We start from the raw sequence: 218,152 nt of genomic DNA on the forward strand, positions 1-218,152 counted from the left end.
CGAATCCGCGGATGTGAACTTCTATTACCATAAAACCAGCTCTTAGTTATAAGATGTGATGTAGGTATGGCACTGTTTCGAAAATAAACGTCTTTTATTACTTTTTTTTCTTTTTTTTATATGATCCGCATCCGCATACGTGGATGTCATAATATTGGCACCCGCAACAATCCTGGTAGGTATTTACCTACCTAAGTATTTAGCTCAATCTTTTGTTTGTTAAGTACCTACCTAGTGAATATTTAATAGCTTCTCTCGCGGGTGAATCAAAATACTTAATGGAAAATTATGTCTTTATTTTTTAAATTTGATTCCGGTACAAGTTAGTCCTGGATTACAATCTGTGGTGTAGATTCTACATTACGAAAAAACAATACCTACTGCAGACATACAAAAATATATCCAAAATGGACCTGACTGGGAATTAATCTGGCTTTATAAACGACTTTAGCGATGCGAAATAGCCTCAATGTAATCAAGATAAAGCGACAGTAATAACGTACAACGGAATAAACGAAAGAAAATCCCATCCGTAAAAGTGGATGAGACCCGCGGATATCGCTCGAAACATAAAGCCGTCACGGGAAATCCGTCATTAGGACATAAAGGCAAAACGATCCGTTGTTACGATCTTTAGGTACATGTCACTTTATGAGAAATCCTACAGTTTTTACCGCAGATCCAAGGCTCTCTTTCGAGAGGAAAATGCAATCCTTTGTAACATTTAAAAGCTTTTGTACATAGGTACTTACCTACCTACCTATTTACCTATAATCGCCTACAAGGACTGGATTTTTGTTGTAATGTAGGTAACAGCGTAAATTACTAAAAATATTACTATATTATAATTAATATAGTTTTAAGCAAGCGACAAAAAAGGCAAAGTAGACAAAATAATATATTATACATTATAATCGTATCACTAAGACATCGATGATTCTAGACCAAAAGGTATTAGCGCCATCTGTGTATTGCGTTACATACTATTAATTAAATTGTAGCAGCGTCATCTGTTACAATTTTCTCGAACTACAAAGAAAAACTTCATAACTATAGGTTCGAACCTTAACTGGGTTCGTCATTAAGTCTACGTAGTTCTATGCTTCTTTAATAGACAGCGCTTAAATAAAAATGAAAATGAACGCCGACTACTGGGTAAAAAACAGCTATCGTTTGTTGTTTTCCACAATATATTAGTGTGAAGCGCGTTCATATTAGATGTACTATAATAATTGTGATGTGGCTATTAGGTATAATATTTTGTTTGTTTCAGTCTTGCACCTACCTACCTACTTTTTACCTACAACTTTGTTTGCATTATTAATATTATTACCAATCTACTGTTTATTACAAACTGCAAGTTACATGTTGATCGATTACCATAATATTTTACGCTCCGTCTGTACCCGTAGTACAAGGTTTTACGTCTCACCAAACGAAACCAAATTCGAGAGTCGAAATACTTCCGCGTTACAGTAAAATGGACCTAAACAGCCTTGAATTGAAGTCAAATATTCAATGCCACTGATTTTGATTTCGCAATGTTTCCGCTTGGAGCGCTGGCTGTAGAAGTGTAGACAAACTTGAGCTTTAAAACAAGGTGTTTAAGATCCAGTTTACTGTAACGCGGAAGTATTTCGACTCTCGAATTTGGTTTGGTTTGGTGAGACGTAAAATCTTGTACTACGGGTACTGCTCTCTTTTTTTAGGTGATCTCCCTGGCGTAATGGTGAGCGCTGTGGTCTTATAGTGGGAGGTCCCGGGTTCAATTGCCGGCAGAGGAAATTTGGAATTTTATAATTTCTAAATTTACTCTGGCCCTGGTCTGGTCATTCTGGTGGTAGGATGGCTATTTACCACCCTACCGGCAATGCCGTGCCGCCAAGCAATTTAGCGTTCCAGTACGTAGCCGTGTAGAATGCAAAGGGGTATGGGTTTTGTATAAAAAACTACCATACGACTCCCAGGTTAGTCCGCTTCCATCTTAGACTGCATCATCACTTACCAACAGGCGAGATTGCAGCCAACGGCTAACTTGTATCTAAATAAAAACAAAATGTAATAAAACCCTTGGTGAAAAATTCTTTAAAAGAAAAGCCCATCTAGAGAGCAAAATTAAACTGATTAAAAAAAAGGTAAAAGTAACAACCTACCTAAGTACCTACTTACTAATTTTAATAAAAAATAAATCAAATTTATTTTCATTCTACGTATTCGCTAACCAGTTCATTTTGCTGAGATTTCTTCGCACGAAAACACTTATATATTTCAACCAAGCTCTTCCCCTTAGTTTCAGGGATCACGATTACGACGTAGATCGCCATGAAAATGCATACGATTCCGAAGAAGTAAAACGCTACATGAATCCCAATAGAGTTGGCCAACGGTTTGAAGAATAGTAGCTGGAGGAAATCGAAAAATGACGCTACCGACATTGTAATTGCCATGACGGTTCCTCGATACTGAAACAAAAAAAAAAACTTATTTTCATTTCATGTTTTTTGTACATGATATACCACCTACTATTCTTAGTACTAACTTTTGTCTTGATGGTTCGTACCTACCAGCTCAGTAATTTTTTGATTTTAGTTTTACAAAAAAACCCATTTGCTGAATATCAAATTAAAAATTAATTGTTTAGCAATACTTTATGGAAATAGCACAAAACGTGAGCTGCAAAGTCGGGCTGTTTTTTCTATTTACATAAGTGGTAGTGGTAGGTATGCCAGAAATCAATTTCAGTACTTTTAAATCAAGGCCTTATCATTGTATCTCTATCTACATAGTTAAGGCACGCAAGCATCGTCACCTGATTCTTCATTGTTATCTTATCTAAGCTTTTTTTACACGACGTCACCTACCACGCAGGCAGGTGTCATGTTATTGCGCATTATAGATTTTCACATAAAAAACCGGCCAAGTGCGTGGCGGGCCACGCGCAGTAAAGGGTTCCGTAGTCACAATTAACCTCGAAAAACAGATATAACTCCTTAACAAGTGAACCCTACTTAGCCATGATAGTTTTCCTTTAAAATTGATTATATATACTACTACTGTGAATTTGTTCACGTTCCTATATATCTACTACCATTTGGCTGATAAGGGGGGGGGGGGGACACGACGACGACACTTGACTTAAAAATAGCACTTTAAAACATCATATTTCACAAACGGATCTAGAAATCGAAAAATGATGTTCCCACACTCACAGTATTTTTAAAAGACTAAAAAAAAATCATCCCCACTTTACATGTAGGGGAGCTACCCTAAACAAAAATATTTATGAAAATTTTATTTCACCACTTTGTCCCTAAAAACTTACCTTATAAGAAAATATCTCTCCAGCGATAACAATAGAGATGGGCTGCAAGCCGCACGCGTCGCAGAATATGCACACACATAATGTCACAATGGGTATCCAGTTGGGAGTCACTGCACCGTACCCCTTCGCGACGAACCAGGATGCCAGAGCGCACATGCTCAGCCCTGATATCAATGATGTTATTGATAGTATGGGCTGAAATAATCAGAACCTATTTAAGTACTTACATATCTCAATCCTGGTACCTACTGATGTACTTAACTATCCCTGTACGATAAAAAGTTGGGACACAAGGTCTCGTAAGTCCCGCAAATTGCTATTGCGCTGGAAGTATGTTTCATTAATATTTTAACGTCAGCCAAAATAAAAATATACCATCAACTCGAAACTTTAGTCTAGTGCTGACGTCACTAAAATGGCGGTCACGCGCCTTAGGGACTTATACAGCCTACAGATATAGGATCATGGGTAAAAATGTTTGGACGGCTGGCGCAATCCCCCAGCAGTGTTAAAACCTTAACGCGGCGGCATATTTTATTTCATTCATTTTCTAAACTGAGAAAGCATTAGGTAATTCATAGAACGAATCATGAAATCCTGTATCTACAATATCAATTTACAATCGTTTGACATTGCAATATACGTAAAATCAACAGATAATAATTCATATTATTTAGCATCTGTAGGTAAATACAATAATTAATTAAGTATGTTAACCTATCTAAACAGTCTAACCAATAATAATAATAATATGATATAGTTATAACATATCGCTGAACTGTTATAGCTGAGATAGCTTGCATCCTGGAAACGAACATAGGATATTTTTAACCCGGAAAATAAATTAAAGAGTTTCTAAGAAATTTTTAAGAACCAAAATCTGACTTGGGGGATATCCCGACCAAAAGAAACCATGCGGATGATGGCATGTGCATCAGTTAGTAAGCATATTCATGTACCTTTCTTCCAGCCTTTTCTACAATACTAGATGCCAGCATGGACCCAGCAACTTGAACAACTCCAAGCAATATCGCTTGCTGGTTAGGACTCAAGACGAGACTACTGTCAGTAGACGCAATAGCAAAAATTTCTCCAGCGAAGTTTAGAACTGGTACTGCACCGCATACTTCTCGAGCCAGTGTTACTATCAAAGCTATGTAGAACGCTTTTGATAGTATATTATCCTTTACTGAAAAGAAATAAGTAAATTGAGTAGTGTACAAGCAGTCAATTAAACCTTCTAACAATACTAGTAGTAGTAGTAGACTGCATCATCAACTACAATCAGACGTAATAAATAATAATATTATAGTCTAAACACTATTGCAAAAATTGTATTAAAAATACTTTGTAATTCTGAATTTTGGTTAGAGCTATAATACTTTCAAGAGTTAAAATATATTATGCTAGTGCTTTTAAATTCATCGTTAGTATAATTTCTTACTAATTGTTCGAAGCAAAAAACGATTGCTTTCCTTATCATTAATTTGTTCCTTCTTGATAACTTCTAGTTCATTTTTAACCAATTGATCATCTTCACTTTTGCAACGAAGCCAAGCCATAACTCTCACAGCTTCCTGAAAGACAAAAATGTTTAAATATGCCTACATTTTATATTAAAATGTGTATATTAAGTTAGTGTTTACAGTTAAATGTAATTCAACAAAATTAAAAAGAAAACAATTAATTTTTATATTTATTTAATAATTGAAATTAAAAAGATGTAAATTGAAATAATATAGCAACAGATGTTTGTTATTAAAGTTAATATTAGATATTTACCTCAACATTACATCTTTTCATCAAAAAAGAAGGCGAATCTGGCATCATCATGAAAAGAATCAGATGAAATGTTGGTAACGATAAACAGATCCAAAGAACTGTTCGATAACTCAACAGATCCCCAATAACGTAGAGAAATAAGTTGCCAGATGTATGAAACAGAATAACCTGTAACGTAATTTGAAGTAGTGGTAATTACTCAAACTGAGAATAGTAATTTATGCTCGTATTTCACAATAGTTATGACGAAAAACAAGTATCTACTCATTACTGGTAATTCTTAAGCTTTTAAATTAATAAGAATGAAACTAGCGCGAAATAATTCAAAAGAAAAGTGAAGACAAAAAGGCTTCATAGGTACAAGTGCTACTATAGGTACTGTATAGATAATAGTCTCTAGGCAAAACGCTTTACTCACTGAAACTTACCAAGCAACCAAGAGCTCCACGAATGCCATCATCACTGATCTCCTTAGTGTAAATTGGGCATGTTACATAGCACCCTGACATGGTGATACCAACTAAAGCCCGAGCTAGAATGAGAGCCCAAACTTCGAACGATGATAACATAAGAATCCAACTGGCCTTAAAATAGGGAATTTGCAAACGAGTTATAAGAGAAAACACTATTAGCTATGGTAAATATTGTGGTTAATATTACATACAGCTCCAGTAGAAGAGATGAAAATTAAAGTTATTTTTCTTCCAAACGTATCTCCCAAAAATGCCATCAAAAAATTGCCCGGTATGCACGTCAAATATGCGACTGCTGCCATCCATGATACCTACAAAGAATTTAAATATAACTAATATTATAAGGAATTTCGTACAAGTATACAAATAGCTGTACGTACGTACAACATAATATTATGAAAAATTTAAGTTGGAAGCACCGTATAAATATTTCATGGTTGACTGACTAATAATGACTTTAGATATTTTAATTTGTAGTTTAGAGAATTTACCTCAATATCTGTTAACGGTTCTCCTCTTGGAGAATCTTTTGACTGTAATAACAAAGTCATAGGCGACATCCATCCTATACTAGCTCCATATGCGAATACAGGTAAGTTGACTGAAATTCATAATAGAATGAGAAATTAACATGAAAAACTGTATACCTACCTACTAATAACACTTTGATAGCTAGAACTTACTTGAGAGTTCATCCGAAACTTTCATCCGTAGCTTTTTTTTAAACAGAAAAATTCAAACTCTCGTTAGTTTTTATAATGCTGTTGTAACAAAATACATATTTTTTTACTTACTCAGCACCGCACATATTATCTGATTGACCTTGGTTCCTTCCTTAAAAAATCCATAGTACTTCTTCATTTGTCACAAATGATAAACTACCTACTACTCTTGATGAACATGAATACACTTGGTTTGCAGAGTTAACAAAGTAAACGTATGCACTCAGTTAATTAATTCTTTGATTTATGGTCCTTTTGTATTTTGTTAAATAATTTGTTTGTTATGCATTATTCTGTTTACTGACTTCAATTTATCTATTGATAATACACATCTGTATGAAACTGAGGTTTTGACGCTTTTTATTGAGAGTGCCTCTGAGATGCTCTGTTTCTTTTTCTAAGGCTGCCTATAAACGTCCGTCCATATTAAAGAGATTCATACAATTTTAGCTCTATTAAAATAATGATTTACTGTGAGACTTTTGTAAATGAAACGAACATACCTACTTCTAATATTGTATCTAGGTATCATTATTTTATCCAGCTAAAGATGATTACTTTACTTGCTAGGTATCAAGGCCACGTCCGCCTTTCAAAATATTTCAGTAGCTGTAGTTCTTTTTTACAAAAATCAGTAAAGATACATACTTGCTAGAATAGCCAGTTCTTGATCTTGTAACATTGTTAATATTGTATATGCTTATTCCAACAAGCACACAAATTGTTCAAGATCAAATCCATGTATTTGTGTAACTAGATGATTGAAAAATAAACGTTTTATTTATTTATTCATATACTTAAAGAAATTTATCTTTTTTACAAAAATAAATAAAGCTACTTAAAGAAAATAATATACAATTCTTTCAACAAAATTAAAAATATATAAAACTAAAATCTAGCCTGGTAATAAAGAATTAGGGACAACTTAACGATAATAATATTTTTTACCTAAATTGTTTCAAATATCATGGATGGAATAATGTATGGAATTCCTAAGTAATGCGTTGACGATCAATTGATATTAATTGATGTCGTCATAACGACGTCTCTGTAGTTGTTAGCAATTTGTTTTATGTAGTTTAAAAAAATTGACACGAATTGAAACGATGATATTTAATATGACTTTGTTAACAAAATTTATATACAAATGAAAAATACATAATATCTGATGAATTCACATGAAATAGCGATCGCAATAGCCCAGATCTATTTAAGTTAGTAGTGTAAATGATGACCTATATGGTAAACAATAATTTATAATAATACTTTGATATAAGATACACATCGGAAACATAGTCACATATTCGTGACTATGTTTCCGTTTTGGAAAGGAATTTGCACGTTTCCGTTTTGTTTGGTTTTTTCAATTGTTGTCCTCTTATTTGAATTTGGTTTCTTTGAAACTGTAACAAAAAAATAATTGACGTAAATTTAAGTTAAAATATTATGTTGATTCCGAAAAGAGAAATAAGAATTTTGAACAAATTAATTATCTTTGCCTTAACTGTGATGTTATTTTAAAAATATAATTGCTTACCATATTCAAATAGCTTTTTGAAAAGAATAGCGAATGGAGCATCTATGAGTGCCGTTAAGAAAAAAGACACGAACATTGTTAGCCACAGGAAACCGAAAACGTCAAACATCTAAAAGAATAAAAAAATAGGATAAAATTGAAAGAAAAAATGAGTCTATTTCTAATAGCTATAAAATCAATAAATATTATAAAACAAAGTGTACAGTGTGCGTGCCGCTAAAACTCAGAAATGAGTCCCAGTACGATTAAGGTAGTTATACATATAGTTGTGATAGCTCTCTATCTCCCGTCCATGAAGACGGTTCTCGTTTTAACCTGAACGGTGTGCTTTTGAAATATACACGGGTTGGAATTTTTGCCCTAAGGAAGTTTCTAGAAAAGTCAAGAACATTCGAAAGTATTCGAGAGAATTCCACCGAATATCCCAGTATATCCCAGTATAATATTATGTCGTGGGTTCTAGAACATTCTGGAATGTTTTGGAGTGTTCGGGAATAGTCTGGAGGGTTGAAAATATCCCAGATCATTGTAGAACATTCCAGAACATTCCATAACATAATACGATATTTTGTAAAAACAAATAACATTTAAGATTTTGACGAAGGGTAAGTAAGTATACATCCTACTCTACGAGTAGTAGTAAGCCGACGTAACAATTCAACAATTATTGCAAAAACCACACTTACTACGTGGGTGAAGCCGCGGGGCAAAAGCTAGTAAACTTATAAAGTCGACGTAATTAATTTAGATTCATATTATACATAAGCATATGTCATTTGAACAACTAATCAACAAGATGAACTAAAAAGAAGAAATTTTGTTTCAAATATTTAAAACAATAAAAACAGGCATAAAGCAAGAGCAACAAATAAGCAAAGGCAGTCTTATTACTAGAAGCAATGTGTAAGAGATTGCTTCAAGGGATAAGACTGCTTCTGCAATCTTTATGAAATATAATAATGACGGAGGTTGAACAGCAATTTGTGTGTGGGGAACTGTGCAAAATAAATTAAATTCAAATTGAAAGTAAATTAAAAATATTTTAAAATCATACTCACGGCAGATCCAAGAGTGAAGTACACTGGTTGTAAAGTTGTAGAATATACAGCAAACATTATAGACATATGTGTTAAGTACATCGCATAGGAAATGCGAGCGGGAATTTTCCAAATATTTAGAGAAAGAAACCAGTTTATAGGACCTGTAAAAAATATTTTAATTTGAGAAATAGTATTTTTATCCCCTTCAATCATAATCTAACTAAGAGGATTACGATGAGATATATTATTGGTGAATTTAAATTTAGCATAAATTTAATAAATTTATATATTTTAATAACCATTTACCTCCATATCCATTTACACAAGCAAATATAATCCATCCAAGACAAAGCGCCCACAGAGGACGCAAAAAGGAGTCAAACAATCTCTTTATTAATCTATTGTCAAAATCATTTCGACCACCTATGAACTGGCAGTATATAATAAGAAGCAGAAGTAAAATAAAAAATGTTGTGATGAAACTATGAAAGACCTGAAAAAAAGGCAGTGGTTAGAATAAGAGATAAATAAAGATTTAAAAGTTGATATAATGTAATATTGAATAATCAATAATGTTTAAACTTACAAGATGCATTTTCGGCTTCCTATTTCGCCACACGTGAAGCAAATATCCATAAACTAATCCAACGAAAAAGGTTGGAGCGCGTGTCAAGATGTTAACATAGTAGTAAACGTAATGGTTATCTTCTAATGCTTCCTTTGTAAATATATATATTGTTGAAGCTGCTAGAGATGCAACTACAGCAGTTGTAACAGCTGTCCACGCTGTAGCTCTAGATCTTCCAAGAACCCAAAATAATACTATTGGTGACAATATGTGAAGTTGTACGTCAATAGCCAGGTACCATGTTACGCCCAGGCACTGAAAATCATAATATTTAATTTAATTTATAGTTCAGTTTTGTAGTAAAATATAAATGTAATGTGATGACCTCACGTAGTACAAAATATAGACGAAATGCTTACTGCTTCTCGTGGGTTGATAAAATTTTGCAAGTGCAGCAAAGTGGTCCACCAAAAGTTACGGCATTTGTGCACATTATTAAACATAAACGCAGGCCATAATGGACCATCTGCTATACGATTAGAGAATGATGCTTCATAAAGCACGACAGCTGCCAATACAGGAAACATACGTAAAAGCCGATTCAAATAAAAAAATGGCAGATTTCTTATCAATTGTCCTGGAATTGAAACGATGAATATTAATACTGATATAAAATATAAAGTTAATATTTATTTATTTGAATATAGTACATACATACTTCCCGTAAGCTTTTTCGCTGATATAAAAACGAGAAGTAAACCACTCAGTAAGAAAAAAGTATCGACTGTTAGAGTAGCTGTCATTACCCAAATTGATTCATATTGTTGAGACCACTAAAACAAATTATTAATGTAAAATATAATAAAATAAAGCAATATAGGGAGCTTTTTCCAGCAATTTTATTTGTGCAGAGAGAGGTTTTTAAACATCTATATGAACCCTTTATTTTCCCAAGATAAAAGTATACATTTCTATTTTAAGGATGCAAGCTATTTCTTAGCATTGACTTATATTACTTCGAATGGACAGGGCCATTGAACAAATAAAATGGCACCGACTCATTGGTGCTTTAGCACCAATGCAACCTCAGTGATGTCTGGATTTCAAACGGGTCGTTCATTAGTATCTAAGAGGTGGCGCTGATTTATTTGGTTCCAAAACCGTAAAAAATTTTGTTCGCTTGGGCATATCTTGTCCTTTATATCGATGTTTCTGTGTCAAATTTTGGCTAAAAAGCGCGACTCAGAAGTTTATCCATAAAAAAAGTTACCAGAGAAACACTCTTTCACTTTATTACACTAAAGTATGAATTTAGTTGGTAAATAAAACTCTGAAAATGAAGAAAACTTACCTCAACAGAGTAAATCACATTGGCAGGGATAAAGCTAATGATAAAGAAGACATGACCAACAATCACCCAGAAAATGGCCAAAGAACGGATGCCGTCCAAACATTGTATGTTATTAGGATCCGTTTTTATAGCTAAAAGGCGACGACAGTTTGTCAAAGCGGAAAAGGAAATGAAGATTTCATTTGTTTTTTTTGGATCTGTAGAGACAAATAAATTATTCTTTATTTTCTGACTTTGAGCTTAATACTAACGAAAACTTAAACATTAGGTACCTACTTAATTTTACTAATTTAATATTTAATTAGAAACGACTGTTATAGAAATTGTACCCACCTTTTTTACAAATAATGTTATAATAAACATCATAAGAAGTACTTAAGACTGTCAAAATTCCAAGAATCGAAAATATTATCCTGAAAAAGTTAAATTTATTAGATTGTCAATAAAAAACAATATGGCAATCAGCACAAAAATGAAATATTATAGGCTTAGTAAAAGACAATAAACCTCAGAAGCTGGTCTATCAAAAACCCTATCAAGGATTACGATAAGAGAAATCAAAAGAATCTATGTAACAACAAATACGTCGTTTGTATTTCTAGATGAACAATGATAAATTAAGTTCAAAGTACATTTTGTTATTTTAATTGATGGCAAATTAGCTTTTGCCTGCGATCTCACCCGGTGATAAGTGATGATGCAGTTTGAGATGGAAGTGGGCTAACCTAGAAGGGGAATAGCAGTTATATTACACCCATATCGGACTGAAAGTAAATAGATTCTCGTATTGACTTGAGTGTCTTAAAAACTCTTGCATTTCGAATTAAGTGATCCTAGTCGAAATGCAGTTAGTTCTTTCTATGTTCATTTCTTCCAAATTATAATATGACGCCTTTACTTATCAAATATTATTATAAATTGCATTAGGTTACTTTTTGTCACACGCAACAAAAAAGACCAGTTTCTCTGTAATCAATTCTTCAATACTGATATTATAAAATTAAAAGTGTGTCTGTCTGTCTGCTAGCCGTTCACAGCCCATCCGTTCTACCGATTAAGACGAAATTTGGTACAGAGATAACTTGCATCCCCGGGAAGGACAAAGGCTTTTATCCCGGAAAAACAAAGAGTTCCCACGGGATTTTTGAAAACCTAAATCCACGCGGACGAAGTTGGCATCTTCTAGTTGTCTATACAAATCAATATGCCAATCAGCACAAAAATGAAATATTATAGGCTTAATAACAAACAATAAATCTCAGAAGCTGGTTTAACAAAAACCTTATCAAGGATTACGATAAGAGAAATCAAAAGAATCTATGTAACAACAAATTACGTCGTTAATAATATAATATTTCTGGATGAATAATAATAAATTAATTTAAGTCCAAAGTACATTTTGTGATTTTAATCGATAGCAAGTTAGCCCTTAACCGCGATTTCATATAATGTACCTATATTGTTAAAAATATCTGAAGATCTCTGTGTAGCTACTCATATTTAAATTAATCATGGATGCAAAATTATATCACGAAGAAAAGAAAATGTGACTAAAACTTTTTTGGGTAGGTGAATTTACTGAACTTACACTGCTATGTAATCAACTGGTGCCCATGGTTTGTCATTTGGTAGTCGACAATAACTATCTTCATATTCAAAGCCTACGGCTGTTAGATTAAATAAAAGTCCAGTTATAGCTTCTTCTGTCGTACAAACTTTAGGTACACATAGTGCCAAATTAAACTGGAGTCCGGACAAAGGACTTTCTTGATCTCTTCTGTAACGTAAATGTAAATCAAAAATAAACCTAACTAATATTCTCAATATAATATATTTATGGTAATATTGATACTAAGAAATCAATTAATAGAGATAATAATATATTATTTATTTAAGTCTGGTTACCTTAGATAAATATTAAAGTAGGCCAATGTTCTTATTACAATAATTAATCTTACCGAAAATCTGCAAATTCACCACCGAATGTGGATCTTAATTTTTTGATATTACTGTTGTATTCCACAAGTTTTTTAATTGTTCTGCTGTCTAAACGTAATTCTCCTGGATCAAAATTAGACTTTTTTACAGATGAAGTTTCTAGTTGTACATTTTGATTCATTGGAACCCTAATCATGCAAAACTTTCCTTCTATTGACATATCGTTCACATTTTCATGTATACCAAGACATTGTAGATAATTTCCTAAGTCTACTAAGTTTCCTTGTAAAATTCCTCTTGGTACTCTCATTCCAGCATCAAGGACTGTAAAAACATAGCAGAAGCTTAGTTTTATATTCTTGTTACATTAAAAAAAAATTTAAATGTATGTTAATATAACAAGAAGTTATTAATTTTATTTATTAGTATTAATATTAATTAACAAAAGATTAGTTTTTGTAAAAGTTAAGTAGTAATTACTACTAAGTTGATTGCGGGCAATTTTATTTATTGAAATATTTTTGATAACTTAATTACATGTATTTTTTTTTGAATCTGCTTGGTTATTAATTTTTGATATAACTTACATTCAGCCCTTAGTATGGTATTATTTTGCCGAATATATTCCAGTTGCCTCTGACATTCTTGCGAATCTAATACTCTTTCAAATAAATCTGTATCTAACGGAAACTTAATATTGCCATCTAAATATAACTTCGCACATGTTTTTGAACAAATTATAGTTAACACCAACAATAATATGTTTTTCATTTTAAGAACTACTAAAACGCGTTCGTTATTGAACTGTCAATAGTTAATTGATCTTTTTATTTCTATGATACCTAATCTGATAAGAAAAAGGGAACAATCCGTTTAGACTATCTAATATCCTACGTTATTAATTTGTAGGCCTTTGATTTAAAATTTGACTACTAGTGATTACGGCCGATTGCTGTAGCTTATATAATTCCTGTTTTACTTAACTTATGTCTGATAGTCTCTTATCAATTTAATTATTCTTCACGCTAACTCTAATAGAGAAGGAGCCAGCGCATCCTTCGTTATTTTATAAAAGTTAAATGTTTCTCTGCGTATTTTCCCCAACACTGGGAGGAACGTTAGTTTGAATGTTTGTTTGGATCATGCTGGTTGTCAAAGATTACAGGTAATAAAGCTGTAAAAACTAAAAATCTTACGTCAAAGTATAAAGTCAATTTTTCTTATATTTTTTTCAGAATAATCTTAGAAATCACGCCATTCATTACCAGACAGTATCTTGGTAACCCCCTGCCAGACACCATTAAACTTTTAAACTTTAAAAGTTTAAACTTTAAGGGTGTCTGGGAGGTGGTTGCTATGGTACTTAGAGTCTGGCAATGCATGACGTGATTTCTAATAGGTACCTACTATTCCGAAGAAAAAAATTTACTTTATACTTTGACGTAGAATTTTTACACCTTTATTAAGTACCTGTATTCTCCCAAAGCCACCATGATCCAAACAAACGTTCGGGAGGAAGGAGTATTGGGGGCATGGACAATATGCAGAGAAACTTTCAGCTTATAACAAAGGTCTGGCACGCACTGGCTCTTAGTCCATATCCATAAGAAGCTAAAATTTTTTTTGCGAATCGATTACTATCTGACCTAGTACCAGTTATTGTTATACAGGATGCCATTTTGATAGTAGTTAGTGATACGAGTAAGTTAAACTTTTTAAGATAGAAGAAATTGATCTATGGAAACTAAGAATCAACCTTAATGAAAGTAAAAACTACAATTAAAAATTTACATAAAAAACCCTTTGATGTTATTCGGCAAATTTAAAAAAAATGTCTATCAATTACCACAATAATATTAGGAACTTTTTGGAAAAGTGCGGAATCGATTTCTAATCTAAAAACGTTAGAATGTAGTTTATGACATGCTTATTATTTATTTTAAAGGTCCATAGGATTACCATTTTTTTTTTTTTTTTTTAAGTTTATTAATAGTTTATTTGTTTCCATCTTCAAGTAATTATTAAATAATAAAAGTAAAAAAAAAAAAAAAAAAAGAATGTAGTTTATTGTTTCCTATACTATAATCGACACCATGGTTCCTTTTGGGTTCCTTATACCAAATTCGTCTATCTCTAGTTAACTTATTCCCACAACTTCGTTCACGTGAATTTACGATTCTAAAGATCCTGTCCTTGCTGTCGAAGTGGCAATAGGCAGGGCACATAGTTCGTACAACCGCTAGACGTTGGGGTCCCAAGGTGCTGGAATGGCAACCTCGCACCGGAAGACGCAGCGTTGGAAGACCCCCCACTAGGTGGACGGACGACATCAGACGAGTCGCAGGGAGCCGCTGGATCCAGGCGGCGCAAGACCGTGGCGTGTGGAAGTCCCTACAAGAGACCTATGTCCAGCAGTGGACGTCTATTGGTTGATGATGATGATGAAAGATCCTGTTGGAATTTCTCAAAATCCTTCCTCAGTAGTGTAGTGAGGTGCACTCACTACACTACTCAAGGAATAATAATTATTGGTCTAAGATTCCGCTATAGAACGACCTTCACCGAACTGGTTAATGGATGAAACGTATTTTATATTCAATTTAATATGTCAACAAATGTATTGCATATGGGTTGCCTAAAAAATTTCAGTCCAGTAATTATGATTAATTAATAATTTAAACATTTTTTTTTTTTAAATCATTTCACCGGTTCGTTTAACTGACAAATTCCATACCAATCGAAAGTATGAAGCCCATAGAATATGCAAACATTTTATTTATTTTTTCCCCGGGTAGGCAAGTACAAACAGGTAAATGTATACTAGGTAGTAACTTGCACCACGGTTAAGTGAAAATAAACAGTATTTCATCAACCTAACGTTTGCATATTCTTTGGGCTTCATACTTTCGATTGGTATGGAATTCGTGAAATGATTAAAAAAAATATTTTTTTTTATTATTAATGAATCATCCTGGACTTAAATTTTTTAGGCAACCCATATGCAATATATTTATTGACATATTAAATTGAATATAAAATACGTTTCATCCATTAACCAGCTCGGTGAAGGTCGTTCTATAGCGGGATCCTATACTATATGTATGTCATCCAAATTTCAAATCTTTCACAGATTTAGGCTATATAATAAATGAAATATAATCTAATAGTTAAAATTTTGCTTCACTGACCCGTCTCAAAAGAACAGCCTGTATAATAACAAGTATATGATAAAAATATGTCTGTTGCTAGATAATAATTCCATGCAGATAATGCATCCAATTCTTTGTCCAAAGCTAGCAACTATTATATCAAGTATCAACCAGACCATCTGTCTGTCTATCTGTTCACTTGTCACAATAAAACTGCTAAAGGAATTTGAATGCAACTTAGCGTACTTATACCTGTTAATACTTTGGATTTACATTTTAATGTATTATATTATCCCGAAAAAAATAATGTGATTTTCAGAAAATCATTTATTGGATCTCTCTGACTGACATTACATTATTGTATGTTAATTATGAAGGTAGATTCGAAAAAAATATTAGTCAAAATCATGCATGTAGATTGTGTAGGTAGACGATTTGTGACTACGATAATATTATGTTATCACTGTAATAATAGCAGTAATATGCCAGGTGTTGATTAAAAAAAATTGGTCACTTAATATAAGAGAATTGACTGTATGGAGGTGGTAATGTTCCACAAAAAAGCCTTAACCTAACTCATTAAAAGGATAATATTATTATTATCATTATTTTATTCGTGTTTTTCATCATTCATTTCATCATTTTTTTATAATATTCCTTGAAGTACGAGGATGGTTCTTACGGAGAAAAATAAAATAAAAATAAAGAATCGACTGTTAGGCGGTACGAAGTTCGCCGGGGCTGCGGGTAGTATTATAAAATAATGTTAAGTTTACTTGAAAATATTTAATAAATAGTAAAGTATCTTGCTGGTGAGAGCGCTTTTTTGACACCTGATAGATATATTATGAACTCTGCATCTCTATGGTCAGTATACACAGTAGCAATTATCTAATGTAATTGTGTATAGTAAGTGATTAGATTTTTTTATCAAAACGTTTCATATTTTTGTCACACATTTAAAAAGTCTATAAAAAGTACTTATTATATCAAAAAAATAATTATTGTTCTATTGGAGATTACGGAAATGTTAAAACAGCGTAGATTTGAGTCAGTGGGCTGAAATTATGAGCATGGCAATATTTCAAATTAAATTTTCAAAAAGGAAACTGCCGAATTTTTTCCTGTTTTTTTTGGTAAAAGGGCATACTGAACCAGTGCACACTGGTAGATTCATTAGACGATTCGTTAGCACTTGTGAAGTTCGTTTCAATAAAAATAAATAAATTAGCTGTCCACTTTTACCCTGTTTTTATCTTTATTGTAAATGTTTTTGGGTACAAATCAAATTAAATTAAATTAAAATAAAATCATGTTACAGTACCCGGCAGGAAATATTGTACATCGACCTTTAGAAAGAGATAGCGGTTTCGTAGTGTTGTTTCTGTCGTTGAAATCGACAAAACATTACATAGACCGTATCAGAGACAGAGAACGCTCTATGAAGCCGAAATCTCTTTCTAAAGGTTGACAATATTTCCTGCCGGATACTGTATATTATTTTTGGTTCAATGCCACGCTGGCTAGTTTAGATAGTCAGCGCACCGAAATATCCATAATGACTATATCCGTAGTCCAAGAGCCAAAGTTGCTGCAGTGGCAGTGGGCAGGCCATGTCTGTTATACTGTTGTCTGTAATGGACGCTGGAGTACACGTATTCTAGAATAGAGAGCACGTGCCGGTAAGTAGAGTGATAATCTCCAACCCCAAAGACCTTAAGAATAGAAGATAGAAGAAGGAGTAAGTATACCCATCCACCAGCAATGGCCTCACGCCGGCTGATGGTGATGATAGGTAGGTAGTTCTTATACTTACCTACAATAATTATTATTAATCTTATCAAAGGACAATATTGAACGTTTGCTTTGTTATATTAATAAACTACAGTTGAAATCAAACCAAACAAATAGGATTGGATTTTAAGTGGAAGATTCCTAAACAAGTTAAATTACATGAAATGTAGGCTGAATGTAAGAGAGTATATTATATTATACCTAAGTATTAAACAAAAAATGAAAAAAAAAATGGTCTGAAGTCAAATAAATATATCAAATTGCAACAAAATTAATCTAAAGCATGGTAATCCTAATCCTAATCCTAATAATATTATAAATATGAAAGTGTGAGTTCCCGCGCGATTTTGAAAAATGCAATCATCTAGTTTTCACATAATTTATTGCAATCCATACTCCATACTTTAATATTATAAATGCGAAAGTGTGTCTGTCTGTCTGTCTGCTAGCTTTTCACGGCTCAACCGTTCAACCGATTTTAACGAAATTTGGTACAGAGATAGCTTGCATCCCGCGGAAAGACATAGGCTACTTTTTATCCCGGAAAATTAAAGAGTTCCCTCGGAATTTTCAAAAACCTAGTCGCGGGCATCATCTAGTTTGTAATAATTGCGACAGGATTTTTCTTCGACACTAATTTAGCGTCCAGTTATAAAATAAGCAGCTGCTATACTTAAGTATTTTGTGGTTGAGTCATAAAAAGAATTCATTTCTTTCCCTTCCGGAGTATTTTGTATATTTATCACTCCTTCACCTAAACATTTGCAACTTGAACAAATGTTTTGCTGCTAAAATATTATAAGGCGTGACGCCAACCATGCAGCTATGAATCAGCATAGCTTGCAAGCCAAGTCACTATCATCATCACGATCAACCCATCACCGGCTCACTACTGAGAACGGGGCTCATCTCATTTTAACTCTGTCTTAAGTCTAAGCTAAATCAGATTCACCCTTAGACTGCATCATCTGAATCCGCTTCCCAAACCGGTGATAAAGTATTGACATGCTATCATAGTAAGTGGCATCCAACAATAAATAAATGAATCCAATTCTATTATACCTATTCAAAATAATATAAAAGGACAGGGTGACTGACTGATTGACTGATCTATCAACGCACAGCTCAAACTACTGGACGGATCGGGCTGAAATTTGGCATTTAGATAGCTATAATATTCAACCCCTAAGGGGGGGAAATAGGAGTTTGAAATTTGTGTAGTCCACGCAGATGAAGTCGCGAGCATAAGCTAGTATTCAATATACCTACTTACTCATAACTGTTTGATATGGCCTAAGATCCGTAATCTAAATATCTACCCTCATCTGTTATTTTAATCGTGATAGAGAATATCATGGTAGATTTATTGATACATCGCGGATAGGTTGCCTAGCGAAATCATATTTAAAAAAATAATATTTTCGATCAACTTCCCTAATTTATGAAATTCGAGAATCAGCTAAGATATCTCTCACCTGATTTCATCAGAAAAACAAAAACAGAAAAATGTATATCTTAAATCTAGGCAACCATGGATTTAAAAACTTTTTGATTAGGCAACCTAAAACGGTTGGATTGGGCATAAAATTATCTTTAATTTGATAGAAATTCGATTTAAAACAGATGACTTAGCTGTTTGTACCTGGCGACCCCAGTTGCGCAGAGGGGAAAGTAGGCAACCTTTAATTTTCAACTCCTTAGGGTATATTCTCTCAGCTGATTCTTGACTTTCATACATAATTAAACTGGGAAGTTGATCGAAAACTGTTTTTAATTTATTGTTTAACATCATCCGCACGTGATTTATTTAGCTAGGCAACCTATTCGCGTTGTATCAATCTATTTTTTTTAAATACAAATAGCGAGCAATAATGCAGACTAGCAGCTCGATTGCGGCAGAATGACAGCTACAATGTCACGATAGCAATCATCCCTGATGCTCGGTCACTATTGGCAAACAATATATTGTTGCAACAAGAATACCAAAAATTCAGCCAATCACAACGTTTGTGATTGTAATAATGATTGATGCAGTTTTCTCGCAATCGAGCAGCTGATGTTAAGTGATTACCAGCGCCCATTGAACATTTGCAGCACCAGAGGAACAGCCGATGTCCTAGTAAGGCGATTTGTCTTGTATGAGTATTCGTATATATGTAATTCGGCATGAACTAGGATTTAAGGCATGAATTAAAACTCTATGATATTTTAACCATAGAAATAGGAAGTACTAGTACGTATACCTACGAAGTCGGTACTTAAGTACCTACTAATAATTCCATGTAAGTAATTACCGGGCTCCTAAGATACTGGATCTCCTAGTTTAGGAGCCTGGACTCCATTTAAGTCAAATGTACAAAATTTAGTAATAAATAAATATTCATTAATTCAAATATTCATTCAACCTATCTTTTGGACGACTTGATCATAAAGAATTTACAAAAAAATTATACAAATAAAAAATCAACGCTTATGAATTCATTTAATAAATAGCAATCACATAGTCCAACAAATCTTAGTAAATAAATGATACGTTTATCGTAAACAATAATTATAATCTGCTGACCATGTCACATCAGTCAAAAAAGCTGTGATAGCCTACTGGTTAGGACATCCGCCTTTTAATCGAAGGTCGGGGGTTCGATCCCGACCTCTAAGTTTTCGGAGTTATGTGCGTTTTAAGTAATTAAATATCACTTGTTTTAACGGTGAAGGAAAACATCGTGAGGAAACCTGCATGCCTGAGAGTTCTGTGTAATGTTCTCAAAGGTGTGTGAAATCTACCAATCCTTACATGCCCAGCGTGGTAGACTATGTCCAAAACCCTTCTCACTCTGAGAGGAGATCTGTGCTCTAGTGAGCCGGCGCGGCGATGGATTGATCATGATGATGATGATGACCTTGTCACATGTTTGCCATATTTGTGACTGTGTTTCCATTTTGGACAGGATTTTGCACGTTTTCGTTTGGATTACTTTGTTCAATAGTTGTCTTCTTCTTTAAATCTGGTTTCTTCGAAACTATAACAGAAAATTCATCAACGTTATTTTATGATAAATATAGATATTAATTTAGAAAAGATATACAAGAGTTTTGAACAAACAAATCATCTATTTATGGACTCGAGTGTGATGTTATTTAAAAAAAATCAAATGCTTACCATATTCAAATAACTTTTTGAAAAGAATAGCGAATGGAGCGTCTATGAGCGCCGTTAAGAAAAAAGACACGAATATTGTTAGCCACAGGAAACCGAAAGCGTCAGACATCTAAAACAATGAAAAAATAGAATAAAATAGTTGAAAAAAACTGTAAGTCTCTTAAAAAAACCTTATAAAATTGATGTAATCTAAATAATATTATATAAAAGCAAAATACCACTCACTCACTCACTGGCTGACTGACTAATCACGAAATCTCATGAACTATAAAGCCTACAAACTTGAAATTTGGAAGGTAGGTTCTTTCTAGGACGTAGGTGTCAGCTAAGAAACGGTTTTGAAAAATTCCCCCCCTAAGGGAGCAAAATGGGGGGAAGTTAGAGACGTGAAAATCGACATTTAGGTTATTAACTTTAAATAATAAAAATCCGTATTAGTCAATTTGGGAAATTGCCCCCTTAGGAGTGGTAAAATAGGGGGGAAATGTTTTTATAGAAAAGTTTTAACTATTGTTATTTTTACTTGAAATTTGAAACGTAGGTTCTTTCTAGGAGGTAGGTATCAGAGAAAGTAGATATATATTTTAAAAAATCATACTTACAGCAGATCCAACTGTGAAGTACACTGGTTGTAATGTTGTCGAATATACAGCAAACATTATGGACATATGTCGACACCTCCCACGTAAGTTGTTGTATCCCCAAAACCGCAACTTTTCAGTAGAGCGTTTTAAAGATACAAATTGAAATTAAAGCTTCATTTTTCAATATTTTTTTGTGAAATTCGGTATATGGTTATAATTTACAGTACTTTTAACTATTCTGAAAAATATTTAATAAAAATACTTCAAATTTCTGAGATTTTGTTCATACAACATTTTACGTGGTGGTTTATCTTTGGAAAATGTTGTATGTGATACTTACAACAACTTACAGGGGAAAACAAGGACTGTGTGTCATTGTATGTGTTAATTACAACGGTGTACGTTGCTTAAATTATAAAAATAGTATTGTATGTGTGATACTATTCATCATTTTCAACAAATAGAAGTCTTCTGCTGGACATAGGTCTCTTGTAGGGACTTTCAGTCACCACGCTCTTGCGTCTCCTGAATCCAGCGGCTCCCTGAGACTCATTCGATGTCATTTGTATACATAGTGTGGGTCTGCCAACGCTGCGCTTTCTGGTGTGAGGTTCAAGTACTTTAGGACCCCAACGTCTAATGAGTCCTTTGAATTATGTGCCCCGGCCATTGCCACTTCAGCTTCCCAAACCGTTCATGTCAGGTACTCTGGCTTTTGGACAAACATCCTCATTGCAGATTTGATCACGTAGAGAAACTTCAAGTATAGCTGTCTCCATCACCCACTTAGTGACTCTGAACTTTCTTATGTGTCACATCTCAAATCCATAATATTATGTCATCACTGGCAACATGCGCTGTTCGAAGACTTTAGTTTCCGTACGCTGCCTAGCTGAATCGGACTCGGTGGCTGATCTGTTTCTCGAAATTGGACTTACCTAACTTGGTTGTGTGTCCCAGTTTTACACACTCTTCCATAATTTTGAGCAAAGAGCTCTCAAAGACTACTGGGTGGGCCGAAACATAGGTATTAGACATGCTTTTCGTCTTAGTCATGTTCATTTTCAGGCCCACCTGTTATGAAACTTTAATAAGGTCACTGTGCAGTACATCCGGTTTCCCAGTCTCTGCGATAACAACTATGTCATCGAAAAATCGAAGGTGAGTAGCTATTGATGTTAATGTCAAGTTCATTCCAATCCAGAAGCTTAAAGACGTGTTCTAAAGTAGCAGTAAAGAGCTTCGGAGAGTTGCGTCTCCCGTTAAGTGTTACTCTCTGTCACTGCAATTGGATTGGTCTCCTCGACTGGCCCTGTATGTGGACTGACATGGTGGTGTTTTCGTACAGGTACCTACTTCAGCATTTGTATGTACCGGTAGTCAATCCGGAATCTCAATAGCGACCTTAATACAGCCCAAATTTCCACTGAATCGAAAGCTTTCTCAAAGTTCACAAACGCTTAGCAAAGTGGCCGATTATAGTCTTCAGTTATATGTATGTATAAAATGTTGCAGCTTCTGAATGTGATCTATGGTGCTTAAGCTATTTGAGAATCAAGCTTGTTCAGGATGCTGAAAGTCGTCGAACCTATAAGACTGACTTACGATAACAACAGCTTGTAGACATGTCTCTAAAGCGAAATGAGTCTATGTTTCTTCTTGAGTAATGTTTAACTTTGTAATTACAGTATGCAATAAACCAAATTAACTTGAATATAAGATTCACTATTAATTTGCACACCAGAAGGTACCTAGTAGAATGTGTAAGGTGACTCAATTAATACAAAAACTGCTTCTGTATGCAAATTCCAGTGAATAAACTATTATTTATTAAGGTGTTATCGCCTTTTTTGAAGAACAGGACCGTTACACTACAAACAAATCATCTTTTAAAAATTTGAAAATAAAATAATAAGAACCACTACGCTCCTGTGCCATGCTCTTATATTTTGCCAATATTTTTAAGCTCCTGCTCCACTCTATGATATCTTTCTTCTTCTGAGTCGTTCACTCTTGACAGAGTGTGCGTGGCTATGAATTTTTCACTGATGCTCGTGCGATCTCCCTCCAGCGACTTCTGTTGGTGGCATTATGTGCACACGTGGAGACAGGCGTGTTGGTTGCGGAGTGGATTAAGTCTGTCCACCTAGTTGGGGAACGCCCACGTGGCCGTGTACCCTCCACCTGACCTTATACCACGAGGTGTTCGATGGTACCACTCTTCCTCGTAATGTGCCCAAAGAACTTGGTATGGTATCTTTAATCCGGCGTTAAAGTTCCGAAGTTGCGTGTTTGTGTATCAGAGATCTACCGGTAGGCAAATGCATCTGCTCTAGATTGTAGTCACATTTGTTGTCTTTTTCCATGAGCTTGAGAGTATGGTCATAGAAATTATTTATTATTTTCGGACGATAGGTCGTAAAGAAAGTCTCAACCACCTGGACAGTCCCTACCAACCTATTATTGGTAAGGTAGGCTCTGAAATAATACAATATTGTGTTGATTTTTGGTTACTTACATGATATCCTAGTGGTATTATAAGCGAGTACTTATTTCACTATCTATCATAGGTTTACATCGTCATCAATCGAAACTTTAGCTTTGTTTTATTGGCGTACAATGTTGTATGTAAGAAAAAAAAATGTCATAGCAACGTAAAATATAGCATGTGATCATACAATAAAATTTTGAGTAACAAATGCCGATGTAAAATGTTGTATGTATTACTTAACACAAAAATCAATATGATTCTGCAACGTAAACGGTTGTATGTCATTATACAACACAGTTTTTTGTATCCTCAACGACGTAAATTGTTGTAAGTAATCTATACAATAGTTTAGCTTGGCATCACTATTAACTTAGTAAAATATGATAATAGAATAAAAAAATGCGTAGACAACCGAGATATATCGGAGACTTGACTCACAAACCTGGTGTTTGAAGTCCGGCGTGATCTGTTGTATGTGTTACATACAAGGCGCAAATGCGTGACTTCGTCCTACGTAAAACGTTGTAAAGGTCGATGTGATGTTTTACGTCGTCATCGTTTGTAAAATACAACATTATACGTCTCATAAGTACCTTAAAAAATAGCATTTTTAGCATTTTTTAAATTTGAATGTGTAAAATAGATAAAAATAGGCATTGTTATCTAAAAAACGCAAAATGCCAATTTTGTGGCTTACAACAACTTACGTGGGAGGTGTCGATGTATTAAATACATCGCATAGGAAATGCAAGCGGGAATTCTCCAAATATTTAAAGAAAGAAACCAGTTTATAGGACCTGTAAAAATATATTTTAATTTTAGTAATAATAATAATATAATCATAAAGTTTTTTATTAAAGGCAAAGAACCCAGTATACATATTATTCATAAAATAAAATATACCATTATATAAATTAAAATAAAATAAAGTAAAATGAACTACATGTACATACAAACTTATAAACTAACTGTGAATGTTAAAAAACTCTTCACAGGCGTCCTTGTCAACAAATCTATTTCTATTTCTTATTACTATTACGATGCACAGATAGCCAATATGTAAAAATATTGCTAGGCATTCCGTCACAAACCATCTGTAGAATACTGTAATAGTATTTTTATCCACTTTTATCATTAATTGCATAAATCATAACCTAACTAAGAGGATTAGGATGAGACATAATAATATTGGTAAATATAAATATAGCATAGATGTTTTTATAACCATTTACCTCCGTATCCATTTACACAAGCAAATATAATCCATCCAAGACATAGCGCCCACAGAGGACGCAAAAAGGAGTCAAATAATTTCTTTATTGTTCTATTATCAAAATCATATCGATCACCTATGAATTGGCAGTATATAATTAGAAGCAGAAGGAAAATAAAAAATGCTGTGACAAAACTGTGTAAGACCTGAAAATAAGGCAGTGGTTAGACTAAAAGATAAATAAAGATTTAAAAATAAATGTAATGTAATATTGGAATCAGTAAATTTCCAACTTACAAAATGCATTTTCGGCTTCCTATTTCGCCACACGTGAAGTAAATATCCATAAACCAATCCAACCAAAAAGGGTGGAGCGCGTGTCAAGATGTTAACATAGTAGTAAACAAACTGGTCATCCTCTAATGCTTTACTTGTAAATATAAATATTGTTGAAGCTGCTAGAGATCCTACTGCAGCAGTTGTCACAGCTGTCCACGCTGAAGCCTTAGATCTTCCAAGAACCCAAAATAATACTATTGGTGACAATATGTGAAGTTGTACGTCAATAGCCAGGTACCATGATATGCCCAGGCACTGAAAATCATAATATTTTATTTAATTTACAGTTCAGTTTTGTAGTAAAATATAAATATAATGTGATGTGACTTCACGTGGTGTAAAATATAGACGACTATATTATATTATATTAAAATGCTTACTGCTTCTAGTGGGTTGATAAAATTTTGCAAGTGCAGCAAAGTAGTCCACCAAAAGTTACGGCATTTGTGCACATTAATACTCATAAACACAGGCCATAATGGACCATCTGCTACACGATTTGAGAATGATGCTTCATAAAGCACTATAGCTGCCAATACAGGAAACATACGTAAAAGGCGATTCAGATAAAAAAATGGCAGATTTCTTATCAATTGTCCTGGAATCGAAACGATGAACATTAATACTGATATAAAAATATGTAAAGTTACGTTTATTTATTTGAATATAAAACATACATACCTCCCGTAAGCTTTTTCGCTGATATAAAAACGAGAAGTAAACCACTCAGTAAGAAAAAAGTATCGACTGACAAAGGAGCTGTCGTCACCCAAATTGATTTATACTGTTGAGACCACTAAAACAAATTATCTATGTAAAATATAATCTATATATATAAAAGGAGAAGGTGACTGACTGACTGACTGACTGACTGACTGACTGACTGACTGACTGACTGACTGACTGACTGACTGACTGATCTATCAACGCACAGCTCAAACTACTGGACGGATCGGGCTGAAATTTGGCATGCAGATAGCTATTATGACGTAGGTATCCGCTAAGAAAGGATTTTTGAAAATTCAAGTCCTAAGGGGGTTAAATAGGGGTTTGAAATTTTGTAGTCCACGCGGACGAAGTCGCGAGCATAAGCTAGTTTATTCATAATCAGTAATCACTACTTTTCACTACTTCTATTATAAATGCGAAAGTGTTTGTTTGTTGGATTGTCCTTCAATCACGTTGCAACGGTGCAACGGATTGACGTTGAATTTTTGTATGGGTATAGTTAACGACCTGATTAGAGTGGCAGCTACGCTTTTTATCCCGGAAAATCAAAGAGTTCCCACGGGATTTTTATAAACCAAATTCCACGCAGACAAAGTCGCGGGCATCAGCTAGTTTATTTATAATAAATTTCCACAAAAACAAAAGATTACAATGTTGATTTTTTCGTTTTCGTAAACACTTGGCGGCTTGTCTGAGCACTGCACATTCCTCTATCGTTAGCTTTACAAAGTATGCGGTTTGTTGAAGTATACACGGTGAAATTTTAGTGGTGGTCTTCCCGCGGCAGAACGATTTGCCCTCCGTAGTAATATCGAAATTTTGAGTTTAACTTAAAAAATAAAAATGTTTTTTGTTTTGAAATAATTAAAAAAAAATTGACAACTCGAAAGTGTCAGAAACAATAGTAACGCCCTAGAAGTAACGTGAATAGCAGGTAGGTACATCCACTCGAACCGCGCTGCCAATAAAGTGAAAAGGTTTAGAGCAAAATAAGCTCTCGTGCGTAGTGATACGACATAAACTAGCCTGCACGCACGCGGTATCACTATTGCATGAACACATTATTTTCCCAGGATAAAATTAAGTATTCATTTCTATTTCCAGGATGTAAGCTATTTTTGCGTCAAATTTTGGTCAAAAAGCTCGACTCAGAAGTTTATCCATGAAAAAGTTAATAGAGAAACACAATTTAACTTTATTACACTAAAGTGTCTCTCTCTCTCCGGTCGTTCCTTCATTGCTGAAGACCGTGGTCCTGGCAAACTTCCCTCGAATGGATTATCTGTTTCCACCGGCTTCTGTTAGTGGCCATTTTCACTATGTAATAAAATCCACACCTGCTGTACACTAAAGTGTACCTACTTAGTTGGCAAATAAAAGTTTAAAAATGAAGTAAACTTACCTCAATAGAATAAATTACATTGGAAGGGAGATAGCTAATGATGAGGAAGACATGAGCAACAATCACCCAGAAAATGGCCAAACAACGGATACCGTCCAAACATTGTATGGTATTAGGATCTGTTTTTATAACTAAAAGGCGACGACAATTTGTGAAAGCGGAAAAGGAAATGAAGATTTCATTTGCTTCTTTTGGATCTGTAGAGACAAATAAATTATTCTTTATTTTCTGACATTGAGCTTAATACTAACGAAAATTTAAACTTAGTTAATTTTACTAATTTTAATATAATCAAAAATGAATATTACAGAAATCGTACCCACCTTTTTTACAAATAATGTTATGATAAACATCATAATAAGTACTTGCGATTGTCAAAATTCCAAGAATTGAAAATATTACCCTGAAAAAGTTAAATTTATTAGATTGTTAATAAAAATCAATATGACAATCAGCACAAAATGAAATATTATAGGCTTAGTGAAAAATAATAATTATATGTCTCTGAAACTGGTCTATCAAAGCTAGCTTTTAATATGTACAGTCAGCGGCAGGGCTAGATTTGCACACGCCATCAGCACAATTGCGACTATGGACGGATGCGGGACTGGCTTTGTTGCTGACCTACCTATTTGTGATTATGTGTCGACGAACGATCGTGTGTATGACGAAGTCGCGAGCATAAGCTAGTTTATGATAATATCATCAAATATATTTTAAGATTTGTAGCTACTCGTATTTTTATAATTAATCATGAATGCAAATTTTTATCAGGAAGAAAAGAAAATGTGAATTAAGGGGTTTTTTTTTTTGGGTAGGTGAATTTATTGAACTTACACTGCTATGTAATCAACTGGTGCCCATGGTTTGTCGTTCGGTAGTCGACAATAACTATCTTCATATTCAAAGCCTACGGCTGTCAGATTAAATAAAAGTCCAGTTATAGCTTCTTCTGTAGTACAAACTTTAGGAACACATAGTGCCAAATGAAATAGAAGTCCTGGTAAAGGACTTTCTTGACCTCCTCTATAACGTAAATATAAATCAAAAATAAACCTAATTAATATTCTCAATATAATATATTTTATGGTAATATTTATTCTAAAAAATCAATTATTAGAGAATTATGTTAATTTATGTTATTACTCGTCTACCATCGATAAATATTAAAGTAAGTGATTGTTCTACATTACATTACTTAATTTTCTTACCGAAAATTTGCTAATTCACCACCTAATGTGGATCTTAATTTTTTGATATTACTGTTGTATTCCACAAGTTTTTCAATCGTTTTGCTATTCAAACGTAATGCTCGTGGATCGAAATTAGACTGAAATTTTTCATATGAAGATTCTGATTGTAGATTTTGATTAATCGGAACCCTAATTAAGCAAAATTTTCCTTCTATTGACATATCGTCCACATTTTCATGTATACCAAGACATTGTGGATAATTTCCTAGATCTACCAAGTTTCCTAAAAAAATTCCTCTTGGTATTCTTATTCCAGCATCGAGGACTGTAAAAACGTAACACAAGTTTAGCTTAATATTTTTCATTTTCTATAACTGTATATTATTTTAAATTTTTGATATATTTTTGATACCAAAAAAGCATAATATCATAATGGAGCCAATTCTCTTGTATACCATCTCAAACCTAAAATAATTATAAATTATTCAATTTAGGCAATTATGAGCAATCCTTGAAGGATTTCTGTCAGATTAGGCACAATTTCGATTCTGCATAGTGAGTAAAATTGTAATATATTATATATAACTTACATTCAGCCATTAGAAGAGTACTATTGTGCCGGATATATTGCAGTTGCCTCTGACATTCTTGCGAATCTAATACTCTTTTATATAAATCTGAATCCAACGGAAACCTATAAGTGTAATCTAAATACATCTTCGCACATGTTTTTGAACAAATTAAAGTTAACACCAACAGAATATTCTTCATTTTAAGAACTAATAAAACGCGTTCGTTCAACTGTCAATGATGAAACTAGTGATGACGGCCAATTGCTTTGGATTATATGTATACTTAATTCCTTGTTCGACTTGGCCTGATAGTCACTTATCGATCTACTTATCAATTATTTTGACGCTAATTTTAAAGAAACATAAATTTTTTTGCGAATCCATTACCATCTTATCTTACCCAGAACCACCCAAATATTGCACAGGTGCTACATATTTTGATAGTAGTCAGTGATAAGTTAAACTTTCAAAACTATAGACGAATTTAATCTAGAGAAACTAAGAAAACGAAAGTAAAAACTGCAATTAAAAATTTACATAAAAGTAATATGTATACCTACCCACATAAAATTTAGGTTTTCACTAACGACGAACAAAGCAGCGCCTAACTGATAATGCCTAAATTTAGCAGGTAGATCACATAAGCACACATAGGGTGAAAAATCCCAAAATCGCAAATTTGTAATTACATCCCGAAAAAAAATTTAAATAATTAGTATTTTCAACTTTCATAAGTACTACCAAGTGGGGTATTACATGAAAGGGCTTTAGCTGTGCATTCTAAAACAGATTTTTATTTATGCTAAATAGTTATATGCTAAATAATTTTTGATTTATTGTATAAAATGTGGAAAATATATGACCGTAGTGCGCGAGTCTGATCCGCACTTGGCCGGTTTTTAATAATTATGTAATGTGTTAGATAATGATGGAAGTATATTCGAAAAATAATATTAGTTACAAACATGCCTGTTATAGGCAGATGATTCATTGTGAATAATAATATGTTATCACTGTATTATCACATCGTAATGTGATAATAATATGCCTAATACCAGGTGGTGATTAGAAAAATTTGATCATTTTATATATATATTTTATATAAGAGTATTGGCTTTAAAGAGGTGGTAATGTTTCACAGAAAAGCCTAAGTCTATAACTGAGTAAAAAGATAATATTATTTTTTACGTACTTTTCATCATTCCGTGATCTAATGGCTCTATATTATTGCATTCAGTTCCCATGAATTACGATGAATGTGTGGTAGAACTTTGGTATTGTAATAAAAGTAAAAAAGAAATATTATGTACCTATGTTATGTTTACTCAAAAATATTTAATAACTAGCTGATGCCCGCCACTTAGTTCACGTAGATTTAGGTTGTTAAAAATCCCGTGGGCACTCTTTGATTTTCCGGAATAAAATTAGCTTATCTCACTCCCCAGGTCTTTAACTACATAATATGTATATCCATGCAATAATCATGTCAGGCAGTTGCACCCCTCGAACCTCTCTACCCGCCTTCTCCACTCCTGTCCCGCTGGCAAGTTATGTATATACCGATCTCAAATCCCAATGCAAATAAAACATACGAATTTCAGCAGTATTTGAAAGCAACCGGCCGGCCTCGCGTCAGTTTAGTCGTTCCTTTTTCTAACCGACTAAGTAGGCCAGTTTCTATTAGGAATGCAATTCCTCACAGCATCAGGGACCAGGGTTGAGGAGTTGGGTCCTCGAGTTTAACGATAAAATGTTTACTTGGCCTCCAATATTAATTTATAATCGAGTTTCTAAATCCCATCAGTATTGGTGGTCAGGTTCCCTGCAGCATCAGGGTTGATGAGTTGGAATCCAAATTTTTTATGGAACAATGTCGCAAAGTTCCCCTATCGATTAAAAAACGCAAATCGGTTCAGAAATCTCGGAGCTTTTATGTGTTCAGAGGTAGAAAAATACAACTCCTCCTTTTTTGAAAGTCGGTTAAAGAAGTACTATTTGTTACTCCTTGGTTAATCCTCTACTTATCTGTGATAGTCCCGTCGAAATAGGTTCAGCCGTTTAGAAGATTAGCCCGTTCAAACAGTTAAAACTTCAATTTTATTTATTCGTATAGATAGTATAGATAAAGTACATTTTACCGAAACCCGAAGGTCGATTTCGTAAAACCTGCATCAATCACTATTACAATAGCAATTGTTGTGATTGGCTGAATTTATGGTATTCTTGTCGCAACAATGATTTGTAGCCAATAGTGAGCGAGCGTCAACCAATCAGAGTGCGATCGTGACATTTTAGCTGTCATTCTACCGCAATCACGCAGCTGATAGATAGATACTTATATGATGAACTTTGCATCTCTATGGTCTGTAAACTCAGTGGTATTATACAATTTTGATTACCAATAGAATGTAATAGTACATTACAGTCAGGCCTGAAATAAAGCGATTAATGGCCGAGTAATATTGGAAGGCCGAGGCGAAGCCGAGGACTTCTAAAGTGTTCTTCCAATTGCGAGGAAACAATAAAAAATTAATAGAAGAAACAAAGTTTTAATTCATAATATCAAAATGTGTATTGTATATTATATTATGTACCTACCAGTAAAAAAATAAGAGTTAGAAAAATCATTAAAAAAATTAATAGGAATTCAAAAAAATAAAAATAAAATATTAGAAAAATTTAATATAGATTGAAAAAATAGTAAGAGTACAAATATCATTAAAAAAGATACAAAAAATTAATAAAAAAACATTAAAAAAATGATAAAATATATTGAAAAAGAAACAATGATAAAAAAAGATGTAATACCTAACTAAATATTAAATAATTAAATAAATAAAAACTTCAAAAAGAGTAAAAATGTTATATACAATATGTACAATTTTATTAATATACTGTGCGACAAGGCTCATTTGGCGCGTGGTGAAAATCGGAACTAACGTTGTCGTCAAGTGTCCCCTTTGTTATTTGAATAGTCTAAGCCTTTGTTCTCCAACAGCGCCCCCCTCAATGTCAATATCACTCAAGTGCCAAGAGAGCCTTGTCTCAGTGTCACAAGTCAGAATATTAATGAAATAGTGTACCTAAAAAACTCAATTTGTTTTAGTCTACACCATAAAGAACCTCGTCATCAGTATGAAACTGTCCATCAATTTCCATTACAGTCTTTTTGGAAATTGTTGGCGTGCGGCTAGTACCAAGACCCGATAGCAGTCCTCTGTAGTGAAATCCTTTCTTCAGTAAAGTAGCTAATTCCGAGCAAGTGGAAGAAAATAGTTTTTTGGTACAAAAAGTAAACAAAAAAATAAATTACTTATGGCCGGTTTCTGATGTACTTTTATCGACAGTTTATCTGTTCAATAGCGCTTTTGGCCCGATAACTCGAGACAGTGCGTTTCTGAACAACGCAATGCAAGATAAACTCCGCTTAAACTTAACTGGCCAATGTGCGCCGTTTATCGATTCCATAAAGTTATTTGACATTTCATCTGTCAGTAAGCAGTTCATAGTTTGCGTATTTGCGTAGATTAAAAAGTATTTTAATAGTAAGTTATTCGTTACTTTGCAAAAACAGTTTTTAGCCACTTATTTAGCATTGAAAAAATATTATTAATAATAAAACTAATGTTGTCGTCGAGATAAAAATAATATATGCATTTCAAACTCGTTTCCTGTAACAGACCCATGTAGTGACAGAATAATGAACTGGTTATCGGTTTCATAGTTTTGTTGTATTCAGATACGTTTATCTTATACATAACTTTATTGAATTAACAGCTAATGAGAACATAACTGACGAGTTCAGAAACCGGGCATACGTTATTAACATTTTGTGGTCGAGTCAAAAAATATTTCATTTCTTTCTTCTTCCGAGGTATTGTTATACTTACTTGTTGTTCACTTAAACAACTAAACATATTTTGCAACTTGAACAAAATATGTTTTGCTGCTAAAATATAATTAGGCGTTATGCCAGCCATGGAATGGAACTATGAATCAGCTTAGATTGCCAAGTCACCATCATCATCATTATCAACCTATCACTGGCTCACTACTGAAAACAGGTCTCCTCTCCGAATGAGCAGGACTTATCCATAGCGCACCACGCTGGCCAAGTTTAGCGGATTGTTAGACTTTACACACCTTTGATAATATTATGGAGAACTAATATAGAGAAAAAAACAGTACTAGCCTAGTGCACCTCCTATTCGGGAGATCGGGGGTTCGGTTCGATCCTGGGCACGCATCTCTAACTATTCGGAGCTATGTGCCCTTTAAGCATTAATTAATTAATGTCACTTGATTTTACGGTAAAGTAAACCACCGTGAGGAAACCGGCATGCCTGTTGAGAATTGTACCTAGGATCTATCCAATAGCAATAATACTTGCAGAGGTCAATATATGCACTTTCCAATTCAAGCGAGTGTTCAGGTACGTAGTGCTAGTGATTTGCCAGAGTTGAGCTCTGCAAGTTTTCTCCAAGGCAAGGCATCACCAAGTTCTGCACCTGTACGTAGTCAAAATTCCATAGATACGTACGAAGCCATTTGACTCCTCATGTTTAATTCGAACCTCTATTTATGGAACACATCAGTTTTCCCCTCTAATTTTAAGTATGAACCTTCAAGACAATAGTGAATAGGCATTTTCTGGGCAAGCGCGCTCCATCTTGACTTGGACTTGACTTGACGTGGTTGACTGCATCAACTGAATTTGCTTTCCGAGCCGATGATATAGTGTTGAAAATTGACATACTTCACTTTAGTGGCATCCAACTCTAAATAAATTAATTCAATTCTATTATGTTCAATATACTTACTCAAAACTGTTAGATATAACCTACGATACGATCCGTTATTAGAAATATCTACCCTCATCCTGTAATGATGATGACCTAGTAAGGCGATTTGTCTTGTGTAAGTAGTTTAAAAACTCGGCATGAACCATACTCGGATTTAACCATAGAAATAGGAAGTAGGTACTAGTAGGTACGTATATTTCCTTCCTAATAATTCCATGCAAGTATATCTGTCTATCTATTGGACGATTTTGTCATAAAGAATTAACAAATAAATTATACAAATAAAAAATCAACTGCTAATGAATTCATTTCATAAAATATAGCAATCGCAGAGTCCATCAAATATTAGTAAATAAATGATACTTCTATCGTAAACAATTATAATAATCTGCTGACCGTGTCACATCAGTCAAATAAGCTGTGATAGATGTGTGTGTGTGTTAGGACGTCCGCCTTTTAATCGAAGGTCGGGGGTTCCATCCCAGGCACGCACCTCTAACTTTTCGGAGTTATGTGCGTTTTAAGTAATTAAGTATCACGGTGAAGGAAAACATCGTGAGGAAACCTGCATGCCTGAGAGTTCTCCATAATGTTCTCAAAGGTGTGTGAAGTCTACCAATCCGCACATGGCCAGTGTGGTAGACTATGGCCAAAACCCCAAAACCCTTCTCACTCTGAGAGAAGATCTGTGCTCTAGTGAGCTGGCGATGGATTGATCATGATGATGACCTTGTCACATGTTTGCCATATTAGTGACTGTGTTTCAATTTTGGACAGGAGTTTGCACGTTTTCGTTATGATTACTTTGTTCAATAGTTGTCTTCTTCTTTGAATCTGGTTTCTTCGAAACTATAACAGAAGAAAATTAAACAAAAACCAACTTCCAAAACCACTACAAAGTAAAAAATTACTTTGTTTCTACACGTGTATGTATGTTAAAGTCGGGCGAGCTTCACGCTTTGATTTCTTTTCTAGGTTCTTTCATTATGTTCGCCCGACTTGTAAAATTGTAACTTGTAAAAATCAGTGTACGTAGGTACATTAAAAAAAACGGGCCAAATTAAGAACCACCTTATTGAAAGTCGGCTAAAAATTTATCGTTATATTAATTTAGAAAAGATTATCAAGAGTTTTGAACAAACAAGTTATCTATCATACATATCATACATATGGACTAGAGCGTGATGTAATTTAAAAAAAATGCTTACCATATTCAAATAACTTTTTGAAAAGAATAGCGAATGGAGCATCTATGAGCGCCGTTAAGAAAAAAGACACGAACATTGTTAACCACAGGAAACCGAAAGCGTCAAACATCTAAAAGAATGAAAAAATAGGATAAAATAGTTGAAAAAAAAAACTGTCTCTTAAAAAAACTTATAAAATTGACGTAATTTTAAATCCATACTATCCATACTAATATTGTAAATGTAATGTAACGAAAGTATGTCTGTCTGTATGTCTGTCTGTCGCTAGCTTTTCACGGCCCAACAGTTTAACCGATTTTGATGAAATTTGGTACAGAGTTAGCTTACAACCCGGGGAAGGACATAGGCTTTTTATCCCGAAAAATTAAAGAGCTCCCACGGGATTTTTAAAAACCTCAATCCACGCGGACGAAGCCGCGGGCATCATCTAGATTCTAGTTTTTAATAATATATGGCTAAAAGCCATTTGAACAACCAACGGCGGCTGAACTAGATGAATCAAAAAGAAGAAAAAATTCATTTCACATAAAAAGAAAATAAAAACCAGGCATTAAGCTAAAGAAGCAAAAATGAAAAGACAGTCTTAGAAAGCAATTTGTAATAGATTCTAGAGATAAAACCGCTTCTGCAATCTTTGTGAAAGAATTAATGACTAAGGTTGAAAAGGGATTGTGTGTAGGAACTGTGCAAACAGAATAAAATATTAAATACAAATTGACAGTATAATTCGTGACAGGTCGAGATGGCAATTTTCAAGTGAGATGATATCACAATGACATACCAGGTAATCGATATCGATAATTTTTTTGGTACGCAACAATAAAACGCAAGAGTAAAGCAATTATTACCACCTTTTTAGGGTTCCGCCCCTCAAAAGGAAAGAGGAACCCTTTTAGGATCACTGCGTTATCTGTCTGTCCGTCTATCGTGTCTGTCAAGAAAACCTATAGCCTATATAGCCCCTACCCTACCCTTTTGTTGACCTAGAATCATGAAATTTAGCTGGTGCGTAGGTCTTATAGCACCAGTAAAGCAATAAATCCGAAAACCATGAATTTGTGGTTAGATATATCATAAAAAAATAGTATGTTTTCATGAATAAATAATTAGTATTTTCAATTTTCAAAGTAAGATAACTATACCAAGTGGGGTATAATATAAAAGGGCTTTACATGTATACTCTACAACAGATTTTTTTAAATAATAGTTTTAATTTATCGTACATAATGTCGAAAATATACGACTGTAATACGGAAACCTCAGTGCGCGATTATTTTTTTAAAGTAATATTTTATTCATCACAAACAAATGAACTTACCTATACTAAAATTGCTACCAAATTTGATTTGAATTGTTTAAAGTGATTTTAATTGTTCATGTGGCCCTACTAATTTTGAATTGAATTCTGAATCCTGAACTCTGAATTTAGAATTCTGGACGTGATTTTTTTTCGATATGCCAGAGTAAAACAGCCCTATCCAGTGTAGGTATTTCTAACAATTATTTTTCCATTCGATGTCAGAATATTCTAATACTTTTCAGGCTAGTTCACGTGTTTGAGAATGGATTATTAATTAACTATTAGGTAGTTATTTTATTTTTACACAATATGAAGAACGGGAAACTGAAGTCATATTTTTCGTTTCACAAAACTAGAAGAAACGACGAAATCGATAAACGCCGACCGCGTACGGACTCGTGTAACACAAAAACTACAGAGCGGGTGTGCAGGGCGTGTCGTCATCCATAGATATATTTTTATACGTAAGACGTAGCTTTGAATGAGTCCTGCCGTCTAATAACAGGTTGTCTGAAGCCAACACCTACCGAAAAACTATACCAGCTGGCAGGAATAGCCCCCCCGCCCCCCCTGAGGTACGTCGAGCGGTCTCTAGCTCGGTAGAAAGAACAAAGCAGACACAGGATAGACTTCACCGATTCAGTCATAAACCGGCCCGTCCTAGGTTACGCACCAGGAATAGCTTCTTACACTCAGTGCAGCCTCTCAACCAGTCCGCTGAAACTACGCGTCTTGCTATGTGGAGGTCACGGCTAGGTATCCCGAACCCGAACACCAGCGTGAAGGAGAGAGTAGCCGAAGGATACAACCTCAGCTAGCCTATCTGGAAGTCACTCAACCGCCTCAGAGCAGGGGTGGTGAAGTCTAGGGTTAACTTAGCAAGGTGGGGCTTCATCTCTGGACACGATACGGAGTGCATCTGCGGTCATTCGAGACAGACCATTGCGCACATAACTGGGTGCCCTGCGTGCCCGACAACCTGCACGAACGAGGAGCTACACGACGCTACCGACCGAGCTATCGCGGTTGAGGCTTTTTGGGCTGCCCATATTTGAGGTGACCGTCGACTCGAAAAGAAGAAGAAGATATTTTTATAAATGATACTTACAGCAGACCCAACAGTGAAGTACACTGGTTGTAATGTTGTCGCATGTACAGAAACCATCATGGACATATGTATTAAATACATCGCATAGGAAATACGAGCGGGAATTTTCCAAATATTTAGAGAAAGGAACCAGTTTATAGGACCTGTAAAATAATGTTTTAATTTTAGTAGTTATACTTTTATCCATTTCTATTATTAATTGCATTAATAGGAAAGGGGAAAATGGAATATTGAAACCATGACATGACTTAGCGAATTAGGATGAGACATATTTATTGGCGAATATAATTAATTAGGCAATATATTATTTTAATAAACATTTACCTCCGTATCCATTAACACAAGCAAATATTATCCATCCAATGCATAGCGCCCAGAGAGGACGCAAAATGGAGGCCAATAATAACCTCATTGTTCTATTGGTAAAATCGTGTCGACCAATTATGAACTGGCAGTATAAAGTTAAAAGCAAAAGGAAAATAAAAAATGCTGTGATTAAACTATGCAACACCTGAAAATAAGGCAATATTTAAATAAAGATTGTACAATGTAAGTACAGGGTGAATGTCGGAACAAATGTGAAAATAAAAACTGAGCATATTATGTATTTCTTTGTCAATTTTTGTTCAATAGCATCACATAAGTTTGACACATTGACCAAACATAATTGTTACTTTCTAGTAGTTCCACGTTCTTAACGTGTTACTAGGACTAGGTCCGAATTATCTAAATGGCAAATGGTCACCAACCGCTCACCGTTTCTATCGTATATTACTCTGTCAATTTCAAAAGCATTTGTTGCTGGTGAAACGATAATACATCGTTCCGTATACTTAACTTTGCCTTATTACTTTGTTGTCGCAAAGGGAAAGTTGCTGAAATGTTATGTAACATAAAGCGATACTGTGTAAAGAAGTGTAAAATGTTCCAGAAAGTATCCAGATATAATATTTTGTGCAGTTGAGGGCTGTAAATCCCCACTACTTTTTATTCCTGAAAAACCAAAAAGTTCTGACGGGATTTTTAAAAACTTAAATTCGCGCGTATGAAGTCGCGGGCATTAGCTAGTTGTTTTATATGGAAGAGCAAAATTTTGTTACTTTTTGGGTCGATTTGTGAAGTAAATTCTTCAAACATTTTTAATGTTATTTACTGTGTTAATTGACAAATTTAATCGATTCCCGCTTATCACTATCAGAATCTTAACTAGTGACAACAGACAACACCCTATCTTCCTTCCGTATCTCTTATTATTCCATGGGGTGAATGTAAAATTGGATAATTTAATCAGTAAAGTTTGTAGTTACAATATGCATTTTCGGCTTCCTATTTCGCCACACGTGAAGTAAATATCCATAAACTAATCCAACCAAAAAGGGTGGAGCGCGTGTCAAGATGTTAACATAGTAGTAAATGTGATAGTTCTCCACTATTCCTTCTTTTGTAAATATATATATTGTTGAAGCTGCTAGAGATGCAACTGCAGCAGTTGTAACAGCTGTCCACGCTGTAGCTTTAGATCTTCCAAGAACCCAAAATAATACTATTGGTGACAATATGTGAAGTTGTACGTCAATGGCCAGGTACCATGTTACGCTCAGGCACTGAAAATCATAATATTTTTATTAATTTACAATTCAGTTTTGGAGTTAATTAATAACCTCACGTAATGCAAATTATAGACGACAATTAATTATTAAAATGCTTACAGCTTCTAGTGGGTTGATAAAATTTTGCAAGTGCAGCAAAGTAGTCCACCAATAGTTACGGCAATTGTACACATTATTAACCACGTGTGTAGACCATAATGGACCATCTGCTACACGATTTGAGAATGATGCTTCATAAAGCACTACAGCTGCTAATACAGGAAACATACGTAAAAGCCGATTCAAATAAAAAAATGGCAGATTTCTTATCAATTCTCCTGGAATTGAAACGATGAACATTAATACCGACGCAAAATATAAAATCAATATTTGTTCACTTGGATAGAATGCATACATACTTCCCGTAAGCTTTTTCGCTGTTATGAAAACGAGAAGTAAACCACTCAGTAAGAAAAAAGTATCGACTGATATATTAGCTGTTACTATCCAGATTGATTCATATCGTTGAGACCACTAAAAATACTATTATTGTAAAATAATTATAATATTATGATAAAGTTAAGCAAAATAATGAGTCTTTGCCAGCAATTTTATGTGAGCGGAGTGAGGTTTTTAAACATTTGTATGAACTCTTTATTTTGCCGGAATAAAAAGTAAATGGGTATTCATTTCCATTTTTTAAATAAAGAAATCGTTATTTTTCAATAACTTTTAAACATGAATGCGGCCCCTCCGATTGTGTAAGAAAAACGTATTCATCCCTATCGTAATCAACATCATATTTTGTACTTTGTTTGGTTGATTCGCTGATTACTTACATGTTTGCACAGCCAACCAAGGGGCAGAATTTGCTACCTACCAATTACGATAACGATGAATACGTTTTTCTTACATAATTTGGGGGCTGATCTCAAATATATTTCATTATAAAATCAATTACTGCTAAAATTATAAACATGTACTACTCATGCGCAATAAGTTGAGACCTGGGAGGCGGTGACGCCACAGACGCGTGGTTGTACTGTAGACAAAAATCGGAGCGCGTCGTCGTTGCGTGACATAAGCAAGTACCAGACTAAGATGTTAAAAAAATGGCGTTGTCTACAGTACAACACGGGAGCTTGAGAGTACAGGGTAAGCGGGCGGAGGGTTGCATTCCAGGCGAGTCTCAACTTATCGCGCACGGGTAGTAGCAAGATCAAGAACTGGCTATCCTAGCTAGATTTTAGTCTGTTTTACGGATAACAAGCCCTCTCCCTCGGTTAGCTATTTCCAGGATGCAAGCTATTTCTGTTGGAAAATTTTGGTCAAAAAGCTTGACTCCATCTTGACTCAGAAAATAGTAAACAGACACATATAAAAGTTAGCAGACTTACGCTATATTACAATAAAATATTGAATTGTACCAGGTAAATAAAGCTCTAAAAATGAATAAACTCACCTCAATAGAGTAAATTGGATTGGCAAGAGTAAGGCCAATGATTTGGAAGACATGACCAACAATTACCCAGAAAATGGCCAAAGAACGGATTCCATCCACACATTGTAAATTATTAGGATCTTTTTTTATAACTAAGAGACGACGACAGTTTGTCAAAGCGGAAAAGGAAATGAAGATTTCATTTGCTTCTTTTGGATCTGTAGAAAAAATAATCTTTATATTTCTGATGTTGAGATTAATACAACTTAAAGCTAGCCTTATCTAATTACTATATAAATCATGACCGCGTGGAATGGTGCCAAGAATACTGGCTGCATTTCCGCGCTGGACAGCCAGGCTGATCCGTTGCGCAAAAAATGAGCCAGCCCTTCTGTCACCAGATGAGGCTATTAACCGCGGTGAAATGTCTCGTAAAATTTTTTTAGCACTAAGACTCCATGGCCCCAGGGTCTCCAAGGCAAACGGCACAAAAATGTAACTCTCTATGAGAGAGGCATACTTGCGCCAATACTAACGTTTATACAAAAATTAATTATTTTTACTACTTAATTTTAATATAACCAAACATTGATATTATAGAAACCGTAATCACCTTTTTTACAAATAACGTTATGACGAACATCATAATAAGTACTTAAGATTATCAAAACTCCAAGAATAGAAAATATTATCCTGAAAAGTTAAATTTATTAGATTTTTGATAAAAATTGATATGACATAGAGAACAAATACTATAGGCATAGTAATAAAACAATAAATCTCAGAAACTGGTAAATCGAAAATCCTATTAAAGATTACTATTAGTGAAATCAAATGAATCTGTGTGACAACAAATATGTCGTTTGTATTTCGTGACGAATTTGAAGTTCGTCACATACATTTTTTAAATTTTAATCGATGGCACATTAACCCTTGGCTACGATCTCACCTTGTGTTAAGTGATGAATGATGATGCAGTTTGATATGGAATTGGGCTAACCTAGAAGGGCACTTATTTTAAACCCATACCTACCTCTAAGTATCGGGCTGAAAGCAATTGCATAGATTCTTGTATTAACTTGCAGTGTCTTAAAAATTTAAATTGTCTGAATTTCTAATTTAGTAGTCGTAGTCGAAATGTAGATAATTAGTTGTCCTAAGTTGATTTCTTCAAAAGCATGTTATAACTCCTCTACAGAAAATAATAAAAGAAAAAAAAAAAAAGAAAATGTGATTGTAAATTTTTGGGTAGGTGAATTTACTGAACTTACACTGCTATGTAATCGACTGGTGCCCATGGTTTGTCATTTGGTAGTCGACAAAAAAGATCTTCATATTTAAAGCCTACGGCTGTCAGATTAAATAAAAGTCCAGTTATAGCTTCTTCTGTAGTACAAACTTTAGGAACACATAGTGCCAAATTGAACTGGAGTCCTGATAAAGGACTCTCTTGATCTTTTCTGTAACGTAATTATATAAATCAAAAATAAACTAAGTAATATTCTCAATATAGTAATATATTTTATGTAAATATTGATACTAAGAAATCAATTATTAGAGTTAGTAATATTTTGTTTATTTATGTAACAACTGACCTATCTTAGATAAATATTAAAGTTGATTATTGTTCATTACTTCTTACCGAAAATCTGCTAATTCACTACCGAATGTGAATTTTAATTTCTTGATGTTACTGTTGTATTCCACAAGTTTCTCAATGGTTTTGCTATGCAAATGTAATGCTCGTGGATCGAAATTAGACTGAAATTTTTCAAATGAAGGTTCTAGTTGTACATTTTGATTCATCGGAACCCTAATCATGCAAAATTTTCCTTCTATTGACATATCGTCCACATTTCCATGTATACCAAGACATTGTGGATAATTTCCTAGGTCTACTAAGTTTCCTAAAAACATTCCTCTTGGTACTCTCATTCCAGCATCGAAGACTGTAAAAACAAAAGTTTAGCTTATTATTTTTCGTTTTCAACTGTTTATTATTTTAATTTCTTGATTCCAGTAAAGTATAATATCATAACGGTGCCAATTCTCTTCTCTTTTCTGAAAATTATTCAATTTTAGCAATCCTTCAAAATGCTGTCAGATTCGACACAAATACATCAATAAATTAATCCTACGTATTTTTTTCGATTCTGCATAGTTATTAAAATTAAAATTAATGTAAGTTAAAATTGTAATTTAACTTACATTGAGCCATCAGTAGAGTACTATTTTGCCGAATATATTGCAGTTGCCTCTGACATTCTTGCGAATCTAATACTCTTTCATATAAATCTGTATCCAACGGAAACCTAATATTGTCATCTAAATACAATTTCGCACATGTTTTTGAAAAAATTATAGTTAACACCCACAGAATATTTTTCATTTTAAGAACTACTACAACGCGTACGTTATGGAACGGAATGGTTAACTGATCTTTTTAATTCATTGATACTTAATCGGATGAGAAAAGGGGAACAATCCGTTGAAACTATCTATTATCCTAAGTTTGTAATTTATGATTTAAAATTTGACTAGGTACTAGTGATGACGGCCGATTGCTTTAGTTTATATCCATAATTCATTGTTTGACTTAATTTATGCCTGATAGTCACTTATCGATCTATTTAATTATTATTTTGACGCTAATTATAAAGAGCTATCAATTTTTTGCGAATCGATTATCATCTTACACAGAACCACCCAGATAATGTACCTACAGGATGCTATTTTGATATTAGTCAGTGATATGTTAAACTATTAAAGCTATAGAAGAATTTACTCAAGGGAAACTAAGAATCAACTTTAATAAAAGTAAAAACAATAAAAAATTCACATAAAAAATGTATTACCCACGTGTAGTAAGTAATTTTTTTTAAAACGCCTATCGATCACCACTATAATATCCATTATAAATACTATCTGTCCCGGCTTACTCACGTGTGTAGTCGACGTTAGCCCGACTAGTTTCGAACCCATCCGGGGTCCTTTTTCAAGGGAGTCCGTCCGCGCACGCGCCGCGGTTTTGAGTAAGCCGGGACAGATAGTATTTATAATGGAAATCACTCACGGTAGTTTAAACTATAATATCCCTTACAACTTTTTGGAAAAGTGCGCGGGTTCGATTCCTAACGTAAAAAAAATATTAGTGGAATGTAGTTTTATTTTCTATATTATAATCGACACCATGGTTTCTTATATTAAATTCGTCTATTTCTAGTTAGCTTATTCCCACAACTTCGTTCACGTGGATTTGCGAGTGAGTGCACCTCAAGAAATAATAATTAAGTATGTCCTCCACAAATTTTTCACAGATTTAGGGGTGTTGTCTGTCATACCGTCGTTTAAATTTTGCCTCACTGACTACTTTCAAAATAACAGCCTGTATAAAAAATAAATGATTATATATGTCTGTCTATCTGTGCTCTTATCACAATGAAACTGCTGAACGAATTTGAATGCAACTTAGCATTACTTTGGATTTATATTTAGGATACATTATTCCGAACCATAATTGGATTTTTTGGGATAGGGAATCAAAATTTTTGTCGATGTTACTCCATGGTTCCGTGAAAATAATGAACTGATTTTATAACAATTATTTTTTGTTTACGAAGTTTGTATTGTCAGTAGCTACTTACAAGTGAAAATGTGATAAACAGTTATGGATTTGGAGAATGTAACTCTTTAACGGGCAACAGCAAATCAATTATTACGATAAGTGTAATAGTATATTATAAATAGTAAGTAAATAAATAATCTTTATTTGCAAAAAATATTTGTCACAAAAAATTTTTTTGACCACTGGCTCCCAAAGAAGTAAAAACTGTCATGGGAGCCAGTGCCCTTCCTGTTACATTAAATTTGTTCTACTTTGAAAACACTAAGTAATTTATTATCTAATTAACTTAACTTAATCCATAGGAGTACAAGGATAAAAAAAGATTGAATAAAGAGTAGATGAAAAATAAAGATAAATCAATTTTCTTGTGTTGTGTGCGTGTGATTTTTTAAAGTTTTTTAATTAATTATGGAAGTAAATTCGAAAAAATTATTAGTTAAAAGCAAACATGTAGGTAGATGATTTGTTGATAAGATAATAATATGTTATCACTGTATTATCTATAACATTATGCCAGGAGACGATTTGAAAAATTTGATCATTTAATTTATTAGGATTGACTTTAAGGAGGTGGTAAAGTTCCACAAGAAGCCTAAAACTAACCTCATGAATTACGATGAATATGTGGTAGAACTTTGGTATTGTAATAAAAGTAAAACAGAAATATTATGTATGTTATGTTTACTTGAAAATATTTAATAATAAAGTCCCATAATGTATTTTGCAGATACACCTGATACTTATGTTATGAACTCTTCATCTCTATGGTCTGTAAACTCAGTGGTATTATCTAATTTAATTACGAATAGAATGTAACTAGACACAGCCCTCGCGCTAACCCGGTATGGGATAGCGCGGGTTACGGGCGGGTATGCGGGGCGTAACAGGTAACCTACCGAGGGGAAGAGCAGTATTCGGGCCGGTGCACCCCGGTAACATGGCTAATAATCTCTCTTCGGGGATATTGTTAGCCATGGCTAATGACCTGGCAGGGGGGAGGTTTCTCCGCGTTTCCCTCTGACTAGCATCACTATAAAAAAATGTTTTCGATCAACTTCCCTAATTAGTTATTTATAAAAGTCGAGAATCAGCTGAGATATCTATCAGCTGAATCTATCAGAAAAACAAAAACAGAAAAATTTATATCTTAAATCTAGGCACCCATGGATTAAAAAAACTTTTTGATAATATGGCAATCTAATACGGTTGGATTCGGCATAAAACAATCTTTAATTTGATATAAAATTCGATAAAAAACAGACGAGGGTATATTAATAACCTTTTAATAACGCTTACTTAGCTGTTTATACCTGGCAACCCCAGTTGCGCAGAGGGGAAAGTAGGCAACCTTTATTTTTCAACTCCTTTGGGGTATATTCTCGCATCTGATTATCGACTTTTATAAATAACTAATCAAGGAAGTTGATTGAAAACTTTTTATTTATTTATTGTTTAGCATCATCCGCACGTTATTTAACTAGGCAACCTATTCGCGATGTATCAATCTATTTTTTTTAAAGACAAATAGCTGTCTGATGTGATTACTAGCGCCCATGAACATTTGCAGCACCACCAACAACTGCAGTTGCGTTGCTGGCCTTTCAGGAATTTGTTTGTCCACCCCTTGAATAACGCCATGTTGTATACATTATCTACCATACCTATATTCTCTATCACGATAATAACAGATGAGGGTAGAAAGTATCTTCTACCAATACTTTCAAAATTGTATGGAGTTTACAAATTGAATTCATTGATGCCGTCACAATGACCTAGTAAGTAGTAAGGCGGTTTGTCTTGTATAAATAGTTTAAAAAATTTGGCATAAACTAGAATTTAAGGCATGACTTTAAACTATGATATTTAACCATAGAAATAGGAAGTACAATTACATAAACTGTTGTACATTACTTGTACCTATGCCTACGAAGTACCTAGGTACTTCCTAATAATTCCATGTAAGTATTTACCTATCTTTTGGACGACTTTGTCATAAAGAATTAACAAAAAAATATACAAATAATAAATCAACAGCAGAATTCATTTAATAAATAGCAATCGCATAGTCCATCAAATCTTAGTAAATAAATGATAAACATTAACAATTATTGATATCGTAAACAATTATTTTAATCTGCTGACCTTGTCACATATTTTCATCGATATAAATGACAAGATTTGCCCGAACAAACAAATAAATCAGCGCCACCTCTTAGATACTAATAAACGACCCGTTTGAAATCCAGACGTCACTGAGGTTGCATTGGTGCTAAATAAACATTTTAGTACCAATGAATCGGTGCCATTTTGCTTGTTCAATGGCCATGTCCTTACGAAGTAATATATAAGTCAATGCATATTTGCCATATTATTTGTGACCGTCTTTCGATTTTGGACATGAGTTTTGTTCAATAGTCGTCTTCTTTTTTGAATCTGGTTTCTTCGAAACTGTAACAGAAAATTCATCAACGTTATTTTATGATAAATATAGATATTAATTTAGAAAAGATAAACAAGAGTTCTGAACAAAAAAAACATCTATTTATGGACTTAAGTGAGTGTGATTTTATTTTAAAAAAAATTAAATGCTTACCATATTCAAATAACTTTTTGAAAAGAATAGCGAATGGAGCGTCTATGAATGCCGTTAAGAAAAAAGACACGAACATTGTTAACCACAGGAAACCAAAAGCATCAAACATCTAAAAGAATAAAAAAAAGGATAAATTAGTTGAAAGAAACTAGGAGTCTCTTATAAAAACTTATAAAATTGATGAAATTTTAAATATAATAATGTGGATACAGGCTATTTAAACAACCCATGGTGGCTCAACTAGATGAATCAAAAAGAAGAAAGGAGGATGGCGAGAATGCATGTATTTTGGGACCCATTGTAAGCGTTCATCATGGAAACTTATTAATAATTTTAGAACGTAGCAAAACGAAGAATAAAGCAAATATTTAAGTCTAAAAAAGTGGGAGAAAAATGTATACCCAAAAGTAAAATATAACCTAAAATTATTAATCACTAAATATTGTTCAATCAATTTGTGTTCTAATGACCTACTAATAAAATAAAAAACTATATAAAATAATGTTCTAAAAGATACTGATAAATTCATTAACATAAAAAATTAAAATGTCTCGATATGAGTAGGTATCGATACTTTTAAAGAAGGTACCTACTCGTATTAGTATAAAAAGACGATAATAATTTTATTTTGATTAATCATTTGAAATGGTATCGATGTGGTATCGATAATTCGACGGTGTCGACATCCATAACAATAATAGACAAGGACTGTCATGTCAAAAAAATGTGACTCCCATATCTTAGAGCTTCAATAATTTTTATATAAACATTGTATAAACATATGGTTATTATTAATATAAACTAAATTATTAGTTTATGACCACAATTTAATTTTTTTTGTGTGATGTAACCACAAATTCACGGTTTTCAGATTTTTCCCCGAATGCCAGCTATAAGACCTACCTACCTGCCAAATTTCATGATTCTAGGTAAACGGGATGTACCCTGTAGGTTTCTTGACAGACCGACAGACAGACAGACAACCAAGTGATCCTATAAGGGTTCCGTTTTTCCTTTTGAGGTACGGAACCCTAAAAACAGGCATTGTTTAATGCCTGTTTTTAGGGTTCCCCTAAAAACACCAAAAAGACCCTAGGGAACCCTAAAACAGGCATTGTTTAATGCCTGTTTTTAGGGTTCCGTACGTTCCGTAGAAGCAAAAATGCAAAGACAAGTCTTATTACTAGAACCAATCTGTAAGAGATTTCTTCTGGTGATAAAGTTGATCATTGACTTGTGCACTCATCCGTGTTCAGTTCGTATTCGTATTCGGAAGCAAATACGAATGAGTGCACAAACGCCCTAAGGTTGAAGAGGGATTGGATGGAAACTGTGCAAAGAGAATAAATTAAATTAAATTTGAGAGTAGATAGGTACATATTTTTAAAAATCATACTTACAGCAGATCCAACACTGAAGTACACCGGTTGTAATGTTGTCGAATAAACAGCAAACATTATGGACATATGTGTTAAGTACATCGCATAGGAAATGCGAGCGGGAATTTTCCAAATGTTTAGAGAAAGGAACCAGTTTATAGGACCTGTAAAATAATATTTTTTAAATAAATAAATAAAAATATTTATTATTCAATTAAACTTTTACAACTACTTTTGAATCTATATAACTACAGGGTTACAGGAAAATAGGACACGATCCCGTTAAGTGGTTATAGTACAGGACATTAGGGCTCGTTTGATAGCTAATGTCTTATGTCCTGTACTATAACCCCTTAACGGGATCGTGTCCTCTTTTCCTCTAACCCTGCATATAAAAGGAGAAGGTGACTGACTGACTGACTGACTGATCTATCAACGCACAGCTCAAACTACTGGACGGATCGGGCTGAAATTTGGCATGCAGATAGCTATTATGACGTAGGCATCCGCTAAGAAAGGATTTTTGAAAATTCAACTCCTAAGGGGGTTAAATAGAGGTTTGAAATTTTGTAGTCCACGCGGACGAAGTCGCGAGCATAAGCTAGTCGTCAAATACAATGAGAATACCGAGAAGAACAAGCAAGAAACTCGGCGGTTGCTCTTTTCAAAGATTTGATATACAATATTATGCCATAAAAGTAATTTCAATCCCACGCATTGCTGGAACGAGCTGCAGATCAAATCCACACTCTTTTCTCATTTACATAATCTTCGATTGTGTAATAATATGCTTTCTACAGGAGCAAACTTTTAACCGATTTTTTAAACTTGTATAAAGTCAATTCCAAAATAGATGGCGTAATTTTGTTATAAAAGGTTATACACATTGCCATAAATTACTTTTGGACTTTAATGAGGCGGAGCGTACGAGGCGCAAGCATATTACGGATTCTAGTTAGCCTATTATGTAGCTCATCAATTTTTTTTAGATTAAAAATAATATTTTGTCTAACAAAAATAATGTTGTTGTAAATATATTGAGAGGTTATATTTTAATAAAAATAGTATATATAACTATATTATCTCTATATTACAAAAATGAATCACTAAATGTGTAGCTCATCGCAAATCTCGAGAACAGCTGAACCGATTTCGCTAATTCTTTTTTTTATAATATTCCTTGAAGTACGAGGATGGCTCGTACGGAGAAGTTTGCCAGGGCAGCTAGTATTTTAATAACTAGGTATAGTAGTAAGCAGTATTTTTATCCACTTTAATCGATAATTGCCTAAATGAGAACCATGACATTGGTGAAAACAAATAAAGCTATATATGTAGATACATATTTTCATAACCATTTACCTCCGTATCCATTTACACAAGCAAATATAATCCATCCAAGACATAGCGCCCACAGAGGACGCAAAAAGGAGAAAAATAATTTCTTTATTGTTCTATTATCAAAATCACGGCGACCACCTATGAACTGGCAGTATATAATTAGAAGCAGAAGGAAAATAATAAATGCTGTGATGAAACAATGTAACACCTGAAAATGAGGCACTTGGTAAGAATAACATATAAATAAGGATTTTAAGGAGTGAATGAGGCCGATTCTCTTGTACACAATCTCTAAACTAAACTAAATTAACAGGTATAAATCTAGTGCCATCCTTTTCCGCAAGCAGCATTATGAAAGGGATAGCAATAGATTTAGATGTGCCAGTTTAGTTTAGAGATTGTGTACAAAAGAATTAGCCACATTGGCCCGATTCTCTAGTCTCTCTCTAAACTAAATTTAGAGTATCTGCATCCTTTTCTTTTTACTAATACTAAAAAAGGAACGGAACATGACTTTCACATTTAAAGATTCTAAATTTTAGTGCACAATACAAATTTAAACAGTAGGTTCGCGAGTGCGTGCTAAAATCACGAGTTTTACCATCTAAAAATTAAATTTAGAAATGTCAAACTGCTTCTGTCCTTTTCATATTACAATAGTAAGAAGAGAGTGTGAATACTCTAAAATTAGGTTGTGCTTAGAATCGGTGCCAATTGTTATATTAAATAATCAGTAAATTGTGTACTAACAAAATGCATTTTTGGCTTCCTATTTTGCCACACGTGAAGCAAATATCCATAAACTAATCCAACAAAAAAGGTTGGAGCGCGTGTCAAGATGTTAACATAGTAGTAAGTGAAATTATTATCCTCTAATCCTTCCTTTGTAAATATATATATTGTTGAAGCTGCTAGAGATGCAACTACAGCAGTTGTAACAGCTGTCCACGCTGTAGCTCTAGATCTTGCAAGAACCCAAAACAATACTATTGGTGACAATATGTGAAGTTGTACGTCAATAGCCAGGTACCATGATACGTTCAGGCACTGTAAATCATAATATTTTTGTTAATTTACTAGGTATTAATTAACCTCACGATGAATATTAACTATTAAAGTACTTACGGCATCTCGTGGGTTGATAAAATTTTGCAAGTGCAGCAAAGTGGTCCACCAAAATGTACGGCATTTGTGCACATTATACACCATAAACGAAGTCCATAATGGACCATCTGCTATACGATATGAGAAAGATGCGTCATAAAGCACTACAGCTGCCAATACAGGAAACATACGTAAAAGCCGATTCAGATAAAAAAACGGTAGATTTCTTATCAATTCTCCTGTAATTGAAACAATTGACATTAATACCGATATAAGTACAAAGTCAAAATTTAGTAATTTGAATAGAGTGATACATACTTCCCGTAAGCTTTTTCGCTGATATGAAAACGAGAAGTAAACCACTCAGTAAGAAAAAAGTATCGACTGTTAGAGTAGCTGTCGTCACCCAGATTGATTTATATTGTTGAGACCACTAAAAAAACGATTAAAAAATAATAAAATTAATAATAATAAAATTAAGCTAAAAAAATAAATGTTGCCAGCATTTTAATTTGTGTGGAGTGGGGTTTTTCTGTATGAACCTTTTGGACTAAGAGTCAGTGCGTGCGAGACATTCGTTATTTTATAAAGCTGAAAGTTTATCTGCGTATTGTACCCAACACAGGGAGAAACGATCAGCGACTGTGAAGTTTGAATCATGGTGGCTATGGGAGATGTTAAAAATCATACGTATGGATGTAGACAACAGACCTTGCCGATGCCTTGCAATACGACACTAGAAGGTGAAAGAGGTACCAGTACCCGTAGTACAAGATTTTACGTCTCACCAAACGAAACCAAATTCGAGAGTCGAAACATTTCCGCGTTACAGTAAAATGGACCTAAACAGCCTTGAATTGAAGTCAAATATTCAATGCCACTGATTTTAATTTCGCAATGTTTCCGCTTGGAGCGCTGGCTGTAGAAGTGTAGACAAACTTGAGCTTTAAAACAAGGCATTTAAGATCCAGTTTACTGTAACGCGGAAGTATTTCGACTCTCGAATTTGGTTTGGTGAGACGTAAAATCTTGTACTACGGGTACAGGTCAAAAAGTTCTTGGGCATACCTACTCACCGAAATACATATAATTATAATCTGTAGAATATAGATAGACAGGCAACTGTGCGCCGATGTTCTGACCAACGCTTCGTCACCAATGAGCCTTCTAGCGCGACTGTACACCGAATCCAATGCTTGATGCATTGGTACTTAGCAGCGCCATCCCATAAATGTTTATAGTAATTACCTACTTCATCCACGATCGAACTTGAGCTTGGTACATTGTAAGAAGGTATTTCGGCGTCAAATCCTGTTTGATTTTGTTGAAGATGTTCTCAACAAAATTACTAACAACAGTAACAAGTAGGTAAGTAAGAAGAAGAAGTTTATATTAAAGTATGGATAATATACATAATATACTGGTAAATAGACTCTAGAGCGCTAAATGAAATGAACTTACCTCAAGAGAATCAATTGGATTGGCAATCATAAAGCTAATGATAAGGAAGACATGACCAACTATCACCCAGAAAATGGCCAAAGAACGGATACCGTCCAAACATTCTATATTATTAGGATCTGTTTTTATATCTAAAAGGCGACGACAGTTTGTCAAAGCGGAAAAAGAAATGAAAATTTCATTTGCTTCTTTTGGATCTGTAAAGACAAATAAATTATTCTTCTGATGTTGAGCTTAATATTAATCACATTATCTTAAACAATATTTTTATTGTTAATTTAACTAATTTTAATATACTTAATCAAAAAATAATATTATAGAAACCGTAATCACCTTTTTTACAAATAATGTTATGATGAACATCATAATAAGTACTTAAGATTATCAAAATTCCAATAATCGAAAATATTATCCTGAAAAAGTTAATGAATTAGATTGTTAATTAAAAAATCAGGCTTAGTAAAAAAGCGGCTACGTGCAATTCAGGCTCGCGCACCGAGGGTTCCGTACTACAGAAGAAATAATTCGGTAAGAATTACTTTTGTTGTATAACTATGGTGCAGATGGGTCGATTTCATATTAAAATTCAATAACTTTTAAACTACTATATTGAAGTGAAAATTGTAATAATACTGTGTAGATGAATCAGTTTCATATTTTGCAAAGATTTTATTTACTGCCCACTGCGGCGAAGCCCAAAGGATGGAAAGGAGGGGAATAATAAAATATATTTATCAGAAAGAAAAGGAAATGAATTATAAATTTTTGGGTACGTAGATGAATTTATTGAACTTACAGTGCTATGTAATCAACTGGTGCCCATGGTTTGTCATTTAGTAGTCGGCAATAAACATCTTCATATTTGAAGCCTACGGCTGTCAGATTAAATAAAAGTCCAGTTATAGCTTCTTCTGTCGTACAAACTTTAGGAACACATAGTGCCAAATTAAACTGAAGTCCTGATAAAGGACTCTCTTGATCAACTCTGTAATGTAAATGGAAATTAAAAATTAAACTGAACTAATATTCTCAATCTAAATGTATAAAAGGGAAAGGTGACTGACTGACTGACTGACTGATCTATCAACGTACATCTCAAACTACTAGACGCTAGACTACTTGGCATGCAGATAGCTATTATGACGTAGGCATCCGCTAAGAAAGGATTTATGAAAATTCAACCCCTAAGGGGGTGAAATAGGGGTTTAAAATTTGTGTAGCCCACGCGGACGAAGTCGCGAGCATAAGCTAGTTTAATATAATGTTTTTATGGTAATATTGATAATAAGAAATCAATTGTTAGAAATAATAATATATTTATTTAATTAGCCTATCTTCGCTAAATATTAATAGTAAAGTTCTAAGTAGTTATTATAACAAATGATCTTACCGAAAATCTGCAATTTCACCGCCGATAGTAACTCTAAATTTTTTGATGTTACTGTTGTATTCCATAAGTTTTTCAATTGTTTTGCTTTCCAAACTTAACACTCCTGGATCGAAATTAAACTTGAATTTTTCAAATGAACGTTCTAGTGTTAAGTTTTGATTAACCGGAACCCTTATCTTGCAAAACTTTCCTTCTATTGACATATCGTCCACATTTTCGTGTATACCAAGACATTGTGGATAATTTCCTAGGTCTACTAAGTTTCCCAATAAAATTCCTCTTGGTACTCTCATTCCAGCATCAAGAACTGTAAAAACAACAAACCTTAGCTTATTACCAGACTGGAGCGAAGCCAAAAGGAGGAGTTTATGTTTATGTGTATTTGACCTGTATGTATGTCCATTCCTATGTCGGCTTGTTACTACTGAATAGCTCAACCGATTTTGTTAATGATACGTCATTAGAATTGTCTTGATAACGCAAGTGTCAGTACGAAGCTAATAATCAAAATGGCGGATTTTATGCGCTTTAATGTGCGGGCTGAAAAATATTTTTTTCAGGACCCTCGAGTGGGGTATAAAAAGAAAAGGCTTTAAAAGGAGAGTACGAAAAATATTGGTACCCTTATTATAAATGCGAAAGTGTGTTTGTTTGTTAGTTTGTTGGTTTGTCCTTCAATCACGTCGCAACGGTGCAACGGATTGACGTGATTTTTTGCACGGGTATAGATAAAGACCTGGAGAGTGACATATTTTTATAGTCACTCTCCAGAGTTCCTACGGGATTTTTCAAAACCTAAATCCACGCGGACGAAGTCGCGGGCATCATCTAATTTTCTAATATTTATGTTTATGACCTTATCATTTTCTATTTTATAGAATGCAAAACTTGCTTCTAACCTACTTCCAAAGGAGGTGGTCGTTTTTTTTTTTGCTTTTCGGTTACCAGATACTATTAAAAGCAAAAGTCAGAAAAGCAGGTTAAATTTAACTAATTTTATAAGTTATTAAAATGTTCCCTCATGTAAAGCTTGCACGTGGATATAGATCACAACGCGTAGAGGCTAATCGAGAGATTTGATCTTTATTATAACCTTACTGCAATATTAACTTGATTAGGGCACAATTGCTATTGTAACCGCTTAATCAAAATATCGACCTAAACACAAAAGTATTTTATAGTCGTTGAGTCTCGAGTCGGAACAAGACTGCCTTAAAAACCTTCAAACACCGGTATTTATACAAATCGATTCAAGATGGCTCCCCCGCCACAGATCGCGTGACATCGGATGAGACAAATATTGTCTAATTCATTAAACTAACTTCAATAAGCTAACACTATGTATTAGCACTCGGGTAATTAGGTATTTTTTTTGTTTGCTAAAAACGATATTTATTTATTAATTTTTGGAACCGGAAAAGAATGTTAATAAAACCTATTACTACTACTACCTCTATCAATAACTTAATTACATCTATTTTATTTTTAATCTGCTTGTTTAATAAATTGTAATAATATATTTACATTGAGCCATTAGTATGGTATTATTTCGCCGAATATATTCCAGTTGCCTCTGACATTCTTGCGAATCTAATACTCTTTCAAATAAATCTGTATCCAACGGAAACTTAATATTGTCATCTAAATATAACTTCGCACATGTTTCTGAACAAATTATAGTTAACATCCACAGAATATTTTTCATTTTAAGAACTACTGAAACGCGTACGTTATTGGACTGTCAATGGTTAATTGATCTTTTTAATTCTATGATACCTAATCAGATGAGAAAAGGGGGACAATCCGTTGAAACTATCTATTATCCTAAGTTATTAATTCATGATTTAAAATTTGACTAGGTACTAGTGATGACGGCCGATCGCTTTAGTTTATATACCGAATTCCTTGTTTGACTTAATTTATGCCTGATAGCTTCACTTATCAATCTAATTAATTGTTTTGACACAAATTCTAAAGAGCTATCAATTTTTTTGCGAATCGATTACCATCTTACCCAGGATCACACAGATATTGTACAAGATACTATTTTGATATTAGTCAGTGATATTCTAAACAATTAAAGCTATAGAAGTTTTTCCTATTTAGTCTAGGGAAACTAAGAATCAACTTTAATGAAATTATATTAAAAATTAACATAAAAAAAAATATTACCCACATTTAGGTTAGTACTAAAGCATTTTTTTTTTAAATGTCTGTCGATTACCACAATAACTACCACACTAACAAGCAACTTTTTAGAAAAGTGCGGAAGTGGTTCCTTATATCAAATTCGTCTATCTCTAGTTAGCTTATTCCCACAACTTTGTTCACGTGGATTTACGATTCCCAAATTATGTCCTCCGAATTTCAAATATTTCACAGATTTAGGCTAGGTTTTGTGTGTCATTCAGTCAAACACACTGTTATGTTTTTATACAATATAATTATCTCTAATAAGTAGTTTAAATATTTCCTCACTGATCGCTTTCAAAATAACAGCCTGTATAAAAAATAACAGTCTGTATAAAAAATAAATGATAATACCTACACAGAAATCTATCTGTCGGTCTATCTGTGCACTTATCACAATGAAATTGCTCAACGAATTTGAATGCAACTTAGCATACTTAAGCTGTTAATACTTTGGATTTATATTAAGGATACTTTATTCCGAAACATAATTGGGTTTCTTTGGGATAGGGAATAAAAACTTTTGTCGATGTTACTCCATGGTTCCGTGAAAATCATGAACTGGATTTTAACAATTATTTTTTGTTTACGAAGTTTGTATTGTGAGGTAGGTCTCATGTATCTACAAGTGAAAATGTGCAAAATTACACAACATTTTATAAAATCACGGACCTTCCTTATCATTATCATCATCTCCGCCACCGCTCCAAATTTTTCGTAAGTCCGTTTAATCGCACGTTAGCGCGCTCCAGATCACCCATACCGCGCGCTTTGGCTGCGCTCAACGCACTGCTGAAGGAGTCCCCTCGCTGTGACATATTTGCTGACAAATGGGCTGACCTCATGGGTCAGATCTTGCACTTTTGTGAAAATTTATAATTTTGCTTTTAAAAATTTATAATTTTAACAATTTTTGTAAGTATGTTTATGTTAGTTTGTACTCGTAGTTTAATTAGTGTAATTGGCTTTATGGCCGTTCTAATTAAATAATAAATAAATAATAATAATAATAATAATCATTTCAGCTAGCATATTTTCATTGCTGAACTGAACATGTTCATTCGGAAAGCTTATATCTTTCTCAATGAGTTTCACATCATCCGGTCCTTAGTCTTCTTCATTCTCTCGTTTGCTAACATTTTCGCCAGTCCATCTTTTTTCCCTGACTGCTGCGAAGCTCAAAGGAGGGTTATAACTTATGACACGGTTGACCCGTATGTATGTATGTCCGCCCCTTGTCCGCTCGTAATTGCTCAACGGTTCAACTAATTTTTATAAAATATGTTAGCGTGAGAATCACTTGCTCAATTCTTAAAAAATCAAAATGGCGGGTTGAAAAAGATGCATGCAGTGCAAACCACAGTTGAAGTTTCCTAATTAATTAATTATGTGTTAGTTATGGAAGTAAATTCGAAAAAAATATTAGGTAAAAGCAAACATGTAGGTAGATGATTTGTTGATAAGATAATAATATGTTATCACTGTATTTATTATCTATAATATTATGCCAGGCCGTGGTGATTAGAAAAAATTGATCATTTAATTTATTAGAATAGACTTTAAAGAGGTTAGGTAATGTTTCACAAAAAAGTCTAAGCCTTACTGAGTAAAAGGATAATAATTAATAATATTTTTATCCTTATAATGGTATTCATTCCTCATGATAACGATTAATGTGAGGCAGAACTTTCGTATTGAGATAAAAGTAAAACAGAAATATTATGTATGTTATGTTATGTTTACTTGAAAATATTTAATAATTAAGTCCCATAATAATGTATTTTGCTGATACACATGATACTTATGTTATGAACTCTGCATCTCTATGGTCTGTGAACTCAGTGGTATTATCTTAATAATTACGAATAGAATGTACCTACTTAGATTTTTGAACAAACCATTTTAAATTTTTGTTACAAATTTTAAAAGTATTGTCACAAAAAATTCAAAAAAGTAAGTAAGAGTCAAAAAATATATTTCATTTCATTCCCCTCCCGGGGTATTGTTTTACTCATTCACTTGAACAACTAAACACATATATTATATTGCAACTTCAACAAAATATGTTTTGCTGCTAAAATATAATCAGGCGTTATGCCAACTATGAATCAGCGTGCTTGCCAAGTCCCCATCATCATCATCATGAGCACATCACCGGCTCACTACTCAGAATGAGGAGGGCTTATCTATATGCACCACGCTGGCCAAGTGCAAATTAGTAGACTTTACACACCTTTGAGAATATCACGGAGACAGGAGAACTAATATTATGGAGAAATGTTCTTCGAACAAATTATAGTGCGCCTCTTAATCGCTCCAGGATTCGCAGGGCCGGCTTTCAGCATATTCGGCACCAGGGTGCGAAAGTTAGTCTAGGCCCCGCCCCCTATCCATTAAAAGTAGATATCTATAATATAATCACCAGCACAAATACAGTACGCGACAGGTCGAGATGGCAATGGGGGTGGGGACGGCCCGCAAACCCGCACAGCCACCGCGCTAACCCGGTGTGGGATAGCGCGGGTTACGTGTGGATATGCGGGGCGTTCCCACCCCGATTGCAATTCGACCTGTCGCGTACCTACCTACTATAACTATAAGCGCTAGCGAAGCGAGTGCAAAATTATTTATTATTTAAACAGAAAAAAATCTCGGAAAATAAGTAAAATCTAGGTATTTAAAACTTAGAAAGCGCGAGCGAAGCGAGTGGGAAATTTCTTCAAAATATCGCTCAAGGGTGTTGTATTATTTTATTGTCTCCTTTTCGGCACCCCCCAAAATTAAATCTAGGCACTCAGAAGCGCGAATGAAGCAAGCGCGAAGTTTTTCACAATATTGCCCATGGGAGATGCCTACCTTGGGCAATATTGTGAAATTATTTCCTTTTCGGCACCGCCCGAAATCAAATCTAGGTACGTATTCGCAATTCGATCTAACGAGCCCAAATTTTTCTTGTAGCCCTCGGCACTGTGCCCTCCTTGGGCCGTGGCATTTTGCCCGGCTTGCCACCCTATTGCTACTTGACTGGCCGTGCCCGCGGCTCCAGTAGTGTCACGTGTGGTGTCAGTGTAGTAGGTACCTATCGAAATTTATGGGCGGTTGGCTTGCGCTCAGCCTGGCTCTGCACCCGCACCCCTTGAAACCCCGGGTAAAGACGGCCCTGGGGGTTCGACCCCGGGCACGCATTTCTAACTGTTCGGAGTTATGTGCGCTTTAAGCATTTATTAAATGTCACTTGATTAAACGGTAAAGTAAAACATTGTGAGGAATGCCTGTTGAACTTTGATTCTATAGTATCTATCCAAGAGAAATAATACTTGACGAAGTCAAATCGCGGAAATCAATATGTTCTTTCCATTTCAAACTTGCAGAAAGTGACTTGCTGCGAGTGTTTACATAGTGCAAGCGACTTGCCGAGTTTTGCAAGTTTTTGCCAAGGCAAGGCATCACTAAGTTTTGCACCCGTTCGTAGTCGAAATTCCATGGATACGTACGAAGCGATTTGACTCCTCATGTTTAATTCGAACCTCTAATTATCGATGTTTATGCCCTGCCCATTGCCACTTTAGCTTCGCCACTCGTTTCGCTATGTCAGTTGGTCTGGCTACCCTACGGACACTACGAATCTCATCATTTCTGATTTGATCACGTAGAGAAACCAAGTATCCAATGGCAAAAATACTTTCCAATCGAAAAACTTGCACACATGCTGCGAGAGTTTACATAATAATATTATCATAGTGCAAATTAGACTGACTTTTAATTTTGTAAGGGAAAACCATGGAAAAACTTAGAATTTAAGTTGTCAAGTATGAAAATATTTTAGCTTAGGCAAGTTTTTATCTTGTCATTGAATCCCGACTAATATTATAAAGGCGAAAGTTTGTATGTGTGTGTGTGTGTATGTTTGTTACTCCTTCACGCAAAAACTACTGGACGGATTTGGCTGAAATTTGAAATGGAGATACATTATACCCTGGATTAAGACAAAGGCTACTTTTTATCCCCGAAAATCAAAGAGTTCCCGCGGGAATTTGAAAAACGTAAATCCAAATATCATTCCATTCCAAATTTCAGCCAAATCCGTCTAGTAGTTTTTGCGCGAAGGAGTAACAAACATACACACACACACACACACACACACACACACACACACACACACACTCATACATACAAACTTTCGCCTTTATAATATTAGTCGGGATCTAAATTTGATCTTTAATTGTGTCAAAATATGAAAGACAAAACTAATTTGTATGTAATAAAAATATAATTATTTACACTGTAAGTTAACTTAGTACTAAAACATTACTCGTATTAAGTTATTGAGATTACATTTAAAAAAATTGTGGACTTAAAATTATACCTATTCAGTTTCATTCAAATTATTAACTTTTACGCTGTTTTATACAGAATTAATAATTATAACATACTTACCTACTACTGTGTACAATTTCGTTTAATAATAATAATTTAAAATTAATATACAATATACATGGAGACTGCATTATTTATATCAGGACTTACCTACATATTTCTACAAATACATAACGTTCCTTTTAACGAACGAAAACTACAACAATTTGCAGCTCTTGAATTTGTCATGATTCCTAATAGAATCACTAAAATTAAGCTTTTGCAAATGTAAAAACTATTTCACTTCTAAATTATATTAGTTTTATCTTTTTATTAAAGTGCTCAAAGGATATTCTTTATTTTGAGTTTAATTTGTAAATATTTATATCACGTCTCCTTACGTTGACTAACAGATCAAGTAAAAACTACGAATCCAAATTTTAATATATTCCAGGACTTTAAAACTTGGAAACTTCCTTCGTCACTAACTCGCCACCTCTTTCTAACTCGTCCAAAACTTTATTTTTATCTAAATTCTCACTTTCTTCTTCTATCGACCATTTTTTGTCCAAACCTGTGTCCATATTATCTAAAACAAGACTATTTTTATCATGAACATGACCATTTTTCTCTACACCTAAGTCCTTGTTCTCTAAAATTATTCCATTCTTTTGCAACATGAGATCATTTTTCTCTAAAACTGGTCCATTTCTCTGCAGTGTGGGATCGTTCTTTTCCAATATATGATCATCTTTTTGGAGAGTAGTAATAGTTATGTTATTTTCTAGTAACGATCTGTCTTTATCGGGCAACGGTCCTGGTTTTGATGAATCAGCAACTTTTTCGCCTGGTGGTCTGCGTTTTCTTTGACCTAGTAATAAAAAGTTTTCTATAGAGCTTTTGGTCACGTTTCAGCAAATTTTTATTCAATCTCATTATTATAATTTATGCATAGATATAGAATAACTTATAAGCATTTTCAAGGCATTAAACTTTATAAATGGTAAGTATCTATAATTTGAATATTGTCGACAAATACATAGATTACGTCTTTCTACTCTCAAATAACAAATTACCTCCTTCAAGAGCCATTTTGATCATAGTAGAGAACGGTGCATCAATCACAACAGTGACTATGTATGAAACCCATAAAGCGATCACTAAAAACGCCATGAAGTCGAATATCTGTAAGGAAATTAAATATTTTTATCAATTTATCATGGATATACAATAATAAATAACCTCACTAAAATTTACAATAATAAAGGTAAATAATTTGTGGGTAAAATCATAAAAAAATATCTCTTACCCCTGCACCTTGGCTAAAATATTGGGGCATCAGCTGCATACCCGCAACCACAAACATAATTGGGTAATGGTACAAGTACATTGCATAAGAGATGCGAGCAGGGATCTTCCAGATTGAAAGTGTAAGCAGCCAATTTATGGGACCTGAAAATTATCATCGCGAAGATTTAAGTGAGATATACCGGTCTATTTACAATTTATATTTTTTACTAAAGGTAATCCTCTAAAGTTAAATTCTTACCTCCATATCCTTTAGCACAGGCAAAGATAATCCAACCCAATCCCACAGCCCAGAGAGCGCGCATAAAGGAATTGAATAGATTGTCTCCAACCTGGTTATTCCAGTCAAGCTGCATGACTAGGAAGGATGTATAAAAGGCGGATGCAATCAGGGTAAGGGCTATTATCCAAGAGATGAGCATAAAACTCTGGAAATAAAAATTTACATCATAAAATCAAAAATTGAAGATAGAGGTTGTGCAAAGAATTATAAATTATTTGGTCATAAAGCCTTTTTGTATGGATGAGAAAAAGAGAGAAAACAAGAAACCAAGAAAATATTATGGTTTTACCATACTAATCTATATTGCTAATTTAAATCAAAAGTGTGTCTGTCTATCAGACCTTTTCACAGCCTATCCGATTTTAATGCAATTTGGGACAAACTTAATATGCCAGGAACGGACGGATAGCTACGTTTTATCCTGGAAAATCAAAGTTATCACCATCTCACGGGACTTTTAAAATACCTAAATCCACTGGGATGAAGACGTGGACATCATTTAGTAGGAAATCAACAATAATAATACGTTTATGATAAAATCCATTCGATAGCAGATGCAGACGTAACCAATAAATCACAGACTAATATTAAAAATTAACAGATAGATGCGTATAATGAGCTTTATTGAGCTAGCAATTGAAAGTATTAGAATTATTACTTTTTGAAAAATAAAAAATAACACGTAAATTTAGTAATTAATTACTTATGAAACCCGATGGTCTACTGTGATACGTTAAAATGAAGAATAGAAACCTTATACAATTATTAATAATTTTAATCAATATTTGTGTTTAGTACAGAGCCTAGATGACTCTTTATGATTTGAACGATCATATTATAAGGACAACGTATTTAACACTGTACAATTCTTCCCTTATGATAATTTACTATTACTAAACAATGATACAGTAAATCAATTATTGTCACAATCATTGTAATATAAGCACTACTTTTAGTTGTTTACTAAATTTATTGTACTAGAAACTAAGTAGGAACGAACCTTGTGTTCAAGTAAATTATTATTGATTGCAATTTGAATAAATCAAGAATCGCAATGATGAATGTTTGGGTTTGTTATTGTGATAAACAAGAATGTTATCTTTTAAGACCTTTCTTAATATCTTTTATTAATATTCCATTTCTTATTTGTAAGATAATCTTGGATTATATCCTCATTAAATAATTATTTCTGATAAATCATCACGTGAAATATAAAATTTGTTCCTAAATCTCCTTGGTACAGTTAGATTTTTGTACGTTCAACACTTGGACCTAAAAATACTCCGTTCAATATTGAATTATTATCAGACAAACTCACTGTATTGAGCCTAATCTCTCGTCCTTTGTAGATATTTAGGATGTAACCAAAAATCATGCCTACGAAGAATGGTGAACCTCGTGTCAAAGTATTCATGTAGTAATTGTTCATATAAAACGTCTGTTCATCTAAGCGTCTGAAAAAGATAACAAAATAAGAAAATAAGAAAAAAAACTAAAATTGCAATAATATGACAGCAGTTTCAAAAAATAGAGAAAACGCATTAGGTTGTATTGTGATCCCACATTGTGGCAAATATAATAATTAAATTTGCAAGAATATATCAGTATATACAAGATAATATACTTAGCATTCGTATGCATATTCATAAATTATAATACACTTACGGAACTGTCATATTTGTGGAAGGCATGTCCTTCATAAAGTTCCATATTGTAGCTGCAACAAGAATTGCTAACAATCCAAAGACTAGAGCAGACCATGCAGCCTTCTTATTTTTTCCAAGGACCCAATATAAGACTAATGGCGATACAATGTGGAGTTGAATGTCAATGGCGATATACCAAGAATGTTGAATGCACTGAAAGAAATAATAGTAAGTACATAATTTATCAGACTGGTGACTCCACTGTTTTAAAATGAAACTGACATGGGAAAAAATGACTCACAATATCTTCGGGGTTCACATAATTCTGGACATGCAGTAACGTTGTCCACCAAAAAGTCCGACATCTTTCAGCGTTACGGGCAACGTTTACCCAATATGGGCCATCTGCCATTCGGTGGAATACAGAAGCCTCAAAAAGAACTAACGCCGCTAACAGTGGGAACATACGAAGAAGTCGATTCAAGTAGAATACATGCAAGCGTTTCAGGAAAGTGGCTGAAAATTAAGGATACTATTAATAAAAACAAGAAAAATGACAAAGTAGTATAATAAGTTCAAGTAAACTTATGTGGCTTATTCGGTTCACTAAAGGATAAAAAACAATACGACACCATTATAATTTTATTGATGGCAATAATTTTAGACTTCAAATTGCAAGAAATGTATGAAATGGTAATATGTATTTCGATTGATACTAGATAAGAGTATGATAGAAAATTAAGTTAAGATTTAGCTTGATCTATCAAACAATATTATTTATTCAGAACACTTACTTCCAGACATTTTTCCTACAGAAGTGTAGACAAGCAAAAGTCCTGCCATTAGAAAGAACGAATCGACGGAGAAGAGGCCCGTTGATATCCATACTGCATCTCCAGAAGTTACCCACTGTAAAAATTAAAAATAAACAGATTATTATTGTTACAAATAACAAAATTGAGAATTAATTAACTGGTAATTTACATACAATTAATATTTTATCGATATGAAATCATAAATATTGTATTATTATCGCTAACACCAATATAATAGAAGCTAATATTGTCATTAATATTTCGTGATTATCATTTTAACCGCCATGTTCAACCGCATTCAAATCAGCGCAAACGGAGGGAAAAAGTACTGTGGTAGTTCTGATGGATAGTTAAATATCAACCATGTTTGCCCAAAGGTTAATGTGTACTTCTGGGGGAGTAAAAAAGTCTCAGAGCATATTGCTCCTCCTGTCATACATGCAGTACGTGGAGTCATCTTACGTAAAAAGCACAGCCTTCGCGTTCAATATTATTATATAAACTTATAGGGCTTTTATGGGACTACTTTGTTTACGTGGCATATCAGGCATGTTTGCTAATGCCAGAATCGATTGTTTCTTTGCAGTCATGTGCAAAAGATACGCATGCGTAATACGCCAGTTGCGTGCTGACGCGAACAGACTCTTGAGTGTGATAGCCAGAAGGCTCGACAGTCGACTACTGTTAAATGAACCGCTGCTGCAAAGTATAACTACTTACCCTCTAACAATTAAACCTGGAATAGCGGTGGAATAGTAATTATACTCGGTTTTGTCTTTTTCCTTCAAATGTCAAATTACTGATGACAGAGAAAGACAAAACAGAGTATAACTATTCCACCGCTATTCCAGGTTTATTTGTTAGAGGGTTAGTGTAAAAACCATGCAGTAGTAATTCACATAAGTTTATCTCATTTTATTTGACATATAAAAGTTCTCCCTATATAACTCTTTGTCGCTTGAAATAAATAAACTTTAAATTATGTATTTATCTAGTTCGAGCAGAATAACATGTATGCAAGTATGAGTATGCAAGGTACTCGTACAATTTACTAAAGTGGACAGTGGCGTAGGTTAAAATGGTGGTGTAGGTGGCAATAGAAAATATCTAGATAAAAATTATCATTATCTGTTAAATTGGTCTTAGTTCACACGAATAAAATAAATGATCAAACGAACTTCCAAGTGAAGTTCGATCATTATTATATGAGTTGCTTCATTAGAATATATGATTTTATACACTGTAGTTTCCCTATTTACTTGGTAACCTCGCACAATTTTAAAGATTTATTTTAAAACAATTCAAAACGTATTTCCGGCGTACTCGCCCCCACTACGACGCCTCGGCTTTAGCTCATTATTTTAGAGTATGTAGTGTAACTTGTACAAAACTTTCTATTATTTGGGATAAGCCATGCATCGGGGAGGGAGGGAGATCATATATTCTAATGAAGCAACTCATATAATAATGATCGAACTTCACTTGGAAGTTCGTTTGATCATTTATTATACATTCGTTGCTTCATTATTCATATATGATTTTATACACTGTAGATGTTAAGAGAAGAAAGTTTTGGAATTAAAAGCATAATTTGTTATTATTATGATTTTAGATTTTATGATTAATACACAAATCGGCTTATGTATTTTAATAATTATATGTACCTAGTTCTTATTAATCTAAGTAACTAGTTCACTGTCCTAATCAATGATATTGATCAAGTCTTATCTTAATTTATTGATACTTGATTACTGATCGGGTGAATTCCCCTTAGTCCAGGATAATTTTGTTGTAGAATTGGGCAAAAGAGTCAGAGGAGCTAGTCCAGCCTGTGGTCTTGCGAATAGTTCTGATAATGACGTCAGCAGAGCTCGCGGCCGAATACCTACGGCGATGTGTACACCGCTCTCTGACCGGACTTGTTTCATCCATCTACCGATGGACTGCGTTATCGCAGCTTTATATTATGATCGCTTCTGTGTTAACAGGAGCGTATTTGTTCTCTCAGGTCTTATATTTCTAGTTATAGAAATGTAATCTGAACTTATCACTAATAAATTTTTTAGTGATAAGTTTTTCTGTGGTATGTATATACTATATATAGTTCTTTTTTTTTTTTTGTTGTATTGACCTGTAAATTTAAATACTAAAAAATCTGAAAGGACACTAGCTGGGCAAATACTTATTTTGTCTAAAGTATGGCAGGCACAAAACTGGTCGATCTCTACCAGGTGCAGACGTTTCTATGATGTCTGTTATCATTATTTTGGCACCGGTCTCGGAAAACTTGATATTGTCGAGCTTGATAAGAGGCAGGTACCGAGTGCTAAGGAGACTACAAGTTAATTCGTGGCCTTTTCGAGGATAAGCTCGGTATTAGGGAACCATGTTGAAATAAAGTTTAAAACTACTTGTGGATCCCAAGTGCTCGAGTAATTGGATTTTATAGGCCTCGATTTGTATGCACCTTTAAGAGGGCGCTTCACACACTCGTCTCAGCCGATGTTATAAATATAAATGCTGACAAAGCAGAACGGTGAGGATTTAGACTGCCATACGCACAACTACTATTAGGAATGTAAGTATGATTTTTTCGAGGGCTCGAATACGTCAATGTTGTTCTCGATGCAATATTGCCACCACAGCTTAAGCGACTTCACAGTACTGTCAGAGAGCGAAGCTATCATTAGCGTAGATGATGCTGGACAAACGCCTTTTCGGATAAAGGTTGCCGCAGAGCCTCGCGACAGCCCGGGTAAGACGCTTGTACAAGGGATGATGATCTCTGAAACGAGATTGCAAGAGGTGTTTTTGGGATTTAGATAATACACATCTGAAACTATTAAGTTTTGCAGTAGCTATAACCACGGCTGCGAAGGCCAGTGGGGATATACCAGTATACTGCTTTATACTCCCTTGCTTTATCATCAATGATTTTTCTAAGGCATTTAAGTATTAGCGAAAAGTTAGTCAGGATTTGTTTTTCATGGAATACCTCTGGAACACTTCGCATCGTCAGGTGATGCGAATAAGTCTATCTCTGGTTGGCCAAAATATTGTTGATATCATGGAAAATCTATCATGGATAATCTGGATTGATTACTCTGGAAGCGGCGTCGTCGTCGCGGTTTTCTTTGATGTTCACATATTTACGATGCGAATATCCAAAGTCCGCATTGTTCACCCCATTTTCAAAGTAAGTACTCTAGCTAAATCGTGTAGGTGGGGATATTGTATGCCCCCCCATACGGTTCATATAGTTATCTATGCGTAGTAATAATGCACAGTCGGTTACATTGCTAGCAAACGACCTCAAGCCTAGAAGAGCGGCCATTAGATCCAAATAATTAATATGGTTCGCTGTTTCTGTGGCTTCCCATCTGCCACTAACTTGGTTCTTTTCACATACAGCCCCTAGCCTATTCTAGACGCGTCGGAATAGGTCTCGAGTTTGAAGTTAGGTTGTCATATAAAGTTGGATGTAGTATCAATATTTAAAATCTACCAATTTAGATCATCTAATATAACGTTCGACAGGTTGATTTTTGCCTCGTAAATACCATATTTAAGCAGGGCTAGGTATTTTTGCCGCTCTAAGATCTTAGTATACATCCATGTATACTTAGCTACTGGACAAGCTGCAACTAAAACTCGATAAGACGGGTAAATTCACGAATAGAACTCTTGGCTGTCAGTTTAGTAAACTTGTGACCAACTTGGCAATTTTACAACGCTTATCGGCGGAAAGATACATGCTTATAAGACATTTAGTGTCCTATACGAATCCTAGGAACTTGAAGGATTGTCGCGGAGTTCAATAATTACAGACAATGCAATATCTTTAACGTTTCGTTAACATTATCTAAGCACTGCTTACATGTTTCGCTGATACACAGAATGTCATCTAAGTAACATACCGACTGAAAGCCCGGATTTCTTAGATATGCCAACATTTCCCTCATGATCTTAGTAAACCTACGTGGGGCCACTGATAAGCCAAACGGAAGGCCATTAAAGCCGTGCGTAAATATTTTGGATGAATAATATGAGGCTGAAAACAAAATCTTAAGTAAGTACTTGCGGTCAGAAGGCCGGACAGGTAGGTACGAAGAAAGAATATGCATCTTTAAGATAGATGGTAGCTAGGTACCCATCACGTGAAATTAATTTACATGCAGTTCGGTAATCCTCCATTTTGAAATGCTCGTTACTAAACGTTTGTTACCGTTAGGTTTTGGAGTAAGAAATAGGTAGGTACCTATCTTGGATATGAATTGATCTTTTGTCCTTTTGCACTCCGATATAGCTCCTAGTGCAATTAATTTATTAATTGTTTCAAGCATTTTGTAAGTTTTCCGAATGTGAAGAACTATTTTGAGGTAGGTACCTATTATAGACTGGTTTTCTACAGTTCTAAATGGTATAGTATAGCCATGTTTAACCCAATCTAGTACAACACTATTATTAGTTATTTTTAACCAACAATCATAAAAATGGGTAAGACGACCTGTATGTACATGTGCTAGTGATGATTCTGCGTTGGGGCAGGGGGCTTCCACTGAGTCGCAGCTCGCTGCGGCTGCTGCGCTGACGCTGTGTAAGGGCGGCGAACACCTAAGGTCGTTGGCCTCCTGCGGTGGTCTCCGCGCCCCTCCCCCCCCTGCTCGCCGGGTACTGAGGCGGCGCATAGTTTCCCCGGTAGGAAGTTGCTCGAGAGCTGGACGGCTGTGTTTTTTTTTTTTTTTTTTGGTTTAGCAGGTCTTTTGATGAAAAGACCCTGCTTCTCGATAGCTTTTGCAGCCCTTATCTTCTCAGATAAAGTTGAGCCAAAAGTTAATCATCTCGCTTGGATTCGCTTATTATATTGTATAAAAACGATTTATCTAAACTGGAACTTATCAGTCTTATTCTACTTTGAGTTGCTAAATGATGTGAATCAATTAGCAACCTGCATCTGCTGAGATGTTTTGTTGTCGCTCTTTAAGAGCAAATCAATACCCCTGTTGAAGGCAGTGATTCCTGCACTCAGCTGTTGCTGCGTTCCGGACCATGTCCAGTAACGCGGCTCTGCGTTTAGTTTAGGCGCCTGCAGGAGCCTATAGTTGTCTGGGATTAGGCATACCTTTCCGTAGTAAAGGAAGCCACAATTTTGATAAATTATCGTGAATTTTTCTCTGTAGTCTGGTGAGTCGGACTTAGACTCCCCGAGGGCTTCCAGTATTTCTGGGCCCAAATTTGGCAAATCACTAGTGAAGGTCAGGCCCAGCCACGCCCTCATTTTAGTCGGCGCTATCGTTAGATACCGGCCCCGCCTCTAGTGTGATTTCTGGAGCAGCTACTGCTGACTCGGGATCGTGTCACAGTTGTGTCCATGATCTCTGTTATCTAAGATTACAATTTTGTAATTTTATTTATGAAAATAAAAACTTGAGGGTAGATCGAAAAACGGAAAATACTTTGAAAAAGACTTTTCCTGATCGCAGAGGAACGTTACATCTATTTTAGATTGTACGTATGTTCTGCTTAGGTCATCGTTGGAGACTCGCAGTCAACCCCGATGTCTTACCCGTTTTATAATAAGTGGGTATCTTGTTTTGGGATATGTCAAAGTTATTGACTCGCAGTCAATCCCAGTGCATTCCAAAACTTATGTCTGCTTAGGTCATCGTTGGAGACTCGCAGTCAACCCCGATGCCTCATTGGTCGTACTCGTTTTATAATAAGTGGGTATCTTGTTTTGGGATATGTCAAAGTTATTGACTCGCAGTCAATCCCAGTGCATTCCAAAACTTATGTTCACTTTCACTTCACTAAAAGGCACTTTAAAGAAACACTTTACTAACCTTATTCGTTTCTTCTTATTTTTCTTGCGTATTTCTCAATTTGAGACTGCGCACTTCTTTTCGGCATGGTGCTCGGAAGGCGCGTGCGATAGTTACCGCGCACAAAAAAGGAATGTGCTAAAGCCGAGGCGTCGTAGTGGGGGCGAGTACGCCGGAAATACGTTTTGAATTGTTTTAAAATAAATCTTTAAAATTGTGCGAGGTTACCAAGTAAATAGGGAAACTACAGTGTATAAAATCATATATGAATAATGAAGCAACGAATGTATAATGATAAATATTTAAGTATTTGGAAACAGCATAAAGGTAATCTTTGTTGCAAAAGATAAACAATATGGATAACTCACATAGATTCCATCTAAGAGATTATAATTGAAGTTGTGCATGGAGAATGCATGGCCAATGATGACCCACATCATAGAGATAGATCTGATGCCGTCCAAACATTCGAGCGCGTTCTTGTTTGGAACAAAAGTAACAAGACGTCGAGTATTTGTGTATATGGAGAACATGCGGATGTAGATGATGGCACTCTTTGGATCTGTAATAAGACAATTCAATACAGAAGTTATGACTATAAATATGAAGATGTGGATACTGTTGTAAGCCCGGAATAAAATTACAGCGTTTTGAAATCATGAAAATTTCTTATTAAAACGAATTCTATAGATACAACTTGATCTTTTAAGAATAATAGAGAACAGATTTTGGTAAATTTCTGTTTTGTTTATGATTTCAGAAGGAAACTAATAAAGTAATCAAAAGTCAAATGATTTATTCAAAATAGGTAATAAATTACTCTTATTGATAGTCTGGTATGGTGTTAGATTTGTAAGATATAGTGGTGATAATTATTACGCAAACTTAAAACTAAAGCTACGAGGGTTCCAAACGCGCCCAGGTCTGAGAAGAGCCCACAACAAACTCAGCCGGGTATTCTTTTTATTATCACCACTTTACAAAATTATTGAAACTTATTAGAACTATCACAAAGCCGTTAAGCAACTCATTCCCAAGCTTGCTTATCATTTAAATAATTCTTTACATTGTAATAGGATTTTTCAATTAGTTTACGTTTTATGAAAACTTTGAACTTGTTGAGAGACATCTCCAATATGTCTTCAGTATGTTTTTAATATAGTAATAATTTTACTATATTAAAAACCAATTAATAATTCATAAGCTGTAAATCCTGTAGATAATCATTTTAATATAATGCTTTTAATACAACGTCTGCTCAGACCAATCAATCATGGGCGTTTGTGATAGAAATTGTTTTTACTTAATTTCAGGGGATTTTAGATAGCGGTTAATTTTATATATAAAATCCGTATTTCTTTATTCATTTCTACTTTCTCATACAACCTACTCTGTATGAAAATAGATTTTTTTTACTTATTAGCCACGTATTTATTATTTACAAAATTTCTCTGAGTTAATATTTGATTAGTTAATATTCAAATGAAAACAAAACTGTGTTTGTATGAAACTTCAGCTGATATATTTCTAAAAAGTTAGACGTACTAACCTCTTTTTAGGACAAATAGGTGAGTGACGTCGTAAAGCGTACCCACTACTGTTAAAAGAGCAATACAAGAGAAGATCGCACTGAAACAAAACAAAATAGAAACATTAGTGTCTGAAGTTCAATGCGAAGATAAAGTATGTAATGGATATATTATTAATCGAACATTCTATGGACAGATAGCATTTATATTATTATATTAGGAGTATAAATACTATTTGAAATCGATAAATAATTTAATTAAAAAGATATCCGGGGAGAGATGTACATGACTGAAGAAAAATTGTGAAAAAGAACTATGTAAAAGCATTTAAAAATTAAAACCATTAGAAGAATTATGACGGATACCAACAATACTATTATCTCTCAATCAATCAAATACCTAGTTGTTTGACAAAGTTAAGTGTACGGAAGCTTGGGATGTTGTTTCGAAAGGGCATTATTGCTCGGGAATCGCTGGTCCAATCGTAGCTTGGCGCTTCGCTATCGAGATTCAGGCACTTTAGTGAGTGATTGAAGATACATGTGGCTCCATCTAGTAACACCGTTGTAAATTTTTTTTTTACAGGTTGGAAACGCATGATTGCTGTGTGATCGGGTATCAGTCAGTACATTATGTACAAAGAAATGTTGGAAATTTAGAAACTTGGTTTAAACCTGAGCTTGCTGCTGATTAATAGGCAAGACTATAAAGTTATAAATTAGAATCTAATCGCTGACGTATAGGCTTATGATTAATTTTTTATAACCCACTTAACATCTAATGACGACAATTTGATAAGTCTATTACCGAATTTATATTGAAAGTCAAATTATCAGGTCGAAATGCATCGAAATTATTACACAATAAATTTTATAATATGTTCAACGTTAAATTTATCCATAAAATGAATTTTTTAATGACTTATCTATATTATCACTTTTAAATTAACAAATTATAGGTAGGTACAGAAAGAAATAAGGGAAAAAAGACGTTTATTCACGAAACTGTGCCACACATCACGTCATCTTAAAACTATAAGAGCTGGTTATACAGCAGTGATTACCAAGAATTTACGCACAATACATAGATACTATATTAAAAGAGACAGTAGAGAGAAAAATTACTTACATAGCTACATAATCGACAGGTACCCAGGGTTTGTCTTCAGGCAGTCGACAGAACTGTTCTTCAAACTGAAATCCAACGGAACTCCAATTGAACAGACCCCTTTGTGTAAACTGATGAGAAGTGCAAACTTTGGGTATACAAATAGCGACATTCGCAGCAGCCCTTGCTGCGAGCTCTTGAGGATCGATTCGGTTTCTGTAAATAGTAAAGTAGGTACCACTTAGTATTTAAAATTGGTTTCATGTTTTTTAGAGGCCCTAGTGTACCTTTTCGAGAAGTGCATTGCAAGAAATCTGCAGTTTAGTATATGGAGATGGAAAAACGTCGTAGATAATTTGACAATACCAGAGATCAGATAAATCATAAAACGTAAACTTAATGAAAAATCCATTGACTTATATGTATATTACTTCGTATGGACAGGGTTATTGAACAATCAAAATGGCACCGGCTCATTGGTGCTTAAGCACCAATGCAACTTCAGTGACGTCTGGATTTCAAACGGGTCATTCATTAGTATCTAAGAGGTGACGCTGATTTATTTGAATTCTAAACCGTGAAAAATTTTGTTCGCCTGACCATATTTTGTCATTTATATCGATGAAAAAATCCTATTAAGTACAATACAAAGGATTATTTGAATGATAAGAAAGCTTGGGAATGAATGAATGCCTTAACGGCGTTGAGTATTCTAATGTCTCTTAAACTCAGCCTTATGTTCTTTGATATACTTATTATTGTAATATTAGTATACACATACTAAGAACAAAACACGGAGGATAAAATAAGGAGTAGAGTGAATTATCAACACACTGTATTTATAGAAATAATAAAATCTTACAAATTATCTCTTTTTGCAACTGCAAAGCTTTGTGCTTCAGCTATAATCCCGTTATCGAAGTGAACGATTTTCATGTTACTAAAGTCACGTGGTGGTATAAGAACTTCGTCAAATGGTAACTCGAAGGTTTGATTCAAGGGTATCCGAAGAAAGCAGTATTTTCCTTCGATATTCATATTTTCTATCGTTTCTGCTATTCCTAGACATTGGTGGTAGTTTCCTAGATCAGTGTCACCTAACGTGAACAGTCCTCTGGGTATTCTCATTCCTGAATCCAAGACTGCAACAAGAAAATAAAATAATCATAATTATTTTATCTAGCCGATGGTTACAATTTTGAGTGGGCATTTTCATAATATCTATCAGATACTAAATTTATTTTCATATAAACTTTTTTCATATTGTATCCCATCCTATTATGGAGCCAATCCGCTTCCTTAATTTAAATGCGCCTTTCTTTGAATTTTTGTATTCTTATAAAACACCTACCTACTATTGTTTATAATAATATAAACTTCTATCATTTGACTTTTTTTTAATTCATGTAGCTTTATTTATTTTATTTATTTCATGTAGAACAGTTTTTGCCACTAATGATTATTATGTCAAGACTTAGACAACCAGTTCGGAAAGCAGCTTCTATTGAGAAAAGCCGGCAAGAAACAATCAATCAAGCAATTCTGTAATATATACACAATTTCGAAACTAAAATGAAAGGTCTACCCATGTGTATTTCTAACTTCACTTTTGTAATACTTAGGTAGGTGTGAAAAAGGATAGCACTAGATTTAAAACTCGTCAATTTAGTTTATTTTATTGATTATGTACCTACAACAGAATTAGAAAGATTGCTTAGATTAAACTATCATGAGTGATGATTTAATAGAAATGCGAGATAAGATCCTTTCAATAGATTCGTTTGTATACATTAAGTATTTTATTTGCTATACAAAAAATAATATTTAACATGTTATTAAAAATATGATTCCTCGAGAATGAATTCCACTGCTAGAAACGTAGACCCATTTTTTTTTTTTTTTAAAGAATATTAGACATATTAAATGACTAATATTCCCCTTTCCTCTCCAATAAAGCGTCAGGCTTGTGCTAGGAGTAGGTACGAAAATAGTGCAACGGGCGGGATTTGAACCGTCGACCTTTCGGTTTTCAGTCCACTCCTATACCGGTTGAGCTATTGAGGCTCTAAAATAATAACAATTTATTCAATATAATGAAATGAAATATGATTAAATATTTTTTGGAAATTATTATAAAATTATACCTAACGATAAAATAATATTTTTGTCTGGTTGGCTATCAAAAGACGAAAAGTGATTTTGAAATATAAAATTTGGATTCAAATTTTTAAAGAAAATTGCATATTATTGTTGCTCTATCAGAGCTATGCTCGAAATTTCTCTACGTATACAAATGAGATCACATAACGAAATTCACAGAAGATATTTGAATTTAGAGAAATTTAAATCAGAAATGACGAGATCCGTAGGAGAACTAGAGGAACTGACATAGTTGAAGTGGCAAGGGGCGGAACACAGTTCGAGAAACTATTAGAAATCGAGGTCCGAACTTCGAAGTCCGAAGGTGCTAGAATAACGGCACCGGAAAGCGCAGTTTTCTTACAAAGTTTCATTAGGTGGCCAGACGACATCAAGCGAGCCGCAGGGAGTCGATGGATTAAGGTGGCGTGGCGCAAGACCGTGATGTGTGGATGTCCCTACTAGAGACCTATGTCCAGCTGTGGACATCTATCGGTTGACGATGATGGGTGATGAGGATTTAAACTGTCGTAAGGGATATTCATCCTCAACCTCACCCCTCTCGCAGCACGCCCTGCGTGTTGCCATCCGGCTCCGCTCTGTACGCAGTTTGCTTTGCGCCACGTCGCGTCGTCGCATATATAGACTCACTAGAGGATGCCCGCGACTTCGTCCGCATGGATTCAGAATTTTAAAATTCCCGTGGGAACTCTTTGATTTTCCGGGATGAAAAGCAGTCTATGTCCTTCCCCAGGATTCAGGCCATCACTGTACCAAATTTCGTCAAAATAGGTTGAACGGATGGTCCGTGAAAGGCTAGCAGACAGACAGACAGATATACTTTCTCATTTATAATATTAGTATGGATGAGTATCGACCCAGAATGGTTTCCAAACTAATGGGACATAGTCCGACAAAGATTCACGTGAGTTTAGCCATTTATGTTTATTTACAATAAGTAGTTGATGGTTGAGACCACGTACTAAACTTAGCGTGAGGCGCTCTCGACTATGGACTGACAAGGTAAAGAGGCTGGCAAGAAGCGGCTGGGTGAGGAAGGCTGAGGGCAGGGTGTGATGGTGCTAACTAGGGAAGATTCAACAGAGGAAGTCTGCAGGCAGGTAATGATAATAGTTATAATAAATAAAGATCCATTACAAATAATGCAATGTAAAATTCTTAAAGTATACGTTATCACTAACTAAATGGCTTAAGATGAATAGAAAAGAGATTAAAGAAACACTGAATGGTATATATTATAAGAAATATAGACTTACATCGTCCATACAGACTTGTGTCGTTTCTCCTGATAAATTCCAGCTGTTTCACACATTCTTCAGAATCTAATACTCTCTTATAAAGATCTTCATCAAAAACACGACTATTCTCTAAATCTATAACTAAATGACTATTTGCAAGAACTAAAACACTAATCAAAACCAAAAGTGTAATATTTAACTCCATAATTATCACTGCACAATTTTTTTTGTTCAAAATTATTTCATATTCTGTTGTTTCTTCATTCGCGATGTTTAGCGTAATGAAATTAATTTTTTGGCACTTGGATGCCTTTATTAATTTATTGTTGTAATTAGCAAATATATCTTATCTAAAAAGTTATCGGATAGAGGTAAATTTATTACTCATGTAAATTCTGAATTGCGATTTTGCCACCGATAGTAATAAAATTCCTCCGAAATGTATTTTCCGGGTTTACATCAAAACTTAGATAGCGCAACTTTTTATATGATTCGGTATACTTAAATATTTAACAATAGAAGAAAATTACAAATTATTAAGACAAGCAAAATATCACTACTAAGGAAAGTAGGATAAATAAATATTTAGGAATAAAACTATAAAAGTTGTACTTTGCGGAATACGTTATCGAATATTTTTACGTCATTATTTTTTCTGCAAAGAAACATAATATGATGTAGAATAAGGAGGAACATGCTTGTCAAGAAGATGCCTATTCATCAAGATTTGAAGGTTAGGATATTAAACGTGGAGGGTAAAATGGAAACCGAAAGGGCAATTCATATCGTAGCAGTTCGAATTAAAAAAGAGGAAGCAAATCGCTTCTTAATTGTCAGTGAAATGTCGACTACGTACGGATGCAGACTTTGATGATCCTTTGCGATAAAAGCAATATGAGGGAGTAACCAGATCAAAAAGATCTAGGGAACACTCTCCGAAAGTATAAATAGAATCATTGACGTTGGAAGACCACTGACACTGGAATAGAAAAAATAAATATGGATAGCGCCATACAAGCAACTTGGCGCGCATTCCCACACTTTGAAGTTTAGAAAAGTTGACCAGCGCTTAGTCACAAATGATCCACTGAATCTAAGCATCAAGCTGGTTCTTGGTAGATATAAGGTAAAGGTGAAGCTGTTTCGGCGTGAACTGCCGCTTGACCTTGAGGATGTCAAGTTTCTTTAGAACATGAACAAAAGAGTAAACAAAACAAAGCATTTGCGCATTACATTTCTGCTATCGCAAATGTCTACATAATCTAAGCCTATAGGTTTGGTATGTATTATAATACAATAACTAAAGTTCCATTAATCAATCATGTTCTAGAATGTAAAGAGAAACGTATATTTTGTATAAATATCGAAGATAAGACCTAGATGTCTGGAAACTTTACAAAGTAATTTAATTAGAATGACTTAATCTAATCTAGACTGGGCTGTTCCACAATTTAGCCTACCTAAATATTCGTCTAATATCCTTGCAAGTCATGCTTATCGTGCCTTTTTGAAATCTTGTACTTAATTATTATAATCAACACCTTATCTTAAAATTTTATCTTAAATCTTAAAATAAAAGGGTTATTCTAAAATCCTTTTCATCTTGATTGTAATTTGCCGGAACCACTCCTTAATATCATCGAGTCACTTCCTTCTCTGTCATTTATCACTTTTTGGTTAAAGTTAGGTATTTTTAGTGCTTCGGCATTTAGAGAAATGATTCCACGGTTACTTCCACAGATAATTGAACATTCTGGATAGACATAACTTTCTACCTATTACGGTTCACGACATACAACCCGCTGACAGACATACGGACGGATGGATGGGCAGCGAAGTCTTAGTAATAGGGCCCCGTTGGTACCCTTCGGATACGGAACCCTAAAAAATAAGGTGGCATACTTTACTAGATGTCACGTAGGCAGGTAATTCGTTTGCAATTTATATGTGCAAGTTTTCCGAAAAAAAGATAAAGAGTGAAATGATTGAAAATATGAGTCAATATTTTCGATTATCTTTAAAATAAGGTAATCAGTTATTAAAAGAATTATTGATTACTTGCTAGTAAAAGAAATGAAAGAAGTGTAGGTATGCGTATTTAGCTTGATTAGTATCTTAGAACCAATAATAATAAAATTAGTCATAGGTAGCTATCGATAATTAATAATTTTACTCAAAATTAAGATAATTTAAATGCAAGACTGATTATTATCACAGCGTAAGGATATTATGATATTAGCAGTGGCGTGCAGGCCATAGAGGCATAAATGCACTGCTTACCCCAGTTGCAATAGCTCAATGCATGTTTTTCATTATGACCTGCCATTAAACAGGCTCCTACCTAACTAATGCCTTCAAACCCTGTGCACGCCACTGGATATTAGGTACATACAGGATGTGACCAGAACGCTAGTAAAAACGAAGACAGGTGATACTACTGATGATTACTGATATTATAATACCGAAAAACCGGCTAAGTGCGAGTCAGGCTCGCGCAATGGGGGTTCCGTACTACAGTCGTATTTTTTCGACATTTTGCACGATAATTCAAAAACTATGATGCATAAAAATAAATAAAAACCCGTTTTAGAATGTACAGGTGAAGACCTTTCATATGATACCCCACTTGATATAGTCACTCACTTCGAAAGTTGAAAATACTAATTATTAGTTCATGACCACAATTTAATTTGTGTGATCTAACCCTAAATTCACGGTTTTCAGATCTTTCCCCAAAAGTCAGCTATAAGATCTACCTACCTGCCAAATTTCATGATTCTAGGTCAACGGGAAATACCCTGTAGGTTTCTTGACAGACAGACAGACAGACAACAAAGTGATCCTATAAGGGTTCCGTTTTTCCTTTTGAGGTACGGAACCCTAAAAAACGCGAAAAAATGTTATACAAAACCTACATTTTGTAAAAGTTCACGATATATTGCAAATGAAACACCTGACTGAGGGTAGAGGTCAACGAACGTTGCTTAAGTAGGCCAATCGGAGTCAATGTAATGTCGTAAGCGGGACGTTGACCCGAGTATTGCACGCTATACATTGCGGGGTTGAAAAACACTAATTCACTAAAACTACGAGGGTTGGGTAGGTATGCGCAAAAATTACAGTAAAGTCTCTCTAGCTAAAGTGATCAATTAATACGTCCATAACTCTAGCGAAGGCAGCAAATCGGTAGGTCGTGGTAATTACCGGTAAGTATAATGTCTCATTGTTAATTGTTAGGGCATATCTCGGGCGGATCTCTTTGGGACTGTCCGCCTTATCTGCGTAAGAGGCTGTGGACTCCGGGCGATATAAGGGGCTGCTATTCATTGTCTTTCTTATAAGACACCGTTTAAGTTTGCTAGTTCCATACGCTTATAGGTAGTCATCAGTCATCACTACCCCTATTATAAATGCGAAAGTGGGTTTGTTTGTTTATTTGTTTGTTTGTTGGTTTGTCCTTCAATCCCGTCGCAACGGAGTGACGTGATTCTTTGCATGGGTATAGTTTAAGACACGGCTTCGCGTGGATTTAGATTTTTAAAAATCCCGAGGGAACTCTTCGATTTTCTGGGATAAAAAGTAGGCCATGTCCTTCCCCGGGATGCAAGCTATCTATATGTACCAAATTTTGCTAAAATCGGTTGAATGAATGAGCCATGAAAAGCCAGCAGACAGACAGACAGACACACTTTCGCATTTATAATATTAGTATGGATGGATTAAGTGTGGATTTTCAATTGAATTAACCTAGCAGTGCATTTCTGGTTTTGTTACCTTTTATTTTTTAGGAATTGGTAGTTTCTACATTCTATGACATTTCTTAATTAAAATCAGTACCTACCCATATTATAAATGCGAAAGTGTGTTTGTTTGTTGGTTTGTCCTTCAATCACGTCGCAACGGTGCAACGGATTGACGTGATTTTATGCATGAGCATAGATAAACACCTGGAGAGTGACATAGGCTACTTTTTATCCCGGAAAATCAAAGAGTTCCCACGGGATTTTTAAAAACCTAATTCTACGCGGACGAAGTCGCGGGCATCAGCTAGTTTATTATAAAATATGCTTAAAAGGAACCATAGTTATTAGTAAATAGTAAGTATCTAATCACTGGGTTTTACACACTCTAATCCGGAGGGATCATATTATTACCTTAGATATCAGTTCCGATTTGGTACCTAACCTACAGACAGTGGCAATGAACGCCTAGGAATTATAATAATTTTGATGTAAGCTTTGTGTTGTACGATAATTTAATTCTGTTTATTAATCTTTGGCCTTGTAAATTGGGCAACAATACTTATAGTGCATTGACCATTTTTAACTAATTTCATACAGGTACGGAGAAGCTAAAGTCAATATTGTACCTTTCACACCATATTTCTATGAAATCTGAACCAATTTTGGTATGGGTGGCTACTATCTGGCTGGTCTATTTTTTTTTGCAACAATGCTAGAATTAGTTTAGTACAGAGAAGAAACAGCAAGAAACTCGGCGGTTGGTCTTTTTAAAACTTAGGTAGTAGGTATATGTTAATATGTACCTACCTACTTACATTTTAGTCCCACGATTGCAGCTGAAGCGAATCAAAGCCACGCTCTTTTATCATTACAGGATCTTCGTTTGCACTATACCTACCTATACTAGCTTATGCTCGCGTCCGAGTGGACTACACAAATTTCAAACCCCTATATTATCCCCTCAAGGGTTGAATTTTCAAATTTTTTTTCTTAGCGGATGCCTACGTCCTAGTAGCTATCTATATGCCAAATTTCAGCCCGATCCGTCTAGTAGTTTGTGAGCTGTGCGTTGATAGATCAGTCAGATTATTATAAGTATGTTTTTTATGAGCATAGGTTAGGTTAGGTTATAAATAAACAAATCATTAATTCATTTATTCATTCATACTTTAAAACTTTTCCTATCTTTGCACTGTACCTACAGCTGTTAGATAAAACACTGGGGAGGTAGCTCTATCGGTATAATATCACAAAATTTATCCAAATTTTGTTACGTGGGATATAAAAGTTATATAAAGCAATAAGCGATAAAACGATCGTGTAATTTATGGGCCGCCTTATCACTTTAGTTGCTTGCAATTAGCACTCGATAATGTTTGTAAGGAAATTTTCTGTACATTCGCTATTATAAAATGTATTGAGATAATGGGTAGAATGCTAACATTATTGTCAAAGACATTTTAAATATTGTAATGGTGATTATTGAAATGTAGAAACTGAACGTGAGCGTGACTAAATGAATATTTAGGTAGGTACAGCGTAGAATTCGGTATACACTTTTTTATCTTTATTAATTAATTAGCGACCCGCCCCGGCTTTGCACGGGTAGCTAATTACAATTTTTATAGGGATCTCTAATTTAAAAAATATATAAGTAGCCTATGGATTGTTAAATGACGGACTTTCATCCCTTATTTAAATCTAAATATTATATAAAAGGAAAAGGTGACTGACTGACTGACTGATCTATCAACGCACAGCTCAAACTACTGGATGGATATGACGTAGGCATTCGCTAAGAAAGGTTTTTTGAAAATTCAACCTATAAGGGGGTTAAATAGGGGTTGGAAATTTATCTAGTCCACGCGGACGAAGTCGCGAACATAAACTAGCTTTATATAAGCTGAAAGTTTCTCTGCGTATTGTCTTCATCATCACAAACTTTCATCCCTTATTAATTAATTTTGTTGAAATTAGAATACATTACGATACAGCCCACAAGCCATTAACAAAATATTTCAACTCTTTTCCACACTTCTTGTTTTAGAATTATAATTTTTTCAAAATATCGTATATAAGTATCTGTACCTAATTAGTGATGATTCGTCTTCACAAACATTCGCTCTGTATCAATTCAGCCATAATAATAAGTTACCTACTTATCAAATCCCAAAACGATTATTCTAACTACCAGTTTCCCCCAGTTTCGAGTATCAATTTGTAGCATATTCAAAACGAACGTTTAACTTTTATTCCTAATATGTTTCCATTTCTAATTCCGAATTCCATTCCCAACAGTAGTCATCATTGTTTCGCAAAACGTAGGTTGCCATTTTGTTTCCGTAGGCTATTTTTAAATTGGCTTAACCCACGCCAAAACGATTTTAGACACACGATATTATGCAGATCTGTTATGTTTAGATTTTAGAATCATTTTGAACTAAGTATAAAAGTTATTTCTCACCCACAACTTGGAACGTATCAAGCAGTTAAAGTAGATTGTTCGACGCCTCATTTTATAAAAAAATAATTAAATATCCCAATTGCTTATGGAGTGCATATTTTTACAGTAGGTAAGTGGTACAAATTAATAGTGCCATAGCTGATTATTTCATTGTCTCTGTTACTTGGTTCCTTCGAATTTACAGGCGTATTTTTTTAGGAGATCATTTTCGCGATCAGCTGTTTGCAGGGTTGTTACATTGGAGTTTTAAGCTATTCTTTAAGTCCTCAATCTCCTCCCTGCCTATCACTACGAGGCTCATGATTTTTAGGGTTCCGTACTTCAAAAGGAAAAACGGAACCCTTATAGGATCACTTTGTTGTCTGTCTGTCTGTCAAGAAACCTACAGGGTACTTCCCGTTGACCTATAATCATGAAATTTGGCAGAAAGGTAGGTTTTATAGCTGACATGAGGGAAAAATCTGCGAACCGTGAGTTTGTGGTTACATCACAAGAAAAAAATTAAAATGTTTTCAGGAACAAATATTGCTATTTTCAACTTTTGAGAAATAAACGATTTATTTATTTATTATTATTAACTTTCAAAGTAAGATTACTATACCAAGTGGGGTATCATAATATGAAAGGGCTTTACTTGTACATTCTAAAACAGATTTTTATTTATTTTTAGGCATAATAGTTTTTGATTTATCGTGCAAAATGTCGATAAAATAAGATTGTATTACGGAACCCTCAGTGCGCGAGTCTGACTCGCACTTGACCGGTTTTTTGGTGAGTCATCTACGCATCGGTCCTAGCCTTGTCTTGCCGGGATGTAACAGACTGTATAGTTAGGTATTTCATATCTACCTAACTATTAGTGGGTACGTAAAAGTTTTTATCTCTATATTCGAGTTTTAATATGATAGTTCTAACAGCTATAATGACAAGTTTTAATTTATATTTTAACCGTCTTTAGTACACTAGCTCTAACAAAAACCAGTAGGTAATTTTATTATTTCTGCATTCTACAGTTCAAAAGGATTAACAAATCATTTTATCTAATACCAGATGATTGATAAGGTTACATAATAATACCTAATAAGTATGTAATTTTGTATTATGTAAGTATTATGATTATGAATACTTGCTTTGCGCCTTGTAAAATTTAGGTGCAATTTCAATTTCCGACAAAATATTTAAAACCTATCATATTCTGAAGTTCTACTTTATTCATATTGTCCACGGCTCTCCATTCTATTCCTTAGACTTACGCTATACTTTAAGTAATTTTATGTAGAAAAGTCTCAGATTAGTCCTGTTAGAGGGAAATGGCTGGGGAAGTAAAAGTTTTAAGTTTTACTGTAAACGTTTCAACGTTTAAAGTTTAACTGAAACTTTTGGTTGCAAAATAAAATTGCAAGAGAATTGTAGGTGCAGTTCAAAAAACTAGACGTAAAAGTTAAAACCCGTCTCATCAGTTTTGTTTTACCGCACCTAAAATTGTTGTTATTATGTACCTACCTAGTATAGGATCATTATTGGGGCAAAGCAACAGTATAACAGGGATAGCAATAGGTTTAGACGTGTCATTTTAGTTTAGTTTAGAGAGTGTACCTACAAGAAATTCGGCCCCAATGGTACCGATTCTGAGCACAACCTAATTTTAGAGTATTCGCACCTTCTTCTTACTAATGTAATATGAAAAGGACAGACGCAGTTTGACAGTTTTAACTTTAATTTCTAGATGGTAAAACCCAACCCGTGATTTTAGCGCACAGTCGAGAGTACCTATACTGTTTAAATTTGTAGCGTACACTAAAATTTAGAGTCTTTAAATGTAAACTTCATGTTCTGTCCCTTTTTAGCATTGTTTTAGCATTGTCTTTATTTCGTAAAAGTCTAGTCACAGTTTTTGTACACGAGAGCTCTCCATAATGTTCTCAAAAGTGTATGAAGACTGACTATCTGCACTTGGTAAGTATTCTGAGAGGAGACTCGTGCTCAGCAACGTGCCAGCAGTGGGTTAATCATGATGAAGCAGGTAGAGTAAGTACCTTGGAGTGAAACTCTTTTTTAGGGTTCCGTACCTCAAAAGGAAAAACGGAACCCTTACGGGTCCGTCTGTCTGTCGGTCTGTCAAGAAACCTACAGGGTACTTCCCGTTGACCTAGCATCATGAAAATTGACAGGTAGGTAGGTCTTATAGCTGAGATTCGGGGGAAAATCTGAAAAAAATTAAATTGTGGTCATGAACAATTAGGTATAGCTATTTTCAACTTTCAAAGTAAGATTACTATAGGTACCAAGTGGGGTATCATAATATGAAGTATCATATTATCATAACTTGTACATTCTAAAACAGATTTTTATTTATTTTTACGCATACCTAATAGTTTTTGATTTATCGTGCAAAATGTCGAAAAAATACGACTGTACTACGGAACCCTCGGTGCGCCAGCCTGACTCGCACTTGGCCGGTTTTCTTTTTATTCAGATACAAGTTAGCTCTTGACTGCCATATCACCTAGTGGTAAGTGATGATGCAGTCCAAGATGAAAGCGCGCTAATCTGTAAGGGATATGACAATTTTTATTAAGCCCACACCGCTTTGGTTTCTACACGGCATCGTACCGGAACGCTAAATCGCTTGACGGCACGGCGTAGCCGGTAGGGTGGTTAATGTTTCATGCAAGATCCCTACTTCTTGATTAATTTGTAAGGTAGCACCTGCTACTGTTCAGTAGTACCTAACGTGCAATCGAAAGAGATAATTTCAAAGACTTTTTTATTCGTTATCATTATAAGAAGACGTGGCGTGTAGGAATGCACCCGTGTCGCCCGGGGGCCGGAAGACGACCGAATTAAATGGGAGCCCAGTGCACGCGAAACGACCGTAATCACAGGAGCTGATGCTGGGTAGATACCTGTACTGATTGTTTATATTGACGTGTGGAGAATACGCCTCTAGAGTTCAGGCTCCCATAGAATAAATTGCTAAGAGAAATGCCGGATCACATGGCTATAGTCCGCGCGCGACAGGTCGACAATCGGGGAGAGAACGCCTCGCACTCCCGCACAGCCCCCCGTGCTTACCCTGTGCTGGCGAGCGCGGGTGACATGCCCCGACTGCCATCTCGACCTGTCGCGTACCTAATACAAATTCAATATAATTAATAGTCTCGATAGCTCAACGGTTATAGGAGCGGACTGAAAACCGAAAGGTCGCCGGTTAAAATCCCACCCGTTACACTATTGTCGTACCTACTCCTAGCACAAACTTTACGCTTAATTATTGGAGGGGAAAGGGGAATATTAGCAATTTGGCTAATATTCTTTTTTTTTTAAACTACCTATCAAAATCTGTAAAGGTCCGTACTATCTCGCACTATTAGTGCATGCTGGCTACTACTTATTACTTGAGCTTCTACTTACTCTAGCAGCCTTTGAGGTGACTGAAAGACTGATTTATCAACGCATAGCTGTACTTAACAACTCGGGATGAAATTCGGCATGCAGACTATTATGACGTATGTAAGGTGCCCACGAAGGAAAAATAATTCGATGACGATTTCACAAGTTTATTTGTCGATTTTCATTGCAGAACTACCTGCCTATTAGGCCACACGGCTTTTTATATCGTTTATCATGAATGAACTCAGATATTAATCGAAATGACGTGAAGTTACCTTCGTTCATTCCTTAAGATTCGTTTTCAAAGTATCTTAATTAAAGTCATTATTATGTTAACAAACAAATATATTATGTAATACTACTTTGATAAATAATTTTAGTAATTTTAGTAAGTTACTTTAAATAGATATGCAATTTAGGGATGTGTATTGTCAACAACATTTGATTGAATGAATCACATAAGGTTTAGGTTGCAATATTCTTCATTCAATCAAATGTTTCCTTCATATTATATTTAATGCGTTCTATTAATTATGGCCATAGTATTTAACTCATTACAAATCTTAATATTTATAACATGATTTCTAACACGTAAAACATACGCCAAGAAAGGAATTTTGAAAATTCAACCCCTATAAAGGGGTTTGTGGGTACGTAGTACACACGGATGAAGTGGTGGCCATATACGCTAATAGGTATTATAATAAATAGATTGCCAGTAGAGGATGACCAATTTTGATGATCAAGCATTTTTTAAATGTTTAGGTACTTATTAGGGTTCCGTACGTCAAAAGGAAAAACGGAACCCTATAGGATCACTTTGTTGTCTGTCTGTCTGTCTGTCGGTCTGTCAAGAAACCTACAGGGTACTTCCCGTTGACCTAGAATCATGAAATTTGGCAGGTAGGTAGATCTTATAGCTGAAATTCGAGGGAAAATCTGTGAATTTGTGGTTACGTCACACAAAAAAAATTAAATTGTGGTCATGAACTAATGATTAGTATTTTCAATTTTCTAGTTAAGATAACTATATCAAGTGGGATATCATATGAAAGGTCTTCACTTGTGCATTCTAAAACAGATTTTTTATTTATTTTTATGTATCATAGTTTTGGAGATTATCCTGCAAAATGTCGAAAAAATACGACTGTAGTACGGAACCCTCATTGCGCCTGACTCGCACTTGGCCGGTTTTTTATATCAGAAATTCCAACATTGTAACGATGTTAGATACCTAATATTAACATTTAGCCAATCTATTGGAATTGTTGGCGATAATATGATTATTGTGATGTCACATTAATTTTAATCCATACGCATCTATCATCTATCATTATCTATATTCATAGCTTATAATATTTACTCATAATAATATAAGGTCGGCATCCTATTTTCTTTTTGGACTAAGCTATGAAATTAACCTTTTTTTTAATGGGTACAGACTACAGAGGGCGGGTGATTGTGGGTACCTGGCTGGTAGGTACCCTAATAATTAACGAATTAGGGTACCTACCAGCCAGGTTACCTCCCCGTGTGCCTGAGTGTTGCGAGTCCCTTTTGGATACGTCCAGGAGGACAAGCAGCGCTTGGGCCGGTGTACCCCAGCAACATGGTTAACAATTTCTCTTCATAGGATGTTGTTAGCAATGGCTAGTAATTGACCTGGCAGGAAGGAGGTGTTCGTCCGCGCGTCCCTCTGAGCTCGAGCAGAGGGCGCAGTAGACCCGCGTCCATGGGGAAGCATGCCGGAGACAGTGAGGATGGGAAACGTGAAAACGGAATCGCTTTTCCCGCAAGCTCTGCTCTCTAAGAGGACCTGTGGATGATGGACACGGGGTGGTCCGCTGTCATATTACAAACCAATGCTAGTCAAGCACGAAACAAGTAGTCTAGTCTGAAGTTGATATTTATGGCAATTTGCGCAAGCCATAAGACCCAACATAGACAAACGGCAAACTAACAAACTACTCCGCCTGGACAGAGGTAAACTTAGGAAGGTGGTGGGACTCATAACAGGGCATAGCCCACTAAACAAACACCTTTTCGTTATAGGTGTCACCGACAGTCCTTTGTGCAGGGCTTGCATGAGGTCAACGAAACACCGACGCACGTGGTCCTAGAGTGCACGGGGCGTAGCAGAACAACGCGAACGTCATTTGGGTTCCCCGACCTCATTCCATGAAGCCCTCGCAACCTGGGCGGTCTACTCGGCTTCTGGAGTGAGCTTGGATGGCTGGAGTGAAGACTTCAGCGGGGAGGGGGCAATGCACGCACAAACAGACGGAAACGTTTAAGTGCGGAAAACCGGCCCAGAGCGAAGAAGAAGAAGAAGAACCATAGACCAAGGAAGAGAACATAATCCATACTTCCATACTGATAATATAAATGCGAAAGTGTGTCGTGTCCTGTCTGTCTGTCTATCTGTCTGCTAGCCTTTCACGGGTCATCCGTTCAACCGATTGTGACGAAATTTGGTACAGCGACAGCTTACATCCCGGGGAAGGACATAGGCTACCTTTTTATCCCGGAAAATCAAAGAGTTCCCACGGGATTTTTAAAAGCTCAAATCCACGTGTACGAAGTCGCGGGCATCATCTAGTAAATAATAATAATACCTACCTACAGGCTACATAATTAACTATGCGCACCTTCTCAAAGTAACAACCGATACGGTATAATGAAACGATACGTAGGTACTTACTTTTATAGTGTACTAGCTGATGCCCGCGAATTCGTTCGTGTGGATATAGTTTTTAAAAATCCCGTAGGAACTCTTTGATTTTCCGGGAAAAAAATAGTCTATGTCACTCTCCAGTACCCGTAGTATAAGATTTTGAGTCTCACCAAACCAAACCAAATTCGAGAGTCGAAATACTTCCGCGTTACAGTAAACTGGATCTTAAATGCCTTGTTTTAAAGCTCAAGTTGTCTACACTTCTACAGCCAGCGCTCCAAGCGGAAACATTGCGAAATTAAAATCAGTGGCATTGAATATTTGACTTCAATTCAAGGCTCTTTAGGTCCATTTTACTTTGATGTTATTGTGTTTCGACTCTCGAATCTAGCAACGTTTGGTGAGACGTAAAATCTTATACTACGGGTACTGATCTAAAACTACTACCTACTAACTAAAAACCATGTAAAAAATGACGCCGATCGGTTGCTACCGTTGCGGCGTGTTTGAAGGATAAACCAACAAACCAGCAAAGTAGGTTATACCCTTGTTATACCCTGGTTATACCATACCTACCTAAGTAGTTTAAAAAACAACTCGAAAATTCCACGTGGATAAGAATCGGACATGAAATTTTTATTTGGTAAAAGTAGATTCTTGTGTCATTGATAAGTTCATAACTAATCGGTAAACTAGTTGTTAACTTATTATTATTAAAATCCTATGATAACTAATTCAGAAAGTCATTAGGTAGATTGATTAGGTATAAAATACAGGGTGTAAAGGCTAGCAAAAACTTAACGCTATTTTAATAGGTACCTACTACCTTATTACAATCTAATACCAATAACCAATTGCCTTATACTTGTAGCTTATGATTTAGTATTTTTCAAACCCGCAATGTATAGCTTACAAACTCGGGTTAATGCCCCACCTACGACGCGGCATTGACCACACAGCATTTGTTTACGCATCGTTCGTTGGCCTCTAGCGTCAGTCAGATGTTTTATTTGCAATACATTGCGAACTTTAAAAAAAAAGTTTTATTTATTTAACTAGTTTATTTATAGTAAGTAGGTGTCTTATTAGTAATAATCAGTACCTGTCATTGTTTTGCTAGCGGTCTAATTATTACACCCTGTACCTATGTATAAAATTTAATCTTATCCATGTATTAAGTGGCTAATATCTACCTCTTCTATAAATATTTACTATCACGTCGACATCCTGTTCTTTTAAAACTATGTAGGTACTGTCGATCATTTTAGGGTTCCGTACCTCAAAAGGAAAAACGGAACGCTTATAGGATCACTTTGTTGTCTGTCTGTCTGTCTGTCTGTCAAGAAACTTACAGGGTACTTCCCGTTGACCTAGAATCATGAAATATTGGCAGGTAGTACCTAGCTATTATAGCTGGGGAAAAATCTGAAAACCGTGAATTTAGGGTTAGATCACACACAAAAAATTAAATTGTGGTCATGAACTAATGATTAGTATTTTCAACTTTCGAATTGAGTGACTATATCAAGTGTGTATCATATGAAAGGTCTTCACTGTAGTTTCTAAACAGATTTTATTTATTTTTATGCATGCATAGTTTTTGAATTATCGTGCAAAATGTCGAAAAAATACGACTGTAGTACGGAACCCTCATTGCGCGAGCCTGACTCACACTTGGCCGGTTTTTTTTATAGGAAAATCTTAAGAGACAGCGCTCTCTACTATTGAAAAAAGCATTCGTTTCAGGTATCTACTTGATACCCGACGCCAGAGAAGAGTCGGTATAGTAGGTAGTCATCATCATCATCAACCAATGGACGTCCACTGCTGGACATAGGTCTCTAGTAGGGGCTTCCACACGCCACGGTCTTGCGCCGCCTGAATCCAGCGGCTCCCTGCGACTCGACTGATAAACTAATAGGTAGTAGGTACCTATACCTAGGTAGCGATTCCCTTAGTGTAGCGGCAGCCTTGCAAAGATTTGCATTTCACGGCAGCACAGACTATTGGACGTGTTAAGGAGTCAGAACCGCAGCTAACGAGCGAAACCCGTCACACTAATAAATACTGATGTCAATTTCATCAGGACAGGTATCTACTGATACTACCATCTGGTACGTAGTATCACAAAGGTGTTCAAGTGTTTGTTCGTTACACGTCTACTAAATACTTTATTTCTTACTGATTCTCTCTGTGATGAAAGTAATATCAGAATAAACTGTGGACGTAATGTCGTGATCATATTCTGTTAGTCATTCGAAGTCAAAACATCGAATATCATATCCGAGGATGTAGAGAATATGTAGTCTTGCCTTACAATAAGTAAAGTAGTTGGCATCAGATATCTTTGACTATAAAAATGAATCGCTGAATGTGTTGCTGATCGCAAATCTCGAGAACAGCTGAACCGATTTCGCCAATTCTTTTTTCATAATATTTCTTGAAGGACGAGGATGGTTCTTACGAAGAGATTTTTTTTAAAAAAATCCTGAAAAAGAATCGACAGTTAAGTAGGCGGTAGGTACGACGTTAGCCGGGGCAGCTAGTTTTAGATAAAATATATACCCATCCGATGATATTTTGTCCTAGGTAGGTGCCTAAAAATGAGGATTAGGTAGGAATACTTACCTCATTGAAAAAAAATAGATAAGATTTTATTATTTTGACTTGAGTGATTAATATTTATTTTAATCCTTTAAATTCAGCAACTTTATTAACGATAAGATTTTATTGATTATATCCTGTTCAAAGATCGATTCGTTTGATCAAAATTGATCCTCCTTTCATGATCACATCATTGCTTTTAATACTCGCTCAACGAGGGTTCCGTACCTACAACGAGGGGGGACATTTGCACGATAAATCAAAAACTATAAGGTATGCATGTAAATAAATAAAAATCTGTTTTAGAATTAACAGGTACTTAAAGCCCTTAGGTACACGTGATACCCCACTTGGTAGGTAGATAACTTTGGAAATTAAAAATACCTACCTACTAATTAGATATTTGTTCATGAACACATTTAATTTTTTTTGTGATGTGACCACAAATTCACAGTTTTGTAGAGAGAGGCCTCTTTTATAATGTGGGTAGGTAGCACAGAGTATTCTCTGTCCTACCTACTAAAGATGGGCGTTATTGGCTATTTATGGCAACGGTTAATCAACAGTTATTTAGTTTCAATACCGATATTGATAACCATTGCCGAATATCGGTATCAGAGTTGTGTTTCAACTAATTTAATATGCGCAACGCACAGCGGTTTCCGTAGTAGTAACTAAGCTAACTGCCGTATCAATACCGTCAGTATAGCTAGCGCGCGCATATTCATTAAAATAAAACCAATTTTACTTTCATGAATATCGTGAAGTAATCACAACTTTAAGTTCATAGCAGCAAAGTTTAATTTGATCATTGACATAGGTCAAACTATAGTGAACGCCTGCACGAATAGTTTGCCACAGTCCAGTTAACCAAAAACATTTCACGAAGATTGATAAACCAAAGAGGACCTTATCTCTATTACTCTAAGGCTAACTGTATTAAGATTGATAGACCAGATTGTAATGGACAAGTACTTGTACAGTTAAGCTTTAGCGTAATAGAGATAAGGTCGGCTTTGGTTTACCAAGTTCTTAGTTACTAAGCCGGTAGTCAATAACCGCTCCTTCTCAGCTTTCAGTGAAAGAAAGAAAGAGAAGGCATAATTATTGCGTTTCTAGTTACCAAAAAAACCAAACAATGCATTATCAGTTGCCAGTTGGCAGTGTTGCGTTGTCAGGTGGTTCGTCATAGATGATAGCTAATAACCGTTGTTAGCTACGACAATAACGCTACGGTACGCTATAGGCACGGCAGCGGTTTTCAGTTAAGTTAAGCTATAGCGGACACATGTCTACTACCTACCCACTACTACACTACCTAAGTATACCTAGCCGAGGAATAGAGCAGGAGTTTTAGAAATTCTCAGGGGAGTGAATCATGCAAGTAGGTACCTACTAGGTATTTCCTATATGATTCTGAACTATTTCTACCTAACTGAAGGTTAATTACTTTACATGGGGCATCTGTAGCATTATATCTTGTAGAAATATACGCAAACAAAACTAATAAAACAGATGTTTGATAATCCAGTAAACGATAAGATTATGGACACGTCTTTTAGCTCAACTTTTTAGATAAAACCCATCGATATAAATGACAAGATATGCCCAAGTGAACAAAATTTTTCACGGTTTTGGAACCAAATAAATCAGCGCCACCTCTTAGATACTACGTACCTAATGAACGACCCATTTGAAATCCAGACCTCACTGAGGTTGCATTGAGGGTGCTAAATGAACATTTTAGGACCAATGAGTCGGTGCCATTTTGCTTGTTCAATGGCCCTGTCCTTACGAAGTAATATACCTAATATAAGTCTATGATAATACCTAAGTAGATATATTCGTGGCCAAATGTACCCGTCACAGGATAAAATCCGATTAAGCTGCTTAACGTCCATCCTATGTAGGATCATTACAATACTGGAAACTAATACCAGATGATGTCACTTATGAATATCTCACTCGGAAATGTTTGTTTATTTGATCGTGTTCTAAAGGCTGGTAAGTAACAGATTAGAGAACATGATGTACGTACATAAAAACATAAATAAATTAAAAAAAAAAAAGTGACTGTCATAATAGAAATACTAGAAATAAAAATAAACTTGTAATGCCCGCCTCTAGGCTCAGTAAAGTTAGCAATTCATATGCTCGTAATTCCATGCGTTTCTATAATAAGCTTCCAGAAGACATATTGGAGATGTCTCTCAACAAGTTCAAAGTTTTCATAAAACGTAAACTAATTGAAAAATCCTATTAAGTACAATGTAAAGAATTATTTAAATGATAAGCAAGCTTGGGAATGAGTTGCTTAACGACTTTGTGATAGTTCTAATAAGTTTCAATAATTTTGTAAAGTGGTGATAGTAAAAAGAATACTCGGCTGAGTTTGTTGTGGGCTCTTCTCAGACCTGGGCGCGTTTGGAACTCTCGTAGCTTTAGTTTTAAGTTTGCGTAATAATTATCACCACTAAGTATATCTTACAAATGTAACACCATACCAGACTATCAATACGAGTAATTTATTACCTATTTGGAATAAATCATTTGACTTTGACTTTGACTTTGATGTTAAGGCTTAGAGGATAATTAATAAATTGAGGATGGATCTATGAGTATTGATTTATGTCTATTGCAATTGTTAACAAGATTCTCGGTAGGAACGGCATTCCGAACCAGTGGTAAATTAAAACTACCTGACTATTCATAAGTACTTGTAAAAAGTTTACATGAATAAAAAAACATTCTATTCTATTCTATTCTATTACAGAGAGTAAAATACAGGATACCTGCAGTTAAAAAATAACAAAGGGCTTTTATTTCTCTGTAAAACATTTATCATAATTACTAATTTCTATTTATAGCAATCAGATTAAGTATTTAAGTACCTACTTACTACATCCTTGTATTCAGACTTGTGTCTGATTAAATTATGAAAATTGATAAAAAATAAAAATGCAATTATCTTTAATGAGTCATTAGTGCGTAGGGTAGGTACCTACCTTTAAGGGAAATAAGGGAAATCAGGGCAAAAGAATTCACTGGACTTTACAAACCTGTTTTTGGCAAGGATTGAGTGACGGCGGACTACTTGCAACTGCACATAAAGTCCTTTTCATGAAAGAAGTCCCCCAGACGCAGCGCTGTAGGTAATCGCGTGACATACTTAATGGCATTGTAAACAATCTTTAAAATGCACTAAGCTAGTTAAAAACTCACAAAAATCTACCAAAACTAAGTAACGAACTTAATAACATCGACGAACGACAACATGGCCGACAATCACCGCCAACATAGTCCGCCGATATCATAGTTCCAAAAATCACCGCGGGACTTCTTTCATGAAAAGGACTTTACCTAATATCATTGATTGAATTGGGTAAGTAACGTTGACTGAGGTTGACAGGTAGGTAGGTAGCTGAATGGGTGACTCACTTTGACGGTCTCACAATGGCGTTACCGTTCCCTCCGTGTCTCGTATAGCGCGTTTTACCGTTGGTCCCGATTATTACTTTTCTACCAATCCTGTAGGTATAATACGTGTATAAGAGCCCTGGCTAGTGCAGCTCTGATCCATAGATGGAAGCAGGACTTAGAGACGCCTGCCGCCGGTACCTGGTCGGTTGAAGCGATCCGGCCATACCTTGAGCGATGGCTTAAAAGGCAACATGGAGTGCTGACGTACCGGCTGGTGCAGGTGCTTACGGGGCATGGCTGTTTTGGTAAGTACCTGCATCAGATTGCGAGACGGGAGGAGACGCCGGCCTGCCACGAGTGTGGTGCACCAGAAGATACGGCATATCACACTTTGGTAGAGTGTGCGGCATGGGGACCTCAGCGGCACATCCTGTTGTCGACCCTCAGAGGAAGTCTCTCACTTTCAAATGCAATAGACGAGATGATCAGTAGTGAGACCAGCTGGGGCGTAATGGCCTCCTTCTGTGAAACTGTCATATCACTGAAGGAGGCCGCGGAGCGGGAACGAGAGCTGGACGCCGACGCCCACCCGCTCCGCAGAAGAAGACAGGGGAGGAGAAGGAGACAGTATGCTCACCTTCTCCTGCCCTAGGCATTGGGAGTAAACTTGTGCCGGCCCAACGCCAGGACGTCTCAGTCGCATCCGATATCCGGGATCCTGAGACGTCTTATACTTGACGCGGACGGCACCGCTGGGTTTTTAGTGGGTATGCTGATGGCGGTTAAAAAAAACCGCGAGTGAGTCCCACATACCCGCCCTTGCGCGGCATGCCTAATAGCATTTTTACCAGCGGAAAAAAAAAAAAAAAAAAAGGTATAATACGTGTAATTCTGATGAGGGAACTGTGACTTGTGAGCCCACCGCATTATTACCCCAAAAAAAACTCCTGCCACTCTGTGATCAATAGAAAAGAGTCAGAACCCTCATCAGGGGAAGGACCTACAATGCAGAGAGAAAACTGAGCAATAGGTAGATAGGTACCTATGTGCTGCAAATGTTCATAGGCGGCGGTAGGTAATCACTTAACATTAGGTGACCCGCCTGCTCGTTTGCTCGCTATTTGTATTTTTAAAAAACGTAAATTAACTATGGCTAAGTAGGTTATTACTCGGCTTAGCACCGATCCCTAGGTTCGCTTTCTTGTTTCAAAAGGCTTCATTGTTTCCTTTGTGGGTTGTACCTAAGTACTTAGGTATTCTTATCTAAGTAGGTAAGTACGTATCTATTGAATTGATAAAACATTAAGTAGGTACCATTAGGTACTTAGGTATGTTAATGATTTTTAACAAAAACGCCAAAACTTAATTAAAAATGTCTAGTTCTAAAAATGATAGTTATCCCACAATCACAAAGTACCTGCTTGTAGATAGCCTTATCTGTTGATAAAATCGATTTTTTTATCATTTCTTTGATATCTATGATTAGATGACTATGCAATTAGTGCGATAGATTTTTTATTCAGATACCTACCTAGATTACAAGTAGGTAAGCCCTTAACTGCAATCCTTGTGGTAAGAGATGATGCAGTCTAAGACGGAAGCAGGATAACTTCGAAGGGGTAAGTAAGTACCTACCTAAGTATGGCAGTTTTTATTAAACCCATAGGTAGATTCCTACCTACCCCTTTCTATACGGCATCGTACCTACCGGAAACGCTAAATCGCTTGGTGGCACGGCTTTGCCGGTAGGGTGGTAACTAGCCACGGCCGAAGCCTCCCACCAGACTAAACCAGAGAAAATTTAGAAATTATAAAAGTCCAAATTGCCCCTTCCGGGAATCAAAGCCAAAACCTCCCACTAAGAACTTTACGACTTCGTCCGCGTGGACTAGGATAAAGTACGGATACTTAGATACCACAGTGGGATAAGTAGGTAGATGCCACACTTTCAAAACCTAACTTCCCAAAATCGCAACAATTAATAGTTTAAGTATAAATAATTAGATAAGTAGCTTAGGCACAGTGGCGTGCAGGTCATAGAGGCATAAATGCACTGCTTACCCCAGTTAAAATAGCTTAATGCATATTTTCAACAAGTTCAAAGTTTTCATAAAACGTAAACTACCTAATTGAAAAATCGTATTACAATGTAAAGGATTATTTAAATGATAGGTAAGCAAGCTTGGGAATGAGTTGCTTAACGACTTTGTGATAGTTCTAATAAGTTTCAATAATTTTGTAAAGTGGTGATGATAAAAAGAATACCCGGCTGAGTTTGTTGTGGGCTCTTCTCAGACCTGGGCGCGTTTGGAACCCTCGTAGCTTTAGTTTTAAGTTTGCGTATTAATTATCACCACTATATCTTACAAATGTAACACCATACCAGACCATCAATACGAGTAATTTATTAAGTACCTATTTTGAATCAATCATTTGACTTTGACTTTGACTTTTCCATTATGACCTGCAGTGAACAGGCTCCTACTTAACTAGTGCCTACCCTGGCTTCAAACCCTGTGCACGCCACTTAGGCACCACACACTTCAGTCCCCGCAGGTCGTCTTGCAGAACAGATGCGTTTGACTTCCACGTGTGATCTTCCATTTTTGATTTTCCATCTTGCATTTATTTATCAAAACTGGTAAAAAATATAGGTATTTTCGTCACTAGGTAGGTAATTGTAGGTGAGTATATGCACGCTATCGTTCCCACCACTACCGAATGATTGCCCAGCGTGAGACGGGGGATTTTTTTGCTACAAAAGAGGCAATGTCGCGCTATTATTTCAAATAATCGAAAAATACTTAACAAGTGACCGCTTTGCCTGCTGTGTCCACTTTGGGCACACCTCCCTACCTAGGTACAAACATTTCACGCCGTAATAAGTAAGTATCTACCTAAGTACCTCGTTTGTTCAAAAAGTTTCGGTCGTAAAGTACCTAAACATTAACCTGTAATTCGATAAGATAAACTTTTACATACTTAGGTAGGTACATGTGCTTTCGAATAACAGGAGGTAGGTAAGTACCTACCTACAGTTGAAGGAATTTAAATTCAAGATCAATTTCAATAGGAATTTGCCGGAAAAACTACCAGGCGAACTGAAACATTTTTTTTTTTTTTTTAAATTATTATTCCCTAATATTCCCCTTTCCCCTCCAACTAAGCGTAAAGCTTGTGCTAGGAGTAGGTACGACAATAGTGCAACGGGTGGGATTCGAACCGGCCACCTTTCGGTTTTCAGTCCGCTCCTTTAACCGTTGAGCTATCGAGGCTCTAAAACATTAATAAGTAGATACACATTTCACGCCGTATTACCTCGTTTGTTCAAAAAGTTTCGGCCGTAAAGTCAACAATAAGGTGTAATTCGACCAATCGTATCGGAAACGCACGGTAAGGCACGCGCGGGGCGGGCGGCGCGAGCGGAGCCACGCCTGCGCCACGCCCCTTAAGCTCCGGCCACGTGATTTATGGTAAGATTTTTTTAAACAATACATAATAATATAAATCTGTCCGTGGTACTTTCTTTCTTGTCGTGAGAGGAATGCAGCGATGCCATCTTTTCTCAACGGTTTGTGTTGTGAGCGTTTGGTGCTCCACTTTGCTCATCTGGTTGATCAGAGTGGATTTTTTTAATTCTCATAAGTTAGATAGGTAGATACAACACCCTTGACTGCGATCTCACCTGATGGTAAGTGATGATGAAGTTTGATTGAAGCGGGATAACTTGAAAGGGTTAAGGGAAGGTTGCGATCATTGGACCAGCACTTTCATTGGACCACCACATTTTAAAAACTGAGCACACCAGAGTACATTGCTTACGTGCCGAGGCATTGTCATGTAGCCCCCCAGCACCACACTGGAACCTCAGTTGCACTCAGCAATGAGTAATTAGGTACCTACGCGCAAGTGTGTTTTCGATCCCCGGGATGTAAAAATTACGTCACCTAAGTACTGAAAACTGTTGTACCTATTCCGTTCAACTGAGTGAAATAAATTAAAATATTAGAATGTCTATTCTTGAATAGGTAATTAAAATACCTATTGGACTAATATTGTTCCATTTTTTATAACATTTTTTTGTATTAAGTTGTTAGTTGCCTTGAATAGACCGTTATTTGTTTCCATCTTTGGACCGGTCCAATCATGGCAACCTTTAAAGAAAGTTTTCATTTATTCTTTGTTGTTTCAGTTAGTTGTGACTGAGAGCTTAATCATGAACTCTGTAGTTGGTAGGTAGGTACTTTTAATATGAATTCACAATAAATAGTTTGTGCAACCCCACGATGTAGGAGTAAAGTATCTTTTGCAATATCAGGTTTGAGGATTTGATAATTTGAGTTTATAATGAAGGGATTTACTACAACAATTCACCTCTTACAGTTCATGAATTCCCACGGCTTACGAGTGCAATAACCCTTGCTAAATCAGGAATGAGGAGTTGGAACCAAAAAAAATTATGAGGCGGTTATACAGGAATTAGGTGGTTCCTCTGGTAATGCAAATGTTTATGGGCGGCGGTAATCACTTAACATCAGGTGACCTGCCTGCACGTTTGCTTATTAAAAAACAAAGTTGTATGTTGCAGCTTCTAATTCCTAAACTACTAAGTTACTTAGGTATATATTACTAACTGATGCCCGCGATTTCATTCGCGTGGAATTAGGTTTTTTAAAAATCCCGTGGAAACTCTTTGATTTTCTGCGATAAAAAGTACTTAGTCTATGTCACTCTCCAGGTCTTTATCTATACCCTTGCAAAAAATCAGGTCAATCCATTGCACCGTTGCGACGTGATTGAAAGACAAAACAACAAACTAACAAACAAACACACTTTCGCATGTTTAATACTGGTAATAACTAGTTTATCATGGGTCGCCTCGACACTAGTCAAATTTGTCGAAGTCCATTGATGGCAACCTAAAGGTCCAATCTAGGCGACCATGGTCCAAAGAAGGTAACGTTAAGGAAGGTTAAAGAAACAGTTTTATTGATAAGTAAGTAGGTACCTATATCTCGAAAAACTGTGATTTGGTTTGTTATTCGATACGTTTGTGAATGATAAACTTTATTTGAAGTAGGGTAACATATGAACTGGTTTTATTTTATCTCTCAAAGTTAGGTAAATTTAATTTTAAGGCGTAAAGTTGAGTAGTCCTATCATAGCAAACTTCCCCAAGTAGTTACTTAATTATTTTTATTTGTAACTAGCTGATCCCCGCGGCTTCGCCCGCGTAGATTTAGGTTTTTAAAGATCCCGTATAGCCTATGTCACTCAGGAATAATGTAGCTTTCTACTGGTGAAAGAATTTTTAAAATCGGTTCAGTAGTTCTAAAGATTACCCCCTACAAACAAACTTAACGACATTACCTCTTTATATAATAAAACAAACAAAGTTTTCCTCTTTATAATATTAGTGTAGACAACGGGCCGTGCAGCAGAAATCGTAATATTTTAATTTCGCCATAACTTCAAAACCAAACGTCCAATTTTAATCATTCAAAGACCAAATATTATCTCCATAAACTGTTCTTAGTGATGAAATCATTTATTTTGATAAGGATTAATAGCATGAGTAAAATAAACGCGTTTAAATGTAGTCCAAAAAAAATTCAAGATTTTTAAATAAAAAAATGGTTGCTGTGCCTCACTCGACATAGATGGGTATAGTGTGTCGCGGACTTTTTTGTAGATATTTATAAGATCTACAATTAATTAGAACATTTTATGGTTCTATCTTTTATAGTTAAGGCAGCGTACGCAAAATAAGTAACTTTTCTGGTTGATTTTTTACACCTTGTGTCCGAAAAAACCCAAATATCTTACGGAACCCTATTTTTTTCCAAAATAAAATATAGCCTATGTTACTCGTGGATAATGTAGCTTTCGAATGGTGAAAGAATTTTTAAAATCGGTCCAGTAGTTTTTGAGCCTATTCAGTACAAACAAACAAACAAACAAACAAACAAACAAACAAAGTTTTCCTCTTTATAATATTAGTGTAGATAATTACCTACTTAGGTACCTAAGCTTTAAACATTTAACCAGAATATAAACAATATTCTACAGAGATCTCAAAGAAGCATGTTGGACCGTCTCAACCAGGGTGACTCAGTGTGATGGCTAGTTATACCTGCCTAGTAAGACTGCGGGAAAGATGCCCAGTTCAACCCATCACCCGGCTCACTACTGAGTACGGGTCTCCTCTCATAATGAAAAGGGTTTAGGCTGTCCATCAGGCTGGCCAAGTCCGGTTTGGTTGAGAACATTATGATGAGCTCTGAGGCATGTAGGTTCCCTCATGATGAAGCAAGTGATATTAATACTTACTAGGTAGGTATACTATACTATACTAAGTAGGTATACTTAGGCACAGGTCCAAAAAATTACGACAGCCTGGGATCGAACCCTGAACTCCTCGAATAGAAGGCCACTTGGCAATTACCTGCAACACTTTAGCTACCGCTTACCAGCCTAGGTATTTTTTTATCTAACTAAAAAATCTGCCAATACCTACTTACCTACCCATTTAATGAAAATTCATAACTAGGTAGGTAGGTATTAGGTTTTAGATTTTATTAGGAATTAGAAATTATTAAACATTTAGGTACCTAGGTACTTACTTACCTAAATTATTATAGTACTCACCAGTCACCACTTAGCCTAATAGAGAGAGAGCCAGCGTGTGCTAGACCTTCGTTATTTTATAAAAGCTGAAAGTTTCTCTGCGTATTGTCCCCAACACAGGGAGGAACGATCAGCGACTAAGAAGTTTGGATCATGGTGGCTTTGGGAGATCAAAAATATTACGCCAAAGTAGGTACTAAAAAGTCTAATTTTTTAATGATTTCTTCTGAATAGTAAGGTAGGTCTATCTATTACTTACAATTAATTCTTTAAATCTTTATTTGGTTTACCAACAGCTTAATCATTTAGGTACAAAAACAATTTTTCACGTCATGCATTCCTAGACACTTAGGTTGAGCTCTACAGAGCTCACTTTGACTTTGCTCAAACAACATTGAGTTAAAACGAGACCAATTTATGTGAGAGATATAGATTAGGTATACCTAGGTAGGTAAGTACTTACATCTGTCTCGTTTTAACTCTGTCTTAAGTACCTATAAGCAAAGTCAGAGTGCGCTTTAAGATCTCATCCCTTAGTGTCATGGCAACCAGTGGCGTGCAATTCATAGAGGCATAAAAGTACCTACTGCTTACCCTAATTGAAATGACCAGTGCTCATTTTTCTTTATGACCTGCCATTCAGCAGGTCTCTATAAGGTGTATCTAAGGCCTATCTTACTAATGCTTAGCCTGGCTTCAAACTCTGTGCACGCCACTGATGGCAACCCCCCACCAGACGCCCTTAAACTTTAAGGGTGTCTGGCAGGGGGTTGCTTGCGTAGTCGCTGATAGTTCCTACCTATGTTGGGGACAATAGGTAGGTACGCAGAGAAAATTTCAGCTTTTATAAAATATCGAAGGTATGGCACGCGCTGGCTCTTAGTCCATAATAAGATAGTAAGTAATCTAATATTAATCCTCACTCTATTATAATGGGTCGAACACAACAGTTAATACACAATCTCTAATCAAACAGCTATTATTTTGAGGCTTGAGCCCATATTCTATACAATTTATTGGTACTTACTTGAAAATAGACTACACTCTATATTCTTGCCTACTTACTTTCTTAGTTGCTAAATTGGAATTTTAATAAGGTTAGGTGCTAAATCATTAACTGCTACCGCTATACTGCTATGGAACTCTCTCCCCTTGGATATTAAGCAGTCTCAATCACTATCAATTTTTAAAACAAAATTAAAGCTATTTTATTTATCCTCCATTTAATGTGTTTATTTATTTATTTTTACTTTTTATTCCACTTATCTGTCGTCTATTCCTCTCTTATTTACTGTTGTATTTTTATTTATATATATAGATATACGTATATTATGTCTATTTACTTTATATAATTAGTACACCCCTTCCGCTTTCTTTAATTTTTATAATATCCTCTACCCTAAGGTTGCCTGGAAGAGATCGCTATTTTAGCGATAAGGCCGCCTGTACATGCTATCTTTGCCATATGTCTATTATTTTTGTTTTGGTGTACAATAAAGCATATTTTACTTTTACGTTACTTTTACGTCTCACTGGGAGTTTTATTTGCGGATGATTGGAAGTCACTGGCTAATCTTGCATCATTTAGGTACTAACGGCCGAAAGAAATAAAAACTATATAGTACATACCTATCTGTAATCTGCCGATAAGTTACCTAATAGCAGCATTGAATGCATATTTAGTCAAAAAGTCACCAGATGAGGCTATTAGGTAGGTTACTAATCGCGGTTTAATGTCTCGTAAAAAAATTTAGCACTAAGATTCCATTGGCCCCAGGGTCTCCACGGCAAACGGAACAAAAATGTACTACTCGATAAGAGATTACTTGCGCCGCTTGCCGTTTTCAGCCATTTCTGTTCCTCCCTCCCCCTCTTTGATGCTCCCGTTCTTGATTCTGTTAATATTATGTTCAATTATTTTTGGTGCAAACTCACGATAAGCTGTTGTCATAAAATAAAACAACTAAACTGGTATCTACCTAGGTAATATTGGGCCAGGCCAGGCCAATAAGTCGCAAAACAAACGCCAGGTGAGACCGCGCCCTTAGTTTAATGAACTCTGTACCAGCTGCTCGATTGCGGTAGAATGACAGCTACAATGTCACGATCGCAAGCACCTCTGATTGGTTGACGCTCGCTCACCATTGGCTACAATGCACTGTTGCAACAAGAATCAAAAGATTCAGCGAATCAGAACAATTGAGATTGTAATAGGTAATCATTGATGCAGGTTTTACGAAATCGACCTAAAGAGAGACCTACCTGTAGGTACAGCTAGCACTACTTTGATCACTAGGTAGAAGATAAGCCTTTTTGACATGAAATGTTTAGGTGTAAGTACCTTAAATTGCTAATGCGCGTGGCCGCCATTTTGGTGACGTTAGCACTAGACTGAAGTTTCGAGCTGATGGTAGGTATATTTTTATTTCGGCGGACGTCAAAATGGCGTCATTTTGATGTTAATGAGACATGGTTCTAGCGCAATAGCAATTTGCGGGACTTTTAAGTACTTAGGTAGGAAACGTAGGACTGACTGACTGATCTATCAACGCACAGCTCAAGCTACTGGATGGATCAGGCTGAAAGGCATGCAGAATCAGATAGCTATTATGACGTAGGTATACTTTACATCCGCTAAGAAAGGATTGAAGAAAGAAATAGGGTTTTGGTAGTCCACGCGGACGAAGTTGCGGGCATAAGCTAAATATTATTAGACTAGCTGATGCCCGCGATTTCGTACGCGTGAATTTAGGTTTTTTGAAATCCCGTAGGAACTCTTTAAATTTCCGGGATAAAAAGTAGCCTATGTCCAAATTTCATCAAAATCGGTTGAATGGTTGGGCCGTGAAAAACTAGCAGATAGACAGACAGACCAGCAGACAGACACGTACTTTCGCATTTATAATACTTATTAGTATGGATAAGCTACGTTATCACACCAACAGTTATTTAATCCACATGTAATTGTAATTAAAAACTAATTTCATAAGGAAATGTGCATTAAAATTAAAATCAATATTATAATCGATGTCCTGCATCAACTTGGTCTTTACATTTGACGTCCAAACCAACCAATGGAGAATAAACCTTATTCCTCTAGTAGTAAAGTTTATTTTCCATTGACATGATTAGATTATAAGTGCTACAGAAAATGTCGATGACCCACACACACCTGGCGTTAACCGCAATCCCACAAGTTCTATATTAATGTTCGTATATGTCCCTATAATGTGTATTAAGTACGTAACATGTATTAATATGTTATGGCCTAGTGGTTAGTTAGGATGAATCTCTACCAGAAGTCCCGAGTGCAAAGGACAATGACAGAATTTCTATAGAACCGTGACCCATTTTATTATATAGTTTACACGTATGCTTTATGGAGCATTTTGTTGCTGTTTCATCCCTGGTAACTAAACATAGGATTTTACACTTCTAGAACTTGCGGTTTTTCATTAAATCTAAGTTTAAGTCACAATGATTCTAGGTTATAATTATGCAATTTAGGTACCTATAGGTAATATTGTGAAACTAAATGGAAACTAATAAAAACATCCGCAATAGTCAACCACGCTGGCCAAGTGCGAACTTCACACACGTTTGAGAACATTATGGAGAACTCTCAGGTCTCATAAATGCTGGTTTCCTCACGATGTTTTAGTTCACCTGATACCTATTTAATTTCATAAGACACACAAAACTCCGAAAAGCTAGAGGTGCGTGCCCGTGATCAAACCCCCAACCTCCTGAATAGGAGGCAGATGTCCTAACCACTAGGCTATCAAGGTTCTACTATTCTAGATTTGTCATTATACAAATAAACATAAACATTTGCATGACCAGAGGAACCACTAATGCGTTGCCGGCCTTTCAGGAACTTACGTAAAACTGGCCACTTTGGGGCTCATTACATAACTACATATAGGTAGTCAAAGGTAGTTTTTTAGAAAGTCCTTTTAAGAAACACATAGACGGACAGACAGATGAACAGATATACTACAATAAGGGTTCCTTGTTTACTAGAGGATTCTAAAAATCAAGTGATCATTGATAAAACGACACGAAGATTTCAGGGGAAATTGGGGGAATAGCCATTCCTTTTTTATGCAAGATAGCGTTGATGATGTTTAGATTTTTTTTTTTTAAAGAATATTAGGCCATGGTTAATGACTAATATTCCCTTTACCTCTCCAACTAAGCGTCAAGCTTGTGCTAGGAGTAGGTAGGTACGACAATAGTGCAACGGGCGGGGTTTGAACCGTCGACCTTTCGGTTTTCAGTCCACTCCTTTACCGGTTGAGCTATTGAGGCTATTGAGATTGAAACGCACTTGTTTAGAAACTCTTGTTTTGGTACCTAGGTACTCATGTCAGTCAAACCCTTTCAAGAAGAGATGATTCCAAAGTCAATCGACATAATATTTTGCGAAGATTTTTATTTTTATAATAATACTTAGGACCTACTGGAACTTTCTATCCATGTTAAAAAACTGGCCATCCAATTAAAATAACATGTCTTAAGTTGAAGTTATTTTTTCTGGAACCAATTTTATTTTCTTTACCCGAAAATTTGTAAAAACAGCCCGCTGATCTACCACTGTCTGTTGAAAAAAAAACTACCAAACCTGCCATTCAAATCTAAAAAGCAGAGCCTCAATTAAAACGTCACGTCTAAAAAGCCTAGCAGATGTTAAAATAAAAAAAAACTGTAACAGGTAGCATTTTACCAAGTTTATACGTTTTGAATCAGGTGTACGGTCCGAGGCTCTACGGCTCTCTGACGGGCGGCGCGCGCGCATGCAGGTGCCGCCTTAGGAGGGGAGCACCTTACTACTTCTTACAAACTTATCCATTCACATTTAAACACCCTTGAGAGTAAATAAATAAGATTGAAAATGAAACAACGGAGGTGTGAAAGATCTTTGTAGGGCCTTACTCCTCTCCTTTTTATCGAACAAAAAATGAACTGTAAACGCGATCACGGCCGTGCCTAAGGTCAATGTTAGCGCTTCCTTCAGTGTTCGCTGAGAGAAGAACGCGCGCGCATCCTGCGTAAAGCACCCTTTACAGTATTGCCCTATCGAACAATATTAGGACGGGATCAATAAACCTTACCCGAAAAATTCACGGACGAATTTTTCGTCTCAGATTTTAAGTTTTAAAAATCATCGATCATTCGGATCGGATAATCGATACCAAGTTAACCCTCGTTAATCGTGATGGAAGGTATTGGTCGTTGGACATAATATTCGTACGTTGGTTAATTGTTAAGTGACTTTGAACTGTGTTAATAACTTATATTGAACTTTAAAGTGATAACAACTGAAGGAACTGTTATGTGCATATGAGATGGAGACTCTGGTACTTATTCCTCAGGAATTGAGCCTGGCTTTAAGGCCAGGGGGTGCTAGGGGTAGGGAGGCTTCGGTGAGCGTTTGGACGTCCGTGGAGATTCAGAGGGGTGCGCTGCTCTACCCCTTCCAAGGGACGATAAGGATCGACAAGCTACATGTTTATTCGTATGTGCCAGATCATGATGTGAGTACTAATTTTAATTGATATTTGATTACAGCTGTTATCGCAGTTTATCAATTACACAATAATTGATAAGAACATGGACATAAATATTAAGAAACAACTTTTTTCTGAAAGCTTGGTCAAATACAATTTTCACTAAAAACTTCCATTTAATATTTCAGTAATTATTTTACTATTTATATAAAGCAACTATAAGTTACCTATGTAATGTATGGGTAGGTATGGTATGGTAATGTTTTACCTAAGTATGAGTAGGTACCTATGTAAATACCTATAGGTAATTATCTTACTTATCTTAGGATACTTACGACAAGTTATCAATAAAATGTTTCTCCTACCTGAAGAGCTTTTAATATACCTACCTAGGTGTTGTGTTATTTAAAAATAATATTAATTATGTTAACACAATAGGTAGATATATCTATTTTCTAAGATTAATATCTAAGACGCGTGTCTTATAATAAATATCTAATATTTACACATCAAACATATAAATATAATGTACATAATTAATGCTAATCAGAATGCTATAAGATTTTTGTTTATGTCAATTTGTTATTCACTGCTAAGTGATTCAATGTAATCAGGCAGTTCTTCAATATATTAAGTATTTGTTATTGATCGTTATTCATTATTCTGAATTACCTAGGTATACCTACCTAGCTGTCTAACTTGTTTTTTAACCGACCTCAAAAAAAAGATGAGGTTCTCAATTCGTCTGTATGTTTTTTTATTTTTATTATTTTATTTTTTTGTATTGTTTTTATATTTTTTGACTAGCTCGCTTCGCCCGCGTGGATTTAGGTTTTTAAAAATCCCGTGGGAACTGTTTGATTTTCCGGAATAAAAGTAGGCTATGTCACTCACAACAACACACAAAATCAATCTGTTGCTTCGTTGCGGCGTGATTGAAGGAAGAACCAACAAACCAATAAACAAACACACTTTTACATTTATAATATGGGAAGCGATAACTAACACCCTACACTGTTTTGGGAAATCGATTTTCCTGCTCGTGTTTATTGTTACTGTATCATGTCACTTTGTAAAATAAATAGTCGTCTATTACTTCTGTTATCTATGCTATCCATCTTCAAGATACAAGATATTTTTGTACTTACCTTCCTACCGAATATCACCAAAATCGGTTTAGCGGATGGTCCGTGAAAAGGTGACAAACAGCGGACATACTTTCGCATTGATTTATGGTACTTACGTATTAAGTATTACCTATGGATTTAGGTATGTGCTATGGATTCTCAAAGTGCTACGGAAATTTTATTAGGAATGTAACCATAGAACATTGGTAGTAGGGACAACATAGCTAGCTCTAGCTCTCTTATTAAAATCAAGGATAGATAAATTAAAAACCAGGAAAGAGACAGATTTAACCTAGAATATGACTATTTCATCAATAATAATGTATTTATAAATAGAAAATAAATTGAACAATAATGTGTTGAAATTGTTTGATAATAAAGGTAAAGGGGAAACATTGTTGAATCCATAAAGCTGCGTGCAAATTCATATAAACCAATCCGCTAAGTAAGTAAGCTACTGTCAAAATAACTATCTATAAATTACATTGCCAAGCAAAATTGAGTAATTCTAGTAGGTAAATAGTACGAATATAGATATAATATTATCTACCTATTAAGCGTAGAGTGAATATATTGTTAGTATTAATAAGCTTAGTTAATAATAAAATTATTAGCTACTAGCTGATGCCCGCGACTTCGTACGCGTGGATTTAGGTTTTTAAAAATCCCGTGGAAACTCATTGATTTCCCGGGATAAAAAGTAGCCTATGTCACTCTCCATGTATTTAACAATAGGTACCCATGCAAAAAATCACGTCGATCCGTTGGTCCGTTGCAACGTGATTGAAGGACAAACCAATAAACCAATGAACCAACAAACCAACAAACCAATAAACCAACAAACCAACAAACAAACACACTTTCGCATTTATAATATGGGTTGGTACTGATTAATATGGATACTGATCGTCGTAACTTACTCAAGTTAACTATGAGCAAATCTAACCATTATTAGATATACTAAATCATACTAAATTATCAAGATTCTAGACAAGTGCTCCCGATTTAAATCTACATCAAGATATTTTAACTTATACCTACTACTTAGTCTTTATTAAAAAAAAAGCTTACATTTTTTTAAGAAACAAAAAACCTGGTTCAGTATAAGCTTATATTTATATTGTATTATAAACTCATTGCCCATAATCATAATTGTTTGCATCAACCTCAATGTAACTGTAACTGTCCCACTATTGAAATAGTTAGTTCGCATAAATACTTAGGATTAATAATAGATCACAAATTCAACTGGCACGAACATATAAAGCATGTGTGTGATAAACTCAGAGCATTCTTGGCAAACTTATTTATAATTAGAAAGCGGTTAAATTATAAAGTCAAAATGATGCTGTACAATGCTCTTGCCGACTCCATAATAGCTTATGGGTTGAGCAGCTATGGCCGAACGGACAAGTCACACCTACAGCACATTTATCAGTTGCAACTAAGGATTTTAAAAGCTATTGTACCTTTAAATATCAAACTTAAAGCAAAAACAAATGAAAATCTTATATTTAAATTTTGCAAGGTTATTAATATTCACGACAAGGTCCAATTTACACTTCTGAAGGAACAATTTTTTCATTTAGACATCCAAAATGCAGTTCAAAACAAAATGCAGACGCGCAAAGTTACGCAAAACAAATTAATAACCGTACCTTCAAAAAACAAATACGGTGAGCGCACCAGTGCATACATGATCCCTCGCCTAATAAATACTTTAGATAATAAATTTAGAAATGAACTAACTAGATTTAATTTAAAATATACGCTAAAATCCTATTATATTAACAAATTGTAATGATCCCCATTTTTGTATGAAATGTAATGTAATGAGAGTTTCTATAAACAATTTATATTGTTTATAGAAACACTATTATTATTATTATGTATTAAGAAGTAGACGGAATGACACACTTTTTAAACCTTCGTGGTTTTTTGCTGTGTCTAAATTGGATTTGATAAACATTCTCTATGTTGGTAATTAAAAAAAAAAAAAAAAAAAAAAAAAGGTAGGTACGAGTTAATTAGACCAATGCCTACGACTTCGTCCGCTATAAAATTTTATTTTTTTAATTTAAGTATAAAAATCCCGTGGGATTTGGGAACTCTTTAATTTTCCGATATACTTAAAAAGTGACATATCACGTCACTATCCAGAACTATCCTTAAAAAAACGCATCGATCCTTGCTCTGTTACCAACGCATGTTTAATTGAAGGACAAACCAATAATCATAAACACCGTTGCATTTATAATATTAGTAGGATTCTGTGATCTATAAATTCATTCTAGACAACAAAAATTAAGGAAATCTATGAGTCACCTAAATAACTTGTTTAGTTAATCTAAATTTGCATTTTTTGTGGACATATTTAAAATCATGTTATTGCAGTTTGATGCAAATTAGTAAACGATGAGGTATACTCATTTCCTTTGCCCTTTAGTTTAACAGAGATTACATTTTTATTGATGCTTGAGAAAAAACTCAATTTCCGGGTGATTTTCGATAATATATAATGTAATTTGTCTCAAAATAATTATGTTTACTGTAGTACCTATGAATGGTTATTAGAACATATCAAATGTGGCTAATTCTCCTGTATTGTACACAATCTCCAAACTAAAATGACAGGTCTTAATGTACTTAGGGTCTGTATCACAATCTCCAGATAAACTTTATCTAACGGATAAATTTGACATTTTGGCAGATGTCCTATACAAAAACTGTCATTAAGTCAAATTTATTCCTTAGATAACGTTTATCTGGAGGTTGTGAAACAGGCCCTTATTATTATTATTACTTATTGCCATCCCTTGCGTAATGCTCCCTGTGAAAAAGAATAGAATTAGATTTAGATCTGTCAATTTAGTTTAAAGATATTGTATCTATTTATAACAGAAGTAGCCACAATATTAATAATCATAATAAAATTAAGAGTCTTTACTTTCTAACCTTTTTTCATCCAATTATCTTCCGTCTAACCGTCTAATTTAATACACTGGAAAATTATAGTTCAAGAATTGAGTAATGAAATAATAATTCTTGAAAAGTTATTTCAAATAAAATATGAATTTCTGAATTATTAAGAGGAAAAAACTGGCAGTATTAAAATTAATAATCATCTATCAACTTCAACACACGTGGCCATTATTAGAATTTGCAAATTATAAATTCTGATCCTCTCATTATTTTAATTATTATTAAAACGTGATATTATTTAAATGTTATCTTTTGACTCTATGAGAATTTGAATGAATCATACGCCTAAACAATTATTAAATAAATCTTAAATGTCGCTTGTCTAATTTATTCGTTGAAAATTGGTGATATTTTAAATAAAACAGCTTTTTTGAATAACTCTTTTAATTTATTAATACCATGTTTCAATCAATTAACTTACTAATTAGATTTCATTCCAATTTTGAAGAAAATAAGACGCATTCTTGAAATAATATTATTAAATTCAACATTTTCTGATCAACATTTTAAATTTAGTAATGCGAATTGTATTAGAATAATATTATTGTAGGATTAAACAAACTAATTAAATGGTTTAAGCACTAAACCAGCTTAATATTTTAAAGTATTCTATCTTATAAATATTATCAATTGGCACCTAAAGCTTAATTTTATGCATTATTATTATCAAAAATTTCCTAATAGTTTTGTTTTAATTCACTAAATAAGAGTGTTAACAGTATTAATTGAGTTGGAGCAACTTTTTAGATTTATACCCTATTTGAATTATCACTGGTACTTCGTTATGAAGGCTGTATTTCATTTATATCGAGCACGTAATTAAGAATAGAAATTGCAAGTTGTAGACTGTTCCCATTGATTGTTAAATTATTGCTATTTGTGTTTAAGTCATTTATCATTTTACTAACGCTTGCTTTAATATACGAGTCGCGCTACTTTATATTCTTCTTTTTATACTAATATCTTATTCGATGCTGTAATAAAATACAGTGGTATTTATATCACTGCGTGGTATAATAAATTCTAAGAAATATCACAGAACACAAGATCTACTTCTTCAACATACTAATGACCCGGCTTTTCTAACCGAAAAAAAAAATCACAGTGTACTCTCGAAGCGCTTACCTAACTTGGTCGATTTTTTGGCTTTACCACCCTAACAGCCATATTAGGGTGTACATAATCCGATACAATAATAGGTAGGTACAGTACGCGGCCGAAAGTGATGAACATCGGCTTTTAGAATGACACTTCATTTTTGTAGAGCGTTGTCTCTGTCACTCATACCCATATGACGCTTTGTTGGTTTCAACGACCGAGACAGTGCTCTTCAAATGTGCTGTCTCCTTCTAAAGATCGATGTTCATCACTTTTGGCTGCGTACTGTAATACCTAGGAATAAATTCGCCTTCTGGGGTCGTACACATATTTCCGAGTATACAACCTAAGTCTAGGATGTGTGTTTTAAGGCGAATAAACTGAATAAGTTTAAGCTAATGCATAGCTACAGACAGACCAACATATTTTTTTACTTATAACATATATACATAGGTTTAATGCAGATAATAATATACCCAAACACAAAAAAACCGGCCAAGTGCGAGTCAGGCTCGCGCGACGAGGGTTCCGTAATACAGTCGTATTTTTTAGACATTTTGCACGATAATTCAAAAACTAAGATGCTTAAAAATAAATAAAAATCTGTTTTAGAATGTACAGATGAAAAACTTTTATATGATACCCCACTTGATATAGTCACTCACTTCGAAAGTTGAAAATACTAATTATTAGTTCATGACCACAATTTAATTTTTTTTGTGTGATCTAACCCTAAATTCACGGTTTTCAGATTTTGCCCCAAATGTCAGCTATAAGATCTACCTACCTGCCAAATTTCATGATTCTAGGTCAACGGGAAGTACCCTGTAGGTTTCTTGACAGACAGACAGACCGACAACAAAGTGATCCTATAAGGGTTCCGTTTTTCCTTTTGAGGTACGGAACCCGAAAAACACAACCTTATTTTTTAAAAGCCCGCTCATAAAAAAGCTCTACATTTATTCAATCCTGCTCCATTTGATTGCATCCGAGCCAAACAAAAATACGAATAAGTTATCATTAGATAACCGCAACCAGTCCAGTAAGCGCTCGATCACGTACTTAGCGTCTCGGTTGCCGAGATGACGGTTTTTACATGAAACGTAGGTAGCCATGCAAAAACCGTATCATTCGTACCAATTGCAGGATTGTGCATTTTCTAAGTATCGAACCCATGTTTTGCTTTAAATATAAGTAGCACTTAAGCTTACCGCACATTCAAAATAGCTCCCGCGCAAATTACCTACTTGGTTTCAAAATAAATATGACTTAAGTACCTATAGTATGCTAGAACTCTTTTATTTTTCGGGATAAGAAGTAGCCTATGTCCTTCTCCGGGATGTAAGCCAAATCTAAAGTTCCGTCAAAATCGGCTAAACTGTTGGGCCGTGAAAAGCTAGCAGACAGACAGACACACTTTTGCATTTATAATATTAAATGGATAGTATGGATGACCTGTTTTTATAAATAAACCTTTTTATTATGATTGGCATGATCAACCTATCGCCGGTTCCTCTTATCTCTCATAATGACAAAGGTTGTGTCCTGGCCAAGTGCATATTGCCAGACTTCACCTTTGAAAACTCTCAGACATGCAGATCTCCTCGCGATGTTTTTCATTCACCGTTAAAGCAAGTGATATGTATTTAGTTGCTTTGCACATAATTCTCCTAAAAGTTATTCATGCGTACCCGGGATCGAAAATCCCTGACTACATTATTATAAATGTATTACCACTTTTTTATAATATAAATAAAACAATTGTAATTTATAATTAGTAGGACTATTCTTACTTATTTTTTCAATTTTATACACCATCATCGATAAATGGTCCTTTTCAAAATTTAAATATACGAAGGTTAAAAGATAGTGCTAAAAATATTAATAATTATTACAGCTGTCATGTATTATAATTTATTAATGTAATGTTATAATTGAGTTAGGCAGGTATACCTAGTAGGTAAATTGCTAACACCACTTGATCAATTCTCTAATTTTTTTCTAATTTTCATCTAGACATATTCTGGCAACACTTTTGGATATAAGAACCGATAATTGCTGTTATTCAGAATGATTCAAATCTATTGGAACGTGTATCTAATATAATGATGCAAATAAAAAAATCTAGAATAGGTACTATTATTTATTTATTTATTAGGAACACACACAATACATTAATTTAGCACAAACTACGACACTTATACACAAACACAGGCTGATAAATGTATCTATAAAATGTGTACACAGCATTTGCAAAATATCTAGACAAATAAAAAGAACTTAACTAACTACTTAACTAAACAAATAACTAAGTTACTTAGGAGATGAACCCACCGTAAAATGATAAGAGCTTTTTTTGAATGCAGTAGCTGAGTCATGAAATATATCGATGCCAGGTATCTTTTTTGATATTTCGTAAAATTTTGCACATATACGCATAATTGGGGCTTGATTTCCTAGATGAGATTTGGTGAAAGGTATATGGAAGATTTTTGGGGATAAAAAACTACTATTAGACATACAGACCTGATATTATACAACAAACTGACTTGAAAACAATGTTATTTAATATTATAATAATATCATATCTTAAAAACAAATGAATATCGTAATAAAGTGCATAAACAATCGAATCAAAATTATTTATACTTTTTTATCGATTTGACATGATACATTATTTGTTTTTATAATATTTTAGTGAAGTTAAGGAGTCATCTCAAAGAACAAAATCAATAGCCAAATAGGTACCTAATATCACAACCCATATTATAAATGCGAAACTGCAGGAATTTGTTTGTTGGTTTTCCGTTCCACGCAGCAACGGATCGACGTAATTTTGTACGTGGATATAGCTAAAGTGACATAGGCTATTTTTATCCCGGTAAATAAAAGGACCTACGGAATTTTAAAAAAAACCTAAATCCACGCGGGCAAAGTCGCGGGCCTCAGCTAGTTATCATATAAATTACGCAGTCGATGATGTTGCGCACATCTTGCGCGAAAATAAAATGACATTGACTATACCGAAATGATTAATGAACATTCACAAAGACTTTGATAAAATATTTAAAGTAGGTGAAGTATAAATAATAGATCCATAAAAACTATTTGTATAGATCGGTAATAAAATGAGCAATCGCTAAGCGGATTTTGATGATATTTTATCTATCAGCGACAGGTAAGCTGGGAGGTCTTTGTCGATTAGAAGTTAGAGCTGCTATATATATATATTTATGCTTAATAATGACCAATTATAATTACAGAATGATGACAGGATTGGGTTAGTTAGGAATATTACATTTAAAAAAAAGATGATGATGATAGTAGAATGAATTTAATCTATTAACACAGTGCATTTGCATCACCAAAAAGAAAATTATAGTATCATACAGGGTGTAACCAGAACGCTGGCAAAAACGAAGACAGATGATAGTAGGTACCCACTGATGATCACTGATATGTTACCACACAAAAACGCGAAACTAAAAAATCCTATAATTTTGTAAAAGTTTACGATAAATTGCAAATAAAACATCTGACTGACGCTAGAGATCAATGAACGTTGCGTAAGTAGGCTAATCGGAGTAAATGCTCTGTCGTAGGCGGGGCATTGACCCGAGTTTTACACGCTATACATTGCGGGGTTTGAAAAATACTAAATCACTAAAATTACAAAGTGATGCAAATGATTATTGGTATTAGATTGTGTTTAGGTAGTATAACAATAACGATAAGTTTTTGCTAGCGTTCTGGTTACACCCTGTATAGGTATTTTATAATAATATATTTGCATTACAAGTGCCCAGAATAATTCTATTTTTTCCTGTCTTAAATTTTTTAATTTAAAATGCTATATAAATGAATATATATTCCACAACCAAAACAACAAGTCGACTTTATTATTCTAAAAATGCCAATTAGTTTTTTCAACCATCAGTTCCCTTCTTGACCTACTTTTTATAGTTAGGTACAGGTGTGAATAAGTCGAAAGCCGTGGGCTGCAATGGTTTCATATTAAAATACGTAACAACTATATTCGATTATGACAAGACTATCATCGGGGCCATCCATCAATACATACCAGACGCTATTTAAAGGCCACATAACTACTCGAATACCTTTTCGACCGTTTGAATAATTATTGTTCATAAAAAAACACCTCAGGCTCTATATAACCGGAAGCGTATGTGGGTACGTACTTTGCATTAGTTCAGGTGTTATAGCATGCACAAATACAAACTTTCACCGTATTGGACTGGTTTGAGTTGTTGTAGAGCAATTTTGTAAGATCACCAAAACAAGAACTGCCCGTTGTGTTTTTAACTTAGTATTAGGTTATTCTATCAGTAAAATTGGAAAGAAGGAAGAATTGAAGGCAAAAGGGCTCCAGGTCACAAAAGACGCAAATGGTTGGACGATACAAGGGGGGTGGACAGGGCTTAGTAACCCAAAGTTAAAAGAGGCGGCTTTCAAAAGTCAAAAGTCAAAAGTCAAAAGTCAAAAGTCAAATGATTTATTCAAAATAGGTAATAAATTACTCTTATTGATTGTCTGGTATAGTGTTAGATTTGTAAGATAATATAGTGGTGATAATTATAACGCAAACTTAAAACTAAAGCTACGAGGGTTTAAACAGAGAAGCTTTTCGCATGACGTACTCCAAACTTCGTTTCGAAGAAGAGCGCAGCGTTGGAAGATCCCCCACTAGGTGGACAGACGATATCAAGCGAGTCCCAGTGAGCCGCTAGATTCAAGTAGCACCTGCCCCCGAATTGTGTAAGCATAACCATTTCATGGCTATCGCAATCGTCAAGAATTCTGCCCTTTGATTGGCTGTGAAAAAATGTAATCAGCGAATCAACCAATCAAAGGGCAGAATTTCTTGACGATTGCGATAGCCATGAAATGGTTATTCTTACACAATTGGGGGGCTGATCGGATAGGCTCGAAACGGCGGATGATCACTAAAATAAGAACGTCAGTCTGTTATATTTTAATGTAGATAACGGGTACATACCCCGATTAATTTGGCGTTTTTTATTTGTCGATATTTCAACCCAATTGCTCGGGTCGTGGTCACGACAGGACTGCGGTGCTGCGAGAGACGAAGTTCGAGCTGTCAAGGGCAATAGCGAACTACCCTCTTTCTTGTTCATTTCGCTGGAACTTCACGAGCTGTCCGGCAAAATACACTCACACAGTCACTATTAACTTTCGATGTGGTACGATGCTGTCTTGGTTTATATAATGCACCCGTTTTCTACATTAAAAATATGTCATTAAACCACAAGATAAGCACAAAAATCATTAGTCAACAGTCTGTTATGTTTTTGATTTATTGGGATTATTTTATTTCAAATTTTTCATAGATTTGCATAACTAAATATTAAAGGATGTATGTATAATCCACCTAATTTAATTTCTGGAAATAATGTCATAGATTTATATGCAACTGCAACAATGAAGCGATAAATAAATGTAATTATTTAAATTAATTAAAACAACATTTTTATTATAATTTATTTAACAATGACTCAGTACTCAGGATATAAACATCCGTATTACGTGTCCAAATGGGAAAACCTTTTAAAGTTGATCAACTAAAACTCTTTAAAAGGTGCACTAGGTACATACTTAGGTATACTTATTTTTAGTTAGGTCCTATAATTACTTGGTCAATTAATGTACAGGTAACCATGGATAAGTATAGTCATGTCCCAAACGTACGGTGTCACAATAAAAAAAAATATGTTTATTGTATCCAGAAGTGTATTTTTAACCGAGTGCCAAAAAAAAGGAGAAGGTACTATTTGCTCGCCATTTCACCTGCGTAACGTTTTTATTTTTTATTTTATTCATTATAGGCAAACGCTTGACCACAATCACACCTGATGGAAAGTGATAATGTTATTATAATTATAATAAAATACTAGTTCATACTAGTTAAAAAAATATTGCAAATATAATTACCAAATAAAATAATTATTAAATTATTTTTGTAATAAAATTCACTGAGAACTCAAATTACAGTACAAAAACACGAGAATGCAAAACAATACGCAACGGGATATTTGTGTTTGTAATATTGTTTTCGTAATTAATTTCACTTCGTTAGCCTTTCATTGAGTCAACGTTCACCACTTAAACCATTTTATAAGAGACAGCGAGAAATAATATAATTTTCACCAACAATATTCCTAAAGTCAACATGTAACTAACCAACATATTTATAGGACAGGTAATGAATATGTAAAATAATTGATTAGGTATATTGTTTTTCACAATAAATACGTATAAGGGAATTAAAGAAAATAATTGTACTGTAGAGAAAAAATCCTAAAAGTTTCGGTTTATTGGTAAATAAGTGGTTCTCATCTAAATCTAATTCAAAATCAATCTTTGCCGCTTCGTCTTTATGGAAAAATCCCATCAAATTCTTTGATTAATCGGGATAAAAAGTAACCTATGTCACTCTCCAAGTTTTGGACTATATTCATGTAAAAATCACGTCGATCCTTTGCTCCGTTGCGATGTGACAAACTAACAAATAAACACACTTTCACATTTATAATATTGGTGAAACAAACAAGTGATAACTACTTTCTTTATTTTATAGACTAGTTAATAGCTAGGAAAAAATAAGTTACAATAATTTCGTAGCGTTCTGGTACGATGCCGAGTAGAAACCGACCAGGGCTATGGGCTTAAATAAAACTGCTTCCAGATTAGCCCGCTGCCATCTTAGATTACATCTTCACTTACCACAGGTGAGATCGCAGTCAAGATCAATCAACTTGTAAAGGAATAAAAAAAATAGTCGACAACATCGATATAAATGACAAGATATGCCCAAGCGAACAAAATTTTTCACGGTTTTGGAACCAAATAAATCAGCGCCACCTCTTAGATACTAATGAACGACCCGTTTGAAATTCAGACGTCACTGAGGCTGCATTGGTGCTAAATAAACATTTTAGGACCAATGAATCGGTGCCATTTTGCTTGTTCAATGGCCCTGTCCTAACGAAGTAATATATAAGTCAATGGTCGACAATTATTTGTATCCTGTTTACAAAACTCTTATAACTTGTACCACACCAACTAGTAGGTAGCTTTTTGTAGCTTTCGAAGCACGCGCCTCCGTTCGTTACTACCACCTCTTTGTTCCGTACAAGAACCCAATTAGGATTGTCTGAAATATTTTGACAACGGCCATTTATAATAATATTACACCTTTATCAAACGCCTTCAAAGGCTTTTGCTTCTAAGTCAATCCACTTGATATATTGATATGACTCATTCTGCGGTGCCCCTTTATTATACTTATAGTCGGCGACAGGTCGAGATGGCAATCGGGGAGGGAACGCTCCGCACACCGGTACATGCCCCGCGCTAAACCGGTGCGAGCGAGCGCGGGTGACGTGCGGGTATGCGGGGCGTTACCCCGCCTCATACCCGAATTGCCATCTAGACCTGTCGCAGACTATACTTAGATACGGAAGAGAATTATATCGATATTCTTTCTTGAATCTGAATGGAGTAAGTAAATCATAGTATTGTGATTATGATTTTTGGTCACGTTTTTCTTTGGCCGTCGCATTATTTATCTATTCATTTATTTTCTTTGCCAATAGTCGTATCTTTTAGGTACTCCATGTGATTGTCTCTACCTTTTTAAAATTAATAACAGATTTTTTATATATGGAATTTTCAAGAGCTGTCTTTTTAAAATTCGGCGCTTTTAGGAAGTCCGTCGAATTGTTGTTTCCTTAGGCATCTAAATTATTATTCAGAAAATCCTAAATATTGAATACACATTGACCATTCGCTGTAGATACCTATAATGATTGAAGTCAAGTGCAAAACCTGTTATTAAAATAATACATTTCACCGCACCTGTACCTACCTACTAGCAGTTATCACTGTTTTCGTCTTTCACACGTTTTCTTCACTTTGTCTTCTGAACAAAGCGCGCAATTTCCTAAAACATTTTGATTATTTAATCCGTAGATTATGGGCATTGTTGATGACACAATGCGTTCTCATAATCTTTGTGATATGGTATAATTTGATGTAACGTACACTTTGTAAGATTAACGACCAATCTAAGATCGTTGACTTTACTTTCCAGTAAATAGGTAGATTGACGACCTCCCTGCCGCAGTGGTGAGTGATGCGGTCTTATACGTGGGAGGTCCCGGGTACGACTCCCAGGTTAGCAATTCGGAATAATTTCTAAATTTACTCTGGTTTGGTCTGGTGGGTGGCTAGTTACCAATTTAGCGTTTCGGTACGATGCCGCATAAATACCAATTAAGTAGGTTAGTGTAAAAAGAAAACCTATTCAATTAGGTTAGGGTATGAGTTTAATAAAAATTGCCATACCCCTTTCAGGTCAGCCCAGTTTTATTTTAGACAACCCATGAAAGATTGCCTGTACCGATTGCAGTCCAGCGGGGCGATTGTCTACAACCTGCATCAATCATTATTACAATCTCAATTGTTCTGATTGGCTGAATTTGTGCGATTCTTGTTGCAACAATGAGCAACAATGCATTGTGGCCAATAGTGAGCGAGCATTAACCAATCAGAGATGATTGCGATCGTGACATTGTAGCTGTCAAACAACCGCGGTAGGGCCACAGGGCTAACTTATATAATAATATGAATAAATGACAAATACGTCCTTTCAAACATAAAAACATTGAAGTCGGTTCAGATTAGATGGTGTTATGGAGTAATATAACCAAAAAATATACCTTGAATTTAGAGCTCTCTCCTTTTTTGAAGTCAATAACTGGGAATAGGTGACTGTCTTCAGAGGCCAGATGTCTACCGACGCGGTATCTTATTTTATTTGCCAGTTTAGGCATTCCCTGGATTAGAAAATTAAACTACAGTAGGTATAACATTTTTAATATTCCAAAAAAAACAGGACTCTATTAAAAAAACCGGCCAAATGTAGAGTCCGAGGGTTCCGTAATACAGTCATATTTTTTCGACATTTTGCACGATAAGTCAAAAACTGTTGAGTATAAAAATAAATAAAAATCTGTTTTAAAATCTACAAGTAAATCCCTTTCATATGATACCCCACTCGGTATAGTAATCTTACTTTGAAAGTTGAAAATACCAATTTGTTTATGAACACTTTTTTTTGTGATGTAACCGCACATTCACGGTTTTCGGATTTTGTCCTTTACTTGTGCTACAAGACCTACCTGCCTGCTAAATTTCATAATTCTAGGTCAACGGGAAGTACCTACTCTATAGGTTTTCTTGACAGACACGACAGACAGACAGACTACAAAGTGATCCTATAAAGCATCCTTTTTTCCTTTTGAGGTACGGAACCCTAAAAATGTAGAATTACCTAAAATTAATTTTGAATCATAGGTAATTAGGTAACATTAAAGTAATAGCACAATTTATTTTAACAAAACTTGTGTATAATAGAAACACCGTGCAATTTATTCTAATTATAAGAATTACGTAGTAAATAAGAAAAAAAAACTAAAGATCTTTATGCAAAAAAGTTTATAAAGCTTCCGATGGATAACGGGAGCTAATTTTAAGCGTTTTATTACACATAAATACACAGTATCGTAGCATAATGATTTTCGTCGGTGTTTGAATTACAGAATCTAGAGTCTAGACCGATGATAGGTTATGTAATTTATGGCTATACATATTGTTATTTAATCAGTGCGATAAAACTTTGGAGTTTTATGTGAATATTATAATATCAGAGTTATACTGAGATATGCCTACTGAGATTACCTACAGAGTCATTTTCTCATTTTATTTTATTTATATTTTACTTAGAGTTAAAACGAAACAGATTATGAATGAAACATACGTATTAACCAAAGAAATTTTAAGTAGGTACTCATTCTTAGTAGAACGAATTATTACTTTCTAAATCCATGGTATTAACTTTATCTGAAGTCTGAGCAACGTCATAAGTAAGTACGTTCTATATAAGTAGATCTCAGCCTTATAATTAAAGGAAAAATATAATAATTACAGTAATAATAATTGAATCAGAATTTTATTCTAAAAATTAAAATCTCTTATTTTTCGTCATGCTTTGTTCGGTTGGAATTTCTGAAAAAATGTCTTAGTGGAAACGGTTTGAGATGTACGGTGAACTTAAGTTGATAGGCATGTCAGTCAGTTGTTCTTTGTATATGGAGAATATATTTTGTGGCAAAATTGTCCGATGAATATGCGGAAGAATCCACACCCCACATTTTTTCTCAAGAAAATCCCTCCATTTTGTGAAAGGGGATACGATTATCGGAAATGAGGATTATAATGCAAAGAGAATGACAGATGGATCGATGCAAGATTACGAGTTAAGATGTAGAAGAAATATTACTTTGCTGTACATATTAATATTAAAATTATTCATAATCAAAATGTACACGGCAAAAGAATTACTTTAGATAATAAGTTCGTGATTCATCAATTAAGCGTATGTCGGTAATTACTGTACTGTATGGCTGCTTTCAATAATAAACCAATATGAATTTGTAATTAGAAAAGCTTGTGCATAGTAGAAACTAGTTTTTTTATTTATATTAATCGCTCATAGTCTAAGCTCAGAGGAGATACGAAGGCTTGACAAACGATCTTTTTAAAATGCAAAATACTGTCAGGCAAAAACCGACAGATCCATTTTACGTTATTGTGATTCAGCGTTAAGAAATATGTAAAAAAGTATAAACTTACACTTAACTTTCATAAGCTATTAATTATTGGTTAAGTTTTTTGTTAAAAAACGCCTAGTATCCACCGAAGCGGAGATGGGCGGTTATCTGTTTATGTGTTAAAAGTTTAGGATGGTCTGCCTACCAACTTAAAATTTTCGTCAGTGCGACGTTTGAATATTATGAATGTAGTAGGTACATTAGTTTCTTGGTATTTCTTCTTGGTAGGAACGCCAGTCTGAACCAGTGGTAAATTATTTTGACGATTCAAAAGCACTTGTTAAAGTTTATTGGAATAAAAATATAAGTATTGTATTCTATTCTATTTACCCAATTAATTAATACTGATTTATTAAGTGTTAATGGCAGGTCATATTAAAAACCTGTTTCAGATTTGATATTCCATACTGTTCATACAAAGATTAGATTTAAATGCGAAAGTCTGTCTGTCAGCTACCTTTTCCGGCCCAACAGCTTAATCGATTTTGACTTAGTTTAGTACGGAGTTAGCTTATATCCCTGGGACGTATATAGACTAAATAGGTACTTTTTGTTCCGGAAAATCAAAGAATTGCCAAGTGATTAAAAAAATCCTAAATCCTCCATAAACTCTTGGCCTGACACTAAGTGTCTGCAATTCATGACGCGATTTCAAATACTATTTAGAAAAAAATATACTTTGACGAAGACTTTTTATACCTTTATTTACCTGTTACCTCCCAAAGCTATCGTGAGCGTTCCCCCCTTGTGTTTGGGACAGTATACGAAGAGAAACTTTCAGCTTTTATAAAATAACTAAGGTCTGGCATGCGCTGGCTCTCTCTCTAAAAATCATCCAGCAAGTAATCATTATGCAAAGAAGTCAAGAGTATTCCTAGTATGAAAGTGACCCCAAGTCAAGCTTCAAGAGCAAAGGCCTTGCGAACAATAAGAGGGGTAAAGAATATTATCACTCTAGTGAACCCCATTGTTTGAACACAAAAGTGAAAGCCAATTCATTCGTTATGAGATAATTGGTTTCTCTATTGCGTCACATGAGTTTTTCCACGGCTACAGTTGAACTTGTATGGAAAAATCGCTTTTTATTGCCATATTGTCTTGTGGATCGGAAGTCGTATGGTGTCATAAATGGTACATTTACCCCCACGTGTGGCCATCTAAATATCTTGGACCTCCTGATATCAAAATGTTAAGCAGGTAAGTACCTACCTACGTATTTCAATAATATTAAATATTGACCTATTTTTCCTAAGAAACGCATCTTTTTATCTCATACTGTAGGTACAATATTAAAGCAAAGACCTGACTCAGTCACTAACTAGAAAGCTAAAATTTTGATATTACCCTTTATAGTGTAGACATTGATTAAGGCCAGATTTTTCTAAATTCCTAGGGAGCAAAGCCGTGGGCGGTCGCTAGTTAAAAATAAACAGAATCCATACTATGTGAAAGTGTGTATGTCAGTCTGTTAGCTTTTCACGGCCCATCCATATAACCAATTTCGACGTTTGGTACAAATATAAAGCTCCCAAAAACGAACATACCTAAGCTTTTTATTCCGGGAAGTGAAGAAGTCTCCACGGGATTTATAAAACACCTAAATCCATGCAGAAGAATTTGTAGACATCATCTATTTTGATATGCCTGAAATAAAATAAAGTTATCGAGCTTTTAGTCTATTTTGTTAAAAATTATGACTGAAATTTAAAATATCGTTCATCAATTTACAATTTATGAACCTAAATTGAAAATTAGTTCGATGCATAGGAAATGTAAGAGAAAATCCGTTCCCATTTGTGCATACAATAATTCTTCACCCAATCTAAGTAGCGGGCGTTTCTCTAGCACTAAATATTAATGTAACCTAACAAAATATTCAAGCAGGGCTATAAACAACTTCTAATGAAATATTGTTCGACGCCTGGAGCTTTATATAGCAGTTCCACAATTATCGGATCCCTTCGTAAATTGTGTTAATGTGTGAACGTTACACGCTATTTGTTGAGGCGGATTTTATTATTAAGGGCACGCTTTATTCATAGTGTAGCAAGTTTTTGATATTTCTATCAATTCATGAATATCTTATTCGTGTCAAGACGATACGTCTATTCATTTTGGTTTTCTTATTATCTTCTTACGGCTGAATATACAGAAATAAGTGAGTTCCAAATGTCATTTGACTGTTTATGATGATACTACTTGCCCATTCAATTATGGGCCAATGTCAAAACCAGACATTTAGGTCATCTTGCACCAATTAAACTGGTTTAGTTAAACTTTATAACGATGGTACTTTTTGACCAGTTTATTCTGATTAGATTTTGAAGCAATCGGTGGGTACTATTGGTATACATAATTGGTAATACAGGAGCTGTTTCCCTGCAGCCTGTTTTTTTTAAGAATCATGGCTAAATATGAAGTTTCCTTTTTCTCTTATTTCAGAGTTGGTATGATTTAAACCTGCCTTTCGGATTTCAGTCTGTCTTGTGACCGTTAAAGCTATTTGAGCTACAGGGTAAGAAGTCTTGCGTCTTATTCATTGAGTGTTCCAATTAAGCTCTTCCTATGAAGTCAATAATAATAACACGGTCAATCGAAACGGTAATCGAAATAAGACCGGTGTATTTATTTCGGCCTATACAAAGCATATGCAAAGTTCCACGCAAGATTTTATCTTCCACAAAGTAACCATAAAATCTAAAGAAATGCCTGTCTTTATACTTTGCCGACGTATTAATTGTCTATTTTTGTTACTTTATGAACAATAGGTGATTACGCCTTTATAGAAAGCTAGTGGCTCGGAGGGAGGTCATTGTGTTTGGCCCTCGAGTTATCGATGAAATGATATCGATATCAATTAAATATCGATTCAGCGACTAACAAGGGGCCATCTGTTTTCGATTAATTAAACCTGAATCAAAAGATTCGTGCAACTGTTGAGGATGTCATGAATTTTATAATTGATTATGTATCCATACATTTAGTTTATTATATTTGGATCTTTACAAAAATGGATCTTGTGGTCGAATGGTTGAGAAGATTCGTAAATACCTGGGTCCAGAATAAATTTGGCAGCCTCGCAATGCTTAGCTGATGCCTTTACAAGGCAATGTCCGCTTCGCTTCAATTGACTGGTAACCTAAGTCTGGAACCAACTATAAGATGCCCTCGTCTCCGTTCGCGTGGATTTAGGTTTCTTATTATTCCATGACAGTTCTTTGATTTTCATATTAGGAATTAGGGTGCCTGTCCACTGAAACGGAGCTGAGTCAAACGGAGCGGAGACTTGTTCAACTGACCAATCACATTATTAAAAGATGATGTGTTAAATTTATCACGTGATCTATCAGTAATCTGATTGGTCCGCTGACAACGTCCGCTCCGCTTTAGTTAACAGGCACTCTTAAAAGTAGCCTATAATAATAATAATAAATACACTTTATTTGCACAACCACAAGAAGGATTACATTAAAGAATAAAAGACACAGACAGAAGGAAGATACAAAAGGCGGCCTTATCGCTAATTAGCGATCTCTACCAGGCAACCTTATGGCTATAGCCTATGACAATCTTGCAAAAATAGATCCGTCGCTCCGTTGCAGCGTGGTAATGGATCAAGCAAATTCGGCTTGCTAAATTAAATTGTGTATACTCAAAATATTCTCTTTAGGTTTTAAACTAATTTATTCGTGTTTATATTAGAGGATAAACCCAGCTTTTCATAACGAGATCTGCAATAAACAAACAAACAATATAAATCATTTGCTGATTAAAATCGACTAGCGTGCACTAAATATTCATGCCTCTCCGCATAATGCCATCCAAATGAATAGTAAAAACTTGCACCGCTCCTGGGTGTGTTTCGCATAACGTCGTTCTGAAAGCTTGAGCTATAAACATGGGATGATGTGTTATTGTATTATGCTAATATTTGACTGCTTTATGGTTTTCTTGTAAGGACCTTATAGGTTTCTATGGTATACTGAGATGGAATATTTTACTTATGGGGAATACTTATAGGTACATCTTCTTTGACCTCAATTGAATTGAACAACGCAAATCAACGTTTATTTTTTGCAAAGGAATCAACAAACTCGTTATTCGTTCGTAAATTCGTAAATATTATATTACGTATGGATCTGCGCACAAAGTTGCCACAAAAGGCCTAAAATGTTGATGTTTCAATACAACAAACAAAATAAATATACTTATTATTATCGGGAGAGATAAGTCGATATCTGGCTTAGTTTTAAATCTAGATCAACAAAAGTAAATTATTAGATAAGTAAAATACGTATGTATGGAGAAACGAGTACGAAGTCTAGCCTGATGCAAATCTACCCTGATTTGGATAAATGTGCCTACACCTATCTATAGGTAGGTACTTCAGGTACCCGGTACTCAGTGGCGTGCAGCTCATAGAGGCATACACGCACTGCTTACCCTCATTGTAATAAATCAATGCTTATTTTTCATTATAACCTGCCGTAAAATAAGGTTATACCAAAATGCATACCCTGGCTTGAGCTCCAGTGCACGCCACTGCCGGTACTGTGCTTCACGGCTGATTCTTATACCGGCTTCCCACGGTGCGTGATGCAGACCAGACGATGCATCATGGAAGAGCCCGTGGTAGCGTAGTAGACACGTCCGTCTTCGTAGTCCGTGACTTTTGGCGCGGTACATGGCTGTCCGCGGTCGTTGATCGTGCGTGATAATCTGCAGAATCACGCACCGTGGGAAGCCACTATTACTGTCATATCGCTATTCTTCAAAGTAAAACCAGTTCCGTACGTTTAAAATATCAAAAGACCTTTCAAAAGTAAATACAATATTAGGTGAACTTAATTATTTCCATTTTGTAAAACAGCAATATCGTTTTAAAAATATGTTATTTTTATTCTAATTTTCTATATCTGCATACCGCACTGATAAGATTGTTTATGACAGCTTTTATCTGCAACCGAGAAACGTTCGTATTTGTATGGAAATATCTAAATACTTATATAAAAGGAAAAGGTGACTGACTGACTGACTGATCTATTAACGCACAGCTCAAACTACTGGACGGATCGGGCTGTTTGGCATGCAGATAGATAAAATAACGTAGGCATCCGCTAAGAAAGGATTTTTGAAAATTCCACCCCTAAGGGGGTAAAATAGGGGTTCGAAATTTGTGTAGTCCGCGAGGACGAAGTCGCGGGCATAAGCTAGTAAAAATAATAAGTAGGTAAGTATAATATCCAGCGTCTGATAAGATAAAGTGAAAAAATATACTGAATATACTGTCTGTACTGAGTAGGTACCTACCGAAGATTAGAAATGATTTTTATCATTGATATACGGCCGCATAAAATTTATCAATTATAAAAAACTAGATGATGCCCGCGACTTGTCCGCATGGATATATAATATTTTGAAATAATCTCGCGGAAACTATTTGATTTTTCGCGATAAAAAAATTATATGTCAGGGTTTCCTGGCTGGATATACATATATGTTAGCTTACTCTGTATTGCAAACACCTTGTCATCCCATATTCAAACAAATAAACCATTTCATTTCATAAGTGTTAATTCAGGCCATTCTTTTAGCCAAATCAATTTAGTCATTCTGGTGGGAAGGAGTAACAAATATCCAAACTTTCAAATTTATAATATTAGGACTAGGTTAATTTAATTTGTTATAACGGCTTATTCAGACAAACCTTTCAGATCGCAGTTTATTTCCAAATTTATTTACATAAAGACAAATGTATCACAGGCTGCGAGGTCCGGACTAGTTAGCTACATGGAATTATGTTCCCGGTGTTATCTTGACGGGTTTGCAATAAAATATAATTATTTACACGGAACCAATTGGCTGAAAGGCCTTGTGATTTGTAATGCCGGTTGCAAATACGTTGAGTAAAGGTAAGCGGACTGTAACATAATGACACCGTGTCAGACGCGGTTTTTTAACTGCTTAGCACGCGTGTTTGTATCCTTATCTGTTTGTATTTATTGTGTTGTAGCGGTGATTACGGATTGTTCCGGTGTTCTACTCAATTTTTCTCTAACTTTTCGAAGATACTTACGTGAGTTTTAACTTTTAAGCCATTTAACATCACGGTTTAGCGGTGAATGAAAACTTCGCGAAGAAACAAACCTGCATGCGTGAGAATTCAATAATGTTCTCAAAGAGAGCCTCAATAGCTCAACCGGTAAAGGAGTGGACTGAAAACCGAAAGGTTGCCGGTTCAAACCCCGCCCATTGCACTATTGTCGTACCTACTCCTAGCACAAGCCTGACGCTTAGTTGGAGAGGAAAGGGGAATATTAGTCATTTAACATGGCCAATATTCTTAAAAAAAAAAGGTGTGCTCAGTAGTAGACCGGCGATAAACTCAGACTTAACATGATGAAGAATGACCATTGGTTATAACAAACGATAAATAGCAATATGATTTCTACTTTTTTTTATAAAAGTAGCAACTGTTGTTTTTATCATAGACACGTTCTAAGCTCATTTGCTACAGTTATTAATCAGTGCTGATTAATATTGTATTAAGTATAGAAAAAAATAAGTAATATTTTAGGTTATTTTTTGGTGTTTTAAAATACATTACACTTACCAGCAGCGTATTGTTAGTTAAGTCTGAACCAGCCTTATATTTCTCAGCTGATTGCGCCGCAGCATAAAAGGGTAATCTTGATGGTGTTTCAGACTGCCTTAGAAAGTATGTTTGGTTTGTGAACATAACTTATTGCTGTACCTACCTGCTGGCGATTGATTCATTTTGTCTTCAAGTGGGTGTAATGTTGAATATTCTTATTACAGCTCTACCTATTGTAGGCACAGTAGGTACGCGACAGGTCGAGATGGCTATCGGGAAGGTAACGCCCCGCACACCCGCACAGCCCCCGCGCTTACCCGGTGCGGGCAGCGCGGAGGACGTTTTAACGTTTTGTGTATCATTTATTTGCCTTCATCACATTGAAGGAAAATAAATGAAACACAAAACATAAAAGCTCTCCAGTCTCCTGAAAGAATTGATTACCAATCTCATCTACTTAAATTAGTAAAATATTATCGGATATAATACTATTGTTGTTAAAGAATTTTATTCTCAAAAGAAATTAGAAATTTACAAATTTCACTTACTTAATGAAAAATTAAGCTAATTTTATCTTTCGGCACAGCGCGGTGGCAAGCAACAACACGATCATAAAATAGCGGGTAGTCTAATATTCAATAATATACCTGGCAATGCTCATACACTTTGCTGGCAGGGCCGGACTCAGATATTTATAATAACAAAATATTTCAGTTTCTTTTTGAAAATGTTTATCTTACTAATATTTTCTTATTTCAGTAGGTAATTTATTAAACATTTGTGCTCCTTCAAAAGTTATTATTTTTACCGTGAACCTTTTAGAGAGATGTTATCAGCGTTACGTTAAGGTCGGCATCCCAGTTCCCTTTTGGTTTTAAATGATAATTTTGAATGAATTTTCTTTGATAGATTGTTTTAATTTATATGCATGTATTATAGTAATAAATTTGTAGGATATTCATTAATTTAGTTTCCGCATAAATAATTTATTTGTAGGGGGTATAAAATAAATAAAATAAAAAAGCCTCTCAAATCTAATTCTTTAATTATAATTACAATTATATCTCCTATTTATTTATTCATTATTATTTATTAATATATTAATTTTTACATCATTTGTGATCATAAATTGCTCATTAATTGATCATAATATAAATTGTAGGGGTAAGGAAGTCGTAATTATAAAGAATTTTAATTATTTTATTTTGGATTATTTGTAGACAATTATAATTATTTGTATAATACAATTAATATACCTTACCTACCTAGATGAAAAGGCTAAAAGCTTATTGTCTATGTATAAGTATATAACCTTTGCAAACTCCGTTAAGGCTACACTCAACAGGGACCTGTACCTACAACAGACCCTTCTATTAAAAAAAACTATTTAAAAAAACGCTCCATCCAATGGATCATTAGCGAAATTGCATCAAAACCATAAAAACAACTATCAGACCGGTGCAAATTGGTATAAAACCATTGGACTATACGAAAAAAATATACCTGCTCTCATTTTATTCGAGATCCTTTTATCAATGGGAATGAATTGACATGTGGTTTTTTTTTTGGGAAATGGTAATCGTTAATGCGTTATAATTTGGGCATGTGAATGAGCCTTTTTTTCGTTTTACTTTTTTAATTGAAAAGGTCACAAGGTGATAATTTAAAATCAATTAGGGATAACATGCTGCAAAGTTTTTGCGAGTTTTATTATACTACCTATCACAGTCGTGAATAAAATGTGCATTGTAGGATGTTGAGTCTAAATAGAATTATGTTATCTAAGTAGGTACACAGAAAACTGCTTACGACAAACAATTACTTAATGAAATTTTGTAGCATGTACCTACAGTACCAAATTAATTAATATCTTCCTGTAATCTTTGTCAAATCTTTCAATATTATAATACGGCCCTGATTATTTTTCCATACTAATTGATACATAATTATTGATATTTATTGATTTTTACTAGTTAATGAGTTTGCTCCTCTTAAAAGTAGTTTATATTCCTCATGTTTCTTGGATGTGCCGTTTCAAACTTTTTTGCTTTAATCATAATTAATTAGTTAATTCATTAATGTTACTTGTTCATCGACCTCTAAGAGGAAAAAAAATTTGTAGGCACATTTTACTAACTGCTATTTAATATTATTTTAATGTAACCGGTCATAATATTATATTGCTTTCCACTATTTTAATACCATATCGATATCATGGGAATAGAAAAGCTGTAGGAGGCGAACCGTGTCGATCACGTTACGATCGCGAGGATATTGTGTGACAAATATCTACTTTGGATAAGTGAGGTTCGGTGTTCCGGCAAAATAAAACTAGTTTACTTGAATAAAAATTAAAGTAGTCTACTTGAATAAAATATATTCTATTCTAGTCTATTCTAAAAAAGGGTTATCGAGTCAACCGGGGATCCGAGAGCTGGCAGCAACTTGGTCAAAGAATTAGTTTGGCCATCCAAAGAGGTAATGCTGCCAGCATTTTGCGTACAATACCTCGCTGTGGTGGTCTCGATGAGGTTTTAGATTTATTTAATTTATTTTAGCTTTAATTTAATGTTGTTTTTTTTAGATTTAAGTTTATGCCATAGAAAATGTATTTTCTAAAAAAGTTTAGGAAGAACTTATTTCTAATTATCAAGCCAAAACTAGCTCTGGTTTTCCAAAATTAAAATTGTGTAGTTGAAAATGTGCGTCTCTGGGGTGCTGAAAACCTGCAGCATTTAGAAATTGAATTTTTCTTTATTGCATTTTTTCATTGTTCCTTTCTAGAACTATCGCTGTACCTAAATTTCATTAAAATCCTTTGACCGGTGTCAAGAAAATGTAACAGATATAATAGGTACCTACCTACTTTGCATATAATATAATATTAGTATTCTGAGTCGCTATGGTCATGCTCACAATAATCCTATTAGGATTTCTGTGGTCATGCTAGGCAAAAATCTGAAAACCGTAAATTTGTGGTTACATCACACAAAAAAATTAAATTGTGGTCATGAACTAAAAATTAGTATTTTCAATTTTCGAAGTAAGATAACTAGGTATATCAAGTGGGGTATCATATGAAAGGTCTTCACCTATGCATTCTAAAACAGATTTTTATTTATTTTTATACATCATAGTTTTTAAATTATCGCGCAAAATGTCGAAAAAATAGGACTGTATTACGAAACCCTCGTTGAGTGAGCCTGACTCGCACTTTGCCGGTTTTTTATTAAATGTTGTATAGAAACAAGGTCTATAGGTATCTCCTGAGGATGCTCCAGTGTCGGGGCCAAACGTGCGTCGAGTGTGTTTGGAATTTGTGTGGTGCTGCGAGGTGGTGGTGCGTATTGCTTGCCAGGTGGCTGCTTCTTCCTGCTGCATGTTTAGCAGTGGGAGGGCTGGCGGTGCATTTCACATGCTGCATGTTGCACCATACAGATCCAACCTGTTTCAGCGGATTATAGCAAATTAAGCTTTTGGTTCATTGGTTTTTTATTAAGTGTTCCACAAAAAAAAGTCACACAGTTGTCATTAATATTGGCCTTTAACACTCCGTTTCTCACAGTCATTTCGATCGTTAACCTAATTGTTGATATCTTACAATATTGTACCGAAACAAAAACCTGATTTAAAATCATTCAATAAATTCATACTAATTATGCTAATTCGAGAAAGGACAGGACGTCCGCCTAGTGTTGACGTTATGAAATCAGTTTAAATGTTATGAGAATCAAAATAATAAACCGTACGATTATCTCTCACGTTTCGGATATGGGTTTTTATACAAAACGGAAATATTAACTGTAAATCGCTGTATAAATAAATAATTGATATATCTTGTCAATTAGATTATTTTTTAATAAAATGACATGTCAAATTAAGGCTCTTTTTATAAAGATTTTTTTGGTATTTGTTAAGTCAGGAATTAATCTAATAAATATAATTAAACCACCAGAAAAGTGTTGAGTAAAAAATATCTACCTACCAGCTAGTATTATAAATGCAAAATGTCTGTCTGTTTCACGGCCCATCGATTTTCGCGGAATTTGGTACAGCGATAGCATCCAGGGGTAGGATATAGGCTACTTTTATCATGCTTTAATCCTAGAAAATCGAAGAAATCCCACAGAATATTTATAAAATCTTAATCTACGCGAATGAACTCACGGGCAATATCTTCGTTTTAATACGAAACACTTAGTTATGAATCTAAGCCTACGATTAACAATTCCTTCTATTTAGGTACGTAAACTACATCCAGGGTTAATACTAAACTATTTACACGTAACCGACAGCTCAACGGGTTGCGAAGCTGAAGTGGCAATGGGCAGGGCACATAGTTCGTGCAACCGATAGACGTTGGGGTCCCAAGGTGCTGGAATGGCGACCTCGCACCGGAAGACGCAACGTTGGAAGACCCCCCAATAGGTGGACGGACGACATCAGACGAGTCGCAGGGAGCCGCTGGATCCATGCGGCGCAAGACTGTGGCGTGTGGAAGTCCCTACAAGAGATCTATGTCCAGCAGCGGACGTCTATTGGTTGATGATGATGATGATGATGAAATACTAAACTAGGTAGGTACCTACACTACACCATTATTAACCGTACCTACAAAATAATACAATCTGTACTTACACATTAAAAACTTTACGCACAGTGATATCTAATGACAATAAAAATCAAATTACATTAAACGAGATCTCAGTTCACGATCAACTTTCATCATTATCTCCTTAAATCGTTAACTCTAATATGCTCTAATCCATTTTGCATTCAATGCAATAAATAAATATACAGAAACGATTATTCAAAAAAATATACATAATTAGATTTATAGTGATGCTATTGTAATCTGACGCAAATTTATTCAAATGTAGTCGTCTAATTATTGTGAAATGGGTGTTTATAATGTAACGATGTGATATTCGACGTGAGCCTATAATCATTTATATCTCTCCCGAAAAAAATATGGACGTAAGTTCTTTCAAATTGTTTCGAGACTAATGCTTTCTGACACCGGATTGCACGATTAACCTTTCATTTCAAACGCGTAATGAATGCCGAATGACCTGAGTGATTCAATGTTTGTTTGATGGATAGTTGGTAATGCTTATAAAATTTGTCGTGACTGCAGGTTGATGGGTACCTAGTGGGAAAGCGTTATGGTAATTTGTTGTTGTATATTAAAAGCATAGTTCAAATGGTAACACCCGAGTATGGGAGGTCAAACGCATTAGCCACCTAGCGGGACTGGGGCATGTAGATATACTTTATTAATCAAACTCGATTTTATAGTTCAGTGATCGAGGAAAGTATGGGAACGAGTTTTGGAACTGACGTTTTCGCGGTGAATCTTTATGTCACTAATTAGGCTGACTTTAGCGTGAGAATTGGTGGTAGATAATAAACACGTGGAATGAGTATTATATTATAAACTTTACTGCGTAAGTAGGAAGTAGATACAGTATAAAAAGTTTGCGATTGTAAAACAAAATATATAAAAGGAAAAGGTGACTGACTGACTGATCTATTAACGCACAGCTCAAACTACTGGACGGATCGGGCTTAAATTTGGGATGCAGATAGGCTGACGTAGGCATCCGCTAAGAAAGGAGTTTTGAAAATTCAACCGCTAAGGGGGTGAAATAGGGGTTTGAAATTTGTGTAGTCCACGCGGACAAAATCGCGACCATACGATAGTATTGTATAATTGAATAAGTTGTTAGGAAAAGAACTTCCGAAGTAAAAAGTCTATGTTAGGGAAATTTTAAAATGTATGTTATCAAAACTAGGTAAGTATATAAAAAGCCTTTCTCATTGATTCACTTCCTAAGCACAACAAGAACGAGTTAGTTTGACGTATTTTGATGGTAGTTTGATAAATGTGGGACCTTGGTACGGTACCGTAACGTTGAATTGGAGATAAATCTTAATTTATCACTAAACAGTTTCAACTCAATTAGCATCTTACATTTAAACTTTACGATAAATTAAATAACTTCATTTAAGATTTTTTTACTACAGGTAAAATCTAATATCTCAGATAGGTAATATGTAATCGGATATCTTTCTTTAGCTATTTGCCTACACTTAATCACTTTTCATTGATTCGATGTTTTATTTAATTTCTTTTTATTAATTATTTCATGTGTGTGTGTGTATTTTACGTGTATTTTATTATTTTAGACTTGAAATTATGCGTAGGTACATATTATGTAGGTATATTATACTGAAATAAATAAATTTCTAATGCGCGTGGCCGCCATTTTAGCGACGTCAGCACTAGACTGAAGTTTCGAACTGATGGTAGGTATATTTTTATTTCGGCTGACGTCAAAATGTCGTCATTTTGATGTTAATGAGACATGGTCCCAGCGCAATAGCAATTTGCGGGGCTTATAATATTATTTACTACGCAAATATACATCAGTAACTAGCAACACTGGATAATCCTTCGAAAAAAATCACTTAAAATTATTATATTTGATATCAAATAATTTATGCTTACATTAAAATTTGTCTAATGGTTAAATTATGTACGATTATTTGCACCCAATCTGCTTAAAGTCGTCAAAGATCAACCGAGACGCTCTAGCGAATTAATTAAGCTTTAGCAAATCTAATGAACCGCTCTAAATTGATTTTTATGAGACACGAAAGGCGGCAAAACAAACACGCTCCTAGAGACAAGAGTTTGAAGTTGTGGCGAATCAATTTAATTTTTATAGAGCAATCAATCGCGGCGTATAGAAACGCGAAATCGGGTTTGAATTCTATTGATCATTAGTTTTGCTAATTGAAAAGTTTACTTATATTCATAAATAATTATATTAAAGGAAGAATGTAGAAGAAGATAAAAATTAAAAAAAAAACTTTTCCTGAACAATTTTTAGAGAACTTCCGTATAACTAACGATCTATGTGTACATAAATTGTGAGGAAAATAAAGGTAAATACGAGATTAAGTAATATTGTAGATTTTAGGTGGGACCAAAATCCAGTGATTTATCTTATCTTAAATATTAGTGATGCCCGCGACTTCAGTATATCGCATTTTGTACAAGTGATTCCACTATGGGAAAGGTTACCAAGGTCCAAGAAAATCAGCAATTGTATTATTTACCTACGTGCTAATTAATATCCCAGAAAAGTGCTAGGGAGGAGCCGCAATGACTCAACTATTACAACTAACCCTGATGCTTCTAAGTTCTGATGCCATCTTAGAACAAAACTAACCAACTAACCTTGAAGACTATATCCCTTTTTAATATGGCACATTAGACTTATGGGCAAGGCATTTTGTTCTCCTGGGGGGCAGCATACTCACATTAACATTTATCAAAACTTTTTATATACCTACCTAATAACTAGCTTATGCTCGCGACTTCGTCCGCGTGGACTACACAAAATTCAAACCCCTATTTTACCCACTTAGGGGTGGAATTTTCAAAAATCCTTTCTTAGCGGATGCCTACATCATAATAGCTATCTGCATGCCAAATTTTAGCCCGATCCGTCCAGTAGTTTGAGTTGTGCGTTGTTAGATCAGTCAGTCAGTCAGTCAGTCAGTCAGTCAGTCACCTTTTCCTTTTATATATTTAAGATGAAATGGTAGTTTACTACTTTTGAGGTGTCCAAACTTTATTACTCGCCAGTTTATATAAGGTACCTTATGCAAATAAATACCTCTGAAATTGCGGGTAACTTTTTACATGACTAAAAATGTAAGTCGGTAAGACCATCCGAAATGTTGGCATGCACACCTTTATAAGGGAAAGGAGCCTATTTTCGCACGCATGCTCTCAGCGTTAAAGGCTATAAAAGGCGGTACATTTCAATACAACACCCGTTTCTACATGCATCGTGTTAAATTGGTTTATGTTTATTTATTACGGGCGAATTTTTGTGTAATGTTATACCTCATTTAAATTCACAGTGCCCGGCAGGAAATATTGTATATCGACCTTTAGAAAGAGATAGCAGTCTCTGTCGTTGAGACCGACAAAACGTCACATAGGTATGAGTGACAGAGGTAATGCTCTACGAAACCAAAATCTTATTCTAAAGGTCAATGTACAATATTTCTTGCCGGCTACTGTACCTACCTATTTAGTGTATCTAAATATATAAAAGGATGAGTTGACTGACTCACTGACTGATTTATCAACGCACAGCTCAGACTACTGGACGGATCCAGCTGAAATTTGGCATGCAGATAGCTATTATGACGAAGCCATCCGCTAAGAAAGGATTTTTGAAAATTCAACCCGCAAAGGGGTGAAATAGGGGTTTGAAATTTGTGTAGTCTACGCGGACGAAGTCGCGAGCATAAGCTACTGCTAGTGTTATTTATATTATTACTGGCACCGATTCCTTTGTCTTACTCTAAACTAAATTTAGAGTATCTGCATCCTTTTCTTTTTAATAATGCGATTCCTTTGTCTTACTCTAAACTAAATTTAGAGTATCTGCATCCTTTTCTTTTTAATAATGCGATTCCTTTATCTTACTCTAAACTAAATTTAGAGTATCTGCATCCTTTTCTTTTTAATAATGGTAAAAAAGGAACGGAACATGACTTTCACATTTAAAGACTCTAAATTTTAGTGCACAATACAAATTTAAACAGTAGGTTCGCGACTGCGTGCTAAAATCACGGGTTTTATCATCTAAAAATTAAATTTAGAAATGTCAAACTGCTTCTGTCCCTTTCATATTACAATAGTAAGAAGAGGGTGCGAATACTCTAAAATTAGGTTGTGCTTAGAATCGGTGCCATTACCCATGAATATATTACTAAAGATGTACTTTACAGTTACTGTGGTACCTAAGTTATATCTTGTAAAGTATTTTACCATAAAGTTGCGTCAACTGCAGGCAATTATGTATAAATTGCCTCCCATAACGCCGCAACGGTAATACTTCAATATTAGTGATTTATATACCAATTAAAACAGTGCAACTTCTATACATTTTGCTTGGAAATTATAAAATAACTACCTGATGCCCGCTACTTCGTCCGCGTGGAATTAGGTTTTAAACAATCCCGTGGGAACTCTTTGATTTTCCGGGATAAAAAGTAGTCTACGTCACTCTCCAGGTCTTTACCCATACCAAAAATCACGTCAATCCGTTGCACCGTTGCGACGTGATTGAAGAACAAACCAACAAACCAACAAACAAACACACTTTCGCATTTATAATAAGGGTACTGATTGAGTATCTAAAAGATTATGGATTTGAGATTAATTTAATCAAAGTTAGTTATTTTTAGAAAACCGAAGTAGGTCTTAAAATGTATTTAAAAGCCTGTGGGAACTCTTTGATTTTCCGGGATAAAAAGTAGTCTATGTATGCATGCAAAACATCACGTCGATCCTTAGCTCCGTTGCGGCGTGATTGAAGGACAAACTACCAAACCAACACTTCCGAATTTATAATAATACATGGGTAGTGACATAAAAAAGTACCTATAGTTTGCAATAGCTCAACGGGTAAAGGAGTAGACTGAAAACCGAATGGTCGACGGTTCAAACCCCGCCCGTTGCACTATTGTCGTACCTACTCCTAGCACAAGCTTGACGCTTAGTTGGAGAGGAAAGGGGAATATTAGTCCTTTAACATGGCTAATATTCTTTATAAAAAAATAAAAAAAAAAATAAAAAAAATAGTTTGCAACAGGTTAAGATGGCACTCGAGGTGGGGAAAATAGAAATATGGGCAGATGTACCTACTGTAAGGGTGGTAAATTGGGCGGAATAGAAATATACCCGGATACGGAATAATCTACCACCTTACAAAGATTAGAGGAAAAAAAAATAATTCTACTTACTTGATCTATCTACCTAGTAAAGAATAGAAGCTAGCCGTCGACTCCCTTGTAATGTATATGAGGTGTTATAAATGAAATTTGCTAGATGTTAGGCAAAATTGTTTTTAATGTAACTTTTACCGGGGTCGCTTAATACATAGTGATGGCTAATAATGCTTAGTTATTCTAGCTTAATGCCAAGACTTAATTTAGATACATTAGAATGCCTTAGGTAGATAGTACATAAAATCTATGTTTTAAATTTAAGATGCCATTGGCATGGAATAGACAATGACACAGTAAAATTCATAAAATTGTTTCAAAATAAAAGCTCAGTAGTAAAGACAGGGTTCTTACTGTACACATACACTAAGAAGGTTCACTAAACTGTTCCAGGATACAAACATTTGCTTACTTGTAGGTGCGAAGACTGCAAGGTAGCTGGACGGCATCGGCCAAGCTCCCAAAACTCGATTTAACTTGATTCTTCACAACCGAAATGTTTCATTACAAAGATTTTCACCAAGTCTTATCCATAGAAATTAAGTTGCCAACGTGAATGTGCAAAGGAAATAAATACGGAAAACGAAAGCGAAAAACGGAAAACCGAAAACTAAAAACGGAAACGCAAACGGAAACGCAAACGGAAACGCAAACGGAAACGCAAACGGAAACCCTGTAACAAAGAAAAACAAGATTATAATTTGTGCTGTGTGAAAATTTCGACACGTGGAATTTTCCCGATCAAACACAACTCACCTATTGAACTCCTGGCCACCAATGGTTTTCAGGAGTCCACCCACAACCCATTATCCTCATTTATTTGGGAAGGTAAAATAACTGGAACTGAAAGGGAAAATCATGAAATTAGGATTTTCTCTAACCAAACCGCCATTTTGTCGAATCCACATTACTTGATTTTTCACTCACCATAATTGATGAAACATTGAAATACGTTAGGATGACTAAATTTATAACTATTGTATTTTCCCAGGCGAAGCCATGGGCGAAAAAAGAGTGAGATTTTCCTGGAACGAAAAAATTCGTCTTCACATGTTGACTCCAGAAAAATTCTAAATCTCACCAATCGGTGTTGCCAGACGCAACCCGAGTGTGGCCGCTCTCATTTAGTTTGATCATGAAGCCAATTCATTTTTGAATATTTGCGGAACCTAAGGATATATTATAAGAACCGTTTTGTTAATGACTTAACAATAAACAAATGATATTATGGTTTTATTTAATTATTTTGTTTTATTTTTACGACAATTGACAACGAAGCAAACGCCATCTATTGTGGCTCGAATGAACTCTGAACATCGACCCACGCGTAGTTCTGCACCTTGATGCTAGGTGGCACCAACATACTTTGAACAAAATTGATTTTTATTAAAAACGAAACGCTAGTTAGTAGTTCAAAATTTACAACGTCACAATACTTCCCCTCCTACGAAAAGGTTCAACAGGTTGAACCACGCTGCCCTCAGCGTCATCCAACAACTACTAACAATTTGCCTGAAACAAACAAACAAAAAAAACACAGAAGTTACGCGTGAACGCACATCTACTACTAACAAGGAAAATTGTCTAACAAAATAAATATACTGAAAACAGTGTAAGGTTTTATACATTATACTTAACTACACAACCCTAACTTCTAAAAAGAATATATACAAAAAAAACTTCATGGTGTCTAAGACACTTGAGTGGAAACATCTTGGCATCATTCTTCAGCTGACTGATAGAATGCGTCTAGGCCTACGGTGGTTCACTCTTTTAAACTACCATCGTAATATTTGTTACTCAACAAATACGGAAAATCTGGTTGTGAACGGGTCCATCTGATATGGCAACCGTTCTCTATCCCATTCGGAAAAATAAAACCGAATCAAAATCGGAATATGAGAAAAAAAACGAAATAACTCTCCTAGAAAATAGATCTCGGAACAGAATCGGAAAAAATAACAGAAATGATCCATTATCTAGAAGGAAAACGAAAACAAAACACAAAACCCCCCCTTTTCGTTATCCCCAAAGTACGATATTTGCATTTTTACTTTCTCAACCGGTTGGTCTACCACAAGCATTCCAATCATCACATATTCATCCCTACATACATCCACTACATTCCTCCTCAACTGAACCATGGTAATGTAACTGTTAACTCAGAACATCACTACACTCATACAAATTCCTAATTGAATATTGATAACTTAAATATTCAAACAGTTTAGACCAAACTAAGTAATGGCAAATATCTACTTCTTAATATCCTTAATATGCCAAGTGCCTATTGGGTGGTTGTCAGCTACTCTAACTAGTTCGTAAACCAAAGGTGACAAAACCTTGACAACCCTGCACTTTTCATACTTAGGTGCCAGCTTAGCTGCGAAAAAATTTGTAGCGTCGCTTTGTGGATAGGTCTTTTTCCACACTATATCCCCAACAGAATAGCTTGCAGACCTACGCCTTAAGTTGTAATGCGTTGCATACTCTGCATGAGCCTGAAACAAATTTCTCCTAACCTGACCAAATATGTCCTCCAAAGTTCCAAACTTTCCTGCGTATTCCTCCCTTGGAATTCCGGCCTCGTACTCCTTATCCGTGTCCTTATAGAAGGAACCATTTAAAACCGGTTCTCTAGCGTGGACAAGGAAGAACGGGGAGAATCCAGTGGATTCATTAACCGCACTGTTTATGGCGAACTGGACCTTGTACAGGTTTTCGTCCCAGGACCTGTGGTTATCTTTCACAAAAGCGGCTACAGCAGTCATAACAACCTTATTGTACCTCTCAACAAGGTTAACTTGCGGAGTGTACAGTGGTGTGTAGTGTAATTTCGGAATATTATAACGCTTAATGAGATTACGGAATTCAGATCCTGTAAATTGGGACCCATTGTCCACAATCACAGTCTCTGGAACACTATGGTTCAAAAATACAAAATTCTCTAGCGCTTTAACAACAGCGGCACCTGTGGCACGCCGTAACGGAAACAACATTGTATATTTCGAAAAACAACACGTCACCACAAAAAGAAATGTAAATCCTGATTTAGACCTAGGCAAAGGTCCGACTAAATCAGCCGAAATGACCTGAAAAGGTCTCTCGCAGACTTTAGGCTTCCCTAGCAGACCTGGAGTGGCTGATGTCGTGTGTTTATACGCAGAGCAAGTATCACAATTCTTAACGTACTCAACCACGTCCTTATACATACCACGCCAAAAATATCTGAGGGATAATCTGCGATGAGTTTTGAACACACCAAAATGACCTGCAGTTGCATCTGCATGGTTTTGTTGCATAATTCTAAGGATGTCGTTCTTGTGGACTACCTCTTTCCAGTCGAACTCACTGAGAAGCTGGTATTTACATTTACTGTAACGATATAGTTTATCGTTCAAAATACAAAAATTCGGAAAATTTGCTGGATTGATTTTACAGCCATTAAATGTTTTGTCATACCAGTCATCTACCAAAACTTGTTGACTAGAGTTATCATTACGATCACCAACTACATCTACGTGTATGAGTCTCGACAAGGTATCCGGAACTACATTATCACAACCCTTCCTATGTTCGATAACAAAATTATACTGTGATAATCTACAACCCCATCTGGCGAGTCGTCCTGAGGGATTTTCTAAATTTAAGAACCACTTTAGGGATGCATGGTCTGTGATAATTGTGACTGGCTTGGAACCAAAATAAGCCTGAAATTTCTCCACTGCAAAAATCACAGCTAGAGCCTCGCGTTCCGTCGCGCTGTAATTCCTTTCGTTTTTATTTAGGCTCCTACTGACATACGCAATGGGATGATCGCAACCATCGGTTTCTTGCGTCAGCATACCGCCAACACCATATGCAGAAGCATCACAATGTATTTTGAATGGTTTTTCAAAATTCGGTACCGCAAGAACAGGTGCGGTTACCAACGCATTCTTCAATGTATTAAATGCTACCTCTGCCTGTTTGCTCCACTCAAATTTAGGTGCGTTCTTTCCTTTACTCGTTAGTCTATTGAGTGGTGCAGCGATGGTTGAAAAATTCCTAATAAAGCGCCTGTACCAAGAACAAGTGCCTAGGAAAATCTTTACCTCCTGTGCAGTTTTTGGGGTCGGAAAGTTCAAAACTGCGGCAACTTTTCCAGGATCTGTGCGTAAACCAAATTCATCCACTATATACCCTAAATATTTCAAAGAGTTTCTAAAAAAATTACATTTTTCAAAATTTATGGATAGTTGAGCCATTTTTAGTTTATCCAGAACTCTGTTTAATAAAATTAAATGGGTTTCAAAATCAGCAGAACAAATAACAATATCATCTATATAACAAAATACTATTCCATTTTCAATATCACTACAAAAATTTTGATTAAATAACTGGTCCATTAACCTCTGCTGTCGTGCTGGTGCACCGCATAGGCCAAACGGCATGACTTTAAATTTGAATAACCCTCTACCAGGAACTGTAAAACTGGTTTTTTCCTGAGAGTCGTTAGCTAATGGAATTTGCCAGAAACTTGAACTTAAATCAATCGATGATAAAAACCTTGCCTCTTTCAAGCTATCTAGAATTTGTGGAATGTACGGTATTGAGTATGAATCCCCCTTTGTCACTGAATTTAATTTCCTGCAATCTAGGCAAAATCTCCAGTCTCCATTTGCCTTTTTCACTAAGATTGCTGGGTTATTCCAAGGGCTTTCACTCGGAGTAACTACGTCCATTTCCAGCATCCTATCTAACTCTTTACTTAAAGTTTCCTTCTTTTCGGGAGAAAGTGGATATTGTTTTATTTTTATTGGCAAGGCATCACCGGTGTCAATAACATGTTCAATTAATTTTGTTCTACCCAATCCTATTTTCTCTGAAGAAATATCTAAAAATTTATTTACTACAGACTGGGCTAATTCTTTCTGTTGAGATGATAAGTTTTCAAAAGAAGTGATGGTATGAATTTGTTCATTATCAATCGCACAAATATTGTAAAATTGAGAAGGTGCCTTAATTAATTCTAAATTATCAAAAATGCCAGGGGCTAACTGAAATGTTTTCCAAAAGTCACAGCCAAAAATAACATCCGCTATTATAGAGGGTACTACAAAAAATTTTATTATGTGAGTTACGGAATTATAAGTAATCGGAATAAACATATAACCCATGCAATCAAGTTTGTCTCCATTTGCCACTGAAAATGTGGTATCAATACTGCTATGCAATTTATAACCGAATCTCAAAAAAACCTTGTGCGCCTGGTTACCCAAAATTGACGCGCAAGCACCGGAATCTAGTAAACCTGTAATCTCAAAACCGTCAACAAAAACCTTTAAATGTGGCCTAAAGTCTCGTTTATCCACTGAATACAGAACTGTGTCAGGTAAAAGGGATGTTTTGTTGTTAATGACCAAGTTATTTACTTGTGTCTCTGCACAGTTCTTACTAATTAGTTTTTTGAATTTTTGTCCGGAGCGGGTTTACTAATCGCCTTTTTACTACAACTTGGACATGTCTTTACTGTAAAGTTCTGACGTCCACACGAAAAACATCTAATAAATTTCGGAACTGTCCTGCAAAATTTAAAGGAATGGTTACCCTTGCCGCACTTGTAACATAGTTGTTTATTTGTTTTCGTAAAATCAGTGCCTTTACTTGTATCAACCTTAGGTGCAGGTGTGACTGAAAGTGTGTTTATCTGTTTTGTCACTTGTTTGTAAGCAAACTCTGAACTTAAAGTTGCCTTACTGTTAGTAGGCTCAGAAAATAAGGCGGAACGCTGCCTCGCAGCCTCTAGTTTGCGACACTTTTCCTTCAACATTGCGACAGACTTAATGTCAACAAGAGCTAATTGTTCTGAGTAAAAAGGGCGAATATTATGTAATAAAATTTGTAACTTTTGTTCTTCGGAAAGTGGTGTTGACAACCTTGAAAACATGCAAAACATTATAGCGAAATAGATAGACACAGGTTCTTCAGAGCCTTGTGTTCTTGCTCGAATTTCACCTAGCAACCTGTAGTCATAATCTACTGCATCAAATTCCTCTAAAAATAAAGTTTTCAATTCTGACCAAGACGAAACTTGACATTTGTTGCCTCTGTACCATAACAATGCTCGGCCTGTAAAAAGATGAAATGCAGAAACAAATAATTTTCCATCTGAAACGCCATAAGATCTTTTATATTCCTCAACGCGTTCGATGAAACTGCGCGGATCACCCTGTCCGTTGAAATTTAACTTCCACTTGGCAACATTTTTATCACCAGTGCAGTCAACGGCGGTACTCTCGGAATCCAGTGATTCGTCGTGAGACGACTCATTGTCAGCATCTAATCTGGAAATCAAACTCTGCAACTTTGTATGTAATTCACTCTTCCTACTTATTAAGCTGAGTTCGGAACACTGTATTCTCAAAATTCTAAAATACAAATGTGAAGCTAAAGCTTTAGACCTACAGAGGGCATGTCTATCTTTAGTGTCAGAACACTTTTTTAATAAATCTTCTAAGTCTTGAAGTTTTTTAGTAATAACCCCTAACTCACTTTCAGAAGAGAAATCCGTCTCTAAAATTGATTCAGAAGGAATTTCTTTAAACCTAGCACTGTAGGTGCTGGAGTTTCGGAACGAATGGATACCTCATAACACAATTCGTCCTTCAAAAGTGAATGAAACTGGGCAAAAGTCTGTTCCATTGTGTTAAGTCAAAACACATTTAACAAAATATCGAGCTTGTGTAACTGTCTATGTTTAGCCTTATACAAATTGGTTAAACACAAACACAAAAGAAGTTATTTAAACTATTAAATATACACAAGCAAAATACACAACAAAAACAATATTCTTAAGTCTATCCTAACTATTTTATCAATTATGTTCCTATTCCAAAATATTGTTAATAATACAAGCACATATTATTACTATAGTAAACAAAATATAACAAAATAAACTTCCCAAAATTGAATAAATGATTGTAAGGTGCAGTATCACCTTTATGAGTACACAGTGTGTTACAACCTTTACAATTACAAAAGTAAACAGGCAGCAAAGTTGCAATGAACTCTGACTAGCATATTATCTTTCAAAAAAAAACAAAGAGATTGTGCAATGGTTTGATGACTGTTACTTTACACTTTTAACACATAACCTAAAATACAACAAAATCTGTTTCTAAATGTCACTTTAAACTACCAGCATTCAATTAAACTTAACATGTTTTGTGTGTGAAGTAGCTTTTATCATAACCTTAACACAGCTCTAAACAAAATTTCAACAAAATAATGAAGTATCAAGTCACTGAAAAAAAATTGTTCATAACTTCATACTTGAACTTAATGTAATCTCTGAATATAGTTTATATATTTAGTTTCACAAGTTGTAACTCTTAGTATTTATAAATGTATGTGTGTAACTAGTTAACAGCACATAGCGTTTCAAAACTTTAATTATACTAAGTTACCGGAATTTTCAAACATAAGATGTACTTACTATTGAAAGCAATACCCAACAACAACTCAGTTAAGCAATGTTTATTACTAAACTGAAGGCAAACATTCACTTATACACCTCAAAGGTAAGTCAAATAACATAATTGAACGGCATAAGCACCATTTATAATGTGTTAATTAAATAAGAAAAAACCAATGTTGGACTATACTCAGAAAATTACTTAACCTATCAGACAAAATTTCTAACTATTAGTTATTATTTAGTTAGTTAACCATAAAAAAAAAACAGCTTAGAGCTCTTTGCAATGTGTCACCACTTAGAAAATTGTACAATCAGCGGAGTACATTTCATAAAATTCACAAAATTTCTCAAAATATACTGAAATAACTATATAAAAAAACGTTCGGGCGCCATTTGTAAGGGTGGTAAATTGGGCGGAATAGAAATATACCCGGATACGGAATAATCTACCACCTTACAAAGATTAGAGGAAAAAAAAAAAATTCTACTTACTTGATCTATCTACCTAGTAAAGAATAGAAGCTAGCCGTCGACTCCCTTGTAATGTATATGAGGTGTTATAAATGAAATTTGCTAGATGTTAGGCAAAATTGTTTTTAATGTAACTTTTACCGGGGTCGCTTAATACATAGTGATGGCTAATAATGCTTAGTTATTCTAGCTTAATGCCAAGACTTAATTTAGATACATTAGAATGCCTTAGGTAGATAGTACATAAAATCTATGTTTTAAATTTAAGATGCCATTGGCATGGAATAGACAATGACACAGTAAAATTCATAAAATTGTTTCAAAATAAAAGCTCGGTAGTAAAGACAGGGTTCTTACTGTACACATACACTAAGAAGGTTCACTAAACTGTTCCAGGATACAAACATTTGCTTACTTGTAGGTGCGAAGACTGCAAGGTAGCTGGACGGCATCGGCCAAGCTCCCAAAACTCGATTTAACTTGATTCTTCACAACCGAAATGTTTCATTACAAAGATTTTCACCAAGTCTTATCCATAGAAATTAAGTTGCCAACGTGAATGTGCAAAGGAAATAAATACGGAAAACGAAAGCGAAAAACGGAAAACCGAAAACTAAAAACGGAAACGCAAACGGAAACGCAAACGGAAACGCAAACGGAAACGCAAACGGAAACCCTGTAACAAAGAAAAACAAGATTATAATTTGTGCTGTGTGAAAATTTCGACACGTGGAATTTTCCCGATCAAACACAACTCACCTATTGAACTCCTGGCCACCAATGGTTTTCAGGAGTCCACCCACAACCCATTATCCTCATTTATTTGGGAAGGTAAAATAACTGGAACTGAAAGGGAAAATCATGAAATTAGGATTTTCTCTAACCAAACCGCCATTTTGTCGAATCCACATTACTTGATTTTTCACTCACCATAATTGATGAAACATTGAAATACGTTAGGATGACTAAATTTATAACTATTGTATTTTCCCAGGCGAAGCCATGGGCGAAAAAAGAGTGAGATTTTCCTGGAACGAAAAAATTCGTCTTCACATGTTGACTCCAGAAAAATTCTAAATCTCACCAATCGGTGTTGCCAGACGCAACCCGAGTGTGGCCGCTCTCATTTAGTTTGATCATGAAGCCAATTCATTTTTGAATATTTGCGGAACCTAAGGATATATTATAAGAACCGTTTTGTTAATGACTTAACAATAAACAAATGATATTATGGTTTTATTTAATTATTTTGTTTTATTTTTACGACAATTGACAACGAAGCAAACGCCATCTATTGTGGCTCGAATGAACTCTGAACATCGACCCACGCGTAGTTCTGCACCTTGATGCTAGGTGGCACCAACATACTTTGAACAAAATTGATTTTTATTAAAAACGAAACGCTAGTTAGTAGTTCAAAATTTACAACGTCACACTACCGAGTAGTGAAGCGAGACAGTAAAATGTCACTCGGCCGAGACAGTGCTGTGGCTGAGAAATTGCGGCGAAATTGCACTCGTTAAAGTGTTTATACCAACCGAGTACTCGGCCAAGGACACTGACTCGCCACTGTACTCGGTAGGTGTAATCTGCCCATAGAAATAGAAATTCTTTATTTGCACAATGTGTGTTACAAAAGATGATAATTATTATAAATTTCAACACATTAGCCGTAGCGGCATACAAATATTGTGGTAGGTAATATGTAGGTATACAATTATTTTAGAAATGAATTATTTGTGTAAATTTTTATGCTGGTCATAAAATAACAGTTGGGACGCCCGGCACAGTCGCACAGGCCCCTTGCTAAGCCGGCGCGGGATAACGCGGGTGACGTGCGGGTTTGTGGGGCGTCCGCCCGCCTCATACCCCGAATGCCATCTCGACCTGTCGCGAAATATACCTAAAGAAAGAAAACTAACAAGTAGGTAGGTAGGTACATCTGATTCAATTAAAGTTTTATCCACGGCACCAACTAGCAAGTGAATCACATTACCGGTAGTGGGTTCGATTACCGGGGCGTTATTTACGGTCGGGAGCGTCACGAGCGGACGCCAGAGTTACTACTTCTTTGCTGCAATTTTATCGCTCTAGTTTAGTTTCTATTTCCTTTTTGGTTTTTCAGCTATTCAAATATATTTTGGTTTTTTCTGTCTTTCTTGTAAATCTCCCACCAAGACAACTAAGATCTAAGTATTCCATAGTCATCTATAATTATCATAATGATCAACCCATCACCGGCTCACTACAGAGCACGGATCTCCTCTCAGAGTGAGAATGGTTTTGGCCATAGTCTACCACGCTGGCCATGTGCGGATTGGTAGACTTCACATACCTTTGAAAACATTATGGAGAACTCTCAGGCATGCAGGTTTCCTTATGATTTTTTTCTTCACCGTTAAAACAAGTGATATTTAATTAATTAAAACACACATAAATCCGAAACGTTAGAGGTGCGTGCCCGGGATCAAACCCCCGACCTCCGATTAGAAGGCGGACGTCCTAACCACTAGGCTATCACAGCTTATCATAGCTTAGTCATCTATGCCTACTCAATATTATAAAGAGGTAAAGTTTGTTTGTTTGTAGGGCGTAATCTCTGGAACTACTGAACCGATTTTGAAAATTCTTCCACCAGTAGAAAGGTACAGAACCATATAAATAGGGGTGGTTACAATAATTCGCATAAAGACAAGAACCAGCACGAATGCTGGGAATACCTACCACCACAAATAGCAATATTGTTGTACTAATCAATGAGTTAAGACCGCGTTCAAGCAAGCGTATTGTGGGACGCCCTCCAGCACGATGGACCGACGATATAAGTAAAGAGGCTAGCGGGAAGTGGCTGGATGAGGAAGGCTGAGGACCGGGTGTGGTGGCGCTCTTTAGGGAAAGCCTATGCCCAACAGTGGACGTCCACAGGCTAATGATGATGATGATGATGAATCAATGCCCACAATCCGCCTACATGTCTGCCTGTTAGAAAAAATACATACAAACAATCAACCGCAGACATCAGACGTTCCTAAACAAGTTACATAAACCCGTTGCCTCCATATGACCTAGACCATGATCTAGAATCAGCGAATCCTTCCCACAAGCCAGTAACATCATCTGCTAGTGGCTAGTGCCACCGCAAACACGAATGGTCGCTCATATTTCACAATACCACTTGACATTCAATAGATTTTTTCTATTTATGTTGTTGTCGAAGTTGTATGAGCTATCTGTTGAAGTCTGTAGATTAAAAGTTGTATCCATTTTAATTTTTAAAGAATACTAGCTGATGCCCGCGACTTCGTCCGCGTGGATTTAGGTTTTTGAAAATCCCGTGGGAACTCTTTGATTTTCCGGGATAAAAAGTAGCCTATGTCCTTCCCCGGGATGCAAGCTATCGCTGTACCAAATTTCGTCAAAATCGGTTAAACGGATGGGCCGTGAAAGGCTAGCAGACAGACAGACAGACAGACACACTTTCGCATTTATAATATTAGTATGGAAGTATGGATTAGCCATGTTAAATGACTAATATTCCCCTTTCCTCTCCAACTAAGCGTCAAGCTTGTTATAGGAGTAGGTACGACAATGGTGTAACGGGCGGGGTTTGAACCGTCGACCTTTCGGTTTTCAGTCCACCCGTTGAGCTATTGAGGCTCTATCCATTGTATCCATGTAGATGAAAAATCCACGTAATTGATTTTCATTTGATTTAGAGTGGTATAAAAGGAAAAGGTGACTGACTGATTGACTGACTGATCTATCAATGCACAGCTCAAACTACTGGACGGATTGGGCTGAAATTTGGCATGCAGATAGCTATTATAACGTAGGCATCCGCTAAGAAAGAATTTTTGAAAATTCAACCCCTAAGCGGAAGAAATGGGGGTTTGAAATTTGTGTAGTCCACGCGGAGGAAGTCGCGAGCATAAGCTAGTTAAATAATAAATGAAACATGAAGATAAATTAAATTTTTAAATCGTACACCATCCAATAAATTTAATATGACACATAAGACCCTTTTAGCTTTTATCAAAGACCCCCTTGAAATCTCCCACTCCTTCTTGGACCATAGTACCTACTTACATGTTTTGTAAAATACCGTGAATCAATAATTTTACATAACGACCAGGCACGTACACGCCGATAACGATTACGTCCCTCACAAAATGCAAGATTCATATGCAATACAATTTCCATAGATATTGGTTGAGATACAGTTAAAAAACCGCCCGCGCCCATGTTACACTTTGTTTTAATGGACCGAACCCGGCCAGTAACTGGTTTCTGTATATTTGCAAGTACTTCACTCCCATATGAGTTGTGATTGAGTAACACCACGGAGAATTCAACCTAAAGAGTACGAATGTACAAGGTTTTGCATAAGAACAAAATCGTAAAATGTTGGCGGGGGACAGGAGAACATGCTTTGTTGTGATTGGTGGACTCAAAAGTCGCGTACTCAAGACACAATATGCAGAATGAGGGTACCGAACGGGCGTGGGCCGACTTTTATGCTAAGCAACTGCCTAAGCTTGGCGATCGGGGGTGTCCGGCTATTAGGCGTCTATAGGTGGTGGTCTGTGAGTAAGGCCTTACCTACCCACGAAATAATTTCGAAGTTTCGTTTTCAAACCAAATCTTTTCCCATATTCAGAAACAGTAGATTTTCTTTGATAGACAGATCAAGGTAAACCACAATAAAGACATTGCGGCTAATTCCATTGTACACAATCTCTAAACTAAACTAAAATGACGCGTCTAAATCTATTGCAATCCCTTTCATAATGTTGCTTGTGGAAAAGGACAACACTAGATTTAGACCTGCTAATTTAGTTTAGTTTAGAGATTGTGTACAAGAGAATCGGCCCCATTGATTCTTAATCTAAAATATAAAACTGACTGATTCCCTGACTGATCTATCAACGCACAGCTCAAACTACTGGACTGATCGGACTGCAATTTGGCATGCAGATAGCTATTATGACGTAGACACTAAACATAGAAAGGATTTTTGAAAATTCAACCCCTATGGAGGTAAAATGGGGGTTTGAAGACGGAACCTTCTTAAAACCTACGTCCTAAATGGTATAGTTATTTACTCGTAACTATATTATCTTGCGGAACATAAATTTCAACCCCCAGTCCACGCGGACGAAGTCGTGAGCGCAAGCTAGTTACGTAATATATTTTATAATCCTGTATTCGGACTGTTCCTCTATGGTTCATTCATTAAATTTCTTTCTATCCGGTAAGTATTACGCGTTACAACCAAATAAACACTATCACCAACTTTCGTTTAGCTTTTTAATTCAATAGCAACTTTCCTTATTATCATAGGCAATGCGACCAACCTCAATATAAAGGGAAGTTGTGTTTCCCAAATGGCTTGTAATGTGCTTAGTTAATGATTCATTAGCTGACTTCCATCACGGCTCAGCACTTAATGTCACCAAATTGTCGGTCTTTCTAAGTTCTCACGTTGAATTTATTAGGCGGGTTTGGCAATGGTGGACAGGTAGGCTTCCTGTTTCAATCTCTGCTTTCGGATTAATTATGGATTTTTATTATATTTGTAACTTATCTGACCAAGCAACGGTGCCTTTTTTAATGTGCAAGATTGGTTGTGAAGAGTCAATGGGAGGAGTAGTAAATACGAAAGCTCTAATTTCAAAAGTCGAAAGAAACACAGACAAAATAGTTTCTAACCGTAAGTATTTGGTTTTAAAAAGGTTTAAATCCTAAAGGTGTCTTAAAGGTAAAGGGCCTTTGAAAGTAGTTTTGATAGCTGCAAAGTGTCGCTACTAGATGGCATTAACAGTCGCTTCAGTACTGAGTACATATCGCAAATTTCGTCACTGGCAGCAAGCGAACCGAACCGTGGTCAGAGCGCGATCCCAGGAGACGCGAGTTCGAACCCTGCCGGTCCGCAATTTTTGATATGTATTTAAGTTTAATAAGAACAAATAACACTTTGGCATCTAACAAAAACTTAAGCTACTAGGCACCGCGGGGATTTTCTAAAATGCGTTTCCATAAAATTCGAACTAAGTATCCATAATCAGTAATCTTCCATAATCAGTACTAGTATAAACACTTATACATCTAAGAAGACCCTCCCAAAGTGAAGTGACATAATAAGTAAAATAACTACCTAAATGGAGCAAACTTTAAAGGGAGAACTTAAAAAGCCGCAAGAGTCGAAGCTAGTTTATTACCCGTAGAGTCCTTTTCATCTTAATGACACACATTAAGCTTATTTTATGATTCTATCAGTAAAATTTTAAGTAGCAAATAATTAACTTTTCGAATCGGAGATGTTATCAAAATATTTACAGCCACTAATCATTTTGGGGACCAATTTTAGAGTCTAATCTGTCACATTCATTATACCTAGTGTTTATTGCATTTGGATGCATAATTTATTTGGTACATTCGGAGACACAAGTGACGTATATTTTATTGTAGGGTCGATTTTTAATCGTCTAATCTTTTTAACTGAGGAATTTTGATGTTTTGACGGTTTTTATAATGACATCTGTAATTTTTTTTCAATTTATTATTTGGCGATTGAAATATCAGTATCCTTGGGAAAAGGAAAATCTTTCGAACTCATAGATATTAATTATACTCTTCCTTTTAGGGCCGAGTTTTAATCGTCAATTTTTAACTGAGGAATTCATAATGGAAATCTGTCAAAATTTCATTATTTTTCCTCAGTTTAATATTATTTGGCTATTGAAGAATCAATCCTTGGGAAAATAAAAATCTTCCAAATATGTATGTTGATCTTCTGATAGTTATTAGTTAAAGATTAGATATCTTTTGATAGTTTTGTATTGCAAATCTATCAAAAGGTTAAATTTGTTTATTTTGACGATTGAAAAATCAGCCTTTAAAATACTTTTATTTTTGATTTATTGAATGAAGTTGCTATATAAAGTAACTAGGACGAAAAAATATTTTATTAACAAAGCATACCGTAGTGAATCTTGAAGTAGGTACTGTCTACACCTGTCCCGCAATTGCGATTTAAACCAACTCATCACGTATGTCAGAATCTAAATAAATAACGAATAAAAAATCTAATAAATAATGTAAAAAAGTTTCTAACAGCAATACTTGTTTGTTTATCTTTTGATCGGACTCATTTTAATCTTATATAATTTATTATCTATCTCCATTATCAAACATTAAAAATATTATAATTAAAAAAGCTCATTATCAATTTATTCTAAACCAGCGTTGAAGTCATCTTATTTGCTTAATATATTTATGTACCGCTCTGAACGTCATTGAATTAATAGTGTAATCAGTAACAGAAATTCGTATAATTATTCGATTTTTCTCGACGACAGTAGTGTTCATATCGATGTTATTTGTTGTCTCCCATTAATGTACAGTCGGGTGCATTTCTAATTCGAATCGGTAGCCTAATCGGTTGTTAATTTGTTAGATCCGAGACTGAAAGCGCCGCTTTTGGAAATTTATGGCTTCATTTTCAACTTGTTTTTATTTTTATATCTATCTTATATTTTATCAATACTTTTATTGAACAAAGAGTTTATGTGTACCTACGTAGCATTTTTTAAATTGGTTTTGTATATTATCACGTAATTCTAAATTATATATTTATATAGAAAAAGGTACAATCAGTATTCTTTAATATCTGGAATATTAGAATAGAAAACATTCGTGAAAACAGCGTGTGACAACATTTTTAAAGAATTAATCTGGGAAATCTGATATTAACTTCACACACATTAAATTCAAATACACACACACAATCATAGACGTCCACGACGTTCACTGCTGGACGATGGACATAAGTCTCTTGTAGGGACTTTCACACGCCATGGTTATTGCGCAGCCTGAAACCAGCGCGGCGTCTCCTTGCAACTGGTCTGATATTGTCTGTCCACCTAGTCGAAGGCCTTCCAACGCTGCGCCTTCTAGTGCGAGGTCGTCATTCTAGCATCTTGGGACCCCAAAGTCTATCGGCTTTTCGAACTATGTGCCCTACCCCTACATCAGCTTCGCAACCCGGTGCGCTATGGTCGGTTAGTCTGGTTCTCCTATGATAAACCTAGGTTTCAAAGTAGTATTATTATCCACATAAAGGAAATGGATCTCAATCCTTTATAAGGGAATCCTAAAAATCCTCTGTTTGTATTTCGCCGACAATCTTTTACGGTACAGATAAAGTTGTACAAGAGTCCAAGAGGTTTTATTATTAGGCATTGCTATTTATTGCTTGCGCTTCCTCTAAAGTTCCCTTGATTTAGTTTTAATTAGGAGTACTTAACTAAACCGAATGGAACTCTTAAACAAGATGACCAGCTTAATTGGTATATTTTAATGTTGATTTATGGTGAAAGAGTCAATAAAATATTTTAAACGATTTAATACAGCATGCATAGAGATACAATGCTTTCAGCATCCGCGATATAAATGATTTTTGACTGAATCGATGCTTCATCGCATTTTACAACTTTCTGCGTTCGAAATTCGTTTAAATTATTTTTATTTCTATACATTTTAAGCTTGGTTTCTATTTGAAGTAAACATAGAGCTAAGACTTAAAAGACTAATAGCAAAAGTAATGGGGATCTTAAACTTAACTTAACTTAATAAACTGCAGCTGAGAGCTGAAAATTAGCTGAAGCAGACCTAAAGTTAAGCCTACTTTACACCAAGCGAGCTGCTAGCTTAGATCACTAAGTAGACTCGACTGAGAAAACGTTTGCTCCTTCACAAAGTTTACCACAAGCTTACATCGCTATAATCCGCCAAAGCAGACATATCTATATGATTGTTCTGTCTGCCCTCCCACTACTCAAGAAGCAGGAAAAGGAAACAATACACACCACCAACACCAGACAAAATATCTTCTAGAAAACATTCAACTTAGGTACTTTCCATTCCAACACCAGAATATCATCAGGATCATCTATAATGGACACTTGCAGAACTAAGTACATTTTCTAGCGAATCGAGATTGTGGTTCCTTGTACATCTGGACTTTGATAAAGTAACGCCTGCTTCTATCCAACATATTTTGATCCTTTTTTGTCGAGTTCAACCCGCTGGACTGACGACCTTAAGAAGGTAGTGGGAAGTGGGTGGACGAGGAAGGCAAAGGATCATGTGTGGTGGCGCGCTCTTGGGAAGGCCTATGTCCAGCAGTGGACACAATTAGACTGATTGATTGTCAAGTCACTCTGAGATGAGTATGTAATATGTATGTAGTGTCCATTATTTATCTATAAGAGATGTATAGACAGCGCACTTGGCCAGTTACTCGGTCCGTGTAAACCATCCATTAGAAATCGCAGAGTCAAGAGCGGTTTTGTATAATAAAGATCATTATGGGCAGTAAAGGTTGATTATCTTAATCCATTGTTCCTTAAACTTAATGATAGACATTCTGGTAGGTATAATTTTAATGTTTTATCAATAAAACTGGGTTATATAAATGTAACGAAGGTATAATGCGTAAGAAATGACTTCCCACGCGCTATCTTAAATTTATGTGTCAAATTTTATGTCAAAAGTACCTACAATTTTAGTAGCGTTTAGCACGTTTTTGAACCGTAATTTTGACATGTCAGTTAACCCATTGTGTTAAAATGGCGCGTGATAAGTCATTTTGTACAGACTATACAGTTGTGAACAAAAATTTCATTCTTGTATAGTATTTTCTGGCGTTGATCCATAAGTTTAAAAATTAAATAGAAATCTCCTAATGCACGCTACACCATCAAGTAATTATCTTCTAATTTCCATGACGGCTTCATCGAACAAACTTGATCATGTGGGCATGACCAAGCATAGGTACATTAGATAAACTGCCCATTGGATCAAGCCTCAAACTATTATGCAAATTGGACGATAGGTATACTTAATGGTGTGTGGGAGCCATAAAACAGAATAGAACATCAATAATTCCGGATCCATATTAATATATAAATGCGAAAGTGTGGCCGTCTGTCTATTTGTCTGCCACGTTATGCCCATATTCTGTTTATCCGATTTTGATGATATTTAGTAGTGAGCATACGCGCCCACGACTGATTTAGGATACATTTTGTCCCGGAAAATTAAATAATTCCTACAAGGTTTAAAAAACGTGGATAAAGTCGCGAGTATTATCTAGTACCTAGTAGTTTAATTTAATATGATAGCAAACCTATAATAACTTTAATGAATAATTTCAATTTGCTAGGGACAACGATTTTATTTTTCAACAAAAAACCTGAACGAGTCGTTGCGTTCAATCTAATCCTTTATCTAATCTCAGATTACATCGACGCTTATCATTATTATCTGTGCCTTGGAAAAAATGCCATCATCAAATAATTCTCTCACACCTTATCCGTTCAAATTATTTCCACGACATGTAATTTCTAAAATTAAAACAACGTCACTCGCCCCGAGGTAATGAACATATGTAGACAAGTCTTGGATTTGCTTATTCATAAGGTCTAGCGCAAACGACCGACTATATTGATTCGATCCGACAGTGAATAACATTGAACAATTAGGGCCGTTGATTACTTTACAGGACCATTTTTTTTATAAAGCTGTTTACTACAGCCTTATAAAAAATGGTCCTATAAAATCTAGTCCTAGGTCCTAGTTCAATCGACTCTCGTCAATCCGATTCCGATAATAGTTTGAAGACGGTATTTCGGAGTAAAGAGTTCTTTTCAATCAATCAATTAATCAATACATTAAAAGCTGATTTTTAATTCTTATTAGATCGGGAAGACAGATTTCCAAAATAAAATTTATCAACACGTCATATTTATTCCTTAGAGATAACTAAGTGATCGAGAATTTTTCCCTAAAATAAACTGATGTTGTCAGGCGACTAACAGTGACTAAAGACTTGCCATTGCCCTGTAGGTTAGTGAAGAGCTAGTGCGTTTATCTGCGGGAAAATTTTGAGCTGTCATTCACAAAAGCCGCCTTTAGGTGCTAATTTTGTTACCCACACCATCGTAACTAAAGTTAGTGCCAATCTTTTCCTCAGAGAAAAGGGCCGTACTTTTTGGACTGCCTTTGCACTTATTGAAGTAGTTGGGCTGACAAAAACCAGTAGTCTGCGTCACACCTAAGCCCGACAAAGAATCTGTATCGGATAACGGTAAAATCCGGAATGCTAATACCTTGTACTAAGCAATACTCATTTATCTCAACTAAAACATAGGTAACTGGTGCGTGCTTTAATCCGATAGATAATCTTTATGTACTCTCTTAATTATAACCGAATCGATACGAATTGAAATTGATTGCTGGCGATTAATTTCTCGGTAAGAAAAAAAAAGGTTTTGCTACGTGGCTAGAGGGTAGGGGAAAGCAGGTAGGATTCGTACACTTTTTACTCTAGGTCATGTAAAAACAAAACTAATAAATATTTCAAAATAATTTCAACGCTGCTGGATTACCTAGTTATCTGGCTTTAATTATAGTGTAGTTCAGTGTTGATGCAAAGTAAGATGACAAAGCTATGATGAATTTCCCAAAAAATGGAAATCGTACGAAAGCACCCCACACGCGAGGTAGCTTCGTACATCGACTAGGGTACATTCGTACATAGTGGGGAGCTTTCGTACACAGGAATTAAAAAGGCTATTTTATATGAAATTAAACATTTATTGATATCAAAATTAACACAGAATCAACCTTAAATATAGTAATAATTAACAATATGGTGTTTACAAACAATTTATTACAATTTAAGTCATTCATTAATCAACATTCTAATTTACCGTTATAGTAACTCGCGTTTCATCTCTTTAGCCTTCTGTTTTCTCTCTTGTTCTCCTTTTTTCATCTTTTTTGCTCTTTCCTTTTCTATCAGTCTATTTTTTTCGGGATTATATGTTATATCCTTAATTTTTCTAATACTTTTCCTTTCTTTGTGTCTTTTAGGTGCATTCTCATTCACTTTAGGCTAAGGTAAAAGGTTGCATAATTTCTGGCGTCATCATCCCACAGTAGATGGTGATGGAGGTGGCAATCTTGATGATAGATCTTGTTGAGTAAGAGCTATTTCTTTGGGAGTTGAATTGGGATAGGGCCTATGTCAAAAATAAACGATTTCTTAGTAATTATTATTAAACAGAGGGTCTTCCAAATTTCGTGAAATCCACGTCCATTGTAAGTTTTAACCATTCAAAACTGATTCTAAAGTTGTTGATTTAAATATAAAGAGTAGGTACGTCAAATGTTTATGACGTCATATCTATGTATATCTTTTATACAAGCTGCCATAGGTACTAAGCCAGCGTTTTGACGTTTGATAAGAAGTTGCTAATTTGACTTATAGCGCAGCTCACGACAGGCATGAAACTTCGAAGAAAGAAAACATCGAGGTTTCACCCACACTGGCAGGCGTCAAATGTCGCCTATATTTGACGCTCGGTAGGCTATGAAACTACTAGGTATTTTTGATTTAACGACACCCCTAGCCTAATATTTAGCAGATGTCGATTTCAGGATCAAACCGAAAGTTTCTTCACTCTAGTTCTACTCTGCTAGTCTAGGCACCACCACTATTTGTTGCATGTTATCATCTGGGAGTGGTTTAGAATTGGAATCCCATAACCCAGTTAGTGCAAAAACGATCTGAACTCACGCGGGGTGCATTCGTAAAGTACGAATCCACCCCACTCCTAACTGCACGAAGGTACCCCAACCAAAAAAATCAAACGATAAATTTAAAATAAAAATAACGGTGAAGGTTATCCCAAAATTAATGTTTACACATGAATCTAAGGCACTTATCCAAAGACTACTATATGTTACTTTAACAATTTGAGCCAAGCTTATTACGAATTAATGTCGTCAAAGATGAGTCGAAAAATTATTTTCGCGGTGTGAAAACACGTTTTGACTTATTCTAAAAAAACGGACTGTTTTACAGCCACTGCACTTAGCTGTGAGCCTATGAATATGAGCGGGCCTCACATATACAAAAACACAAACGCGTCACTATGTAGCATAGTGTAGATATGACTGTTGTACGAATGCTCCCTCTGTACGAATCCTACCTGCTTTCCCCTACGCTTTTGTGACCGTAATTTTGTAGGTGATTGACGACTGCCTGGCATAGGAGTCAGTGGACAAGTCTTTCTCTTGGGTTCCGTGCCTCAAAAAGAGATATATTAAAGAATAAATACACATATTATTAAATATGGGAGTCAAAGAAACACTAAATCTCTCAAAAATCTAACACTATGCACTCCCCTCTATGCCTGAGAGTTCTTCGTAATGTTCGCAAAGGTGTGCGAAGTTTGCCCCTTTGGTTTCTACTCGGCATCGTACTGGAACGCTAAATAGCTAGGCGGCACAACTTTGTCGGTAGGGTGGTAATTAGTCACTGCCAAAGCTTCCCACCAGACTAGGCCAGAAATTTAGAAATTATGAAATTCCAACCCCTGCCGGGAATCGAACCCGGGACCTCCCACTCATAAGACCACAGTGCTTACCACTGCGCCAGGGAGGTCGTCAATACTGTAGAGAGTAGTACATACTAGATACTTGAGCACTCAAACCTAAAGCAACTAATGTTCTTAATAATTGTATTCTCTATGAAGCCGACTGAATGAACTTATCAGTACTCGTAATATTGATTAATTTGACAGTCAGTCGCTCAGTGTAACGGTAAGTTCACTAACTAATTACTTTTCAAATTTCCGTAACATCAGTCAAACCAGTAATGCATATACTCGTATACCATCTAAGGGCTTTCCACAGACAGTAGACAGTGCGTTGAAGAGAAATAGCGCTAGGATGCTTCCAAGCGCTTTCTATACAAACGTAATTTGATCCTCATTATCAAACTCAATTGAATTTTGTTGACATGTTCTAAAAAAAATCATGAAAAATGCTTAGTTTTAAAGTTATACGGGCGGCAGTGTAGGTACATACAAATCTTAGAGACAATTGTGACTTTAAACTACATATTTTTACGGAAATGCGAAAAATTGTAGACTAAAGGTATTATTTGTTCCTAAAACGTGACTGTAAAATTTCATTGAGTTTGATTGGTCAATATTCAAATCAGAACAAAACTACAGTACGCGGCAAAAAGTAATGTACCTACATCGACATTTAGAAGAACATAGCAAATTTGTAGAGCGTTGTCCCTGTCATTGAGACCGACAAAACGTTATAGACGTATGAGTGACAGAGACAACGCTCTACAAAGCCGAAATGTAAATAAATTTTTTAAAAATGTGTTATTTTTTTACGATTATATGTTTTATTACGACTTTTCCTTCACTCTATTATTGAAAATATCCACAATTACAGTTAGAATCGTAAACATATATTTATTTTTAAGAAGTATTCATTAAATATAACCTCAATATCAGCAACATAAAAAATAAGATTTCTTTATAACCAGGGTGAATAAATCGAAATCGTTTGCAGAATATAAAAAGGTAATTATTTGTCTACAAAATAAAATTAAAAACCTTGGTGACATAACAATTATATTAGGAGGGGCCCAAAGCTCTTAAGAAAATGGGCAATCTCCAACATCAAGTTTGTAGGCAGCCTTACGCACTCGCATCGTATAGAATAATTGATCAGACGTGGTGGATAAATTAAGCCTTTTTATATGTTGTCGCAACGAGCCCAGAACGTGTTTTTGTGTTTACTCGTCGTGCAATAAAATTCTTAATTGAATTCCATGGAGTCCATGTGATTTGTTTTTTCCAAATGTATTTATTGGATGTTGGAACAGAACTAATTGGAGTAATAGACGGTTGTAAATAGATTATTTTTATAAGGCTTCAATTTTTGGGTCGTTTGTGTAAGCTCGCTTTCCTTTTAATTTTATTACACGGGGAAAGGCAATTAGTGAGCTTGGTAATGTTCTGTTGAGAGAAAATACAACCAAACAACAAACTAATTGATTTTATAGATTGGCTGGTAAATTGATTTCATTACAAAAAAATATTGTAAGCTTAGCTTTGGCAGCTGTGATAGCCTAGTGGTTAAGACGTCCGCCTTTTATTCGGAGGTCGGGGGTTCAATCCCGGGCACGCACCTCTAACTTTTTGGAGTTATGTACGTTTTAAGTAATTAAAATATTACTTGATTTAACGCTGAAGGAAAACATCGTGAGAAAACCTGAATACTTGAGAGTTCTTCATAATGTTCTTAAAGGTGTGTGAAGTCTGCCAATCCGCACTTGGTCAGCGTGGTGGACTATGGCCGAACCCTTTCTCATTCTGAGAGGAGACCGGTGTTCTGTAGTGAGCCGGTGATGGGTTGATCATAGGGTTCATGATTTCTCGAGCTTATCAATTTCTCGGGTCTCGAGAATTCTCGAGGCTAATTTCTCGGGTCTTCTCGGGTTGTCGAGAAATTTACATTTACGTACGGATTTGCATATTCTTCGGTTCCAATAATGCGATTAATCAACAAATTCAGTGGTTTCCTCTCAAATAAAAGTACCAAAATAATTATAAGACTTTTATTGACAGTCTTCAACATAATTAGCTTCTTTTTCTTAAAGAAAACTAAAAAATAAGCTATTCTGACATTTGTGACTTATACATATATACAATTAAGTACAGCACAAGCACAGCATTAAAAAGAAAAAAAATCAACTTAAAACTTCTAGCTTCTTTCTTTTGAACAAAACAAACAATAAACAAAAATTTCAACATGAAAACGTTAACCTTATCCTAACTTATAATTAAATTACAATCACAGCACCATTTTTGGCATGTTAATAAAAAAAAAATTTCAAATGAAATTTTTGCATTTAAAACAAACGGCAAACGCAAATCGTTTTATTTTATAATTTCATAGACTCAAATATGATTTCTCGAGTTCTCGAGTTTTCTCGAGCTTGATTTCCCGGGAACAAAGCCCAACGATTTCCCGGGAATTCTCGGCTCGAGAATTCCCGGAAATGAACCCTAGCTTGATCATGAGGACAAAAAAAGCAGTGATAGGTTGTCTGACCGTAGAGGATTAGCGGAGGATTATGAATTAGAAACGAGTTAGCGAGCTAAGAGAAGCAAGTGTGTAGTTGGGATAGTTTTCTCGCTGGACTATGAGCGAGTATGTGAGTGCGACGGGCGAGTGTTCGCTCGTCATACATTTAACAGCTAATCCCTGCGCAAATTGCGCGAGTATTTTGACCGGCAAGATAGCATCACTAAGCGAGATTTTCTTTGATAGCTCTAGTCGCTGTGACTCAGTATTGCGGTTCTATAAAATACAACCTAGAAATTCTTAGTCAACATATTTTAAAGACACAATTGTGTGCAAAATCTCGTGCAGTATCAGTATTGCCTTTTAGTACCAGACTAAACAAGTAATATTGTATACACTTTATTATTTCTAGACTTTTGGGCTGTGTTCGACGTCGGTTCCTATTTTAATGGATATTGTACTCGACTCTACCATCTTGAGGTAAACCGATATAAAGCGTGCTTATGTGTTAAACAGAATATTTTAACAACCAATAAGTACATTTTTTAGCGCTTAAACTATCGCGAGTGATTTTCATTATCAACTAGCTGCCCCGGCGAACTTCGTACCGCCTAACAGTCGATTCTAATTTTTTAAAATTTTCTTTCCGTAAGAACCATCCTCGTACTTCAAGGAATATTATAAAAAAGAATTAGCGAAATCGGTTCAGCTGTTCTCGAGATTTGCGATGAGCAACACATTTAGTGATTCATTTTTATATTATAGAGAATAGAGATATAGATGATAACATTCCATACCATATTATTAATATTTTTAAAAGGGTAAAGTATGCTTATTTTATTATGGTTTAAATATTTTCTTAAAAGCATGCGTACATTAAATTTATATAACCCTAGTCGTGGTACTTGTGCCACTAATCAAGTTTTATTTTTCAAACGTGCTGCAAAGTATTCGTCAAAACATTAATGATTTGTTGCTATAAATCGACTGATAACTTTCACTATGTTTTATGTTTGTAAACGAATTAGATCCGCTACTATTAATCAGATTATTACTCATTCCAAAACGGCACCTATTATTATTTGAGATGAAAGTTTAAAGAATTAACGTATCAAACCATAGCCTGGAGCCGTACAAACGCATCAATGGAGTTACGAGAATAAAATAAAGGTGGTTTTAGAATCGTGACTCAATATCTTTTTTGTCGATGACTAAGTTTATTTGAAATGTAATAGGTACCTATGCTTTTTACGCTCGTATAAAATGTAGTAATTAAGGGCTAGTAAAGAAGGAGAAAATATCGTTTTGCTGTGGATGGTCGTGCTAGACTTGACGATGTAGACCTTACAATGCACAATTGCAATTGTACTTATATCATGAATTTCCGCAAAGAATAACGCCTGCTTCTATACAACAATTATGACTACTACATCATTATATTGTAATGTATTGTAATTGACCATCAGAAAATGTACAACAGTAGCCAATTTAAATAAAACATGATTTGACTTGAACTTTGAGTAAGTATTATGTATTCTGAGGGTAGGCCAACAAGGAGGGAACATTATTGCTTTTAGAAAGGAGGAGTTTCAGCCGGTAGAAGTCCGGCACTGTCCGATTCGGATGTCCATGAGGATTTCCCTCATGGACATCTGGAGGAGGAGCTAGTAAGGTTAAGGTTAGACAGGATAGGAACAAAATGTAAGACAGGATAGGAACAGAACGTAAGACTTCCGTAAAAACCGACCGTACGTATTAGTCTGTGGTATTAGTCGATATTATTAATAGCATTCGATACTCTTTACTCTTATCTTTTCATCATAATTTATTACGAAGTGTAGATACGCCTTAACGTTAATACGGATCCGTGATGTATCGGCTACCGAGGCAGCCTCGGCCCACCAATTATGAAATAATTACAAGCCTTATGGCTTTGTGAACGTTGCACATAAAACCTCTGGGCAAGACTTAAGCGATTTTTAAATAAGAGTGCTTTAAGACGCGCCTCAACTACAACCATAGCGGCAAAAATGTCGCAAAGCATGGCTGCTCGATTGCGGTAGAATGAGAACTACAATGTCACGATTTCAATCACCTCTGATTGGTTCATGCCCGATCACTAATGGCTTAACAAGAATCTCACAAATTCAGCCAATCACAACAATTGAGATTGTAATAATGATTGATGCAGGTTTTACGAAATCAACCTCCAGAATTCTATAAAACGTGTCGAAACATATTTTATTCGTCCTGAAATTTACGTTCAACTACTGTCGCTGTCACGAACTTGTGTGCCTGTGGTCAATAGGTATTATAACCGATGATAATATTGCATGAATCGCATCATTCGCATATATTATAAGCATGCGACCACCTCATTATTTACTAGCGACCCGCCTCGGCTTCGCACGGGTAGCACAATTTTCGTACGGATTTCTAATTGAAAAAAATATAGCCTATGTCACTCGGGAATGATGTAATGGTGAAAGAATTTTATATTAGTGTATTATATTATTTATAATATTAGTGTAGATTTTAAGCGATTCATAGTATCAAGACCTTTAACACAACGACCACTACGCTGACGACATTTTAGCGTTTTGTTGTGACTGTAGTGTGGTCCGTCTGAACAGACAGTATCTAATTCATTTTACGTAGACGTGCGTTTAATCTCTTTCGGTCTAGAATTTTTCTAATATTAAATTAGTGGCAGTTCATTTCTCTAATCTAAATCAGATATGCTACCGGTTTTTAAACAACGCACTTTTGTAATATGATTTCTACAATCTACGATACCTTTCCAGATGAAAGCATATAGATTCAAACTAATATCTACTATCTACTATCTTAAGTCCAATAATAAGTACTTATATCGTACTGATATGCAAATTGCGTCTTATCATTATTGCTTATCACATTTTCAAATTTTCATATTAAAAAAAGATACCTAATAATTTCTGTTAGTATACTAATTCCTGCTGAATTCTTAATAAAAGACAATTTATTTTGTACTCTATTAATTGTCTCGTCCTTTTCACAATAATTGCCGTGGAAAAAGATGATGCTGACTCTGCTGCGGTTGACTGAACATATCTCCTCTCCACTCCGCTTAGGTGGAAACTTGGCCTAACGAATCGATTGACATCTCATTCATTAAAATTGGCTCAGTAGGTTATGCGCTACGGTGGAACATACTTAAGTACCTACATACATCATCATCATCAGCAACCCATAGACGTCTGATTTGATCACGTAGATTAACTCCAAGCATAGATAGTTCTCTCCATCGTTCGCTGACATATGGATCCGACGCATGGTCGTTAACTATGGGCCCCACAAGAAAGCGCAGAGTCATATACATAGACTGCAAAAATCATAACCCTTCATTTTGACTTTGCCGTATAGTCGGATTAATAAAATAATGCCACTTCTATCGCCTATCAATTCTAAAAGCGCCTACCGAAATGCAACTGGGCGAGTCGAACTCCGCCCTGTTATTTAGCACAATTATTACGTCGCTAAAGAATCTGGCCGCGAAAAAAGCGATAGAATCCGGCGGGCCCTTGATTAAAATTGTGACGCGAAGATTGCAGATTCTGGTTAGGATCGTTGAATTCCTTTTAAAGTTTCTTCGGACGCATTGTGCGAAAGGTGTACTAATTGCGAGCTTCTTTTCGGGAATGTATTGCAATAAACTTTTTTATAGAAGCGTTTAGGTACTCTGGGAAGTATTTTCATTAGGATTGTCCTGTAATTTTTGTATGCATATGTTGCTAGATCGTCACAGAGGTCTTGAACCAAAATTTCGAGAGTCTTTCATCTAAAAACTTATAAAAAATAGTCCTGAGCCCTGACTCACTCACTGACTCGATCATCAACACTCAACCAAATTCTGGGACCGAAAAAGCTGAAATTTTGCAAAGAGGTTTTTTTTATCATGTAGCCAAGGACTTATTTCTTTTTTCCGGATTTTTCTATGAAAATTTCCACGAAAAAAGTGAAACTGCGGGCGGTCGCTTGATAGTACATACTGTTTCTTGAGATATTTTGACTCATGTGTTATTCTTGCCACCTCAATCTCAGGTATCTCAAAAAAATTCTATTAGTTTATCTATAGTTTTGATGAAATGGTTGAAAACCTCATTTAAAACATCTTTTAAGACGAAGTGCCTTTCTTGATGCCTTTAAAATTATAATCTAACTGTGAAACCTTGAAAATATTATTTTATACTCTACCTACTAAAAGCCAATCTGCCAATATTTGCTATTAATTATCGACGAGAAACAGTAGCTGATAATATGTTCTGAAATATTTTGAAATTGTAACGGAATACCAAATAGAATACCAGATGCTACTTTTTCGCCCTATTCAGTAAGTAAATCTAATATGTGTTAATAAATCCTCACTCACGACTCGATCACGACCGGAACGGTATTCGGGGACAAACAATAAATAATCCAATTTAACGCTCAGTGAAACGATGAAGGGGACACAATGGGCTGCGGGACGTACTTTCATCCATAACACATACAACTATTAACGTACTATAGGGCCGCAAATTGTTTAATAAAAGTCTTGTACTTTTGAAGCTGGCCACATTTTAAATGCTTTTTCTTGTAAACTGAAGTAGTGCAAATTTATATTGTACTATTTCCAATTCCGCCAAGAGAGCCTTTAGGTGCCAGGCATAAGTTTGACTTTAATGGATATGCTGATTCGGAGCCTTATTTGAAAATAACGTTATGTATTTCTTTAGTACGTAAGGTACGTTTTCGGCGACAAAACTTCACGCAATCGTGTTTTAGGTTTTTTCATTACCAATTCTTGGCTTGTCAACATCACCTCTCCTCTCTCCTCAGATTATGTATATTCGAGCATATTTTTAGGTGCCTATATTGAGTTTTCCGTTGAGTTCGCCGAATCCAAATCGTCTAAGCAGCGCTCAGGAAGCTTCGAGATGTCTTCTTGTTCAAAATTCCTCAGTGCTTGAAGAACCAGACCTCCGAGTAGCCGGATTACAGGAGACGCCACACTCTTCTAAGTCTTCGAACAGTGCGTGTTACCGGTGATGACATATGAATCCAAGACAAGGTCGCTAACTATGGGTCTCATAAGAAAGCTCAGAGTCACTCAGCGGGCGATGGAGAGAGCTATGCTTGGAGTTTCTCTACGTGATCAAATGGAGATCTGTAGGAGAACTAGAGTAACCGACATAGCTCAACGGGTTGCGAAGCTGAAGTGGCAATGGGCAGGGCACCGTTCCAGCACCTTAGGACCCCAACGTCTATCGGAAAACCGATAGACGTTGGGGTCCTAAGGTGTTGGAATGGCGACCTCGTACCGGAAGATGCAGCGTAGGAAGGTCCCCTACTATGTGGACGGACGACATCAGACGAGTTGCAGGGAGCCGCTGGATTCAGGCGGCGCGGCATAAGACCGTGGCGTGTGGAAGTTCCTACAAGTTCAGCAGTGGACGTGTATCGGTTGATGATGATGTTGATGATGATATTGAGTTTTAGACGTGGTACATCTTTACAGGAAAAGGACAGTACTAGCAGCCCAGCATAATCAGTGTGATAACACGTGTCGTATGATTCTTCTTCTTCTTTGTTGAAAAAATTTTGCCAGTGCGATCATCTCCAAGTAACGAATGAGGGCAGAAGTTGTTACCTCACGAGCATTCCCCATTTCTCGTAAGACTCCTAATCATTCGAATATTACATTCGGGAATTAATCTAAAAAGTATCCCATGTTTGGCCGGCCTAACTTAAACTATTAACTCACCACTACGGTCCCAAATCGTTTAATAGTCTTGTACTTTTTAAGGTGTTAAGTTCGTACAGTAATGTGATAATCGATGAGCCTATAAAACTACTTAAGAAGTCGTACAAAAACTTGATGTCACGAGGTTAAGCATTTTGTCATTACATGCGACATCATGCTGTGTGAGAATTTTGTAAATCGAATCTCTTGGGTGTCTTTTTTCATTGAGAACAGGTTTTGTGCTTGATAGGTCCTACTTGTGATGTAACGAATGTCATATTTTGGACATTCGCGTATGCAATGCGAATGCGAATATTCAGTTTTTTTTTAAATTGGCGCCATTTGTCTTTATTAACCAACAAAAAAAAAGATACATAGGTACACCATGAAAACATTGCACTCCTTTTTTGGACAGTTGTGTAAAAGATGAATAAAGTTTCCACTACACGAGGGCGAAATTACACCCCCATGACATTGAGTCAGGTGTAAGTAAACAGGTATCAATTTAATCAGGCAATGATACGGTCTGACACCCACCCTCCACGTGGTATATTAGAGCGTGACGTAGATACCACGCGAACAATACTGGTTTTGTACATTTTACATTATCAATCGTCGAAAAACGTCTGTCTGTCTGTCTGTCTATCAAGAAACCTATAGCGTACTTCCCGTTCCTAGAATCATAAATTTGGTAGGTTGGTAGGTCTTACAGCACACGTAAGGGGAAAAATCTGAAAATCGTGAATTTGTGGTTGCATCACAAAAAAAAATGTTTTCATGAACAAAATTAGTATTTTCTAATTTCAAAGTAAGATAACTGTACCAAATGGGGTAGGTATCATTTGAAAGGGCTTTACGTGTACCTACATTCTAAAAAAGATTTTTATTTATTTTTATACATTATAGTTTTTGATTTATCATGCAAAATGTTGAAAATATACGACTGCTGTACGGAACTCTCGGTGCGCGAGTCTGACTCGCACATGGTCGGTTGTTGTGTAGTTTGTATGAAGCTCTCAAAAGGTAATCCATACAGATTCATTATATCATTATACACCAGTGTGTTTGTTATAACTTTCACAGTTTTTAATACATCACAATCAATTATTATTTATTTACAAGGTGCTAGATTTTATCATGCAATTACATGGTCTGTTACCCACCCTCTACCACGTGGTATATCAGACCGGAACATAATATGGTACGGTATGTTATATTGCACTTGAACATAAATACATCTATGTACCTAATACTCCTGACTTGTATAAGTAGGTATAATAGTAGGAAGGTTTAATAAATTGTTATGGTCTTAGAATTTTTTTATTGCTTTTTTCTAATAAAAAGCATGATCATGATCAACCCATCGCCGGCTCACTACAGAGCACGGGTCTCCTCTCAGAGTGAGAAGCGTTTTGGCCATAGTCTACCACGCTGGCCAAGTGCGGATTGGCAGACTTCACACACCTTTGAGAACATTATGGAGAACTCTCAGGCATGCAGGTTTCCTCACGATGTTTTCCTTCACCGTTAAAGCAAGTGAACCCCCGATCTCCGATTGGAAGGCGAACGTCCTAACCACTAGGCTACCATAGCATTTTTAATATATAGCAATAAAAAGCATGATTGTCGTCAATCTTAATACAATATTATGGAGAACTCTCAGGCATGCAGGTTTCATCACAATGTTTTCCTTCACCGCAAGTGATATTTAATTGCTTAAAACGCACGTTAAAGTCTGAAAAGTTAGAGGTTCGTGCCCGGGATCGAACCCCGGGCCCACGAATAGTAGGCCGGCCTCTTAACCACCAGGATATCACCACTGACAATGTGTATATGCGTCAAAGTAGCGCGTGCCCTACGCAAATGTCCATACAGATTGCTAGTCGTGAAGGCCGCGGGTACACAATAATAATAGCACATTACTGCAACTGGATACAGCGCTTGGAAGCTAGGCCAAGACAGAAGCTTAAAAGTTTACAGATATAACTCCCGCAAATTGCTAAAGCGCGTGGCTGCCATTTTAGTGACGTCAGCACTAGACTGAAGTTTCGAGCTGATGGTATACTTTTTCTTAAATATACGTCATTTTCACGTCATCTCGATGTTAATGAGACATGGTTCCAGCGCAATAGCAATTTGCGGGACTTATACAGTATTACAATTTACAGTTGGGTTTAATGAAAAACTGGCATAACCTCCAGGTTAGCCCGCTTCACTTACCACCAGGTGAGATTGCAGTCAAAGGCTAACTGTATCTGAATAAAAAGAAATATAGAGGAATATATTCGTACTAGCCTATTCCCGCGACTTCGCGTGGACTACACAAATTTCAAACCCCTATTTTATCCCTAGTTGAATTGAGTTGAATTTTTGAAATCTTAGCGGATGGCGACGTCATATTAATAGCTATCTGCATGCCCGATCGGTCCAGTAGTTTGAGATGTGCGTAGATCACTCACTCATTCAGTCAGTCACCTTTTCGTTTCATATACCTATCTACTTATTTAGATATTCGTATCTTGGTGAGTTGCATTTGTCTCTGTTACGATCACGGAATTTTGCATTACTATTTTTGACCGCATTTTAAATCTACGCCAACGCATTTATCGTTGACCAATTTTGAACTTGAACTATTCGTAATTGCTTTATTAAAGTAGGTAGATTTTGCGTACTATAGATGTATGAAACCGAGTAGATAGATACAACCTTTTTAGATATCATCGAAAATCGACTCTGCAGTTTGCACTTTTTGATTAGGCTTAAACTTTCCAAAAACTTATCTTTTTCTTCATTGATATTACACTAGTATATTTTATTATCATATTTAACTGCTTTTTTTTCTAAAATAATATTTCATTCACAAAGTCGCTTACAACTTGATCCTATGACTGGAGGGTGTCTAAACAAGTGGCATAGTCATGTTCAAAATTGCCTCTCATTCGAACCCTACTGTGATTGTAAACCAATTGACAGGCTGTGGTACGATTGGACACAAATAATAGTGCATAGGCAAAGCCATAACCTATACGGACGTTGCAGTATTCAGCATGACAAATGGAACAACTAACTGCAGTTTTTCATATTAGGTATTTACTACAAAACATAAAATATTATTTTCGCTACTTACTATTCGTAGGCACACGATCTCTAAACTGAATAAGGTATTTGACAGCATGTAAAATATAGGATCGATTGATCGCATCCGTATTGAATATGAATTTAGCGAGAAAATCGACAAAGAAAATGATGTTTGTCTACTTTACGTGATCGTACGTGGCTGTGATTAGCCGAGTGGTTAAGGGGAAAGGAAGTGTCAAATCGCGAAAATGCTGTAAATTTGAAGAAAAAGATTTTCTTTCCTAAAGCATTAATAGCTATTAAATACATGTAATAAAAAACTTCAATTTGTGAAGATCATAATGACCTATATTACATTTGTTCAAATTATCCCGTTTTTTGAAAAATTGATGTTGAAAACATTGCTATGATCAACTTGTTTTGTTGTTTTTTTCTTTAACGGCTAAACGTGTTAAATTCAAACCATCACAAAACAATATGTTTAGGTTATCTCATCATTTTAAATTATTGGTTTTAAACTAAATGTTTTTCATTTCTTAAATAATCTAAAACGAACGGAAATTATTCATTTTCTTGCAGGCGCTAAATGCCGTCAGTATTTGCAGTAGCCTTTTGGCTGTCATGGCGGGTGGAGCTGCGCGCCACCATTTCTTCGTAAAATTACGCTATAAACTTATTATTTTTGAATGAAAGTTGTGTTTATATATACTGGTAATGGTTGAATAATAAAATAGGGATTTATTTATCTCAAAATGAAGCCGGCTCACTACTCAAATTTATTTTAAAATTATCGTAGTATTACGTACTAGTTGTGAGGTTGTCATAGATTATGTTGACAGACAGTAATATTTTCTAAGTAAGTATTATACCTATGTGTCAGATCCATATTTGAATTTCATTTCATTTCATTTCATTTCATTTCAAGTGGCAATGAGCGCTCGTAATTCGAAAAGCCAATATATATTTACAAAATACGATCCCAATTCCCAAGGTACTGGAATGGCGACCTCGCACCTGAAAGCGCAGCGTTAGAAGACTCCCTCTAGGTGGACAGACGAATCAAACGAGTCACAGGGAGCCGCTCGATTCAGGCGGTGAAAGACTGTGCCATGAGGAAGACCTTATTAGAGACCTATGTCCAACAGTGGACGTCTGTCGGTTGATGATGATGATGATGATGATGATTATGCCTTTCTTCTTCTTCTTAAATTTTGAAAAAAAAAATTTGAAAGCATCTGGCATAACCTGTTAACTTGAAGCCTCAATAATAATTATTAAGGCTATTTCAAATTAAATTTATATTTAAAACTAGATGATGCCCGCGACTTCGTCTGCGTGGATTTGGGTTTTTTAAAATCCCCTGGGAACTCTTGCGAGATAAAAAGTAGCCTAAGTAGCCTTCTCTGGGATATAAGCTGACTCTGTACTAAATTTCATCAAAATCGGTTAAACTGTTGGGCCGTGAAAAGCTAGCAGACAGACAGACAGACACACTTTCGCATTTATACTATTAGTATGGATTATAAGAAAAAGATTGATTGCCTCTCAGCCCTCTGAGAGACGTTAGGTTAAGTGAACACGAATTATGACAGTTCTGTGTTCTAGCGTAAGCTTTAGGTCTTCTGATAGCGTCAACAGTGACATTTCGGCTGCCTAAAATCCAAACCCTGTAAACGACATCAGACGAGATCGCAGGGAGATAATTTAATTTATTTTATTTTAAGACTAAGTATTTTCAGTAGATTGTCTAGTAGTTAGACTTTGTTAAATAATGCAGAAAGAACATTATTGTATGCAAAGTATTTTCCTTGCAAACATTTAACATGTACCTATAGTACGTGACAGGTCGAGATGGCAATCGGGGTGGGGACGTCACCCGCGCTATCACGCACCGGGTTAGCGTGGGGGCTGAGCGGGTGTGCGGGCCTTATACCCCGATTTCCATCTGTCATTTTCTCATCATTCATCTCGCGTACTATAGAGCTTATTGCCTTTCCTATTCTTACTTTTAATGCATTATTAAACGTCTTTACTGTTTTGATTTGGATTTTAGATCATGGGTTATGTTTTTAAAATGGTCACAGCGACTTACTAGGCTTTGAATTGGTTTTCTCATTGTATAAGGTGCACTTACTATATATAGCCTGCGACAGGTTGAGAGGGTAATCGGGATATAAGGAAAGGGGACGCGCCGTACACCCGCACGTCATAAGGCGCACGACTGCACCGGGTTAGCGCAGGAGCTGTGCGGGTATACGAGGCGTTCCCTCCCCGATTACCATTTTTTCAACCTGTCGCGTACTGTAGGTTTAGACTTTAGAGGTATCAAAATTTCTGTTATATGGAAAACCAGAGGATGCCCGCGACTTCGTCTGCGTGGATTTAGGTTTTTAAAATCCTGTGGGAACTCTTTGATTTTCCGAGATAAAAAGTAGCCTATGTCCTTCCCCGGGATGCAAGCTATCGCTGTACCAAATTTCGTCAAAATTGGTTGAACGGATGGGCCGTGAAAGGCTAGCAGACAGACAGACAGACAGACAGACAGACGGACGGACAGACAGACACACTTTCGCATTTATAATATTAAGTAGGTATGGAGTATAGATATGGATGTGGAAGTATAGATTTTAATGCTGTTTTCCTTACAATAATGGGAGATACTATTGAAGTAAGAATTATGACATAGGATAACGATTTTTCAAAAAATGTCATTTACTGGGTTTCGATATGGGGCGGTCGGTTTAATCAGGTTCTAGGGTAAAAGACTCAAGTGAATAAACAAATCACAGGTTTTTACCATAAATAAAAACTACCAGGAATTAAACCAGCTGATACAAATTTTTATGAATAAGAGTTTTTAAGGGTTTCCGTACCATAATCGTAAAAACCAGCCAAGTGCGAATCAGACTCGCGCACTAAGGGTTCCGTACTTCAATCGTATTTTATCGACATTTTGCACGATAAATCAAAAACTACTTACTCTATCTCGTTCAAACCAATTTTCGGTGAAAGCAAACTTTCATGGTAATATCATCATATTTTTTTTTTGTTTTATCATTCTAGTATTTTAGAAGTAACAGGGGGACACACACACACACACACATTTTACCACTTTGGAAGTGTCGCGCAAACTATTCAGTTTGGAAAAAAATTATATTAGAAACTTCAATTTCATTTTTAAAGACCTATCCATAGATACCCCTCACGTATGGGTTTGATGAAAAAAAATTATTCAGTTTCAGTTCTAAGCATGGGGAACCCCCAAAATTTACTGTTTTTTTCTATTTTTGTGTGAAAATCTTAGTGCGGTTCACAGCATACGTCTACTTACCAAGTTTCAACAGTATAGCTCCTATAGTTTCGTAAAAAAGTGGCTGTGACATACGGACGGATAGACAGACAGACATGACGAATCTATAAGGGTTCCGTTTTTTGCCATTTGGCTACGGAACCCTAAAAATGGAACCCTTATGGTTCGATTTGCTCCGTCCTTCCGTCTGTTTGTCTATCACAGTCGATTATTTCCGTAAGAGTCGGTTCCCACTTGTCGGTTGTCGGGCCCGGATTTTAATCGGATGTTCCAGTGGCAGAACATTTTATATGATGCACGCTTGACTAAAACCGATTTTGTGTTGGCGCCGACAAGAAATGTCGGGTGTTTTGCCAGCCCTCTACGTTCGGAATAAAATCGTGTCAGATTTTGCTCGCCTATGAGTAAGTATGACGCTGTTTACAAAGGTCCTAAGTGACTTATAAACTACTAGGTGATGCCTGCGACTTCGTCCGCGTAGAATTAGGTTTTTTATAAATCAATCGTCAACTGTAGGTGTTACAATTGACGGTATACGACAAACATTTACTACTTTTGCCTCTATTCTCTCTCTCCCTCAGTCGAGTTTTTTTTTGTTTTTTGATCTTTAATATATAGAAGGAAAACGTGACTGACTGACTGACTGACTGACTGACTGACTGATCTATCAATGCACAGCTCAAACTAATGGACGGATCGGGCTGAAATTTGGCATGCTGATAGCTATTACGACTACGACGACGATAGGTATATACCTATCGTCGTCGTAGTCGAGTAATATATATATATATATATATATATTACTAATATGGGTTGTATATATATTGATATTTATAATAGATATGTATATGTATGATAGTTATGTATGTATTACTGAAATAGTTAGGTACTTATTAATTAATTATATTATATTGTTTTATACTACTTCATTTTTCTGTATTGCGTGTAAGTACTATCCAACACACCTAGTTTCTCCTTTCACCAAAGGTTGCCTGGTAGATTGCTGTGAGCAATAAGGCCGCCTTTGCATACAATCTTTTTTTCGTTTTAGTTTCTTTGTCATGTTATGTAATATTTTTTGTGTGCAATAAAGTATTTCTATCTATCTACGACGTAAGCATCCGCTAAGAAAGGATTTTTTGAAAATTCAACTCCTAAGGGGGTGAAATAGGTGTTTGAAATTTATGTAGTCTACGCGGACGTAGTCGCGAGCATAAGCTAGTCTTATATAAATTCTATTTGTGAAACTTGTCATCAGCTTCAATTTTCTTCTGTTCTTATCAATTTACTTTTCCAATTAGCTGTAAGTTTTCCTGTTAAATAAAAAAATATAAGTATAACAATAATTAATACCGCGCATTATTTTTGCTCTTTTTGATTATTAAATAATTTATGACTATAATATAGATACACAAAATAATAAAAAAATACTAAATGATGCCCGCGATTTCGTGGGCGTGGATTTAGGCTTTTTGAAAATCCCGTGGGAACTCTCTAATTTTACGGGTTAAAAATTAGCCTTAGCAGACAGACAGATACACTTTCGCATTTAGTAACCAACTTCCAAAAAGGAGATGGTTCTCAATTCGGCCCGTTTTTTTAAATGTATGTACACCGATTTTTTCGAGGTTTCGTATTCGTTCATTTCCTGGAGTCCTTTACCCTAGTACGTTAAAGTACTAAAAGTGCGTGTTAGTAATTAGTATCAGCTGATCAAATGTCAATAAATTGCGCCAAAACCAAACGCCAAAACAAAAATTGCTAGTTTCAAGGTGAAACGGCAACTGTCATTAGCGAATCCAATTCCCTTAATGACGTCAACTGCTCGTAAACAGTTGCGTGTATAGTATAGTCAACAACCAAAGTTTACGGGATACTTAAATAATAAAATAATAAAATAATAATAATACTTAATTAAATTAAATTAAATTAAATTAAATATTTTTTGTTTTAGTTTCTTCTTGCACTATATGTAATGGACGTTAAATATATATTATCTATAGAGTCCTTAGACATCAGTGATTAACTTACAACAGTTTTTAAAAACATGTCAAATACCTTATTGATAGTATTCGATCTTAAAAGTATTGCCACCACTTTCATAGTGTGTAAGTAGGTACCTTACAAAAAAGACAGTACCTATAGCTGGCATAGCAATGCACCCACAGCTAAATTGCATTTAGGTTCTCTTTGCAATGTAGACCCCCACTAGGAGAGGAATTTGAAAAAGTCCAACTTTATTTCAAGCGAACGAAGTCCCCTACGCCATTTCAAAACACACTGTAGATACAATATTGTATACAGTGTGGTCTATTAAAATAAGATTAATTGAAAAGGACAGGTCATAAATGCTAAACGATTACATGGTCTACCTGTCACCCTTACAGTAAGGCACGTGGTATACCGATGCGTGAAGTAACACGCTCTTTGGTCACGGTCGGTATTGCACGCAATTGCCGTGTCAACACGATAACAACACCTGTTTTGTGAGCTCTTTATTAAGTTATCAGAATATCAGACATCTGGCGTATTAATTTTATTACTACAAGGTTGTATTGCGTTTGAATGCGAACTCGTTATAACAAAAACAGATCATAGAATAGAATAAAAAGTACCTCATCGTCAGTTGCATCTAAATATTGTTTTATTTAGAGAGCCGAAGTTGCGAATATAGAACAGAATTTGGGCATTTGTGCACTCATCCGTGTTCGGTTCGTATTCGTGTTTTTTATGTAAGAAAAAATACGGCAATCCGTTTTTTTTTTGTTTACATAAAAACACGAATACGAAATATGGATGAGTGCACAAACGCCATTTGTCTTTATTTTGTAGATTGTTGAAGGTAGGACGTAGGTTGATCGGTGCATCTGTTTTAAAAATTTTAATAATCATGAGTTTGAGGTCCACGGCACTTTAAAAAATACTATAAAATATTGAAATGGGAAGTGCAATTTCAGGAAAAAAAAATTCAGTTTTTGTAATAAAGAACTGATAAATGTGAGAGAATGTAATAGAATAGATCATAATTAAATTACATATAATTATATTTTGTGCATTTATAAAATGAATTTCAACGTCATAATGAATAAGGACTTAATATTTCGTTAAAAGCTGTAGGTAGATTCATACAGGCAGGACTTGCGACACGAACGTTTGTTGAAGCTATTGAATAAAGTGGGCCGAATGGATTCAGTTCCGTATACTTAAATTTACTTAAGAAACACTTGGCTATGAAGCTTGATAGCATATTCTAACGAGACTCCCCACTCGGCGTACATTCCTGTTCATAATAGCTCGTGCGCGATGCAATTTGGTGGAAGTGAGCCAAATAATCGCCCCGAGCCACGCAATCATGCTGTCTGAGTTTCCATTGTCGCGTTAATACAGGGAGTGTGCTCAAATACTTTATATCCGTCAAAAATGACGTGTGTTTCTTTATTGAACGAATGAAGAAATCAAAACCGCTAGTTAACGTAATATAAGACTTATTGCCGATTTTTTTGTCTTTAAAAAACATTTATATAAGGGATAAAAAGGTTTTGACAGTTTTTGTAAAGGAAATCTTACAATACTTATATTAAAGTTTACGTGACAATAATTTGGCAATTGAAAAATCGGGTCTTAAAGTGAAAAGATTCACGGTTGGATTTATTAGTATGTGTCTCGTAACAAGCGATAGAAAAAAAAATATTATGAAAAGTGTGTTAAATTATATTCACTGTTTAGGTAATTGAAATTTTTATAGAACTAAAAAATAAAACTTAAATATGCCTTTTAGTACATTCTAACAAGAAATCGAGTTCAATTTGCTTTTGCAAGCATATAAGTGGCTAGCTCGTGCGCAATGCAATTTGGTGGAAGTAAACCAAATAATAGCCTGAGGCCACGCGATCTGGTTGGCTTTCATTAGTTGAAGAAACGCAAGCAATAGGTATGTATGTACATAGGAATAGTATGTACATGTACATTGTGGTTGAAGTCACAGAGTACATTTAATTGAAGTTCTTGTCATGTGTGGTTGATGAAGTTATTATTGTTGGCTACTTAAAATGGAATTGGCAGTTGAAAGCAATAGTTTTGTATTTAAACCTTAAGGAATAGCTCCTTAGGTTATGGGTAGGTTGTGACAACCCACCCGGTGACACCGTAGCGACCAGTAGTGCTTACGCAACATAATCAATCCGAAGAAAAGCTCCTGAAGTAGTTTGGAGTTTCTCTATGTGATCAAATCAGAAATGAGGAAATTCATTGGAGAACCAGAGTAACCGGCATAGCTCGCGGGCTGCCAGGCTGAAGTGGCAATGAGCAGGGCACATAATTCAAAAAACCGATAGGCATTGCGGTCCCAAGTATAATGATGATGATTATAATATAATCTTGCAGAAGTTGACTTAATTCAAGTGTTTATACAGTACAGAAAACTGGTTTCTTAAAGAAATTGCGGACGTTACTTACCAGTGGACGCTTATCTTTAGTTTGGAAGGAGAAAAATTAAGTCGGTGTACAATGGAAACACAACACCACTAAATTTAACCAACGTAACACACAGCCAGTAATGCAGGCCCGGGGCTGGCGACCATTTTGGCTTCTGTTTAAAAACGATCATGAACGTATTACTTATACATATATATAGTTCTATGGGGCATATAATTTGCCCCCAAAAATAGGTAGGTATATTAAGTTATGGAGCAAAATTTCAGACATCAAAAAACGTTAATTTGTACTCGTGCTAAACTGTCCATGCTTTACACTTTTACAGACCAATTGAGATGCAGATGTAAATTGTAGGCATAATGGTACTGATTCTGAGCACAACCAAATTTTAGAGTATTCGCATCCTCTTTTTACTAATGTAATATGAAAAGGACAGACACAGTTTGACAGTTTTAAATTTAATTTTTAGATGTTAAAACCCGTGATTTTAGCGCAAAGTCATGTTTAAATTTGTAGCGTGCACTAAAATTTAGCGTCTTTAAATGTAAAGTTCATGTTCTGTCCTTTTTTAGCATTGTTAAAAGAAAAGGGTACAGATACTCTAAATTTAGTTTGGAGAAAGACAACGGAATCGGTGCCATTGTTACTAATCAAATTGTGTAATTGTTCTAAATACCATACAATTTTTAAGGGTTTATGAGGAAATTTTCTAAGGTTTTTTAATGGATTGCTATCTCGACTTGTCGCATACTATAGGAGACATTGAACAATGGCACAGTTCAGCATCAATATTGGCTCAACCCAACTTGTTGATCTTCTTGGTGCTTAGAATTAAAAACCGGCCAAGTGCGAAACTGGCTCACACCTGGCCGGTTTTGGGCTTGGAAGGTTTCCTATTACAGTCAAATAAATGCAGTACATATAAATCAAGAACTAATATGCATAAAAATAAATAAAAATCTGTTTGAAAGCCTTTCATATGATGCCCCACTTGATACAGTAATCTTACTTTGAAAGTTGATAATAGGTTCTAATTAATTTGTTCATGAACACATTTTAATTTTTTTTGTGATGTCATCACAAAGTCACGGTTTTCGGATTCCTCTCAGAGTGAGAAGGGTTTTGGCCATAGTCTACCATGCTGGCCATGTGCGGATTGGTAGACTTCACACACCTTTGAAAACATTATGGAGAACTCTCAGGCATGCAGGTTTCCTCACGATGTTTTCCTTCACCGTTAAAGTACCTAAGTGATATTTAATTAATTTAAACGCACATAACTCCGAAAAGTCAGAGGTGCGTGCTCGGGATCGAACCCCCGACCTCCGATTAGAAGGCGGATGTCCTAACAACTAGGCTATCACAGCTATAATTTAATTAAATAGATCCTAAGAATCGTGGTTGATTTAAGTATTTCTTAAAACACAGTAGTGCCTTCTTGCACTAATCGAAAGCAATAGTTAGCATTCGCTACGGTTAAGCCTTTATGCCATTACGCTAACAGACACTTGACCGGTTTTCGGAGAACACACGCAAGTGAACGCCTCTGGCTTGCTTCTGGAAGTGGCCCTTTTGAACGATATCGTACACCGAACAGTACGCTTAGTATAAGATTTTACGTCTCACCAAACGTTGCTAGAATTGAAGAATCGAAACACAACACACTCAAAGTAAAATGGACCTAATGGGCCTTCAATGCAAGCATTGTAGTCAAAAATTCAATGCCACTGATTTTAATTTCGCAACGTTTCCGCTTGGAGCGCTGGCTGTAGATGTGTAGACAAACTTGAGCTTTAAAACAAGGCAGTTAAGATCCAGCTTACTATAATGCGGAAGGTTTTCGACACTCGAATACTTTCAACGATGGTAAGACATAAAATCTCGTACTAAGGGTACAGTTCCCGGCAGAGAAAAGAGAGAAAAGAAAATTACACATCTAACTTTAGGAACAGATAGCCCCGTCTATCTGTGTAGATTAGACTGACAAAATGCCAGGTAGGTATGAGTGACAGAGACGACCCTCTACGAAGCCGAAGCTCTTCTAAAGTTCGATGTGTAAATATTTTCTGCTGGCCGCTGTACACTACTGCTCATGTGTTGATCTGGGAATCCGTTGCATTATTATTTCAATATAACTTCCACTAAATCTTCTTTTCTGAATCCAAGTATGATTTTCTATATAAAAGTGAATAAGTCTGCTTTTTTGATTTATAACAAACTAAATAATGCCCGTGACTTCGTCCACGCGCATTTTTTTAAGCCCGTGGGAACTCTTTGATTTTCCGGGCTAGAAGTGTCCTTCCCTCGGATGCAAACTCTGTACCAAATTTCGTCAAAATCGGTTGAACGGATGGGCCGTGAAAAGCTAGCAGACAGTCAGGCAGAAGTACACATTTTCATATTTACAATATAAATCCTGCAAATTACTAATGCGCGTGGCCGCCATTTTAGTGGCGTCAGCACTAGACTGAAGTTTCGAGCTGATGGTATATTTTTATTTCGGCTGACGTCAAAATGATGTTAATGTGACATGGTTCCAGCGCAATAGCAATTTGCGGGACTTAACTTACTTATACTTTTCGTTGTGATCTCATTTTAAATTACCATTTTTTAAAGGATCCGATATCGTTTCGTTCTAATGTAAATGGATCTATAAAATCGTGATAGCCAGAGGTTAGTCAGTGCTGATTGTTTGAACGTTACAGGGAAAGTAGACGTTATTTACACTTAAACTTCTAGTAAAACATTAGCGCTAATGACCCTATGAATAATGGTTTATAATGAGATTGATTGCTTTATATATTTATACGTACGATTGGTCTGTTTCTGCTGTGAGCTTATACACTTAAAGTACCTACTACCTAATTCGAAAACTTCGAAAAGTTCTTTTTACGAAAGTAAAAGAACCAGTCTAGCGCGAGTCGGACCTCGTTCTTTTAGGGTTCCGTACATAATTATGCGCGTATCCGAACGTGCATACTGCATAGACACCTAGACCGCCTCTCTCGCTTCTGACAGCTCGAGTTGTTTGTGGTCCCTTCCCTTTTCTTCCCGTGAGCGGTGCTTCTTGTGCCTCTGATATAATTATTATTATATTGTTTAGTTCTTCATTTATTGTTTTGTGACTTCTTTACTTTATAGGTAACTGAGTGGCACCTAAAGTAGTTACGTGACAGGTCGACATGACAATCGGGGAGGGATCGCCCCGCACACTCGCCCAGCCCCCGCGCTAAACCGGTGCGGGCGAGTGCGGGTGAGTGCGGGTGACATGCCGGTGTCCAGGGCGCCCGCGCCTCCCCGCCTTACCCCGATTGCCGCCTTGACCTGTTGCGGACTATGCCTACCTTTGCCAAAGTATGCCTAACTTATGTCTTGATATGGATTTCTGTCCAATTACTTTTTTATTTTCATACTTGACCGTCTTTTTACTAACAGTGTTTTTTTATATTTTTTGAGCTCCTCTCGATCGATGTCAATTAAATTTGATCAGGACCATTATGGAGATCGATTAAAAATCGATAGAGTACGTATATATTTGGAATCGAATTGAATTCAGATCACTTGATTTGGACGGTGCATTTGATATTGTTTTGGAACAATTACTTTTAAAGAATCAATTATTATCCAAAGTGTATTATTATGAAAAGAATAACTATATACTTTGTAAAACCAAACTATGGAAAGATTTTATCGTTATTAACAATTGTTAAATTCAGTTAAACTTTAACTGACTTTTTAAAAGATTGATCAAAAAATCGCCAAGATCAACTAGGTATAAAATTTATGTAGCACTTGAACTTAGTTTCATGTCAAACCGTCAACATTTTTTTTTAATTTTCAAAGTGAATTATACGAAAAAAAATTCAATTTCAATTCAAAAGGTGGAGAAAACTTCGTGGAAAGACTAGTTTTTATAAAGACCTGGGAACTACAGTGATCAAAGTAACTACATGCAATTTACATCAATGATAACACTACCTATATGCATATTGCACTTAAAGTATTCCACATTAAGCGTCAGATACCGTACCAGTATCTCTAATTAAACTGCGGTATCTTCAAAGAAAATATTTATCAAAGAATATTGGATTTGATAAGGCGTATTAAACGGTTGAAAAACGATTAAATACATAGATAAAGCTAATGTAACCTCCAATCAAAATGCAGTAATGTATGAAGTGGATGGTTTTGACCAGAATTATCATAATAATTGCAATAAAAAGCTCTGTATATTATAATATAATATAATTTTAATAGAATCTTAGGAGTAAGTTTAGCTGTGTGTATTCTGTGTAGGTTGCTGTTTTTTAAATTAATCTCTAAAAAGCTCTATCAATCATTATTACCTACCTACAATCTCAATTCTCAATTCTTATGATTGGCTAAGTTTATGGTATTTTTGCTTTTTAGCCAATCGCAAGAAAGTGTTAGCCAATCAGAGGTGACTGTAGCTGATGTAAAATTATCGCGAAAGGACCCCGGATGTCGACAAATATCTATAAAAATACGAAATAAAAAACAATTCGAATCAATGGTTCCTATTTTTTTGTTGCAGGTACGTCATCGATTTGGCTTATTTGATGAAGTCTGCACTTCTGGTGGCATTCAAGTCCGACATTGTAACTGGGTGCGATTTCTTCGAGTTTCGGAGAATTATGGACCACAAGTAAGTTACAAGTTACTAATAAATACACTACTAAAGATAAATAATAGTTACACGCGTGTCCTCAGCAGACCTGCGAAAAATGACTAAATTAATGACTATAAGGACCGTCAATATAAATGACAAGATATGGTCAAGCGAACAAAATTTTTAACGGTTTAGGAACCAAATAAATCAGCGCCACCTCTTACTCTTAGATACTAATGAACGACCCGTTTGAAATCCAAACGTCACTGAGGTTGCATTGGTGCAAAAGCACCACCATACGAAGTAATATATAAGTCAATGCTAAGGACACTGTTTTGTAAATTTAACAAAAATGTATAAGGGAAAATCTTCCTTTCAGAATGTTTCATAAAGTTTCTTCCTTTAAAAATGTTTCCTCTCAGAGTAAGAAAAGCTTGGCTATTGGTACATTCCACCACGCTTGTTAAGCGCAGATATAAGCAGACTCCACACACCTTTGAGAACATCATAGAAAACTCTCAGGCATGCAGGTTGCTTCACGATGTTTTCTTTCACCGTTAAAGCAAGTAATACTTGATTATTTAAAACGCGCATATCTAACTCTGGAAAGTTAAAGATGCCAGGGATTGAACCCGGGACCTCTCGAATAGGCTAACGTCTTGACACTAGGCTATCACTATAATCACTAATCCTATTTAAGTGGTGTTGATAAAAAAGAAATTGTTCTAGGTAAACCTAGTCTGTACAAAAGTAAAGGGTGAGCCAGTATACGAAGCGGTGAAGCCTGTATCAGCACACACCGAGCTGGTGGTGTACTACCTTCCTGAAAGACCTGAAGAGTTATTCTTTGTGAGGATGAGGAACAACTTGTATAGGCAGACGATGGACTCTATATTAGAAGGTAAAACTAAGGAAATATACAGGATGTAACCAGAACGCAAGCAAGAACGAAGACAGGTGATACTACTACTACTACAGGTGATATGATAACACCAAAAAAAATGCAAAATAAAATAAAAAAACCTGTATTTTGTAAAAGTTCACAGAATATTCACGATATATTGCAAATAAAACATCTGAAGGACTCTAGAGGTCAACGAATGTTGCGTAGGCCATTCAGAGTCAATGTCACGTCGTAGGCGGGCCATTGACCCGAGTTTTGCACGCTATTGCGGTATTGAATAGTACTAAATCACTCAAACTACAAAACGAGACAAATGGTTTATTGGTATTGGATTGTATTTAGGCAGTATTAACGCTAAGTTTTAGCGTTATGGTTACATCCTGTATTGTTCAAGTAAATTAAACGGTGCGCCAACATTTAGCAAAGATAGTACTGGCCCACGCAGAAGAGGGACTATTGTCCGCGGAGGACAAAAAAATACGGTTCATTAGATACATTCTGATAGACAAACGGACGGACAGCGGAGGCTAAGTAATAGGGCCCCGTAGGCCATAGGCACCCTTGGGTACAGAACCCTAACAAAGTTAAGCAATGCATGTTTGCAACGGAAAAGTGAAACAGATTAAGGCAGTGGTCCGACCGCCGGCGAGAAAACGACTAACTATCGGTGATTTTCTCTCTCAAGAAATGCACAATAAAATGTACATTCCGTGTAAACGAAAGAGATGCATATATCAAAAGTTGCTCTCTGACTGTTCACACTGCCGGCGACGACTCGCTTTACTAGTTTTGTCGCTGAGGCACGAGCTGTCAAAAATAAACTCGCTCAGCAATATTCGTTCAACGATGCTCGCTCGCTTGAACACGTGTAACGCGCGCGCAGGTTTGCACTGGACTGAGCGACCGCTCGCGAATGGCGCGAGTAATCGCTCGTCGCACTTGCACTTGAAACTACACACTCGCTTCCCGCTGATCGCAAACTCGTTTAAGTTTCTAGTTCTACTCGTTTCTCGTTCATCTTCGGCGGTCGGACCACTGCCTAAAATGTACATAGTGTATTTAGCAGGTGGTTAAAATCACCGAATGTCGGTGAAAGTGGCACAACATGTGAATTTACTACCGGTCGATAATCGCAGGCAATAGACGACGCATGAAATCGTATCAAATTGACTGTACCTGTACCTACTGATTTATTGTAATTAATGTACAAAATTATTTGATACTAGCTGATCCCCGCGACTTCGTCCGCGTGTAATTAGGTTTTTAAAAATCCCGTGGGAACTGGGATTTTCCGGGATAAAAAGTAGCCTGTCCTTCCCCGAGATCTATACTAACTCTGTACCTACTGAATTTCATCAAAATCAGTTGAACTGTTGGGCCGTTAAAAGCTAACAGACAGACAGACAGACAGACACACTTTCGCATTTATAATATAAGTATGGATTTAACCTTTGAATATTGCACTTGATACAACAGAAAACCTGCTACATAGTTACTTATTTAGATGAAAAAATAGGTATTGAAAAAGGTATTAAAAAAAACTTTGTATATAGGAATTGAAGTTTGATGGCCGAACAGTTAGGTACACTAGTAGATATTCCTATTTTAATAAGGGTCAACGCATAGATGGAGTGCAGTAGTGCTGAGTATTTTCACTTAAACTAATACACACACACACATACACATACGATTAAAATAATTGGTATCAGCCGGTCGATTGCGGAAAAATGGCATCAATTGGCTAAAATGGTATTCTTGTTGCAACGACGTATTGTAGCCAATAGTGAGCGAGCATCAACCAATCCAACCATAATTATTAATTATATCTACAGCCGACTATTATTACAATTTCATTGGTTTCGTTTTGCATAATTACATTTTTTACCACAACATTAATAAACACTGTTTCATAGATAGTTTCTTTTCACATAACTACATATTAAGTACATATTGCGACATAATATTTAACGGTATGTCTGTGCGATTTTAATTTAGCAAACGTGTAGCGAGTATACACATCGGCACATACCTACTTGTCACTTCTCCATAAACTGCGGCGGCAGATCAAAGAGTTCCCTCGGTTCGGTAGTCCAGATAGTCTTTTTATGTCGATAAAGTCCGCGTGACATCTGTAAATGACTCTCGTTAGTTGTATAACGATGTTTAGTACCCGTGTCGATATGTTTAAATAGTTTTACCCGGATTTATGTGATGTAGGTGTTAATTATGTTAAATGTTTAGTAGTTGGAGCTGTTGAATGTATTGGTGGTCTTTGAAAGTAAACGTAAATTACTGAAATGGCCTAATACCTTTTGTTGGATTTTACGGATTATATTCGACGTTATTTTATAAATAACTGCCCCGGCTTCGCCCAAGTGAAAATGAAAATTGGTGAGGGTGTGAAATTTAAAAAAATTCTGATATTCGCACTTCTTTATTTTTGCTCACAAAGCCCAAATACCAATTTTCACAGATATTACCTAATGTATATTAGATAGGTAGGTACTTGAAAATTGACTGACTGTCATAAAAGTTTCATCCCCTACTTAAGCCCTTTGGGCGCAGAAATTTGAAAAGCTTGCATGAAACACGTATTTCTTCATTTTTAACCAAAAGCCCAAATATCAGTTTTCATAGATATAATATAAACGTTATGCTTATGATATCAAAAGCGCCTTATCAACGACCTCTATGTACTATACGCACTAGACGAATCGTTACGAATAAAAGAAATGGCTTAATGGTTTGTCATACTAATTTTAACCGATTCATAGAACACTATTTTTGTTCGAAACGGCTCATCTAGTACTAAGTGTATAGAGGTCGTTGCTTTTCATATATTATCATCGCCGGTAGCGAGCTTTCATTTCCACCATGATTTTTAAATACGTAAAAGTTTATAGTGTTTGATTTTATATCTAGTAAAAATTGGTAGGTACTTCAATAAAAGGTTCATAAAAATGTTCAATTTGCATACAAATTAAAAATAATCAATTACAAGACGTCTAGTTGTATTAATTATAATTTCACGCCGCTATAAACAAGCCCTAACCGCAGTTAAGTTATATACCGATAACGAACGCGGCACGTTTGTCTCACTAAAGAGATCCGATCGCAGACGCATCGATAATCCCGATTCCGATGCAGCTGTCGGCGGAAACGAGCTATATGTGTATAAAAATATCGATAATGTTAAAGTTTCTTACATACATCGAAAAGTTCGTATTGTATACGACGCTGTAAACCACAAAAATTTATAGGTATATCTCCAAAATTAAATACCTAATTATAGTTGCAAAACTCAATCATGAACTGAATGCAATTAAATAATATATATTACTTATTTATAACAAAAGTTAAAACAAAACTGTAGGTGTCCAAACGAATGCATAATTTTAATAATACCTAACTCAGCCTGGTAATTACCTAAAAGTTTTATATCAATTTTACTAAAATTGTAGTGAGGGTAATTGAAGAAAGTCATTCCTACTAATATTATAAATGGTAAAGTGTCTGTCTGTCTGCTAGCTTTTCACGGCCCAAAAGTTCAACCAATTTTGATGAAATTTAGTACAAAGTTAGCTTACATTCCGGGGAATGACATAGGCTACTTTTTATCCCGAAAAATCAAAGAATACGGTGCAACGGATTGACGTAATTTTTTGCATGGGTATAGATAAAGACCTGGAGAGTGACATAGGCTACTTTTTATCCCGGAAAATCAAAGAGTTCCCACGGGATTCTCCACGAACTCCGGGAACTCCACGCGAACGAAATCGCCGGCATCAGCTAGTAATTGATAAATAAATAATAGTCATGACGACATCCGTTAATATTGAAACCATTCCCGCTATAAATGGATTATGAAACTCTGAGAGTAATGAATTTGCATGCAATTCTAAATCTTTCCACTGAGATGAGTATCTTTTTGATGACCATTCCATACTGAGGAATTCAAGAAATCATGTTGAATACTTGTGCAAACGATAACCTATCCTTTAATCTAGTACAAAAACTCACGGCATCTAATTAATGCGTTTCATCTACCGACGTACGTAAAGTGGTAAAAGATTTATTAGTGATACCCATAAGTTATAACTTTGCATATCATTAGTAAGGTCTAACCATAACAAGTTTGCTACAGTTAAATTGTCTAGACTAGGCCATAACGTCGTCTTTACGGTCTTCAATAAATTGGTTCATTAAATTTTGTGCTCTGATTGAATCATGGTTTTTAATGTCGAATTTTGAATGGTATTGAAATACACTGACTGACTCATCGGCTTAGCGCCAACCTTTTACGGTAACATGCTTTAGTTTTTTTGCGGTCAGTCCATCAAACTTTTAAAGGAACTCACTTTAGATAGGACGTACTTTACCTCAAGTAAATTACAAACCAAAGTAAGCTGAACGACCAACCAAATGTGATTTGTTTTATCTCTTACAGATTCACCGTTGGACCTCTCTACATCCCTTCTATCTAGAGTCCTTTTACCAATATCCCCTCCATCAGGACCAGAAGACGAACATAAGTCAGTATCAGGTGATTCCCTAACGTCATCATCAGTGGCCTCATCGAATGATTTATTAGAAATGACACCAAAAATCCAAAGAAGACCCACAAAGTCTGAACGTGCTTTGCTACCTTGCGAAGTTTGTGGAAAGGCATTTGATAGACCATCGTTATTAAAAAGGCATATGAGAACGCATACAGGTAAGCATCTTTAAAAAACACGCAACATAATTCAAATAATTGAATTTTTGTATCAAAAGACAAATTTTTTAACAAAACTTCTTTATTTGTTTATCTATTTTTGACTAGGCTGTCTATAACGATTAAATTAGAACATACTTTTTCTTCTAGGAGAGAAACCACACGTTTGTATGGTTTGTAACAAAGGCTTCAGCACATCAAGCAGTTTGAACACACACAGACGAATACACTCAGGGGAAAAGCCTCATCAATGCCAACATTGTGGAAAAAGATTCACAGCCAGTTCGAATCTATATTACCATAGGATGACGCATATAAAGGTAAGTGAATTTCATGCCTTACATTTTGAAAAGTTATAGTTAATACTATCTCTTGTATCTTAGTCGTCGTCAACTGATAGACGTCCACTATTGGACATAGGTCACTTATATAATATAGTCTCGTCCATGCGCCGTGGTCTTGCACTGACTGGCTCCAGCGGCCCCCTGTGACTCGTCTGATGTCGTCCGTCCACCTAGTGGGGGGTCTTCCAACGCTGCGTCTTCCGATATGAGGTCGCCATTCCAGCACCTTGGGACCTCAATGTCTATCGGTTTAAGAACTATGTGCCCTGCCTATTGCCACTTCAGCTTCGCAGCCCGTTGAACTATGACGGTTACTTTAGTTCTCCTACGGATCTCCTCATTTCTGATTTGATCACGTAGAGAAACTTCAAGCTCAGCGTCACTCAGCGGGCGATGGAGAGAGCTATCTCTCCATCGCCCGCTGAGTGACTCTGAGCTTTCTTATGAGGCCCATAGTTAACCATGTCTCGGATCCATAATTGTCATCACTGGCAACACGCACTGTTTTGAAGACTTCGGTCTTCAAGCACTGAGGAATTTTGGACAAGAAGACATCTCGAAGCTTCCTGATCATGATTATCTACTAATCATGATTAGTAGACGTTAAATTATTGCATCATCAGTTTTTACTGCAATAAGTAGTACTTACGTTCAATAATGATATCTATGATATAATATTTTTGTAATGGTTTAGGTCGTAAAATTTGCAATAGACTTTGTAGTAAATGACGTCGGTTTGTGCATCGAAGTGGAAAAGGCGCTGCTCCTTGACCGTGATCGTGGGAAAAAGGGTCGTAGGCAGTGGCGTGCAGGTCATAGAGGCATAAATGCACTGCTTACCCCAGTTGAATAGCTCAATGCATATTTTTCATAATGACCTGCCAGTAAACAGGCTCTTACTTAACTAGTGCCTAACCTGGCTTCAAACCCTGTGCACGCCACTGGTCGTAGGTGATAGATACTTGTATTATACCTACTCGTAGCTTAGAAGGCTTTTCTGAGTCCTTTATTGAAGATATTTTAAGCATCGTTGTGTATTAACTGGTCTCTATTGTGAACTTGTGTTTTATTGTTTTTGTGTATGAAATTGTAAAAAAGATTTTGAAATCATCTTCTTTTGGATGCTTTGGATCTTTTTATAGAATTTTGGCATGAATATCATCTATATAATATACAAAAGAAAATGTTTACTCACTGACTGACTAATTGACTGACTGACTGACGGATTTGACTGAAATTTGCCATGCAGAATGCAGATAGCTAATAGCAAGATTATGATGTAGACATCCGCTAAGAAGGATTTTTGAAAACTCAATCCCTAAAAGGGTAAAACAGGGGTTTAAAATTTGTACAGCCCACGCGGATGAAGTCGCGGGCATAAGCTAGTATTTTTATATTTGTCAATGTTTGGCTTTGTTTTTTTTTTTTTTTTTTAAGAATATTAGCCATATTAAAATGACTAATATTCTCCTTTCCTCTCCAATTAAGCATTAGGCTTGTGCTAGGAGTAGGTACGACAATAGTGCAACGGGCAGGGTTTGAACCGTCGACCTTTCGGTTTTCAGTCCACTCCTATACCGGTTGAGCTATTGAGGCTTTAATTTTGTTTGTTCTGGCTGTAAGTTTGACCTTTTATAACGAAATACAACTATATTTTTTGAGTATAAAGAAGCGTATCAATACATTCATAAAAAACTATTGAGAATCTTTGCAGGATGATAATAGATGATAATAGTAGAGCCTCGATAGCTCAACGGTTAAAAGAGCGGACTGAGAACCGAAAGATCGCCGCTTCAAATCCCACTCGTTGCACTATTGTCGTACCTACTCCTAGCACAAGCTTTACGTTTAATTGGAGGGGAAAGGGGAATATTAGTCATAATTAACAGGGCTATAATATTCTTTTATTAAAAAATATATAATTATTTAAAAAAAAAGTATATTCGCATTTTCTCTTAGATTTAAGTTCTATCATTTTCTCAATCACGGAAGCTGACATAAAACAATTGATTTATAAAACTCAATAAAAACTTGTTATCCTTGTTGAGACAATGGCTGGTGTTATTACAGTTTTTCTATTGATAATTCACATGTTTCTCGCAAGTATATCCTTCTGCGCTATTGCTGTTAATTGGAGTTTTTTATATCCTGAAAATAATGCAATAATTTATGCCACAATGGTCGTCATACATATTTTCTTGATCACAAGACTATTTCAAGAATAAATTACTCGTAGTAATTTTAATAAAGACGATGATAATTTAAACGTTTGAATTAAATTGTCTTACTACTAATTCACTTATCTATGTCTACAGTACGCGGCTGAAAGTGATGAACATCGGCCTTTAGAATGACATTTCATCTTTGTAGAGTGTTGTCTCTGTCACTCATACCCATATGACGCTTTGTCGGCCTCAACGACTGAGACAGTGCTCTACAAATCTGCTGTCTCCATCTAAAGATCGATGTTCATCACTTTTGGTCGTGTACTGTACCTACCTAGTTCATTAATATTCTTTTACGTTTTATTTTACTTGTATAAATTAATCGATTGCTTAGTCATTCAAATAATATATTTTTTCATTGTTTTCAGCATAATTTATCGCATGAATATTATAAACAATACACGCTTCTTCATTTAGGTTATGTAACTATAACAATTTGCATTTAATATTTTTCCCTTTATTGTGTTCAAAATTAATAATCGCATAAACATGATTAACGTGCGCTTAAAATATAAAATAAAAATATAAATCTTAACGAAATCATTGTCTTAAATTTTTTTGCCCCTTTATTATTCCGTTCCCATAATAATATTGTGATCTCAAAATCTGAACAAGTTAAATGTGCAATTAATTTTCTCATAAGTGATGATAATTGTATACAAAATCTACGGGTCGGTAAAGCTTGATGCATATTACATGGTGATGTTACCGTGCTCACTTCCCATAACGCCCCTAAGTTTTTACTTATTTAACTATGACCTCATGTGTCCACGACTTAAGAAAATCACACAACACCGTACACTGAACGACAGTAGGGCTGCGCCATTTATATTTACCTTTCTTCTTTTTACTTTTAGTATTGTTTCTGTAGGTATACATATTGTTAGATTTTTCAATATTTTCTTTCACAGTTAAGTTTGTCCAGGGCTCTATTCTCTATCTGTCTGCTATTCATACCCCCAATGTTTAACCGAAATTTAGAATACCTTAGCATACCTTTAGAATACCTTGTATTCTGGAAGCATAGGCATATTGTTTTTATCCCAGAAAATCAAAGAATTGCCACTGAATTGTTAAAGAACTTAAATCAGTTAGTTGTTATAAGAATAATTTTGCAATTGTTCAGTTTTGAGATTAGTTAACACTTCTATCTACATAATTTACCTGAATCAGACTTCATATGAAATAAATTTATTTATTTCATGTAGCATGTACCTACCACTAATTATGATATTATGTCAAGACTCAACATACACACAAACTGAGTGTTAGTGTGTTAGTCATGTAGTATTGTAGAATATAATTGTATTATAAGTGTTTCTGATTAATTAATTAATTAAATTAAAGACTCTACCACCGGTTCGGAAATCAAAGAGAGAGCTTAGATTTAGTAAACGACGCAAATTTTTTTGAATATCTCTAACTACACCGTGACAACCCTAGTTTCTTAAGGTGCACCTGCGGTCACAGGTAGTTGCGAAGGCGGAGGGCCAATAAATTGCCGGGTCAGGTCAACGTGGGAACCGTAGTGGGCAGGCACTGTGACGCATCGGGAGCGCTGTGGATTTATGCGGGCTTTGGGGAACAATTGAGTCTAGCTTATTTATTATTGTTCAAGCCATTATGGTAATGTTCATTTTGGTGTAGGAGTAAAGTTCGACGTGTAGACTACAGACGTTCATGATGAACCTCTATAGTCTACACGACAGTGACTCACTTTTCAGGTCTTTAACTATACCCATGCAAAAAATCACGTCATACGATTACTCCACTGCGACGTGATTGAAGGACAAACCAACAAACCAATAAACCAACAAACAAACACACTTTCAGATTTATAATAAGGGTACTGATGTAATTAACAGTAATTAGACGATGTGTTTCATTGTAAAATTTACAATATAAAAAAATATCCTGGAACAAAGATTTTATTAGCTGTGCAGAAATTGAGAAATTAAATCACATCCATTTCATTGTCTACGTCAATGAAATTAGTCATAATAAAAATCATAATAATAATATTATGTAGATATATTGCAAAAAAGCGTCATGGCGCTATCGGAATTGTAAAAAGCTACAAAATAATGGAGTCGTACAAAAGTCCAAAATAAATGTTCCCACGGACTCAAGGAACCGTGTCGTAAGTACAAGACGATATTGAAGACGTCGCGGCCATCGGAGCAGAACTTCACACGGTCGTATGTGAACCACGCTATATGAGATGACCGAACCCTGGTATATTCCAACATTCGTCACCCATTATGGTTACACTGATAAATAAACCTAAGTTGCCGACAACTTTATAATATTCCATAATATTATTATTTTAACTAGCTTATTCCCGCGACTTCGTCCGCGTGGACTACACAAATTTCAAACCGTTATTTCACCCCCTTAGGGGTTGAATTTTCAAAAGACCTTTCTTAGCGGATGCCTACGTCATAATAGCTATCTGCATGCCAAATTTCAGCCCGATCCGTCCAGTAGTTTGAGCTGTGCGTTGATAGATCAGTCAGTCAGTTAGTTAGTCAGTCAGTCAGTCAATCAATCAGTCAGTCAGTCACCTTTACCTTTTATATAATAGATTTAGATTTTAGATTATTCTTTTATTTCATTGTAAGAATAAATGAAGTCTTTGTTTTTTGTAGTCTGCCAATCCGCGCGTGGTCAGACTATGGCAAACCCTTTTCATTCTGAGAAGGGACTTTACGTGATCAGTAGTGAACTGGTGATAGTGATCATAATGATATCTTCTAAATATTTAAAAAGAAAAGTCCTGATTTACTGATTGACTCATCAACACCCAGTCCAAACCCTTGCCTGTAGAAAGCTTATTTTTTACACAGATATTCCCTTTATAATGTAACAAAATAGGAAGTAAAGACGTTTTATATTTTCACTGAGCCCAGACGTGCTTGTTTCTAATAAAGACCCAGCATCAGCGCCTACATCAATCCTTGCAAAAGAAAATCTAAATATATAAAATGAAAAGGTGACTGACTGACTGACTGATCTATCAACGCACAGCTCAAACTACTGGACCGATCGGGCTGAAATTTGGCATGCGGATAGCCATTATGACGTAGGCATCCGCTAAGAAAGGATTTTCGAAAATTCAACCCCTAAGAGGGTGAAATAGGGGCTTGAAATTTGTGTAGTCCACGCGGACGAAGTCGCGAGCATAAGCTAGTAAGTACATGATTTTAAACCTTGCCGGTCACAAATTATCTAGGAAATGCTTACCTATATTCATATTAAGTTACACAAAGTTAGTAAGATATTTTAAGACATGCCCAATTTTATCATAATACTAGCTGTTTCCCGCGACTTCGTTCGCGTGGATTTAGGTTTTTGAAATCCCGGAGGAACTCTTTGATTTTCCGGGATAAAAAGTAGCCTATGTCACTCTCCAGGTCTTTGTCTGTACCCATGTAAAAAATCACGTCAATCCGTTGCTCCGTTGCGACGTGATTGAAGGACAAACCAACAAACCAATAAACCAACAAACAAACAGAGTTTTGCATTTATAATAAGAGTAGGTACTTATTTTATCAATTCTGAAATAGCCAGAATACGTTTCAATTTTTGCTCTACATCTTGCGTCACTTTAAGATTTAAATTTCAATGTGTAGCAACTTAGTACTATTAAAAAGTGTCCTTAGAATGCTCTTAACTCCAGGGTTTCACAATGACCACACATACTTCACTTTAACAATGGTTCACAACTCTCCATTGTACATTGTCCATTGTCCATCATTCCTTCTCCGATGCTTTATTATTGGACGTCAATAACTAACTAGCCCGGTACTGTCCTGTAAGATTCCACACTGACAGCTGAAAGATCCTTGTGTTGGGAATGGCTGAGAATGCCTGATTTATCAGCAAGGGAAGATAATGGACCGGACTAGTATTGAACTGGATGGAAATATCTTGATGTGTTTCCAAGAGACCCAAGACCAGTTCTATGTATAAGGGAATAGATAAAGGTTTTATGTAAACAAATATTATTCAAGAATATTCTGCTGGCGGAATGTATTTAATCAAGGAGCATTTTTGTAAAGTCATTCATATCTCTATATATAAAAAATTAATCGCAAAATATGTTGCTGATCGCAAATCTCGAGAAGAGCTGAACCGATTTCGCTAATCCTTTTTATAATATTCCTTGAAGTATGAGGATGGTTCTTAGTTCTTACGGAGGAACAATTAAAAAAATTCCTGAAAAAGAATCGAATGTTAGGCGGTACGAAGTTCGCCGGGGCAGCTTATTTTTAATAACCTTCAAGTCAAGAGTGAATAGGCATCTTCTAGGCAAGCGCGCTCCATCTTAGGCTGCATCATCACTTGCCACCAGGTCTGATTGCAGATAAGCGCTGGTCTCTAATATCATAAAAAGATTTTCTATTCCGTTTTCTTTATGTAAGGTAAAAGTAAACATACTTGATTGCCTGGGTACCTATATAAAATAGTACTATACTACATTACAATATCAAGTCACGTGTCTATCACTTATCTCATAGATTTAGAATTTACTTATTAGAGCTCAGTGCTTCTTCCCCAATGAACAACAATTGTCACAGTTAAAAAGTAAAAACAAATAATTAACAGTACCTGTGGAGTCGTTTGATCTTAGACTAAAAAAAAATCTATGACCGAGATTACACCAGCTGTAAGTTTTATTTACGTAAGTAGCTTACGTAATTAATTGACAACACATTTACAAACATAAATGTACTTATAAGAGTAATACAATACACTTACTGACTTACCTATTTAGTAATTTACATTAATGTAAAATGTACAAGTTAAAACTTGCAGATGTATCCGCGGCCTGACGGCGATTACGTACTGCAGTTCCGTCATCTGAGTTATATCCGTCATCCGTGAGAATACCAGCGATTATCTACGACCTATGTCATAAGTTACCATACAAAACAAAAAGGAACGTATTTTCACGGACTCGGATCGGATGACTGCGTAACTGCCGTAAGGGAAGAAATCATGCCCATCTATATTTTTTGATGATTTAAAAATGTAGATATTATAAAAATATAGCATTGAAATGTTTGAAAAAACTTTCATTTTAAGACTATTCTGCTCGTATATTTTTTAAGTATTCAGTATATTTTGCTACCTGCAACGGAACTATACCATACGGCAGCCACAAACAATAGCAGCGGCCTACGGTAGCAACAAATAGGTACATTGTTTGCATATAGGACATTCGTAATCCGAAATATCAGTGCACCCGCCTCCGTCTTTGTCCCCATAACTTGACACTTTTCCTTGTTAAGGGCTCGTTATTTGTTTATTGTCCGTTCGTCTGTCAGTACAGACACGAATGCTGCCAAGTAGTCACACAAGGATCTTTAGCTTTGTATATGCTAAATAAGACGGGTTATTTTTATATTTACTCAGTGTCACTGTACTCTAACAATTTCAAATGAAGTGAAGAATGAAGCAGAAAATATTGTACATCGATCGAAAGAGATAGCGGTTTCGTAAACCACTGTCTCTGTCGTTGAGACCGACAAAACATCACATAGGTATGAGTGAGAGAGACAACGCTCTACGAAGCGGAACTTGCTTTTTAAAGGTATGATTCCGAACGAACTTATATGAGATTACATTGCGAGCTAGGTGCCTAGCTCGGAATGTAGGTCATCTCATATAAGCTTATAGAGATTGTATGGGGACCATGTAGTGCCGCGACAGCACTGTTGCGACAGCACTGCTGCATGCAGCGTGGTTCGGAATCATACCTTAATAGTTGATGTACAATATTTCCTGCCGGCTACCGTACCTATTTGTTTTTCACATCTTAGACGGTGGACGTCATAAAACTGAGTTTTGTCGGATAAACTCATACTGACAGTTAATTCACTCTAGCAAACCAACTTTCAGCCTTATTATTATGTTTTTTTTAAATAGATATAGCGAGCAAACGAGCAGGCGGGTCACCTGATGTTAAGTGATTACCGCCGCCCATGAACATTTGCAGCACCAGAGGAGCCGCCGATGCGTTGCCGGCCTTTTAGGAATTTGTTGGTCCGCCCCTTGAATAACCCCATGTTTTAATCTAGTGGGAACACCGCCGATGGGAGTTGGGATTTATATGGTTTTATCGGCTTTAAAAGCATTTATATGTAATTTTATGTATAAAATAGGCTTCTATCACATAATCGCTGATCTAATTAAACAAATAAGAGGTCGTATTTTCTTAATCATAGAGCTTTTATGCAACACCATTTCCTATAACCATAAAATAAGGCAAATGCACACCTATCAGGTGAAAAAGATATTTCTTCGTTAACAGCCGGCCATATTGTTTTTATAACACCAGTTACTGTACCGGTGTATCCCATGCACCTGCTTGGTAGATGTAGACCCTTAAATGAAACGATAAAAGCATTATTAAGTGCTGTTTAGCACAAAATTTGGAGAGAGCATTGAAAATTCATGTAATGGAAAAAGTTTGTGGGGCAATGATAATTCGCTACAAAAGCAAAGATTTCCGCATTCGATTCCCGGCTCATTATTAGACGGGTTTTTACACAATTCTTATTTGCACAACTGTATTTCAAGATGTGTGTCGTGTGTGTGATGTCGTCCGTCCATCTAAAGCAGGCTCTGACAATGTTGCGCTTTCCGGCGTGAGGTCGCCATTTTAGCACCTTGGAACCTAATATTCATTGATTCTTCGAGCTATATGCACTCTTTTTCGCTGGGAAATGCTTTTACGCATCCTCCCTGGAAGTAACGCAATTGACTACGTTTTTTCCGGGGAGCCGGGAAGTATATGTGGGACTTACTCTAAAACACCAGAATACCCACTAAAACCGAGCGGACCCGTCAACATGATGAGGCCGCACAGGAACGCAGTTTGCATACTACTATGCCATCTCAGCGGTACAGTCACCTCACTGAGCTTCCCTACAGGATGCCTCCGCCTTTCTCTTCGAATCCTCGTTTACGGCCCAAGGTAGTGAGCATATCGGCGCCTCCTTTGCCCCTGGCGTTAACGGCGTATGGGATGAGCGTTGGGATCCAGCTCTCCGAGCTATATGCCCTACCCATTGTCATTTCAGCCACGAAGTACCTTTCTTTCAACTAGGTACTTCAGATTCGCTACGCGTTGAACTATGTCGGTTACTTGAGTTCTCGGTTCTCCTCATTTCTGATTTGATCATGTAAACTGAATGAATGTACCTACAGAAGTAAGTTTCGAAACAGAGCTCAACTAATCATTCACCAATAGAGTCATTCACTAAGTGACAAATTAAGTCACAATTTCGAACACATTTTCCGCCCAATCCACTCATAGAGCCAGCTCCCAATTACCTACAGTTGTGTAAACATTTTACGACTTGAAACTAACCAAATTGAAAGAACATTAAAACGTAACGGTTGATTATTTACGAGATCGGTAAATAAACATTAAATAAAACGACAAAATCAAGTATACAGATCTACAACAGGAAGTCAATCAACAAATTTATTGATAGTAAACTTTCAAATGAAGTCACCGGCAGTTTACTATTGTAACTCGTTCTATACGTCTATTACTTTCGTAGTTAGCTTCGATTACCCATAATAACATAAATCTCGATTGGTTATAAATAATTATGTTCGGGATCGACGAGATAATATTATTTTTATATTGTAAAAACGTTTTTTTGTTGAATTACGTCACTTTTCTCAAAGTAAGACTTAAAATGCATATTTCACTCCTACATAGGTAATTTCATAATTTAATCAAAATAGTATATTATTTGACACTTTAGCTGCATCCCACATTCAGGCGACCTCCTCTATGGCGGGTGCAGCGGCCATCAGCGCCGAACAGGCCAAAAGGCGCAAATATGAAAACCTCGTTGGGAGCTTCGTATTCGTGCCTTTTGGTGTGGAGACCTTGGGGCCGTGGGGCCCGGGGGCTCGAGCTCTTTTTGAAGAAATTGCGAAAAGAGTTATCGAGTCAACCGGGGACCCGAGAGCTGGCAGCTACCTTGGCCAAAGAATTAGTTTGGCCATCCAAAGGGGTAATGCTGCCAGCATCTTGGGTACAATGCCTCGCTGCGGTGGTCTCGATGAGGTTTTAGATTTAATTTAATTTATTTTAGTTTTAATTTAATATTGTTTTCTTTTTTTTTAGATTTAAGTTTATTCATAGTTTATTTGTTTCCATCTTCAAGTAATTATTAAATAATAAAAGTATACATCTATTTCGTCTCGTATATTATTGTAAATACATAATCACGAGCTTTATAATATGACAAAAAATTGTAAGTAGAAAGTAGACAAATTTTCCGTAAGTCTGCAAAAAAAACTCTTCTCTTTTGGCATGAATAAAAAGTTCTTGTGGGATGGGTGACTAAAATAAATGTTTCTTTAAAACAAAATTTACACAAAACTTTTCTTGTAAATTTCATTTTTATAAAGTGAAGATGTGTAAGAAAATGTTACAGGGAATTGTAATTTCTTGAATAAGACGGTATATTTTAAATATGAATCCTCACTTCCAAGGCTTGGCTCCTGTATACATTAGAAAATTTGAAAAGAAGCGACTTTAACTTCCCTCGGTTCCCAAGTTCTTTTTTTCTTTTCGACATTTTTTTTTGAGATCCGGAGACAGATGACAGATTTCTTTCGGAGATTCAGATGAACTTTACTGCATATGAAAAACATGACATGTCAATGAATTAAACATTATTGTCGTGGCAAAAAATTGAAACAAAATGTTAGATATTCTTGGAAATACATAGCAAATCATGCGAATCTGAAGCTTGGCTTTAAATTCAACTTCTCATACATTATAGATAGAATCGTGGACAATTCAAATACAACTTCGTGGACCTTTGATACGTTTATGGGTGAAATATTATAAGATATTATCGTCTATTGTGATTGAAGTATTACCTCCTTTGAAAAAAATTATTATGCATTTTTGCCTTACTAATAATCCCAATTTACTTCATCCCTAGCATCCAAAGTAATGTGAATAAAATTGTAATGGCAATTAAGTTTAATTACGTGGGTTTATTTTTAGGGTTCCGTACCTCAAAAGGAAAAACGGAACCCTTATAGGATCACTTTGTTGTCTGTCTGTCTGTCAAGAAACCTACAGGGTACTTCCCGTTGACCTAGAATCATAAAATTTGGAAGGTAGGTAGATATTATAGCTGACATTTGGGAAAAAATCTGAAAACTGAATTTAGGGTTAGATCACACAAAAAAAATTAAATTGTGGTCATGAACTAATAATTGGTATTTTCAACTTTCGAAGTGAGATAACTATATCAAGTTGGGTATCATAGGAAAGGTCTTCACCTGTACATTCTAAAACAGATTTTTATTTATTTTTATGCATCATAGTTTTTGAATTATCGTGCAAAATGTCGAAAAAATACGACTGTAGTACGGAACCCTCATTGCGCGAGCCTGACTCGCACTTGGCCGGTTTTTGTTGTTTACAATCTCTGAACTAAAATGACTATCTTATTTTCTACGGGGAGTGTTATGAAAGGGATAGCATAGAAATCTATATTATACTATCAGAATGAAGTTAATATAGCGGTCTCTCTGTTTTTGTATTGGATTAGGTAGAGAGAGCGCTATATTAATATAATCCGCGGATAGTAAGTACACAATCTATTCTAATGAATTTAATTCTATCCCTCTAACAAATAAACCTGGAATAGCGGTGGAATAGTTATACTCTGTTTTGTCTTTCTCTGTCATCAGTAAATTGACATTTGAAGGAACAAGACAAAACAGAATATAACTATTCCACCGCTGTTCCAGGTTTATTTGTTAAAGGGTATGGAATTAGCAACTACAAACGTATAGTCCACGACAGGTCGAGACAGTCGGGGTGGGGACGCCCCGCACCGGGTGTACGGGGCGTCCCCACCCCGCACCGGGTTAGCACAGTCCCCGTGCTAAACCGGTGCGGGATAGCGCGGGTAACGTGCTATACCCCGATTACCATCTCGACCTGTCGAGCGTGGATTTGACCTGCAGCTCGTTCCAGCAACGCACAAGACTGCAAATACTATTTTATACATGGCATAATCTTGTACCTATATCAAATATTTAAAAAGAGCAACCGCCGAGTTTCTTGCTGGTTCTTCTCGGTAGGAAAGGCATTCCGAACCAGTGGTAGATGCATCCGACTATTCGTAAGTACTTGTAAAAGTTTATTCGAATAAAAATGATTTTTATTTATTTTTATTTTGTCGCGTATTATATCTACACTTATTCTGATTTAGTATGATCGTTACATATCTGCCAGTAGTACCTATGCCAGTAGCAAGTATAGATAATAATTGTAATTTATTTTCTTGCTCGTATCAACGAGAAGTTTTATTGTTCCAAAGACATTGCATATCAAATTGCGGAGATCGCGTGCCATCTACACCTGTAAAGAATAATAACAAACACTTGATTTACAAATAATGACCGGCCATAATTCATATTAATCAGCCATGTTGCAACGCTATTATGCGCTGCAAAAAACTAAGGTGCAGGCATATTGGTGGAGTAGCTGATACACTTTTTTTGTGTCTATTCGGGACCTGTGTATAATAGGAAAATCACTTTTTAATAATTATAGTGCGCGACATGTCGAGATGACAATCGGGGTATGAGATGGGGGGACGGCACACCCGCACGCCGCCCGCCCTATCCCGCACCGGGTTAGTGGCTGTGCGGGTGTGCGGGACGTCCCCACCCCGATTGCCATGTCGACCTGTCGCGAACTATACATAATATTATGCGTCTGTGCCGTGTCACACTCACAAATATAAGAATTTGTTTTCACTTTTTAATATAGGTGGAACAAATATATACTTACTAGCCTATTCCCCCGACTTTGTCCGCGACTGCACAAACAAACCCCTATTTGACCCCCATAGGGGTTAAATTTTCAAAAACCCTTTCTTAGCCGATGTCTACTTCGTTATAGCTTTCTGTATGCTAAATTTCAGCCCGATCACTCCAATAGTTTGAGCTGTGCGTTGATAGATCAGAACTTTTTCTTTTCTATACATTATACAGAAAGATATAGTATGACCCTTGTTAATCTGGACTCAGGAGTTTAATAATATCTTTGTGTGACTATATCTTTACAAGCCCGTAGACAATGCTATTTTCCGTGTCGGTTATCTAAAGTAATCGATAGACATTATTGTAGAAAAAATAAAGATCCGTTTTGTACATAATTGTTTCTTGCCATTGATGATTGTATTGTATTGATGACATGTTTAGGTAATATTTCCACGCTTCATCATGATCAACTCATAGCCGGTTCACTACAGAGCACTTCTCATATTCAGAGGAGGGTTTGGCCATAGTCCACCACGCTGGCCAAGGTGCGGATTGGCAGACTTCACACACCTTTGAGAACATTATGGAGAACTTTCAGGCATGCAGGTTTCCTCACGATGTTTTCCTTCACCGTTAAAGCAAGTGATATTTAATTTCTTAAAACGCATATAACTCCTAAAAGTTAGAGGTGCGTGCCCGGAATTGATCCCCCGGTCTCCCGAATAGGAGGCGGACGTCCTAACCACTAGGCTATCACGGCCATACTTTATATTTCCAGGCTTATAACATCTAATAGAAAAATAATAGTAATATTGATATTATGTCTTATCTAGTGTTGATATCGTAGATCAAAGGATTATACCTACATTAATATTTTTATAGTGGGTTCATGCTATAATCCTAAGATTTAAATTCCTACAGTTAAATCTTTTTATTGTACTGTAGATATTATTAAATGTATATTTAATTAATTAACTTAATTATTATAAGCATTATTTGTTAGCCATATGTATTTCTACAAAATTTATGATAGTTATTTACTTACCTAATATTATTACTACCCAAAACCTACGCATGTAAAGTATTTGGACTAAGAGCCAGCACGTGCCAGACCTTCGTAATTTTTAAAAGCTGAAAGTTTTTCTGCCTATTTTCGGGGAACGTTTGTTTGGATGTTTCCTCCCAGTGTTGGGGACAAAATGAGATTCCTATCTCTGTTAAAAATATAGATGTCAATAAAATGTTTTATTACATGTCATATAATAATGGTTCTTATAAATCATAGTCACCCTTACCACGGTAATTACCGTGCCCTTACCTACTTTAAAAAACAGTCGTGGGCACAGATATTAACACTATCAACACAAAACCTTCATATAAATGCAATTTGCCATGCTTAAATTGATAAAACCAATAATAAAATAGATTAATAATTCCAAATCGAATGAGACTGTATTAAGAGATCACGGTATAAAAAACCGGTCAAGTACGAGCTGGACTCGCACCGAAGGGTTCCGTATCATCGTACAAGATATTTTTTTTGTGATGTAACTACAAATTCACGATTTTGGATGGTTCCGTTTACTTGTCCTATAAGACATTTCTACCTGCAAAATTTATAGTACCTTCTTTAAAGTATCATCATCATTATTAACCCATCGCCGGCTCACTACAGAGCACGGGTCTCCTCTGAGAGTGAGAAGAGTTTTGGCCATAGTTTACCATGCTGGCCAAGTACAGATTGACAGAGTTCACACAACTTTGAAAACATTATTGAGAACTCTAAAGCATGCATTTTTTTCACCGTTAAAACAAGTGATATTTTAATTACTTAAAAACGCATATAACTCCGAAAAGTTAGAGGTGTGTGTCCGGGATCGAACCCCCGACCTCCGATTGGAAGGCAGACGTCCTAACCACTAATACCACAGCTTATTATACCACAGCTTATTATGGAAAGTATAATTTAAAAAACCCTATTTAAAGTACCTCATATAGGTTTTGATTTCCTTGACGGGTTTTGACAGACACGACATTCCATTTTTTCTCTGGAGATACGGAACCCTAAAAACACCTAATGTAAGAGCAGATGATCTTCTTGACGTTATCAGTAGCGGCATGATGAAATGAATATTAAAACATTTTATTAAGGCTATGCCTCCAGTAGATGACAAGCGCTATTCATCGTTCTTCCAAAAAAATTGCCGATTTTAAAAGGAGTGCATTTTATTTCAATGTATGCACATTGAATGATTTTTGTGACTCTTTTACAAAAGAAGATTTTGAAATTCCATACTTTTTTTAAATCGAGCAATCGACTGTTCTATCTGTACTTATTAAACTCACACGTTTTCAGAATACGTAAAACATTTTTAGACCCGTCATAATATTTAATGTAGGATTTGACTTATATATAGATTACTAGCTAATCTAGCTGATCCGTCCAGTAGTTTAAGCTGTGCGTTGATAGATCAGTCAGCCAGTCAGTCAGTCAGTCAGTCAGTCAGTCAGTTAGTCAGTCAGTCAGTCAGTCAGTCAGTCAGTCACCTTTTCTTTTTATATATTTAGATTAATAGTATATAATTCTAATAAAATGTTAGAACCATTTTAATATTCAATAACTTCCAGGAGGCATTGACCTATATTGCTTCAAAAAGAAAATGACATAAATGGATGACTCGTTCATTCCTTATTTATGTCTAATGATAATTTTATCAATCCCTGTTTAAATCAATAAAAGATGGATTTATACATCATTGTAATGCTGACCATATTTTAGAAACCTTTATTTGAATTGATGACATCTGATGTGCTTTTAACAATGATATTATCATGACAGTAAGTGATGATGCAGTATCAGATGGAGCAAGTTAACTTGGAAAACGTGACAGTTGCATAGACCTGCAGGGTAGGAAGCGATTAAATATTAATATCTTCTCACTATGCGTGGATGTTTTACTTAATTTAAAGTACTTATGACTTACGACGCACGTAGGCGTATTTCAAATCAATGGATATAGTTCTTATCTTCTTAATTATAAAGCTTGTTTTCCAGTATAAAATATACACTGTCCTGGCGTCTGGCACGTACCTACCTGGTATTTAAGGTGTCACATCGCTAAAATGATTTATTGACATTCTAATCGAATTTCTCTCTTAATCCTAAACGAAAAAGTTGAAATTAATACCTATACTTTCTTATTGAAGGTTTGCAGTAGATAGGTACTTATCGAATAACATTCAGTATAGGACGTAGGTTCAGTTTTAAAGGTTCAAACGTTAAAATCTGAATAATAATCTATGTTTTTCTAGCGGGGAAAAAATTTCGGATGCGTGAATTCGATTTTGGGATGGATAAAACTTAAAAAGCGAGTCACGTGCCGATAGATGTTTAAACTAATGTCAATGGTTTTGATTTACAAATTATGACATTTTAATTTTCGATAAGTACCACAGTGAATATAAATTCCAAAAAAACCACTGCTATGGCAGTCCCCACTAACTGCCAGCTAATATTTATTTTTGTTAGTTGTGCTTTACCTTTAGTTTGTGCTTTAAATAGAGGTCAATATAATATTATGTAAAATTTTATGGGATTCGTTGCCAATGTGAATCGCCCCTAAGAGGATTAGATAGATGATGGGCGATCCCATATGGCACACAACTAAATCCTAATCATTTTCCAAGCACGAAAATAAATAATTTTAATATTAAAATCTGCTGAAAGAAGGGAGCGTCGGTAAAGCTTGTTCCAATTATAAGGATTCCAAATAGGGTGTATTGATTGAATCGATGTACTACACGATCGATCACACTGTATCGTCCTTTGCCTCGAGTCGGATTAAATTGTTTGAGCGGTATAACTAATGAAGCTACGTCATGGATTGAGGAGTGGTTAGACTTATTACTTATTAGGTACAAAAAAAAAACCGGCCAAGTGCGAGTCACAAAAAAAATTTAAATGTGTTCATGAACAAATAATCAGTTTTTTCAATTTTCAAAGTAAGCTAACTATACCAAATGGGGGGTATCATTATATGAAAGGACTTTACTTGTACATTCTAAAATAGATTTTATTTATTTTATGTTTTTGATTTATCATGCAAAATGTCGAAAAAATACGACTGTAGTACGCAACCCTTGGTGCGCGAGTCTGGCTCGCACTTGGCCGGGTTTTTTTGTTTGGGTTTGGTTTAAGTATCAATTTTTTGTGTTACAAATAAATTGAATGATTCATACCAGTTTCAAATACCTAAATGTGCGTGTGAAATAAGCAAATTTAGATTACAAGGACCTTGTTAACGAAGTTGCTAATATAGCACGCTAGATTTCGTTATCTCCTCTGTTTTTATCCCGGTGCAGTGTAGAATTTAAATGAATCTTATCAGCTCCTCGTGTACCGCAATCGCGGGTTGATTGGAAGAAGTGACAATTTTATTTACTTTTTATTTAACACTTAGCGTTAAAATGGTCTCTTTTTGTACGTGCAATATATGTATCACTACACTACGCAACAAAAAATAATTCAATATCTATATTCTGTACTGAAGCTGTGATATCCTAGTGGTTAAAACGTCCGCCGCCATATTCCAAGGGTTCGATCCCGGGCACGAAGCTCTAACTTATTGAAGTTATGTGCGTTTTTAATTAAGTAATTAAATATCATTTGCTTTAAGGGTGAAAGAAACCATCGTGAGGAAACCTGCATGCCTGAGAGTTCTCCATAATGTTCTTAAAGGTGTGTGTAGTCTGCAGTTGACCAGCGTGGTAGACTTTGGCCAAAACCCTTCTCATTCTGTGACGAGATCTGTGCACTGTAGTGAGCTGTTCTTACAATATGATATCTAATTAAATTAAAAAAATGTGATGAAAATGTTTGACCCATGTAGCGAGCGCATACATAATTGCAACTCCTTTATTGCTTTAAATATGAAACTTTAAGAAACACCTGCGACTTTGTCCCGAAATAAAAGGTAACCAATGCCCTTCCCTGGCATGCATGATCTCCATGCCTTATGTTAAAATCGGTAAAACGGACAGGCCATGAAAAGATTATAGACAGACATATTTGCATTTATAATTTAGTATGGCTTATTATGATAAACCATCCATTTCCACTATGGTCTTCCCATAGCCATAATCACAAGATACAGGGCGCAATCAATATGTGTCTTGACATTGCCGACAGAATTGATTCATCGCTCGCTATAATTGGGCTATGGTAATTAATTAGGTACAGATAAAGACCTGTATGATTTAATAAGAACGCCTTTGATGTTTTGCTTCTGATTATCTGGGTTTATGGTAACTCTATTTTTATTTCGACCGTTAAATTTTTGATTCTACTAACCTACTTGAGTCTGCTAAATTACTTTCTTAACTCAGTAAAGAGGAGATCTTGGCTTCTAACACTAGAAGCTGTCACTGATACCTATCCAATACATCTTTGCATTATCGGCTCTTTCTATCTATCGCTATCTCTTTTTATCTATAGCTTGCTTATTTTTTTCTCTAGCTTAGTAAACAAAAGAAGATCTTCCACTTGCAAACTTTTAGCACTTTAAGCTATCACTGAAACTTCTCCTACACGCCTTTGCACTATCGACTCTTTCTATCTATCGCTATCTTTTCATCAATCGCTTTATTTTCTTGGCTTATCTTTTTTGCGTGTACCTATACGTCTATTGATTGACTTTTAAACAAGCATAACTTAATAAAATTTGAATATGGAAATAAAATTGAGACGCAACTACACTGTTTTTGGGGTCTGAACCTAAATATATGCAAAATAAAAATATTTTACTCATAACAATTATTTTGTTATTTTAAAGATACAGTTATCTTTATCAAAGGCAAAATGTTATCCCGATTTCGTGGAACAGATCCTAACGAGCAATACCGAAACCTAATAGCTCCTGCACGCATGTTACGTGCATCAATTTATTTAGTTAAATTAAGCGGGGCGCATCGCATTTGCATTCAATTTCCATAACGCAGCGCGGGCGTATCAGTTGGCCATACGTCACTGTTCGAACGAGATACGGTGCGTCGTGATCGAAAGAACGATTTAGCTATCGAGTGGAACGATATTATATCGATTTCCTTTTCGGTTTTAATGGGTTTTAAGTTTTCCTCTTTTTTCGCTTATGAATACTGTTATTTTTAGAAAAGTTTAACGAATTTGTACCTACGCGTAATAATGTTGTAAGTTATCCCTTTCTTATATCTCACTTATCTCTAGGTATATTGTTTTTGTACTTATAAATGTTTATTTATTTAAAATTATAAAAAAATTAACTATAAAATTAATTTAAAAAAATATCTTAGAATAGCTTGCAACAGAAAAGTTTAAATGTTTCTCTCGAAGAACATTTTTTCGATAAATATAAAAATATGTACCTAACAACTAACAAGATATTCTTCTAAATCTGAATACATTTTTATTTGCCTACATAGATGTCGCGCATTACTTTTAATTACTATAAGATTACATTTATGGAATATTTGACTCTCATGTCGGATTTTTTATCGCCACCGCAAAAGTATCTGTTCATTATCCTCACACACGACCATAAGACCAGTTTTTTGCTCTCCCGTGATTTATCCAGCGGAAATTGTAAGACAACTAATGGCTCTTTGTTTATTGATTTATATAACGCAATATTCGGTAGCGGGAGAGGTCGAAATATCGCCTCTTTTTTTGCTCCCCTGATTGAGCCACTGGAGTTTCGCTAACCCGACGCTAATAAAACATGCATCTGATACAAAGTTACCACCCGTTATAATATCTCAGGATATCTCCTCAATGTCACATCCCATAACATGGTTTTGTAAAAACCGACCTGGGCAGGTGTAGGGGTATTGATCATCGCAAGACTAGACTGAATGCAGCGGTGTCATTGCTAGTTGCTACCCGACTCCAACCTGTGACAATTATTTATCCAAGGTGCTGGAATAGTGACCTCGTACCGGCACTTTCATGGGTTAAGTACCCATGAAAGTGCCGGTACGTCCCGCACGTAGCTTTTACCTTTATCATTCACTATCGACCCGCCTCGGCTTCGCACGTGTAGCTTATCACTATTACAATATTCGTATGGATCTCTAATGTAAAAAATAGCCCACTCGGGAATAATGTAGCTTTCCAATGGTGAAAGAATTTTTAAAATCGGTCCAGTAGTTTTTGAATTTGTTCGTTACAAACACGCAAAAATGCAAATCTTTCCTCTTTATAATATTAGTGTACTGATGTAGATTATTACATTTTAAGCTTAGAGTTCTGTAATAAATATAGGTATCGTACAGTGACCAGGGGATTTTTGATTCAAGAATAGATCTTGCATTAATTATCACGCTTTTTACACGCGTTACCACAACGTTGCTACACTCGATATGTATGTTGGATTGACATTTCCTTTGTGGTTTTACATTGACAATTATAATATTTTAATTATGTTTCTATCACTAAGAATTATTATGTTCTGAATCAATGAGTTCTATAATTAATGTGTAATGTAATTCACTCACTTATTTTGCAATTTCTTGCAAGTGGTAAGTGGTGTGTAAAATAATAAAAACACTTTAAAATGTTTTTGAACTGAAAGGTTTCTTTCAAAATTATGGCAACTAGTTCACTTGTAATTTAATTTTTTTACCAGATAATGCCCAAGACTTTATTTGCGTGCATTTGGTTTTCAAAAAATCCCGTGGGAACCCTTTTTTTACTAAACAAAAAGGGTTGGGCATCGTATGTCTATTCTTGGGATGCAAGCTATCCCTTTACCGAATGTTGTCATAATCGAATAGGTTACAGACAGACACAATTTCGCATTTACACCATTAGTATGGATATGGATTTCAGGTAGGTATGCTTCTGTGACACATTTCATTTTGCAGAAAATAAGTAGCCGCGATTTAACAAAAACTTATTTTTGAATAAAAATTCTGTTATTTTAATTTTGTTCAAAATTTGCAGTAACCCTACTCGGGTCATCAATAAAAGTTCTTTTAAAAATGCTTTTTGATTTCGTGGTGTAATTATAGTTTTTTATTGGGTGTGCGATGGGCGGGCTAGCGAAAATTGATGGGAGGGATTCTAGAGTTAGAATTGTTTAGGTATCGGATACGACTTGATTATGAATCTCATTAGCTGTGGTCACAGGAAGCGAGACGCCGTTATACAAAAATGGTTTAATAATAATTAACAGTATAGATTCGATCGATGATTTATGTGAGCTTTTAATACGTAAGATAAGAGTTCGGGTTCCGATGGCGGCGGATATTATAATTTCAGGGTTCCCGTATGCTTCGTAAGAAACCTTATTGTTGTTCTATATTCAATCAACATATAATATCAAATATAGGTACAAAGTACAAACTTGAACATGTATTAAAGAGTTTTACTAGGCATTGTAAAAAATAATATAGGTCAGTCAAGTAAATACCTGGGAAATAAATCAAAACTGTAATAAAAAAACCGGCCAAGTGCGAGTCAGGCTCGCGCACTGAGGGTTCCGTACTACAGTCGTATTTTTTCGACATTTTGCACGATAATTCAAAAACTATGATGCATAAAAATAAATAAAAATCTGTTTTAGAATGTACAGGTGAAGACCTTTCATATGATACCCCACTTGATATAGTCACTCACTTCGAAAGTTGAAAATACTAATTATTAGTTCATGACCACAATTTAATTTTTTTTGTGTGATCTAACCCTAAATTCACGGTTTTCAGATTTTTCTCCAAATGTCAGCTATAAGATCTACCTACCTGCCAAATTTCATGATTCTAGGTCAACGGGAAGTACCCTGTAGGTTTCTTGACAGACAGACGGACAGACAGACAGACAGACAGACAGACAGACAGACAGACAGACAGACAGACAGACAGACAGACAGACAGACAGACAGACAGACAGACAGACAAAAATTAATCCTATAAGGGTTCCGTTTTTCCTTTTGAGGTACGGAACCCTAAAAAGTAGACTAATGTAAGTTTCTTAGGTTTTTGCTACTGGGGTTAATTTCGTGAGCTGTTTTAACATTGTGGTTCTAGAGAGCTTATCAAAATTTCTAACGTTATGAACAATTTCAATTATTGATTTTAAGCTTATTTCGTGGTTTAATTATTTTAATGTCGATAACGGGTACATATATTACCACGATCAATTTGAAATTTTATTTGTCGATATTTCAACCCAATACTGCGGCGCTAGTGGAGAATAGGCTAGTTGACAATTTTTTTAAGTTGGTCTTAAATGGTTAATATTTGTCCTATTATATCAAAAAAATTAACACTATATTTTTTTGCGCCCTAAAAACCGTAAAACTTTAATTTAAAAAAATATTTTTCTTAGACAGGTGAAAACACTGTCGGCCATGTTTAGCCGATAGATTATCTGTGCTCTGACGTCATGCATTTGTAAACAACAGCATAACCACAGAGTACATTATATATACTGAGCATAACCTACCAAAGTTTAATAAACATGACTTCTATACTAGTTTACATGAAAAATATAGTAATTATCGTTATTGTATCATCCGAGAATGTAAAAAACGCATCGATAAAGACCACAGGAAAGTTGTGGATTAGAGTGCCCAGTGAAATAAATATACGTAACACGCAAAGACTTGCTTAAAGGGATCCTATATGACTAACGACTTCAACCCAAATTTATTTTTGCAAAGATCACTTTGTTGTAAGTCTTACTTAATAACTTATTCAATTTATAAAGAGAAAACGATATTTTTTTACGTTTACTATGAGTTTTTAGAAATATATAAAAACTAGCTTATGCTCGTGACTTCGCCCGCGTGGACTTCATAAATTTCAAACCTCCATTTAACCCACTCAGGGGTGGAATTTCAAAAAATCCTTTCCTAGTGGATACCTTCTCTTTACCTACAAAGAACACACTCACCAAATTTCATGTATCTAGGACCAGCTGTTTAGATGTTTAGGCTGTGCGTTGATATATAAGTTAGTCAGGACTCTAAATTTTATATATATGGATACTACGTTAGTCCCCGCGTGACATAGGAATGACATTTCTTTGTTTACATATTTAATGACGTCACATCATGGCTGACAGCGTTTTCTGCGTTTCAAATAAAAATAAAAATTGTATTTTTTTAAATTGGATTTATATATCCATCCTGCGTTTTTAATAATTGTTATTGATATATTTCGTTGTTTTAAGCAAAATACTATAATAAATAATCATTTATTGGACGAAATTAGATATGAGTCAAGTAGCCTATTGCATGGGTCGTGGTCACTATGGGACGGGACGGGATTGGGTTGAAATATCGACAAATAAAAATTTCAAATTATCGTGGTATGTACGCGTTATCTACATTAAAACATAATTTCAATTACGTTTGTAAAGCTTCCAAAAATATAACCATATTCATAATGGTCGCTATAAACCTATGGTGACCACAGCAAAATGTCGCTATAGTTTATTCAATTACGTCAGTTTCCACCTACATTTTACGTCAGTCTTTCACGGACCATCAACGACCACGTTAAGAACCTTGTCACATTAACTTTCCTACTGCGTGGCTTACGAATGCTGAACGAATTCACTTCATTGATTCTAATAGCTTGATTTGTGGTGTGGTTCTTGAAATGTGACTGTTATGATTGAGCTGAGTTGTGGAACAAGCACTTTTGAAATTTTTATGTTAGTTTTGGTTTTCTTAATAACTATCTAATGAAGCTTTAGGTACTATTTGTTTGACCTTGTGTATTATTTATTTAAGCAGAGTAGGTACCTTTTTAATATAAACCTTATTTTGACGACGGCACGGCTTTGCCGGTAGAGTGGTAACTAGCCATGGCCAAATCCTTCAACCAGACCAGACCAGACATTTAGAAATTATAAAATTCCAAACCCCTGCCAGGAATCGAACCCGGGACCTCCCACTAATAAGACCACAGTGCTTAAAACTGCGCCAGGGAGGTCGTCAAAATGTATTTTGTTAGACGATGTTTTATAATATATAAAAATTGCCGGCATTTTCAGCTACTTATTTGCATTTTTAAGTAATTTATGTATGACAATTTATTGTGGGTTGTTCGTCACCACAGTAAGATTATATTATTACTGCACATAATATGAGTCATTCATTAAAAAATATTGAATGAATAAACACTTTTATAGCACGTACCACGTACAATACATCTATTTTCTAGACAAAGGCTGTACCTTTATTATGCAAGTTCTTAAGAACCAAGTGAAGCTTTGAAACAAGGCACCGCAGCTTTCATTATAAATTCATTTGCACGCTCCTCGCTCCGATGTGCACCGTCATGACTTTGATTATATTGGAGATGATGATTATTAGCCGTTTTATTGTCTTCCAACATTGATTTTGTTTTCTTTTTATGGTCATTACCTCCGGGAATGAGTCTTGTGCGTTTACTGAGTTATATTTTCACATTGAGCTTTTTGTGGGAGCTTTAATTTGTTTTAAAGACAAACTCTTCGATTTTAGTATTTTGTTCCTTTTAATTAAACAGTTACATCTCATTTTATCTGTTTTGGTTTTATTTAGATTGCATGTTTGCAATGACTGAGCAGATTTGATTTCTTTAGCATTTTGAATGTTTTTTCTACCATTTTTGTAAATTTTTTGTTCTTCATTGTCTAAATTCTGAATAATAACATCTAGCTTTTACAATACCAAGTGAACAGATATTAATTTCATCGATAATAACATTAAAATAATCAACATTATTAACATTTTGTTTCCTTTCCAGGAAAAGCCGCACAAATGCAGTCTCTGTTCTAAATCCTTCCCAACTCCAGGCGACTTGAAGTCTCACATGTACGTGCACAGTGGATCCTGGCCTTACAAGTGTCACATCTGTTCCAGAGGTTTCTCAAAGCATACCAATCTGAAGAACCATCTATTTTTACATACAGGTAATTTTGATATCCTTTTCATCATCTATCTGCTTACTGAGAGTTATAAAAATGTTGGTGTAAAGTTTGCTGTTTTACAATCATTGCGATGTCTTGGGTTGAGATCTATACCTACTACTTTGTCTTTGCTTTGACTGCACAATCTCTAAACTTAAATGACAGGTCTAAGTCTATACTTATTCTTTTCATAATGCTTTTTGTGGAATAGGAAAACACACCAGTCAGTTGAATTTAGAGATTGTTTATCAGCAGCTAACTTAAAGACCAACTTCAGCTGCCCCGATTTTTTCTTTCGATGCAATGAAATGATTGATACATGAAACTGAGTCCATTGGCATTAAAAAAATAAGTCTATTTCATTGATTTTTATGGACAACTCACGCTTGACCAAAAAAATTGACTATGCCAAAATTATTTTTTACAAAAAAAGAGCTAAAGGTTCCTAAGACAGTTTCCCTGTATCTCCTATGGATTTGGATTTCCCCATACTGTCCCAGTTTAAAAAAACACACTGTACATCTTCGTTGAGATTGTCTGCCTGCCGTGGCTGAAATTCAGTCACAGCTAAATTATTATTGTAAGAATACTTTAGATTGTAATGCCCTTTTTTATTTTGTTACAGCCAAACATCAACGCAACAGTGCCAGAGATGCAACTTGAAGCGTTAATATGATATGAAAGTACCCTTACGCTATACAGACATGCTATTTAAAGACTTAGTAATATAAAAAGTGTGATATTAGAATTTAATTAGTATTAAGTGTTAAATTATTCATATAGCTATATCTAAGTTAAGACTTCATTATTATTTTAATTAAGAGCCCCGTTCTATATAAATGTCAAAATAACATTATAATAACTCATAATAGTTTATTTGATGACTAAAATTTTACGAGCACTTAGTCAAACAGGCGCTTAGACTCAAACGAAAAAGCTTTCAATTTTGAGGCTCCAATTCCCATAAATTGAACGGAAATCTACATGATTATCTTGGTTTTCGTATAGTAAAATTTTCTCTAATACAAACGTATTAGTTTTTTTTTTAATTTATAGACTAGATGATGCAGCCTAAGATGGAACGCGAAGATGCTCTTAACTTTAAGGTGCCCATATTAAAACTGGAAGTACCCATTAAAGTACAGCTTGAATACAGCTTGGTAGTTAGTACAAAAGCAAATCATAGTAGAAGATAATCATCCTAAAAAAATGTCAAGCATTCCTGCATTGGAAAGCAAATTTGTTAGTGAAAACAGTATTCATCGCGGAAATCACGATGAAAATAAAATTTGAATAAATTTCATTCCTGTCATGGAATTCTTGGCAATAATCAGATAGAAACAGGGAAACTGTGAACTGCGTCTGAATATAATATGAACGTCTTTGCATGGTTCACCTAGAGATGGAGGAATACTTCGATTCAAGATAAAATCCAGAATTCTTAAAATTGTCTGTCTTTCAGTCAGGTTTTTTGTATGTTTAGGAAATGGTGGTGTACCTACATACCTAAAGTGTATGACGGAATTAAAATCGTTGGTTACAAGTATTCAGCTGCGCGATTGCGGTAGAATGACAGCTACAATGTCACAATCGCAAGGGGGATTCCAACATCAATGGTCGCAATCACCTCTGATTGGTTGACGCTCGCTCACTATTGGCTACAATGCATTGTTGCAACAAGAATCGCACAAATTCAGGCAATCACAACAATTTAAATTGTAATAATGACTTTACACAGGTAACCATACACTTTACACATATTTTAGCATCAAGCACGTTGTTTACAGTAGCATCTTTGCCCTCGTCTTGTTTTACCTTGCTAATTCAAGCTATATTTTGGAACTTGTCCAAAGGCGGGCGGGCTTGATATCGTTCAATTTGATAATAATTATTAGTCGCAAGCTCAGCACTAGATTTTCTTTAGTGACCTGAATACGCATCGGCATACCCATATGTAGGTACTTATTTCTACCATACTTCAGTCTATCAACTCAAAAGTCCTATGGATCAGGTACAAGAACATTTTTTTAAAAATTTGAATATTATATTGAGACTTCAGACCGAAACGATGACATCTCTAAAACTATCCAATTTTGGCATAAGTTATACAACGCTTAATACCATGAAGGCTCCCCACACAGCCGCGTTATTATCGGTCGATAATATCGCATGCGTTATTGCGATATCTGTTTTCAGTACATTTTGTATTAGGATGGTCATGTAGTTACACACTGCTGCGATAATACGTCCTACTTCCATTGCGGCGTTATTATCGCAGCAGTGTGTAACTACATGACCATCCTAATACAAAATGTACTGAAAACAGATATCGCAATAACGTATGCGATATTATCGACCGATAATAATGCGGCTGTGTGGGGGAGCCTTAACACCAAATTTTTGCATGCGTACACTTTTAGAGGTGTTGTTGGTTAGGTCTTTAGCAATACTACCTACTCACATGAAAAAAATATCTATCAGCTGATCTATAGGAATTTTAGTCCTGACTAGTAGAGAATTTTGGCTTTCGGACTAGTAGGGAGTTGGTAAGTTGGTAACCAAGTACGTCATATTGAAATATTTTCAGTTTTTTAATAATATTATGTACAAAAATCTCTAAAGAAAAGATCTGATTTAATACTTATTTGAGTTATGTTGCTATAAGTACTAGTTATTACTTTTATACTGGTATAAAACACTACATCGAAACAAAGGTTTTATTGAGGCTTTTACGTCAGAAAAAACACTACGATAAAATATTTTATATTATAACATGTATCAAGAACATACCTAGGCTAAAAAATAGATTTTTTCCTAGTTTGCTTGCATTTATGAGGTCATTTAAATAAAATAATTTGTTCTACTTAAATAAATGTTTTATCAATATATTTAAATAGGCTACTTCTAACAAGTTTTTTGATGTAAAAGTCGTCTAAAATTATGTAGTGTTCGGAGTACTTTGTAAATAATTTTCCCGCCTTCACATAGTGTTATAATTATGTTGTATATATAATTTTAAAGTAAATTCAAGCTACATATATGTATGTAGAAATATTTTTACAAGTAATGTACGTACACTGTGTATGTATATTGTGATGTTATTTTCCGTCCAAAATGAATTCAAAAGCGAATTGTTAAGTTATGAAATAAAAATTATTTATATACTTAATTATAAGAGCCT

At 35.5% G+C, this 218,152-nt stretch overlaps 7 protein-coding genes across 7 annotated transcripts; 1 reads left to right on the top strand and 6 right to left on the bottom strand.

The window, feature by feature from the left end:
- Positions 1-2,158: 2,158 nt before the first annotated feature.
- LOC117984531 (facilitated trehalose transporter Tret1-like) lies at positions 2,159-6,661 on the bottom strand. Its single transcript, XM_034971162.2, has 9 exons — positions 6,372-6,661; positions 6,069-6,178; positions 5,769-5,888; positions 5,533-5,688; positions 5,105-5,272; positions 4,767-4,899; positions 4,282-4,511; positions 3,323-3,517; positions 2,159-2,462 (listed from the first exon to the last, which is right to left on the bottom strand). The coding sequence occupies exons 1-9, from the start codon at positions 6,436-6,438 to the stop codon at positions 2,202-2,204; spliced, it is 1,440 nt and encodes a 479-aa protein (XP_034827053.1). The 5' UTR covers positions 6,439-6,661; the 3' UTR covers positions 2,159-2,201.
- A 613-nt stretch (positions 6,662-7,274) lies between these two features.
- On the bottom strand, positions 7,275-13,508 carry LOC117984580 (nose resistant to fluoxetine protein 6-like). The gene is made up of 12 exons (XM_034971205.2): positions 13,321-13,508; positions 12,754-13,057; positions 12,384-12,572; positions 11,129-11,208; positions 10,796-10,992; positions 10,163-10,277; positions 9,864-10,081; positions 9,463-9,759; positions 9,183-9,369; positions 8,895-9,037; positions 7,837-7,945; positions 7,275-7,702 (listed from the first exon to the last, which is right to left on the bottom strand). The coding sequence occupies exons 1-12, from the start codon at positions 13,502-13,504 to the stop codon at positions 7,596-7,598; spliced, it is 2,130 nt and encodes a 709-aa protein (XP_034827096.1). The 5' UTR covers positions 13,505-13,508; the 3' UTR covers positions 7,275-7,595.
- Positions 13,509-23,690: 10,182 nt separating this feature from the next.
- LOC117984581 (nose resistant to fluoxetine protein 6-like) lies at positions 23,691-29,504 on the bottom strand. The gene is made up of 9 exons (XM_069500352.1): positions 29,378-29,504; positions 28,806-29,112; positions 28,432-28,620; positions 27,918-27,997; positions 27,595-27,791; positions 26,145-26,259; positions 25,844-26,061; positions 25,534-25,718; positions 23,691-23,898 (listed from the first exon to the last, which is right to left on the bottom strand). Exons 1-9 carry the CDS (start codon positions 29,502-29,504, stop codon positions 23,691-23,693), a joined length of 1,626 nt encoding a protein of 541 aa, XP_069356453.1.
- A 5,375-nt stretch (positions 29,505-34,879) lies between these two features.
- On the bottom strand, positions 34,880-55,430 carry LOC117984584 (nose resistant to fluoxetine protein 6-like). Its single transcript, XM_069500119.1, has 12 exons — positions 55,225-55,430; positions 53,701-54,007; positions 53,107-53,295; positions 52,644-52,723; positions 52,311-52,507; positions 51,168-51,282; positions 50,871-51,088; positions 50,496-50,792; positions 49,767-49,953; positions 37,778-37,920; positions 35,370-35,478; positions 34,880-35,010 (listed from the first exon to the last, which is right to left on the bottom strand). Exons 1-12 carry the CDS (start codon positions 55,403-55,405, stop codon positions 34,925-34,927), a joined length of 2,109 nt encoding a protein of 702 aa, XP_069356220.1. The 5' UTR covers positions 55,406-55,430; the 3' UTR covers positions 34,880-34,924.
- On the bottom strand, positions 39,061-43,025 carry LOC117984582 (nose resistant to fluoxetine protein 6-like). Its single transcript, XM_069500245.1, has 9 exons — positions 43,016-43,025; positions 42,450-42,756; positions 42,079-42,267; positions 41,421-41,500; positions 40,829-41,025; positions 40,206-40,242; positions 39,786-39,803; positions 39,490-39,704; positions 39,061-39,381 (listed from the first exon to the last, which is right to left on the bottom strand). Exons 1-9 carry the CDS (start codon positions 43,023-43,025, stop codon positions 39,061-39,063), a joined length of 1,374 nt encoding a protein of 457 aa, XP_069356346.1.
- A 4,963-nt stretch (positions 55,431-60,393) lies between the features above and the next one.
- LOC117984585 (nose resistant to fluoxetine protein 6-like) lies at positions 60,394-87,365 on the bottom strand. The gene is made up of 14 exons (XM_034971209.2): positions 87,280-87,365; positions 76,173-76,324; positions 73,619-73,898; positions 72,778-72,972; positions 71,670-71,749; positions 70,489-70,682; positions 64,278-64,392; positions 63,785-63,999; positions 63,503-63,696; positions 63,156-63,291; positions 61,796-61,982; positions 61,556-61,698; positions 61,323-61,431; positions 60,394-61,117 (listed from the first exon to the last, which is right to left on the bottom strand). The coding sequence occupies exons 1-14, from the start codon at positions 87,363-87,365 to the stop codon at positions 60,705-60,707; spliced, it is 2,499 nt and encodes an 832-aa protein (XP_034827100.1). The 3' UTR covers positions 60,394-60,704.
- An 18,731-nt stretch (positions 87,366-106,096) lies between these two features.
- On the top strand, positions 106,097-217,178 carry LOC117984407 (uncharacterized). The gene is made up of 7 exons (XM_034971030.2): positions 106,097-106,616; positions 183,954-184,064; positions 184,758-184,929; positions 189,380-189,646; positions 189,797-189,966; positions 214,809-214,974; positions 215,597-217,178. The coding sequence occupies exons 1-7, from the start codon at positions 106,428-106,430 to the stop codon at positions 215,632-215,634; spliced, it is 1,113 nt and encodes a 370-aa protein (XP_034826921.1). The 5' UTR covers positions 106,097-106,427; the 3' UTR covers positions 215,635-217,178.
- The last annotated feature ends 974 nt before the right edge of the window (positions 217,179-218,152 follow it).

Source organism: Maniola hyperantus, chromosome 8 (genome assembly GCF_902806685.2).
Source record: "Maniola hyperantus chromosome 8, iAphHyp1.2, whole genome shotgun sequence".
In the NCBI taxonomy this organism is placed as follows: domain Eukaryota; kingdom Metazoa; phylum Arthropoda; class Insecta; order Lepidoptera; family Nymphalidae; genus Maniola; species Maniola hyperantus.

What these genes read in the sequence shown, in the direction of transcription:
- LOC117984585 (XM_034971209.2), bottom strand. Translation starts at nt 87,365, where the DNA reads ATGTTGCTGGGGTACACCGGCCCAAGCGCTGCTTGTCCTCCTGGACGT. An exon ending in GAGAGATTAGGCTCAATACA is followed by an intron (nt 61,983 to 63,155) that starts GTGAGTTTGTCT and finishes TTTTATTTCCAG; the next exon opens with AGTTTTATGCTCATCTCTTG. An exon ending in CAAAATGGCTCTTGAAGGAG is followed by an intron (nt 61,118 to 61,322) that starts GTAATTTGTTAT and finishes TTTTATTACTAG; the next exon opens with GTCAAAGAAAACGCAGACCA.
- LOC117984580 (XM_034971205.2), bottom strand. Translation starts at nt 13,504, where the DNA reads ATGAAAAACATATTATTGTTGGTGTTAACTATAATTTGTTCAAAAACA. An exon ending in TAACATTATTTGTAAAAAAG is followed by an intron (nt 10,993 to 11,128) that starts GTGGGTACAATT and finishes TTGTCTCTACAG; the next exon opens with ATCCAAAAAAAACAAATGAA. An exon ending in AGCGAAAAAGCTTACGGGAA is followed by an intron (nt 10,082 to 10,162) that starts GTATGTATGTAC and finishes TTTCAATTCCAG; the next exon opens with GACAATTGATAAGAAATCTG.
- LOC117984407 (XM_034971030.2), top strand. Translation starts at nt 106,428, where the DNA reads ATGGAGACTCTGGTACTTATTCCTCAGGAATTGAGCCTGGCTTTAAGG. An exon ending in GCATATGAGAACGCATACAG is followed by an intron (nt 189,647 to 189,796) that starts GTAAGCATCTTT and finishes TTTTTCTTCTAG; the next exon opens with GAGAGAAACCACACGTTTGT. An exon ending in CCATCTATTTTTACATACAG is followed by an intron (nt 214,975 to 215,596) that starts GTAATTTTGATA and finishes ATTTTGTTACAG; the next exon opens with CCAAACATCAACGCAACAGT.
- LOC117984584 (XM_069500119.1), bottom strand. Translation starts at nt 55,405, where the DNA reads ATGAAAAATATTCTGTGGATGTTAACTATAATTTGTTCAGAAACATGT. An exon ending in TAACATTATTTGTAAAAAAG is followed by an intron (nt 52,508 to 52,643) that starts GTGATTACGGTT and finishes TTGTCTTTACAG; the next exon opens with ATCCAAAAGAAGCAAATGAA. An exon ending in ATCCAATTGATTCTCTTGAG is followed by an intron (nt 51,283 to 52,310) that starts GTAAGTTCATTT and finishes TCGTTTTTTTAG; the next exon opens with TGGTCTCAACAATATAAATC.
- LOC117984581 (XM_069500352.1), bottom strand. Translation starts at nt 29,504, where the DNA reads ATGTATTTAGATTACACTTATAGGTTTCCGTTGGATTCAGATTTATAT. An exon ending in CCAGTTGATTACATAGCAGT is followed by an intron (nt 27,998 to 28,431) that starts GTAAGTTCAATA and finishes TAACTTTTTCAG; the next exon opens with GGTAATATTTTCAATTCTTG. An exon ending in TAACATTATTTGTAAAAAAG is followed by an intron (nt 27,792 to 27,917) that starts GTGGGTACGATT and finishes TTGTCTCTACAG; the next exon opens with ATCCAAAAGAAGCAAATGAA.
- LOC117984582 (XM_069500245.1), bottom strand. An exon ending in AGTGAATTAGCAGATTTTCG is followed by an intron (nt 42,268 to 42,449) that starts GTAAGAAGTAAT and finishes ATTACGTTACAG; the next exon opens with AAAAGATCAAGAGAGTCCTT. An exon ending in TAACGTTATTTGTAAAAAAG is followed by an intron (nt 41,026 to 41,420) that starts GTGATTACGGTT and finishes TTTTTTCTACAG; the next exon opens with ATCCAAAAGAAGCAAATGAA.
- LOC117984531 (XM_034971162.2), bottom strand. Translation starts at nt 6,438, where the DNA reads ATGAAGAAGTACTATGGATTTTTTAAGGAAGGAACCAAGGTCAATCAG. An exon ending in GATAATATGTGCGGTGCTGA is followed by an intron (nt 6,179 to 6,371) that starts GTAAGTAAAAAA and finishes TATGAATTTCAG; the next exon opens with TCAACTTACCTGTATTCGCA. An exon ending in TCATCTCTTCTACTGGAGCT is followed by an intron (nt 5,689 to 5,768) that starts GTATGTAATATT and finishes CCCTATTTTAAG; the next exon opens with GCCAGTTGGATTCTTATGTT.